The 272,543-nt window shown below is 44.7% G+C and overlaps 3 protein-coding genes across 5 annotated transcripts; all 3 read left to right on the top strand.

Annotated features, from left to right (window-relative positions):
- The first annotated feature begins 51,243 nt into the window (after window positions 1–51,243).
- OSTM1 (osteoclastogenesis associated transmembrane protein 1) lies at window positions 51,244–61,997 on the top strand. Its single transcript, XM_075145623.1, has 6 exons — window positions 51,244–51,605; window positions 54,726–54,840; window positions 56,374–56,471; window positions 57,800–57,964; window positions 58,763–58,928; window positions 59,235–61,997. The coding sequence occupies exons 1-6, from the start codon at window positions 51,276–51,278 to the stop codon at window positions 59,288–59,290; spliced, it is 930 nt and encodes a 309-aa protein (XP_075001724.1). The 5' UTR covers window positions 51,244–51,275; the 3' UTR covers window positions 59,291–61,997.
- Window positions 61,998–90,548: 28,551 nt separating this feature from the next.
- On the top strand, window positions 90,549–153,509 carry SEC63 (SEC63 protein translocation regulator). 3 transcript variants are annotated; one of them, XM_075145620.1, is made up of 21 exons: window positions 90,549–90,761; window positions 109,126–109,225; window positions 110,100–110,214; window positions 113,862–113,974; window positions 116,601–116,662; window positions 120,306–120,364; window positions 121,093–121,143; window positions 123,722–123,830; window positions 126,378–126,472; window positions 129,186–129,318; window positions 130,495–130,587; window positions 137,039–137,193; window positions 139,001–139,148; window positions 140,912–140,994; window positions 142,679–142,738; window positions 142,966–143,124; window positions 143,856–144,014; window positions 144,945–145,046; window positions 150,203–150,301; window positions 151,178–151,282; window positions 151,844–153,509. In XM_075145620.1, exons 1-21 carry the CDS (start codon window positions 90,638–90,640, stop codon window positions 151,985–151,987), a joined length of 2,268 nt encoding a protein of 755 aa, XP_075001721.1. In that variant the 5' UTR covers window positions 90,549–90,637; the 3' UTR covers window positions 151,988–153,509. The 3 variants fall into 3 exon arrangements, with proteins under 3 accessions (XP_075001721.1, XP_075001722.1, XP_075001723.1); XM_075145622.1 differs by lacking the exons at window positions 90,549–90,761; window positions 113,862–113,974; XM_075145621.1 differs by lacking the exons at window positions 109,126–109,225; window positions 110,100–110,214; window positions 113,862–113,974; window positions 116,601–116,662 and having other exon boundaries at window positions 90,550–90,761.
- A 15,828-nt stretch (window positions 153,510–169,337) lies between these two features.
- SCML4 (Scm polycomb group protein like 4) lies at window positions 169,338–242,680 on the top strand. Its single transcript, XM_075148068.1, has 9 exons — window positions 169,338–169,465; window positions 170,088–170,249; window positions 195,728–195,939; window positions 203,976–204,105; window positions 206,664–206,864; window positions 209,855–210,049; window positions 226,789–227,055; window positions 235,576–235,721; window positions 240,972–242,680. Exons 3-9 carry the CDS (start codon window positions 195,739–195,741, stop codon window positions 241,095–241,097), a joined length of 1,266 nt encoding a protein of 421 aa, XP_075004169.1. The 5' UTR covers window positions 169,338–169,465; window positions 170,088–170,249; window positions 195,728–195,738; the 3' UTR covers window positions 241,098–242,680.
- The last annotated feature ends 29,863 nt before the right edge of the window (window positions 242,681–272,543 follow it).

Raw genomic sequence — 272,543 nt, 5'->3', positions numbered from 1 at the left:
TCCTGGTGGCTTTCTGCTCTTTGCTCCCCATGGGACCAGTGCCTCCATGGCACAGAGGGAAGCCTTCAATCCGGACAAGCCTGGTCCTGCCTAACACTGAGGGGCACTGTCCAGAGGGCTGGGAAGTTGCTCAGGGAGATCTCAGAAAGCAAATAAGCTGGTGGATCTGGGAATTAAGTCAGATTTTCACTACCAGTCTGCTTCCAGGGAGGCAGGAAAAGGTTCACCTCTTTGAGCAACGACCAAAGCAACAAGGAAGGAGATGACCATGCTACGTTAGCAGGGCCTGGGGCCAAAACAAAGACAGAGGATTAACCTGGCCCTGGGCATCCCCAGTACTGGTGAGGCAGATCTCTGGTCCTTCAGCAGCTATAATTCTTTGCCTTGTAAACTCAAAGTCACCTGAAAAACTCTGCAAAGGCTGATCAAACTTCATCCACAGGTTCCAGCCACACCTGAGACAGGCTGCTCTGAATGAAAGCAGGGCTTTCCGTCCCACGTACAGCATCAGGCTCTGTCAGGAGAGAGAAAAAGAAGAAGAGCTCAAACTACCCACCCCTCAACCCAAAACTCCACTAACATAACGCAGACACCCAAAGCTGGCTCTGCACGTGGGCTGGGGCTGAGGGTCGCTGGGGAGGGAGCAAACCATCAGCCCTTCCCTGTTCCCTGGGCTGTGCCTAGTGTTGCTTTGCAATCCTGCACCAGCTGAGGTTTGTTGTTTTCGTGATGGACAGAGATATCTGAGCCCTGAAAGTGAAGGCAGAGTGCATCCTCCAAATGTACAGAGAAGAGGTCTCTCCCCACTCCAGCTTTGCACTGCAGCTTCTGTCAAAGCTGTTTCCGTGGTCATTTGATGGAAAAGTAGTCCAGCTCCAACAAGGCAGGAAATTATAGTTAGCATTTAGGATTTATCATTATTACCATTATTACCATTTGCCATTTACCATTATATTTAGCATTTTGTTTATTAGGCAGTCCTACATATACGGAAGATGCTAATATAGTAATGAAATTTACTGTCTCCTCGTGATGCCTTGGAAGTACAAATAGTTATCAGTCCTGCTACAGAAGTTGGCGTCTGTTCCCTTTTCACTGTATCTCCTTCAGGACTCTGGACTATGACTACAATTACATGGTGACATTTCTCAGCATTGTGCCACGGTCTCTCGCCAGGTATCTTTTCTTTGGTTGGAGTTTTAGCAGTCAGACAAATCCAACATGAGACTCATATTCAAGTACACCGCTCCTTCTGCCTTTACCTTGCTCGTCCTCTCTGCTCTTTGGATGGGGACCCAAAAGATCTTCAGTGAACAAAAAAAAAAGAAAAAGAAAAAAGTGAAGGAAGTCAGACGAGGAAAAAAATTAAGCTGCCAGAGGTGTATGGATGTAGCAGCAGAATATACAGATCTGTTTCTCTCAGTGGGAAGCAGGTGGGTAAGATCAGGTAAATCTAACATATCAGTTTTCTTGGAAAGGAGGTAAGGAAGGAAAGGATAGAGCTATTTTCTCCTGGGAGGAGGAACTGCTGTTGCTTTGGGGCGCACGAGAAGCTATCTCCACTCCCCTCCTTTGGTGCACGTGCCAGGGAAGAGCCGGGGGCATCCTTCGGCACCCCAGGCAGCCCTGTGCAGGGAGGTGAGCACAGTGACACCCTCGCAGCGTAAATACCCGCTGGGTTTAGTTCTTCTGGGTTGCTAAATCCCCTCTGAAGTCTGAGGCACCTTCCCTTCTTTGTAGGTCATAGTCCATGACCCCTTTCTGCATCCACTTGCAAGCAGATGGATGGGCAGCGGCACTGCGAAGGCCGCTGAAAGGACCATGCTGCTCCTCTGCCGCCCTGCCACGCTCCTGACCTGTGAAATGGCTGAGCTTGATGCCCAGCCTGGGCTGCTCCAAATGCGGGTAGTGTAAATGCACCCAATGAGCTCTTTTGTGGTATTGAGTCTTCCTTGTGAAGCCCTTGTTTCACGGACACTTCTTTGGAGGGCTATGCCTGGGGAGGTGTGGGGCGATGTGCTGGCCCCGCAGCGCACACCCAATGATGGCGGCGTTGGCCTTCCCCACACCCTGCCTGGGCCATCACACCCAACATGGCTGACCCCGGGGCTGAGGACAGCAGCCGCCCTGGCGGCTTCATGGCTACCCTGGGGCGGGGCATCTCCTGGAGCTGCAGGGCCACGCTGGTTTTCCCGGCTAATTTAAAAAAAACAACCACTACAGCTTCATGCTGTGCTTCCTCCAGGCAGGGCAAGACAAGGCTTTTTTCCAAAAAGTGAAAATCCGAGACACAGAAAAATGATCCAGTGAAAAGACCGTCCTGTGAACGCTCCCTCTCCCCTGGCTCAAGAGGGATTTCCTCACGTTTCTGCATTCTCTGTAAAGCGAAACCACCTTCCCACTGCAGCCGGGGATGACTTTCCCTGAGCCGGCAGTGCCCTGTGTTCAATCTCCGCGCGCCGAGGCGTCCCGGTGAACGCACCGGTTACCTCTGGTGGCTTTTGGGCTTGAGTTGCTCTCAGCCCATTCTCCACCTTGAGTAATCCATCCAGCGAAAAGCTGGGGAAGACCCACGTTCCCTGCAGATGCCAGTGAAAAAGTGGCGAGTTTCTCTCTTGTGCGTGTGCATGCTTGGTTAAATAAGTTAATGACTGCATGAAACAGTGACCGTATATCTCTGTTTCCACACATGTGTCTGATGAGTGTGCAAAGCTACCTTGCGCAGGACAGCGGGGAAAATTATACCTAAGGAACATACTGAGAAAAGAGTATCTCCATAAATCGTGACACTTCTTCTCAATACTCGTATTCAGGGGTGGAACAAGCCTGAGTTCACTTGCAGCAATGAAATGCCCCATTAATCACGTATGCCTTTGAAAGGGATATGTCAGGCTTGGCTTATACGCCTACATTGGTACCTGATCCCATCTAGACAATGCGAGACAAGAGCTTAACAAAGCGGCTCTAGTTAGTAACTTGACTTATTTGTTAGTTTGCTAGTTAGATATAAATCAAAGTGTCGTAATAAGCCAATGATGTAGCAGCAGCTGCAATCTAATTTAGAGAGAAACAGCCTCATTTTAGTTTTCCTGACATGAACACAAAGACAGTATCAATACTGAAGCCAGTAGAGACACAGCTGTATAAAACTAGTGAAAGGTCTGAATACGAGGGCAAATATATTATTATCTCAATAAAAGAAAACTTAAAATTAGATCAGGTGTATACTTTAACAGTTTTAAATTGCCAACAAAGGAATGCTGACTACAAGGAATAAATACATCTTGGAGCTATGCTGTGACATTTAAAAATCATTTTACCAATCTGTTAAATGAATAGCTCTGGTTACATCCCAAGCACTTGTGTGCGCGTACGAAAGGGTTGCCTCAGCTATGACCCTGCTTGATCGCACTTTGAGCGTCATCATTTCTGTGGTAGATTGGCCCCCCAAATTTTGCTGTAGAAGCCTATTAACAAGCTGACCTTTGAGGCAATTGCACAAAATACTGTGTAGTGGCAGCAAAGAATGCTCTTAGGAAGGGCCGTGTTTCTGGCTGGCAACGTAATGGCTCAGCTCCATTGACTTCAATTTAGCTATATCTCTTGATATTGGCTGGAGACCAGATCTGTGGTATCTATTTTGGGAAACGAATTTAGAACCAACAAAAATAAATTCTTCCAGATGCAGCATTGAGTCAGCATATCGCATTCAGTGCTGCTTGGAAGTATTGAGTCAGTTGGTGCAGATAGATTTTTAAGAACAGAGGAATAGTTTTATGACTGTCTATGACATTTATAGACATGCTTGCTTTATCTCTTGCTTCATAAAATATAGGTCACAGGATATCTTTGCAGGTAGAGCAATTACTTGCAAATCCAAGCAGAGAAGAGCATGGTATGCCTCACTCTGCAACTAGCTAGCTGTATTATGAGGTTGGTTGAGGTTTTCTGCCTTTTGAGATTTCGGACATTGATGAGGCCAGGATGATGAACTTGAGAAACCAGTGGTTTGAGTCTGTGTAACGAAATCCGGCACTCCTAGCTCCAAGAAAAGAGGAAAGCAGAGGTCTGCCATGATCCTCTGTAAAATGATTTAACTCCCGCAGCTATTTGTACTTGTTCTACCTGAACAGAAAATGCAGCCCAATGAAAATATACACTGAGGCAGATTCTGATCCTGTGGTCCTCCATCGTAAATATGAAATAGGTAGTAGTTAAATGGGTTTCAACAGGATTGCTGGTGTGCGCAAGATATGCAGAATTTGGCATGAACAAAATTGCAGGCAGCCTCCCTGTATTGAAAAGTCCTGTCAGTCCTCAGCTAAGATTTCACCATTAAAATATAATGCACATCCTTGAACTTGTAGTGTATTTTGGTGGTTCACAGACCCTAGTGCCTGGAACGCTTTCTGCAGTGTGGGCAATCGCGTGCTACCAACGCAGAGATTCCAAGCTCTAAGTGCTCTCAGATATTTTCACTCATGTCGCCACGCAATTTTGCCAGCTGCAATTTTGCTGCAGTTGTCACAAGAACATTGAATCACCATAAACCTGAATTACAGGTGCTTGGATATGGGAAAGGATCTGTCTTTGGTGAGATGTGATCCAATAACTGTATGTCTCTCTTTTTCATGAGGAATGGCTCTTATAAAGAAATATAAATCAGGGGAACGTGTGATGGGAATCCCAGACAGAGCTTTATCTTGTGACTTAGTTCTTTGTGCTGCAATACAGAGCACAAATTACTGAAACATTTAATCTAAAACTCTGAGGATTGGCATGGATGGCAATTCAGCATGGAAACATGCACGTGGAGTAATAACAACTAGTAATGTTTCTGTTAACGGCTTTTCATAATTACTCCGTTCTGTGGCAGTGCTGACACTGGTAAGCAAAGTTGTACGGCAGATCACTTAGTTACAAGTAGTAGAAGTCCAATGCACAGATTATTGCTTAACAACGTTTTTATTCCAATTACAAGTGTAGAGACTATACTGCATATTAAATCATGATGTTTAAGAAACTGCAAGAGTGATCCAAATACTGTAGTTTTGGTGCAAATACACATGGGAAGTTGTTTAAAATCTACTGTATGGTTAATTAACAAGTTTTGTATTGTCAGGAGCATTTGTCTGATTATTATTGACATTTTCTGTGTGTTGTCACTGCAGTCAGTGTTGGCTGATGCTGCTCAAATCCGCCTAGCGTTTTTGCTGGCATGAGGTTGACATGATTCAGCACCTGACAGACAAACAGAGGAACTGGGTTCTTCTTCTGTTCATTTTTCTGTGTGCATGGTAAATACATGGTAGCTGGTAGAATTTTTTCTTTCATATCCAGTAGCTGGATTTTTCTGCTATTGGAAATCATAAGCAAACTCACTACTCAAGAAGGAAGAAGAGTTTTGGTCTTGGGGACTCCGTTGATTTGATTGATCCTAAGGGAATAAAGGGTGGGACAGCTAAGCTTCCTAGGGAATACTGTTGTCCCTAGTACCAGTGTTCTTCCCATACCAGGGAAGAACAGTGTTAATTTACTTCTGCATTTCCAGGAGAGTTGAATGAGTGAGACCTCCGCAGGAGGGATTACACATGGGCATCTGTCTCTCCTGGATTTCCTGGAGAAAAGTGTATTTTAACATATTTGCAACATATTATACCACTTGACTTTTAGCCATTGCAAGGTGTGTCCATCCTTACTTACCTGCTCTTACGGTCTCTTAAAACTCCTCTGCAGATGGGGAAGGTCTTAGGTCTTACACCTGCCTGCTGCAACTGAGGACGCTGCTGCTCTGCAACTGTTTGTTGAAATTTCTGTCCCCTGTGTTGAAGGTCACCTAGAACATGTGACACCTACTGGTGTCTTCAAGTGTGAAGCCTGATGTTTCAGTTTTAGCGCAGTGTGTTCTAGTTTTGCTGTAAACTTACTCATTTGGAATAGCCCTAACCTTATTGTAAATAACCCCTGCTTCTGGCTGGTTTATAATGAGGTTACAGCCACTTGTACCCTTTTCCCTTTCCAAGAGCAGGTGTAAGCAGGCTTAGGGGAACTTAGTGGGTATAAAGCAGGCTGGTGACATTTTTTATGTCAATTTAAAATTGACCTTCATTTTTCTTGTGTCTTTCGGGAAATGCCTTGAGAAGGCCATCAAATAAACACCAGTGGGCTGGGCAATACTCAAACAATGAGGTCCTTTGAGTAACGTAGATCAAACCCATTTAAGATACAGCGAGACAAAGTAGTCTGACAGAAGAGCTGGACCGGCTGTCACCCAGCAATGAAGTTTCCAGAGTCCATTGCAAAGTTTTAGGGCTGTATAGCTGCCTTGCATCCATTTCTCATGCCCCTCTTTTTGGTCAGATGGCTGCAGCAGACCTACTTCAGCAAACTGGGTTTCTTCAGGTTTGTTTGGGAAGCCAAACTGCCTGAATAGCAGTAGATAAGCACCGTGAGTACAGCAGAACTACTTGTTCTCCTGTGAATTTGGCTTCTTTGCCAAGACAAGGCCTCTAGAGCAGGAAAGGCTACACTTGCAGTCTAGGTGATGAGATGACAGTTTCTTGTATGCAAAGGTGAACCTGTGTAGGGCTGAACAACCTCTTCCAGCTTTTCCTAGGAAGAAGCAGGGCTCTAGTTTCCAGCACCACAGTACTCAAAGAAACCTGCTAGCCACCCCCTTGCCACCCACCCAGCCGGTGTAACATGATGGGAGGTGGAGTCACAGGTGAAATTAGGCATTTTTTTTTTCTTTCTTCCAAAAATTTGTGCTATAAAGAGAGATTAGTCTGACAGGGTGTCCTGGTTTCAGCTGGGATAGAGTTAATTTTCTTCCTAGTAGCTGGTATAGTGCTGTGTTTTGGATTTAGGATGAGAACAATGTTGATAACACCCTGATGTTTTAATTGTTGCTAAGTAGTTGTAGTGCTTACCCTAAGTCAAGGACTTTTCAGCTTCTCATACCGCCCTGCCAGCGAGGAGGCTGGGGGTGCACAAGAAGCTGGGAGGGAACACAGCCAGGACAGCTGACCCAAACGGGCCAAAGGGATATTCCGTACCATATGATGTCATGCTGAACAAAAAAACTGGGGGGACTTGCCCTGGGGGGGGGGCATGGCTGCTGCTCGGGAACTGACTGGGCATTGGTCAGTGGGTGGTGAGCAATTGCATTGTGCATCACTTGTTTTGTATATTCTTTTAGCATCGTTATTATTTTCCCTTCCTTTTCTGTCCTATTAAATTGTCTTTATCTATCTCAACCCACGAGTTTTACCTTTTTTCCGATTCTCTCCCCCATCCCACTGTGGGGCAGTGAGTGAATGGCTGTGTGGTGTTTAGCTGCTTGCTGGGTTAAACCATGACAGTCCTTTTTGGTGGCCAATGTGGGCTCGAATTTATGGGGAAGACAAGGGGCGACACTTTCCCCCTCTCCTTTACCTTCCCCTTCTCCTCCAGGCTAGTTACAATAGCTCTTGAGAATTTTGAATATCCTTGGGATTTTCAAACCAGTATGTTCCCATTGCTATATCTCCTGAATGTGTTTGAAGTCTTTTTTAAGGTCAAACAATTATTTAAGAATACCACCCAGAGATCTGCCCCGAGACTGGGTAGTTATGAGTGGCAGGATGTGGGGGATAGTATGGGCAAGTGCCTAGGACAGTGGTCACCTCCAATGTTTTGGAACTTCACTTGTGAACAAGTGCAGAATCCTGAAAAACTAGTAAAATATTTGGAAAAAATATGCTGTCACCCTGGCAATTCCAGAGAGACACAAATCACTGCAACGTGCCGGGGCCTGGCCCATGCCTACCGAGCCTCTTCAACACTATTCAGTATCCTCAAGGGGAAGAGAAGGTCTCTGGATCTGACAACAAAACGACAGGCACTGCAGCTACTCCAACCCTGGCAGCAGGCACTGCAGCTGAACCAGAGAACCAACCCACGCCCGTATCAGTCGCACTTATACACAAGATGAAATATTGGATGCGAAAGTCAGCTTGTTTAGTAAGGGAAGAAACTCCTACTAAGAAGGGGAAGCAGGAAGAAGCGGATGAGGCAGGCTACTCCGAAGCAGGGAGGAAGTACAAGTACCTCTTCTCTACAAGAAGAGGAGGAGGAAGAGGCAAAACTCATAAATGAGGTGGTAACCACCCGATCCCTATCCCTGGGTGAGCTGTGAGATATACGAAAAGATTTCAGCCGTCGTCCAGGCGAGCACATTGTTACCTGGCTGCTCCGATGCTGGGTTAATGGTGCCAGTAGCCTGGAATTAGAGGGTGGGGAAGCCAAGCAGTTGGGATCCCTTTCTGGGGAAGGGGACATTGACAAAGCAATTGGACAAGGGGCACAAGTCCTCAGCCTCTGGAGGCGACTCTTGTCAGGTGTGAAGGAAAGGTATCCCTTCAAGGAAGATGTTATATGCCACCCAGGCAAGTGGACCACCATGGAGAGAGGTATCCAGTACCTGAGGGAATTAGCCGTGCTGGAAGTGATTTATGATGACCTGAACAACAAGCAGTTACCCAAAGATCCAGATGAAGTCAAGTGCACATGACACATATGGCAGAAGTTTGTACGGAGCGCACCAGCGTCATTTGCCAACTCATTGGCAGTAATGACCTGGAAAGACGGAGAGGAACAAATGGTGGATGAATTGGCTGGCCAACTCTGGCAATACAAAGAAAGTCTCTCTTCCTCCCTATGGGCCTGCATCTGGGCTGTGGAGAAACTGTCCCGGGAGTTCCAGCAATTCAAAGAGAATATGCCCTACTCTCCACCTGTACGGACCAGTATCTCAGTTATTAGGAGTAAGTGTTCCTCTGCTCAAGAGAGAGGATATAGTGGGCACCCTGTGGTTTTACCTGCGTGACCACGGAGAGGACATGAGGAAGTGGGATGGAAAACCTACCTCAGCCCTAGAGGCATGGGTATGTGAGTTGCAGGGAAAAACAATCACAAAAGGGGGTTCTTCCAGGAAAACTGCTGCTCCAGTTTCCAGTGGGCAGTTCCCTAGACAGAGTAGAAGAGCTGATCCTACTTCTGATCTTAATAAAGGGACTTCTGATTTGTATTTACAAGAAGTGAGTAACAAATACTATGATCAGGACTAGAGAGGCCGTGCTTCCAGACAGGTGGAGGAAAGGGACAACCGGGTTTACTGGACTGTGGATTCGATGGCCTGGCACATCAGACCCACAGGAGTATAAGGCTCTCATAGACACCAGTGCACAGCGTACCCTGATGCCATCAAGCTATAAAGGGGCAGAACCCATCTGTATTTCTGGAGTGACAGTGGATCCCAAGAGCTAACTGTATTGGAGGCCGAAGTGAGCCTAACCGGGAATGAGTGGCAGAAGCACCCCATTGTGACTGGCCCAGAGGCTCCGTGCATCCTTGGCATAGACTACCTCAGGAGAGGGTATTTCAAGGACCCAAAAGGGTACCGGTGGACATTTGGTATAGCTGCCCTGGAGACAGAGGAAATTAAACAGCTGTCTTCCTTGCCCCATCTCTCGAAGGACCCTTCTGTTGTGGGGTTGCTGAGGGTCAAAGAACAACAGGTACCAATCGCTACCACAACAGTGCACCGGAGGCAATACCGCACCAACCGAGACTCCCTGGTTCCCATCCATAAGCTGATTCATTGACTGGAGAGCCAAGGAGTGATCAGCAAGACTCGCTCACCCTTTTACAGTCCCATATGGCCAGTGCAAAAGTCTAATGGAGAGTGGAGGCTAACAGTAGACTATCGTGGCCTAAATGCTGTTGAGTGCTGCCGTGCCGGACATGCTAGAACTCCAATACGAACTGGAGTCAAAGGCAGCCAAGTGGTACGCCACAACTGATATCGCTAATGCGTTCTTCTCAATCCCTTGGCAGCAGAGTGCAGGCCACAGTTTGCTTTCACTTGGAGGGGCGTCCAATACACCTGGAATCGACTGCCCCAGGGGTGGAAACACAGCCCTACCATTTGCCATGGACTGATCCACACTGCACTGGAACAGGGTGAGGCTCCAGAACACCTGCAGTACATTGATGACATCATCGTGTGGGGCAGCACAGCAGAAGAGGTTTTTGAGAAAGGGGAGAGAATAGTCCAAATCCTTCTGAAGGCCGGTTTTGCCATGAAAAAAAGTAGGGTCAAGGGACCTGCACAGGAGATCCAGTTTTTAGGAAAAAAATGGCAAGATGGACGTCGTCAGATCCCAATGGATGTGATCAACAAAATAACAGCCATGTCCCCACCAACTAGCAAAAGGGAAACACAAGCTTTCTTAGGCATTGTGGGGTTTTGAGAATGCATATTCCAAATTTCAGTCTGATTGTAAGCTATCTTCAAGTGACCCAGAAGAAGAACGATTTCAAATGGGGCCCTGAGCAACGACAAGCCTTTGAACAAATTAAATGGGAGATAGTTCAGGCTGTATCCATTGGGCCAGTCCGGGCAGCACAAAGATGTAAAAAATGTGCTCTACACCGCAGCCGGGGAGAATGGCCCTGTCTGGAGCCTCTGGCAGAAAGCACCAGGGGAAACTCGAGGTCAGCCCTTAGGGTTTTGGAGTCGGGGATACAGAGGATCCGAGGCCCGCTACACTCCGACTGAGAAGGAGATATTGGCGGCATATGAAGGGGTTCGAGCTGCTTCATAAGTGGTTGGCACTGAAGCACAGCTCCTTCTGGCACCCCGACTGCCGGTGCTGGGCTGGATGTTCAAAGGGAGGGTCCCCTCTACACATCATGCAACTGATGCTACGTGGAGTAAGTGGGTCGCGCTGATGACACAACGGGCCCGAACAGGAAACCCCAGTCGCCCAGGAATCTTGGAAGTGATCACGAACTGGCCAGAAAGCAAAGATTTCCTAGAGGAGGAGGTGACACGTGCTGAGGAGGCCCAACTGTATAGTAAACTACCAGAAAATGAGAAGCAGTATGTCCTGTTCACTGATGGGTCCTGTTGTCTTGTGGGGAAGCATTGGAGGTGGAAGACTGCTGTATGGAGTCCTATAAGACAAGTTGCAGAAACTGCTGAAGGAGAAGGTGAATTGAGCCAATTTGCAGAAGTGAAAGCCATCCAGCTGGCCTTGGACATTGCTGAACAAGAAAAGTGGCCAGTGCTCTATCTCTATACTGACTCATGGATGGTGGCAAATGCCCTGTGAGGGGTGATTGCAGCAATGGAAGCAGAACAACTGGCAGCGCAGAGGTAAACCCATGTGGGCTGCTGCATTGTGGCAAGATATTGCTGCAGAAGTAGAGAATGTGGTTGTAAAAGTACATCATATAGATGCTCACATACCAGAGTCGGGCCACTGAAGAACATCAAAACAACCAGCAGGTGGATCAGGCTGCTAAGATCGAAGTAGCTCAGGTGGATCTGGACTGGAAACATAAAGGTGAGTTATTTATAGCTTGGCGGGCCCATGACACCTCAGGCCGTCAAGAAAGAGATGCAACATATAGATGGGCTCTTGATCAAGGGGTAGACTTGACCATGGACACTCTTGCACAGGTTATCTATGAATGTGAAACACGCGCTGCAATCAAGCAAGCCAAGCGAGTAAAGCCTCTTTGGTATGGAGGATGATGGCTGAAATATAAATACGGGGAGGCCTGGCAGATTGATTATATCACACTCCCACAAACCCACCAAGGCAAGCCCATGTGCTTACAAAGGTGGAAGCAACCACCGGAAGGCTGGAAACATATCCCATGCCCCATGCCACCGCCTGGAACACCATCCTGGGCCTTGAAAAGCAAGTCCTGTGGCGACATGGCACCCCAGAAAGAATTGAGTCAGGCAACGGGACTCATTTCCGAAACACTCTCATAGACACCTGGGCCAAAGAGCATGGCATTGAGTGGGTCTATCACATCCCCTACCATGCACCAGCCTCTGGGAAAATCGAACAATACAACAGACTGTTAAAGACTACACTGAGAGCAATGGGTGGTGGGACATTTAAACATTGAGATACACATTTAGCAAAAGCTACCTGGTTAGTCAACACTAGGGGATCTGCCAATCGAGCTATCCCTGCCCATTCAAAACTTTTACCTAATGTAGAAGGGGATCAGGTCCCTGTAGTGCACATAAAAAATATGCTGGGGAAGTCAGTCTGGGTTATTCCTGCCTCGGGCAACGGCAAACCCATTCGTGGTTGGTGCACTTGGTGGATAATGCGGAAGGATGGTGAAGTCCAATGTGTACCTCAAGGGGATTTGATTTTGGGTGAAAATAGCCAATGAACTGAATTGTATGATATAATACTGTATGACATCACTACTATGGCTGCTATATGCCATATCAACAGTATTAGAGTAAGAATCACCCAAATTAATGAGGAATCAATTTTGATGAAACTGAGCAAAATGCAGCGATGATAGAACCAGACGAGTGCAGCGATAATGGAACCAGAACTGGCTTCAGCATGCACAAGCCATAACCACACACTCTCTCTCCTGCCCTGAAGGACTGTTATGACAGATGGAACCCCAAGTATTGGACTAAATGAACTCAAAGGACATTTTAGAGGGATGGCCCATAGACTAAGGGAATGATATCTTTGTGTATATATCAAAAGACAGGAAAGGTGGTGGTGATTAACGGGGTTGTATTGGAAAGTGTGGGACCTGGGCATGGTGTAAATGGTATAGAATAAGGGATGGGTATTGTCCTGGTTTTGGCTGGGACAGAGTTAATTTTCTTCCTAGTAGCTGGTATAGTGCTGTGTTTTGGATTTAGGATGAGAACAATGTTGATAACACACTGATGTTTTAGTTGTTGCTAAGTAGTTGTAGTGCTTACCCTAAGTCAAGGACTTTTCAGCTTCTCATACCGCCCTGCCAGCGAGGAGGCTGGGGGTGCACAAGAAGCTGGGAGGGAACACAGCCAGAACAGCTGACCCAAACGGGCCAAAGGGATATTCCGTACCATATGATGTCATGCTGAACAAAAAAACTGGGGCGAGTTGGCCAGGGCAGCATGGCCGCTGCTCAGAAACTGGCTGGGCATTGGTCAGCGGGTGGTGAGCAATTGCATTGTGCATCACTTGTTTTGTATATTCTTTTATCATTATTATTATTTTCCCTTCCTTTTCTGCCCTATTAAATTGTCTTTACCTAAACCCTTTTTTCTGGTTGTCTCCCCGATCCCACTGTGGGGCAGTGAGTGAACAGCTGTGTGGTGTTTAGCTGCTTGCCGGGTTAAACCGTGACACAGGGTTGGGACTCTCCCAGTTGCTACCCTCCAACGTGAGACCAGGGCTGTCTCCATGATGCTGGGAGACGCTGTGTGTATATGGACCTGGATCTGCTGGAGCTCAAGCTGGGAAGAGAGTTTCCTGTGCTTTCTCCCTTTCTGGATTTGGAGTGTGTGGGGAGGTCCCATGTGTGAGCCAGGGATATTGGGCAGTACTACGATCTGAGGGTGGGAGCAGCAGTGGTGCATGTGAATAGCTGCAGTTGGCAACAGAGCGGGTTCAAGCCTCGGTTCATGCAAACAGCCCTTGAAGTCCAAAGGGGAGTCTGCCCTTAAGGAGCACAGCAGCATTGTTGTGGGGGCAGGAAATACCCGGGGGTTTGTTTCCCCTTTTTCTGCCTGTGATATGGGCCCCAGTCACCTGTGCACAGGAAAAGCTACACCAGCCTGTTTGCAAAAATCTGCTTGTATTGGGTTAAATGTAGATTTTGGTGGCAAGGCCACCGAGAATGAGGCCTGCTGTCTCAGAGTTGGGCTGCCGGTGGAGTACTTGAGGCTGGGAAACCCTGGCCAGCCTAGCACAGTGCTGTGTAGCAGGCATGACAATGCCATGTAAAAGAAGTTCCCCTGAAAGGCTTTCAGAAGTCAGAGCAGCTATACAACGGCCTGGGAGCTTGTTAGCTCCCTTGCTACATCTGCCTTGAGATGAACAAGAGCCCCCATCAATGCCATTTCGCCCTTCTGTACCTCAGGCCCTGCGCCCACCTCACTTGCTCAGGACGGACCCCCAGACAGACAGACAGACGGACAAGGATGCACTTGCTCTTCCCCTCACACTTCTTTTTCTCCCTTTTTTCCTCCATGGCTTTTTGCTTTTAAAGGTTGCTGCTGACAAATCTATCTATTTGGGGCAAATTGTCAGTGAGAAACTTCCGCTCGAACTCTTTGGGACAAAACTGCCTCTTTGAAAGGGTAAATCCCGTTGCATGAAGGTCTGAACAATGGCCAAATGTGTTGCTGCTACTGCTGCCGCTGCTGCTGAGGCCGGGGCTGTGACAAAGAGCGGATTAATTGGTGCCGCGGCTGACTGGTTCGAGATGGCTCCACTCAGCCCGCGCTGCGGGGAGCCCCATTGACTGGGCCCCGAGTCCCACTTTTCACAAACTCCAAACAAAAGTCAATTTCTTTTTTATAAGGCGAGGGAAGAAAAAAAAAAATCAGTTCATGTTTGAGCTCGGGAAGTTGACTTGTTGGATTATAGGGCGTCATGCTCTCTCTGTCTGTCTCTCCCATGCTTTAAAGTTGCTTCTCCCCCTAAGAGAAGAGTGAGGGGTGGAAAAATGGAAGCAGAAGTGAGCCGTCCCCATCAGCGTGAACATGAGAGTGGGCTCTGGGGGTAGAAAGCTACCAAACAGCCTGGACTCCGTGACCGTGCTGGGGACTCAGCTGGAGCTCTTATTTAGTGGGGATAAACTTCTGCAGCTGACCGACGCTGTTCTCAAAGGTGTTTGCAGCACATTCGATCCCGAGGTAGATAGCGCTACCAGGGAACGAGACTGAGTTAGTGTGATTGAAGTCAGCATACCCATACAGGACTTCATGACTGGCAAAGTCTCCCGCCCTCTTCTAAAGGGAAGGTTTTCTCATGTGAAAGTGGGCAGCACAACTAGATGTCTTGTGTCCTCCTTGAATAACATTTGGCTTCCTCTGACTCTAAGCAGGTCCCACCAGGGAACGCAGAATGAGGTTCCCAAGTGGCGCATCCCGTGCACTCAGAAAAACTATAATATATATCAGAGCAATCAGAGAGAGAGAGAGGAAAAAAGAAACAAAACCAGGGGATTACACTTGTGCATACAGATCTTAATAGCCGTTACCAAGTTGGCTTGTTTCTGCAGCTGAGGTTATACTGGAGCATTTTGGGAAATTAATCCCTGTAATCGGTTTGATAACTTGTGGTATTTGAGATATCACTTAATCAATATTTAACTTTTCTTTTGGAAAATAGTGATCCCCAGATAAAAGAGAGAGGCTATTATCAGATGTAACTCCTGACCCTCTCCTCCTGGCGGTGGTATAGTATCAGATCTCCTAGTTACCTGCAATTTATTTGCATATATTTTGTCTTTGCAGGGGGACATTTCACACTGGCTTCTATTTCTCCCTTTTCTGCAGAGTGGATCCTTTGATCTGACTCTCACTAATTGCTTTGACACACAGGGGAGGGAGTAGTGCATCCAACAGTTAAAGTTAATTCCCCTGATTTTTTAAACATCATTTTCTGCAACCTGTTCTTACTTTAATGGGAAACACAGTGTGTTTTATCATCCACAGCTTTGCTGCAGACTATATGGCAGGCAAACAGAGCTTGAAACTAGGGTAGAAGGGTACAGAGTGCAGCAGTTTGATTTGAAGTTCATGATAATTCTCATGTGTTGTGTCTTCTGATTTTTTAAGGTCCGCATGAAGTGATTACCGATTTTATTCTGTCCACTTTTCAAGTAGAACTATCTTTGTAAAAATGGGTACAGCCAGAGCCAAACAGTAGGAACATCTGTTCACATTATCGATGTAACTCTCTGCAAGTATAGCCTAACTTGAAAAGAGCCTCTGGCTTCATTGCTGAGCTATAGGATTTAGCCCCTCCTCAAACCTTTGCCTGTGACCTTCGCTATGCCACTGCATTTGCTTTTACCCTGTACAATGTTCTTTGGCTTTTGGCTAACCTGCCACTGGAAAGACTCTGCTATCTTCCCAGCCTGATCCTCTTTCTCTCTTTATTGTATACCTATTATATATAGAATTAATCCATCTCCGATTTTATTGGTAAACAGAGAGAGCCATGAAACAACAAATCTGCAGAAAGGTGAAATTATTGGTTTCATTATTCTCCTTTTTCTTCCTCTTTACAAGAATCCATCACAGAAACTATGAAGATATGAAAGGTGAAGTCTGTTGTATTATATGTTAAGTCCGGCATAGAGGTCTATAGGAAGCAGAGAAATCCTGTGCTGGGATTTTCCTTACTGTTGGGTTTGCCCTTAAAATCTTCATGGTTTCCTAAGAGAAGCTTCATTAGTGTGCAGAAGACAATACAAAGAATTATCCTTTTCATTGTGCCCTTATTCTTATGCTTCTGGCTGTCAGCTACCAAGCTCTCCTAAAACTAAAGAAGGCAATTTTCAGCAGAGCAGCTGAGTTGTGGGGAACTCCAAGGGAAGGAATGGTCTGATATGTCAAAGGTGTTGGAGAAATCAAAGGGAAAGAGGCTGGAGAAGAGGCGGTTAGAATTGACTAGAAGGACATCATTAGTGATTTTAGAGAGAGCAATTCCTGCAGAGTGAAGTGGCTGAAAACCAGACTGCTGAGTGTCAGAGATGTGAGTTCAAGAGAATGGGAGTGAACTAGTCATTTGAAAGGATAAGAGGTAAAGGAGATGAGAAAGGCATAATGGTATGTAGAGGAGGGTTGTTTTTGCAGGGACTTCAGAGGCTTATTTGAAAACAGACGAAGGGGGCGATCTATAGAAAGAGTATGCTCGTGAGTCTGGAGAAGGAAAGTGCTAATCAAAGAATGAGTAGGGATGGGAGGACCCTAGCAGGGAGTGGATGAAGAAAGGATTTTTTTCCAAGGACAAATGCAAAGATGCAGAGGATGAACACAAGGCTCCAGAGGCTTTCACCAGACCATGTGCCTGGATGAAATAAGGCAGTGTAGAGGCTGGCAGAGTTAGTAGTTACTGGGTGTGGAAGGGCAACAAGGGAAGCTGAGAGGGGAGTTATGGATAACTATCACTCGATTGATGGGCTAAAGGGAGAACAAAGCAAGACAAAGAAATCAGAGCAGCCAAAAGGTAACTGGAGAGTGCACAAGGTGCAAAAGGCAGAAACAGCTATGCACTGAGGTCAGTGACTCTCTGTTGAGCTGGCAGCTGAAACCTGAAGCTCTTAAAATAGGACTCAAGCTGCAAAAATCAACAAGAGAAACCCAATCAGCAACAGTGAGGAGAAGAAGAAATGGTTACCAGGAACACACTATAAGGCAGCAGATAAGAAAACAGGGGAGAAAGGGACAGGCACCACAGCTGGCAGATATAATGGAGTTCACAGTAAGGCAAAGAGAACTGGGGAGACAGCAGTGCCATTATCTACAAGGGATTTTGACATATTAATTTAGTTTCAGGTGTGGCCATAAGGGCTTCCAAAGCCCATAGTCCGGCCTCAGTGGAGTTGGTAAATATAAAGGACACTCTTCAAATAAAACAACAACAGCCAGGGAAGAATCTATGGATTCTCTTCTTTTCTTTTTCATCCATATAAACACCCTGGAATCCTCAGAACTTCTCGGATATCAGGATTGGACAGATGGACCTGCCTCCTGAGCCTGTCATTGTTGCTCCCTACCTAGAGAGTGTAGTGTTCAGCAATGGGCTCTCCTGCTAGGGCTGAGCAAAGTGCTTTCCCTTCACTCCTGGTTTTCTCTTCAGTGCCCAAGATCAACATACAGGTGCCTATATCAACCTGGAGGCACTTAAAATACCTGATTTTGGAGATAAAGCCTTTGCTTTCCCTACATCTCTGCTGTTGGGCAATGCTGAGCAGCTCAGTCACTCTTCCTGTGTCTAAGACTGTTTTGTAAGTCTAATCCAGCTCATCCACAAAGCTCTGGCAATGTAAAGGGGCCTGTAGAGAAATAAGAATATGAGTTGTGTTTTTTTATATCACAAGAACTGTATGGATGGCTCTTGGCTTCCAAGAGAAGCAGGCCTATTGCATCGAAACTTTACTAAGATGATCCTTGCATTGGGCACTATGTTTGCTGGCACAAATTAGGCAACAGGATAGAGTTAATTTTTCATGTCTACCAGACATGCAGATGCTTTAGTACCTATCAGGATGCCAGTTGCACTGGGCTGCACTGTGCACCCCCCTAACAGGGTCATCTGCTCAGCCCCATTGAGTAACGTGTAACATCAGTATGGGACAGCTGAGTGAGAAGACAAGACTGCTGCAGAGCATCAAGGTGATCAGAGGTGATCAAGCCTCCTGCCTCTCAGAGCCCAGGCTGCCTCTGCCAGAGCGCCAAGCAGGGAAAGACACACTATCTTGTTTTTATGTATATTGAGCACATCTGTTGTGGAAACCACCAAAAGGCAACAAATGTTCAGCCTTGCTCTGCCTTGTACAAGGTCACATTTGAGAGTTGAGCACACTCTAAAGCTGCGAAGGACAAGGACTGACATCTCTGTTTCTCAGAGTCCATGGGCTTCTCCTCCACGTAAAAGTTCAGAGGGTGGAGAAAGCCCATATGAGCCTCCTGAGCTGGGAAGCCAACTCATCACACCCCTCAGGGCTGAGAAGGTAGCAAGGTGGAGTTTCCAGTCCAGGCGATAATACTGGAGATGAAACGTTTGCAGTTCCTAAGGTCCAACTCTACTCCTGCCAAGGCATTTGGATTCAATGAGCTACGTGCCCAGGACTTTGCTACCAGTTTTACCACAAAAAGATTTTTGTGTTGTGAGAAGACAAGGTAAATGCATTTCAGGAGCCCTGGTTTACATTCTCTGCCTGTTAACTTCTTTTTAAGATTAATATCTGGCAAAAATAATATATTTCCTCCAGAAAAGGATAGGCTGAGCTGCAAAGAGGCGTCAGCCTCTAGCTGCTGCCTCTTTCACAGACTGTGAAATATGACTTTAATGTCAGAGTCAGAAAGTCCAGTTCTGAGTACACAGGTACACACAATCCTGTGAGTTGTGTCAAGAAGAGAGATAATGAATGTCTCAGTTGCTGTGAAATGTTTCCACAGATCATTTATTTAGTTTGAAATAACAAGATTTAAATTGTCATGTTCATTACTGAGAAAGAAGTCTTATGCTTTATTATACTCAGTGTTAACCAGGTTTTCCCCATTAATTAGTCATGGAATTATTTAAGATGCAAAGGCAGTTAAAACAGTATTGCAAGATATCTAAATTATTTTCATCAAAGCCCTCTCTTATATCGTATAAACAAACAGAGGAGATTAATTTGACTTTACTTTAGAAATCTGAATTGCAGAACTGGTTATCTCCATCTCCCTTTGTGCTGAGAAAAAGGCACTTTTATGATGCATTCCTCAGATCTATTTTAGATTTTGAATTTTGGATGAGATTAACTGCATTGTAAAAGTACCAATTTAGTAGACATCCTAAAAGTAGCTGTCTACTTCCTGCCAGGTGAATCCCAGACAGGTCTTTAAGGACCTTACTGTTTAGGAGGGCAAAAAGGGCAAAAGTCAGAAGAATGGAAATACCGCTATCTCCACCTCACAAATGGGGAACAGAAGTGCAGAGGGACTGAAGGGACATCTGACCACAAAACAGACACTTGCAGTATTAACTGCAAATGTTCAAGTTTGGTATGTGGGCTGTTTGTAGACAATTGGAAGAAAACTCTTCTGGAGCACAGTTCATCCTTCCTGTACCAGACATCCAAAATAGGCATTTCTGAGTTAGTAGTTGTATGACATCTTTCCTCCCACTGACTCTCAAGGCATCCAGTCTCACAAGGCTCAGATGCAGATATCTTCTCATGGATATTAAAAGTCAGGTGAGATGAATCCCCCGGCTCCATGTCACATGGGAGGTTTGTGTTGGTGCCTGAGAATGAACCCAGTTTTCCTGAGAACCTTAAGGGTGATGCCCTTCTCCAAAGACCTCTTGCTTTAGTACAAATACTCCTTCTGAGGCAGAGCCTGACACTGGGGATCCTGAAAGCTTTCATCAAGCTATAAAGGGCAATACCTAACCATTGATGTGGGATCACTTGTCTCCCAAAATATCTGTCCTCTGAATGGTCAGGTAAAACATTGCCTGGTTGCGGTGTTCAATTGGAGCAGAGTAGAGCCCTGGGCCTCCATCTGTTCTCCAGCTGTCCGGTGGCATGACTTCCAGAGGGAGGGAAGGTGTACTTCTTCTTTTCTGTATTTTGATCCGTACGTGTCATTTGATTGTCTTTCCTCAGCAATCAAACTCACATGATGTCAAACCTCCTTCTGGACCTTGCAAGCAGAAACGTAGAAGGCGTATTTAACTGAAGATAGTTTTTGTAAGGTGCCACAGTTCAAATTTGCTCAGAATTATGTATCCACCAGCAGGCTGTTCCTAGGACATACAAGGGACACTTGGGAGGATGATTAATATACCTGACACCACTTGATTGGAGAATAGAGCAAAGAAGCAGTAGACGCCATCTTACACGCCAATTATTCCATTAGAAAATGTGTACGTGGTGGCAGAATCAAGCAATCAAAAAAAGAATTTGGCTAGTCGAAAACTCAGACTTTTAGTTTGGCATGTTGCATGTCTACAGCTTTCATACCCAATCAGTTCAAGGCCTTTTCTTTAAATGCTACTTCAGTGAAACATAACTCCTTGTAAAGATGGAGAAACTGAATCAAGGTCGAAGTGCCCATTTTCCACTGCGAACCAATGGCAATGAGAGATAAGACTGAAGGTAGCCTGATTTTTGGGCCTCTTTTAATTACCATATCATGCTTCCTCTTCAGTTAATTCAAAAAATTCTCAAACTATTCTGTGCTAGATTTTTTTTTCTTTTTTTTGCGATGTAAATTTTAACTCCATACATTCTGTCCAGGAATACGGGTTGCATAGTCAGATATTTGGGCAGGGATATACATCTGTATGTTTATATTGGGGAGCAATTATTACTCTCTTCTACCCTGCTCTGTTGTTCTCTGCTGAGTAGAGAAAACTAGGAACAATTAATTTCATGTCTCTTCCATAAGCCAAAGAAGCGCTCTTAATCTTTACTTTCAGGAAGCAATTAACTTCAGGTTTATTAGTCAAGTTGTCCTATGAAGTTTCAATCTTTCATTGTACACTGTGAATTTTAATTACAATTTATTAAAATAATTTAATTGACTTCAGTCAATGGGCGTGAATGAGGGCAGAATTTCCCTGAGAAAGCAGTAGACAGAAGAAAAGGCCACCCATCCTAAATGCCTTCTGCCTGCCCTTTTTTGGGTTGCATCAGACTGTTTGAAAGAGGGCTGCATTTATCATCTTTGATGCCTCCAGCTCAATGGTCAATTCATATTAGATTCCACAAAAGGCAGTGAACCAAATTCATCTCTGATACAATTCCATTGACTTCAATGGTCTTACCACAGGGATTAATCTGGCCTAATATTATAGTATTAGAATGCGTGTGTGTGTACTATTAGCCCAGACTCTTTGCTGGAGATCATGCCGTGTAAAAGCTGATAGCTGCTGCAGTTGCAATTTGCTCAAGAAATCCAATTCCTTTTGTTGACCCACTGAAGTTCACATTCCAAAAAAAAAAAAAAAAAAGAGACCAAAACCCCCTCCAAATCCCTAACCAATTTGAAACCGCAGCTGAATTTAGATGCATATTTGCTAATTTGGTTTATTATGCATGCAAATATTGGTATAAAAGGTGTTTCAATTATTTTCTAAGGCCTGTGCATTCCCCGCAGTCACAAAGAGTTTAAATGGAGTTATTTTTCCCTGCCTATAATCGTTCTCCCTTTTAAGTACCCAGGCAGAAAAAGTAAGTTTACTGCTTCTAGCACAATGGCTCTCTTCACTTTTAGGTTTGGGAGACCTGGGTGACCTACGAAAGTTAATTAGAAGGTTAACAAAGACTAAGGCAGAGTAGAATACAGCGCCTCTCCTCCAGCCAAAGATGTCATCCATTAATTAGGGAAATCGTTAAGGTGGCCTTTATTGAATCCATAGAAAATCGGCAGTTGGCGGTCGACAGTTTTGATCAGATTTTCCTCTCCCCAATAATACTACCCTTAATCGTAGGAGACGCGGAGGGTTCGGGGTGGGATGGGAGGGGTGAGGGGGAAAGTGTGTGTGCGCGTAGGGGGAGTGTGTGTTTCAGCGACATTACAGTTAAACAGCCGCCAATTGTGACGGCTTTGATTCTCAGGCTTACATGGCATACTTTTTCCATGATGTAATCTTTATTGAACCTGGAAGCTTGGGGGTGGGGGGCAGGGGGCAAGCGAAACTCGCTGCTGCTGCTGCCGCTGCTGCCTCTCAGCCGCAGGAAGCCCTGGGAGTTAATATTGCAGTCATCATAGGCAGAGCTTGCTGCTTTTGCATGGTAATACGCTATCTGACTCCCCTTCCCTCCTAACCGAAGACCGTCTGCTTCTAGCAATGAGAGCAAACAGCCATCTGCACAACAGACCCTTCATTTCTCCACAAATACATTCACTTTAAAGTTGAAGGGCCTTTTTGAAGACCTTAGATGTTTTTTTATACTCTTTTTTCCCACTACAGTACCAAAGTGGTGTTGCTATGGAGAATTTCAAATGAAACATTAGACACTCCTGGCATTTTAACATGTGTATTTTTTAACCTAATGGGAGAACTGGCTGGGCGGAGGTCTTTACCCATTTAGTTTTCACTTTTTTCCCTACATGTTGAATAAGCTGCATCAAGGACAGTGATTACAGCAAGCCCAGCCTGTTTGGCGTGGTAACCAAGTGACCTAGCATCGAAGTAGGGTTTTGTTTGAACATGGGAAGCCATCACCTTCCAGGGAAGGAAGGCAAAGACAAGGACTACTGTAATCTAGGATGTTTATGTTAAAGCAATGCTGCCCCAGCTCTGACGTCCTGGAACATATTGGCTGGAGCCATTGGTTTGAGGGTTTTAAAAACTGCGGAATCAAGAGCTGTTTGGATATCTAGAGGACTGTATCCTATGTACCACACGGTACAAAATGTGTTAGAAAGATTAAAAAAATAAAACAATTGGATTAATAATACTTTAATTGATGGGTCTTCTTCAGGATAAATTATACGCACTTGCAAACCATCAAAGACCAACAAGGAGCTAAAAAAATCTTGTACTTATCCTTGCCTCTCATGTTCTGGTAAAAAGCTTCTTCACGTTAGCATGAATTTCTTTACCAAAAAGGATTCAAATGTGAAATACCAAGAAAAAATGGCTACATTTCAGAAAGAAGTTTTCATATGCACAGGGCACATATCTGCCTTATTGCCTGTATCTTTCTGTATACTGCAGTAGATAGTACTTTATTTTATATATAGCCTATAATCTAAGCTCTCCCGTAAAATATTTCAAGCTTTACATAGTGTTTCTAAAATGCAAAATATATCATATTGAACACAGATATCAGCACAGAAACAGTAGCAAAGAAACGCCAAGCTGCTTCCTATATGCTCCACGCGACCCTCAGCTTTTCTGCGTCCTTCTTCTTCTGTCAAAAGGGAGATGGAGCAAGGTATACTCCATGAGTAAGGCTTTCTCCGTGCTTTGAAGAGCTCCCAGAGAATTGCAATTTGACCTGGAGAGGCGTTGTTTTCCCACAGCTCTGTTTTGGACCTTTTTCTCTTTTAGGCTAAGAGACAAACTAACTCACCCATTGTGTAGCCACTGAGGTCCCCAGATAAAGTGCTATAAGAGGGCCACACACTATTATTCTTTTATTATGGAGCAGCAGTGGCTGTTCAAGAGTTACTGTGGATTTTTATATGTTTTCCTACTGCCTTTTGTCTTCTAGTAGCAGTCCTGTGGCTTTGAGAGCTTTGGTCTCCGACTGGAGGAGGGTTCCTAAATTTAAGGTAGCATCTTTGGGAGGCTCTGGAAATCATTCTGGGTAGGGGAACGCAGGGTCCCCGTGACTTAGACATATTTTTGTATCACTGCAGCTTCCATATTAAAATGCATGTGAGGGTGAAGAGCTGGTGTCAGTGTTAACTTCAGCACTCCTGCAATGAATTTACTGGCAATATTGAACAGCGTTTGTACAAAGCCCCTGGTAAGCAGTGCATTACTAATGGAGATGTTGTCGAGAGTATAGACAGGATGAAATCTCAAGGGTGGGAGAAGATTCTTGTAGCTATAGCTATAAGAAGCATACGAAGGATGAGAACGTGACTTACAGATGTTTTTTTCTCAGCTGATGCTCCTGGAGTTGCAGCCCAAATTTGTATCCTTGGAATGGAACTTTACTGGACTTTTCATGTGATTTTTTCTTCCCTTGGTGGCTGTGACTGGGAGCAAAGCAAACACAAATCATTGCAAGCACAATTTTACAGTGATTTCACAGTTAATACAGCTTTGAGAAGGCTGGTAAAAGGTGCACACTAGTATTACTTTTTAACTATGTTCAATATAGCAGCACTTATGAGTGACTGAGAAGGGGGAAAGTGGGTTTGGGGTTTTTTAATCCACTTAATTTAATTTTCCTAAAACGGCACAGGAAGGAATCAGTGCAGGAGACAAGGCAAAAGAAGGCCAGTCAAAACTGTAGGAAGTTCTCTGGATGTCCAGGAGCTTGGTTTTGGCTGCTTGTGCAGTTTCTTCCCTGCCATCTTCTCTAAAAGCATCACGGAGGGGATTTCTGGGGAAGTCTGGGTATCCAGAAGGTAGATAATTCCACATAGCTTTGGGCATCTGCTCCTGCTGTAGTGTCCCGAGTGTCTTTTTCTATTCAAGGGGGGCAGAGGAGCACTTGTAAAACTTGTTCTTTTGACCTGTTTCAGACTCCCATGTCAAGATGGGATGAACTGTGCCCTCAACATGCCTACTCTCCTCCTTGGAGTATAAAGGGTATCTGGACAACAGCTTCATCTCAGTTAGACTCAGCCTTGAAATTGAGTGCTGTAGCTAAACCAGAAGCATTTTCTAGTGAAGGGATTCCAGCATATAACACCTTGCGGGAGAAATGGAGGATCACTGGAGAGCTATGAGGTGGAAAAGGAGCTGGCTAGAGAAGAGGAAACAGTTGGCTATTGCTGAAAGTGGAGCTGTCAGATCAAGGAGAATCACCCCTGGATTTTCTGAAGAAGATGCCCAATAATATTTCTTTTTAATAAATATCTGTGTGCAAAACATAGCAGCATCAGCTATACAGATGTCCTGGTTTTGGTTGGGATAGAGTTAATTTTCTTCCTAGTAGCTGGTATAGTGCTGTGTTTTGGATTTAGGATGAGAATAATGTTGATAACACACTGATGTTTTAGTTGTTGCCAAGTGGTGCTTACCCGAAGTCAAGGACTTTTCAGCTTCTCATACCTCCCTGCCAGCGAGGAGGCTGGAGGTGCACAAGAAGTTGTGAGGGGACACAGCCAGGACGGCTGACCCAAACGGGCCAAAGGGATATTCCGTACCATATGATGTCATGCTGAACAAAAAAACTGGGGCGAGTTGATGGGGGGGGGGGGGCGGGGCACGGCCAGTGCTCGGGAACTGACTGGGCATTGGTCAGCGGGTGGTGAGCAATTGCATTGTGCATCACTTGTTTTGTATATTCTTTTAGCATCATTATTATTTTCCCTTCCTTTTCTGTCCTATTAAATTGTCTTTATCTCAACCCTTTTTTCTGATTCTCTCTCCCATCCCTCTTGGGAGGAGTGAGCGAATGGCTGTGTAGTGTTTAGCTGCCGGCTGGATTAAACCACAACAACGGAGAAAGACAGGAATATCCAACAGGAAGAGCTGATGGCCTTTACAAATAGAAAGGAGATGATTTATAGCCATGTAAAATGTCCTTATGGATGAATTGGAAGGATTTCTGCTTGAAGCTAGAAGTTCATTACATAGAAATGCAAAAGAGAAAAAAAAGACCTCCTTCTATTACTGACCACACTCTGACCATGAGACACTAAAGGTATAGGGTTGCCAAGTAGGCAAATGCAATTCTAGGTTCTATCAAATGAGCTGTTTCCAGTAGAGAAAGAAAAACAGGAATGCTGTGCTCTGCCATGCACTGAGACTTCCTGTGGAATTCTGTGAACAAAACCTGCAGAAATGGAGGATATCTCAAATGACTAAAATAAGGTCTAAAGACCCGAGAAAAGAGCATGAGACTTTGCAGAAGGGATTAAAGCAACATCTGAAGGCTTTGCTGAAAGGCTTGGGAGATGGCCTGAGACTGGAGGTAAAATTTTTTGGGGCAGCAGAAGCTGGAACAAGTTCAAAATAGATGAATAAGGAACCAGTAACCAGATGGCTGAGGACCAGCAGCTTTTCCGGGGACAGGGGAGGCCAAGGAATCTTTGGCAAGCTTGGAGGTTACTAACTGAGCAGGACGGCAGTGAGGATTTAAAAAGCTAAAAATACCAACAGCGCAAGGAAATCAGAAAGTTGCAAAGTCAGAAACCTGATGTGGAATTAAGGCTGTCAGAGGACTTCTATTGCCTAGTCTAACCTACCACTGTCACAACTGCAGAAACTGGCAGGGAAGAAGCCAGACAAACTGTCCAAATATATAAGAAACTGCATACAAAATGCAGTCATTGATCTGAGGAGGTAAGCCCAGAACCTGTATGTCAGCATTTAATGTATAGCCCAAATCAGTGGCAGAGAAGATAGACAGTAAGAGTATTTCCCAGGAACCAACCAGATCTGAAGCCTTATCTCCAGCAAAAAAAAAGACTCATTTGTCCACTCCATTTCTGAACTGGGGCACACGGTCTGAAGCCAGAAACCAGCCCAGTAGGCTGAGACTCAGCGGGGATCTCAGAGAAAAGAAGGGGAGAATCTACCTAAGCTGGGGGGGAACCTGAGGAGCCTTCCCTCCTGGCACCCCTCCAGCAAGGGCTGCCAAGATGCTTTGGCAATGGACCAGTTTAGAGGGACTCAGCTGGACTTGGCCTGGCCTGCAAAGATCAGCGAAAGGAGGCCAGAACCATTCTGAGAAGTGCTGGAATTTGCCGCAGGGATCAGGTACAGCTGTATACCGAAAAGAGACATAACTGCAGGAAAGAGACAGGAGCTCAACGCTGTGGGCACGGTGAGTATGGGCAAGAGTCTGATACGCAGAATGGGAATCCTCCTGATGGCACTTCTGAGTAATTAGAAGAAATGGTACAATCGGTTTCTGTGACGAGGAAAATGGTTGCTAAGGGAAGCAGCCCTGTTAACTGCTCATTTAATGGGGGCAGGTAGGGAAATACCACGATTAGGATAGCCTGGAGTGTGGCCAAAATGGGGTAACTGGTGGTATCCAGTGAAAGCCCTTGACCAGCTTTGAAGGGGAAAAGTCGCAGCTTATGCCTTGAAAGTCAAAGTGTGGAAGTACAAGGGTCAGAGCTGCTGACCTAGCCATCTTAGGCAGGTGGATTGGCTGTGGCCAAATGTGTAAGGGGTTACCAGCTCTGGGGAACAGTGGGCACCAGCTGAGTATACAGGTTATTGCGTGGGCACGGGCAGGCTGAAGTGAGGAGAGACCATGGTGGGGACCGTGCAGCCTGCTCCACAGCTTGTTGTGAAAGGCCAGTCTCCGAACGGTGGAGTCTTGCTCAGGTGAGAGTGCACTGATGCCCCTGCAGATGTTGCATGGTTGAAGTAGATGAGCTGAAAGCATCTGATCTGTAGGGCATGAGTGAGCTTGCTTATAGGAGAAGAAGGTGTCATAACACAGTCTGTACTCTGCTAGTTAAAGAAAGAGGGGGATGATCCAAGATGTGCCTTGAGATCTGGGAAACCTTGGCAGTGAATGCTCCTGTGCATCAGGGGCAGCGCCTGCATAAGCAGGTTGCTTTCGAGCAGTGGTGCAGCTTTGAAGCTAATCCCGTGATGACCCCCACTTGCTGCAGGTTGGCTCAGTGACAGAGCAGCTGTAGTGCGTATGAGCTCGTCTCCTGTCAGAGAACACTACTTGGGAAGCTCAGATGCCCACCAAATGTGCTCCGAGCATCCCCTCCACTTGTGTGGTGGGGTGTTTGGTCCAGAGAAGCTGACTAGATGTTATATGAAGGAAACCTCTCAGGCTGCATGCAGTGTAGATTTGGAGGCCAGTAGCTGTTTCAGACCCCTGTTGAGCCAAAGTGCTTGCTAACACGGTCACAGCCAGAGGACATGGGAACCGTGCAGTTGTGAGTTATGGCCAGCAAACAGAGAAGGGGTGAGTGCTGGGTCAGGACGTCTTTCAACGGCTTTAGTTAATGAAAAAAACTATGAAGCTGCGCCTTTGGTAAGGGTGCAAGGATGGTTCCTCTGAATCCTGAAGTCACTGGTTTTACTTCATAATGAAGACTCAAGGCTCATCTTTAGAGGCACTGACCCATTAAACTGCCCCACCCTGTCTGGGGAGAAGGCATTATACAGACCAGTGAAGACCTAAAGGTGCCTTCAGCAGTAACTTGGATGTCATCCACAGGTCTGGTTAAGGGAGCCGATAGCGCGTGCCTCAGTACAGAGTAGAACATGCTGAACGAAATAACGCCGTAGTAGGTGCAACTGCTGTTGTGAGCAGATAACACCTTGGATATTGCAGCGTTTCAGTCTCGTTTCCATACTCGGTTTTAAGAAGAATTGGCAAGTGGCAGTGGAAGCAAAGAGCAGGGGTGAAGGGCAGGAGACAGCATTTCTACTGTGTCAGTAGGCAGCACTTGAAAGTGCCGGCTTCTGGCTGACATTGAGTGATCTTGGAAGCGGTCACTGCAAAATAGGTCCCTCTCAGCCTGCCTGCTGTGCCGAGATGGCTCTGGGCACACTCGGAGACTGCTGGTAAGAAAGACTGCATTTAGAACCAGCCTGGGATCAGATCAAGGCTGCCACTGAACTTGAGCTTCCTGAAATGAGAGTTGCTCTGAAAAGAGGTACCTTCTCATGGACGCACAACCCGGCGAGAGAGAGTGCTCTCTAACAAAGAGAAAAATATGGCTGTGCGCAGGGCTGGGCAATTTCCCAGGCAGTCACAGGTGTGCAGAGTTTTGTGTGGGCTCTGAATTTACTACCAAGGGCTTATTTGTGGATTTGCCGGTATTGCAGAGACAACATAAACTGGGTGAGACAGAGACATCAACTGCAGTGGCATGTAAGACTTAACCACTTTCAGAATTAGAGTTGCTTTTGTCTGGGCAGATCCAATGTTAGACCCCTTTCATGTAGGCCCAGATGCCAGTCCCTGCAGGCTGGAGGCTGCTCTGAAACAGGAACACAAGGGATTTGTGAAGTTGAAGATTTAATATTTAATCTATAAAGTTGAAGGTCTAATATCAACCATGGTCTAAGTAATCCAGAGACTTTGTAAACAGGAGTTCAGAGAGGCAGTTTGCCTGGAAATGGGAGAAGTGGTGGGGTTTTGTACTCACACCCATGTCCCAGAATAAGAAGGGTGCTACAGGCGCCTTGTCCCAGCTGCCTGGTGGAAGTCAGTTGCAAATGTTGCCCTGAGCCAGGTTGCTCGGGAGAGGTACTCTAGAAGAGAAGATTGTCTCTCCGCTTCCATGACGTGTTCAGGTGCAAAGGTTTCTGGTGGGTGCCCTGAATGCTACTAGGCACAGGATCAGATATGCCAGAGAAATGTAGATACTTCCCGAAGACTCTGCATGTTGGTTAACTAGAAAATCTGTTGGCAAATGTACTTATCCGTGAGTACTGCAGAACTGTCATTGCGACAAAGAGATCAAAGAGAAAATGGTGTAAAAGATGGGAAAACTTATCCGGTGGTGGTTCTGGTATTCTGAAATACCCCATAGCTCAGTTCTGAGCTACACAAGAGTTTTGAATCTGCCAGATATTTGGAGAATGCAAAAAATCTTAGGCAAGCTATTAGAGGATTTATGCTGAGTAAAGCACTAGAAAAAAGCATAAGAAATTTGGCAAGAAATGAGCTTTTTGCAATAATAAAGCTATTGGAATAGACTAGACATACAAGAGTAAGGAAGAAGCTGGTTAAGGATTTATTAGAGAGGGGATGTAGAAAGGAAGCCCCAGACTTTCTTTCTGTCTCCTGAACTCCTCCGGCAATCAGGAACGTCTCCGATGAGGGAGAGACGCTGCCACATGGTTGTACACGGCACCAATATACAGTACACATTATACAGCTAAGAACTGTAGGTCACGTCTTCAGCTGGGAGAAATCAGCACAGCTTCATTTACTTTCATGGAACAGCACCCGTTCCCCCCAGCTGCACATTCGGCTCCTCTGTGCTCTTTGCTCTGCTCTAAGCGAGCTGTTTTTCCCGGTAACTTGGTTTTCTGGGTGTTGCATTTTGCTGTGGGGTTTGGGAGAAGAGCAAGACGCATCCTCCAAGAGTGGACCTTGGAAGTAGTTGGGAAGAGAGCTGCATACACAGCCACCCTTTGCCACCTTCCCCTGCACCTGAGGTTAACCCAGCATGCTCGGTTAGGGCGGTCGTCTTACGCTCTGACTGCCGAGAGGCTGTGAGGCTTTTCTATGGCATCCAGAACTGAAGAGGGGGTTTTGGTAGGACCAAAGATGTGGAACCGTGTCCCGTGACCTGGGGGGATCTGAGAGGGGCAGAGGCACCCACAGCGGAGGGAACAGAGGTTGGCAGGGACAGATCGAGGCAGGGTGGGAGGTATGGAAGAAGTGGGGGTATGTCAGGTTTGCAGCGCTAAGAGACCATGCTGGGAACGGCCGGGGCCCAGCAGGTGTGAAGAGGAGAAATATCTGCTTGGAAGGAGCATCTGCAAGTCAGTGTCTCTCCACTCTGTGTCTGTTCAGCGATGCCTTCTGGCACGTCAGGATGAGGGGAGAGGTGCCCCTGAGGTACCTCCTCCTTACCTAGCCCTGAAGGAGTCACGGCCTCAGCTCCTAGTCCTTACACTGGCAGTGCCGGGAGGTCCCAGGGGAATTGGGAGACCCTCTGTGCCTAGCTCCCTCAAAGGCAGCGGGAAAGAGGGGACAATGCTGCATGCTTGGGGGGGCTCTCCTGCTCCAGCAGGAGATACAGGCTGGCAACGAGAACACACCTTAATTGACAGACCTTGCTCTAATAGTCCGTGGAACAAATGCTACTTCCTACCATGCCATATTGCTTACAAAATTGCCACATCGCAATTAAATTGAAAAACCAAACTTCCCAGGTCGTGAACTCTAGGCTGTGGCAGCCTGTGCCAGCGCACACCAAAACTCAGAGCACAGCACCCCTCCCAGCGCCAGCAATCACACCCCAGCGAACCGCCCCGCCGGGAGCCCGCAGCCCGCGAAGGCGGCTCGATGCTCCCTCCGCCGGGGCGGTTATCCGGGGAAGCTGAGGAGGATCTGTTCTTTAACTCCGGTGGGCTTGGGATCAGGTTTATATTCCTTTTGAAACCCTTGCCACATGTGCAAACAAGTTGCACTGGGTGGTGTAATTTGAGAGCGAAATTAAATGAAGAGATGACACGCCAACGGCGTACACAAGACAAGGGAAGCGTTTCCAAATCACAAGCTGCCACAGAGCGAGGAGTTTTTACATAATAGCAAAATTAGGGTTTGGATGACTGGTATTCTTCAACAAACTTTTCAGAAATATTTCCTGGAGCAAACCCAAAGAGAGAATCCTCATTTACCCTATTCCTTTCAGAAGTAATTGAATTCACTTGTTTAGGGTTTCTGCCTCCTCCACCTTTCATTCAGCGGCGATGTGAATTCTGCTAATCTCTCTACAAAACAGTCAATCTCCTCTGGTCTCACTAACCGTCATTCAGCCACCCAGTAATGAAAAATTGCTTTGATCCTCTCCATTTACTTCACCTCCAAAAAATATCTCCGTTTAAGAAAATTTTAAAAAATCTTTAATAAACTCCGCCACGAAAAGGCATGATTACTTCAGCAGAATTTTTTTTTCCCCTGCAGTGGGTTGTTTGAGAAACCCTGGGAGTTAAGACGACTGCAAAAGTGGCTCATAGCTTTGGGAATGGGTATACAGCATTCATGTGAGTGTCCAAATGGTTATGCAAGCTGTGGAAAATTATGTAGAGAAGAGGGAAAATGCAGGGAGCGGATTAGTAGGCACTGTTTTTGGATACCGCATTTATGAGTAAATCTCGGTTACTGATTTTTCAGACTGCAGCTGTCCTGCTGCATGCAGCTACCAGTGCTGCGTTCACACCGTATTAACTTGGATAAGCAGGATGGTGCTTTCGACATCTATTTGGGGAGGAGATGTGAAAACCGTCTCCCTAGGAGATTACGTTACTTGCCAGTCATCTATCTACTAGCCAGAACACTCTCCCCCCATTTTTTTGGGGCAGCTTACTGCAGCCTGTCCACCTCCATTGAGTGTACCCTTTTTTACTGGTCCGTTTTCAAATATGATTTTTCCAACAGCAATTGGCAAATATTAAAACCTGTTCTGAGAAAACACATCCACACTCCTTCTTCTCTGTTCTCCTTGGGAAAAGTTCAGAATTGCAGAAAGTGTAAAAAATACTGTACTTCTGTCTGAGAGGGGATACATAAATGAATCCTTCCTGGTCCTCATTTTCTCAGGTTTTGTGGAAGACATAAACACATTTCTCCACTGGTGAAAATGGATGCCTTTTGTCATTCTTCTACATTCCTTGGAAGAGAGTACAGCCAGCCTGATACAGCACAAATCTCCACTATTTCTGTGACGAATTTACAGGCTAATTTCCTCCTGCCTGCTATTCCGCGTCGTCAGATCATGAGACCTGATGCTCCGTAACACCTGGAAAAAAGTTACCGTTACCTTTGAAGTCATGTAGCACTCTTCAGGCGAGAATCGCAAGGCACGCTGCAAACACTTGGAGCCAGATCAAGGGAATGCTGCGAGTGAGTCATTTTACTTGAATGAAACACACTTCCATTCCCCACACAAATATGTGTCTATATGTGTGCTTTTATTTTCCTAGACACATTAGTTTTAGTTATTTACCCATTTGTCCTCCAGATAATTACATGCTGCGGATTCAATTGGATGCAGATTTATTCTTCACTTCCTGTCCTAAATTCTCTGCAATTAAACAGCTGCTGTGTGCTTGGTGTAATAAATTTACACAAAATCTGGGATGGTTTGGCATAGCAGAAAGGTTGTTTGGCACGGGCTTAGGACGGCTACATTACGTACAACTGGCAACCCCTGCGTGGGTTATGCTTTCTCTCCCAAATGAGAATCGCCCTACCGCTATGCAACCAGAACGGGCTGTTTGCATGACAGAAATGTTTACAGATTTATAACTTGTTTTACTTGGTTATTTTGAATATTCTCTTCCAACCTGAAAAAGAGAATTTCCCTAGTTTTCCTGGGCTAAGTCTTTCGGGAAGACGTAGTTGGAAAGGAACAAGAAGAAATTCTTCAGGAAGCCTCTGTCTGTGGAAATACCTCCACATCATTTTACCAGGTGGAGCTTTCTCACCCCGCTGCTGAGAAGGGTGGGAAATAGAGGACGGGGCTCTTTCACGGGTTTCTGTGTGTACCATAATATTTTGCAGCATTTTGCACTGTTATTAATCAAACGCAGATCAGACGGTGATCTTATCCTTTGCAAGGGCACACAGTGTGCAGCATCTCTTGGTCCTCACTGGCCTGCACCCATCCGCCTCCCTCGGGAGCAGATTCCACCCCCCCGAGTCAGACAGCTCCCCTTTGACATCTGCCTGTCGTCCGCGCAGCGTCCCCGTCTCCCGTGGCATTTGCAGCCCCAAATGACTGCAGTCAGTGTGCCAGCGTGAGCGGCACACAGTCCTTTTGGGGGAGCAGATGTAGTCTGCTCTAGTGGGGCCTGCAGGCTGGAATTAGTGATGTACTTCTGTTTATGAGTTTAGCACACGTGTCTTTTTGTTTCCTGATACCTTCTGCATAATGAAGTCAACGAGAGTTAAAACCCCTCAGCTGTGATTCACATATTCATTAATCTCCTGCAGTAACAAGTACAAATTTTACAGCGCATACAGTACGCTTATTACCAGCGTAAACAACTTGCTGCATCCAAAAAAAGTGTTGCAGGAATTAGGTCCCATTGTATTGAACTGAAGGGAAGAAGACTTAGAAAAATTTGCTGTGTGCTGCTGCGTAGGCTCAGACGGCTGCAATCTGGTTATCGCACGGCAGCAATTCTGGGTCCTCGAGAAAGAGCTAGCCCCATCGTTTCCACAAGTGTCACAGGGGTTTGCTGAAGCCTGCAGGAATTAACAGGGATTTGGCAAACCCTGGGAGTTGCTAAAAAATGCCTTGAAAAACAGCACATCTGAAAGCCAGACAGATTATTTATTTAATTTATCAATTCAGGGGTGAAATGATGCCCAGGCAAAAGCGGAGAGCACATCACGTTGGGTGTTTTCAGCAGGAACTCCCCGGTAGCTTCCTTCCCAGAGATCACCCCGCAGGCTGGCTTTTGGGGTCGCACGCTAAGGCATTCCTCTCTCCCAAAGGGCTCTGAAGGCATTTCTGTGCCGTATCTGCTCCCACCCCATCTCGACAGAGTTGCACTATTATGGTTCCCGTCAGAAACCCGCACGTGGTACCCATGCAGCTGCAGGACCACAGATGCCTCTGGGATTAAAGGGAATGTGTCATGCTCAGGATAATCTTCATAGGAAAGGCTGAAGGAACTCACTTCTTTTCAAGAAGAAACATCCATCTCTTTCTTCCCACTCTCCACAGGCTGTGCCTGTGCCTACCCCTTCCCTGGAAATATCCCTGTTGCTTCACTTCCATAAACGACAAGCCCAGCACCTCCTTGGCCCTTGGGCATTTGGGGAAGGATCATTTTCCATTTCCCAAACCCCTTTGACTCAGTTCCTGTTCAGGTTATAGAAGATTTTCCCCCTTTTTTTTCCCCCAATGAGTTGAAGAGGAACAGGATGAGGCCCATGATATGATACTATGATATTTCTTGTGCTTTCTGCTCCTCGAAGTTTCAACTCTAATCCACATTTTCTTCCTTCTGTGAAATGGAAGTCAGAATTACCATGGCTTCTGGTCCAGCTACAAGGGAGCTCTGGGCCAGATAAAAATACTGCGTGGATGGGAGCGGTTAGCAGGTTATTAGCTCAAGGCTGCCTACAAAGATATACGGAGAGGAGCATCTCTGCAAAGGAGGCTGACATGTTTAGTGACATAAAGTGGCTTGACTGTTAGCTTCTTTTTTTTTCTTTCTAAATGACAAGACAAAGCCACCTCTGCTCTCCTCCAACTCCCCTCACCCTCCCAGCCATCCCCTTCCCCCCTAGATGCTTGGTGTTTCTTCTTTTTAGAGGGGGGAAAAAAAAAAAGAAAGGGAGAGAGACATTTTCTTTCACACAAGCCCTCAGAATTACAGTTCATGAACTATTCAGTAAACTGACCGGCATGAACCTCCCTTCAACGGCCTAATCTAAGGGGTGGATCTATGTGTTTTGTTGCTTGTCAAAAACAATCACTGCTCGGCCCATTACATTTACAGCACGTCGTCCTTTAATTGGTGTAACACACTGAGGGCTGAAAGGAAGAAAGTCCTACAAAAGCCCCCGAGTGAATGAACCCTGACTCACACAAAAATACTCTTCAGAAGTTCAGAGCTGGGCACTAACAAGGGAGGTAGAGAGTTAGTTTGAAAAGGGGTTAAGTTCAGAAATGTGCCACCTTGAAGACCCTCCCATCAAAGCCATGATAGCATTGACAAGATGCAGGGGAAAAAAAGTTAATATTCCGGCCTTTCGGGTTTGAAGGGAAGGCGGGGAAGGGCTGGAGATTCCTCCCGGCTCCCCTTCCCGGTCTAACCCTTTTCACTTCGGTGCCGTTCTCATTGTGTCCTTCGGCTGCTTAAGAAAAATACGAAAGAAAAAAAAAAGAGAAAAGCCCTACGAAAAGCGAAATGCAGCCCGGGCCGGGCCGGCGGAGCGCTAACCCAGCCCGGGACAAAGCCTTCCCTCCCCGCTGATGCCGCCTCCCGCCCGGCCCCCTCCCCGGGCCGCTCTCCCCGGACCTTAATGATTAGACTAATTAACAAAATCGATGTTTAAACGCCCGAAGCCACACTTCGGGGGGAGGGGGCGGCGAGGGTGCCGAGCCCCGGACCCCGCCGCCGCCCGGCGCTGCCCAACGCCCCGCGGCCGGACCGGCCCCGCGCACCGACCGCACTGAGACCGCCGCGCCGGGGGGACCGGCGGCAGCGGGGGCGAAGGGGCTCGGCCGGGGTCCGGGAGGGGCCGGGACCGGGGCTTCCCTCCGGCCCTGTACCTCCGCTGACACCTCTTCCTCTCTTCTCTCTCCTCTCCTCTCCTCTCCTCTCCTCTCCTCTCCTCTCCTCTCCTCTCTCCTCTTTCTTTTCTTCTTTTCTTTTCTTTTCTTTTCTTTTCTTTTCTTTTCTTTTCTTTTCTTTTCTTTTCTTTTCTTTTCTTTTCTTTTCTTTTCTTTTCTTTTCTTTTCTTTTCTTTTCTTTTCTTTTCTTTTCTTTTCTTTTCTTTTCTTTTCTTTTCTTTTCTTTTCTTTTTTTCTTTTCTCTTTTTTCTTCTCTTCTCTTCTCTTCTCTTCTCTTCTCTTCTCTTCTCTTCTCTTCTCTTCTCTTCTCTTCTCTTCTCTTCTCTTCTCTTCTCTTCTCTTCTCTTCTCTTCTCTTCTCTTCTCTTCTCTTCTCTTCTCTTCTCTTCTCTTCTCTTCTCTTCTCTTCTTCTCTTCTCTCCTGTCTTCCACCTCTTATGCAGACTGTTGCTGCTGCGGGATTTTTCTCTCTCTCTCTAAAGATACAATAACTATTTTGATGTAAATGGCGAGCCTTGGGTGGGTCCCTGGGGTAGAGAGTTAATGATTCTTCTTACACCGGGCTGTTCTTTCACTTTTCCTGCGCGCACCGTGTTAATAAATTAATGCACCTTTCATTACTCCTACACGCATCAAACCTCAGCTTTGTATTTTGCAGCCTGACCCTCGTTCCTATACTTTTGTGAGCAAGTTGCCCCCATGCTAAGGCTGGGGCACTTTTAAATGCAGCCCCATAGTCCTACCCAGGTTTGTAATCCGTCAAAAAGCCGTTGATTGCTGCAAGCGTTACTTTTCATTAAGAAAACTTAGAAGCAATTTGGAAGAACCCTTCTCAATGAATACATTTACCCCCAAATGCTTTTTATTCTTCGCCTATACTTGATGAGTTTCTCTGGCACAAATCAGTTCTTACAGGCACAGAATGGGCAATCCCCTGATCCCCATCAATTGTCATCCAGAGTTTGGGCCACTTTGACCGCCAATAGTGGGGAAGTCAGAGCTAATCCTCAGAAGGAATCACGGGAAAAGAAAAGCAACAATAACCAAGTCAAGCGTAAAAAATGAAAGAGAAATCTCTATTATCACTCACTACATTTCCCAGCGATGTACTGAAAAAATCAGCTCGTTTGTCATTCGAGTCAGACACCCGGAGAAGAATATGGGGTCGTGGTGGGTTGGTAGACTCACACGACGTAAGGAACAATATTTTAGAGCAAAAGGCCTCTTCATTTGCCAAATCCTCCTCACATCCGCCATAACCATTAAATACAGACTGACTTTATTCTCTATGGGAAGAACAAGGGGAAAGGAGCCTTCAGCCACATAGCCAGACAAAAGTCCAAAGAGCCAGGGACCAGGGAGGCGAGGCGGGAGGAGGGTCGCCACCCTCCTCCGCACCGGCCCCAGGCCCTGGGTCAGGGGGTGTGCGGGGGGACGAGGGGTGTCAGGGGGCGGGGGAGTGTGTGTGTGTGTGAAGCGGGGTGTCTGTCTGTCTGTCTGAGGGCGTGTGAGCAGGTGAGCTTGCAGGGAAGGCGGGGGGTGCGTGCATATGAGTGTGCTGGGCCGTGCAAGAGGGCGTGGGGGGTGCTCGTGTGCAAGAAGGGGTGTGCATGGGGCTCTGCGGACGCGAGGCATTCGTGCGCCCGAGACACCAACACGCGTGTGTGCACTTGCTCGCGAGTGCGAGAAACGGAGGGGAAGGGGGTATCCACGCATGAACACGTGAGTGTGGGTCGTGTGCGTGCGCAGGAGGTGCGTGCACCGCGGGGGGCGGGTGAGAAGGGACACGTGTGGAGAGAGAAACTTGTGAACATGGGAGAAAATGAGAGGTGGCTGTGGGCGCGTGGAGCCGGGGCACCTGGTCCTGCGTGTGTGTGTGTGTGCAGGGCAGTGTGTGGCGGGGCAGCGGGGCTGACCGGGGAGCTGCTGCGGGCGAGAGAGACAGTGAGACTTTTGAGAGGCGTCAAACATTGCCACTTTCCACGCTGACACCTACAATTAGCCAAAAGAAGGCCGTGAATCCTTTACTCCCCGGCCAAGAGAGGGGCAAAGTTAGCGCTGGTAGCCAGCTGCCAAGCCTCCTGCGGCTGATGCCTTTCGGGCAAGTAAACAACTTTATAGCTACCAGCTTGCTGCTGCGCGCCCTGGCTTTTGCGGGGAGCTTCCCGAAAGCCCCACGAGTGTCCTCCCTGCAGGGCTGCCAGAAGCTGAGGAGCTTTGCTCGGCTTTGGGTCTGTCTATGCGGGCAGGGAGGGGGCGAGACAAGAGGGGCACAAGGGGGAAGACAATAGCCACAGTGAAAGGAGGGGGCGCTGGCCCCACTCGTGCTCCGTGGGGAAGGAGGTGTCCGGGTGGCCGCAGGCAGCGGGAGGGAGAGGCGGATCCCAAGCCCGTCCCTCCTCGGCGCGGCCCCCCTGGCCCCCGCGGCCGGCCCGGACAGAGGTGCGGGCTCCGCTCGCAGGCTTGCAGGCTGCCGCGAAACGCTTTCCCTGGTTTTTAGCAACTCGTAGCTGCCCGCAGGCTCACGGGTGCCGGGGTGCCCGTTTTTTTTATTTTTCATTAGCGTGAGGCTTATTTTCCACTCTATTTTCTTTTGAATAAACCTTTGAGCAAAGCTACGATTTGGTTTTTTTCCTTCTTGCCGTGCCCCCCGACCCCGCAGATTTCAGGGCAAGCCCGGCACTTGCTGCGGCCGTGTTTCTCCCAGATGCCCGGGCTGCTCTGGGCAGCCGGTGTCCCGGGGGCTCGGTGCGACGGCGGCCGTGCACACCGAGGCCCGGCCCGGCCGCCAGCCCCGGAGCGACCCCGGGGACTCGGCCCGGCCCCGCTCGGCAATCCCCGCCGGAGAGCAGCACCCTGGGCGCGGTGTCCTGCCCTGGATTTACATAAAAGTGCGGTCTCTTTGCATCATCCCTCATCTCGAAAGGGTGCTTGAAGAACTCGAGACACTCTGCAGTCCTAATTAGTGATTTTTGTCCTCTTGTTACGGGGCTCAGCATCTCATGCAAATGAACTCTTCATCGCCGGCACCATTACCCCTGCGCCAGAATTAACTGACTCTTATCTTTAATGATATGCTGCTGAACTTCTCGGAGCCCGGCTAGCTTTTTATCTTGATTACTCTAATCAATAAGAAATGATAGAGTAGAATTATAAACTCTATTGGCTTTTGAATGTTGCCGACAAGCCCTCTAGATGCGCTCCCCTTTCATTGTTATTTATTAAAATGATCTTCAGCTAACAGCGGATGCAAATAGGGAAATGAGCCAGCGAGGGGGCCCGGCACGGAGGGACCCCCCCCTTAGGGAGCTCTGCCGGGGGTGGGCTCAGATGGGGGCAGTGGGGCTTTGTAAACAAATGGCTCTTTTTTACGAGAAACGCGAGTAAAAAAAAAAACAACAAACCACAAACGCCCAAGAATTCCCCCTTCACAACAAATTAGGACATAACCTTCCCCCTCCTCCTCGAGGCTCGGAACTGCCCCGGGGCGGGGGGGCAGGCACGGGCGGGAGGGGGGGGTGCTGCCTCTGGACTGCCGCTTCCCTTGGGGGAAGCACCCAAAGGGCCCGATCCTGGCCGGCCTCCCCCCCCCCAAAGAAGCCAGGGGCAGGGGTGCAGGATCTGGCCCGACCTCCCCCCCTCCCACCGGCAAAGCAAGCAAAGAGCCGCTCCCCGCCGCCGGTAATAGGGGATCAATATTAAACCAGCAGCAGCCCAAGTGGCCGTGGCGGAGACTTTTCCCCAGCCTCATCTGTGCAGGGCTGGCCGGGAATGCGCCCCGCACTCCACCGCCCCCGCTCCAGCCCCCTCGGTCCACACGAAAACGTCTTTTCTTATCTGTCAGCAGTAATTAGATATCCTTGCGGTGACAGAGAGATGCACAGCACCAACACTTTGTCTCGAGGGGAAGGAATACGTGGGTATGCGCGCACACACACACGCACAAACAGCGAGCGCCAATTTTGCTACTGCCTTTTTTTTCCCTCTTTCCCCCCCCTCTTTTTTTCCCCTTTTTTCCCCCTCCCCTCCCTTCTCCCCCCCCCAACCCCCCGCCTTTTTAACCTAAAAGAGTGGAAGTGAAGGGGCCGGGCGGCTGCCCGCCGGTTGCGCCCGCTCCCCGGCGGCCCGGGCGGCTCCTCGCCCGCGGCGGGCACAGCCCCTGCGAAGGAATTCGGGCACATCCCGGGCTGGCAGCGCGGGTCGTTTCCCCGCAGCCGCTCCTCCGTTCCGCCCCGCTCCTTTCCTTCCAGCGAGGAGTCAGTGTGCTGGCAGTGCTGGAGATTCTAGCTAAATTGTTAGGTGGGTGCGAGGAGAGGTTTTTAGATGCAAATTTTCAAGGCTGTCGAACAGAAAAGGATATATTTAGTTATCTGCATGAAAATGAAACCTCTCTTAAACGAATTTCTAGCGAAGAAACACGTTGGCTAAAATAAGAGTGGTCTGGGGGCCATCATTTCTTTCCTCTATGAGAGGCGAATTTCACAGCATTTCCAAACCGCGGGGCTGAAGTTATTTCAAACCCCCGGCTCTTTGCGATCACCCATCGGAGAAACTCTCCATATTTATTTCCCTTCGTAATCTTTAAGCCTGTTCGTAGCCTACCAACTCCTGCGGCAAATATTTCTTTTTTCCTAACAGTTTAATTACTTTTAATACTTTCAGTATAAACCTGTGCTTATCTCTTAGGGAGATAATTAATCAGAGAAGAGAGACAGACGCAAGCTTCAAGATGAGCTGGACAGGAAAAATAAAATTAGAAATCCATGAGGGACAAAATTATTTTTCTATCCTTATATCGGGGACGCGTTTTTTTTTTAATATTCAGACGACGCAAAATATGTAATTGGCGTATAATGGAGCAGTATACAGAGTAAGACTAACAAAGTAGTCGTACGCATGAAAATTTAAGTTGTGTGCCACAAAGGCAGACCCTTTCATGGGGGAAGGGCTGAATGTGGCAAAATCATGTAAAATCTCTGTTCTCAGTAACATCTCGTTATTAGGAATGATGACTAAACCTCCAGGATTATTCTGGACTGTAAGTTATCAAGAGCCCACTAATTTCACATTAAAACCCATTGACTGCAACAGCGTGATTGAAGGGTTTTTAACAATTAACATAATCAGAAAATGAGCGGAGATAATTTTTATTCAACTCATTACTTTTTAATCATGTATTTCTTTTAATTAATATCTGCTCCGTGAAAATAACAAAAAGCCGAGTCCCAGCGCGGCCCCGGGCCGGGCGGCCGGGGGGGGGCCGGGGGGCCGGGGCGGGAGGCCGGCATCGCTCCCAAAGCCACCGCCGGGGCTGCAAACAGCCTCAAAACAACCCCCTCCCCATGCAACCCCCCCCGCCGCCTCCCCCCGGGGCTGAGCCGGTGGAACACGGCTTGTGTCCGGCTCTCAGACCCCCGGCCCCCTCCAGACCCACTCCCCAAGGGCGCAGGACAGCCTGGTCGCATCCAAGGCCCCCCGCACGGCACCGAGTAAGCCCTCCCCAGCCCCTGCCTGCGGCCCTGCCCAGGAGGAAGGGGTGGGGTTTTTTTGGGGGGGTGGGAAGCCGCCCCCAGCCCCGGGAAGGCTGCCTGTGCAGGCGCCGGTGCCAACAGGTTGCTGCTGCCTCTACGTTCTGGCTGCCGGCCGCCCAGCCCCGCTCCCCTCGGCGCCAGCCTCACCTGGGACTTCGGCACTGCACCCGCCTGCCGGAGGCTCTGAGCTCCCCACCAGTGTGCGTGGGGGTGCGCATGTTGAGACAGAGCCGTGAGCGAGGGGATGGATGTCTGTCCATCCATCTGTCTGTCCCTCTGGGCACTCAGCTGTCGTCCCCCCCCCCCCGCCGCTTGACACCCCCCAGGTGAGCGAGAGGGCTGCGGGAGAAGACCACATGCGCTCCCACGGGCGGGGGTGTCCACGCGTGACCCCGGGGCCCGGCACCTCGCAGTCAGGCACTGGGGAGGGAGGTTTCTTACAGCTCGTGTCCGGCAGTCGGATGGAGCTCACGGAAAGCGGGGACTGGCCCCAGCCGGTGCTGGGGATGCACCAGTCCCCCCCCCGCTTTCACCAGGAGCAAAGATGTTGAAAACCCCGTGGGAAATTCCCGGGACCACCCGTTCCTTGTTTTTTTTTATCATTTGTGGACAAAGATACACAGGCTCTGAATAGCTGGAAGATGGTGGGACATCAGTTCATGTCAGACAGTCCAAGACATTCACAGACCTGTTACTTTGCTGCTGAGAAAGGCTTGCCCAAGTTGCTAATGAATTTACAAGATCGTGCTGAATGAGTAACTCCTCTCTTTCAAACACTTCAATTAATACAGTCTAGGAAGAGTAGGAAAATAAAATTTTATTCTTTTCTAGACTCCCACAGCCTGACCTCTCCTCTGTCGCTGAAACTTCCCTTCTCGATGATTCCCTTGGGGTCCCTCACCCCTGGAAGGAGCCACTGCGACTGTCCCCTTGAATATGGAATAGGGCTAAATCCTGCCAGCCAGAGATTTCAGGGGCGTGCTGTGGCCAGGTTACCTGCACTGGCTCTGCAGGTAGGCTTGTACAGAGAAAGATTGAGTATACAGTATTAGATCAGTTTTAAGACTGGGAATGGGTTGTGGGTTTTTTTTCTGCTGGGGTCTTCTTTGAGGGGGGGGTGGAACTAATGTGTTTTTTTTTTAATGAAAACACTCTGAATGGCAAAAAAGAATTTGAAAAAGAAGATATTAAAAATAAAACATCCGTAAATATAATCCCAGCAGTATAAGATGTATTCACTACATGTGATATTTACATCCAAGATACTATTTGTGGGGTTTTTTTTTATAAATTCCGTGTGAACCCTTGGAAGAGGCGAAGTGACTTTCAGGTGACAGCAGCAGGCTGGGACTGAACCACAGCAATGAACGCTGCGAGGTGTGATGGCAACTGTTTACAAAATTTCATCAAGTCTTCAACTGCCTGTAGCCTTGTCCTGGTTTCGGCTGGGATAGAGCTAATTTTCTTCCTAGTAGCTGGTACAGTGCTGTGTTTTGGATTTAGGATGAGAATAATGTTGATAACACACTGATGTTTTAGTTGTTGCCAAGTGGTGCTTACCCGAAGTCAAGGACTTTTCAGCTTCTCATACCGCTCTGCCAACAAGGAGGCTGGAGGTGCACAAGAAGTTGGAAGGGGGCACAGCCAAGACAGCTGACCCCAACTGGCCAAAGGGATATTCCGTACCATATGATGTCATACTGAACAAAAAAAACATGGGGAGTTGACAGCGGGGGACATGGCCGCTGCTCGGAAACCGGCTGGGCATCAGTCAGTGGGTGGTGAGCAATTGCGTTGTGCATCACTTGTTTTGTATATTCTTTTATCATTATTATTATTTTCCCTTCCTTTCCTGCCCTATTAAATTGTCTTTATCTCAACCCATGAGTTTTACCTTTTTTCCGATTCTCTTTCGCATCCCACTGTGGAGGAGTGAGTGAACAGCTGTGTGGTGTTCAGCTGCCTGCCAGGTTAAACAACAATAGTCCTTTTTGGCACCCAACGTGGGGTGTTTAGGGGTGGAGAATGTACTGGTTTTGGCTGGGATAGAGTTAATTTCCTTTATAGTAGCTAGTACGGGGCTATGTTTTGGATTTGTGCTGGAAACAGTGTTGATAACACAGGGATGTTTTCATTACTGCTGAGCAGTGCTTACACAGTCAAGGCCTTTTCTGCTTCTCACCCCATCCCACCAGCGAGTAGGCTGGGGGTGCACAAGAGGTTATGAGGGGACGCAGCTGGGACAGCTGACCCCAACTGACCAAAGGGATATTCCATACCATACGACGTCATGCTCAGCACATAAAGCTGGGGGAAGAAGAAGGAAGGGGAGGACATTCGGAGTGATGGCGTTTGTCTTCCCAAGTAACGATTACGCGTGATGGAGCCCTGCTTTCCTGGAGATGGCTGAACACCTGCCTGCCCATGGGAAGTAGTGAATGAATTCCTTGTTTTGCTTTGCTGTGTGCGCGGCTTTTGCTTTCCCTATTAAACTGTCTTTATCTCAACCCACGAGTTTTCTCAGTGTTACCCTTCCAATTCCCTCCCCGATTCCACCAGGGGGGAGTGAGCGAGCGGCTGGGTGGGGCTTAGTTGCCGGCTGGGGTGAAACCATGACAAGCCTTTTGGAAGTGCCTGCTGGCTCCTGCTAGTATAAGGAAAGCCATCTGGTATTCAATATTATGTTTATAGCCTCTTGACCAGGGTGTGCTCCCTTTCTTGCACGCTTGCAACCTCGGTGAACTCTGCTGAGCAGACCTGCAAATTCACAGATCAGAAAGTTTGGCCCTTTGTGGAAATCACAATGGACCAACACTGGTGACATACCCTGGATGGGAACAACACTTGGCTTTTCCTGAGTCCCTCACAGCTCCCAACAGCTTGGAGCCCCTGGCCCATTTTGGGGTGCAATGGCTACGGCTGGCCAAGGCAGGGTGGGAAGCAGCCTTGCTGGACTTCACCCACCGTGCCCCGGGCTGTCCCCTCCAGTGGTGTCTCTGTCAACTCCTCGCCAGCAGGCACCTGGCTGTTATAATAACCTGAAATTGTGCCGAAGACTCTGTTTTTATTTTTTTCCCCAGAATCAACATAGATGGGGAGTACTTCAGTAAGATTGCAACTCTATAGGATAATCAGTCCTTAAATTTTGATACCTTTACTGAAATAACCTGTCATGTTTATGTTATCTTCTGTTACGGCTCATCTTGCTGTGATCCTCCATCCAGAGAGGAAAGGAAAAACTTTTACTAGGGAATTTACTAGGGAATTTTCTACTACTAAGGGTAAAAGGAAGTACCTAGGTACAATGCAAAGAAGAGATGTAAAGCAAAGAACTCACCAGGACAGATATATATGAAGTGGAGACACCTGTCAAAATGTTCTCCCCTAGCTCAGGTGATTAGTTCAGATGTTCACATCAGCTCCTGCACCATTGCTTCAATCCCAGCCATGGCTGTGCGGGAGGGAAGGACTCCTGCTCCTGTGGGACTGCTGGGGGGTCCCCTCCACTGACCGGCCGGGGGGGGCTGCAATACAAGCAGTGAAACTTGATGGATGCACAAGCAGATCCAACGTCTGCTGAAGCCTGGCCATTCTCTCCCCTTATGAGCCATGTTTTAGGCCCGTGCTTTGGGAACTTGATGAAATTAAATGGAGTTATACGAGTAGCAAGAAACAAAGCAAAAGAGAAGAACAGTTTTGGGTTGCTTCCTTGTGAAGGGAAGACCGGGATGATACCACACCGACACCAGGGTAACTAAAAGCAGAATTTGGCTCACTGGGTATTTCTGAGTGTGGACAGTCATCCGCATTTCAGTGAGCTATAAAAAGAATGTACCTTTCATGCTATTTGTGTTGATCAAGAAGTTATTTGTGCTAATTTTACTATTATGCTGCTTCTAATGTTTCTGCTGTGTTTTAAACATCATTATCTTCAAAAATCCCCCCCCCGCATACTTTCGTTCTTTTTCTATACATTAGCTATTTCATCTGTATCATCCTGTTTTACTGTCATGAAAGATATCCAGTCTAACGGCTCTTTTTTCATTTCATAACGAATGGCACAATTAAGACTTAATTAGATGCATATGAGTAAGGAAATGGCATGCCACCCAGGACCTTAAATGTGATATCATTCAATTGCTCAAGTGCAGCATCCTGAAAAAAAAACACCGAAAAAAATCCCATAAACTTATTTCAAGCTGGATCTTTTCAGACCGGCATGATTGCCTACTGACAATTAATTGTTTTCTAGTCGTGATTCTAAAAAGATAATGTAACTTTTTTTTTTCCTTTCCACAGAAAAAATTCCGATAGGTGCATGGAAATGACATTTCTCTGTGTTTTGGATTCACAGAGAGTATTATATGCAAACATTTAAGGTCTAAGCAGAGATCATACGGCACTATCCATGATTTCTCAAGCTATTACACTGTTATATGCTTAGAGAAAATAAAAGCCTTCCTATGAAGATGTGGGGTTGTTTTCCCTCTTCAGAAGTGTGATGGTGTGAAACAGGGAAGAGGGTTAGCTGATGGATGGCCTGTCTCGGTGTTTTCTGTATATCTGGTTGGAAACAGGAAAATGAATGCTGGCTTTCTGGCTTATCATCTCAGGTCACTTCAGTTCCTTCTGATACTTTAGCCCCAGGGACAGGAGAGTGTCCAGGACTCCTCCACCCAGGTTGTTCTGGCTGAGGTGGCTTGAGTATCCCCCAGAGGCTACAACAGCCATAGGCTTCAGGAGCGGGTGGCTATGGAGAAATGCAGATGAGTCCTGGGCAGGTCTCCATGGACAGTGGTGGTCCCTTGAGGATGTTGGGTGCAGGTTCAGCCTCCCCCGCAAGTGAACCAGCTAGCCGTAAGGAGGAGTTGGATGTACTAGGTGGCATATAACTCTGATTAAACCTTACTCTGACATGGAGGAGATTCATGACTTTCCAAAATGAGAACGTGGTGGTTTGGATTAGGGTGAGCAAATCGTCTGCTCACAATTTGCCATATAATTGACCAAGAAAAATACATTGCAGATTCTGGTCGAGTTGGCTCGTCAGGCTCAGTAAACCTAGTCAACAGCTCTTCGGAAAACTTTGCTGCTGTTAGTCCTTCCTTGTTTCGTTTGGTAATTTCAGGGAATAAACCCTGAATTTGCAGAGCGTTCCTAAAAAAGCATTCTGTAGAGGCACTGACACCCATTTTCTGTAAGTCTAAAATTCCTGAAGTTTTAGTTGGTGATAGCAGTTTCTTGTACTCACCCAGAGAATGATGTTCCTGAGTGTGTCTTCACATTTCAAGTGTCTGACCTTCCTTGATTCCCAAGCAGCCGATGCAGCGTTATTGCTCCCGAGTGCTCGAGGCTGAAGGACAGGATTTGGCATCTGATTTGAAAAGCCACTGATAAATTTTGGGGTTCTTCTGAATTAAAGACTGAAATGACTGTAAATCAACTGCTTTTTTTCCTGACTTGTTATTTTGCTCATTCTTCATGGTTTAGTGCAGATGTGACTGTCTTCTTGCCCTGAGTGAAAAGGCTTTCTTGTTCTTTGCTACACACATAGAAAAAAAATGCTCCAACAGGACAGTGCTAGCAGGCGCAGTTGGCTCAGGCTGGTCAGAAATAGTGCAGCTAGACAAGTGTTTGTCAATCATTTTTAAACAAAGCTCACAAATCTTTTGAAAATAAGAATTGGCTCAGACTATTGTACAGTATTGCTGGGATGATTTTCACTTGCAACTAAGCAAAAATGTGTCACCATGCGGATAGTTTATTTAACATTTATTTCCTCACAAGTTCATTTTCTTGGGTGTGATGGGGATATGTGCGTGCCCTTAATTAATTATTTATGTGTAACTGTCTTCTGGACCGCTTTCTGATGCTCTGTGGAGTCTGGAAAACAGTCATTGAATTGGGTGACCCGCTGTTAGGCTTCAACATCAGCCACAACCAGCACAAGAAGGAGTCAACATTGGCCCTGTGAATTAATAGGGACACGCAGGACTGTAATGGAGATGGGGAAGAAAAGCTTTCCATAGGCAGGGGATGGTTGTGCACGGAAGGCATAATACGTTGATCCTTTGCTTCTGTTGAGCTTTGCCATCTTTGCAATGAAATTAGTCAAGATTAAAAAAAGATTTCCATTTCCACAACCCGAGAGACACCTCTGCAGGGACAACCCTCAGACCTCCCTGCTCTTGCCGGCCCCTATTTCAGATGACGAGCAGTGTGTCTCCTGGGCAGCAGTTTCAGCTCAGGAGGCAGAGTCCCTTCTCCCCTTTCCTCCTGCCCTCTGAGCTGCTGCCTGCCCCAGTCTCCCTTCCCGAGGCCGTCCCACTCCCCAAGCACCCAGCCTCCCAGTGGTCCCTGACTCGTTCCCCTCTTTATTCCTTACACTCATGTTATCACTAATTTTCTGGCACTGCCTGGACGCTTATGGTCTGCCCCTCCTTTTCCAGCCCTTGGGCTAAAAGGCTTTATCCAAGCCATCATCCTTTGAAGATAACAACAAAACTTGAAAAAAGGGTTTGGTTCTCAGCTCACATCAGGAGAAAGAGCACTGAAGGCAACAGAGATAACAGAGGGGAGAACCCGGTTCACAGCTTCAAACTGCTCATTTTCCCCAGTTTACACTGCCATCTCCACAGATCCAGCAAGATGGCATAAGAAATCAATACTCATTTGCTGCGTTCTATTTCTACACTGCTAAGGTAAGACTCTCCTTCTGCTGCATGATACACACTTTCTCCTGTAGTCAAGGCAGTTATTGAAATACTAGGATGTGTTTTCAAGAATAACTGGGAATACGTAACCACACAAGACTTCCGATATTATTAGAGTTATTTCTGAGATTTGCTGGCCAAGGCCAAATCCTGCCTGCTTCAGTCATGAATACAACCCCTTTGATGAGGTTGAGCAGAAAGGTAATGGCACCGCTTGTATAAGAAAACTAACCAAGTTTGTTCGACAGCCGAGTTGTCAGTTAGGGTAAATGCCGATTTCTGCCTGGTAACAAAATTCACCTATTATCAGAGAAGAGACCCATGCCTTCTTCAGGCCCTGTTTCTGAACCACAGCTGAAAGAGTTAGTGACTTTCTAATTTTGTTTTGTAATGACATGTTTATTATTATAAAAATGAGAAGTATGTAATGACCAGATGTCTTCCTTACAGGTCTGCAGCAACGCATTTATTAATGCTAGAAATGTTTATATTCTGGTCACGTCTCAGAAATTTTGTCTGAAACTCTTAAGAGAGTTTTTTCCCTCCTTTTTTTCTTTTTTCTTTTCTTTTTTCCTCTTTCTTTTCTTTTTTCTTTTTCATTTTCTTCCTTTCTCTTTTCTTTACTTTTATTCTTTTTTCTTTTTTCTTTTTCCTTTTTTCTTTTTTTTTCTTTTTTCTTTTTCCTTTTTTCTTTTTTCTTTCTTTTTTTTTTCTTTTTTCCTTTTTTCTTTTTTTTTTTTTTTTTTTCCTTTCCCCCTGAGACCAGTTTTCCACTCGCAGGAAGAACACATTCTCTCGAAGGAGAATATTTAACACTCTCAGGACGTGGGAAAACGCATCCCCCTTGACCCGCGAAGATGAAGACGCAGCTCTGCCCCCCGCAGCCGGTCCTCCCCGGCGCCCCTGCAGGCCCACGGGAGGGAGACCCCCGGTGAGGGGGGCGAGCGGCTGCTCTGGGGCGTCTTTCCATCGCTCCCCGGGGATGCAGATGCTGCCAGGGCGGTGTGGGATACGCCGAGGGCCCTTTCCAGCCCGTCGGCGACCCTCGGTGGGGCGATGCGCGGGAGTGCTGCTGCCCTCTCCTGGGGGGATGCGGGCAGGCCGGCCGCGCCGACCCTGCCCTGCCCGCCTGCCCTGCCCGCCCGCCTGCCCACCCGCCTGCCCGCCGCCCGGGCTGCCCGGTGGGGTGCAGTGCGGGGCCACCCCGTCCCCTGCGCCGAGCAAACAAGGCTCTATGGCCGCCGGCTGGGCCGAGAGTCGCTTAGGGTCGGCAAGCGGCCCCTGTCCCCCCCTCAGGGCTGCGGCGAGCAGCTTGGTGCAGGCAGCTGACAAAAGTTTCCCGATGTCTAGGCTGCACCTCTGCTAGTGAACTAAGCAAGGGGGGCCATCCTCTCCCCCTGGAGCCACCCGGCCACACGCGTCCTGCTAAGCAGCTTCAGGCTTCCAAACGCGGTCCCCGAGGCAGCAGTTGCTGTGCGGGGGGGAATCGCCTGGCCTCGGCCAGCACCTCGGCAGGGCCTGCTCGGAGGCTGGCAGTGGGGCGCAGGGAGGGTCCGGCACCCAAACCAGGGCCCGCAGCCTGATCAATTTGCAAGTACATCTGGTACAATTTACAAGGCAATCTGGTACATTTTGCCCATGCTCTGACATTTCTCTGTGACATGGTTTTCATTGGTTTTCATTCATCACTTTGAAAGCCATTTCTTCAGAGCTGAGCTGAGCTGAGCTCAGCCCACTCAAAGAAGTCAGATGCTCTGTCGGGTGCTTTTTGCCTGCCTGATGGCACCTTTATCATCACCTTTACTGGCGTGTTTTCACCTGACAGCACAAATCCATCCTGGGCATTTCCATGCTGTGACATTTACTGCACGACTGGCAGAAGTTAACGCCAGGTAGGCCAGGTGACACTGGCCAAGCTGGGTACAGCTGGGCGCACGGGGAGCCGGTTCAAGCAGCGCTGAGCTCCTGGCAGCTGCCATAACCGTCACACTGCCATCAGCCAGCGCAGCCTCCCGTCACCGGTTGCCGTGTGTAAACTAATCGAATCCTCTGCAAGAAACAGATGGGGCCATTCTTGCCTGGCTCTGTTATTCCAAAGGCACCGTGGTATGGAGTTGCAGGGCTCCGCTCTGCCTCTCTGGATGTGGATCTGACCAGCACGTGAGGAAACCCAGAGCCCGCCGAGATCGCTGGAAAGGGCTTTAGTCAGGGGTCAAGGTCCTGCCAGGCAGAGAGGTTGTTAGAGAGCCTGGCACTGCAGCTCCCGGTGAGAGTCTTACTTGCCGCTGTACTCACGCCTCCCGCCCTGGGAAGAGTTTTCCTTTGGTGACTCCGGATTTATAGAGAAGTGGCCACGGGAAAGTTTGGGGCCAGGTACCAACAGAGGTGTCCAGCTTGAGATAAAACGTGGGAAGTGCTTTGACTGCAGAACGATGTGGTTCGTTCCTCCCTCGTCACTCTTTCTCTGGGTTGGGGATTTTTTCCTAATTGTCGCTGTATTTTCAGCATATTTTAAAGCCGCTTCCCGTACCACGGATACTTTTAAATCCCCTTTTCGGATGAAGAGAGCGTTACTTGGCCGAAATGTACGGCGCGGAAGCTGCGCTCCCCACGGAGCAGAAGGGTCCCGAGTCAGGTACACCTCCCCGGGCAGCGCAACCGCTGCCCACACCCGGGCCCGGGGACGCCCCAGCGCCGCGCCCCGGGAGGAGGCCCCGCCCCGCCCCGCCCCGCCCCGCCCCGCCACCACCCCCGCGGCCCCCGCCCGCCCTCGGTCCCGGCCCTTTCCCCGCCCCCCCTACCCGCCGAGACCAATGAGCGGCGGCGCCCCACGGCGGAGGCGGGCCGTTGCCCGGTACGACGCTTCCGGTTCCTCGGCGGGGCCGCCATGGCGCCGCTGCGGTGCCTCCTGCCGCTGCTGCCCGCCCTGGCGCTCGCCCTCGGCCCCGCCGCCGGGGAGGCGCGCCGGCCCCTGGCGCTGGAGGCGCTAGGCGAGGCGGCGGAGCTGGCGGAGGAGCTGTGGGGAGCGGGGCTGCCCGGCGACCTGCCCGAGCTGGAGCCCGAGTGCCGCCACCTCCTCGCCGCCTTCGCGGAGGGCAGCGCGGCGCTGACGGACTGTCTGGGCCGCCGCGCCCGCCCGGTGCGGCTCTGCCAGGCCTGCCACCGCCACTACCGCCGCCTCCTCGCACAGTACGGCAACATCGCCCGCGCCGTCGGGGTGCGTCCGCGGGGCCGGGGGGGGCCGGGCGGGCGAAGCGGGGCTGCGAGGCTGCCCGGGACGGGGGCCCGGCGTGCGGGCCTCCCCGCACCGGTGCCGGGGTGGGGGCCTGGGCCGTGTCTTTAAGGCTTCCAGTCACGTAAGGTCTGTACCAGAGCACAGCTCTGAGAGGCTGCGGCTTCGCCCTCCCCCGCGGCCTGACGGCGGGTGCCTCGCCCAGCTCCCTGCGGAGGGTGTTGGGCCAGGCCTGGGTGCGGCTGGTGGTGTGACCTGGGACACTGATGCGGTGAGCGGGGCACCCGTGGTTTGGGTAAGCGGATCTCCAGCCTGCGGAGGTCAGTTCCCACGCTCTAAGCCCCACTGGGTGCATAAGGTGGTTTAATGGAGGCTGGGAATGTTTGGGAAGCACCGCTGCCAGTGATGGCTGCCTTCTGCTTCCTGGTGCTGTGGCATGGTTGGTGCAGCCAACCGGCATGGTTAGGGGCAAGTAGTTCCACCTGCAGGAAAAAAGCTTTGCTCCTCTGTGCAAGTGGAAAAACTTGAGTTGTTCTCGCTGGTGTAGCAATACCTAAAGCAGCACTCTGGCTCGCAGCTTGTTGTTGTATGGCACTGACAGAGCTTAGTTGCCCGGCACTTCTTGGAAAACTGATGGTCTCTGAAGCTGCGGTGAGTGATGCTCATCATCTGTGGGGAGCCATGTGACAGCGTTTTTGGCTCCAAAGCTGGTGGGAGTGTATGGCAGCAAACCAGAAGTCCTGAGCGCTGGCTGGAGTCTGTGGACCCCAGCAGTGGGAAACCTTGACTGAAGCTGGGTCTTCTGTTTACATCTTCCAGACTCTTGATCATCTTTTTTTTTTCCATTTCTTAGTGTTGGAGGTGGTTCATGATTAGTTTTGTGTGTTCTCATCCGGTTTATCCATTTGTAAAAGTTAGTTCCTGGGATGATGCGAGGATGACAATAGTGGATCAGACCAAAGGACCTTTGTCTGTTGTCTGATGATGGCTAGAAGTGGGTGCCCTGGTAAGAGTACAGCAGAGAGCAAGTTTATAGCAGTGCGTCCCCTGGATTGTGCTTCCAGTCTTGGTATTTCTGAATCTGTATTTAGAATCGTCATTGACAAGAAAAATCTGTTGCCCTTTAAACCCAGGAAAACTTCTGGTACCGCAGTGTCCTGCTGCAAACCATTTCACAGCTTAGTTACCTGTCGTGTGAAGAAGTACCACTCTCTCGTTTTGATGCGTTGTCTGCCTGTTTTCCGCCAGTGTTTGTATTGGAAAAGCGCATGGATGTTCATTTGATAATTGTCCTCTGCTGGGCAAATACCTAGCCAGTGGTCTCTCGTTTTAGTTTGCAAACCTGTAATCTGTTTATTTGTTTCTCATATGGAAGCTGTTTCATACCAGTGACTAGGCAATGTGAAAGTGAGAAATTGAGTATGTAATTCTCTTGGGTACTTTCAGCATGATGTTTTGGCTAGGATTAGGTTGCCAAACATATCCCAGTACTTGCAATATGTATGAACTCGTTGCAGCTGCTGTCCTTGAGTACTGGCAGCCTGGGAGGAGTGGTTCACTATGTGGTCTGGGAGACACATCTGGATTAGACAGCATTTGGCTTTCCTTCTGTGCGTGGGTTAACTAACCAAGTAAATAAAGAAGGTGACCTCTTGCAACCTCAATCCATGATCACAAGTAGTCAGATATCTGATGTTTTTATCTTTGACATCCTGCAATAGTTATAGTGCAACGTGAAAAAAGCAGCCAGGTTATGTTTTGTAAAATCCTCCTCACTAGGCTAATTAAAGGATAAATTAGGCAAACCTATTTAAGGAATGATTGATTCAGTTTTGGATTTAAAGTACTTTTTCCCACTCATGAGTCCAGCTGGTGAGGAAGTTTCACAGTTAAAGGCCTTCATGAAGCAACCAGAGAGTTTTCTGCATAAACAACTTTCTTGAGTATTTGATTGTAATTTAGTAGAAATGAAAGCAGATTAACGTAGCAGTTACCAGATGTGGCAATATTCATTTCTGCAGTTGAGTCTCCAAGGGGAACTACTTCTTTAAAAAATAAACCTGTTTTAACAGAGAGAGGCGGAAACTGGATCTCTCATAAAGCTCTGTAAGGAACATGTTTCTCATTAAAGAGATTATTTTCTCATATGTTGCACGTCACTTGTCAAAGAGGCTTTTGGCACCTTTGGCAATTTTGAGAAGTGCTTAAGTCAATTTAGCAGCCAGAAACCAGGAGCTAGAGCACAGGAGTCAGCTGACTGGAGATCATGGTTTCGTATCAATGATTTGAGGGAGAAAATAAAGCTTTGAAGGAGAAAAACATTGTTCTGAATTCTGATAGGGATACTTCCTGTTTGTTCTGTAACTGCTTTTTTAGTCGCTCTGCATTTTTTTTATTAACTTGGTCCAGAGAATAAGTTGCTGTAAGAGTTGTGCCAGTGCCTGCTTTGAGGATGGGGTGCGTGGGGTGGCTCGCTAAGATCAGGTGAGCGTGGTACCTACGTCTGGGGAGGACGGGAGCCCGGCCTGGTCATGGCCTTGGGGAAGTGGCCGTGGGCACTGCTTCGCAGGGGACTGCGTTCCTGGTATTGCTGCAGCAGGAGGAAATTTGATACAGTACGTTGGTACGCGGTATTGGACGTCGTTTTCTGTCGTTTGAGTTTGTTTTGGTTTGAGGCCAGTCTGTTGGTTCAGCTCCTTCAAATATTCCTGCAGTCAAACGTCCTTCTCTGGCTGCTCATGCCTTGAGCTGGCTCCTGGGGCATCAGCCCAGAAATGGACGAATATGAGCTACCTGGCAGAGGCGGCCTTGTCTCTCTGCTTGCTTTTTTTTTTTTTCTTTGCAGTCGTGTATTTTTGACTGACTTGCACGCAGTCCTAGTTAGGTCTTCAAAGACCACGTGCAGTAGGCTGTGTTGCTCACAGTGTGATGTGGAGGATCAAAAGATTTTTATTGTTCTGTCAATTCTCCTCTGCGTATTCTAGAAATATCAATGTGGTGAGATGTGATTGTTTAGCTGTGCTTGCCTAAAATACGTTTCAAAATTTTTCCCTTTGTATTTTTAACACTTGACTGCTTTTTTTGTTGTTTCCTTTTTTCTTCTAGAATTCTTCTGAGAGCCACAATTGTGCCAAAAGCATCTTGACCTCAGACAGGCTGCAGATAGTTGTGACCCTTTCGGAGTTCTTTAATGAAACCTGGGAGGCAGCCAACTGTGCAAGTACGTGACTCGTTCTGTAGCTTTCATGCTACTGTTATGACTTAGCTTAACTTTGCCCCTAAAATTTGCACAGATCAGAATTGTATGTATTTGTTTAAATACAGGCAGTATATAACATAAAAATGCTAAACTAGAGCCACTCCAGTGTGAGGTGAGGAGGAGCTTTTTATTTTACAACAGATGCTGCCAAAATGTGAGGACACTAGTCTGTCAGAAAAATTAGTTGTTATGTATAAACATTTCTTTTAGGCTATTCTTTCAAAAGGTAGTCATGTTAGTTTTCTTTGTGATCTACAGACCCGGCGGGAGGCTTTCCTTAGCTTCATTGCGGTTTCTTCTATTTTTCCCAGTCTTCCCGTTTTTTAAAAAACTTTACGTAAGAAAGTTTTCCTTGTTTGTTAATAAAGTCATTAATTCTGGAATGCTTACACATTGAACAGTATCTGCCTCCACAGCCATGCTTTTTATTTCATTTTATGGGTGGAGGGTGTCCAAGTCTATCCCTGTAGCTCGCTGTCCCCACGCTGCTGGTGCTGTGCCACGCTTACAGCTAAACTGTGGCTTTTTGCCATTCCCCTGCTGTGGGAAGTGGGACCCTGCACTAGTAGGTGCACGAGAAAACAGTGGGAGTAGCACTGTGGAGTTGAGTGTTAAAGACGCTGGGTTTGCTGCAGAGTTCCTTGAGAGCCCAGAAGAGTTTGTTTTCATTTGTGAGTCTGGGCTGTGTGAAGGCTGGAAAGGCAGTACGGGAGCAGCGCTGTGGTCTGTGCTGTCCTGCCGGGCTTAGCCTGCGGCCTGCGTGCTGCCTGCCCAGTATCCAGCTGAATGCTCGCCCTCAATACTGATGGTGCTTCCTTCTTTCAGGAGACTTTTCTGGGATGTTGGCTTGCTCTCACGGTGCTGTTGCTGAACATCTAAATTCCCAAACCACTGTTGTTTTCAAGGGTCTGTCTGGTTAGAGCACCTGAAGTGGGGTGGATGGAGGCAGTAACATGGTAGGGTTGAGCCTATGACTGGGAGGAAAGCCCCAGAACTCCCCTCAAAGCTGGTGAAATGGTCAGCTCTTTTCTTAAACAATAATAACCTACACCTCAGATTTCTATTATTATGTTCATGGTCTAGCTGTTTCCTGGGTGCTCTCTGTTTCAGCTCCACTGCTGGTGCTTCTGCTTTCACATAATGGCTGGTACTGTTGCTGGGCAAAGCCAGATTTGCAGGCTAGAAAATAAAAGTAATGTCTTGTTTTATCTTAAAGTCCAGAGATAATTCAGAGCCCCTCTTCAGAAAGCTCTCGATGATAGTCTTCATCATTCACTTAATCAAAGCCAATTAATTCTGAAATATGTTCTCGATGAAGAGTTAGGTCAGCAGGTCTGAGATGTCAGTGGCAGGCAGATAAGGAAACCGCAGTGTTGACTAGACCTGTCTTTTATAGTCAAGAGCTCTTTTTGCAGGAGTGGAGTGTCTGGGGCTTGTCGGCTATGGAAATGTTAGAAATTAGAATATCCTGATGTTTTTCTTTCTCTTTGACAGATTGTTTAAAGAACAGCAGTGAGGGATTATCAAATTCTACTGTAGAATTCCTGGATTTATTCAATAAATCTCTGACATGTTTTGAACATAACCTTCAGGTATTTATGCTGTGTATTTAAGAGAAGCACAAAATCCTCTAATTGCTAGCAAAATTTTATTTATGCTGAATAAACTGCAGATACAGATTAGGCAAATAAACTGCTGGTGAGTTTGTGAATTTTAGGCAGATAAAGCAATGATCTGCAAAGTGCAGATGTTTACAGATTGAGAGCCTAAAATTAATTCTAATTGATATTCACCTTGACTTAATTTTGTATGTAATTGCAGTGCTACTTCACATCAGAATTTCTGAATTCACAATAGTTGATAATTATATAGTAAGAAACAGCATGTCTGCATGCTGTAAGTCTCTTTTTCTATCTCTTTGTTGAATTGTTGTCTTTTGACTTAACAACGCAATCTTTAAATAACCTTTTGATCATACAGACTAGTTCAGAAGGACCAGCTACCTTAAATCATTGTAACAATTCTTTTTGACTAGTAAAATTATGGGTAGTTAAAGTTTGTCCATATTGCAAAGGCGATATAACTTACTTAGTGAAACAAATGTGCTAATTGTCCTCAGAGAAAATGCCCTAAAGAAAATAGCCCAAGAAACTGCCCACATTCCATTTCAATCACAAACTGGCCAAGTTCTGGGATCATTCAATAGTAAAAGTGAGAAATTATGGGTATGGAACAATCTCTGAGGAAACTCTCTGCTTTTTTTATTATTAATGATTTCTAGGAAATGTGCCTTTATAGGCCTTGGTCAGGAGCCGCGTGGACTGGCCTATCGATCATTTCAAGTGTCAGAACTAGAACTTAACCCAGTGGTCGCTGGGTAGCTGGTACAACCATTACTGGGTTGGAATATCTTCAGAGATTGTAGTTTTGTTTTCAAGTGTGTCTTATTCATTCAGGGGTGGTGAAGGCCACAAATGAAAAAGATAACTACGGCACAGTCTGTCCCTGTCAATATAGCTCAGCAGTAGCAACCTAACAGTTGTTAGGTATGGGCAAACAAAAACAACAAAAAAAAACCCTATTAAGGAACCTGGTATCTCTGGCTCCAGAATAACATTTAATTACTAGCAATTTTTTTTTTTTTCTGGGAACTGGTACTTTAAAAATAAGTGTTTAAATAAAAAAGCTGCTAGTTCAAAGAACAGTTTGAGATGCAGAACCTGCAGGAAATGGGTCGTGTCCCTAGTGAATTCGAGTTGGTCCCTTTTCCTCCTGCATTCTCATGTGAGTTGTCTGTTTGGGCCTCTACTTAATCTAGGATGCTAAAAATCTGGATTTTTGGTTCAAACTTGACTCTATATTTTAAGTTTTTTTTTATAATGCCTTAAAACAGCACTGATACAAAGTTTTATAACCCTAGGGACAAACCATCTATCTGTCACCAAATAACTACACGGAAGTATGTAAAAACTGCAACGAAACCTACAAAATGCTGAATGACCTGTATAACAACTTGCAAAGGATGAACAGGCAAGGTGGTGAGTCTGGGCACTCCACACACTTGTGTATCGACGTGGAAGATGCAGTAAGTATTCAACAGGGAGACTTTGTCATGGAGGTCTTTATTAATCTGAGCCATTTGCACTTGTCTTGCTAGGGATTGCCTTTTCCCTTTCGGGGTGGGACAGTGCTGGCAGCAGTGCCTTTGTCAGGCTGATGTCCCGTGAGGAAGAAGTTAGCCCGGTGGGGCTGTCTTGCTAGGTCCTGTCCTCAGTCAGTGCAGCAGGAGCGTGACTGAAGCTCTTGATCACCCGAGTGCATTTCAGTTTAAGTAGCTGCACTTCAATTTCTCGTTACTGCAAAGGGGATGGATTAAAAAAAAAAAAGTCTTTGTCTTCTGGCTTTTAATACGAAGCTTTACTGCTATTGTTCTAGCCAGTGCAATAATTGATTCCTTATTACAGTAGCTGTTTCTAGGGGTCCTCAGCATTGGCGAGATACGTTTGGGAAAAGGTTTGTTATATTGTGGGGTTTTAAGCGGTTGGGCAAAAGGAGTGCTGTCGAAAGTATGGGATTAGCCCTGTCCCCGCAGGCTGTCGGTGAGTTCTCTAGGAAACAGGCATGTGGCAACGCTATAGTGTATCTGAGTACAGTCTGGTTTTGAAGCTTGTAAAAGTTTTGACGTGAAATTTTGGCTCTATTTAAATTGTCTGTTTCTACATTTTCAGGGATTTGCTTGCTTTTGGGGGGGGAGATCTGTTAAAGGGTTATTTTCTGAGGTCGTGTTTGAACATTTGAATGTCTTGAGGCCTGAGTGTTTGCCATGCAGCACAGCAGAAATGCATGTGCTGGCTTTCACAGCTTGCTTATGTTTTTCTTTTAGATGAACATCACTCGGAAGCTTTGGAGCAGGACTTTCAACTGTTCTGTTCCCTGCAGTGATACAGTCCCAGTGATTGCAGTTTCATCCTTTATTCTCTTCCTACCTATTGTTTTTTACCTTAGTAGCTTCCTTCACTCGAAGCAGAAGAAACGGATACTCATTTTGCGTAAGTGATGGTGCTGGCATTCGCTGTTAGAGTGGGGTGGTGCCAGGGACTCGCTTGGCTCTTGTGGGAGCGGGGGCCCAGCCAGATCTGCCTGCAGCTGTGCTGACGGTGCTAATAGCGACTATTAGTCTGCTGCTGTCCCCTGAAGAAGGGTAGTAAAGAGCTTCAGCCATATCTTTTCATTAAAGTTTCTGGACGTGAACAGAAAGCTGTTTGCAAGTCTGTGTCAGATAAATAGAGGGAGTGGAGAGACTAGTTTTGTGAAATTCTTTGTGTTTAATTTTCATATAATTTTTCCCTTTCTAGCCAAGCGCATCCAGTCAAATGCCAGTCTTGTGAACATCCAAGAAAAATACAGCTGAGCTGCAAAACAAAACCTGAGAACTGCTGCTGGTATACAGTGGATACAATTGTGTTGGAATGAGGCCGGCACAAAAGAGGAGTTAATTATGGTTTAGTGTAATGATACAGAGCAACACAAGTTAAACAAAATGCTGTCTGACTTCTAAGCGAGGATATTATCAAACATGACAAGGCAGGGCTGTGTGACACTGTATGGACTCTGGTTTTGAAAAATATGTGGGTTTTTTCAGTCTCGGGCTGAAGCTGGTGTTTTTCTGTTTCTGAGCTTTTGTACTTCTCATCAATAGAATAGCTACACTTTCCTGGCATGTTTTTTTTCCTCTTTAATTTATCGTATTTGTTTCAGAGAAACCTGAGATTCTGAATCTTTTTGAGGTGATTTTCATAGACAGACAAAACTTGATATAATATTTGATGTTTAATTCCACATAATATTCAGTTTTGCTAGACTTGGGATGGACAGGAAACCTTTAAAAAGAAAAGTTCCCATCTTTCTGATACCTCTCTCTAAAGTCATGCTGCTGGTCTCTGTTGCGGGGGGGGGGAGCGGGGCGGGGGCAGGGAAGGCATGAAATATGTGGAGGAAGTGGTAATATTTAATGTCCAAAGCCAGCAACAAAAGCAACAGAACTGCCAGTGCTAGTCATGAATAATAATCACTTATGACTACAATATTCGGTTATCTCTGAAACAGGTGGCATATTTAGTCATTTGCACACTGTAACCACTAAAATAATTGCTTTTCAAATGTTAAATTTTCAGAGGCTTGTTTTAGATGCCTGCTTGGGTGACTGAATGCTTCACTATTTGTCTGTTTATTGTGTTATTTCCTTTCCTTTTTAATTATCAAGGGTGGTTTTTTGGGGTTTTTTGGGGATTTTTTTTTTGCTTTTGTAAAGAAGTGAGGTACAGTCAAGTCACTGGAGATGCTGAATTTCCTGGTCTAGAGCTTGCTATGGCTTAATGCAGAGGTGTTTACAGGAACTTTGTAGGGAAAAAGTTACCTTTTCTAGATGATATGTATTTTAGCAGTAAATGAACCAGGGCTTCTTTAACTTAAAAACTGTCCTGAAGGACAATGAACACACTGTGTTGGGAATTGATGGTTTTCAAGGAATAGTTTCAAAAATTAGGCCTGTGAAATAGATGAATGTGAACAAATTCAAGCTTGCAGGATTCCAAAGCTGATGGAGAAATCCGTACAATAACTGTGGAAATCGATAGTGCTACTGACAGGCTGTGGGCACAATTCAACAGGTGCAGCAATACTGATGGTTCGGTTTGGTCATGATAGCCCTGATTTGGGAGAGTGGTGGGGTTGAAATGGTTTATAGCTGTACTTAAGGTTAACGAATGCCAGAGTCTTTGCTCCCATTTTTAAATGTGTTTTCTAACTGTGAGATAAAAATGAATGGCCATTACAGCTAAAAAAATTAAATTTCTCTTGGAACCTGTGTGTCTGACATCTATCAAAAAAACCTATGAAATAGTCTTATGTATTTGACTTGCTTTGGAGCCTAGAATGTTAAATTTTTCCTTTGCACTAAGGCTCAAATAAATATATAACAATGTACAAAATAGTCCTAAAGTTCTTCAAGTCATTGGTTTTCTTGGGTTTTTTTGTTATTTTTTTGGTTTTTTTTTGAGTGAGGACATACTGTCAGTTTTAAAGTCAAGTTGACAGTATGTTTAATATTAAGTAAAATACTGTGTTAGCTATTGCTCCCACCCACATGATTGCCTTTTTGTATTTTATCAGTAAAAAGTATTTCTCTCCCACTGTTAAACATGTGAATTATTAGGTCAACAATCAGTTTGTTCTAGGTAGTTTATAACAATAGTAGAAAACTGTGTTTCTCTTGCTTATTACATAAAGTTACCTTCTTGCGGCTGGGAGAGGCATGCTGCCTTTAAAAAAAAAAAATTATTTTTTTATATCTATTATTCTTAAACTTCAACTTTCTGGGACTTATTCAGCTGCCTGTTCTAATAGCATTACATTGATTCGGGACATCATATGATTGAGAGCTGTTCAAAGCAATCTTTCATTCGTGCAGATAAAGCCAGTTTGTATGTGCAGCATTTCAGAATGACAGCTTTTATACTGTAAGCAGTGGCTTTTTGAGCACATTCATGTTAAGTAGGTCTGAAAGTCATTACTTTTGGATATGGTGGTTAAGCACTTTAAAAAAAAAAAAAAATCAGCTTTTCTTATTTTCCTGGCTGCTAAGCCAAACGGAAATACTCATGTGACTTTTGTTGTTTTTTATTTTAAAGCAGCAGTAAAGTTTACACTTGAGATTTTTAATGTTACATCTACTACTTTCTCCTTTTTTTTTTTTCCCCCCAAACTTTATACTACTAACTTTCTTTACACAGTGTTATATTTTTGGTAGGATATTTCATATATAAATTGATTGAAGTCTCTTTATACTCTATTTCCTAGAGAAATGTGGAAACACACAGACTGTGTTGAAGGAGAACTAGAATTCTTTTTGCTGCTAGTCTTTCATCTTTGTTTATTTTTGCCTTTTTGATATTATATGTATTAAATAGGATGAACTTTGAAATACTAGTTGTTTGTATCTTTTTGTGCAAATACAGATTTCTTACTGTGGGGTAGTACTTTGATTCATATTTATACTTACTAGGAAACATCTAAACATGGAAAGTCAGCTCTAATAAAGATTGTCAATAAACAGTGAACAGTGTGGTTGCCTAATTGCTTCATTTGTAGTAGTTTTATGCTCCTGCTGTTCTGGATTTGTGTTCAGAAGCACCTGCTTATTATTCCTGATTATGCCTTTTGCAGGAAAACGCCATCAGAAAGACATTTTCAAAGCTGTGCTGTGCTGAATTACAGAACAAATGAACTGCAACTGCTGAGAAAGGGTGGAGTTTCAGCTCAGTCAAAGCCTGTGTGGAAAGGCTCCTGTTAGTTGCAACGGAGTTTCTTGGATGGGTGTGCGCTAGGGGGCTAGGGGGGGATAACTTGCTGTCTTTGTGGGGAGGCTTTTGGTTGCCTGCACTGGCCGCTCTTTCAGCTTCAGCAGGCACGGTGTTGGATTGCTGATGAGCTGGAAGATTTCCTTAAAAATGGCAATGCAGTGCCTCACCATGGAGAGAGCCGGGTGTCTCACCTGATGGTAGCAGCCTTCTGCGCTAGTGGGTGTCTCAAAGGCAAATCTAAATCTCTGTGTGTCCCTTGCAAGGGACCTCCAGAAAGGCTGGGGAAGTTGTAATGCCAGTGTGCGAGGTGCGGCTTCACCTGCAAAACTAGGAACGCTTCTGGTTGCCTGTATGCTTGGGAGAGGGACTTAAGAAGGGCAAGCGGCAAGAGGGGGGGATTTACCCCAGAGCGGAGCAGAGGGTCAGACAGTAATCGAGGGTGGAAATGAGGGTCTGTAAGCACACTCAGAACAAAGTGTTTTGGAGAGAGAGGCTACTAAAGTTCACAGGTGGTTGAAAGACCCTGAGAAAAGAGGGTACAAATTGGGCCTTGATTGCAGCTGAGCTGGAAAGGGGAGGCTCTGGCTTCTCGGTGGAGGTGAGGTTGGGGACTGGTAGCAAGGAGATGGAGCAGCCCACTGGTCTGTGATGGGACATGCAGGTGCGCTGCCTGCGCAGGTCGGGAACGGGGGCAAGTAGTGGGTTGGCAACACGGACTTGCTTCTGAGTTATGTAAAAGCAACTGCTTTCTTCTGGGAGGCTACCTGAATTGCGTGATGCAGAGGATGGTGTTGAAGTAATCCTGGTTCAAAGGCTCTTTACAAAGCTCTTGTTTTACTTCAGGCTGAGGGTTCGTGTTTAGCAGTAAAGAGAGGACTTTTTTCTTTAAAACAAACCAAAAATACTTGGTTTTTGTGTAATGGCTGCTTTTTTTCTGTCTTTATTAAATGCCTGCTACAATCACAAAATGGCTTCAGTTTCCTAATGTTTTGCTTCTGGTGCTTACTGTCCAGTTAATCAAGTACCATCAAATCTACTTGCATTTCTGCTAATTTATACATTAGTTTTCATGCCCTGAATACAGAATTTCTCTGGAATGATAAGCTGTGTGATCAGCAAAGTCACTGCACTCCTAATTGGAGCATATGTGTAACTTACCAATTTTGGTTCATATTTTAGTGTAAATTTTCCTTCTGGGACTGGTGTAAGCATTTTTAGTCTGATCTGTGTTAAGTTTGTGCAGGATGCACCTTCTGTATTTTTGCCAGTGTGAAAAGTTACACATTGGAAGAGCGGAGCCAATACATTTTGTAACTTCTCTGAAGCGTTGCTTTTCCCAGCATTGCGGTATTTTCAGAACTCATCAGCTTTTCATACAGTCTTTGTCCTCTCATGAAGACCTTCACCTCATTGTCCAGTGGAAACAACCCATCGTCTTTTCTGAAGCGGTAGAACAGTTTGACGTCCTTGAATTCCTTATGCTCATCACAGACGTGATGGATAATGCTGAGATCCAATAATTTCTGCACAAGTTTAATTGCCGTCTCTCGGTCGGAGGCCTCTTTATGGTCAATCAGCCAGTCGATCAGCTACTGTTCGCTACTTGCTGGAGTCAGCCAGGATGCTTCAGGTGCAACTGGCAGCCTTGTGTTGTGCTGAGAGTTGAAATGCAGTTGCTATCTTGGAGACCCTGGTCTAATCCAGGGCAAAAATAACAGGTAAAGGAAGAAAACAGGAGGTGAGGTGATTGATGACCAGAGGCAGTTGTGTGATAACCTTTTCCAAGTGCAGGTGTTTAATACGGAGATACCAGCATCTCTGCTGGCTATCAGGAGGGTTTCTGGCATGGTCTGTGCCTGCGACTGGCTGTGGGCTTAAGGAGCTGTCTGACCAGTGTCTTCTGCTATGGCACACAGCTTCAACACTTTGCATCTGCTCGGCCTGAAAGATGGTGCTGGTCCAAACTGGTTTCCCCCAGCATCTGCGTTGGGGCCTGAGGAGCTGCCTGGGGCACTTCTGATTTGTGCTGGCTAATGCGAGCGTGCGGGAGCACCCACGAGCACGCACGCTTCCCTGGGGGTGCAGTGGCCTAAGACAGACCTTCATAGCTTGCACAGATTAGAGATGCGGGAAGAGGGAGGTTTTCATTTTGCAGGGAGTTTTTGTTACTTTCAGCCTTCTACAGGGAAGAAAAAGCTGCACTTTCTCCCCCAGATAAAACAACTTCCCCACCCCTGTTTCTCGCTGAATCCTTGCTTTGATGTGTTTGTGTGTGGTGTGCGGGACGGGAGCTTGCTTACTGCAAATGTCGTCGGTGTTTTACAGGGCATCTCCGCTCTACATGGACATAGACGGATTGCTGAGGGGAGGCTGTTTGGCGTTGGGGAACACTTTGCTTTCACCTAAACCTTAACTGTGTTTCTTCTCCTGTCAGCCCTGCTTTGAGACCCTTGGAGGTCACCTAGTCCAAGTCCCTGCTCAAGCAGGGCCATCTCCAAAGTTGGATCAAGTTGCTTGTACTCATTTCTCTGAGCTGTGGCAAGGATAGCGCTGGGGAACTGGCATTGTGGGGAAGGAATACGGGGAATACTCAATAGGATAGCTTAGTATAGCTTTGAAAGGAACCTGCTGCTTCAAGTGGGGGCTGGGTTTGGGCTTTTTCGCTTCTGTGCATCTTCCTTGCAAACAGGAATGCAATGTTTTGCAGAGTCAGAGATGCAAAGTTGCATCGAGTAAACTCCTAATTATTTTTTTAAAAATAACTTAATGAGTTGTGGTGGAAATAAGTTAAATAGTTACATGAACTCTGAAATCTTCCCCTATTCCCATCTGAGGTGAAAATGTTGGAAAGCTCTTTCAAATATTTAATAAAAGAGTGACACTTGCTAGTACCTCTGTTGAAGTTTTAACTTCATGAAAATTCCCCTCTGGTGCCAGCACAGTAAGTATCATGGATTGCTGCAATTAAACCAGTGCCTTAAGTTATTCATAATACTCTTTCTGGGCAGCATTCCCACCTGCTTAATCTGTGCTATACAAGCGTTTATTAGAACTGACTGTTGAAAAACGCCAAGCTAAATCGGACACTGAAAAAAAAAAATCAATATGATGCCCTAAACTGGTTTAATATGTCTTTCCTCTTCAATAATCCTACACGTTACTGATTTATTTGCTGTAATGAACATGCCATTCAACCGAAACAAGATTAGCTGCTTAAACCGCAGCATTAAGCACGGAGCAACTTTAATGCTGCTTTATGTTTCATTGTAATGCTCAGCACTTACAGTGTTGTCTCTTTCTCTCCTCTGCAATAAAGAGTTTGTGTGAGGATCACAAAGGGCTCCAGAGTGGTGTTTTGTTAAAGCATTCGAAGCAGTAAATTTGAGTTGGGGTTGCAATGCGGCACCTCCTTCATCCAAACCTAAGTGGAACCAAACTGGTGAGCAGGATTAATGCATGAATTTATATTCCCTGCAGGATTTTTCCGGGGTTAACCATGAAGTAAATGGCTTATGTCAAACTGATCTAGGTTAAGACAGCGAGAACAGCCACTGGCAATCAGAATATTCCTTTGGACTTCATTCAGAATTTTTTTTTTCCAAGCATTTGAAACAGTGGCAATTTACTGTGCTGCAGGAAAAACAGACTGCAAGGAGAAGGCGTCTTGGTTTTGCAAGGAAGAGTCCTAAGATAGATGTGGTAAAGACTGTAGATTTTCAAAGGAGTCTGTAAAAGGGGGCAGGGAAATATGAGTGATACAGGTATTTTACACCTGTCCGATATTGTATAATAGAAAGTCTGTTCTATTGTATAATATTGGCCAGGTCTGAAAAATTTAAGCTCTCCAGTTTCCAGGTGAAACTGTGTGTTCTTCTCTTCCTACTACAGGGGCAAGCCTCAACTGGGAGGCTCTAAAGTCAGTGCGTTTTGGTTACTGTTTTGTTCTTTCCCTCTGCCATGAAAAGACTGCTTTAGATAATTATCTTTCCTTCTTGTTGATTAAGAAGCAAGTTGTATTTGTTAGGGCATCCGTATATTCTCCATAGTTCTAAAATTGCAATGAATTTTCTGTTTGCAGTACAATGTTATATGTCTTTTGCTTTGGAAGACTATGATGAGTTGCATGTTTATATTTCAGGAGCTTTTTTGGGTCTTGGAGTCAAACGTAGAATATTAAAACCAGAGAAACGAGCTTCAAAGTATTGCAGAAGTGTGCTGAGTTGAGAGCAATTACTCAAACGTGTAGAAATGAGAAAAATGTCAAAAGTAGTGTGTTTCCACTGTGCTGGAGTAGGTTTTCAAAATGGAGGCTGTGGTTCTGACTCTGGAAAGTGCTTGTTTTCTCTGGTGAATGATGCTTTTCTCCAGACGATCAGAACAGAGAATTGAAAGTGATCTGGCGAAGGGAGAGTCGAGGGATTGAAGGCATTTGTTTCTGGAGGAGGAAGTGCACTCTGGAAGTCTGTTAGGAAGAGCAGCCTTACTTTACATTGCTCCATTGAAAAAAAAAAATAGCCTGAAGATGCTTTCAGAACATCTGCCTGAAGGGTGAGTGCTGGGGTGCAAAGAGAGGACCGGCGAGCGTTGGCAAAGATATTAATTTGCCACTGTTAGGACAGTTCTTAATGGAAAAGCAGAATCTCGAGGTGAATGGGATGGAGTGCCCTGTGGGAGCATGCATGCTTCAAAGGGAAAATAATGTCCTCAACAGCTGGTTTAAAGTTGGTCAGAGGGTGAATAATAAGTCATTTCTATGAAACATGCATGTGGTGCGTTTTTTTCTCAATTATCAGGAGCCCCCTCAGCACCGTTTGCTGGTGTTGTCCAGACTGCACAGGTCTAAGTGATGATTGCATCTAGCCCCTGGGGCTCTGCATCACAGCAGGCTCTGTCCCTAGTGCAGAGGCCGCTTTTTTTGTCTGTTACACAGCTAAGCAGCATGTAAGGAGCTGCCGTTATTGCAGCCACCCACGTGAGTTTCTTTAGGTCACTCTCATATTTTATTTAAAGACCAAGTGATTTGTGTGATCTCCTAAATCATGGTGATGGAAGCACTTGGACTGACCTGTTTGATGTCCAAGCAAGCATCAGGAGAAGGGTCAGCGAGAAGGAAGAAATGAGCGAGCAACAGCAAAACTGAGCAAGAGAAAGCAGGATTGAATAGTCCTGGGAAAGCCTCTGCCCTGCCTTGGCTTGTGTAACGGGGGCTTATACAATGCGTAACCCAATCTGACCCTGACCCTGCCAGTGCTCAGGGACTATATTTTTACTAAGATTAAGCTTTTCTTTTCTTTCTTTTTCCTGGAGCAATTTCCTTGGCTTTTAGCTTGCCTGTTGGCTGGCTGGCATGGCCGAGGCATCCTCGCCTGTTTATTTCTCTGATATTTAGCTGACTGCACTCTGCAAAATGCAGCCCAGCGCGTGCCCAGCTTCCCCCGTGAAGTCCCACAGCAGCATCTCACCAGGGAAGGCTGCTGGCAGGAGGTTCACCACCCAGCAGAAATGGTGTCTGTTCTCTGCTGGTAACAGCACTGTTGGGGAAGGAAAGAAAAATGTGGTAAATACAACACCCTTCAGTTTAGCAAAGCAACTGTAAGCTCCCTAAATAAAACAGGTCTCACTGCTCAAAAGGCTACAGGACCTGCCAGAGCTCAGTTTCTCCAGGAAGCTCAGGGCTTTCTGCCTTTTGGATTTTTATTCCTGGGAGCATGAGGGACTGGAGCCTCTGGCCTCAGCCTGCCCTCAGCAGCGTTGCTGCATCTTTGTGCACCGGGCAGTTGCTGGAGCCTGACCTGCTGACGGGCCCTGCCAAAGCCCAGCAGCCTGCTTTTACACTTCAGCTTTAAAGCATCTTTCCCTGTGACAGCTGTCCCCACATCTATGGTATTCATGGGGGAACAGGTAGGACTTCTGAGCGGAAAAACGATAACCATTTTCCCCATTAGTGACCTGGTCACTAGTGACTTAGACACTTGGAGTCCAAATCCAGCCTTCAGAAGTGTGGTCAAACCCACTGAGCCGGAGTACAGTGTAGCATCCCAATAGCCAAGCTACTTTGAAAGCGGGACTGGAGTTCCTATGAGACATATTATTTCTGAATAATATTCCTTCTTTTTCAGCTGTAAGGTATTTCTGAAAATAATTGGTCAAGTTCAAGCATTCAAATGGTCTTTAGTTCACGTTTGTCAACCTTATTTCATTTGAGAGTCTCCTGTTTTTTCACTAGTGTGGCTTTGAACTTCTCTATCCAAGGATTGCTGTACAGGGTATGTGAACTTGCTTTTCCTGGTCACCTCTCATGGAGCCCTTCCGTGCAATGTGTGGCATCCCTGAGGTCGAAAACCACAGCTCCTACTCAACCACAAGCTGTTAGGGTCAATGCAAGGGTGAGCTTGACATCCCTGACAGGTGCTCCACACCAGGCCATCCTCAGTTTCTCTGACTGTTTCTTCTGATTTTAAAATCTACGATCAGCACATTTCAGGTGTTCTCCTGTTCTCCCAGGCCTTGGTGTCACGTCTCCCAGATCTAAAGTCCATGACGTTTGCTGTTTTTTCTGGCTCTGTACCACTGCAATGTCACGGAGTAACGTCTGCCATCTCAGAATGGTTTCTGTACCCCGTGGTCGCTGCTCTATCTTCAACATTCGCAATCCTGATTCAGGCAGGGTGGGTGCAGCATCCTGCGGTTTCACCAGGTGGGAGCTGGGTTCTCACGATAATGCAAATGACTATGGCAGCTTTCCCCGAGGAAGCGTTCTTCAGCTGACTGCGAGGGACAGCAGAGATTCACGATCACTAGGGTCAGAAAGCAAAGAGAAGTCCATAGCCTGGGGGGGCAAGAGAGACTATCTGAGATGGAAACAAGTTTACATAGACTATGTCCTGAAGTGCTGAGCAAAGATGATCCGGCAGCAGAATCCCTTTAACGCTTAATGTTTTGCAGCACAAGCAAATTGAGGCTTTTTACTAGGAAGTGCTGTTTATCCCTCACTGGTACCCAAATACTTCAAAAAGAACTTTACACCTGAACACTGAGATTTTTCTTCCCCGTAACACATTCAACAGTATCCAAGTTCACAGTGACCGAACGCTACAAATCCTCGAGCTTTGCAGAGCGCTGCGGGATACCGGAGTTGGGGGGAGCAGAGACTGTTCCCACACGCTTGTGGCACAGGGCTGAAAGAAAAGCTGCTGACAAAGCCAGTAAGCAAACTTTAACCCGGTGCTTCCTGAGCAGAGAGCGAGGAGGCTCTTCTCTCCTGCCTGGTGTCTATTTAGAGGTTGAAGCAGCACTGACAGGTTTTGTTTTCTCTGCAGAAGCACCTGGCCTCCCTTTGCAGTTCACTCGGCCATAGGCTCCTTCCTCCCTATGGCTGCTGTCAGGGACCTGCAGCCTCGCTGCTCTTGGGGCTGCCAGCAACGCTCCTGCTGCCCGTCCGTAAAGGGGGGTCACAGGGACCGGGCTCACATCGTGGGTTGTGCAGCATGTAGCATAACAAGGTTCTGGTACATAAGTAGATGTCCAGGGCGCTAACGGTAACAGTAATCGTTGGTCCCGAGAAGCAGTGCCATCAGCGTGAGGATCTGCATCCTCAAAGAGCCGTGTAGTGGAGGCTGCTTTGACCCAGCGCCCCGTATGTGCCAGCCTTGCTGGGGAGCGCGCGACCGTCTCGCACAACGGCTGGAGAGCGAGAAGCTGCTCCGAAAATGGAGCTGATGAAGGGGCTTCCCATGCCCAGTTCCTTTATAAGAGCTTCTCTCTCGCTTTCCTTGGTAGATTGTGTACCCCAGGGACTGGTAACAGGGGCAGCTTTCTGCTGCTTACGCAGACATCCGCTTACTTTAGCTCGAGTAAAAGCAACGCCCGTAGTAAGAGGTAAGAAGTAAAACCAGATGTTCTTTGCTTTCCGCGGGTGATGCAGAGGGACTACAGCTCTGGGAGGGGGACCAGGCTTCTCCCTCAGGCTCGGGGTTTATCCCCAGATGGGGTGACTGCCCCGCAGCACGCACCTTGCTGCACAGTTAGGTAGGTAACCTCAAGAAAGAAGCAAAGCATGTACAGATGTGTTCTACCTCTGTCTGATCTCTCGCCTTCTCAAGGTTTTTGCTGCTGCCATGTCTAGAAGTCTGTAAGCAAAAATGGCCACGTCACTGGGATTCGGACGCACAGCTGTTCTGCTCGGGGTGCCAGGATGTGACCCACGTGCTCTGCGTTTGAACTAACTACTCTGAATCAGCTGCAAAATCTTGAAGGCACTTAAGTGGGGCAAAACCATGTTTTCTTCTCTGCTGTGGTTTGAATTTATGAACATTTAAGTACAAGATCTGAGCATTTGTTCCCCAAAATTTATGTTGACGCAGCTCTGAGTGCTGAGTGAAGGAACAGCACCATCCTTTATGTGATCGGGGCAGAAATTAAGCTGTGTGTTATCTTAATGGTCTGACACTACAAAACACTCATATTTTTACACTGGAAACTCATTTCAAGGGGACAACAAGCATAAGACAACATGGACAGGTAAAGAAGTGACAGATAAAAATGTCTAAAATAGATTTTTAAATATATATATGTATTTCTTTTTCTGCTAAGCGCATCTTCTTGATTTCAGAGTGTGTTACTTCTTAGCTCCTGTACCGTGAGTCAGAACAGTCTGTGAAATGGGGGTGCACAGACTGTCTAATGTACTCGCTTCCAGCATCTGAGGGAGAATATGAGGGAAAAGGGAAAAAAAAGTAGTGATTGTTAGACCTAAGACTAAGAAACCCCATCTTACTCATTGGTAGAAAAAAATGTATATGCTGCTAAAAAGGGATAAAAAGAGCATAAATTCCAGTCAGATGTGCCTCTTGTGAAAAATGACTAATTAAATGACATTGGTAGCTTAAAAATAGACCTTGCTTTAATGGGAAAATATTTTAGAGGTCATTTAAAAAGAAATAAAGAAACCAGGAAAGATGAAGAGAGTATGACTGCCTGCCTGGGTTTTGTTATTTCTTAGAAGTAAATCTCATTTTGGGGGCAGCTTTCGAGAACAGCGGTGAAGCCCGGCACACGTACAATAGCCGTGCTCATACAAACAAGCCCCATCCGGGGCTCACAAAGGGGCTGCGGAGGTCAGAAAACAACTGCTGAGCGGTGGGTAAATGAATTCAGTCTCTCCCGACCCTCGGGCAAACCCTCCTGCGCCCACCCATTTCCGAGGGACCCACCCAAGATTTGCCCCCGTGGAAGCAGGAGCCTTTCTGCCCTCGCCCCTGCCAGGAGGGATGCTCCGGGAGGAGGAAAGCCGCCGGCTCCCTGCACACACCAGCAAACCCAAGCCCGGGGTGGTGAGCCCGGGAGCGGCCAGGCAGGGTCCCGGCCGGCGGAGCAGCGCAGCACCACCCATACGCTCGCGAAACGGGGCCGCTTGGGTACATTTCTTGTATCAAATGCACGTCCCGGGCATCTGTAGCTTGACAGGGGTGAGCTTTAGGGTGGCAACTGCGTAAGAGTAATGCCGACTGAAGAACATAAGAGCCGCCGTGTGGGTCATCTCTGGTCCAGGAGCCCGTCTCCACTGTGCCTGCCAGTTCTGGCACGATGGGTAGCACTTACCACTTTTGGTTCACCTTCTCCTTCATTTCATAAACCTTTCTCTTCTGCTGTTGCCATTTCTCTTCTGCTGTTGCCCCAGTAGCACATATGCCCCAAATATCTGCTTCTCAAACCACGTGCCTGAACACCTGCAGGATGAGGTTTTTAAAATTTTGTTTATATACTGAAAACATGAAAAGGATTAATGCAAAGGGGAAACGTTTGATCTCTTTCACCAAATAACCATATCAAAAGCCCTTTTCAATGCCTTTTGTTGAAACATATAAAAGTCACAAACTCCTCGGCTGCTAGCCAAATACATCAGAGCGTACAGGCCAAACTGTTGCCCAGTGTAAGCTAATGTCCCTCTGCTGATCTCCGGGGACATGAACTGATTTTCATCATGCCTGGATTCAGCCTCTGGGGATTAACAAGGTGTTTGTATGACTGGTAATGTTGTACGTTCTCCAAAGAAATGGGATAAATGTGTTTGAAAAATCTGTGAATGTATTTGAGAAAAAAAGCTGGCTCCTGAAATACAACACGTATTACCTCCAAGAGAAAGAGACTGACAGACTGTTTGAGATGATTAATAGGAAAAAAAAAAACCCATATCTTTTCTAAAAACCTGGGAAATTTTATTCAAAACCTCACTTTGCTCCAAATCCTCTGATTTTGACGTCCTGGTGTTTGCCAGGGAAGGCTGCTCCCCGGTAAAGGAGAAGTTCTCTTCGGGTCTCGTTATAATAACAGCAAAGCTTGACTATGGGAAATTCTGCCTCTCCTCACCTGAGCCAATGGTTCAAAGAGAAAGGAAGAGGTTTCTTACTTTAATTTTTCTGTATTTTAATTCAGAGGTTTTCCAGCTAATTTGGAGGGGTACTGAAAAAGGCAAAGTTAAAATGATGAGGGTGCTTTGCAGCTGCAGTGAGGTTGCAAGCAGGGCCACCTAGAGCCAGCTGCCCCAAGGTGAGTCTATGCTGAACTTACCAGTAATCTGCTTTTGCAGGGGCATCTCTGAAAGTGAACCTGGCGGCTCCAGGAAGGTGCTGAGAAGGGGCTGCTGGGCACCAGACCACATGCCCAGCTCCTTGCTGGGGCAGAATGGCATCAAACACCATCCTACAAAATCTCTCCTCAGCCACCCTGCATCCTCTGGGGGCTGTGGCTCCTTCTCCTGATGCTGCGGCTGTCCCACGGTGTGTTTCTGGTGGCACCTGGCCCCAAACGCAGGCGTCTCCAGGAGGGATGTTCCGCAGGTTTGGTGTCTAAGCTCCTGCTGTGGTCCCTGGAGGTCAGGGTGGTCCATGGTGCAGCAGCTGGGAGCCCCGCGGCTGCATCAGGGTGACCCAAATGGCTCCTTAAATCTTTGCTGACCCCAATCCAGGGTGAACGTAGGGGCACCTGCATGGCGGCACTCCTGCATTTTGGGGCCAGCCTTAGCCCCAGCGTCTTGACTCAGCTTGGTGTTTTAAATTATATTCATTCCATCAGTGTCTGATTTATCATCAAATAATAAAAAAGAGATGCAGTAAGCCATTCCCGGCTCATCTGTACCCCCTCTGCCACAGCCCAGCACTTGGCTCTCCGTGATCTTGGACCGTAAGAGCTAAATATGCATTTCTTTCTCCACTCCTGCCATCCGCTCTGCCTGGGTCTTTGTAGGTCATTTAACTATGAGATAAGCTGCCGCTGCTATTGCTGCTGCTGTGTGACACTCGGTGCCTGTTGTAAACGTGGAATGGTTAAAAGTGTGTTCTCGACATGGTCTTTCCACAAAAAAAGCCCTTAATGGATAGTAAGGCAAGCATATTTCTGAGCTTGGCTTCCTGGGGGAAGGCAGCTTGCGTGCTCACGGGGTGTGAATGCAGATTACATGCCCTCCTAGCTTTTGAATCTTTTGGCAAATCTTAATTAAACTGGACTGCGGGGAGAAGATGCAAAGAGAAATGAGTTCCTACAAAGTTTCACGATAAGGACAGCTGAGAAGAGGAAAGAAATTACCTAGAAATTACCCCTCAGAGAAAGGCTGCAGCCTGACCTCACTGTCTGTTAGAGATGACAAAATCCCACGTGACGGAGCCTGTGCAGTCCCAGCTGCAGGGAAACCTTCAGTCATCTGCCTGGGTACCACAATCAATTGACCACGGGGCACAAATGTGCCTTTGTTAGTTCCAGTCCTCGGTGACTACCTAAGACCGGTTCTGGTTTACCCCCTCGGTCTTTCTGTGCCATGCTGGCGGCACGGGGGCCCTCCTGGCCCTGGTGCAGCTGCCAGACTGGTGTGAGGGTGAAATAACCAGCCCAAGGCAGTGGTGGAAGGTATGTAGCATCAGTAGAAAGGTGCGGTCCATCAGAAACGTATGTGCCCTCAGTGCTGACTACCGCTGTGTTTCTCGAACACAAGGGGATTTTCTTTCCCCTTGGTACCAAGGAGTCTTATGCTGAGTTGACTGAATAAGACTTTCCAGCAGAATAATTTCCCTGGAAGATTAGGAAAGTCAAATATTTCTTAGGATCTCTATCATGTCTGAAATCTCTTTATCCTGCATATGAATTACTTTTTTCCTTTTAAACTGACAAACACACTAAAGCTGAACCCAGTGCTTTCCCTCCCAGCTGTTGCTGTTCCCCTCTCTACTTAAAAACTTTTTAATTTTTTTTTTTTAAGGTGAGAGCCTGAGAGATGTCAGCTGGAGCATAAGTGCTCTGCTTTTCCCTTTCATTAGCACAAGTGATGGCTACCCACGGATTTCAAATTTGTTTCAGCTCTTACTGGGAGCTCTTTGCAACCTGAAGCGGGGATTGATTGTCAGTGAAGAGGCTCTGCGATAACAAAGGCAGAAGTCAGGCAGGGAAGGTCTGACATGTGAGCTGTCAGAGGTGGTGTCACCGCCAGCTGACCCATCATAAGACTGCCGGTGAAAGCCAACGGGCACCCTGCTCGGGAGGTTCTAGTGCCCTGCTCCCTGCTAGTTTGTACTTGGAAACAGATTGACTAACATAATAGAGTGATTTTGTAATCTGTCATAATACCATAAGCTACAGATCCACAGACTTTGACCCCTCACAGGTATAATGAGCTCCTTTATTCAGCTGCACATGCTCTCTCGATGGGGGAGAGAGAGGGGGGCTTTTTCTAATTATATATCCAAAGCATATGTTTTGCCCAGAAACAAAGCATTATATTCATTAGTAAAATCCTATAAGCTAGGCTCTTTTTATTAGCCAGTTAACTAATTGACAGTTAAGAACGTGTATTAATATCATGGTGTAACCATGCAGTCACTTAATCTGACAGCTTTATTAAAATCATGGCATTGCTCCTCTAAGTTGCTACAGTGAAAGGCTGTAGCATTTGCATTAGAAACCCTGGTGTTTGGAAATATATAGCTCAGCTGTGAAAAAAATCAATATAACATCATACAAAGTCTCAATCGAGTGGCAGTCTCTGTTAATCCTTTGACAGAGTTGGAGAGGAGCGCTAAAGGTCCTTGCATTGGTCTTTAAAAATCTGCTCAATCAATTTTAAGTAGGTTTTAGGAGCACACAAAAACATATGTTGGTACATTTCCTTTTCCCTTAATTCAGAAAATGATCTCATTATAGCAAAATGTAGAGCATTACACATCCGAAAGAATAATGCGAAACGCTCAGTGGAGTTTGGGCAGGAGGTGTATGCTATGCCGGGGAGAGGGGGAGCCCAAGTACAGCTGCGGATGCGGCACTGGACACAGCCCTTCCATTTGCTACGGTAGTTTAAAAAGGTAAATGACCTGTCTATGGAAAAGCTTAGAAAATAAATACTGGTTATGGAATCAATGTCATCACGGTATGATGACATTGTACAAATCAATCTTAAATCCTCACCTCACCTAAGTAATAACTCTCTATAGCGGCCCATGTTTGAAAAGGTTGTCTTCGCAGATTTATGTCACGAAGTACAGTGCTTTCATGAGGGATGATAATAAAAGCTCTACAGAATTACATTATTCCCTTCATTATGCTTGCACAGCCTCTGCATTTGGTTTACAGATCTTTATCACCTGGTGCCTGACATATAAGATGGAGAATACAATACAGCTTTGGGTTTGTCAGCCTGACAGTTAAAGAGGAAAAAAAAAAAAGCAAACTGGGAATCAGTGAAGGAAAAATAAACATGAAAACACATAACGGTGTTCTTACAGATCTTTACTTTGAACAGATTGGCAGATATCAGGGTAAAAAAACCAGTTCGATTACACTGCAGACAAGAAGGCTGTTCATGAAAAAAAGTAGCTTTTTGAAGCAAAGCAAGCTCTCTACCAGAAGAAGTGGGCTGAAGTCAGTGGGTATGCATGAATATAAGCACACATGTTGCTGCTTTCACTGGGCAGAGGCAATAGGAGAGGCTAATAGGAGAGAGCCCATGAGCCTAGCCACCTCCAGTAGCCCGTTGCCCCCTTTCTCTGCTGTAACTAGCGCTGCTGTGCTAGGGATGTTCAGAGGTATGTCCTGGTGTAGTCCTTTTAGTATCCATCCATGGATCTATTGTCCATCTAACCCCTTTATCAACTTGCTGATACTGTCTGACTACCCCAGCCTTGTGTAGCTGCCAGCAACAAAAGTTCACTACCGTCTGTATAAAGAATGTCTGTTTTAAACCAGTATCTCCTACTAGTTTCCTCCAGTTTCCCCCACGCTGATGTTGCAATACTTGTGAGCACCTCTTCCGCTTGGCTGTTGTTGCCAATAGCTTTGTAAACCTCCGAGGTCCTTTCTCGGCCACCTCCTCTGTAGAGTCCCAGCCTGCCTCAAGACGATCTTAAGACGATCTCCTCGAGCATTTCAGTTGCCCTTCCCTGTGCCTCCTCTAGCTCTGCTTTCTCTATCAAGGGTATATACTAACAAGCATCTGCTTTAGCCACAAACGTGAGGTGTAGATCAGTTCAGCCAGTAGGTAATATTTTTAGTCCCTTTTATTTTTGCCATGACTTCTCTTTGAAATTAATTACTTTTTAATCTTCATGAAAAACAATTTTTATCCTTTGCCTTCTGACACTTTAATCTAAACCGAGACACTCTTGCCCCTTAAAAATAAGCACAGGACAAAGTAAACCAGAGAACTGTAGTTAATTATAAACTGTTAATGAAAGCTGATAAAAACTCTCTGGAAGCCAGCACAAGCCCCTGTGCGTAGCATTGCATTCATGGTTTTACAGCTCTTTCTTGGGCAAATCTTGCACCGGTAGCAGCCAGGCAATGGTGTCAATGCGAATTTCGCCTGATCACTGGCAGCATGATTGAGATTATTGAGGAATAAATAAAATGTCAGGGAAAGCCCTTCTTAAACATTGAAACAGTATTCGTTAACAAAACCCAGCCATGGTGAACAGACGGCAGCAGTATGCTGTGCTAAGCTGCTGTGTCTTGGAGCAGGCTTGTGGGGTGGACCATAATATCACACTTCCTGAGCATTTTCTGAGCAGTAGAGGAGTAAACAATACCTCTAATGCGAAATCAGAGGTTAAATGAATTAGGTGGTGATAACCCTTTAAAAAGAAAAGGTATTTTGTGAGTTTCAGTGCAAAGACCTTTTGAGCTCTAAGCTTCATAATCAGCTTGGAAAATAGTTTAACCCGCAGGAATCTTTGTGACTTACTTCTGTCTTCCCCAATTTGCAAGGTCAACTATCAAAACAGATATTGTTTGAAGAGCTCTGAATGCCAAGTAGTAAGCATAATTTACAAATTATTTTCCGTTTCTAAAGGCAGTGCTATTGCATCATTTTTAGGCCATGTTTAAAAATATGGCATAAAATAGTTAACGTAAACAAAAATGGGAAACTTGGAGGAAAAAAGGGGGGGAGGACTTTTCAGATAATCCACTTACTCCATCTTTGTTGTGCCTATCCTCATAATACCCCTGAGTCCCAGTTGCTGGATTTAACCGCAACACTTATTAATTTCCAGAAAAGCAGCAGCTGTGCTCCAGCTTTCATTGTTGGTATTCCTGACATTAGTGCCCTGTTGTTGCCTGTGAAGCCCTGCGGCAAAGCCTGCCCCTCCTCGAGGGCACAACCCTCATGGCTGCTCCTTGTGTGGGGGAAAGGTAGAGAAAAGGAGAGAGAGAAAGAAGAGAAAGAGAGAAAGAAAGAGAGGAAGGTGAGAAAAGAGAAAGAAGGAGGAGAAAGTCAGCATTTTGGACCTATGTCAGTGGAAACCCTCAACCCCTAAAGCACTGCTCAGCTTCAGTATTGCATCCCCACAATTACTCCCTCGCACCCGACAAGGAGAGAAGGAAGTAGGCCAAAATGCCAACCCAATTGATTCCTGATGTAACTCAATCATTGGATTTTCTGCTACGGGTAAGACTCCAGGGAATCACAGCCCAAATGTCGCAGATGAGCTTATGAGGTGCACAAGCTCTTATCTTCCCACTCTCCTGGCTCTTCTGGCACCGCACTTTGTTCAGGAGCGTTGTGGGGTTTTGGGCTGCCATTAACTTCTACACAACTGAGACACAAGCTCCGGTCGACTCGCTCTGGTACGTTTTTTCCTGAATTTGTCACCTCTCAGCAGGAAAACCCGCCAATTTCCTGTCACTAACTAACTGCTGTATGAAGTTCTGCAGTACTCAGCACACTGCCCAGGAAAGCTCTGTTTCCCCATCCTACAGATTTCCACATCACCGCCCTTAAGCGCTTCTCCCCCGCCTCCCCCATCCCTGCTGTCAGTCTGGCCCAATCCCCGTGCCTAGTCAGGAGTGGATCTACAGAGGTTTTTGTGGAAATCGCACCAAAATGTTAGGAAGCATGCCAAGGTGAATACAATACATATCTTTTCTCATCCCAGTTTGGAAGCAAATCGGACATTGGGGGATGCAAGAATGTGGTAACCCCAACCAGAGGGAGTTACACCCTTGTGGGCACCCCAAGAAGAGGTTAAAACATGGGACCTTTCTTCCTTGTATGGTCATGTTAGATGTGTTGTACAGCTCAACCCCTCTCTGGTCCTGGGCAACTGCTAGTTTTATTCCCAAAACCAACATGCAAATCCAAAGAAGACAGGTCCATTGTGGTCCCAGAGCGGATCACTGGGCCATCAAATTGAATCTGGCTTCTCTGCCAGAAACAAATAAAATAGCAGCAATAAAAAGTGCCAGTGAGAAAGGCAGTGGTGTTTGCAGGGAAGTGGGTGCAGGCACTAGCGGAACTAGCTGCAGGCACCTTCCCTCCCATGGTATTTTTCTTCATGAGAGACTTTTTTTGGTTCATGGCTCTTCAGGTTGGTCACACCAACTTTTCCTGACTAGAACTAATTGAATGGACCATCTTCAGACACACACAGAGGAAGACCATTTCTAAAATAGCTGGGCCAAACACAAAGGCTCCTGGGCGACACTGCCTGCAGAGTGGACCAGGAGCAGGGCAAAGGCAGGAACCTGCCTGGCCACCCAACCCTGCTGGACAGCCTGAGGGGGATCCCAGCTACACACAGAGCAGATCGTGCTGCCTTTCTCATGCCTGTAGTTTTTCCACAGCCACAGGTGCTTCTGAAGCTCTTACAAAGAACTATTTTGTTAGCAATGCCCATTTCAATGGAATATGCCATGCAAACCTGTTATCTTCTCTCTTTCTCGCCTACGCACACTAAGAGCCGCCTTCCTTTGTTGGTTTAATGACCCAGATATGCTAGACTTATATAATGTCATATTGCATTTTGCTGGAAACTAATATGCCTATAAAACTGGCAAATCGTTGGAAATCCATCACCACCTTATCAGACTTGTTTGGCAACGGCGTGAGCTGGAGAACTTCCCAGCGCTGTGTTGGATTGCCATTGTTGTAGAAAAAGTTAGTCAAAACTTAGCCCTAGCAGCTTAAACGTTAATAGCTAGAGTAGACAAAGCCTATAGATTGCGGTATATGAACTGTAACAACCGCATTACAACATCCCGAAGAGCTAACTACAGAACCAGCTGAAACCAACCTAAGAGGATGTGAAACAGGATATAGAACCACTGTATATTGTATAAGAAGATGACCACTTAGCAACCGCTTAGTAACGAAACAGCCAGCAAATCAAACCAATAAAAAGCAAGAAGACCCCAGACCTCGATATTACTATTGGTCCGAACTGTCGTGTGAGGGGTGGGGAACTTAGATTGTAAGGGTATAATTGCCCAGGGATTTCTTTGTTTGGGATCCCTCTTCGGAGGCACCCAGCTCGAGCTGTAGCGCTATTATGAAAAGGACTTTAGAGAAGAATCTCTTTTCGGCTTATTGATGCAGCGGAAACCTAGAGTCGAACCCTGGTATGGTGACTGGCATGCGTAATTTCCATAACAGTTTGGCAACCCAGATAGGACTCTAGACAACCAGCGCTGGACGTCGGACCCTCTCGTCTCCAAATGTCCAGCTGCCGGCATCAGGTGAGTTCACCTGGGAACTTTGGGGACTGGAGGCACCGACCGGAGTGTTAAAATTCTACTACTGAATTCTGGATATTCTGGGTTCGAGTGGGTTCAAGTCCCAGCTCGGAAGCGCGCTAGGAGAGGTGTGCGTGGCCTGATCAGTGCAAGGCACACAAATTTGGCATATGGGGACATAGCCGGCATAGAGAAGAGGAGGCCCTTAGCCAAGATACTAGAAAATTGGAGAGAAATAGATGGCACTGCAACTCTATCAAAAAAACGAGCAATAGCACTCGTGCCAGGAGGAATGGCCGGTGATGACTGGATGGTGGGGGGGTGGTCCCATGAAGGATCCTTTGACCAAAAGAAATTAACTTTACTATGACATATTCTAGAAGATAAAAAACCTTATCAAGCAGATTTTTGGTATGTATGGGGCAATTGGGCATATGATCGCCATAAAGAAGGTGGTCGGAAAAGTTCACAGAGAACACGGGTTACGACTCTAGCTGCAGCAGTCGTAAATGATCCAACAGATACGCTTGTGGAATCTGCTCCACCCTATGCACCCCCCCCCCGCTTTCTTCTAACCCATCTTTTGCTACTGCTTCTGCCACTCCTCCAGCTACTGCTTCTGCTAATGTTCTTCCAAATCCATCTGCGACGCAGCCTGTAGCCAGGGGGAGCCAACGCTCCTCCTCCAGTATTGCATGTATTTACTAATCAACCTGGAATCCAGGAGATTTAGCTATGTGGGGGAATAAAATGCCTAGATTGAGGGAAGATGAGGATTGGTGTGCCCAATTATTTTCAAACATTTGTACTGGATATAATCCATCATGGGGGGGATACTCAAATATTATTGAAGGAGTTATTTCTATCTGATGAAAGGGATAAAATAATTGAAAAGGATGCAGAATTGATGCGACAGGCTGGGGGAAATAGGAATCCTTGGCTGGCAAGTGATCCAAATTGGGATTATAATAATGCAGGAAACAGAGCAAACCCTCAGACAGTGATTCAGAATTTAGTGGAAGCTATTAGAAATATTTTAAAGAACATATGCCTGGGTGGCAAGGGCAGACATTACAAAAGATCCTAAGTGTGGCAGTGTTTATGTTCGATGGACAGGAGGAAAAACATAGAGCTGAACTCGCAAAGGAAAAGAAACAGGAAAAGCAACAAGAAGTTAGTCTTTTAGCAGCAGCACTGGCACAGAGTTTACAATTAAGAGGGCGAGGGAGGGGATTTCCCCCTTGAAGAGAACAAAACGAGGAGGGGAGGTAGGTCAGACCGGAGATTCGAAAGAGGAATGAAAAGACTTGGAAAAAACTGTGAGGAAAAGTGTCATTACTGTGGGAAACTTGGTCACTGGCAAAGAGAATGCCCGCTTCGTCCGAGGGGGTCTCAAAGGGAACTGGACATGGGAGGTGTAAGACAGGAATCAAGAAGTAATCTGCAATGACTATAGGCAGGGGACTCAGAAGATTCTGTGGAAATTGGAATCTATGGGATGTGAAAAGCTCAGCTGAATCATAAGGGACATATAATTGAGAAAATAGAAGGAAAGGAAGTTGAATTTTTAGTTGACACGGGAGCAACATTATCACTTCTAAATTTTGTACCAAGGGGATCTGTATCACAGGACAAGTTGTTAATTCAAGGGGGAACTGGAAAAGGAGAACATGTTTTAAGTAGACCACTACTATTAACAATAGGAAATAAAGAGGTGCGGGGGAGATTTTGTAATAGCAGAGGAGTCCCGGCTTGTTTATTAGGAAAAGATCTCCACCGAACCCTGGATGTACAATTACATCTGACACCCAGGAGTACTGATTTGACAACCGCGAGGGTATGCATAATATCCGAAGTCTGGGATCCCGACCTAGAGATACCAAAACCCCTGGGAGCGGTGCCCAGGGAATTGTGGAGTGAATTGGGACCTGCTGTGGGGCCACTGCAACTGGCACCCCCGCCACATGTGAAAACCTGGGGGGGTGTGCCCCTGCTGCCCAGCGGCATCCCGGCCCCGTGAGGCGGAGACGAGCCTCCAGAAACGAACAGGGCAGTACCTTGCCCAAGGAATCTTGAAAGTGTGTGAATCCCCATATAATACCCCAATGTTACCAGTAAGAAAAAACAGACTGGGTAAAGTTGGGGATCCTGAGGTTCGATTTGTTCAAGATTCGAGAGCAATCAATCAGTGTGTTACTGTCCCACACCCCGCAGTGCCAGAGCCCTCTGCTATACTCTCGCAAACACCGCATTGGGCCAAGCGTTTTACTGTGATCGATTTGACCGCAGCATTCTTCAGTATTCCCATAAACAAAGCAAGCCAACCCTTGTTTGCTTTCACTTGGAAGGGACAACAGTTGACATGGACTCGCCTTCTACAGGGATTTACTGGGTGTCCTATCATATTTTCTTGGATATTAAAAGAAGATTTAAAGGATATTGAGTTACCTGGCGTGCAATACGTAGGTGATTTACTAATAGCTAGGAGAAATTGTAACGACTGTTTAAAAGATGCTATACATTTATGTGCTGCCTTAGCAACCAAGGGACATCGCGCACCTCCATCCAACCTCCAGCCGTGTCAAAAGGAAGTAAAGTATCTGGGATTCATTTTAAAGGAAGGACAGCAGGTAAGAGATCCAGAAAGAGTAAAAACTATAATTGAAATTCCTTGGCCAGTTCCAAAAAAACAGCTACAAGGGGTTTTAGGTGCAGTTGGGTTTTGCCAACCATGGGTAGCAGGATTAGGGGAACTAACCAAACCTCTGACAGAGACAACAAAAAATGAAGAAATAGAACCCATTACATGGGGGCCAGAACGGGAAAAAGCCTTTAGAGCTACAAAAGGGGCCTTGGCTTCAGCTCTAGCTTTAGGACTTCCAGACTACACAAAACCTTTCGATCTGTATATACATGAACAAAAAGGGGTGGCTAGTGGAGTGTTAATGCAGAAATTAGGACCTCATCAAAGACCTGTGGCATATGATTCTGTTCAACTGCATCGGCTGGCAGCTGGAGCTCCAACATGCATTAGATCACTGGCAGTGGCAGCTACAATAGTGGAAAAAAGTCAATCTTTAGTATTAGGGCACCCAATTACGATCTATGTGCCACATGAAGTTGAATTAGTTCTCAAGCAATACAGACACAAGCCTTGTCTCTCCAAGATGCACAAAAATACGAACTAACTCTTTTAAACGCAGATAATGTGATTCTAAACAGGTGTAATACATTGAACCTGGCAACAAGACTACCAATACCTGGAGAAGGGGAAGAGCATCACTGATGTGACATGGTAATCCAGACTATTAGTAAGCCATGAGCAGATCTCATCGACCTTCCCTTACAAAACCTAGACCTTGTTTTATTCACAGATGGATTGTCCTACTATTTACACAGGCAATGAACGACTGGCTATGCAATTGCGGACCAATGGCAGGTTCTAGACGCCAGACCCCTTCCGGCAACGGTTAGTGCTCAAGGGGCAGAGTTAATTGCGTTAGCCCAAGCAGCTCGCCTGGGAAGTGAAAAGCGAGTAACCATCTACACAGGGTCAAGGTATGCTTTTGGCATATGCCATGCAATAGGCATATTGTGGAAAGAACGGGGATTTCTCACTTCCTCAAGAAAAGCTGTGGCTAATGGAACAGAAATTTGGGACTTGTTGGACGCAATTCAACTTCCCAAAGAGATTGCTGTGGTTCACTGTTCAGCCCGTACAAGGGACACTACTGTAATCAGCAAAGGGAGTGCCTTAGCTGATGCACCAGTGAAAGCCACTGCTCGTCAACCTGCAGTGAAGATTATGGCAGTTACTTTGGATAAGAACTCATGGCCCAATGTTGACCATCCAAAAGAATTATACCAATCTGATGTGACAAGTGAAGAAAAGGAACAGTGGAAAAAGTGGGAAGCAGTGGAAGATGAAGATGGAATGCGGACAATAGGGGGAAAACCTGTCTTACGGAAGAAATACCTGATGACTAGAACTATGATAAAGCTCATGGAGGAATGGAAGCAGTGGCTAACCAAGTACAGCAAGTATGGGCAGCCCCGGGTGCCTACGCAGCTGCTAAAAGAATTATTAATACCTGTCCTACCTGTCAAAAATTCTCAACTATAAAACCTGCGCATGAATTGGGAAATTGACCACGGGTATTTTTCCCATTCCAAAGACTGCGAATAGATTATGCTGATATGCCTGCAGTGTGTGGATATAAACATTTGCTAGTGATAGTTGACCAATTATCAGGATGGGTAGAGGCTTTCCCAACAAGAAAAGCAGACCCTGGAGGAGTAATAAAAGATCTCCTTAAAGAAATTATTCCTAGGTATGGAGTACCAGAATCTACAGAATCAGACAGAGGGCCGCATTTCACTGCCGAAATAATCAACCTACTTTATAGGAGTTTAGGGAAAGAAAAAAGATTGCATGCTCCTTATCACCCTCAAGCATTTGGGCAAGTAGGAAGAATGAATAGAACTATTAAGGAGACAATAGCTACAACTTGCACACATACAGGGTTAAAATGGCCAGAAGCATTAAATTTAGCCTTATAGGACATTTGGAATGCCCCAAGGCAACCCTTAGGACTATCGCTTGCTGAGGTTCTTTTTGGGAGACATTAAGATATACCGGGAACTTATATCCCGGCCAAAACCAGCCTCTTGAATGGAGATGAGTGTTTAACACACTACATTCTAAATTTAAAGAAAGTTTCAAAATTAAAAGGGAGCATGCTCATTGGTACCAACCCACCCCTCCAGCGGTACAGGTACACAATTTACAGCCTGGGGATGAAGTTTTAATGAAAGTATTTTCCTGTAAATCTAAACTGGAACCCAGGTGGGAGGGGCTGTATACTGTCTCGTTAAGTTCTTACTTTACTGTAAAGCCACTCACACGTTAAATGGCTACCTGAGGATCATTTAGTAGATGAACAATGACTGGTGACAGGGGAATCTATCATGATGGCTACTTTGGAGACGGAAACCATTTGAATTTCTGAAGAATGATGGAATTGTGAATTTGTGTCATTTTTGTTTCTTTTCCAGAGCTACTTGGGCACGGGACTCCCCAGACGCCTCGTTAAGTGGACCATCTGAGACTGGTTAATAAGGTTACCCCTCTTGGTATATATACCATCCTTATAGAAGAGATTATGGAGATTTTATGGGTAAAGTTACTAACATTTGCTGTGCTTTTTACACAGGTAAAGGGAATATCGAAGTCTGTACAGCCCCATTACGAGTGGAGAGAAAACCTCTATTTTAATTTGTCACAAACCATAGTCCAAATTACTAAAAAACCTAACTGTTGGATTACTAAAAAAACTAACCTCCCAAGCCACTTAGCTTCAAGCATTCCCCTGTTAGGGATCCCTATACCAGATAAGTACTTTCCATCGAGACCACATTGATTCACAACAATGGGAGATGGTAAACCCAGGAGCAAAGAGCAAATATGCAACATGCGTAAAATGTCAGGCCCTCCCCAGCCAACTTAAGCTCCTATACAATGGTGCCACCCTTGTGGACAACTTTAACAATTAAAACCAAACAATGAAAATAGGAATAGCGGGAATACTTGGGGTCTTTTCCAATACACCTTGGCCTGTACCTGAGGGAAAAGGGTGGTTTTGGATATGTGGTAAGAGAGCTCGCAAAACATTATCAGGAGATTGGCGGGAACTTGTACCTTAGGAGCTGTTACTCCTAATATTTCTGTGTTCTCAAATTTGACTATGGAATCAGGGTCATGGTTATGAACATTTGTTCATAGGACCAAACGTAATAATCCACTAGTAGAAAGGCTGACCACATTCCACTCCTTCGCTAGATGGTTTCTTCCCTGGTTGGGACTGGGCGAATTAGAAAAGGCCTTAGTTAACCTTTCAGCAGCAACAGAAATTCTTGGCAATAATACTGCTGATGCAATTACGGCGTTACAAGAAGAGGTTTCGCAACTCCCCAAAATTACACTGCAAAATAGAACGGCATTAGATACTTTGTTAGCTTCACAAGGGGGAGTATGTACAATTATTAAAACCAGTTGTTGCATGTACGTTGACCAGAGCGGAAGGATTTCAGCCGATGTCCGGAAGTTGTGGGAACAAGTAAAATTAATGCATAAATACAATTGGACAATATTTCAGCAGGATTCAAAGAAGTATGGTCTTGGCTCACCTCCTGGGTACCAGATTTAGGAGCTTGGGCAAAACAAATTCATTATGGGTTATTAATTTTTATAATGATCTTTGTAATACTTGTAATGTTTGTTTCTATTCAATGTTGTAACATTTGCTGCACTCAACTGTGCTCACACCTTAGAGGCTACAAATATTCTGCTCCCAAATGATAACAGGAATGTTAATAAAAACAAAGGGAGGACTGTTGTAGGAAAAGTTAGTCCAAACTTAACACTAGCAGCTTAAACGTTAATAGCTAGAGCAGACAAAGCCTATAGGTTGGGTATATGAACTGTAACAACTGTATTACAACATCCCAAAGAGCTAACTACAGAACCAGCCAAAACCAACCTAAGAGGATGTGAAACAGGATATAGAACCACTGTATATTGTATAAGAAGATGACCACTTAGCAACCGCTTAGTAACGAAACAGCCAGCAAATCAAACCAATAAAAAGCAAGAAGACCCCAGACCTCGATATTACTATTGGTCCGAACTGTCGTGTGAGGGGTGGGAAACTTAGATTGTAAGGGTATAATTGCCCAGGGATTTCTTTGTTTGGGATCCCTCTTCGGAGGCACCCAGCTCGAGCTGTAGCGCTATTATGAAAAGGACTTTAGAGAAGAATCTCTTTTCGGCTTATTGATGCAGCGGAAACCTAGAGTCGAACACTGTAATGGTGGCTGGCATGCGTAATTTCCATAACACCATCTGCTGTCCAGTCCCTACCTCTGGAAACACCTGCTCTCCAGACTCCATCAGCTGCAGGAAGGCAGTCCACCACCTCACAGAAGATCAGGAAGGTCATGACCTCTGGGACACAGGTTCCCGCAGCTGTAGGCGGGAACTGTAATTTCCATTTCACAATCATGAAATCTTCCATTCTGTTTGGAAACTACGTCTCTCTTACAGCTGAAATGTTCTAAATTTCACCATTCCTACCCGCTAAACCAGTCTGACTGCCATCTTTGGTACCTTACCAGGTCTGTTGCTGCTTTTCTTCCACAGAGATTATGGGATCTTGTCAAAGCGCTCTTTCTCCTGCTAGTAATTTGTGTCTCTGGCTTGTGTGGTTAGGAATTAAGGTAGGCTTGAACGCAGTAGGCTGCATTTTTGTAACATTCCTTGAAAAAAGCCTGAAGCTGCACGCTTGGTAGAGGTGGTCAGCAGCTGACAACCTCCCATGAGATCGGAAACATCACCAGCGGATGTGCAAGAGATGCTGGTGACTGTGAAACCGTTGCGTGAATGACCATGCACAGAACACCGAGCAATTTGATCCTGGCGCAGGGTGCCGAAGGGAAGCCAGGCGGACCGCAGAAGTGTGCTGTGAGATGCCAGGGGCAGCCCCCATGGCCGCAGTAACCCATTTGCGCAGACCCTGCCCACGTGGAAGGGCCCACTACAACTGCTCGTGGCATGACAGTGCTGTGCCATGAAAGAGAGTGCTTTTCTGAGTTGACACAAAGGGTGCTTAATGTATTCTGACAGCATTTTGGGAAGATCAAATTCCTCTAGTTCAGAAATAGTTAGCTACTATTTCTGTAGATAACTGTCTTCACCTCCAGTGGACCTAGCCGCCCCTGAAATCCAAGCAGGCGGGGTTGTTTTTTCCCAGATGACCTTCCAGACAGGCCGTGAGTGGAAAAAACAACATTGCTTCTCCCTTTCCCCTGGGAAGCAAGGGATCACCATCACTGTTTATGGGGAAATCGTGTACATAAGGAATGGCACTCAAACAAACTGTTGGGGTTTATGCTAGAATGGCCTCTGCTCACCGCTATTCAATTACTGGGCAACCCACCTCCTGACTGGGGAGCCCTGCACTACCAGAGCTGGACAGCAGGAATTATTTTTCTCAGGCCTTCCTTTCCAGTGGCTCCTGGCTAATAGCTGGAACAGGCTGGCAGGGGGAAAGCAGAGACAGGATGAGGCCAAGAGCCACCCCCCAGGATTCCCTCCCTAGGTCAGTTAATGCCACAGGCAACCCCCTCACACGCCAATAGGGCAAAGGAGCAATGTTGCCAACAATTGATCGAAAATCCATAGCTGGGCTCCAAAATGATGGCATTAAGAAGCAGCCTCACGATCTGCAACAACAGCAATGCCTGCTTTGCTCCTAATCTGGCTCCTGAGATCCGCTGAACACATTGACTGGAGATTTTCTACAGGACGGTTACCCACACTGTTTCCCGTGTAGATTTTAGTGTCTAGTAAGCTCTTAGCTCACCCACTGCTGGGCCTTCAAGCTGGGGCACCTATAAGCCTTCCTCACCTAACAGGTTGCTTTCACAGAACCTGTAGGAACTCAATTGTCTCTGAGAGCTCTGCCTCTTTATCTGACTGAAGTAACAGACTCAACAACTGAACACAGTTGCAGAAAGAGCATTTCCTTTGCTTACAAATCTGAGCTAAGTACATGTGCAGCTTTTTACCTGTCTTGTGTCTTTTTTACTGTACAGAAGCTTTTCACTGCCTCATTGTGAAACATTAAGGACTAGAAACCCACAGAGAGAGGTGAGTTTTATGCATTCAATTATCCCCCAGAACAGCTACTGCAAGAGCTGTCATCACTGCAGAGGGTGTACAAAACTCAAAGGCAGTGTATACAGCAAAAGACATAGAAGGAAATATCTTAAACTTTGCCTGTGAACTCTACAAGGATCTAACTGGGAACAATTACAAAGAGTATCAATGAAAAAAATAAAATCTTTTTTAAAAAACATTTTAATTAACACAAAATCCTTTCCCAGAAAAAATAAAGAGATTTCTTCCATCTATGGATTACTGTATCATGGCAACAGGACATTTGGTGCTACTCATTGGTTGTGATGTTATTACCTTTCTCTCCACTTCCCACATCAGAGTCTTCCTTAATGTTGGGACAGCACTTCTTTCCCACTAAGGTATGCCTAACGCCTCCCTTGCATGTGATGCCATCACAACTTCTGTGCCATGTTTTCCCATACTCTGAACTTACAAGTACTGAAACTGTGAGATATCTATGAGATCACATTTATGAGTGGCTGTACACTGGACCCTGAAACTGTAGAGATGGGCATACTCTCATGAATGGGCATGATTAGCAGCCTTTTCTACTTCAGAGAGGTAACTTGCCATTAAAGGTGTGATGAATAGCAACACAATATCTGCCTTTTGATTTCACACCTTTAGGGTCACATCCTCTTGTAAAGTATGATCATTCCTGCAACTAAATTCAGAATTAGACACATTTTAAATGTTTGCCCTCACATGACTGCTCAGGGTCCACCCTCCAAACCCTGAGGACTTCGTATGTCTGAACTGCTTTCCTTATCCAAGTTCCTACACACTTTAAGAACACTGTGCCTTTTGGTCCCTTATTTACCCCCTGAATGCTGCTTCCCGGCTTCTACCCTCACCACCTTCCTCTCTTCCCTAGCCCTATTCCTGCAGCCTTCCCCGCTTCCGTCCCCCTCGCTGACCTCACTGCCCCACGCCCCGCGCAAGCCCCAGCTGCTGCCGCAGAGCAGCCCAGCTTCAGTCCCGCTTGGGGTAAAACCAGCACTGCCCCCACAAGCCCCTCTGCACACCGCAAAACGCTACTCACGACCCTCCCCGGCCTCAAAGCCCCAGCAATTCCCGAGGACACCTATTCTGCGCGGGGATGAGGGCAGGGAACAGGAGGCGGCCGGGGCGCTACCCCGGGGCAGGGGCGCCATCTTGCGGGAAGAGGCGGCGGTGCAGGGGCAAGGCGGGGGTCAGCAGCCCGCTGCCTGCAGGCCATCGCTTTCGGCCACCCGCCCGCGGGAGCCGGGCGGGGTCGCGGCGCCCCTCGGGACGGGGACAGGGTACGGGGATGAGGTCAGGGACGGGGACGGGGACAGGGACGTGAGGGGACGGGACCACCCCCCCTCCGCCAGCTCTCCTCAGGCGCCTCTCGCGGCGCGGCGGAAGGCGAGGGGCGTGGCTTTCGACGAGCCAATCAGCGGCCGGGCGGGGGTGTGGGTGGGGGCGCGCGCGCGCGCGCGCGCCGCCCGTGACGCCACAATGCCTATGGTGGCTGCACAGTGACACGTCTCCTTCCGCGGCGGCGCCCGGGAGGGGGCGGGGGAGCGCCCGTTCTCGCGGGATCCCGGAGCGGCTGGCTCGGCCCCGCGCGAGCCGGGACGGCGAGACCGGGCCGCCGGCGGGGACGCCAGCGGCGGGGGGCAGGCGGTCGGCGCGGCGGTGAGCGGCCATGGCGGGGCAGCAGTTCCAGTACGACGACAGCGGCAACACCTTCTTCTACTTCCTCACCAGCTTCGTGGGGCTCATCGTCATCCCCGCCACCTACTACCTGTGGCCGCGGGACCAGCACGCCGGTGAGCGGCCCTGTCCCGGGCTCGGCCTGCGCCTCCGCCTGCCACCGCGGCCGCTACCGACCCCCCCCTTCCCCTCCCCCCCCCGCCGCCGGCGGCGCGCGCCCCCCGCCCCCGCGCGCCCCCGCGCCGCGGCAGAGCGGGGCCGGGCCGGGCCGGGCCGCGCCGTGCCGGGCCCGCAGCGGTGCCGCTCCGCTCCGCCCCCCTTGGAGCGCCCGGCCGGCTCTGCGGGGGGAGCCCGGCGGAGCGCGACCCGGGGGCTGCCGCTTGTGGTGGGCGCCGGGCTGGCGGTGCAGTCGCCGTCAGCCATTTGGCGGTACCCGGGGGCAGACGGGGCAAACGGGAGGGTCCGAGCCCGCCTCCCCGAAAGCGCGCTCCACTCCGCGCCCCTGCTCTTGCAGAGTCATTGCTGCGCTGGGGTCTAATGCTTTGTTTTGGGTTTTTGTTTTTTTTTTTTCCTCTTGTCTTCCCGGGGTGTTTCAGGGCGGATGACCTAAATTTTCGTCGTGGGAAAAGAATAAACTATTGAACGTCGTTTTAGAGTTGAGGCCAAAGAGGAGAAGTTACCAGGCTCTGCTTTTATATGCTGTGAGGGCACAGCGAGCGTGAAAACGGGGCTCTAATTTTTCCCGTTGCAAATCACAGTTAAATGTCCTAAGCGCTAGATTTCTGTTCTGCCTCTTGGGGTGATGTTTTGTCGCCCAAACAATGTTAGAAAGTTTCTCTGAATACTTCTGTATTTCCTTTCCACAGTAATTTTCCTCTTTGTCTTTGCTGCATCCCTCTGTTCTTGGAGGGAGAAGGTTTTTGGTATACAGGCTGCCAGGAACATATTTTTAACTGCTGTTTTGAGATGAAAAAGGCTGTAGAAATTGCGTTTAAAGGCAGGATAGTGAATGCTCGGTAGAACAGGGATGCTTGATGCTGATTCCCATCGCTGAAACTACTGACCTTTTAGGAACACTTGTACTTTGCAATCTGAGAAAAATCGCTTTTGTTCACTGCATCTTTTTACATTCAATATTTGGTGGTTGTTTAGTGTTTTTGTATGCCATTTGAATTAGCTTGTGTGGTTCTGTTTAACGTAGTTTTATATGTAAAAGAAATACTTAATAATGAAATCTTACTCCTATACCTTCTAGTAAGGAGTAAGTAGAAAAAAAAATGATAGAACAAATGCTGTTTTGGTGCTAAATCATAGTGGTTTACAATTTTGGTGTCTGACAAACATGCCTGGGGCTTCTGACAGGGCACTGGCTAGAGAACCTCTTTGGAGGATTGATCTCTGCCTTCCAGATACTACCTGTTGTACGGCTGAGGAGTTAGTTCTTTCTGTTGGAAAGAAAGGTTTCTCTGCCTTGTCTTGCTGAGTCCTGACTGTTGCAAGAGGGAGGTGTTACTGTTGTTGAAGACATTTTGTAATCTTTGGGTTGTTTTTAAGGAGCGGGGGATCAGAGAGAGACGATAACTCTACTTCTGTGACCTTTCTCCACACCTCAAGATTTTTGTTTTGTTTTTGTTCTGGTGAAGGGTGGGAGGCAGTGGGGGAGAAAATCGCTCTTTCTCTTGAATAATATTTTACTTCCTGTGTAGTTCTTAGCAGCTGCTTCTTGGGAAAACTGATGTGACTTAGTTGAGATGCTGTGCGGAATGGTATGGCCAGCAGTGACACTCAGTGCTGTTAACTTCTGTTTCAAGGGGCTCACAGAAGCAGGAAAAGCTGTAGAAATGCTTTCAAACTTGGGAACACTGTACTGGCCTTACATTTGATCTTCAGATATCCTTAGAGAATGGCAGAAAATGAAAACCTAACTTTGGATTATGGCTGTGTGGGTTGTACCCAGTTTCCAAATAGGCCTGCCATTAAACATTACTTATTTCTTTCCCTCTAGCCAGAATTGTCGTGTGTGTGGAGGGCCTGCTGCGTGTCGTTCTGCAATTAGTGCTAGGTTCTTATAAAGTTGTATCAAACCATACTTTCCAAAACAGAAGGTAAATTTTATTACGCTGTTGGTACAAAAGTGAGTCAACTAAATGAAAATCATCAGGCACGGCAATGAATGGAAATGAAAGAATGACTTCTCCCTCATAATTGTCTTCATGGATTTTAAAATGTGAGTATAGTCCAATTTTTAGCATACGGTTTAATAGTGTGCCTACAGTCTCCTGGTTGAGTTCTGTTCTGCAGGCTCTTTTTGAATAAAGAGTTGAGGTGTTGTGCAGATCACATTCAGGACTCCTGGAGCGCTCCCATGCTTCATTGTGGTGTTCTAGTTGTTTAAGCATGCAGCTCTTGTGCGACTTGTTTCCAGCAAAATCCTCTGAATAGTCTTTACATAACTTTGTATGTATTCAACTGTACCTGTTCCAGCATTTGAACCGGATTTCAGGAATAAATGAAAACCCTGTGATGATGCAAAGTATTGATTGTTTAGCCATGACTTTTTTCAGAGTAGTTCACTAAAAAACCCCAACAAACCAAAACCAAAACACATGTATAGTTTTGGAAGCTAAGAGAAGACCTATGTCTTCAGAAGAGAAACTTTCCAGTACTGCTAGCTTCTGATTCCTGTAATGAGTACGAATATCTAGACTTTGATAAGAGATGTTTATTTTGATACTAATTTAGAGCAGGTTTTCCAACCAGTGAGGCACAGTACTGGGCCAAACTGAATAAGCTCTGCCAAGACCTCTGCTCTCGCCATATAGAACCAACTAATGTCTTTGTTCTGGAATTGTGTTTTGTCCTACCTGTGCTAGAGAATCCAGTGTAGAGATCCCTTTGTGGCCCTGGGAGGACTTGGTGAGCTCCAGGTGGACTGTCTACCTGTTTCATCTCCAGCTGCAGCAGAGCCTGCCGGGAATGAGAAGACTGGATCGGCACAAACTTCTATGAAGTAAATCACACGCCTGTCCTCCTCACTTCAAGACCCTTTTGCAGTGTGAACCAAAGTACCTGAAAAGACACAGAGCAGATTCCTTTTTTGGTAAAAACTAGGTTGGAAGATGTTTCAGCCACATTGATTTGTGAGAGCGGACTAGAGCTAGTCTGAAGCAAGAGTGAAATGCTTACAGCATGGAGATCGAGCCTTCGGTGCCCGCTGCTTCCTTCTACAAATGCACTACCAGAGATTGCTGGTACTTGACATCACAGAGAGCCAGCGGAGGGGGAGGAATAAGAGTGCAAAACGTTCACGGCTCTCCAAGTGAGATTTAGCACTAAAAATCTGGGAATTGCTTATGTTCCCTAATAAATCCTACGGATTTGTTCTGTGCTGTGGTTTTGTAGTAAATGCCTACAGAGTAAATTAAAGGAAAAAAAAAGTGTTTGTTTTTGCCATAATGAAGATTGGAAATTAAGAATATGTCTATATTGGTTTATTACTTAGAGAACACTCAATGTGTTACCTAATGTCAGTTTTTTAGTAGGATAGTTTTTTGGCAAGCCATTAAGATTTTGCTCTTAGTTATTTTTAAAATGAACTTTGAAAGGCCTTTTCAATACTATTGTCTTGAAGAACAGCATGATTTAATTTCTTGTCTCTCTCAAGTCCTGAGTAAAATTTGAGCTACTTTTATTTCCTGGGTGTCCATACTGCAGCCTGCAGTATGGATCAATATCTATATTTGGGAGGGTTTTTGCTGTGGTGTGGTAGTCATCCTGTGAACTGTCCTATAATTTCATTGCCTCAGCTTTGATAAACCAAACAAGAAGGTAATTGACTTTGTAAAACGGATTTGTCCCCATGACTTTATCTCCTTGGTGTTCATTGTAGAGGTAATAAGGCTTTTGTAAAAGGTTAATTGTCCAGCTTTGTGTCTTGGGCTGCAGTTTCATAACTGCTTCAAGGTAGCAGTGCTCTAACAGAGCAAGTCTTGTATTTCTCCCCCTCCCTTGTGCCAAAGAGAGCACCTGGGCAATGTGGGGGACTGGAAGAAACTCACTTGAGCTAAAACAAACTTTCAGCTTTTTTTTATGTCTTACTTTTAATGTGTATTAGTTTCTGGGTAGGACTCACTTTGTGGATGTCTGGGATGGTGCAGGATGTGACTGTGAGCTGGGAGGGGAGAAGACTGATTCTTTCAGTGGTGGCGATGGCCTCAGGTGATGGTGAAACTGCCATGCTGTTTATCCTCGACTTGTATCTTTAAAACATACATGTGTGTATGTGTGTTTTATTATTGAAGAAAGAAAAAACAAAACAATAAACCAGTTCATACTTAAGGGATTTCCTCTGTTTTGGGTAAATATTGGTATAACTTTAGCATGAGGAAAACTATTGCAAGTACTGTTCTTGATTTGGAACAAAAACACGATCGTTAAAAAGTTATTGTGGTGCAGATTCACTTCTTAACTAAAAAGTATTTTCTGAAATGGGAATTTTTAAGTGGTTTTTCAAAAGTGAATTGTGAGAGTTGAAGAAAAGATGTTCTTTCTCAGCAATTAGGGATGGATAAGTACCCATCAAAGTATCTTGGTGTTGTTGGACTTGCTTTTAACCAGTTTCACTGTAGGCTTATGTGGATTAAACATCAGCATCTAGAAAGGAAATGGAGAGGAAGAGGTGAATTAATTTAGTTGGATAATGCGCCAGTTGTTGCACAATGCTGATGTGTTTGCTGAACTTTGTGTACTTTTTGACTTGTACCTGCGCTCCTGAGTTGAGACATGTAATTATAAAGCTGTGCTGAAACAGGTGGTCATAGATTGTGATGTGCTTTGTAGTTAAGTACATGTATCTGGGAAAGCTTGTCATTCTGCCCAATTTTTGAGTTGATTTAGGTCTACATTAAATAAATTATTGTGTTTTAGGGCACTGGGTATTCATAACATGTTACAAAGCTGCTGGAAAGAATAAAAGCCTCTATCCTGAGTCTTTTACAGGAACTTGAACAAAACAAGATGTTGAAAACAGTTCAAAAACCCCAAAGAATAATAGCTGTGAATGCAGGATAATGTTCATGAAAGTTTTCTCTCTGTCTCTGCAATGAGAGAAAAGAGGCTGTAGAAGATATTCTGCTTGGAACATAGATCTTCCTTCTTGAAGTATAAGAACAGAAAAACCTACTGTAGGAATGGAAAAAAAAAAAAGCTGCTGCATTTTCGTATCTAGGAAAAGATATTGATATGAAATGGACAAAAGCTGTTCAGCTTACTTTCATTGTGATAGAAATCCATACAAAGTGTGTGAGGTTTTTTTTGTCCATCCCATCCCCCCCATTTATATGTTGTCCTGTTGCTCGCTAACCCTTTTTTTTCCCTTGCACCCTCCCTTCTCAAATGTGTCTGTTTCTGAGATGTAGCTAAAGTTTTCTTGAAGAACACTGGGCTAATACAAAGAAAAACTTTAAAAAAAAAAAAAGGCTATTTCCTGCTAATCTTTGAAGATGCCACGCCTCTAGGAAGTAGCATAGGTAGTTTGAGAATCCCCGATCCAGCCTTTTTGTGTTGAGGCTGGGCAAAGTACAAAAATACTTAAAAAATATAGCTTATTAGGTGACTATTAAAAGGCAGCATAGAATATAATGGTGATACTTAATACTATTTTGTTAATTCTTTACTCTATTGCTATTTTGAAGCAGTAGGGTTTTTTGCCTACTACTATAGATAGGTAGTACTTGGTACCCATGTTCAAAACCTTGAATAGAAGTCCTGAGAAAGTCCTTCTGTAATTTACTGTATTAAGAACCGTACTTCTCTGTACATCTGCCCACTGTACTGGATTTCCCTAAGTAGTAGTGTAAATATGAAGGTTTCTCTGTAATTTTTTGGTGCATTTTTCATCTGTAGATCTTGAGGCTGTCTTCAGAGATCCATATTAATCCTCTGCGTTAAGATGGAAGTAGAGGAACTGAGGCTATAAAGTTTATTTGGCTCTTTAAGGACAAACAGCAAGTCTGCAACTTGGATGTGACTCAAGCCGATGTAGAGAACGCAGGCAGCATTTCTTCTGTTTTATTTGTAATGGAGTAATAAGCACTTGTACCTTACAGCAGCTGGGGGAGAGGAAGGGCATCTTGGTACTACCTCATACTGCTGCTCCCACTCCAGGGTAAAATTCTTCTGTGCTGCTTCTAATCCTCTGGTGAGGTAAGACTGGTTGGAGTGGGTTGACTGTGACCCTTGTCCTTGCTCACAGCTCATTGAAATCTCATTAACCTTACCTCAAAAGTATTTCATAGCCTTTTGGTATTTGGTAGTACGGGATAAAAGTACAGGGTGCTGGTAAAGGACAGGATAAAAACACAGGATGCCAAGCTCATTGCTAATGCTTACGTGGTGGATGAGCATGGGTGTGAAAACTTGGTACCTGTGAGTACAAGCATTTTGTGCCCGTATGTGTGTGTGTTTACCCTTTCCTGTTAATATAACCTTCAAGCATTATGTCAGGAAGTGGGAGGAGAGTCAGTGAAACTCAGTTATGCATTTAAGAACTGTTATTACATATAAATTGAATTTTTTTGAGGTATCGAGAGATTGAGTTAACGTAAACCATTTCAAGTTCAAAAAAATACAGCTTATTAGGTGACTATTAAAAGGGAGAATAGAATATAATGGTGATACTTAATACTATTTTGTTAATTTTTTACTATATTGCCATTTTGAAGCAGTAGGGTTTTTCGCAGAAACATTTGAAGAAAGGGCAAACATCATGAGATGTCATTAGTAATGCCTAGCAATTATCTCTAAAAATACTTTTCAAAACAAAACGTTTGGACAGTGTTATCTGAACTGCTCTGTTATTTGGAAAAAAGGCATGTCTTTTCATGGAATTTTTTTTAAAGTTTTGTAATCTTACTATAAGCATTGTAGCCTCCTAGCAGTAAAATAAAATTAATAACCCTGTATTAGAGATTAGTCAAGTAACTTCAAGACTGTCTAGAACACTTAATTCTGAAAATTTTTTGTTGCAAGGTAAAAATCAAGCTATTACAAGAACTTTCTCATTACATGTACATGAAAATAAAGCTGTTTCTATTTTTTAAAAATTCAACCTTTGTTATGGAAACTTGTGAAAACAGTGTTGTAAAAGTTTTATTATGCACCTTTCTGTTCATTTTCTACTTGCTGCAAGGTTATCTTGACTAGTCATGTAGGTGACACTGAACTACCGGGATGTGCAGGCTACGTATTGGAGAATTCAAGTTAGTGCTATTTAACCTCATATATTCAAGGGTAAAGTGTGATGGTTCAGTTATGGTTTCATGAACAGCTAAACCATTCTTGCAGGAGGAGCAGGGATTTGAGAGAGGAGCAAGGTAAATGATGAGGAATGGGATCAACAGCGATTCCAAAGTGAGGATTTTGGGGTGGTTTTTTTTTGGGGTGGCTTGTTTGTTTGTTTGTTTGTTTGTTTTTTAAATTCATGCCTGTGAAGAAGGGTGCAGATCTGCAGCGATTTGAACAGGTCTAGACTGGGGCTGCTGCTGCGTCCTTTCACCCTGAGGTGCTGCCTTCGCCCACTGAGAGATTTGTACTCCTTTCCCTCAGTTGTTAGCCAGGACCTGACACACGTGACTCCATTTCATTTGATATGGACCATATCAAGAGTAGGGAGGAGCCCAAAATAGGTACTTCATTTCTTTCCTGAGCAAAAAGATTTGTGTCTACACCAGTTTTTAAGTAAGTGTCCAATTGAGAAGATTGAGGAGGTGTTTCCAGATTTTCGCTTAATATTTCCTGTGTACAGAAGATTGCTTACAAGCATTCCAAATATATATCTATGGGAGATGATGCATTTTAGATTCAAAAGATGCCTTTATCTTGGTTGGCTGGTTGAACTATTTGAAACTAGGATATTTGCTGGCATTGTGACTTCTACAAAGGCTTACTAGTAAAGTTTCAAATATCAATAATTTCTTCTTTTTTTTTTTTTTTTTTTTCTGGAAGCAAAAGAATGGATATACCAGGTCAGATCTGATATCTTCTTTAAATGATATTACAAAAGTGTATGCCTTAAGGAGGGAATACCAGGACAAGCATAAATGATGCTTCCTTTGCGTATTCTCCCAGTTTCCAATGATTTTCAATTCAATGACTCTCTTTTAGCATAGCATCTATACCGTCCTATGGCAAGGAATTCACCAGCTCTGCTGCCCACACTGCAAATAATCACCTTTGTTTTGCATCTGCTTCTGATTTTATTTGCTTTACTGAAAGAGGCAGTAAACATTCAATCCTGTCTGTCCTGGCTGTCACTTAGGTTTTTTACAGCCTTCCGTTACCTCTCCTTGCACTTTCCTCTCTCCCAGATGAAAGATTTGTGGCTTGTATTTTGGACATAAGTCTTATCATACATTCAATGACCCTCATTCACCTCAATTGAATGTTTTCTAGTTGCCCCTCTCTGAGAGGTGGGGACTAGGACTGTGCATCATACTCAAGGTTGTACATACCTTAAGCTTATGTGGTGGACTGATGCGCTCTTCTTTTCCTCACAGGAATGCTCTAAACATTTGCTTTGCTTTTTATAACTAATAAGCGTTCAGCTGAGGTATTCATAGAACAGTTTCTCAGAACACCAAGATTGCATTCCTGAGAGGTAATGGTCAGCCCCAAGCTCGTCCTTATATATGTAAAATTAGGATGGTCCCCATGGCTCTTTACATTTTCATACCCGAATTCCATGTGCCATTCTGTAGTCCACTTGCTTGATCTTTACAATTCTTCAGGATACCCTTGCCGTTGTTATCCAGAATAAGTTAATATCGTCCAGAAGCTGTGTTTTACTGCTCTCCTCTTTACCCAGGTTACTTATTAGTGAAATCTGAGTATCGTAGTTCCAACAGATTCCTGCAGAACTCCTGGGGATTTCCATCTGCTGTGAGAATTGGCCATTCACTCTGTCTTCTAGTCACATATTTCTTTTGGCAATAGTTAGATGATTGTCCTGAAAGACTTCTAAGAGGAACCTTTCAAAAGCCTTTTGGAAACCACAGACTGTATCAGTAGGATCTCCTCTTCCATACGTTTACTTCCTTTAGAGGACTCAAGTTTGTAAAGCTCACTTTCCCTTTACAAAAGCCCCACTGATGATATGGTACTTATCCCTGTGTCTGCTAATTCTGTCCTTTATTATAGTTTCTTCAAGGTGTGCATCAGAACAATACTGAATACAGGCATTTTTAGTGATTGGTGGTATGCTAAGTGACTTCTGTCTACATTTGTTTTGGATTGAATGTGTTCTGGTTTCCTCCCCACACCAAATTGATAAAATAAAGCTAATAATTAAGGATGTGTAAGTCTTGTAGCCCAGCATTGTTGATTTAATCTAAAATTGTAAGCCTTGACTCATGTGGGTGTTGTTCCATATGAAAATGGGCAGTTTTCTGATTCCTTTCAGATTCCATTAAAGTTTTGCTGATAGACCTGTAGGTCCAGCCCTACTATAAATTTGATAATTTAGGTGATGTAGCTTAAAAGTTAGCATGGTTAGTCCCACTGACAGTTTTGTCAGCACAAATGAGACAGTATACTAATAGGAAGGAGAAGGTTTGGAAGTGGCTGGATTAGGAGTAATGTAATGCGGAACTGTGCCCTGAGATCAGCAAGGCTGACTAAACAGAAAGTCCAAGTAAGTAAAACTCTGAAAAGAAGCCAACTTTCAAGATGTTGAATCATCTTATGTTACTATTTATTAAAGTTGTTAGTAAAAAATGCTATCTTTTGGTCAGCAAATACATGTGGAACAGTGTGTGAATGGAAAGTTAGGTTATTTTTTGTCCGTTTTGCGCTTAATCTAGTTGCTGTGAAACATGCTCTAGAAAAGAAGCAGCCTTGCTATTAAGGTCTTTCACAGGACTTTCTGTAGTTTATGAACTGCTTGGAGTTCTAATAGTTAACAACAACATGTTGCTCAAAACAGGTGATTTTTAAAATTATTTCTATGAATATTTACTATACAGAAAAAAGTCTTTGAAAACAACTAGGGTCAGATTATTCAGCTATAAACATTTTAGTGAAGAGGCTAACTTGGACATGACCTCATTATAGATAAACTCGGGGTAATGAGGAAAATTCTTACAGTAATAGACATTAAAATTAGAAAGCATCTATTCAGATCATGTAATTCTGCACTGATATGGTCAGTTTAAAGTCCTGAAACATGCCTTCCAGTTTTTTTTTTTAAAAAAAAGGTAATCTTAATTGAAACACTAGTGGTCATTTGAAGGCTTTTGGATTTAAGCAACTGCATTTTAGAACACTTTTAAATCAGTTTAATTTGCTTCATGCGTCATAATTTGGGGTTTTACACTAGAAGTCAATCCTATTATAATAAGGTTTGAAATTATTTAGTACTTCAGAGTACTTCAGAGTACAGAGGAGTTACTGACTTTGAGTTACTGCAAGTTTGAATCCTGCCTCTTAGTTGCTGGGAAAGATGGGTTGCTGCTTTAAAACGTTGTTATCAGTGTTTGTCAGTGGCTTTTGAAAGTAGGTGTAGGGTTTTTTCCTAATCCTGTGATTTTTAAATTATTCCCGGATACCATACTATATCTATGTGGAGTCTATTTTACAGTAATTATCAAGGAAAACATCAACAGAGTTAAGAAAAAATGGCCTAGTAAGGCAGTAGGGTAGCGTTTTCATACTTGTATTCATCACCTGTTATCTGAGAAATGGTTCTGTGATTAAAAAAGTAAATTTGTTCAGAGAGCCCCAGTTCAAGACCTCAGTAAATAAATTGTTTAATTTCTATGATTGTTGAAGTAGGAAAAAGTCCAAGACTTCAGCTTTTGCGTACATATGTGTATACATTGCGTATATGTACACATATACATAGCTGTTGAAAGGAAACAGGAACCTATTTAGTGCACAGTTTAGAGGATTAAAACTGTAGAACTCTGAATAAAAACCAGCAAAATCAGAAACTCTCAAGAGCAGTGTTTCAGCTGAGCCTGTTACCCTCAGTTTTAACAGAACAGGTTTAATGCTTAGAGCCGCGGTACCCGTGGGCCATAGCCTTTACTCAAGACTTGCATGCTACGTGTGTTACTTGTGCATCTCTTGATGCATTCCACAGGTACAAGTTTCTAAGGCAGGCCTAGAGAGAGGATGACATGCTGCAAATAAGTTTTGTGAAAGTCCTGTCTTTAAAGTGATCTTGGCATTTCCTAGGCTGCAGAACTCTGTCACTCCGTGTTCCTTGCTGAAAGAAGTCCTTTTCTTTTGAAACCAAGCAGCGTTCTCCTTTGAGTGAATTGTTCGCATCTGGTGGGCAGAATGTTTCATATGCACCTCCTCATATTTCTTTTTCTGGTAGAGTCCGCTGGAGCTGTATTTTAGACTTGTTGCCATTGCTTTTCTTAATAGCCTGAAGGCAAAAAGGACGCAGGAGGCTGGGACGTACTACCGTTCTTTCCTACTGTTTGAGGTAGAATGATGGAAAACTGGTGGCTTCCGTTTATTCTGGATATGAGTTTTTTTGTTAGTTTTTGGTTGTCCTAAAAATTGTCCTAAAAATATGATCTTTTTAAACTTTTCTATGCTTTAGATACGAGTACTGATGCCGTATTCTGTGGTATTTTTTCCTAAAACTGACCTGTGTTTGTTGCAGCTGAAACAAGGTTCTGGTGATTAAAACTTTTCTCTTCTATATAATTTCAGGTGTACCTCTTTCCCTTCCCTCTGTTCCGGAGTTGCCCACCTCCAGTCAATGTGTCATCTTGTCTCTTTCCTCAGGAGGATGTAAAAAATGAAAAAGAATCTCCCTTAGGTTTTCTTTTGGAGCACTTGTTGGAGCCTCTAGAACCTGAAACAGAAAGGTTAGGTCTAGGTAGGGATCATTTGTCAGGCATTCCTAAGGATAAAATGGATCTTATAAAATATATGAGACTTCTCAAGCACTTTCAGTAGTAGGACAGTGAAGACCGCTTCTGCTTCGCTGTCAGAAAAGAGTAGGTCAGAAGTAATTTCTGAAGTAATGACTAGGTTAGGCTACCCTACACGGGTTACTAAAAATGGAATAAAACTCGTGCGGTGCAGTTGTATTTGTGTTGCTTTATGGTGCTCACTCCAAAATGACATGTATCCCAGATCTTTCTTCTGATGTCTTGGCATAGCCCAGTTGTCTGGTGCTCTTGTCATTGCCCACAGAAGTGGTTCATTCTTTCTGTGGTCCTGTTTTTAACATGTTTTGTGAAGTGGTGCCAGCATGTGTGTCACAGATTCTTCTGGTAACAGAGGGGCTTGTGTTCCCGAGCTGCCTGGCAGCACCCTTCGTGTTCCTCGTGCGCTGACAGAAGCGCGTCTGCTTCGCTCGTCGTCAGTAGTACTGCCGAGGTGGTGATCGGAGCGTGGTAAAGCAATGTGCAGTTGCTGCATTTCATAAAGGCCTTGTTTTTTGAAGACAGTATCTGTATGAGAAGCCAAAGACTTTGTATTCTTATGATGAGGGGGCAGGGGAGAAGTGCAGAAAGGCAGTACGTGTGCCAGTAGGTAAGGTGTGGGTATAGGTGAACATCAAAACCAAACTGAAGTCAGGCATGGCTGACTTGTAGGCCACAGGTTGTACGTAATTTATGGAAACGGTGAATCCAACCTGTGATAGCTTCCTCCTGTGTTTGTGTGCCCTGTGTTCCTCACCCATCGTGAGATGGGTGAATGAACAGATGTTGAGACAGACAGGAGAAGAATTTTTTGCTGTGTGAGGGTGACCAAACACTAGAACAGGTTGCTCAGAGAGACTGTGGGGTCTCTGTCTTTGAAGATAGTCAAAGGCCTATAGGCAGAGCCCTGAGCAACCTGCTTTGCTGACCCTCCTCTGAGCAGCAAGGTTGGATCAGATGATCTCCAGAGGTCTCTTCCAACCTCAAATGCTCAGCTGTTCTGGGATGCCCAAGAACTGTGTAGTCTGGGTTACCCACCCAGAAAAAGCAGACACCTCTGGCTTATTCATCCTAAAATAGCTCTCTCTAAAGACCTGGATATTCAAGAGGCATAGGTAAGTTCTGGCAAAGAGGAGTCAATTGTTTACTGAAGCATTCTCTACTACTACTTGTATTGTCACCTGTCATACAAAGGAAGAAAACCTTTAATCACCAAATAAAAGAAATAAAGATCAAAGATGGTCTCCCCCCCCTTCCCCCTCCCAATAATTGCTTTGAGCTTGTCATTTAGATGTTACCTCTTTGGATTCAACATAAAGTTGACTATATCTCAAATTTACAGATCAGTGATCTTTAGTCATTCTCTACTTAAGGTATGTACTCAAATGGACAGCTGCCTTTAAGGAAGCAAAAGTCTAAGATACTTGTTAATTACTTTATTTTCATCCAAAAGTAGTAAGCAGATTAGGGTACAAATGAACTTTTTTTGCTGTTTAGTTATTAATAGCCTAGCTGTGCTAGGGTCTTGATTTTATTTTCATTTGTCTAAAAGCTTTAGACAATGTTGGATTAAAATACCTACTTGTATTACTGGAGGACCTGACTCGCTCTTTCTGAATAATTGAAAGAGATGGCACTCAGGTTTCCTTTTGTACCAGTAATTGTTTTATTTCTTCAGAAATTGAAGAGTGTATTAAGATGTAGTTTTGGCTGGATATTCACATACATTTGTTAAGATGTTATAATAGGCACTTGTGAGAACCCCCTGAAAGTAAGAGAGTTGTACTGATGAAAAATTGTTTGTGAATCTCGGGAACTTTGGATGCATCCATAGCAATTTGGGGGGAAATGGAGGAAGCATGGGATGCTTCACCAGATTATTTACAGGAATGAACTGGCACTCTACATCCTCATCTGATAGGGGTGCTTTAACAATACCTTGATGCATAGATTGTTGTTAGCGAGATTAATTCAAAAGCCTGCGGATGCATTACGGCTTTGCTTTTCAAGGCTGTTTAATACCTATTTTAAAAACTGTAGGAGAGATTCACTATTGTTGAGGGTTTTACCCATCAAATGAGAAGTCGTTCTGACTAGAGGAAAAGCTTCCCCCACCCCCCCCACCACTGTCTCCCTGTAATCCCATATCAAAGGACGGTGTCTGAAGTGCTCTTATGCTTTAATGGGGAGCCATAATCTGGAGCGAGAAGGAACAGAGAACTCTTATCTGCTTTTCATACTCTGAATCTCTTTCCCTGACAGAGCAAGGATTCCAGAGCTACAATACAAAGAAGGTACAATTCCTATTTGACTGCAAAGATTTACTCTGAGCAGCATGTAATGTATTTACTCCTGCGTGCTCGGGGTCTGCAGGATATTGCAGGGACAGTGTGCCAGTTCTGTGGCACGGCAAATCCACTTGTGTGAAAGAAAGCTTCTTGGGAGAGGAAGGCAAATCAAAAAAGGATCTGATTTATCCACAACTTGCTCATTAGGAATACATTGCTGCTCTTGTTAAGCATGGTCATTATCTGGTATTCGGCTCTTGCTAGCCGGTATTTCCACCCCCCCCCCCATGTCTTCCTAACAAGATAAGTATTTTCTTTGGTGCAATCACATACGTTGTCTGTAAATAAACAGGAAGCCTGTTTTTCCTGGATACAGTAGGAATATAACTTTCTTACTCAGGGTGATATTTTGCCAGTGGCTTTGCGCCTAAGCTGGAAGTGATGCTATCTGTATTCCTTCTTCTTTCTCCCAAGTAGCTGCCTGTTTTTGAATTCCACAAGTTAATACGTGTTAATGATGACATGTGACAGAGGAAGTGCCTCAGGATAGCTCTGAATAATTTGAATAGTCTCGACTTTAGCCTCAATTTAGGAAGGATTTGATTCTCTCTTTATGTTCTGGGCAGATAACTATAAACAATCATTCATCTTTTTAGTGCTCTGTTTCCTTTTAGGGTTGTTAATCAAATGAGACCATTGCCATCCCAAGATTGGAAGAAATTAATGAGGTGTTTTTGCTTTGATATGGGTTAATCAACTGTAACTGGATTTGATCTAGAGTTGTTCAGATGTGTCTGTAAAAGCAAAAAAAAAAAAAAGGCGATGGCTGCTTAGCATCATGTCTCATTTGATATTTGTCTGAAGAGGTCCCTCTGTGCAGCGTAGTTGTTCCAGGACGTCATTGCCAGGGACTCTTTAAGTGGCTTGGGTGTGTGCTGTTTACCTATCCAAAGGGCTTAATTTTCACTCACACCACTTGCCTCGTGTTTTTTTTTTTTTTTTCCTTCTCCCTTGGTGTTATTGTCAGAGTGCTCATAAAATGTGACTCCTGCAGCTGTTATTGGAAGGCTGTTCCAAAACCTCAGTTGTCTGGTTATTATAAAACACCTTTAGTTTCTAGCCTCATTTTCCTCCGTGGTCAGTTTTTATTTGACCTTATGCCAACTCTTTAGTTTACCTTGCATAACTGTTTTTCTATTCTTCATGGTGCCTTCCCCTAAGGGCCTTTTGGAAGCTTTTTGGCATGGTAAGGTGAAGGGTATTGGCTGTTCTTGCAGGGAGGATGCAGAGGGGGGAAAGGTGAGGGTCATCTGGTGCTTGCGGGACTGGAGAGTAGGCAGTTTGGAGAACTGGGGCATTGTGTCACAGGGTGGCACAGATTTTTAAAGACAAGGCACAGCAGCTTCTTAAAAGTATCCTGGTAAAAACACTAAAAGGAGTCATATCCTGTTAGGCTTAGTTTTACAGGATTAAGTAAACAAAGTTCTCTTAGTCATTTTCTGTTTCTTCAAGTGCACTGATAATCCATTTTCACATTAGTTTTAGGTATTTCCGCAAGCAGCGTAGTCAGTGAAGACAGTCACCAAACAGCAGTGCCCCGTGGTTGTGCTGCAGAAATGTCTGTGGGGCTGTGATACGGATTGGATCAGGTAGCTGATCTGGGTCCGTGTGGTTGAACTCAACACTTGGCTTCATCTTGCTTCAGCACTGCACAACTGAATTTATCGACAATATTTGAAATGAGCGATTTATGCTTAACATAAGCGCTTACGTCTTCTGTGAGGCTTGTGATGCCTGATTTGTTCAAGTATCATCGATGACTTTTTCATAAAAACATCACACTATGGCTCATAGTTGTCCAGTGACGGTTTAAAACCCCCAGAACATTTTCCTCCCTGTTTTTTTAGCAAAGCTTTTTAGTCTTCATAACTTAATCATCTGTCTAGGCTTTAATGCCATCAGCTTTTTTTGAACTGCCAGTTCTATGTGCTGGTAATGTCTATTAGTTTTGCATTAAAAAATGTAGTTTAATTTTAAGTAACAGTTAGCTCGCTTCTAGTTGTGGTGAATCCAGTTCTGAACCAATAGAGATCTCCACAATTTTTGTCTTAAAAGAAAAAAAAAATTGCAAAGGGAAGATGTCAAATTAATTTGCATTCTACCAGTAGGCAGTCAGCTTTGCATTTTAACCCTGTTTTCGTTGTCTTCTGAATTTTTCCTTCACAGTGCTTTCTAAAGCCTTACACAAGTGAAACTAAGTGGGCAGTTGCTTAACCAAATATTAGTCATACCCTTTTTGTTTAGAAAGTTTTATGTTTAGTACCTGTTTTAAGTATGTGAACAATCTCTGCAGATCAGGAGAACTGCAAAATACTCGTGTGGTTTATCTGTTGCACAAAATTGTGAGACAAGTTTTGAAGCTTATTTTGAAGCCCTGCAAGAGTTGGATCAAATGCAAGGGATTGAATTATCCTCCCTTATCTCCATCTCTTCCTCTTTGGGGGTGATGGGACTATTAATCTAATCTTCTCAAGGAATCCCATCAAGCTGTTTAATGTCATATTGAGTTTTGGGGAAGATATACTTTATAAAATTAAGTAGTTCAGAATAAGCTGATACACTTTTTCTGGTTCTGGTACCTTGTCTCTGCAAGCTTTAATATTTGACTGCTTTACTAGTTTGTGGGTGGACAGGTATCATCTGTGTTCCCACCCTCTATTTCTGCCAAATCAGCCAGAGCTTGAAATACCATCCTGTGCTCACATCTGGTCCGGGTTAAATGTGAACTCATAGTTGATCTGGTGCACAATATTGTTCTCTGGCCTCAGATAGTTTGGTTTGCAGATTGAAGTCCTAGACGTTTCATCTGAATTGCATGCTTACTTAGAAATTAAAGTAGATCACTGAGCACCGTATCCCACCTCCCAGTATCTTCAAGATAACTAAACAGAGGTTGTCACTGTCTTCCACAGTCACCTTTTGGAAATTTGCCAAAGAAAAATGTTTCCATGTATCATAACTGCTATTTTAGTTAAGATGAGGGCATGACCTTGTTAAAAGTGCAAAGTTGAGATGTAAGACTTTTTAGGATGTGATTGACATTGTTAATGTAATTCTTGCTTTTAGATAATTCACAAACTTCTTTTAAATTGGCAAATTTAGTCACTTTGTTTACCAGCAATATCTAAATGTATTGAGACAGGATGTATTTTTTTCCTTAATTCTCTCTCCTTTAGTCTGGAAAGGGTCAAGTGGTCTTATTCTTTTGCAGGCAAAGTACTTACAGTGACCTCCTCAGTTCAGAAGTGTTGCATAGTCTATGGATAGACAAGTTACTTAAACAGGATTGAAGTCACTTTATAACATACAATTTCAGTGCTTACAGAAATTCTCTACAAGGTATTTGCTTTCCACCATACTTTTCTTAGCATAAAAGACTTCTTTGACCAAGACGAAGTTGGTCTAGATTAACTGTGAAATACAACTAAAACTCTCTTCACAGAGAGAGCTTCCATGCCATGTCATGGTGATGTTGATAGTATAAATACAGTTTCCTTCCAGCCCCATCCTGTCCTGAAAGGACGTGGGAGGAAGTCTTGTTGGCTAGTTTGTCATTAATGCATGTACTTTCTTGCCGAGGGCCCATATTACTGAGGTACATGGCTTACAGACTGCTGTTATCTTACTCTTTCCTCCCTTTTCCCCTTCAACAGGAAAAACCTATATGAAGGCAACTTATAAAAAGCAGATTTGCAAAGAGGAGGAAAATGCATCATATTTTGAATTGAGGAAGCAGCTGTTGCTCTAGCTGCACTCTTTGGTTGTATACAAACACCGTTTTGCATGTGGATTAGGTTTTTTTGGGTTTTGTTTGTTTCTCCTGCACACAGTAGCTGACGTACTGAAATGGGAGACTTGTTGGAGGTGAGTATAAAATGGCAGAAGTAAAATTTCCAAGTGCTCATTAGCCAGGCAAAGGCTGGGTTCACAGGTGATGGTTGCTATGTGGCATTTGGAAAATAGGATGGATTGTTTTTAGGTAGCGGAGAATAATCTGAACAACTTCTTATGTTTATGGATGTGCAGTGTCACTTAAATGGATAAAAACCATTCTTTCCTCCAATATTGCTGGACCTTTTGTTAGTCCGCCAACTGACCTTGTAGTGCCTAATCCGGGATGAAGTGAGCATGTTTGTCGTTCTGCTTTTTGTCAGATTGGTTACTCACAATCTTTCTCTTTATTTTTATAGAGCAAATTCGATTAAAGAATATAAGAAATGTATATGGAAGATGCTTGTGGTATCGTTTGCGACTGTTAAAACCACAACAAAACATAATTCCTACAGTAAAGTACGTACATTTCATTTGCATGACTCTCCATTAAAGCAATTCCTACATTTTTATTTTTATAAAAATATATTTTTTTGGTAATCAAAGCAGCTGGAATTAGTTATGTAATAATGGTTTTTGTGTCACAGAAGAGACATTTAGAGTCTGCTATATTTGAATAATTAATAGTTAATCATCATTATCTAGTAGGGCTTGAAATCAAGATGGATGCTATTTGTCCTTTGTAAAATATCTGCTAAATGAAATCAGTGAACCTCAGCACTAATAAATAAGTAAACAATGCATTTATTTGTTCCAAAAAATAATCCTTCCTCACTGAAATTAGTAGTGCTAGTGATGTCTTTTAATTTAAATATTTAATATGTAAACATTTATATTCAAATATACAACAGTAATAATTTGTGTGTTTGAAGCTGATGGTTTTATATCTTTCAGTTATTACTTCCACCCTCAAAATATTTTGGTCTTTGTTATGCCTCTGTTTCAGCTTTTTATTTTTTTTTTAACAATGATTTTGTCTGGGATCTGGTTAAAATCATCCTTTAAAAATAGGAAATACTATTGTATACCTGCTGAGGACAGACAGTTAAAGAATGGAAAGAGTCTTTGTTGATAGTGGCTTGCTTTTGTTAAAAAAAAAAAAAAAGAAAAGGAGAGGAGAGAAATTAATTAGAAATCAGAGCAGCTGTCTCATCTGTGTCAAAGGTGGTGTTATAACAGAAATACTCATACCTGCTTTAAAATGGCTTTAATGTTTCTTGCTATTTTAATATTGTTTCTTGAGGACTGATATCAAATGGCTTCTTATGTTATTTGTAGAATTACGCTAGAGCTAGTGGACTTGTTCATTTAAAAAATTCTTTCTTCCAAACAGGAAAATAGTCCTCCTTGCTGGCTGGGCATTATTTTTGTTTCTTGCATACAAAGTTTCCAAAACGGACAGAGAGTATCAAGAATACAACCCTTATGAGGTTTTACATTTGGATCCTGTAAGTAGTAGCATCTTTCACTAGTCTATACTACTATAACTGTATATTCTATATCTAGATGTCAAATTTAAGACTTTGGGTTTTTTAAGCAAAATAAGTTAATTTTAGTGAATGTATCTAGTGGTTTTGGTTTTTTTTGGCATCTGAAAGTTGCTGCTGCATATTGTAAAGTCAGTCATTAGATATTCCTTGCCTATACCTATACTAATTTATAACTTTTGTATGTAACTCCTTCAAAATTCTAGTTACTTTCTTAATATAGTGAGGTGGGGTATTTTTTACGTATTTTGAATCTTACCCTGATGTTGTTTTCCTCCCTTGGTACAAGGAAACAAAAAAGTTATTCTGTTTTGTATGCCCTCTGAAAATCCTCTCAATAGCCATTTTTAGGGATGCTGCTGAATAAACTGTATAAAAAAGAATGTGGATTCATGTGATTTACAGTTGTTGTACAGCAATATTTCTCTTGTAAATGAAAGGTGTGTTGGTGATGCACATTTTGATGTAGTAAAGGTTACCTTGAATCTCAGTTGCATCTGTGAATGCAAACAACAAATTCTAAATAGTGATACCAGCCAATTGGTTTACTAAACTGGAAAAAAAAGGCGTAGTGTTTATCTAGGAAACAGATGCAGTGCTTTATTTATATTGAAGGTCTGATTCAAAATGGATATAAAACGTTATATATCCTGAGGAGACAAATAGACCTTCTGGACATCTCTTAAGCTCTTACTTAGTCTTGTCAAACTCTTTTCTTCATCTTAACCACAATACCTCGAGCAAATTCTCTGCTTATGGTAGTTATTTCCTCTTTTGAATAACAGTAGAGTCATCTTTTCAGCTCTGAAGTCTGAGGTATGTTTTACTCTCCAGTCTAAGGAAATACAGTGCGGATACAGCTTAGCACAAGAATATGGAAGAACTTTGAATGCACCTGTTTTGGTTAAACTTGATGTACATGGTTAGTATGGGAGAGCTTAATATGTATGTGAACATTAACAAATACACCTCTTGCCATTAGCGGTGTGGCTTGTCAGCATAAGGATAGGCATCACTGGTACTGCTTTTCTATGCTAAGAAAGCAATTATAGCAGATAAGTAGCTATGTTTCTAGCTAGACAGGTAGAACAAGACCTGCCTGTCATGTGTGGAGGCAAGTTACTGAAATTCAACCTCTGCTCGGTTCCTTTGTAAATGACTGACTGCTGACTTGCATTCTCTGACTGACGCACAGGAACAAGATAAACTTTTGCTATTGAATGGTATCTGTTGGAACCATGCAGTTGAAAAGTTCATCTATCTGGGTTAACTTTGGTTAAGCAAATGGGTCTAGGGATTAGGTCATCAGAGGATTTTCTTTTGTCATCTTTGGCAAATTTCTACAAGTAACAACCCTGAGGGGAAAAAAGGTATGTATGGAGTGAACTGTAACTTAATGTTTGTTAATGAAAACTTGTACGCATGCACAAGACACGTGCAACTTATCCAGGCGAAGAAACCAATACTGGAATGCTCTGAGAACTAGTAGAGGGATGGAGCATATTGTTGTAAGGACAAGTTGAATTAAAACCAGAGATGTTACAAGGGACATGAAGAGATGGGTGTGAAGATAGAGCAGTTGAAGTAGGGCTCAAAACAGAGCCCAAGATTTCAGGGTGTGTTTGGTTTTTGTATTTCTGTGCTATCAGACAATGTCTGTTAAATCCCCTTGAAAAACTTCTAGTTTGGACTGCGTGAAAGTTAACAGCTTTCTTCTGTTACCGTTCAAGTGGAACCTTTAGAGTCGTTGCCAGCCCTGCTGATGTTGAAGTGATACAGATGTTGAAGTGTTGTTAGATAATGGAAATGTTGCTTTTAAAAAAACAAAAACCCCCAAACTTAAGGAAAAAAAAAAAAAGGAGTTACGGACAAGCACTTGAAAGTTTTGGCGCACAATAAGTCATTTGTTTCTTTACATTCACCCTGTGGCCAAGGGAGTGTGCTAATCTTATGTTAGCATATCAGCTTATAACAAGAGGCTTTTTCCTCCAGAGGAGAACCACAAAGTGGACAAAGTCAGATAATGTACATGCACCTTATTTAATGTAAAATATCAGCACTTTGTTTTGAACATAGAATAACTCTTTTGGAGCGCATCACTTAAATTCACTAATACGTAAGGCACTCAGATAGTATTACTGATTTATTGAATAAGTATCCTTACTGCCATTTTACAGGTGGGATCCAAGGCAGAAAGATGAAGCTCAAAACTGATTATAATTTTGGATTCTTTAAGTAAGACAATTGGGGCCTTAATTTTTTTTGTAAGTAGTTAATGTAGGGAAGCTCTGTGTTCCAAGCAGAGTGTTGATTGACACCAACTGTCCTAGGCTGCTAAGCATTTCTGTAAGTCAGGCCTAACCTTCATAGCCTAGCCTTTGAAAATGAGGAGTAAGCAATTAATGATAGATGGAAAAGTTTGTCATCGGCTTATCAGGGATCACATGCAACCTCTGTGGCAGAGAGAAAAAACCAGGATTTTTTTTATGGGCAGCATTCATGTGAGGCATGAAAACCCTTCTCCAGCAACCTGATTTTTTTTTTCTCCACTTCCAGCTTCTGCTACTCTGGCATTCTTCATCTAGCCTTCAAATGGCTGTTTTTACTTGAAGTCTAACTTATTATGGAGTAAATTCATCGTGTGCATTAATGTGTGATAGACACATTGTATAAAGAGAGATAAAGTAACAGCAACTGAAGCCTCAGGATAGTTTAGTTTCTGGTTTAAATTTATTGAAACAGTACCATCATCTTTAAATAACTTCCTGTGTGTTTATTACGAAGTTAAGGTCAGCATGCTAGGCCTCTCTACCACAAAATGTTGAAGAGTCCTATGGTAATGGTTCTGTGAAACTTAGCAGATAGCTTACTAGAAAAACTTCATCTGCACTTACTATAAAGTTTTGTGGGTTTTCTTGAATAGTGAAGTTCACAGTCCAACCTGAAAGTTAATGCACAGGGGATTGTGTTGGTGGCATTTAACGACGTGCTGTAGTTGAATAAAAATCGATCTTTCTCAGCTATAGGTAATGTATTCCCTTTATTCAAGAAGTTTGAAATAATTTATGGGTAGGATGATTCTAGTCAAAGGCATTCTTAAGCGGCAGGGCAATCCACTGTTCCTGGTGACTGACAGATTTATTTCTGCCTACAAGCTACGAGTGAACCATCATACTTGATCTATGAACTCTTTGCTTAAATAGAAGAATATTGCAAGTAAGAATTCTTCGTATTCATGAATATGTTTAGGAAAAGATAAGATTTGTCAAGCAGATAAGGCAGCCTTACTTTTTTTTTTCCTATGGATGGATGAATAAGGTAATCCAGAAAAAAAACAATACCCAGCCATATGAATATGAATGTCTTTTTGTTAGACTATGACTTCTAACTTGTTTTAAAAATGTAATGGTTATAAAAATGTTACTCGAAAAATAATCATTTCCATGAAACGCATATGTAGTTTCATGACCATATCATATTAGAATATAATTCTTTAGTTCAACGAATGGTTCAGAGAAATATTACACAATGTGCTTTAGAATATAGATGTAGAAGAATGGATTTGATTTAAGGAATTTTATTAATAACTCAAAACTTTCCTTTTTAAGGGAGCAAGTATATTGGAAATTAAGAAACAGTACCGTGCACTATCGCTAAAATACCATCCAGATAAAGGAGGAGATGAAGTTATGTTCATGAGGATTGCTAAGGCCTATGCAGCGTAAGTTTCTTTTTTACCTGCAAAAAATGGGAACTTCATATTATGGGGAGGGAGACCTCCAGGGTAATTGCAGGGATGACCTAAGCAGCCAGGGAAAATGTTTTTGGATATGAACAAAAGTCAAAACATGTCTCAGTTCAGTGCATACTTCCTCTGTACAAGTTAGGAAAGATAACTTAATTGTTTAGCAACTGTCAGAATACTGTAAGGTGTTAGGTCTTTGTATTAAACTTCCATGTCAGCTAGGAAAAGTGTTTCCAGTGCGATACATATTAAATTTTAAAGATGACAAAGAACAAAATGGGTCTTGTGGTTTTCAACCAACCAACCCTGTCGCAGCAATTCTGAAGCGTTGCTTAGAAAATAAATATACAGTTCATTTCACCTGGTGATAAAGCCAAAGAGTAAGAGACAGTATTTTAACTCTGTTCCCATCTAGTGACAAAGATGTTTCATTCTGGTTCTGACTCAGTTTTCTCTCAGCTCCCCCATGTCCCTTTTCATTTGCACATGCCTTGCAGTCCTGATTTTTCACTCAGTGACTGTTTCGTATTACCTATGTAGTTCTTAAAAGCTGAATCCTTGAATCCTGTTTTCCTCCAGAGTGTTTTTTGGCCTTAGCTCTGCTTATAGCTTTTTTTTTTTTTTTTTTGGATCTGAGAGGTGATGTGTAATATTAGAATTAGGTATAAAGGAAATCCCTTTTTATTGAATTTTTCCATAATCAAGATGTGAGTTCGGGTTTTGTAATGCTGTTCCTACATGAAATGTTAATCCAGCTTTATATTCTTTTCTACTCCAAATGATCATCTCTGAGTCCAATACTCTCTGACCCAGGTTCCCTTAGATATTCCACGTGTGGAGCATGTAATGTTTAATATCAAATTTGCTTAACTGAAGACAGTTGATGTTACACAGGATTTCTGATTTAGCGGAGTGATACATTTGTATTGTGTTTTCAGTATATTTTGTAAGTTAGACTTAGCAAAATATAGCAATTTCAATACACAGTTCAATCACAATACCAACATGATTCCCATTACTGGTCTCTCTAATAAGCTCACTCTCACAGCGGTGGGAAGGCATGTGTGGATTGAAGCCAGCTCGAGCCTGTTGTTTTCTTCAAAATTCTTTTGCTAGTTGTCTAGTTTTTATACTCTATGTTGGGCTTAGCCAGGTATGCATTCCCCCCATGCTGCTCTTGCAAACTTGAGGAGACCTTCATACTTTTTTTAATGAAGGAGAAACATTTACACTACCCTTGATCTGCTCAGGTGTTGGTAGGTGTTTATCTAAAACAAAGACCACCCTCTGGTCCCCTTTGCGTTGAGCCAGAGTCAGCTTCTTTGCAACAGCTGTGGTGAGTCACTGTGGTCAGTCTGAGCTTCATGGCACATTGCCCTTGCCCATCCCCTCTGAGCCTTCTTCCATTGTAGGGGTTTATTGAGTCAGTCACATCATCAGAGAACCTAGCAAGTTGCTGATTTCTGCTTTTAAGTCAGTTGTCTGTGTGGTTGACCTTACTGACTGTTTGAGTCCTGTTTGGGGTGAGGTGAGGAGGAGAACCAACACCATGCTCACTTGAGCAGTTTTGAAATCATACTTTCTGCTTAAACATATCTGCATCACTATGGAAGTCTCTTCAATAGGATATTCTGGCATTGCTTTCTGAACTCCTGAAACATCTCACTTCTTTGCTTTGCAAGCTAGCACTCAAATACTTGGTGATACAGTTTGATACGTCAAATGCTAGTGCAAGGGCTGTGGCAGAACATATCTTGAAGTAAATGGTGGAGAAGTTCCTTACCCACGCTGTCTTGAAAGAATATAAAAGCTACCCATTCAATGAGTCTGTTAACAAATGTGAAACTTAGAAATGATGAGGAGGTGTTTGACTCATTCACTGGCTTTCGTCTGCGAGACAAAATCTTCCGTATAGTGAATGCGTGGTCTGTTTCTTAAAGCAGTGTTCTTCCTTCTAGTAACAGGGATTCTGTTTGAGGTGGTATATTATTGCCAAGAAACTGTCATTACAGAACAGGCATAGAAACTGTAAGATTTAGGAGGTGATGTCTCAATTTATTTCTTTCCTCTTAAATATGAAACTAGGGAGTTCCAGGAAAAAAAACAACCAAACACACAGGTGCCATCAAAGGCTGAAAGTCTAGAATAAGAGAATTTAAAGCCCACATGCACAACTTCTGCTGCATCAACTCATCTTGCACATTCACCTTCCTTTACAAAAAAGATAATGTTTTCAACCTTTGTTTTCTTTCAAAATTTGGTGTACTGTAACCTGACATTGAAACGTGCTCTTTGCTGATGGGTATGCAGTCACTCTTATGAAAGGGAGATGTGATTGTTCCATCTCCTGTACGAGGGTGCACCTTTTGTGTCTGATTCCTTTTGCTGTCAGGGTGCTAAAAGAATTTGCCTGTGTATCATGAAGGAATACAGCAGTATTGTTTCATATCAGATGTCATACAAACAATAGTAGAAGCTGTTTAGTTTGCCAAACCATCTCTGAAGGATAGTATAACTGCCACATTTGAAAGTTTCTGTATGTTAATGATTTAGAGAAATTTCTTTACTTCTGTATTAACTTAATATCTCTTTTTGAAACTAGCTTAACTGATGAAGAATCACGAAAAAATTGGGAAGAATTTGGTAATCCAGATGGACCACAAGGTAACAATTATGAATGACAGAAGTCCTGTAATTTCTGTGCGTTGAGCTGATCATTTGAGAAGCACTCAGATCTTACTGTATATAGAATAACTTTTTCCTGTGATTTGAAGCAATGCATCCGATCAGTTCTTTGCTTGTGAAACTGGCTCTGGGATGGTCATGGGAGGGAAGGGCAGGAAGGAGTTTGCTTTCACATTTCTCAAACTTCTTATTTGGGGGAAAAAAGAGAAGGGTATTTTTTTAATTAGTCAGCTTCAGTAAGTATCTAGAGAAACTTGCCAATATTAAAAGGAGGTGTAAGTGAAAAATAGAATAATACTCATCAGAAATTTGTCAATTTTAAACATTCTTAGTATTTATGATCAGATACTATAAATGTATATTGAAAAATTAACTAGCTGTAATGCAATAAACACACTTTGAAGGGATGTACGTGAGGATATGTATGTATTTATTTAAATACTGTGTGCACTGTATACACATCTGCCTTCCATTTGCTGGAAGCAGTACTGTTTGAGGGTAGCTCTATGCCACCTTCATCTTGAGGAGTCCTGGTGATTATCCCTGTGCTGGTAGATTGTTCCTGGGCAGATAGCTACATGGAAATTATCCTGATGATGGTGTATAAAAGTTTTACAGTAGATGACCCGAACTAAAACAATTTAAGGTTGAAAGTGAATAGATTCCCCAGCCCACACCTCCTATTTGCAGTTGCGTGAGTCGCTTGTAAAACATCTTTGTTACTGTTGTTTAAGTGGACTAGTTGTGAGGAAGAATACCGTATATTTCTAGCTGCTTCTGATACTCATTACAAGCAAGAAGGAAATCTGCCATCTGTTAGGACAGGCCTCCATAGATCTCTGCTTGTGATGCCCTGCAGTTTGCAAGACTAAGTTATACTATGTATCTACATGGAAGGAGTTAAGGCCAGCTTGGAAGTAGTAAATGGAATTTGTAACTTAATTGTTACTGGATGACATGAGGGAACTCTGTGCTGGAAATTCTTCTGAATTATATCCATCCAACATGGGAAATTAGTTTTAAAAGGGAAAACACCCCCCAGACCCTGAACCAGTGTTTCAAAGAAACAGTCTTCCCTCTCCCTTCAAAAAAACAACTGTGCCAACTAAACCATAGTCTGACAGAGGCATTTCTGATGGCCTAAGGTGGTGGTTCAGTTTCTTTAACCACTTTGTTTCATAGCATAGCAAATTTCTTTCAGCTCCTAGCTTCTCTAGGTTTCCTAGACAGCCAAGTAGGAGGAGTCTGTCCCTCTTGCTGCAAAATACAAATAATATCTTGCTTCAGAAATGCTGTCACAATATCAGCAAAATGGTACTGTAAATTTTAGTCTGGTATATGCACAAATAGCTTTCCTAGGACCTTTCCTGATGCTAAACTTTTTTGCATCCACAAGCTGCTAATTTAGTGTTGCCAAGGCATAGGATTTCAAGTTAGGCAGTATGTCAGTGTCCTTGAATGGACCTGAAGCTGTGACTTCAAAAGAAAACTCAGCCAAAAGCTGAGAATTTAAAGGCATGAAGATCCCTGTGCGGTTGGCTCAGAGATCACTTTCACAAGCTTAAAGGACTCTGGATTCCCAAAGGGCGAAATGAAATGATTCTTTAGTAGTGCAGCAGTTCGTACTGTGAGTGTGAAGCCTCCTGCTCTTCTGAAATTGTAACTCAGACTACAGTGGGATTGGAGTTCTCTGCTTTGCTTCTAGGTCTTTCATCGTTGCTTCATGTGAAGGGTGGGAAGAAGCCTGAAATTTTCCCTCTCCCATCCTCTGTTCTGTACCCTTGTTCTACACTGAAGTGTGAGGAGCTTTCTAATTTAGTGAAATTCATCTTCTCTTCATTTATACACCTGTAGTTTAAAAAAAAAATCTGTATCCAAGCTATGTACTCTGGTTTTTTAGTTCTGTGTAGTCAAAGAATGGAGACAGTCCCTTATAGAGGTATATTCTGGGATGAGATGAAGCACAGCTGGTGTTAGACATGTCTAACCAAGTTAGATGAGGTATATCCCACCCTGTGTGCCCAGCGCAAAGGAACAGCAAGCCGTATTCTCTTCTATCCAACTGAAGCAGCACGGAGGATAGAGGCAGGCAAACAAGATCATCTTGTCTTTGGCATGACTTGCTCCTTTACTAGAAGTAAAATACTGAATGTGCAAAATCATTTGGAGAGTGTTTAAAAGCAGGTGAGGGGACCTGGAGAGTAAAAAGATATGCTTGTAATAATGTAAGGCAGTTTTAGTAGGCTATTTCCCCTTGATATTTGTTAGTGCTTCAGCTCAGCGAGCGTGGATGGGGGCAAGGAGACTCTCAGACCAGAAAAGGAAGAGCTTTGTACTGAACTACTTCTGTTGCTGGAACAGTTTGAAGCTACTATCCTAAAGGTCAAAAATATTGTGGGGAACTGAAATTGATACCACCGGTAAAAGACACATTACATTTTTAGTAGATTCTTCTAAAAATCCATAACCATTAAGAGGTGGGGAAGTGTCTCCAGAGACTTCTCCAGAGCAGGGCATTTCCTATAACTTAATGTGGTAAATTCACTGGGTGTTACTCTGTTGAACTCTAAGCTTGAGATGTGGTCAAGCTGGTCAGTTGTTTGAGTCTCAACAACTAGTAGTTTCCAACTTAACTACATAGAAGTCACATTAGGCTTGTGCATAACAACTAGTTGTCTGAATTGATGGCTGCCACAATCTGTTGGAGACAGTATCAGAATAGTATCTAAGTACATAGGGGATCCTAGTATGTCCTTATGTAAGGCAATACTCCTTATTGATACCTGCTAGTACTGAGGAAAACATGTTGTTTTGGTTTTGTTTTTTTTTAAGCAGGCCCTAGAAATTTGTAAAGTCTTTTTTTTTTTTTCTTCTTCTCTTTTCTTGGTTTCCTAGAACGTCTAGTGTTGGGATAGGTAGTGTTTGCGAAGTTCAATTTATTACCGCTGAAGTGTCTGAAGGCAAGCTATTTTATACTGTTCTGTATTCAGATCTGTGTACTGTAGATGTTACTGTTAGAGAATCACGTCTTCTATTTTCTGCAATCTAACTCCTCTTGAATTGAAAAATGTTCCTTTCTCTTTCTAACCAATCACAGAGAAATTTGAACTGGCAGAGGGTTCTGTTCTTACAATTTACAGCTTAGAATACTTTCCTAAAGTTACAAACTAATAAAACTTTTTCCATAGAATTCATTTGCTCAAACAGTTTTCTTGTGTTTTCTTGTGGTTCATGTATTTACTGAACTATATGTATTTAAACTGCTGAAAATCCTGCAAGGCAAAGCTCATAAATCTTTCTATCTGTGAAATCTTTCTGTATCTTTTTATATATTAATAAATCTTGCATATCTATTTCACTGCAATATGTTAAGCTAAAATCTGTGATATTTCAGATATTGCACTTAAGTCTTACTATTTTATTGCACACTTGAGCGTATTTCTAATTTGTTTTTTGATTTTGCTAAATTTGTTAGAATTTTGCTTATCGAAGTGATAAACATGAGGCTTTTTTTGTGGGTTGGTGGTTTTATTGGGGTTTTTTTTTTGTTTATTAGACTTAATGTGACTCTAAACCAATTCCTTAATAATTTATAGTGAATTTCTTTTCTTTCATCCTACAGCTACAAGCTTCGGTATAGCTTTGCCAGCTTGGATTGTGGATCAGAAAAATTCAATTTTGGTGAGTCAGCTTACTTAGCTCAAGATTTTAAGATGAACTTTCAAGTGTTTACCTTAAAATGTTTGTGCTTAATACTGCGCATTTTAGTCAAAACATGTAGTTAATAATATTTTGGTCCAAAAGTGCATCTTTGAAGCAAATTTCAGGAGTGAAAAGTGTTAGAGCAGCTTAAACCTAATCTTTGAGAGTAAAGTATTAATATGCTTGGAAGGATTTCATTGCAATGATTATGAAGTTGTACTGTGGTCACCCCTGCTACAAAGTGTGTGTTTGTTGCAAGGAAACGTGTAGAACTGTTTGCTGGGTTTCTGTAGTTCCATTTTTGGTTTGCTAGTGATGCTGTAATCATACAGTGTCTAAATGTTCTTTCTGATGCATTTGTTGCTGCAAGGTATTTGGCTTACTCGCTTCATGTCTTTTAATGTGGTAATAATCTCTCTCTACTGCATCGCAGTTTAGCTGCCAACTCTTTAATTATTAAAGAAACCCACCTGAGACAATGCGTGGATGATTTAAAAGATTAGTTACACTAAACTGATACTCTTTATTTAAACCCTACTTTTAAGTTATTTTTCAGAAATAATGGTAGGTATTATGCAATAAGCTTGCATTATTTGTAGTAGGCTTGTGGTAATACTACTTGACTGTATTTTAGAACAAAGATTAAACAAGAGTGGTATTAAGTAATTGAAGTGTCTAATGCACTATGTTTCATAATTTTTCTCTAGGTTTTGCTTGTATACGGATTAGCATTTATGGTTATTCTTCCAGTTGTTGTGGTAAGTGTTATCTGAGTAATATTCTACCCTCTGTAACCAAGCTCTAAACAAAGCTGTCTTAGATATAAGTAGAGTTGCTCATTTTTGCCTTTCATGGAGGGAGAGTGTGAGTGAGCTTTTTTTTTCATGTGGGTGTTTTCTTTTATTATGGAAAAAAGCGTAGCTGCTGTAGAGTTTCCAAAAAAATGCAGTGCCATGATGGAGAGAGGGCTGTAGGGAAAATATTAGATAGATAACAAGAGTTAGAGACCGAGTTATATAATTTGTCTTGTACCTTCTGTTATTCATCACATGAAAATTAATATGATGTGATGAACTCAAGAGTATGTTCAGTGGTGTTACTGTAGAGCCAAGACTGGGATGTCCGTAGCTGGTGGTACTAGAACGATTACTGCCTGTGGAACAGGTTGTTGCTTTGGTTTCTCCTGGCTGCCTTTGTTTTCATAACTTCAATTTTTATTGATCTTCCGTACACCGTGAGATGTCTGCCCTTGAGATTTCTTTGTGTGAGTAATCAATTGCTAGGTGAGTGGTATTTCAGGGCTCAGGTTTGCCCTACAGTATTGCTTTTGAGCAATGTCCCTTATCCAGTGGTGGCGCATTTGCGGTATGGCATGAAGAAAGACTCAGAAAATTGACACATAGAAACCTTCAAGCTCTTGGGAAGATTTTCATTTGAGAAAGTGTCCTGGGGTCTTGGCAGTTGTTTGCATCTCTGCGTGCAGAGGCTCAGCCAGGCATTAACCCTTCTCTTTGAGAGTCTTTCTGCATAATTGAAGATTCAGTGCAGAAAATTAGATGTGGCGATTTCAACAAGTTGTTGAATAAGAAGTATTCCAGGGTACAATGTCTACCTATTTTTCCCATCTTTCTTTTTAGGTTTCAGTTGGTGTCTGTTGATGCTTTTTTGTGTACATGTACTTTTAGTGATTTATACCAGCTTTATCATAGCTCAAGTGAAAGTAAACATCCTTTCTGTTGTTACGAAGAAATGTCCTGAGCAGTGAAGAAAATAACCTGCCTCTTCTTGCCCCTATACCAGAAGCAGACTTCTGCATTCGGACTTGTCACTGTAAATTTCTTTTATAGTCAGTGAAGAGGAATAGTCATTTTTATGGAGCAAGTTATTTTATCATTTCATTCTAAAGTAGACGTACAAGATGATTCATGCCTTTAATGGGCCTGTTTCTCTTTTATGAATCAATAAAGAAGCCAAAGTTAACTACAATGCAGTCATCCTATATCTGAGATAGGCATCTAAAATAAAGCAAGGCCAGTTCCACCCTTTGAATCCAGATCAACAAAAAAGGAAAATACTGATATGTAGTTCTTCCTAGACCTCCACTGACCTAAATAATGTTCTGTATGTGAGGCGAGAGAGACGAGCTGTATCTGCAAAAGCAGTTAGGACAGCCTCTTTCATGTATATTTGGAGTGGCTATAGTTATATTTTTCTTCCAGTACCTATACTTAGACAAAAATTTGATAGCTGTGGGATTATTATCTAAATTTTTCTTCAGAAAAACGTTAAAAAAAGTTGTGTACTGTTTTGTGTCAGGATTCATCTATTCATGGAAGAATCAAACCTTATTTATTAAAAATAAAAATAAAAAATGTTTGTGGGGAGCCAGTCCTAGAGCATTTCCCTAATAATGAAGTAAATTGCAGCCTTCTTGCTGTGGTAGGGGAATTTACACTATTGCCTATTAAATTAATAGTAGTAAGCCATCACTTACTACTTCACTGCTTTTTACTTTTCACTTGTGATAAACTTTACAGTAGATTGAGATGTATCTTGGATGTTTTTTTCTCATGCTCGTGAGCTTTGCTTACAAGGAAGAGTTTAATGAACAGACTGCAGTCTATAACCCAGCACACCACTCTTCTTAAAATATATTACAGAGTATAATCACTGTACAGTGAGTTCCATAATTTGAAGTCACTGGTGTAATGCTAATGGGGGAATTATTGGAGTTTCTGAAGGTTTGGAAAACTTCTTCTGTCAACCTGAAGGTGTGTGGCTTAATTCTGAAAATTTGCAGCAAGGGTACTGGGCCACATCCAAATTCCTGTTCTGAAAAGCACTTTCTGATTAGGTAACTTAAATTATTTTTTTGCAATGAAAGAAATCTCTTATTTTGCTTTTCGTTTGACCTTGGTCTGCCTAAACTGAGTTTGACTTGAATGCTGTGTTGTACAGTAAGGAGTTACCATGTATATAGAAAGTGGTAAATCGAGTGGATTTACTGTTTAGTGGATTCAACAAAACAACACCAAAAATAAACAAAGCAGTGTGTATGTGTGTGTGCATGTGTTGGGGGGAATTCTATAGGCTAGAGATAATCTAAAAGTTTTTAGCATTAGATTTTCTCAGATGAATATATTGATGTGCATTTAAAATTTGTGTTGGAAAAGATTTTTTTGTTTCCTTCTCCTTTCTGAAATGCAGTTGACTTTAACGTAAGTAAAACCAGTTGGGCTGAGTTAACAGGTTGTGAACAGATAGGAGGTGATCCAGCATAGCTGTTTCGATGCTTCATCGTAGCTGACATAATTTTGTTCTTTTTAAATATCTCAGGGTTCCTGGTGGTACCGATCAATACGATATAGTGGAGATCAGATTCTCATTCGGACAACTCAAATATATACGTATTTTGTCTATAAAACACGGAACATGGACATGAAACGTAAGTAAAAGGCATCTTGAAATCTTGATGTGTTCCTCTGAAATGTTGATCTGCTGATGTTAAATTACTTCTACCTTATAAGCCTTTATTAGGTTAAAATAATGTTTCTGGTTCTTTGCGAATTTTTTTTAAAACTTCATTTTGCTGCAGGTGAAGAGTACTCTGTAAGAAGACTTAACTTTTTGGGGGAGGGAGTCATATAGATCTATATCTACATCTGTCTATAGAAAAAAGAAAAAGCATATTGTGTGTTGGGAAAAACAGATGCTGTCCTACCTGTAGCCCTGAGTTACTGTGTATGCACTAGGAATGCAGCGTGTATCTGTGTGTTTTCTTCTGCTAGTGTAAGAAAATGGGCTGGGAGAATTTTCTAGGGAGGGGCTGTCATAGTTTTTTTTTTTTAATATCACCAAAGAATGAAATAGCATTACTGGTACTCTATTCTTATTTGTTATGTTACAGAAAAATTTCTGTTTAAAAAATTTTGCTCTCTGTCAATTTCGTGTTACTTTGTTACTTGTTTATGGTTTTTGATATACTTATTTTTCTTGTCGACTCACTTTTAGAGAAATAAAAAAAATTCTGGGGAAATCTGTAGATGCATTTTGTTGGACTTTATCTTGGTCTACAATATCATCAGGTGCAGAATTGGATCTTTCAGTTTGGAGGCTGGCATGGGCCTGAAGAATTAGCATGGTACTAAGAAGTTCTATATTGGATTTTACTAGGTTGCATGCTCAGAGCAATTGAAAAGCAGAATAAAACAACCAAAAAAAACCACCCCTCAAAAAGGGGTCATAAATATATTCTTGTACTCCTTTGAATTGCACTGTTGTTTAGCTTTAGATTTGCTGGAAGATTGCTGGAAGCATCCACTCTTGATACATCCCTTTCCTGCTGAACAGAAACGCTTCACAGATAATCCGAGAGCTCTAAGAGAGAGGAAATACGTTAGCTTTCTAGTCACAGCACAAATGGATTTGTGTGCGGGGTTAATTTAGACCAATTTATGCTCTCCACCTTGTCATACTCCACGCTTTTTCCTGTCTCCAAACAGCTAGGTGTGAAAGGAGGAACGAGACACCTTTAGAAGTTTAGGGAGATCACTGCAAACCTGTTCTCTTCTTTCTCCAAACTTATTGGTAGCAGTAGATTATTTCATGTTGAACCTTGCTCAGAACCATAGCTTTGAGGCTTGCCTTGTCTCTCCTACAGATTGGTTAAAAAGTTAACCGTAAGTTTAAGTGGCCTTATTTAAGGACTTAATGCTTCCAGGGAGTCCTGGGGTCAGAGGCAGGTCAGTTACTTCCACTGAGGTCTGTTGTGCGGTCTGAATGAAAAATGAGGCACCGCTGAGGTGGCTTAGGCAGATCACACGGTGATCAGGTAAGGCTTTTGCTTGGTTGTGAATTCCGCAGTGGTGTAAGGTACCAGTGCCAAAACTCAAGGCGTGAGCCTGGGCAGATGTAATCAAACCCGGCTAGGGAAACGATGAGACAAATCTGCATGGCTTGCCGTGTGTTAGATTTTTTTTTTTTATCAATACAAATGAGTTTTAAGAACTTCCTTTTTTGAAGATCCACAGTTGTGGATCTTAAATAATAGGAAAGTATTTATAGTTGTCTGAAACCCTTCGTTTTGCTCTGCTCAGGAAGTAAATAGATAATCGAGAACGGAAATGAAAATTGATGCTCAGGGAACTTGACTAGTTGTTAGTAGGTGGAATTCACTGAGCACTGCAAGCAGGCAAAAATAGCTTTGACTTGCTCAGAAAAGAACTTGCTCAAAATTTAAGAATGAAGCTTGTGTAACTATTGCTGAAGAAGTTATTTTAACTGGAGCAAATGATGGGGTGAGCTTTCTCTCATTGTCTGTGGCTGAGGCATCTGATATGTTCATGAGCAGAAAGCTCTTAATGGGGCTAAAATACCCCATTGTGTAAGTCTTTCATCTTAATTACACAACAGAATATTTTGAGGTAGGATGGATTTTCCTAATCGCATTAGGAGAAGAGCAGTCCATCATCTTCATGGGGTTTGTTTGCAGGGGTATTTATTGAACTGCTTTTCTAATAATTAGAAGAAAAATTTTTGGTGAATTTTTGATGCTGACTGAACAAAAAATTGAGTTGAAATTTTATCCTTCCCACCTCCCCCTCCAGTACACATGTTGTGGTGCAGCCGCAGGCACGTGAATTGCTGAGAGGAATGGTTCTGTGAGCGTGCAGAAGTAGTCAAACTGCTGTGCAGTGACGCCTGCCAGTCCTAAAGAAGCCTAACTCTGTTTTTTTGAAGTCATTTAGAATCAAATGCTGGACTTGATGCCATGCAAAATGGAGCCTTGAGTGATCTCTTTTGTCTTGTGCCAGACATTGCCTCCTTTGCCCTGTGGCAGTAGTAACTGATCCACTAAATAGAGAACATGGATATTCATGGTTGTTGGGGAAAGAGTGGGAATAAGTTTTATGGCTGACGGTTCTGAAGCAATCACTCAGTGGCAAAGGATGTTGCTGACATTTTCTCTGTCTGCCTCCAATTGTCTTTGCAGGACTTATCATGGTTTTAGCAGGGGCATCTGAATTTGATCCTCAGTACAATAAAGATGCTACGAGCAGACCAGCAGACAACATTCAGATACCACAGGTTAGTTACATCAAAAGATGTTTTATAAATAACTGAACCCTTCAAGGGAAGAGGGAGATGGCGCTTCTTGGTGACCAGATGACAGAATTCAAGTTCTCAAGGCATTAATTTTGTTGAGATGCAACTGTCTCTCTCCAGAAACAGAAATTAGAAGCTACACTTAATTTATTTTTTTTAAAAGAAAAGATAACATTAATTGCTGATAATGCTTAGCTTAAATGGAATCAGTTTAGTGTATAGACTGCTGGGTTGCGTTTTGGGGGAGGGGTGAACTAAATAGGGAATTAGTGTCATCCTTATAAATTTTGAGTATTGATATAAGGAGGTGATTGCCATTTGATAAAGTTCTTTTAAATCATTAACACAGATCTGGTTGGATATGTTAATACTGAAATAAAATTATTATCTGATGTCTGAATTAATAGTATCTTTAAATATTATAAAGATTTCCTCCATGACTGTCAGTTCCCCTCTGGTTGCCTTTTATTTTCATTTCCACTCAGTCTTCCCAACAGAGATACTATAATGCACACTGTGGCAAATAATTATTGCTAGCAGAGTTTTAGGAAGTCTTATTTATCAGAAACTGACACTTTGGTTTTAAGAAGTTTAAAGCACAGTATACAAAATGCTCCAATGAAAATGTTTTGAGCTTGCAAAATCAGGGGGCCTAGTCTCACAGATTTAACCTTTGCATGCATGCAATTGAATTTTCAAGTCATAAACATACTTCATGTCCTAAACATAAAGAAACTAGACTGAGAAACCTCTTTACTTAATTGTCTTCGTCTCTTTTACAATTTCTTTATCATCTTGTGGACTTTAAGAGAAGGAGCTGGAATTGTGGTTAGGTGAGGTTTTTCAGTAGGCATTGTGCTTGGGAGCACATGATGGAAAGATCACCTTGATCATCAGTTCTTCTCCAGTACTGTTGCAAGCACTGGCATCGTGCAAGCCCTTTACGTTTAATCATTCTGTATTTAAAAGGCAGTTAAGCGTCCTGTAACCATAGCCTACTGAGTAGTTGTTCCAGAACTTGCTCTTCTAGTGGTTAGGAGTCTTGTTTGCGACCAATTTATATCCGTGTTTTTTGTCATCATTATTCTTAAGTCTAAATGATTCTTGCTGTGTGTATCCTTAACGCATTTATAGACAGATGCAATAGCCCATTTGTTCTCTTTTTGTCTTCATTTTGCTAAACTAGAAAAGCTGTTGTCTTTTAATCCCCTCTTTCCCAAAAGGCTCTTCATTTCCCTCATCCTGCTACATGCTGAATAAGGTACTGTCCCCAATTAAGATATTTCTGAATTTTACAATATTTTTTATTTTGCCTGCTCAGAATTGTCCACAGTATTCCATGTTAAGTCTTAGCAGTGCCTTGGCGGCACTGCTATACCTGTATTTCCGCAGGGAATAACTTTCAGCATGCTGTTTTCCACAGCTGTTTCATTTGGTGGTTTAATACAACTAGTGTGGGATCGCTGTTTTCCGGATTTCTCTCGTCTTATACACCCCTGTTTTCCAGCTAACAAACTCCCATCTTCGAGCCACCGTTCCTGTTAGTATGCAAGTGCATGACCTTGCATTTTATACTGTTGGATTTTGTTCCATTTCTAAAGCTTCAGTCATCAGTGTCATCTGTGTTCTTTTTTTTTTCTTAGTATGTGGCAGTACAAGTCTCCAAAGCATCAGTGCAAAAGGGTATTGCTAATAATTTTTGTTAGTGTATCCTGCTTTTTGGGCCATGATCATTGTTCCCATTTTTATTTTACTGTTTTATCGTAAACCCAGTATCGATACTTTTTATAAAAGTTTTCTTGTCAAAGTTTCAGTCATCTTAGTCTGGTGTTAGAGCAGGATGTGCTTATAAGGAACTTCTTGTTAGAAGATCTTTTTTCAAGTGTAGGGAAAGACTGGTCAAAGGTCAGTGTAGCCTGGCTGTTGATATCCTAACTTCCCTTTGTGTTGGAGATTTTGGAACCTCAGTCTCTCCCCAGGTGACTTGTTGACCTAAAAAGTGAAGCTTCTGGGCCGTGTATTGATTCTTATAAACTATGAGCTTCTTGCTCAGCTTTGCAGCCTCTCCCTCCAGGGTCTTCAACAAATTCAGGTGAGAGACCTGTTTGAACTGTGCATCTTGGTCTAGTCAGGATCAAGCTAGGTCATCCTGAATAAAGAATACCATGCTTTTTCAAGTTGGTGCTGTTTATAAATAAGTTAAAATACTTGCTCTTCAGCCTACGAGGGAGTTCAGGTTTACAGCCCTCCTTCCTGTGATACTTGAGACTATTTTTGAGGAAGTTGGCTAGGTCTTAGGTGGATGAAAGGGCTCAAGATGATGCTATTGCTAGTGCATATTGAATTTAATATAAATACCATAGAAATCTAATAAATCTTGGCAATAAAATCAGATTCTAAAAACTTATCTATCAATACGAATTTACTCAATACTATTCAAGGCAAGTTTCTTGTGTGTAAATCTTTACTTCCCCCACTCGCCCCCACATTGAAACAAGGCATTTAAAGATACTTCTTAGAGCTGGGTTATGAATAAAAATGGCTAATATTCATCTCTACAGAACTTTCCAGGGAAAGGTTACTTAAAGGCTTGCTTTTGTGAATGTAACTCTTTTTCCTTGTAAACTCTTCTCCTCCTGTATTTGTTTCTCTTTAGCACCAAAATAGCTATTTGTATTTAATTATTTTATTTTAGCTAATCAGAGAAATTGGTGGCATAAATTTAAAGAAGAATGAGCCTCCACTCACCTGCCCTTACAGCCTGAAAGCCAGAGTTCTGCTGTTGACTCATCTTGCCAGGATGAAAGTTCCTGAGGTCCTTGAAGAAGGTAATGGCTTCTCCACTAATTGGATATTGTTGGAAACAGAGCAACACGCTGCATGCTACAGCTCCTAAATACACTTTTTGTCCATTGAAGAGTTGCATGGATCTCTGCTCAATAATCTCTATGCAGTGTACTTAGTTTTTCAACTTTAATGACTCTCTAAAACATTTACTGAGCATTTTCTCATTCTCTTGATAGCCCTGTAATACTAATATCCTAGTTTTTAATGCTTTTTGGCTGCAAATGTGACTTTGATCAATTTTTTTTTTCTTTTTAATAGAATAAAAAGTTAACCTGAAGTGTACTTGCTTTTCAGAGTAACGAAATCCAAGATAAGCATAATAATGCTCTCTATGACATTTCCATTCATGGTTACTTTTGGAGTTCCCCCCCACCACGTAAAGCAAGGGTGACAACATTAGATCTTTAAAATAGCAGTTACATATGAGCTTCAGTTTTGTGTTTTGCAATTTTTCATGCTTGTAAATATACAAACTGAAATGTTTCTAAATGCAGTTCTTAAGTTTCAACCATGAAAAGCATGGTTTCATATACTGACCAGCAAACTTGAGATGTTCTATATTTTAATGCAAATGAAAAAAAAAAAAAAAGAACCAACCAAACAATGAAGATGCTTTGGTTCAAATTTTTCCAGTTTCTTTCAAAAGAAAAATGGTCAGTTTTAAATAGCCACTAAAAATAGCTCCTCTTTCTTGCCATTTAGTTACTGTTTGTAGTTAGAACTTCACAGATCTGTATTAAAAAGTAGTTAGAACTTTACAAATAATGTTTTTCCCAACATTGGTGTTTCACTTAAAATTAAAAATCCTTTTTTTTTAACCTGTGATTACCTGAAGAATTAATGCTATTTTAATAAGACTGGTAAATTATCTGTGCCATCCTGTTGCTTTTTTAGGTGGATCTAATAAGTACTTCTTCATTTGGTGTGGAAGCTGCTTGTCTGGCACATGAAATTTGTGTTCCCTCTTAGCACTTGCTCTTTCCTGTTTTGTTAGGTAATGTTACGGATGGATGTGTCAATGTGAATAAAGTGGTATTTTCAATAATACAAGAATGAATAGAAATGAAGACTGCAACATTAAATGTCCATTTCATGTAAACTGTCCCCTTTTTTCCTAATAGAAGTGCAGCATAATTGCAGCCAGTTATGTCTTGCAGATCAGCAGTTTATCCTGAAAAAGAGTCCTGCACTACTTCAAGAAATGATTAATGTGATCTGCCAACTAATAATAATGGCTCGAAGCCGGGAAGGTAAGAAAAGAAACTGTATAATTAAAACTAGTAAATACGATTCTTCATTGCAGTATTTCATAAAGTCTTTGGTTCTTTTGGTAAACTTAACCTGTGATATTTAGAAATGCCTAAATGTGCTTTTGCTCTTTTCACTGTAATGAGAGGGCTCTCCATTTTGAAGACTGAAATGCTGCTGCTGCCACCAAGCCCTACTCTGAAATCTTGAGTATCTGTGTTCACCTTGTAATTTTTGCAATTAAAAGTTTCTCCTTAAATGCAATTGAAAATCTTTTCTTAAAGATCTGGTCCATTTTTGGTAGCGAAGCACTTAGTGTAAGACCTGTTGAACCTTGTGTTCATCCGTCTTTTGATTTGCACTTTCACAGTTCTTCCGCTTCTGATACGAGTGTCGCTTGTGTTTTGGCTCATTTCGTTGCCGTCATTTCTTGGTTTGTGTGTTGCTCATATTTTTCTATTTCTGGTTCCTATGCTGTTGAGCCTGCTATGTAGTTGGTTTTTTTTTTTTCCCCTCTGAACTTGTAGTGGCAGGTGCTTTGCCATAATTGCCATAGAAATTACAATTCAATTGAAATGTGGTATGTAAGCTTTTTTATTTTTACTGTAAAAAGGCAATTGTGCTGAAGATGGTAGCTTGCAGTGTAAAGAAACAAAGACTTGGATCTCATTCCATTACTGCAACAAACATAGGCAAGGCATTTTTGTTTTTATGCCAAACTGGGGACCATTTTGCTTGCCATCAAATAATACTCATCGGTCTATCTTTACTAGACCAAAACTCCTTTAACAAGCATTGATAGCCTCCTAACAAGAATGGTTTCGGGGAAGGTCTTTCCCAGCACTATTGCAAGTGGTGCTGGAAATTGTGCTCCATAACCAAATAAAGGACAAGAGAGGGGACGTGAACAGATAAGGCTGTTGCATGCTGGCTTACGTGTCCTATTTTAGAAAGAAGTATTGATTAAGTATATTTCTATTTCTCTTTTAAACCCTATCTTTACTAGTCTGTGACACTGCTGGGGAGAAAACTCGAAACCTGGAAGGAAACAGTAGCCATATTTTTAATTGTAGAAGTAATGTTCATCTAACATTAGATTATGTTTATTAATGAGTATCATATTAAGAGCTCAGCTGTGGATAGCTATGGATATGTTTTTGTGAATATTCTCCAGACTAGCACTGTAACTAAATTACAAAGAGATCTCCAGTACAGATTCAAGCTGAGGAAACCAATGCTGTGAAACTTTTAGTTTAATGGTTTAATAATTTATTTTGTAAAAAGCTAAGTAGCTGTTTTGGAAGTGTTGGGATTTTTGTTGTTTGTTTTGTTTTTTTAAGTTTTGCTAGCTCAGCAGGGCCAAGTCCACACATTACAGCTAATTATGAAAAGCGCTTGAGTGAAGACATCTTTTTACTTGTTTATAAGCCCTTGTGTATGCCAAATATAGGTAGGTAGGTATGTCTTTTTTTTTTTAAATCTGGATAGCTTTTTTTTAGTAAAAATACTTCAGACCTCTAGAAGATGTCTTTTAAGATGACCTATGTATATATTAGTCAACTAGCAAATACTTGTTTTCACTTGTGCAAAATGAAACCAAAATAATACAGCCAGAAGCTTTTTTTATGCAACAGAACTGGAAGTCTTTGAAAAATGAAAACCACCTATATCTCTTCTTGTAAAAGCTGAAATAAGATACTTAACAGAGTACATGATACACTTTGCAACTTGAATGGCCTCCAAGTAGCTGTATTCTTCTCTAGTTCTGTATGTACATGGAGATACTTTTTTAATTTGACAGTAAAATGATTACTTACAGATGCAGTGTATTTAATAAACTGCTTTGAAGTTCCAGAAAATTTAGGTTTTAGCTTAAATTAAAATTAAAAAACTAAACAGTATTTTGGAAGACAATAGTGTAAACTAGTTTTCCATTTGCATGTGAAATGGAAGTGATGGTTATTAAAAAAACAAACCTAAACAGCTTCTGCCACTAACAATTTCTAGAGATTTTCATGATCCCTGCCAACCTCAGTGAGTCTGTGAAAGTGGATGAGAAATTATAGTTGTCATTATGTATGGTAGCAGTTACTTCCATAAATTTGGAAAATCTATGTATTTCTTTAGCAGGTTTTCTCAAAATCATTTCCAAAGTTTTAAAATGGCAGTATTCAGAAACTTGTACCAAACGTTTCCTCTGCCTTCCATGCCAGTGCTCTCAGCCCAAGGTGTTCAAGGGAAGGTGGTACTGAACAGTTGCCCATCAGGCCAACAATAATGAATCTGAGGACTTGAAAGTAAACCATTTCAGAATTTTGGTCTTTGATCTAAAGGAAAATAACCATTTTTGCTACTTAGCAAATTTAATGTTGACCGTATTTCTGATGACTGTACATGTAGAGAGAATTTTGCACCCCTGCTGACTCTTGTTGGGAAACAACTGGAAATGAAAAAGGTGTCTTTTTTTTTGAGATACGAGTAAAATTATAGTTAGATATTGAAATTTTTGAGAGACTGTTGTGTTTAAGTTTGTGTATTTGTCATCTTAACATAATTTTAAGTAGCTTAAAGCTTAACTACATATGTTTCTGGGTTTAGTTCTAATTTTCACTTAAATCAGCCTTGACATGCGTATAAAATTATCACATGCTATAATTAGCCATAGCAGTCCTGATCTGTGAAAATACAAAGATGATAGCATGCATTAATATTATCTAAAGAAATATTTTTGGGACAAATCTTATTTTGTGAAACCTAAATTGATGGTGGGATGAGGAGTCTCATTTTGCGCCGCATTCACTTATGTTTCAAATACCCTGATGATGATGATGATGATGATTATTACCATCTTAAAAATATCTGTAACCATTTATGCATAATTTGTAATCAAGTCTTTTGAAGAAAAGCGCCTTGGATGAATCTTCAGAATCTTGGCACTTCGTTTTCCTAGTTAATTTTAAAAATGTCCATATAGCATTCAACTATTGGTCCAGTGTCAGCTCTCCTTGAAGGAGTTGCAAGAAAGACTGAGAAACACTAAGGACAGCACATCACAGAATGAGACAGTTCTGCTGTCTGAGCCCTTCGCAGGGACGAGCATCCTGCCTCCCCAGATAGCAAAAAGTGGTACCTCAGGCTGCTTGTGTATCCCTGTAAAAGCCATGGACACTGCCTTTGTTATTAAACCCCATTGGAAACAATCTGTCACAAAAGAATGAGTGTAGGTTTGGCATAAAAATCGTTTAATCGTGGTTACTTCTTAATTTTTAACAGAGCTATCATTCTTTGCAGATGAGTTTGGATTCGTTATTATTTGGATTTGTTATTTCCAAGGAACAGTTTTAATTTGCTTTCATAAAAGCAAAATTGATACTATTTTCATTTCCGTCCAGTCAGTTTTTAGTTACTGCGAGGCTTTTTCCAACCTACTGGAAAATGTGGCAATTCTGAGCTACCTTTGGATAAAATATCTTTTATTCTTTTGCCTGATTTCCGCATAGTCCATGAGACTTTCTTCTTACATGCAGCTCCCTGAAAATACGCTTTGCTCCGTGGCATCCCTGGCTTGCATCCATTGTTTTGTGATGATTAGCTGGTAGTTGATAATCAGCGGGTCTGAATTATCCTGATGGCTTCTTTGAGATCATCCTTAAGTATCATAAGTAGAGAGCTGCCCTGCCAAGTGAGGTGTTTTGCTGCCAAAACCATGGAATGTGCTCTGTTAGCTGTCTGCAGAAAGGTTAGGCATCAGTTCAGCTGTGCAGTCAAAGCGCATTTCTTAATTCAGGTTGGAAGCTGCAGTGTAATGTAGAGGTTGTGGTTTGACTCAGGTGTAAGCCATTCCTTCACAAGCGACTATGGTTTGCATTTAAATTTGTGATTGACTACTTTAATGTCAGATGTTTTGGATGACTTTATGACCTTAGATTAAATGTCATCTTATCTTGAGCGTTTTGACAAGCAGAAGGCATCAAAATATGTGCAGTGATGGCATTCATTTTATGGTGGGGCAGTTGGGTGGTGTTAAAAGCTGTACAGTCTCTCCTCAAATCCGCTCTTGGGGAATATAAAGTCCTGTGTTATTTTCAGGAAACCAAAATAATATTCTCCAACTTCGTTAAAATATTGTTCTATTGTCATATGGATGATGAGTCAATGCTTTAAGAAAGAGAGGAATTTCTACTCTGACTAGTGCTCTGTGGTCTCAAAGCTCTAGGTGAATTTCCTGCAAAAGGCAGTTTGTCAGAGAATGTGGAGGATTCTTTTATTAACTTGGTTTGCAGTGTGGGTTTTTTAAAATACAAAAAAAAATCCTGTGACTTTCCTTAACAGCAGCCAAAAAAATTATGGGGGAGGTAGAAGATAGGTAAGATAGAAACTAAATTTTTTGCTATTTAGTTGGGAAATTAGTCTTTCCATTACTACTTTTTCTGAAAGCTACATCTTTGTTACTTATCAGTATTTCTAGCTGGATAGTTCCATTCATAATCCCTCTGGTGTTATTTTTCTCTTTGCTTTGTGTATAATCTTCACGGTGTTTATTAGTATAATGGGTTTAAAAAAAACAACCACACAGTTCCTGCCATGTAATTTGATTTGATAGCTGATTATATTTATAGCTTGGTGTAATTAATGAATAAACAGGCCATTTGAGGGGACAAGGGCAGGTGGAGCAGAGGTGGTGGAGTGATCTTTCATATGCATTTAACATGCTGAAGGAGAAAACATACTGAAGACACCAAGTTTGTTTTTTTGGTCAGATTTGTTACCTTTTCGTATTTCCTCTGTAAAATGTTTTAAAATTAACTTAAACTTGCTTTTTATCAAAATACATGGCCATTGGCACTTAAACATTGAGCAATTTTTGCTTTGGTACCCTTTGGTCAGGTGCAGATTACACCTTCTCACCCAGGTGTAAGTAAACCTGCTTTTATCCACGTCTGTAATTGCCTCGATAGTGTGGTAAGCTCGATCACACAGCCCTAGCAGAGTGGGCATATCCCTTCTGACATCTGTCTAATCAATCTGTTGAAAGATGCCTCTACGCCCCTGTTGTAGTGTCCCAAATATACTGATACCAGCCAAATAAAGTCCATACCAAATATACATATTTGTATACATATATGAGGATATTTGTGTATGTATACACACAGATATTTGTATTCACACTTATTTTTATATATTTATATGCAGAATATACCTGTAACAGTCAAGGTAATCAAAGGCTGATTTTTTTTTTTCCTGAGAAAAGGTTTTGAAGTCTAGGGAAAATACACATGCTGATTCTTAAAATAAAATGACAGGCATCATAAATTACAGGCGCTTTCTGTAATACTTGTTTAAAATTGCTTCAGTTCTTTCATATGCCACATGTGAATTCAGAAAAAAAAAAATGAAGTAGCTTAAATTCCTCTTCGCTCTCTGAAGAGAATCTAACTTACTTTACCGTGAAACAGAGAAATATATATAGAGCAACCTGAACATTGCTGATTCTGGACTTGCAGCAGCTCTTGAGCTGCAGGGGAATTCTGAAATGAGTTTTCTAAACAGGGTTTCGAGAAGTCTTATTTATGAATAGAGAGTTCTCTAACAAAGTTAAATAGCAGTATGTGGAAACCTGTCTGCTTTGCTTTTTCATTTCTTTGCAGACATGATAAAGAGTAAATGACTTTTTTTTTTCTTTGTTCTCTTCTGGTTAAGACTTTCTTCTTGACTATCTTTTAATTACTTTAATTATGTAGAGTGTATACCTCTTTGTACTTTAAAACATTAAAAGAATTATAGGTAATTTCTAAAATAAAAGTCAAATAGATGTTTGCTCAAACACCCCTTGTAACCTCTAGGTTTACTTATAAAAGCCATGCCTTTGATATTTTTATAGCTATTCTTACTGCCTTCTAACATAATATGCCCTGCTTAACTTCAGTTATACCTACATTTTTTTTCTTGCATGTAATAGGCTGCTACCTTTATGTTCATCTCTCAAAGATAAAAATCTTATAAATAATGTATTGTGTTGTAAAAGATTAATGTTTAATGATAAACTGTTTTTAATGATATGCTTACAAAGTACACATACATAAAATACACAAATTTAAAACAAGTCAGTTTTGATGCTGCTTTTTTTTTTAAGGAACTTAAGGGGTAGAGTTTTTATAATAATTGCATAGATACATTGTGCTGTTGTTCCCTGAGACAATGTTAGATGGAAGTCTTTCCCGTTCTTAGTGTTTAGCTGTGATAGTCTAAGTAGAGGGAAGAAAATGTCTGCCTAGCTGTGTGACTGCAATGAGAGTAAAAAGGCTGCCTGGTTAATTATGCTGAACATTTTAAGATGCCTCTTTTGCTTGACTGAAAACAAGGTTTTCTGTAGGCTATAACATAAGTATACATTGTGAAAGTGTAAGAAGGAAAAAAATTAAAAATTATGTTGTCTGTTTCATTCTCCCCAAGAAAGGGAGTTCCGTGCTCCATCTTTGGGATCTTTGGAAAATTGCATGAAACTTTCCCAGATGACTGTCCAGGGACTTCAGCAGTTCAAGTCTCCCCTTCTGCAGCTGCCTCACATTGAAGAGGACAACCTTAGGCGGGTCTCCAATCATAAAAAGGTATAAAACTAAGAATGATACTTGGTAAGGTCTTAAAACATTTTCTGTTACTTTTTTTACCTATTTGCCTGTAAGGAAGGAAGGTCATGAATTAACTAAGAGAATAAAAATGTATGTATTTTTTCAGGAATTGAGTACAATACTTCCTAGATCTGTGTTTCTTTAAAGTCCATCTCAGGAGGTGGGAATTAAGATCGGAGATCTTGTAAGTGTAAAAGAGTGTAAAAGACCAGTCTACATTGACCTCACAAACAGAAGAAATAGAGTTTTCTTCCTATTGCAGAGTACTGTCTCCTATTTAATGTAACATTTTTCCAGAATATAGCTGGGATATCCTACTGGGATTTTTTTTTTTCTTGTTTGACTTTACATCATTCTTAATCTAGTTTGATAGAAAATATATTTGGAAGGTAGCACAGAGGAGTTCATAAAAGGAATAAAAAAATCAATTACTGTGGGAAGTATTTCAGATTTTGTGATCCTTTAGGTATGAAAGAGGATGCTTTAAAAAGCTATTGCTATGTAGTTGTAGCTGGGTAAGTGTTGCTATTTGTAGAATTTAAGGACAAAAAAGAATAATCTTGTCTGAATACCTGCATACTTGTCTTCACTCCTGTTGCTCTGACTATATCACTGTATTCAAACCTGCTAGTTTGTTTGACTGTAGTATATTTTCTAAGAACGTCTGGTTAGAAACAAGCAGTTACCTTCTAGTAGAAGCTGTTGACTTTTGTGATAGTCTTATTACAAAGATTAATTCTTAATCTTAATTGTTAAGACCAATCTTAACAATATTCTTCTTATCTAATGGAAGTTTTGTTTAGCTTTAGCTTAGGTGGTGTTTAAATGTTTCTGTGTTAGTGTGAAGATAAAGAATTCTTCAGTACTGCATTTTTTAAATCTTGTTCATCAAATAGTCAAGTAGTCTTCTCCTTTGGATGAAGTAAAAGAATGGTTCTCTTAGAGGTATCATCAAACACGTACTTTTCTGAATCCACCTCTAAACTACAGGGAGCATAGAAAAAAAGCACACAATTTTAGATGTATTTTTTGGCATGTGCAGTGTAACAAAGTACAGAAATCAAGAATTTGGCTGTCTCATAATCCCACCTGTCCTTCCCCTGAAAGAGGGATGAGACCGATTTATTAGGCTTGTTTGTATAGGATTCCCATGCATTGAACTTTTCGAAAATATAGTCCCCTGGAGTGGAGGTATGATCAGTCTACCTAGATGCATGAAGTTGTTTTAAATAAAATACGCACTTTTCTAATGGGCTGAAGTAATCAAGTGTTCAGGCATATCTGTGTTTGTTTTATCCTTTTCACTCTGCTCTTCAGGTCCTAAAAAGAATGGGTTTAGATTTGTTTGCCACTCAATATTCAAAAGAAAAAAAAAAAAAGTAACTTAGTTGTTCCTGCTAATATAAATCTCAAAGCACTGAAGTACTCTAAATAAAGAATGCAATTAGTAAAATTTCTTGGCTCAGCTTTCTGAAAAAGCTGGCTGAAGTAATAGTTTTATAAGAAATGTATTCAGTTTCTAAGGGGTGACATAGTATGGAACACACCGATGTTCAAAGCAGTGCTATTTAGCAGGTTTGAATGCAACCTCTTTGTTTTATTGTTTCTCAAAACATATGCTTGCTAGTTTCCTGAAGTATGTTTTTTGTAAGAACAAATCAAATGGTGTGTATGCATTAGTAATGCGGGGACACAAGTGATGTATTATCAAGAGTTTATTCGTGGACTGTGTTCTCTGCTACCATATGACTTCCTTTTTTCTTCCTTTTTTTTTTTTTTAATACAGTATAAAATTAAAAGTATTCAGGATTTGGTGAGTTTGAAAGGTTCTGATCGTCGCAATTTACTGCACTTCCTAGAAGATAAGAAATATGATGAAGTTATGGCTGTCCTTGGCAGCTTTCCGTATGTCACTATGGATATAAAACCACAGGGTGAGTGGGAGGTCCTTTTGTTCTGTGTATGTCGCTCTTCTGACATTTTGATAGTCTGTTGGCAGTAGGCTTTTGGAGGATGCTGAAACACAACTCACTGTTATTTATGTGGCCTGGAAATGACATACTTTTTTGAGTGGCGGGCTCTTGTACATGAGATTTATAGTCTGAGGAGATAAAGTACACTGAAACATTTCACAGATTCCCAAGCCAGCAGTAGTTTCTCCTACAGGAGCTTATCTGATATTTCATCTGTTGATTTAATATTTCATGAGCAATGTGAAATTCTGGTTGAAATACCGCTTTTATTAGCTGTCTTAAAAAGTTGTGCTTATTCCAGAATTTATGCTCGGCTTACTTCAGCATGGAGAGTCCTTTGTGAGATTTTGAGTTGGAAACCCTGATGACTAAATATTCATGGGTTCCTTTGTGATAATCCTTGTATGGTTTTTATACGTGGCAGAATTTGTCCGTGCTATGCTTAGCTACGTTTTGTGTGCACTGTTTCAATGAATGTATAATGCTCTTCCTCTCTGAAGATTAGGTATATTGTTAAGCTTTTCCTGTTAGACAGCCTTTCAGTGGAAAGTGAATTGGTTCGGCGGTCTCCTTTCCTGTGTAGAAGATCAGTGCTAGTAAATGTGAGATATTTGAAAGGTTGTTTTAATACTTGTTTCTAATTTATATTGTTACTGTGGTTGCAACGATCAAATTCAAAATGTGATGTGTTTTGTTTGGGTAGCCTAATTTGTAATTTGGCTTATGCATAGTCCTCTGTGAGAAGCAAATGTCAATGGAAATACCCGTTAAGGAAGCAAATGTCTCTTAATCTTGGTATTTCTAAATGTTGTTTATGTCTCTTTTTTAAAAACAAACAAACAAAAGACTTTATCTTACTGTACCACAGGATTGTACACAGTCTGTTAATCTGCTTAAAATTCAGTCTCGGAGTACCTTGCCGTATTTTGGCAAGCGACCCTTTTCTTCCTGTAGTCTGCATTTGTCACACAAACGTACGCAGGTGTGATACGGCGGATTAAACAACGCATATGCTTTTCTGTTTAGTTCAGCATTATCATTATATAAAATTTGTATGTAAAACTAGTGAATAGTAAAACTGCTTTCTCAGGGTGGGGGGCATAAATAAAATTTCTACATTGGGATATAACTCTGTTCCTCCCCAACCTGGGACATTCTCTAGTTCATAGATTTGAGATATAAACTCCTCAGTGGCTTTCCTGTGGGTTTTATGTTTTAGTTAAAATAATCATTGCTGTTCTTTTATTTTCCTTTGCCTTCTACTTAAAGAATTAAATGCACGATTGTTAATGTGGCATTGAAATTGAGTTGTTCATCATATGAAAGTCAGAAAAATCAAAGTTATGATTCCCAGAACAAATATAACAGGCTCCCTTTGGTCATATGTGGTATTTCATGTTTCTGAAGTTTTATGCTTTAATATATAATGCACAATATTACAGAGTTATGGTTCCCACAGCAGCTATAACTTTGAATTTTCTAACTTTCATGCAATTAAAATTTCAAACTCAATGTTGCTGTTTTATAGTTTGCTGAATTACCAGCCCTCATCCTGATAGTATATTTGAGGTTGTAAAAGACTTATTTAATAATATTTTTAAATTATTTTTTGTTAAAAATTTTGGAATTTGTATGCTTATATTTAGACATAGCAGAAACAATGTTTAATGGAAAAAAGGCTTTAAAGAAGTTTAATAGATGTGTTGCTTTTCTTTTTACACTAGTTTTGGATGATGAAGACAGCAACAATATTACAGTAGGTTCTCTTGTCACTGTTCTGGTCACACTAACAAGACAGACCATGGCAGTAAGTATTAACAATACTTGTTCTTTCCGGGTAACTGCAAGTATATGCTAATAAACAGGCATTTCTTCTTTGCAAGCTAACATAGTGTTTTGTAAATATAACTGTAAAATTAAGATTTGAAATTGAGAACTCGTGCTTTTAATCCTCCCTTACGTTTTTGTTTCTGCATGAGTAAGTTTTCCTGGAATCAAACCAAAGTTCAGTCTGACCCATTGCAGTTGTCTAGGGAACAGTAAAAGAATATGGCAAGTGATACTGCCCTGAGGTTTGTCGATAACAGGAAAAGAGACGTTCAGAAACTTAGTTCTTGAACTAGAATAAAGTATTCACTACAGTCCTTAGGACAGTGATTTCACTTTATGTGGGCTCATAACGTTACAAATCTCTTGGGTGTTCTAGACACTTTTATGAAAGAAACCCAGTCCAGCAGAATGCAGAGTATACGTAACTTATGTAAAGGAGGTACAACCAGTGCCACATGAAGAAAGTGGACTGCTGAATGGGTAGTAATGTGGCATAACCAAAATAATACTACAGCCTTGTAGTTTAACTTCTGACTTGTGTTTATTTTTTAGCTTAAAACGCAGTAATGACTTTCTTTGAACAAAAAACTTAATGCACAGAAACGAAACAAATTTTTACCTAACAAAGCCTATGGTGTTGATTTTTGCATCTGTACTATTCAGATAAATGTCTAAGTAAACAGAAATTCTGAGTTATGTCTCTAAGTAAAGCACACAAGCATGAGTATTACAGTTGAGGATCAGACTAGCCATTGAAACCAGTTCAGCAGAAAGCAGTCTGTATATATAGGTATCATGTGTTCATGCTATGGAATTTCAGAATGCATCATCTCAATGATAACTGAGGATGCAGTAGGTAGAAAGTAAAAGCACCGTATCACTATGCTGGATCTTAAAAATGAAGGAGACTGAAAATTGTGAGCATATTGAACCGTACGTAGAAATTAATTAAAAAATGTCTGACAGCATATAGAAAACTCATTTAAGGTGTTTTCTATGTGAACATTACTAGGCAGTCTGGCATTGAGATACATGACCTAAAAACTAGAGCTAGTCTTTTATATGATGCTTTTTTTGTGGTAGTATCTCATATTTGCCATATTTATATATAAAGACAGCTCCTTATGACTGATCTTTTTTTTTTTTAAATGGCATATGGTATGTTTTGAAAAAATGCATGAAAAAATTCCATTTGCATAGAGATGTTCTAGTCCACATAATACTAACATTGTGTTTTGTCTTAGCGTTTCATATTTCTGGTTTGATTTGTTGTCCTGTGTCCCTGAGTAGCAGTGCAGCTGTTGAAGTTTTTAATGCTCTGGCAACTGGAGCAGAATTTGCATTTTATTACTGCTTGCTTTTGTGATACAGGATTTCTATGCTTTATAAAACAAGTAGATTCTTTGGAACAAGATGATGTGTTGTTACTAAATTTCTTCATAATGCTAATGATGGTAAAATCCTAGACCAAATGTTCGAAATAGTGTTTAATTTTGACCTGTTAATCCCCTGTTGTGTTTGTCACAGTAAAAGAATTTGCCATAATGAGTAAAATCTTCACACCTGATTAAGGTGACTTAGTTTGAGTTCACATATAAAATAATAATTTACTCTTTTGGTACAGAGAGGCATTAATAGTTTTCACATCTTTCTCTAACCAGGAAGTGTTTGAAAAGGAACAGTCTATATGTGCAGCGGAAGAGCAACCAACAGAAGATGGGGTAAGTGAAAAATCAATGTTCCTCTTACTAGCTAAAGAGAACTTTCTTTCAGATCTTGAGTTGCTAATTGTGCACTTCTCAAGCATTTTTTTCTCCAGAAATGCCTACTGAAGTGTCTCTTGAGCTATGCTTTCTAACTTTGGTTCTCAGCTTAAAATGCTTAAAATTTAGTGAATGCCTGAAATTTAATGAACAGAATAAATATTTTAAATACTGCTTTCCTGCAGCAAGGAGATGTCAACAAGGTTAAGAGCAAAGGATGGCAGCAGAAGAATAAAGGAACCAAGAAAGCTTCAAAATCAAAGAAGAAGAAGCCATTGAAAAAGAAACCTGTGCCACCTTCATTGCAGCCACCAAAACAGCAGAAGCAAAAACAAGCTAATGGGGTAGCTCATAGATTTATTGATGTTTTAGTATTTTGTTCAGCTTATCACTCCTGATGGTTTTTTTGTATGTCTGTTACATTTCATTCTATGCTTTTGTAAAGCATATCTCCTAAAATAGCATTTTTTTTCTTTACATTTAAAAATTACTGGTAAAATAATCGGGGCACCACCACAGTAACGTTTCCAGTGGCCTGCTGAAAGTTGTGCCCAATTACTTTAGAAGTCTGGCTTCATAGTCCCTTCTTATTAGTTCTTGTTATGTTGCCTTCTGGGAGGTGAATTGTTCTGTACCTTCTACTTTTCCTTTAAAGGAAAAAACTGAAATGAGACTTTCTTCTGGTAAATTAAATAGCTTTAGTACCTTTATGCTCCCACTGCATGGTGTTTTCTCCAACTCATGGGCTATGTTGTAGGTACTTTCTTACATTCTCTCTAATTTTCTCATGACTTTTTGAAATGCAACCCCAGAATCAAATACTGTTTTCTCTTCTTCATGTTGCGGGTGCCATATGGAGAAGGAAAATTGCTTCCCTGCTCCTTTTAGCACATGAGGTGAAAAGGATTAATCTTCACTGTAGACATGCTCTGTGACACAAGAGGAGTGTAGATCAGAATAGGAAATAAGGGCTAGGACCTTAAGACAGGTGCTGTGAATGCTGCGTACTACAATAATGCAGACAAAGTTAAGAGTTTTTTGTTGTTTGTTGTTTTTTTTTTTCCTTGCCTATTAGGAAGTAGTTGCAAAGGAAGAAGAAGAGGAGATCTCTGATAAAGGAAGTGAATCTGAAGAAGAAGAAACAAACAGGGACTCTCAAAGTGAAAAAGATGATGGAAGTGATAGAGACTCTGACAGAGAACAAGATGAGAAGCAAAACAAAGATGATGAAGCTGTAAGCCTTACTTTTTCTTGAAGGGTAATGTTGCCTCTGGGGTTGAGAGAAAATGCATTTTAATCCTTTAGGATCCCCTCAGGTTAGGCAACACTAGAATGAAGGAGTAGTATCAGTTCTCCAGAGGTTTTCAGACCTCATTCCGGCATAAGGGTTTTGTCATTGCAAGTCTGTGTCAGAGAGACCAGTGAAGGGTCTTTGCAGCATAGATAGAAAACTTAAAAATGACGTGAGAAAAATAGCTTAACTTCAGGGAAAGATTGTAATGTTTCTTTCAGCTTAATTTGATTACTAGCTGCTGCAGATTTTGTGAGATAAAGTCTCTCCTTTGAACTTTGTTCTTTACATGCATTAGCTGTTGCACGCTACGCAATGCATACTCTAAGCGTGCAGTAGTTGAACGAACTTGTACGTGTGCTTACATGTGCTAACTGTTAATTATTAAGTTAGTCATTTGAAACTGTAATTGAGAATGAGGCATTGTAGTGGTAGATGATTTCTGCACCACAGGTCTTAGAGTGGAAGACTTGTGAGTGACAGCTGGAAATCCCGTACAGGGTGAGAATAAGCTTCTGATGGGAAAAGAATCATCAAGCTTGTAATCGGGACTCTTACAGCTCAGGTAGTGAGTGTTTATAGGCAGTGCTGTAGAAGTGAGTTTTGAAGAATGTGTGCAAGCCCCGCAGATCTGTGTTTTGTTTTGTTTTTTTTAATATTTACATGAATGGTTTTTTACCGTTGCCTGATGATTTTTTTTTTTTGCTTTTAATCATACTGTATAACTTAATCTCTACGTGCCTTTCCCTTTTATAATGTGTAGTGCAGCGCAAGAACTTGTCATATGTATCATTTCCATGGGCTAAAATATCTTTTTTTTTTAATGCAAAAGATGGCTAGTGCACAGTAACTCTTTAAACTTGTCTTCGACAGGAGTGGCAAGAATTACAGCAAAGTATACAGAGAAAGGAACGAGCCCTTCTTGAAACAAAGTCAAAGATAACGCATCCTGTTTACAGTCTTTTTTTTCCTGAGGTCAGTAATAGCAAACATTACAGTTGTGAAACATGAGAATGAGTATAGTACAAATTAATTGCTCTTTTTATATTTTGACTGTAATACTGGGCTTTTTAAAAAGTCTAATACTTGAAAAAATTGCTAATCTTCATTTAAAAGAAGTCTTAATTTGTAGAATCCTCTTGAACTTCTTCAGATACTTTCCTAAAATCTTTTAATGTATTATTCTTTCTATCCAGTTCCCAGAGACTTGCAAACGTGTATGCTATTTAAGGTTCCTTTTTGATAGCAATAATGCTAAAGTTTTTTTTTCTGCTGATTTGCTACATATAGGTAGATTCAGAATGAAACCTTTCACATATATAGGGATTTAATTTATAGTCCTTTTCTTCTCTTTATTTTTTGCTCTGGAACTTGAAAGCACAACAGTGGCTTTCATATAGAGTTAAGGGTAGAGTGTTACTTGCTCTTTATCTAACTGCCAGTGCCTGTGCGTGGGGGAGGTCCTGACCCCTCCTGTGTTCACAGTAATGACAGGAGAGTTTGGGGGTCATCTGGATCAGCAGATTGTTTTGGCTTGCTGCTTGACTTCAAGTCTCAATGCAACAGCGCGGTGGCCACGCAGGGTGGAGAGTGTTGGCAAAGCTGTCTCTCTCTGTCACAGTGTAGTCTGGAAGTGGCGGAAGCCAATTGTGGAACAATCTTTCCGATAGAGCTCAAAAATACAAGATTAGGTGTGGATGGGTATCAGAGAAAGGGATGTATTTGAGAATGGTGACTCAGTATAGTGGGTAGGCTGAAGTATCTCTACAGCAGCCTTTGGTGTTGAAAGTATTTTCCGATATATCAGTTGTTACTTACACAAACAGCTAACCACTCAATAGGTGTCTGAAAACCCACTACAGCAATGAAATCTTGAAAAAGACGGGATTTTTCAAAGCGTGGGTTTTGTGTTCTGAGCAAATAAGTCTTCGGGAGGCGACCAGATTGGAACCAGGAGGAAGGAGTATTTGGCCACACTTTCCTTCCAGGCCGGTGGTTCAGAGGGTTTCCTTTGCTTCCCTGCTGCCTGACTAGGGAACTAATCTAGGATCTCTCCTCTCTTGTCGTGCTATCTCAAATAACAGGGAGGCGGGATGCAAGGCTTATGCTTCCTCTTGTGGTTTAAAGGAGACAACTGAAACAGGGAAGAACAGGAAAACATGAGAAAAAAAGAAGACACTGTGTATATTTGCTCCCTCTTTTCAGTCCCCAAGGCTCTTTATGTCTATACCCTGTACAGCTTGTTGCGTGTGCAAAACATACTCTGTTACCCGCATGCTTGTGATCATACTGTTCCTGCTGTCTTCACCTAGTTCTGCCATCATTAGAAAGTAAAGTGTGGGAAGCAAGACCTGTTGCTAAGGAGCCAGACAAGATATACAAATAAACCAAAGAAATTGTTTTCCTGAAGGCCTTAGCTGAGAGTTGTGTGGCCTCATGACATCTAGTTTTATAATGGCTGATCTTAATGCTGTGTTTTCCTGACACTGTTGGGTACCCTCCCATCTCTCAATACAGCTTCCAGCAATACACCAGCATAACAGAAAAAGGTGTACTGGCATTCTGCTCTTCTGGCTGCCTTAGATCGTGTCAAATATGCAGCAGAGTCTTAATACCTCCTTGCTGCAAAGGCAGCTGGCTTTGGTCATCAGTCTAAGCTCAAACAGTGAGTATGTGCTATGCCCAGTGCCACAGGGGTGCTAACGATCCGTATTTCTTTTTTACTGCACTGAGGGTTCCTTCGGAGACTTGGCTTATTCTTACTCTGTTCAAAGCTGCTTAAGCTTCAGCTGTGTGTAACCAAGCTGCTGATGGGTTTTATGGTAAAACCTAAATACAGTACTATACTAAAAAAAAAATCTAGGGCTGAATTGAATGCTTGAACTTGAAAGATACACACGTATTATCTCATGGTACCGCAGTTGTAAATTTTCCAACCTCTCTTCACTGATTTCCTGAAAGCTGAATGCAGCTGTACCTAGTGCTGTAGCTGCAGTTGGAGCATGTTCAGATAGAGTTGATTTGCGATGTCTGAAGAACAAAATCCATCGTACTCTCTGGGTGTTTTTTCATCTGTGATTTAGAGTATTATGTGTATTGTGGTCATGGCCAGTTTGGAGATGCAGAGTTAAGGATGAAATGCTGTAGTTTTGTGAATCTCTGTATTTCCAGAATTTAAGGATGTTTGAGTGTAGCTGAGCCTAATATACTTGGTCTCAGGAGGTAGCCTTAACAGTGTTTCATCTAAGTTTTTGGGCAGTTGATTACTCTGCCAGAGATGCATCTTTAATCTATGCAGGTTCCTAAATAATTATCTCTGCTCCTGCATCCATGGATCCAGAAACTGCACAGATTGTAGTTTTGACATTTTTAGGTAGAAACTGGCCCTGGTGTTCCAATTTCATGAACATACTGGTTCCCTGGCATGCCAAACCTTGCACCCATCTGTTAAAGGGCATTTTGCCTGCTTGCCTGTTAGCTTGCCAGATTCTCACAGGCATAAACTTTAAATTCCACCCAATAAGAGAGAGGAAAATAACACTTCTGCACAGTTGTCCTTTCTATAAAAAAGCAGTGGCACTTTGGGTCAGGAGCTTTACTTCCTAAGAGTTTACTCTATAGATTCCTTTGAGTATTAGATCACTGAATGTCATTTGTTTTGGTATTTCTTTCCTCCCTTGGCTGTTACTTTTACCAGGTTTTGTGAAAATCCAGTTGACAGTTTTGATCTTTGTTCTAAAAAAAAAAATAAATTCCTTGCCATTGAGCGTGATGGAAACATACATAATGTATAGTAAGTCAGCACAGTGTTTTGGTAACATCAAAAATAACATACTGATAAAAATGCAGATCCTTTTTTCTATGGTCAGAGTCCTTATAGGCCCAAAATGGCGAGTAGCCATTTCTGTAATGGGTCTAGCTTCTGCAGTTCTTTTTCATCTGTACTGTTTATACTGTTTATTCTTCTATTCCTAGAGGCCCCTTGGCTAGGAAATAAACACGTCGACTGCATAAGGTTCTTCTTTGCTACAGCTGTCAAGCAGATGGACAATATATTTATTGTTAAAACTTAAAGATAAAATATCTTATGTCTTGTAATCACATGGGACAGTTTTTCATAAAGAAAATCACTTGGAATAGTTGTAAAAAGGACTTCCTATAATTCTACAAATTGTGGTCTTAAATAGTATTTGAATAGGTTTTTGTCTTGTTCTCAGTGCTTGTTCTAAACACGTGAAGGAATGCTGTTGCTTTACTGTGATGCAGTTGCTTTTACTTTTATACACTGTAAAATGGGCATTAACATATTGAATTAATTTTACACTCCTCTGCTCTGGGACTCAACAGTGCTAATCGGGGTGTTTTGGTTGCTGGTGTGAGTGTCTTGCCATTGTAAATCTGTAGTTTGCTAGTTGAATATTTCAGTGAGATGGTGATAATTATTACTAGCATAACAATCAGTCACTTCAAAAGAGAAGAGGAGTTAATTTAGCTTTTGTAATTTTTCGGCCTGCATTATCTAAATTTCAGATCAGCAAACATTGACTTCTGAAGTGCTAAAAAAAAAAAAACAAAAAAAAACCCAACAAAACCCCAAACAACAAAAAAACCCCACCAAGCCAAAACAAAATAAAACCCAAACCACACCAAAACTACTGAACTTTTGACTCTTTCAGTAGAGACAAAAATTCTTCAAATTCTACATATTAACAGCATTTGCTTCCCACCTGTGGAATTTGGAAGGGGTTCAGTGGTGGTGTTAAAGTCCACTGTATCCTTTCATTCAGTCCTTCTAACGCTGTTAGATTAAAAATGAAACGAAACAAAACAAAACAACCACTTTCATGTGACACTGAAGCAACTACCTGATTGTTGTTGGTGTAAATATATAAAAATTGGCCTCCTGGTTTGGAGCTTGACTTGTAACTGTCACAAGATGCGCTCTTTAGGGCTCCAGTTACCAGACCATCAGGGGTGGGTAAAAATTGTTTTGGAACACGGTTCAGCAGTCTAACATTTGGGTTGTCCAAAAGGTGTAGGTTTTTCCCCTTTTTTCCCTAAGGGTTATGACTATTACCTATCCCCTCACCCCACCCCTTACTCTTTTTAAGAAAAGACTTAAGGAGGTGAAGGAACGGAAGCTTGCTTTGCAGTACTAAACTAACTTCGTTGCAATAGAAAGGTTTCAGCTTCTATTAAAACGAAGTGGATTTTGCCTAAAATGTGTGCCAGAGGGTTAACCAAAAGAATAGTGGTTGAATGAAGAACAGTTGATGTTGAAGAGCTATAGTCTTTCCCATTTGAGAATGGTGGTGTCTATGCTGCTGAACTGCACCACAGTTTTAAAAATTTGACTCCAATTGAGGGGTAAACTATTATTTTTGTACAGTGTTGCTGTCTTTTATGAAGGACTGCACTCATTTAATTTCATTTAGTTTAGGAACTGTGCTTTAGTGCCTGCAGTGGCAAGACCTTTGAGACCTGTAGCTATTTTGAAAGCTGTGTGTGATGGGCAGCAGTTGTTGGGTATCCTCTACAAATACCAGTATTGCCTGTGGTCCATACTTCCTGAAAGTGAAATCTCAGTATGTCCAAATTCCAACTTTCAGCAGATTCTCCCTTTTTGGAGGGGGAGAGAAGTGGGGCAAAGCGTACTTTCCTGAAAAAGATTGTTTACCAGGAGGAGTACTTTATCGGTCTTTTGGCACGCCTTGCTTTATATGCTGACCTTTTTATCCAGGCTGGATTTCTGTTGAAGGACCTAAGGTAGTATATTGCATGAAGTTGCTCGTTAATCCTCAGTGGACACAATTCTTCAGAACAGTTCCATGTCTCACATGGTAGCTTAGGCTGAATGTATGGAACGAAGCCTTTGGAGACCAGCAGTTACTTGTGATAACCTGTTTGCTTTCAGTGTGCAATATACACTATGTGTTTTATTCATACACATCCAAGAGTTTAAAAAAAAACCCTACCAAACACAAACCACTTCCTTTCTATCTGTATTATAAGGACTGGTGAATCATAATTACTGTTACAAAGTGTAGGGGCATAATTCTATATGACTTCAATAATCCTGGTTTTTTTGTGGTTTTTTTGTTTGTTTGTTTTTTTTCTTTCTTTTATGAAAGGAAAAACAAGAATGGTGGTGGCTATATATTGCAGATCGGAAGGAGCAGATGCTAATATGTATGCCATATCATGTTTGTACACTAAAAGATAAAGAAGAGGTAAAGTACTTGAAAAATTTTCTTTTGGGGTATTACAAAACTGTACTAAAGTGTTTTAAGGTATGCAAATACATTTAGATTTTAATTTTTTCATACTTATCTCTTAAGATGGAAAACAAATTTTACTCTCCTGATAAAAACAGAGAAGAGCCTTTTAACTGTGAAAATTGATAATGGAGAAAGAAAAAATAGTTTAAGACGACTTTCAAGGTTTTTTTTTTTCTCCCTGATATCGAACGCTGATGAAAACCAGTATTCGTACACAATGATCATTCTTAAAGTTATTCAAATGTGTGAGAAATACAAAGTGTTCTTTTTCTGTAAAGCAGAGGCTGTGACAAATTAATTAGCCTCGGCTCATATGAACCTTTCTGAGACTGGAACCTTTCTGAGACTATAACCTTTGGCTGTGTTCTTTGCTTTTCTGAAAAATGGAGATTTGGTGTATTTTGTTCCTTCAAACTAGATTTTATGTTCAATTTGAAATAACAGTAGAGTTCAGGTAATACTTTCAGCAGACTAAATATTTTAACCTGTTTGGGTTTTTGAGATTTAGGAAGCATACAACAGGGTGAAATTGTGTACTTAATGTAGAGTTACTTGGTTTAATTCAGAAAATACGTGAGTCGATGATTATTCAACTTTCATGGAAGGTATTGTGCTTGGGTATTCTGTCTCTTTTTTTGCGGGTATTTTGTTATGTAGAGATTTTTCAAAGAAGTGTTACTTTTCAAAGAAGTGTAAGAAACTAAAACTTTTAAAGAAAAAAAGTATTATTCTGTAGTAGTATTTATTGCTTATTAGAGTACTCGGGTATTAGTTCTGATGTGTCACTTGAAAGCAGTAAGAACTTATGGCATGAATTCTGTTTTGCAGGTAGAGCTGAAGTTCCCAGCACCAGGCAAGCCTGGAAACTATCAGTACACAGTTTATTTAAGATCGGATTCATATATGGGATTGGACCAGATTAAACCATTGAAGGTGATGTTTAATTGTGTTATATATTTGTATTGTATTGAAAGCTACTTCATATGGCTACCAAAACCCCCAAAGTCCTGTTATCTTTAAGAATTCAAGCTGTCCTAGTTTTAAAACAGTGGCAAGGAGGGACTTCTAAGCGGTTTCTGCCTGATGCCAGTAGTGGCAATTTTATGATGGATTAAATGGGACTAACGTTTGTGATGCTTTCCAGTGCCTGCATATTTTAATACACGTTTTCTCACTTTTATTCAATTTCTGCAGTATGGCTGGCTCTGCCATGCCATTTCCCTGCCCTTAGTCCTAGATACATCCAGTTAATGAGAAAAATCTGGCATGCCTTATTTCTGGAAGCAGTTGTTGGTTTTGTTTTGGGTTTTGGGGTTGGTTTTTTTTTTGTTTTGTTGTTTGTTTGTTTGTTTGTTTGTTTTTTTAAAACTGTCAATTTTGTGTGGCGTGTCACTGGTTTTGGGGTTTTTTTTTGTTTGTTTTCCCAAATTGGTGTGTATTGTCTGTAACCCTTTTTTTCCTGTCTTTTCTTTCTTTACCTTTATCCAATTACAGCTGGAAGTTCATGAAGCAAAACCAGTGCCAGAAAATCATCCACAATGGGATACAGCAATAGAAGGTGATGAGGACCAGGAAGACAGCGAGGGCTTTGAAGACAGTTTTGAGGAGGAAGAGGAAGAGGAGGAAGATGATGATTAAATAATACTATTGATTGACTACAACATCTGCACACACTGCAAACTCTTGGTCTGACTGTGGAACTGTACAATAACCAAGAAACACAGTACAGAAGCTTTGAGAAGGCTCAGTTTAATTTTTCTTTACCAATTAAGAGTGCATTATGTAACTTCTCAGTGAAGGTGAAACAAATCTGTTTCCATTGTTGCCATTGATACACCTTGGAATATGCTTATGGCTCGTTATAGCCTTCAAGTGCAGGATGGTGCATTTGTTTCAATTGAAAATAAAAGCTTTTTTATTATAAATGTCCGAAAGTGTGGGCTATGTATTGTCTGATCAGTTTAGGGTCCAATTTAAATAAAAGGTACTATTAGCTAGGAGCAAACTTTAAATCAATTTTTCTGCATTAGGAATTTATTTTAGAAAACGTTTTGGTATATTTGACATTACAAATCTCTGTTGATTGAAACAACATCTGCTCAACTTTCAAACTTGATTGGTTCTGTGGTATTCATTAAATATTTTGCTGTGATACTGCTCACATCATTCATAGCTTTAAAAATCTGTTTTACTTAACTCGATCATTATAAATTGGTATCATACTCATTGCCACATTCATATATTCTGGAGGGCTGCTTTTTTAGGACTGTTGCCTTTTTATGCCCAAGATTATAATGGAAATCATAAATTTTCTTGACTCTGCCATAGGATACTTATTAATGGCTTAAAACATTTTTAAGCCTTTATTTCATCAGATCAGCAGAAGATCTGAGTCTTTTGATAAACAAAATGTCTGAAAGCAATTTTGGGACCACGTGTTACCTAAGTTGGTGGCTTTTGTGTAATACCTTTATAAAAGGTACATGCTGAAAGCCGAAGTATATTCTTAACTCTGCATCTATCTGACTCTGTCGGAAACATTTTAAGGGTAAAATACAACATGCAAAGAGGGCATGTTTTGTATCAATTTTGAATTCCCATCAATAAACTGGACAATTTGATGGCTGTTTGCATTTGTAATAGCGTGCATCTTTTTGTCTGAGTTTTTTTACCTCAGTCTCCTGCAGGGCTGTAAACAAGACAGTGATTCTATCCCTACTACTGTTTTAAAAAAAAAAACCAAACAAGTCTAATTAGAGAATAAATTCAGGGAGGAGAGAATCAGGGCTGTTAGTGTATTGTATGTCTCGACAAAAGCCATGGATGGATTCTTCCTTTTCCTCCTCTCAATAAAACAAATGAAAGTGATTAATTAAAAGTTGTATTTCTATATTTCAGAAATACATAGGAGTGTTCTGCAGGTAGGAACAGATATATTTCTGTTCCTATGTATTGAACTATGAAAATGCAATGCTGTAAAACGTGACAAATTGTCATGCAGAAAAATTTCCATCCTGTGAAAATTGCCCAAAGCCAGAACAGGTGCACGCTGATTTGTGACCTTGTTTATGAGAAAGGGTTGTCACTTTAAATGCAAATTTACATTGTTATATTCTTTGTAATTGCAATAGTTGCAAATAAAATTTGAAAATGTTCTAAATGAGATTATGGTATCTTTCAAAGTACTTCTGAAGTGCATATTGTGCAGGAGAAACTCTTGTAAAGCATTAGCAGTGTCAGGTCTTCAAACTCAAGAATGAAGGCTAGGTTTAAATTAAATGGCTTGTACACTTGATGCCTTTTAACTCTAGTTTTTATTTTCAAAATACAGTAGAGAAATAACAATAAAAAGCACTAGTTCCATTCCGTAGGCTTGAAATACTGCTCTGATGAGAGAAATGCTTAAGGAAGAGTCACCAGACTTCTTATTATCAAGTAGGCAAAATGAATGCTAAACTTACATTGTTCTGCCAAAACAATTCATAGTGGACTTCTGTGGTGGTTAGAAGTTGGGAAGTGATTACAGTTAGGAGCTATAATTGATAGTAAGAACATGGGAGGGGGGAGTGCTCTGACTACTGATCCCTAAATTTGACTACTAAAAGTCAAGGTATGTACTTGCAAGATGTGAATGCATTGAAGTGATTTAAAAAAAAAGAAGAATCATGTCCCTGGTCTGAACACTAAAGTATTTTCTTCTTAAAGATTGAAGCTGACAGCTGGGATTACACTGAAAGTCTGCAAACCAAGGACACCTCTATCGAGCTAACAAAAGGCTAAATCTAATACTTCTTCCAATGTGGGTCTCCTGCATTGTCAAGGTAACTTAGTAGAAGATGTGAGGAAAAGAACTGCAGTGGTACTGGAAATCTTCATAACATGAAGAAGGCATGCTGATACTTTCTCTCTTGAAAATATCGGCTATATAGTTGTGCATTGTTTTACAACGCCTTCCGAGACACATGCAAAAATGGGGCTGAGGAGGTATTTAAGAGCTTCGCACAACTGAAAACACCAGCTGCAGATGCACAACTCTTATGAGTGTTACTACATTATTGAGTTGTTGGTTGGTCTATTGTGTGGTGTGTCCCTTAATAACCATTTTTTAGTAACAATTTGAATTGTCGTTCAAAGATTAAGTAACACTCTCTTGAATAACCAGGGTGGGGTAAAACTTTACAGGAAGAAGCAGCATTTTGCTGTCACTGTTGTATATGTCTTGCTTTTTGATAGGGTTTAGGGATGAATTCAGCCAATTTTGCACCTAACTCTTTTGAAACTCTGGACTAGTAGCTGAAGAGTAAAAAAGTTCCAGAAATAAAATCTGCTTTGCTGCTGCATCCCCTGTGCAATAGTGGCCCAAGCATAATTTGGAAGCGTCTAGTATCGTTTCAGTGTCAACAGATTTATTTTTGCCTTTTTGCTGTCACACTCTCTTTTTGTAGCCTCTTGTCCTAGATCAGAGTAGGCACATGCATGGCTGGACTGTCCACCCAAGCAGAGATGCTGCAAATACCTTCAGGGCTTGCAGAAGCCGCTTCCAAGGGGAAAAAATTGGACTTGGCTAGAATAGGCAGGAGGGCGATGCAGCGCAACTGGCCCTGCTCCTCCTGGCCCAGCTTGTGTGTTGGTGTACGGGGTGCGGTAACTCGCCATTAGTAGGTGGCAGTACCATGAATTAGATTTAGGGTAGATAAACACCGCTTGTTAAAATCAGGGATAAATGTGAAGTAGGTATGTGCAGGTAAAAGAACAAGTTATAAAAGCGGGATTTTTTTGTTTATGTAAAATGATTTAACCCTTCTGCCCCCCAACCTAACAGTGGTTGGTTAATATTAAAGGAAACTTCCGTTTTTTCTGGTCTGATGCTGGATGACTGGAACGTTACGCTTGCGCAAAAAAACGATCGACCCTCTCTAAATCGCCAATGTCTTGTGAATGGAAAACCCTTAAGCTGTAGGGGAAGAGAAGGTGCTTTTTCCATCGCCCGGGTGTAGTTCCAGCCCGTGCTCCAGCAGGGGGAGGCAGGGGCATGGATTTCTTCAGGAAACCCTGGGATTCTGCCGGGGGATACCAAGCGTATTTTGAGCTGTAGGTTTGGTTTTATTTTCCTCCTCTCTGGAGGAGGAAGGCATAGGTGGAGGTTTCTTTTCTCTATTTCTTTTCTTTTAAACAAACTCTACTGTTACACGTGCATTCCCCCTGTTTTTATATCTGTTTATTCGTGGTTTTTTTTTCCCCCAAACTCCTTGCTGACTCTTCATTTAAAAACTGCTGAAGGAAAGCCATTTTAAGATTGGAATAATTTAAAGTAGTAGTAGTATTATTATTTAATTATTTTAAAATAAAAACCTGGCAGTGAAAGAAAGGCAGAGCTTCCTTTTGTAGCAGGAATTTGGGTGTTAATGAGTCCATTTTGAGCCTTAAATCTTGCTTTGCATTAGTTTTTGGAAAAGTATTTGCGTAAGGTGGACATCATGAAGGTATCTCCACTTCAGCTGTATTTTAAACTCTGCAAAGTGAGATACGTTAGGTGATTCTACCCTGAGGATGCCCATACCTCGAAGAGCTGATTTACGGGGTACCTGGGGTGCCTTGTGGGCACCTGCAGCATGCTGTGGTCACGCGAGTTTTACATTCTGTGCAGACACACGTTTAAAAATGCCCCTGGCATGTTCAGTATTGAACTCGAGACAGGATGCCAAATTTGTACACACTGTACATCTGGGTGATGCTCATGGCTTGCACCTCGTTTCTTTCACGTGAATGTTTTGTTTTAAGATGCAGTTTGAGCCCACACAGACACTATTTAGTTGGTAGAAATAATTTTCTGCCAAAATTGTTTCTATTTATCATTCAGTTAAATAACAGAACTGTTACTGGCAACGAAACCTATTAATAAATCTAATTAGCGCAATAGATTGTAAAGCTAATGATAATATTTTTAAGCCAAATTGCATACACTCTACCTAGAATTTAATTTCAAACGTGTGCTGAATCAGGAAGCATTTTCAACCTTTTGCTGTGTATAAGCCTTCTGTGTATATGCTCTACTAATTAAACAGGGAAGACATTACAATTACATTGCATATGTGGAATGTAATAGCACAAAGAAGACTGCATGGACCACCTTGAGCAATAGTTTTTAATTTGTCCACCTTTACTTTAAAATAAGGTGTGAGGGCTTTCCTTTTCGTGCAAGCAACATAGCTAGATGCTTCATGGCACAAAGCTGGAGGCATTCTGGGAAGAAACCCTAGAAAAGCTGGACATCTTGCAGGTTTCTCCTGCAGGGCAGTCCCTGAGCCAGGAGAGCCCCAATGCCGCTGGGGCATTCCCGGTCCCACACAGTCCAGTGAGGATCGCCCCAGCGTTGCTTTTGGCTTTGCTTGGGCATGGTTATTAGACGTTCCAAAGGCCAGGCTGGTATGAGGCCACCTTTAACTTAAGGTGGCTGAAAATGCAATGCTGTCCTTGCTGTGAAAGGTTGTCCTGACTTTTAGGCATGGTTTTCCATCACTGGAGTTGTTCATATGTATGCCACAGATACAGCATCTTTTGTAGCCTTTATACCCCATACCATTATACCCCATACCGTTATACCTTATCAACCCACCCTACTCTCTCTGATGGATACACACCCCAAATGTATGCAGGGATCAGAATGAGGCCGTGCTCACCAATACGCCAGGCTGATGTTTCCTGCAGCTGGGAAATGGGATAGCAGTGACAGCGGGGAATTTTCCTTCGTACCTCCAAGCATCCGTACTGAGATGCCTGGATTTATTTGCATGCCATCCCCATCAAGGAGACTCTGCAGCAGAGCCAGAGCTGTGGAAGGCCAGTGGCATATTGTTTATTGGGTGTTTTATTTTTTTCCTTCCCGGCACACAACCCTTTCTCCGTGTCCGGATCACAGCTATGGAATTTGTGCTTTCTAATGTATGCGTGTGCAGTAAATTAACTCAAATTGAATAACCAATTTTCTTACAGCTGAAGCTCCATTAATTACTACGTGTAAATCACATTAGCTGAGATTAGGTTATAATGGCTGTAAAATATACACTGTCCATGACAGGGTGGTGAGGTTTGGAGGCCCAGGTGACAATCACTTTGGTTGCTTGATATGAACAGATGAAATGTGATAATTCTTGTTTCATTTTGCACCGGGCATTTGGTCCATCCGAGCTGCCCAGCTGTGCAGGTCCCTCCAAATCACTTCAGACGCAGGAGAGCCTCTTGCTCTCTTGGTCCCGTGTACAGCACACGGGTGGCAGCTTCCCATCATGAGACAATTTGAGCAAGCTCATTTATGTTGTTAGCTTCTCTTAAACGTCATGTGGCAGAAGGCACTGCTGCTTACAGGTACTTCTTCCTTAAGCTATGAGGATTTACTCTTCGCAGTTAACTTCCCCACATAAGGTTTTATCTTGGTTGTATCTTTTTATGGTTCCCTCCTGATGTAGATTTGTTAGGTGTATTTGATTCCTTTTTTTTTTCTTCTCCTTCATTGTAATCAGGGCTGAATAGTTCATTCAGATGATTAAAAGCTGCCCCATTATATTTTACATTCAAATTCACATTTAATATATAGTATGTACGCTAAAAGTTACTGGGGACTTAAAATACGGAGACTTCTATACGCGGGCTTTTCATTTCTTGGCAAAAACTGCCTTTAAAACACCTGGCCCATCTCTCAGCAAGACTCAGGGGCAATCAGGCAGGGCAGCTGGGGCCAGACCTCACAGTGGGGTGGAGGTGGCCCATGTCACCTCCTTGTCCCTGCCCTGTGCCCCCCAGAGACCCTCTGCCCCTAGGTCCAAGCATGGGGGGTCGAGCTGTTTTGGACGAGTGAAGAACCTCTTGTCCCGTCGGCATTTTTGCCTGGTAGCTGTGGAAGTCGGGACAATGGGCCCCCACCACCTGAAGGGCTGTCGCTTTCGGAAAGAGGGTGTTGGTGGAGGACGGCTGGGTGCTGCTGCTCCTCGCACGATGACTTTGTGCCCCCCGTGGTGACACCAGAGCTGGCTCTGCTGGGCACACAGCAACAGGCAGGGTGCTGCATCGAGCACTTTGGAAGCAATGAGACAAGCCAAGGACTAAAAGCAAGAGAGGGTTGGGTGGCGAGGCCAGGGACACCATCTGCATTTTAAGCTCAACAGAAGCAGAGAGCTTAAAAGACAAATAGTTGGGATGAAAGCAACTTAGTTTGGCCAGTCCGTTGCCTCCTTGCAGCACCAACGCTGAAGCCAGCCCTCTCTGGTGTGTCTCTAACCTTTTCCTCCAAAAGGCCATTGATGGAGGTGCCTCGAGCGGTGCCTGTGAGATGTCGCCGGGGCGTCAGTGCCAGGCAGCAGCCGCAGGTCAGTGCGAGCTGCCCGCACGCTGCCCACACGCTGCCTGGCCAACCCTGCCCAGCGCCGCACCTTCCGCGCTCACTGCTAAAAGCCAATTAAAACAAAAAATAGAGCCATATTGTTCAAACCCCGACGTCTCTTAAAAGGGAAGCATGGCCCTCCCGGTCAAATGTGAGCTGGGGAGACTCGCAGGAATGACAGCAATTAATCACCACGCTGCTTTGAATCTTTATGTAAGTGCTCGGTGTTAAATATTACAACGGTACCAACGCGGAGGCTGACACCAGCCTTTGTAATCCAGGTCTCTCTAGATGCGAGGTTGTAGGCTAGGCAATAATAAAATAATTCAGCTTGTTAGACACAGGCAAAGCTTTTTGGCATGCACGTCACGCCAGCTTCAAAAATGATGGAAGTGTCAAAATAGCAGAGGAGGGGAAATATAAGGAAAATCCTAAAATCAAGCCTTTTATTTAAAAAGTATCACCACTAAAATTAGATCAGTTTTATTATAACCACAATATGATTTCTGAAGTTTAGCATGTGAACAATTAATCAGCTAGCTCAGATAACGACTGGGAAGTATGTTTTGGTTCTGGTTTGGTTTTTTTTTTTTTCCTTTTTTCTGTTGGCAGCTATTCCACAGCTGGAAAGAAAATTTGTCCCATCTCTGGCATAGAGCAGAGGCCACTTGTAAAGTTTAAACCTCCTTTGCTGGGTCAACTGATTGCTCACCTGTGACAGGATCTGACAAATCACTGCAAAGTTAAATGTGGATGAAGGACATCAGAGCCTGTCCTGGGATTCTGGATTTCACACGACTTTGGGGTACTTTGGGGCTAAACTACACTAAAGTACTTCCCCCACCACCAGTAAAATAAAATCCAGATACAGATCATCCTCAGAAGCTAAACGAATGATGAAACTTTGATGTATTTCTGATCTCTGCTAGTATTTTTTTTTTAAAGGAAAGTGGTATATGGCCAAGAGATGTAGCTGATGTCTGTTTGTTAGCAAGGCAAATGTGCGCGTAGGTGCCACAGCTGCCTGGGTGGCTGCACAGCTGCATTTCACTCTGGCGGCAGGACAGCACTGCTCTGGGGCTCTAGTCAGGTATCGCACCCGTCGGCAGCATGCCAGGGGCTCCCTGTGTCTCTCGCAGCCATCATCGATCTCTGATGTGCTTATGGAGAGGTGTCTGTGTATTGGCTCCAGCTGGGGGGTATGCATAGAATCATAGAATCATACAGGTTGGAAAAGACCTCTAAGATCATCGAGTCCAACCGTCAACCCAACACCACCATGCCCACTACGCCATGTCCCTAAGCGCCTCATCTACACGTCTTTTAAATACTTCCAGGGACGGTGACTCCACCACTTCCCTGGGCAGCCTGTTCCAAGGCCTGACCACTCTTTCAGTAATGAAATTTTTCCTAATGTCCAGCCTAAACCTCCCTTGGTGCAACTTGAGGCCATTTCCTCTTGTCCTATCGCTGGTTACTTGGGAGAAGAGACCAACACCCACCTCGCTACAACCTCCTTTCAGCTAGTTGTAGAGCGCGATGAGGTCTCCCCTCAGCCTCCTCTTCTCCAGGCTAAACAACCCCAGTTCCCTCAGCCGCTCCTCATAAGACTTGTGCTCCAGGCCCTTCACCGGCTTCGTTGCCCTCCTCTGGACGCGCTCCAGCACCTCCATGTCCTTCTTGTAGTGAGGGGCCCAAAACTGAACACAGGATTCGAGGTGCGGCTTCACCAGTGCCGAGTACAGGGGCAGAAACTGGCCTCTACGACCAGTGTTGGACATGGCATTTTGATAAACTGACAGAGGAGGGACACCTGTCCCATGTGCCCATCTGTCAGGTTTTTGAGAAGTGCAGCGCTGCATTTATGTTCCTAAATCCATGCTCATCACTGAAGTACCCTCTTCCACCCAGGCCCCCCCTTCTTAGGGACATGGTTTAGTGGACATGGTTTAGTGGGCATGGTGGTGTTGGGTTGACGGTTGTACTCGATGATCTTAGAGGTCTTTTCCAATCTTAATGATTCTATGATTCTGTGATTCTCGCCTCCAAGTGAAGAGCCGTGGCATTTGAGCCCTTGGATCACGATTACCATTCAACAGGCTCTAAACTGTGCCAGGGTTTGGCTGCTGGAGGGGGTCTGCCCCTCCTCGGTCGTACAAGCAGAAGCTGTGTGGGGAAGTTTTTCGACTGAGTTTGTATGCAAACAACATACAGCTCCTGACTGCTGATGGCTATCCAACTCCCCGGCTAATTAAAATCTATAAACTACACTGGCATATGTAATCTAAAAAATAGCTATGCTAAAGTATGACTATGCATGCGTATTGACTAAAAATAGCACTTGCCAAGAGAAAAAAGAGATAATTACAGTGAATTTGGATAGCGACTGATTTTATTTTTTCTATTGAATTAAGGAAAAGGAGTATGCAAACATAGCTTATATAGAGACATACATCTTTACTGCTCTTTTAGCTATGGAGAAAAATCAAATCTAGTGGACTTGGACATTTGTATAAAGTTTTATTATATGAAATTGCTATTAATGGCTTTCTCTCTGACGAGTTTTGCTTGAGGGTGGCAGCTGAGCCCGCCCCAGCCAGGGCGATGCAGCAGTCCTCTCGCAGGAGTCAGGAGATGGCACCCTCGCACCTCGCCTTCCCTCTCCTCCGGGTGTGCGAGCAAGCGTTCAGCCTGGGGAAGAGAGGCTTTCCGTCTGACACGGCTGCGGGGGAGGACCTGTGGTGGAAGAGTAGTTTTCTCCCTGCTGCAGTCATTAATGTTTGGAGACCAACATTTTGGGACTGAAGCCTTTCTTGGCCTTCGCCCCCCTCAGGTGTGACGTGCATCGGCCGTTATCACCGCCCCACCTAGCAGCGTCAGCGCTATTTCTCCCATGTTTTCTCTACTAATGTGCTCTCAGGAGTGCCGTATTTTTCAGGATGGGAATAACGTCTGCTTTCCTAGTGCCAGAGCAGTTTTCCGAGCCCAAGGGAGGAGAGGGAGAAGCCGGTGAGGGTGTGATCCTGCCCCCCTCTGCCAAAAAATGGCTCGCCGATGCTTCTCTTTTAATCGCATCCATGCAGCAAGCCCAGCAGCTCAGGGCCAGGCACGCAGGGAGGCAGAGCACCACCTGCGTGCTGAACGGGAGCCGATTAACGAAATCCGATGGTACCTCGCACAGGAGCAGGGTTTGCTGGCTGGGGTCTCCCGCTGCCAAGCGGGGAGCTGCCAGCCGCTGCCAGGCTGTACGTGTTCAATTGGTTAAGTGCCTGGGGGGGCCCGTGATGGAAATGACTGTAAATACAGCATAGTTATCCAAGGAACAAAAACTCTGATCTGGAGGATTTTTTTTTAATTACAGCTCAGACCCAGTTATCTCTACTGCAGAAAGTTAAGCTATTTGAGCCAAGTTGTTTGAGAAAGATGCTCAAAATAGGAAATGTTTAGATCTGCTGCTTCTGTTTTCATTTCATTGAGCTATTAATTGACTTTATTATTGTACTATGATATTATATTTGTTAAAATAGATCCCTTTTATTTGTCAGATGATAACACTTCCCAGCTCATAATCCCTCACTATAGAAAAGCCAAAATTTAGAGCTAAGATGCTGGTTAATCAACTCCAGGAAATTTCCCAGAATCAGAGAAAAACCCATTTAGGAAAGATACTCTTTTAGGATAAACCTAATGCTGTTTAAACCATTTTGGTTTCCACAATGGTAAAAGGATGATTAAATTTTCCCCGTAAAAGCAGCGTGCAAGCCTCTGGGACTCTGCAAGGTACACGCTACCAGCTGCTGCGAGACACGCACGCAGGTTGCACCCCAGCTCCCTGCTCCGTCCCACGAGCATCGCTGCGAGGACAAGTACCTTTCGTGCCGTGCCCTGTGCTCCGGGCACGGGAGGGAAATGGGCTGCGTCCACTGCAAGGTCACCCCCCGGTCTGCCCCGGCCGGCCCGAGGGGAGCACGGTGCGGGTTATGCCTGGTGCCAGCGACAGTATCTGCGTGGAGGGAGAGCACACTGGCCGTGTGAAAACCCTCTTGTCTGTGTATTATGGTGGTTCTTACAAGAAAAAGCCAATGTTTCAGTGCGTTGCCTCACAAATAACAGTTCTGGTGCGTACTGAGTGAAGAGTTTCTAATCCAGCCTTTCAATGCCTTACCCTTGTCAGGCACTTCTCACGTAATTAGCAGCAGAAAGTCATGCAAAAAATAATCCTGACTCTTCCTTCATCTTTCTGTGGAACAAGATGCGGTAATTGCCATCCATCTCAGGGTTCCTGGAGCAAGCCCCTCTGCCCAGCAACTGCTGAGTTAGCGCTGAGTGAAGACGCTGGGCCGTTCCATTCTGGGAACAGCCTGCAGCCTCCGGAGATGCTGATTCGGGAGCCAGCATGACCTCTGTCAGCCGTACAGCGACATTCGCCAACGCAGGTGCCCAAGGCTGGCGGTGTGTCCCTGCAGGGCTGACCCTCTGCCACTTCTCCCCCTTCACATGAAGATTTTTGGGGTTGCTGACACCACGGGTGAAGCCTTCAGCTGCACCCAGGTGCTGACCAGTGAGGCCGTTACCCCACAGGGTGACATGCGCAAGGCTGGAAGCGGGGCCAGGGGCTGGAGGGGATAGCGGGGCTCCTTCCCCTGCACCCCACAGCTTTTCCCTGTGCCAGCACCAGGGCCGCCTCTCTGAGGGATGCAGATGCCGCACCGGGGCAGCACCACTCGTGGCAGCAGGCACCGGCTGCGTGCCGGGGGCAGGACCCCGGCAGCCCGGCCGCTTTGGCTCTACCCCAGCAGATTGCCGTATGCTGGGTCTCAAGGGAATCTCATTAGAAAGTATTTGCAGATAAGCAAGTTAGTGTGGTACGCCCCAGCTGGCATCCATGCGACCTCCTTGCTCTGGACCTCGAGGCCCATCACTGTTTTAGCATCATCGCTGACGCTGGACAGACAGAGACGGTCCATGGCCAGTCACCGCAGTCATATAAACAAATATATGAAAAATAACTACGTATATCAAGCACCTTAACTTAGGGGGATGAATAAGGTTTCTTTGTTTCTTTGCTGCAGCAGGTTACTTTGGTGCTCCAGAGTGTTGGCTATGGCTCATTACACCTAATTCTACCTGCCTGCTTTGGGTGCGGGGATTTTGCACAGGCACTCGGCCTTTTGGCTGCAGTCGCTCTTGGTCTTTTGCTTGAAAGAAGCTCAGAGGGGAAGGGAGAAGGCACGATTTCTGCAGCTCAAAGGATTATTTCTTTTATCACTAAGGATGCCATGTGACTTTATTGCCTTTCCGAGCTCTTTAACACAGCAATAAACGAGCCGTTAAAATATTTTAAAATCAATAAATGTAATAAAGAACCAAGCAAATTACAAAGCTGCTCCTGATGTTTAGTGATTTGGGAAATAATCATGTCCTCAAGCGAGCAGTGAGTCAGGGAGGTGTCTGGGTGACCTTGCAGGGGCTGCTGCGCCAGGGGACGGAGGAGGCAGAGCTGGTCTGGAGCCCATCCCGGGGGCAAAGGGGGCTGCGGGGCGGCCGGTGGGCATGGGCTGGGCTGGGTGGGGGTCTGAGAGGGATGCGAACCCTGCCGTGCCACCCCTTGCCCATCCAGGCTGCTGCCAGGCTTTTATTTGGGAGTTTCCCTTGGCCTCGGGCATGGGCTTAATTTTCAACTCAGCCTCCTGAGCAAATTGCTGGTGCCCATCAGTGATTCTCTGCGGCTTTACTAAAATTTAGCAATATGCCTAAACGAAAGGTGACCTCTGGGGCTGGGCGGGGCAGGGGGTGACTGGCAGGTGGTGTGGGGCCCCGGCAGCCTGGGGATTTCTTTCTTGCCCAAGCGCTGCCATCCCACCTCACCTCCTCCGCTGGGCGAGTGGGAAGGAGCCGGGGTGCGAGCGGGGAGCGGTGGCAGCCAGGGCTGGAGTCACAGCCCCTCTCACCGCAGTTTTCAAAGGCTCACGCGTCTAAATGACTTCTCAGCAGCTGTCCTCCCTGGAGACCCGCTTGCTTGAAAGATGATACCGCTCTTGTAATTAAGGTAATTGTTTAAATTCATTCTCTTAAACCGGACCACATCAAAACTTAACCAACTCTATCTACACAAGCACGGGGGGGGTTGAAGAGGGTCGGGGCAGGTGTCACGAGATTTATTCAGCATCCGGAAAGATTTATAGGTAAAAATCTTGTTAAACTGAAATGCCTAATAAAGAAAGATGCAGGGAAAAAAATCGCATACAGGGCATAACCCGGGCAGGCAGCTGCCCCAAAAGTCCCGCTGCCACTGCCTTTTGTGCAGCGGTGACTGACGGGGTGAATGTCACCCCCACAGCCAGGCATTTGCTAGTGGCAGAAAGAAGTGCTCCAAGTCCCCCCCGCCCTGCTTATCTTCTGCCCAAATAGCAGGTAGGGCTGCACACGCTTAGGCTGTTTCGGGATACTTAATTTTCTTTCTCAGTTACCCTGACTGCTTTCTGATTTCATGGAAATCTGAAGGTAATTGAATGTAATTGTTTAAAGAATTGAATTATTTAAATTATAAGGTAATGCTTGAAATAAAATGACAATCTGTGGGAGTTTATTAACACTGGTGGTGGATGGAGAACAGGGGAGTGCTCTGTGCCGTCCCGCTGGGCGCGGGGCTGCAGGGCTGGGTGTGCTGGGGAGGGACGAAGGTGCGAGGTCAGGATCTGGCACGCTCCTGGCTGGGTGGCAACCTCCGGGATGCTTGTCCCTCGCCAGGAGAACCCGGGCCATGGCCAGGTTTGCCCTCGGTCCAAAATGGTCTGGGCAGTTCAGCAAGAGCTGGTGGGTCACCACCTCTTTGAGGGTGTTTCAGGGCATCTACGGGAGGTGACAGAGATTACCCTGGGGATCAGTGCTGTTCCCGTACCTGTTCCCCATATCCCTATATCCCCCATGGATGACGATGGGCATCTACGACCCCAACCAATGCTGCTAGCAAAAGAGGAGCCCACAGCAGACAGCAGGGCCGGGCTTTGGTGTGGCTGTTGATATTTCAGATGTGACTTCAGGTGGCCAAGGGTAAAGTTAGGGTAAAATTTGTATCCACGGCACAGAAAAATACCCAGCTAGTCTGGAGGCAGGCAAGCAAAGCCCTGGCACCCAGGAGACCGGGTGAGCTAGGGGCTGATCCAGCACTGAGAAACTCGTGTCGGAACCCTGGGCATTGGGCTGCCTCCCAGCTGGTCATTAAAACCCTGGCCCTGCGCCCCTCGCCGTGCCACCGCCTGCCCCAAAAGCTTCACTCCCGCGTCTGGGGTCTGTTCCTGTTCAGAGGAGGCTGTGAGGACAAGCAGCAGAGGGAAGGGTTGAAAAATAATTGATACAAAATAGGTGAAAGACAAATATCAGGACACTGATGAAAAGAGCATGGAGGGGGGTGGAGGACCCAATGAAAAAGATTTGTATTTTAAAAAAAAATTTTGCAGACTGACAGTGGCCCTTGGTGCTAATAGTCCTCGAAGCAGCGACAGGAGGCAGGAGACTTCAGTCATGCTCTTTGCTCTGCTATCGCCTCCGTGCAGAGATCCTTAATATTATCTGCAGTATCGTCTTCATTTGCAAACCCTATGCCCACAGAGGAAAGTGTTTTAGCGTTTTTGAGGCTAGCCGACACCCAGGGCCTCAGGTAAACAAGACTTTATTTTTTTTCCCCACTTTGTCACCTTTTTCATTTCTATTTGGAAATGAAGCATGTGATTACTTTGCTCAACCATGTTTCTATTGTTTGGTGGGCAGATTTACTTGGGCAGCGATTTAAAGCTCCCCCACCTCCTCCATCCCCCCCCCGCCCCGCAGCCAGGCACATCTCTCTGCACGTGGGAGAGTGGCTCGGGCAAGCCTCGGGCTGGAAGGGCCAGCCTTGGGTTGAAGCGCACCGATGTGCGACAGCGGCTGCTCACCTGGCGCCCGACGCTCGCGCCAGCGTGCCGCGAGCACGAAAACAGACCGTTCCCCTGAACCGTCCTGGGCAAAACCTTCCCCTCGGCTCCTCCTCTGGCTCGTCTCCCTTTGCCCCTCGCCCCTCTCTTGGGGCGCCCAAGATCTGGAAATGAGCCTTGCATTTGATGTAAATGATGCAGATGTAAATGCTTTGAACCATTCCTCCGATGCTATCTCATCCTCCTGTGCTTTTGGCCGTAAGTTAAGCTGCCCTCCAGACCAGCTGTATGTTTTAAACCTAAACTCAAGACTCTTTTAATTAAACTTTAAATTCAAGGCTGTCAAATAAGCTCTACAAAGAGCATAGTCCGAAGAACTCTGCAATCCTTAACTGAGCAAAACTTGCTCTAAAGCAGTGGGGATTTGGCTGGTTTGAGGCCTGCAAAATTACGCATGGCATTAACAACAAAGAAAAAGGACATTAACAGTGACGAAAAAGGAAAATTTCCAATCCCCTCCCCAACGCTTTGCTATTGTGTTGCCTTGTATTAATATCACATTTTTTGCGAGAGGCCGCAGCTGATGCCCCCGCGCTGTGCTGTTGTGCCAGCCCGCCCGTGCTAGATGACATCGGGAACGTGGTGCGACACAACCAACAGCACCGGGTGTGACAAGCCACAGCAGCAATGCATCTGCTGAGGCGATGTGAAGTGACAGGGATGGCTAAGACTCCTGCTCAAAATTTTAAACTGTTTAAAAGAGAAGAGAGGCTTTTTAAAAGATTCTGTCATGATTTTTCTTAATCACTAATACTTTTCCCCATTTATCCTATTAGGAAACTTAAAACTGGAATTTGCATGGTGCTCCAGTTCCCTCCATTTTACTCTGGTATGGGAATCCATGAGTGCTGGCCCACTGACCTTGATTTTTTCCAAAAAAAAAAAAAGAGGAGAGGGAAAAAGGGGCATTACAGGACTTTGCGAGGATGAAGGCTGGGCTGAGGAGCGCTTGGGTACTTCCCTACCCAGCGTGTTTGCGAGTACCACAGGTTTCATATGCCAGTAGTGGAAGACAGAAAACTGTTGTTCCAATTCTGTGCTGATAATACATTTTTTCACAACTACAACATCTGTCAAATTTATAGCAATGCAAGCAAAAAAAAGAAAAAATGCTGCCTTGTTTCTTCTGGATCTACCAAACTTTAATTTTTTTTTTCTTTAAATGTATAAAATTTTTCTCTAGCCATGATTTTAAGAAAGAAATAAACACCTCAGCCACACTTCTGACCTTATTGTGCTTGCAAGGGACCGGTGGTGTGAGCTTGAGCATCTCACCTTGCTCGCAGTCGCTGGTGGGCAGGTGCTTGCCCTCCTCCCTGTCGCTGGGGAAGGGCACAGCCCCGGCGCTTATTGGTACAGATGGTCCAGGATCTGGAGTTCCTTGCTTTTCCTCTTCTTCCTCAGTAAATATAGCAGGCTTAATGTTCATTTCATCTTCTGTGGTGACAAGTCGAAAGTAACTCCCCTAAAACCCGTAAAGCCAGGCTAGCACAAAACCAGGGACCACAAAGCCAGCAGAACCAGTGACCACGGCTGCAAGCCCGTCTGATGAGGCATTCACAGGAGTGGAAGCAAAGAGAGGTGAGGAGCACATTTTGGCTTGCGATAAATACTGAGTAACAATATATGTAAGCGAGTGAAGTGGGCAGCGGGGAGCTGTGCAACACTCGCAAACAACTGCGACAAACCTCTTCGCTGGGATAATTTGATCTAGCGCAGTCAATGGAGCATGGCAGTATTATTATGATCGTTATTTATATGTATTACAGATTTTTTTTTTTTTTGTGGTAAGACCTGCTAGGGCTGTGCTAAATAAGGGAAGAACTGGTGCCTTCTGTGATGAGTGACTGGAAACGCAGTGAAAAGCTGCTCCCGCATCCTGCCCAAATGCCATGGCATGGCTGCGATAACTGATATTTCTACATATTATGGGTATCATTGCCTGGCCATACCTGTAAAATTATCCACACAGGTGACTCTGTGTGTTTGTGTACAGGTGTGAGTGTGTGTGCATGAGCAACACTGTACACGCACACCTCGTGTCGCCGGCAGAAAGATCCCAAGTGCTATTCCCCCGATTTCCATGTAAACTATCCGAAACGAAGTGACTGGTCCTTCCCATCCTCAGCATCACGTAAGCTCAGCACCGGGCAGGCTGCTGCAGGAGCGGGACAAAGGGCTGATGCTACAGTCCGGTTTCCATGGCAACAGAGGAGGGGTAGTGAAACCAGAAATGTTGCAAACACCCCTTCTGCTCATCGCAGCCCAATGCACGTTATTGAGAAAGATACTGCTTTTTGCAGGCGGGGGGGGGGGGGGGGGGGAAGAGTCCAAATGCTTTACCTTTCAGCTTTCAGCAGAGTTTCTGAAATAAAAAGAAATGTCATTTTTTTTCTCAGTGTAGCTGCGAAGAGAAAGGAAACCTGACGCGCAGGCCTCGTTTTCTGCGTGTAAAATGTGTGTGTTCTTTAAAAGGCAGTGGTTGGCTGCTTTTCCGGACATGATGTGGTTGAAGCTGTCATCGTAATGGAAATTCATTGCTGTAGCTATGGTAAATCGAGTTTTCTGCCTGTGCTGAATGCATTAGTCTAATGAGATGTTTGCAGCTGGAGAGCTGAGCTGCTGGAGACTTGCACTGTGCTAAGAGACAGGGAGAAGATGGCTTTTGCCGGGGTCTGTGTGACTGTGCTGAAAGTCCTCTGCCCTTTGGGTCCCAGTGCCCGGGCTCTCTAAAGACACTGCCCAGTGTTTTAACCTAAGCAATAGGTAAGGGGAAAGCATGCTTCTTCTTCTCTGCCTCATGTTTGTCGTTGAGCCTTGTCGGAGCAGTTCTCGTTCTGCTTGTCTGTATGGTAACTTTACAGCTCCTCAGCTGGCGACTCTCTTCACCAAAGCACACCCTTACTCAGCCCTGGGAGCAGTTTGTGTGAGGAGAGGGGCAGCAGATCAGTCCGTGCCGCCGGCTCGTGCTGCGCGGGAGCCTCTGTGTGTGTGTGTGTGTGCGTGTGTGTGTGCACTAGTTGGTGAAGACTTCTGACTACGGAGCACTCTGCGTGCAGAGCGGCTTCGGGCTTTGCCAAACCTGAATCCAAGCAGGGTTTTTTTTTGCTGTCAGGTAAATGCCTCTTCCATTTTAAAAGCAACCTGTTTTGCAATATACATAGCAGGCAGTATGTATACCAATATAGTTCATAGAGCAATTAGTTTAATTGTAATCTCCTCATATCTTCAAACCAGATGCTAAGTTGAATTTTTATCCTTAACTGAAAACTGAAGGGAGCGATACTGTTTATATGCTGGGTTTTTCCTGCGAGATTATCAGGCATCTAGCTTGTGAGAGTCGCCGAGGGACACGCTTTAGCAGAGTTGTTTATGTTTGTCTTTTCAGGTGTTTTAAAGGTAACTTTGGGGGAGGACAGAGCACGGAGATGAAATGCGTGCATGTGGCCGGCTAGCCCTGCCGGTCCCTCCCTAACTCCCCGAGCCTCCGCCGCCGCCCCAGCCCGCAGCCCACCGCGCTCTGACTGAGGGTGAAGCCCGGCGTGGTTCAGTGAGTAATTCAGCCTTTGAGATCCGGGCGCCGTTTCCCTTTCCGTAGCTGGTGAATGGCTGTGAGTGTTGGTTTCTTTGCCTCGGGTTCATCTAACGGCAGCGGTCTGGTGGAAAGAAGTTGCTTTTGGTTTTGGTGCATGCGAGGCTTGTGGCAGGGGTGTAAAGTTAATCTGGCGAGCTGCAGGAGGAAAGTTGTTTGAATTCTCTGCTTGGAGGGGGACTTCTGTTTAATCCTGGGTTTATTTCAAGAGGCTTCTGAAGACACTTTGCTCAAGGATAGACCAAGGGCTTTTCAAATTGAATAAAGGTACAATGGGAAATGTAAAGCACGTAAAGGGGGGTTAAGTAGCAAACACTTGGAAACCGCGGAGATGTTGTTATTTGTGGGAGTGGGGCTGGAGTCTAAAAAGTGTCTTTGTGCTACAGGAGTACTTACAGCATCCTCCACCACGCTGTGCTGCCAGTCCCCGGTCCAGCTAAGCACACCGGGCTCAATCAGCTGGTGGTGTAAATCAGCACAACTTCCTTGGCTCCAGCCTCATCTGACACCAGCTGAGGGTATGGCTTGGAGATTTGCAGGTTCAGGTTTTGTGATCTTATTTAGATGAGGTGTCTCCCAGTCCTCTCTGGCTGCAGGTGACTTTTTATTTTAATTCAGATGTCATGCTGATTTTCCCGATAAGGCAGAGCCCCTCTGCCCCACCATAAAAGTTATTTAGCCAATGCACATGTTCTTCAGATTAGAAAGGCTGGCAGGGGCATGAGCTTTTTAATGATGGAGTGTGGAAGAGGGACAGGAAAAAATCTACCAACAGAAAAAGTATGTATGCTGAATTAGATCAGAAATTCTGCAGAGGGTATTCCTTGATAAATGCTTTGTTGATATAGCACAGTAACTCTGATATTTCTGTTATTTTGTTCATTGGAAATAAACTTTCCTATGTTTTGTGGAAAAAAGTGGGTATAAAGAGGCAATTTTCCTTCTTGGGCAACCAGTGCCTTGCCCTGAGGTTTCTCACCTGCTGGGAACATATGACTGTACAGGTGCTTGATGGTGGCTACAGTACCTAGAAAGAAGAGATTGCAGTAGGATGATTTTCCCTCAGCCATTCCCTTAGCTCTGTGCTTGACACAAAAACTTGTTTTATTGACACATATTTAAAAAAAAAAAGTTTTAGAGGGAAACACCGTAGAGCACCCCATCATGGTACATGGGTGACACTCCAAGCTTCTGGAGGCTGAGATGTGACCTTACACAGGTGTATCCCTGACGCCTCCCCTCCCTCGAATTTAAAGTAACATTAAAAAAAGGAAAAAAGGAAGAGAGGGCACAGGCTCTAGGGTGAGGCGAGGGAGCACAGTGTGGGACGGTTGGCCATTCCCAGCCTGGGAACAGGAGGCAGGCAAGCCCTGCCAGCTGGGCTCCTGCCCGCTCCCTCATCCAGCCCCGCTGGGACGAGGCAGGCGGGCGAAGGGCTCGCTGCTGGGACGCAGGCTGCCCTCGGTGGGGACGCGTCCATCCTCCTCATCCCTGGCCATGCTGGGACCTGCAGCACCCTCACAGGCTCCCCCAGCACCCAGCTCTGGCGGGAGCTGGCCCAAACCCCGCAGTAGAAAAGGGGATGATTTAGCCAATTCCCCAGCATCACCACTTCTCGCTGGGCTCTGACCAGCAGTACCCAGGGGTTCCTTTCCTGCTGCAGATTGAACTCACGTCACTAAGGCTAGCCAATATTCCTACTATTAGTTTGAAGACGTCCGGGGTACTTCAAACTAGAGACCAAGGCACGCTCCCCTCTTGCGAACAGAACCCACACAATCCTGGCAAAGAAGTGCAAGGCATAAAAGGATGGTTCGGGTAAGGAAGAACTTCAGGAAATAATTGGTGAGAGTAAGATAGCAATGGTTTCTGCTAAAAATTGACTGAAGCAAAATATTTTTATTTGATAACACTGATGTCAGCAAAGCCCTGTTATCTTCAAGGGGATTTAGTTCACTTTCATAAAGTATACTCAATGGCATCATGGTATTTTTTAAAAGAAAAATGTAACGATGAGAAAAAAGACCCTAATTCCCTAAAATCCAGCTCTACGTCTCTCCCTACAGCTTTAAAATGGTGCAAAGGAGGAGTCAGCTTTATTTACATAAAACACTCCCAGCTGAGTTCTCCAGCTGACCATTAAGAGCAGCTACAGTGTTTAACAGGTGACGGTCACCACTGGGCTCCCCGCAGTGAGAATGAACAATAATTGGTTTACTTATGTGAAGAAAAATATTCCAGGCTTACCTTAAAGGCAAAAATGAATTACGTGTATTAATTCTGTTGTAACAAGTTGCCTCATGAGGAATTGGTTTCCTGTGCATAGGAAGCAAAATTTTCTCTTTATTTTGCTGTATATTAAAAAAACCCTCATTCAAAATCATGTGTCGGGAATTACACACTGCTCTGCCAAACAGAATCATGATATGTGGGTGCATTAAAGGTACTGGCTAAATTTGTTATTGACTAATAAAATCGAAAATAATTTATAATCTAAGCTAGCATCTTTGCACCAAGTTTCCCTATTGATGAGAACGAAGGAATTGACAAAAGAAAGGGTGATGTGCAGTGAAGGTTAAAAATTTACTAATTAAAGATCTAAAATTCTGATATTCTTTTTTTTAATAAAGCCTTATAAAGATGATGAAACTGTAAGTCGTTCATTAAGATTGACTGCTCCCTTTAGGAACTAGTGTAAATTTGGCCCGAATAAAGAATTGCCCAGAGAGAGTCTGGATGTGTAATTATGTTCCGCTGAAGGATGAATAATTCCCCTTGAACTGAATGGTTTGCTGTTGCCCTGCAGTTTATCCTGACCCCATCTTTAAAGGTGATTCTCATCGTACAGGAGAAATGGTGCTATAAATGCCAGCCTTTCGCTCTCCGCCTGTTTGAGTTTGTTGCTCCGTTCAGTTCGGGTGTGGGATGCAAAGGACGGGGTTTCCTTTCTGTCCCCGGTCGGCAGCGGGGCCAGGAATACGCCTCTGCTTTCCTGCTCCTCTTACCTGGCACGTGCGTGGACGCCAGCGTGCTCGGCATTTGAAATGTCAGATCGACAAAAGCTTTCGCAGGGGCCAGCTGTTGCTCTTGTTGCTTCGAATATTTGTATATGTGGGACTCCCAGGAGTACTCCCTGGCATTTTCTTGATTTACGACAGGTGTGATTGAAGTTGAGCATTTGGGGTTGCACCCTAAATTGCTCTCGGTGCTTTGGTTACCACACTCCTCGCAGAGGGTCTGCTCCCACCTGCATCATGGCCACACAGACCCTGGGTGCCCACGCAGCTCTGCTGCGGCTGGGGGCAGGAGGGAAGGGGGCTGCACTTGGCGCAGGGCAGGGGAAAGCCCAAGGTCTCGCTCCTCCATTAACCCTGCCCTGGCGTGCAGGCACTGCCCACCTTCCTGCCACCACGCTGCAGCTCCCGGGTCCCAGCTCGGGAGATGGGCAGCTGGCTAAGGCCACCTGCAGTTCTACCCCAAATGCATGCCGGTAAAGCCATGCTTTTCTCCACATCTGGAACTGGCGCTGCACCTGAAGCGGTGCCTCTCTCCGTACACCGGCTCCCACCTCAGCACAGGGTGCAGGGGAGCAGCAGCAGTTCAGCTGCTGGAGCTCTGCTAGCACCTGTGCAAGCCTTGCTTTCCCAGGGAGAGCTGCAAAGGGTTAATCCTGCAGCACATGCAGCGATAGGCGATTCCTCACAACATCCTCTGTGATCTCAAGCAGCACAAGTAATCTGTAAAAAATCAGCTATATTTCTCTTTGACGTGCTCCTTGGACGTGAGCAGCACGTGTGCACGTCCTTTTGCTGAGGGACCGGACTCCCAAGAGCTGCCCTACCTCTCTGTTGTGTAAATACCTTTCCCTGATGCTTGCTTCCATCTCTCCACGCTTCCGCTTGTGTGTCAACAGTGTGAAGGAGGTACCACAAAATGTGGCGTGTTTTACTTGGTGGGAGGTGGGCTTTCACCCCATCTTCCCGCAGGTGTCATGCACCTGAGGTTTCAATACAGAAGCTAATTGTGAGTGCTTTTGCTTTCAAAACTGATTTAGATTTAATGGCAGGTGAGGACACGCTATCCCCACACCCCAGGCCTTGCAGGGCAGACTCCCAAAAGCCAGTTTCCCCACAGCCGACAAGGCTACCTGCGGGCTGCAATGAGCATGTCCAAGGAAAGTCCTCCCAAAACAGCTCCCGAGAGGAAGATGCCGCCCTGAGATGTCTCTGAGCTGAGCAGGCTGGCTTGCAGGCAGCTGTCTGTGTGGGGGCTGCCGGTGTGCGTTAGCCCCCTCCCGCAAATAGCAGGAAGCTGCCATGTCCCCATAACGCAGGAGAAGTCCTTGTTGACCTGAAAGCCTCTAAGCAGCATTGGCCTCCAATGATTTCTTCCCGCCCGCCTGCCAGGGAGGACCACAGGGAAGTTTTTAACCCAAGACCTTGTCTGGTGATACAGGCAGATTTATTGAGAATTATGGTCATTGTCATCCCGAGAGGCTCCAGCAAATGTTTAGGCACTCTAGAAACTCACGGTCAGAGGGAAGGTGTCACTCAAACACTGCAAGTCTATCAAGGCAGGAAAGAGGAAAGGTGGGAGTGAGGGACCGCCACTGGTCCCATTTGCTGGGTGTCTCCTGTCCCCTTGCCACAAAATCAGTCTCTCCAGTGCCCTCCTGCTCCCCGAGTGCCTCCCGCTGCTCCCTGGCCCCACAGCATGGCCCAGATTTGGGGCAGAGCAGGCACACATGAGCCGTGAGGCCAGGACTGCACCCTGCAAGGGGCAGTGGAGGCTCTCCCGGGGAGGCAGCGGAGGGGCACAGCAAGGCTGGGACGGGCGCAAGCAGGTTTGGGGTGGGGGCTCTGTTTCGTAGAGCCGGTGTATAAAATGATCTGATTTCCAAAGTATACATCAGAGGTTTGCAGCCATCTGCACCTGTGGGCACTGCGGGGAGAGAAACGCGTCTCAGGGGAGAGAGCAAAGATTCGGGAGGGGCTTCAAACCTGGCCAGAGGCAGTGCTCGGACAGAAGAGATTTTGAAAGGAGAGGTAGTCACTGAACAGGGGAAATGGGAGCTCTGGGGTCTTAGCTGAGGACAAACCCAAAGGGCAACATTGCAAGAGGGGATTCCCCATTAAGGACAGAGATTGCTTGGTATTTTTTGTCTCTGCTATCATTTTTGTTTGGGGCTGAGCTGCTGCTGCGCCTGGCCATGCTGGGCTGTCCTGCCAGGCAGCCAGGCAAGCACGGTGGTAGTGCTGGCCTCTCCGCCTCGGCTTGCACCCGGCTCTGCAGGGAGATGCCTGCACGCCCTCACTGCTGGTCCCTCAAGCTTGGACAGACGCACCAGCCCAGAGCTGACACAGGGATGCTGGAAAGACATCAGGGGTTTGTTGGTGACTCCTATGGAAAAACCTCACAGCATTCAACAGGGATGCAGCCCAGCAGAGTGCTGTGGAGTCTAATGGTAGATAAGAACTTTTAATATACGTACCTGCATATTTCCATGAGGATGTATGCGCATAGGAACCACCCTACTGAACTGTGCAATGGAGATAGAGAATTTTTCCTTGTTTTGAATCCAAAAGAATAAACAAATGAACCAGTGTTACTTCATTTATTACCACTAGGAGGAAATGTCTTATGGAGGACATGTCTTGTGGAGAACACAAGCATTTGGCATGGCATCTTAAAAATCTTACACAGGGAACTGAAGGAGGACTTCAGTAATACCATATCTGTAATACCATACCAGGACAGTAATACCGTATCTGATGCATTTTTAAGATCGGTTTACCATAGAAGATGTCTTTCCTCTGCCTCGGAAAAGCGCAGACCTGGTGAGGGCTCTTGTTTTGCAAATGCCCAGTGCAGCTTCTCAACAGAGCTTCTCATCCATGAGAAGAAATGGCGCAAAAGGTCTCCCTCCCCTTCCCTGCGCCAGGTGCTGTTAAAGGAAGGGCTCACATTTTGGTGCCAGGAAAAGAGGGAGTTGCAGCGGGTGGCCCATCTTTTCAAGGCGAGCATGTTCCCTTCCTGCAGCTTGGGCAGCTGCTGAGAAAGCGGTGAGCGAGCAGGGACAGTGCATGGCCCTGCTCTGTCCCCGGGGGACAGGAGGGACTCCAGTGTCACCAGCAGGGAACAGCAATGCAACAAATAGAGCTTCAGTGCGGCTGTGTAGTAAACACACACACAGAGTAAAAATAAAGAGAAGAGAGGATGTCTTCAAGAAACTGTTTATAATCATTATTTATGTATATGTGGAGACTCAGTACCCTTTCCCCTGTTGCCTTAAAAAAATGTTTATAGCATTTATCTCCCGATTTCGTCTGGCAGCCTCCATCTATTTCCCTATAAACGATGAATGAGAGATGTGCCTAGTAACTGTCTCTTATGGCTCAGTAAATACTTGAATTTATTTGCATATTAAGTCGGCCACGTTTATATTGCGCTCGCTAAATGCAGCAACACGAAATACTACACAGAGGAGGCTAGTCGGCCATTAATGTGCCGAGGATTTATGTGAATGACTTCCTTTAACATTAATGAAAGTTATCTACACAAATCACCTTCCAATGGAGGAATAGGCCATAATGTATGTAAATACATATTACTCACTGCCGTTTAGTCATTCAAGAGGATGCTTAGCAATCTGAAACACCGCTCTGGTGCTGATACTCAATCAGTTTTCCTTAAAATGCAGGAAGGAGCATTTCCTTAAAATGCTGCTCGTGTAGGGTGTTGTATCACATCTGAGCTGGCACACACTTGGAGGTGGCTGCAGTCCCTCAGGCTTCAGTGGGACACAGGGGAGAAAAGTTTTGCAGGGTTGAGCCCTTGCTGAACCATATGGGAGCGGGGACGGCTCTGCTGGGTGGGATGCAAGAACTGGGAGAAGATGGGTTTCTCCGTCCTTCATAAGCTCCCCGTTGGGTAAGGCCTTCCCCGTTTCCCACCCGAAGGCCCTGCTGCGTGCCCCGATGCCGCTGCCTTTCAGGAGGGGTTGCAGTGACTCTTCTGGTTTTGTCATTCTTGGTTGTCCTGCCATTTACTCTCTCACCCGGGAGGCCACATTCGTACAGGTCGGCGAGCAGCATGGCTGGGCTCTACCTATGCATGTGGTGTACTACTTCTCCCTTCCCAAAAAAAGGATGCCCCCCTTGCAACACTGGGAGCTTTGCTGCCGGCTGCCTGGAGCCCCCGGGGGCTGCTGGACTGGCCCTGCCTCGCTGTGGAGGCTGCAGGCATGGGCAAGGTGTGCTCCAGGGAGAAACCAGCTTTGCTCTCCCTCTGCACGTCTGTTTTTCCCCTTTCCCGTCTGGGTGAAAGGCGGCGATGTACCTGGGGTTGCAAGTCCTGCTGCGCCCTCAGCTCAGCTCAAAACCCTTTGCACAAGCAGGGCAGGAGGGGTACGTGGTGAAGGCTGAAGCTGGGTGCCCTCAGCCTGCCTTGGGGTGAGAGCCTTTTTGTTACCGACCTGCCGCTCAGCCCTGCCCGCTCCCCAGGGTGGCTGAGCTGAGCGGAGCAGCTATTTGCTTTACTTATTTGTAATCATGTATTTGATTTTGGGCTGGGAACCAGGGCTTCTCTCTGGCTTCACAGCAACATCAAGATGAAGTGCGGTGGCTTTGACCAATTTTCACAGTGAATGTTAAAAAGAGCCCACGGTGCTGAAACTGAAAATCCACAAGTCCCAGTGAGGTGGAGCTGTGCTGTTTCTCAGAGGTGTGTTTTAATCCGAACTTGCCCTTTCTCCAACTCCCTGGGCCCAGCTTGCCTCCTGTGGACCTCTGCTCCATTAGCATGGGTGCATGTGTTGCCCTGGGGCCAGGATGGGAAGCCCCATTCTTGGCTTGCCGGCGAGGGCTGGGACTGGGAGTGGGCGACCAAACCTCAGCTGCAGTTGCTGTCCCCTCGGCTGTCTTGGTTGCGCGAGAGCAATGAGCTGAAAAAGATGCTCCCAGCTTTCTGTCCATGTTGTCCTCCTCACCAGCCCTCCCCGCTCAGCCACAAAGGCCTGTGCAGTGCTGAGCATCTTCTTTTTCCTATCGGCCAGAGGAGACAGAAGCCAGGCAGGTGGACAACGAAAACCTCATGGTAAGAGGACAAGCTCTTGACTCTCGCATGGGTGCACGTGGCACTGCTGCCCCGCTGCTCAGGAGGCACCTCGCAGGTCTAATAGTCCAGCGATATTTATCACTTGTTGCTTTTTCCTTGATTGCATTTATTGGACGCACATTAATGTGTTTTGTTCCTCATGGTATTGCTGTAGTTGTATTAGGCCACTGAGGTTAAGCCTGTGCAAATACCCTTCCCTTTTTGGGCTTTTTGGGTGACGCTAAAGGAAAAGCAGAAAACGTAGCTCTTCTGTTCTTTGCAGAGGACTAGATGAAGATAAATTTGCTCTGAAACAAAAAATCAAGTAATTAGGCTAATGGGACCCATCACAATGTTACCATTTCAGCTTGCTTCCCACGCAGCTGCAACTATCGCTCCAAATCCCCGTCTGATGCTGGAGATGAACTCATTACCTGGCATTACGTTAGGCAGCCTCACGTCCTCGCCAGCCTGGTGGGTTACCCAGCACCCCTCACCCTGGACTCAGGGCTGGGCAGCAAAATCGTCCTTCATCCCAGATCCAGCTGAGAAAACTTACACGAGCAAAAATGCAGCCTTGCTGCCGTGAGGCGCTTAGACACTGGGGTGTTTTTGCCAAGCAGCTTGGTCCAGTAGGTAGTCACGCTCTCGCCCCATCCTGCATGGCCACAGGTCTGTGCGTTGGCTACACGAGCACTCAGGGCACCCTGCAGCAGGCACGAAGGCCCGTGCACTTGTGGCCCGTGCCAGTCCTCCGGGATGGTTGGTTTTGAGCTGTGCGGTATGGGAGGAGACTCCTGGGACAAACCTTCAACTTCAGACGCATTTTTATTAACAAGAATATTAGAGATGATAAAATTCCTGCAATCTCAGATGTTTCACAACTTCTATTAAATTTACCTGCCATGGTTGCTACCTACAATTTCTAATTAAATGAGGTTATTAAACTGGGAGACAATATTGCAAAAATTATGATTGATCTTTTATCCTTACCCACTTTATTTTTACACACTTAGCAGTGGCAATCTTTGTTGACAACAGGGACTGACGCTGAGCCGGCAAAGAAACTCAATTACTTGTCATTGCCGAAAAGAAAGATCTGCTCAGATGAGCTACCATTAACCTCGTGGCAGGGCTTTTGTCTCTCCGGCAGCTTAGATTGCGTGCAGCAAGAGGGTCCGTCCAGGGAAGGGCTGATGCAGGTGTTCAGTTCCCCGGGTCGGCAGGAGGCTGCCCCAAGCCAAGGAGAAAATGAAGGGTGGTCGGGGTGTGCGGTCTGGAGGGAGGCATGCAGGAACATCCTCCTCTGCGAAATGGGGAGAGCAGGACTTATCAAGGCTTCTGGTGGGTGATTTATTCTAATTAATTTGGAAGCTGGAGAGTTCTCCCAAACTTATTAATATTTAGCTCTGCAGCTACAGAGGTCTCATGCATAGGGATATACAGGAGGGGGTGATGAGCACATAGGAGCCCATCGTCCTGCCTGGGTGAAAGCTTCAGGGCAGGCAGGGAACCAGGAGGGGAAAGACGTGAGGCTCCAGCCCCTCTTGTGTGCCAGTGGGGACTTGGGGCATGGCTCGGCAAGCGTGGCCGGTGGTGGCCAGCCACAGGAGGCTGCACTGAGGGAAACATCCCCCGGGGCCAAAGAGCTCACCAGAGCAGGCAAAAATTGCCTTGTGTGCCCACCTGTGTGCTTTAGGACATCAGACTAGCTGCTTTTCCCATACATCATGTGAGATTATAGAAACATGCGATACACAGGTCCAAAGGCGAATAGGGCCGTGCTTGCCCCCGCGTTATTTCTACCATCAGTGCCAGCACCGGGGTACGTGTATAACCGCGGGGGCACTTGCGTCTGGCACGGTGCTGTGGAGTCCCCCACAGGCACTGGCCACTGCGGCGATGGGCCGTGCCCTGCAAGGCGGTATTTGTCCCGGAGAAGGGTTTCCTCCGGACTCACAAATAATCCCTCAAAAAGAGACGAGTCAGAGGGAGAGACAGACCATGCAGCAATGTTTCTTTGCTCATTTGAACATTTCAAATCCTGCCTTTAACCACATTTCATTGCCTCCTCTCTTGCTGATACGGTTAAAAGATGAAAACTGCAAATTTTTCTTGAACCGCGCTGCTGTTTTCATTTAGGCGACTGGTTTGCCCATCCCAGTTGCCTGATGGTTGGTTGTATTTTCAGTTAAGTGAAAGTGCAGAGGAGCTGGAACTGGAAATGATGGTCTTGCCGTGTGCTCAGCCTGCATCCCAGGCTGCAACTGCAGCCTTAGTTACTGTTCGATTAAGAAGTGTTGCTAGTCAGAGATATTTTAATGATTATTGTTAGTAAGTCTGGGAGACAGTGCACTACTTTTTTATGATTTTTTTTTTTTTTTTGCCAACAGAGAAATAAGTGGCAACAGAATAAATAAATAAAGTCAGCCTCTGAAAAGGTCACATTTGCCTACAGTCATAGTCAATGTGCCAGTTTCTTATGCTAATTTTGGGGCAGTGAAAAGCTTGACACTATGGTCCTGCTGCCTGGTGATTGCTAGAAAGGGCTCGGGCAGGTCAACATAGGGATGTTAAAGCATCGGGAGAAAAATGTTGTGCTGGGAAGGCCAGGAGAGTGTGCTCCATAAAGGAACATAAAATTAGAGGAAAGCAGAAGGAAAACGAAAGAAATAAAGTCTGAAATCCCTCCAGGTATTCAGGAGGTTCCATTCATCATGTGATGTGGATGGCACCGTGCCACAGCCCCTCACAGGCTCCTTGCAAGCGGGGAAGATCTCTCTGAAAGAAGTATGTTAAAATCATCTGTTCTCAGAGATGATAAAGGAGCTAAGAAAGCTTGGGGGGAAAAATAGGATAAACGCCACATGGAGAAAATGGCTTCAGACAAAGAATTTGGGGCATAATGATGACATTGATGGTGTTGGGTCCCATATGAATTACAACACAAGAGAGTAAATCTGACTTTGGGCTTTAGGATGTAGAGGTTGGAATTTGCAGTGGGGCACTTTCCCTGTCCTACTATAGCTGTCTTAAACACACCTGATTCACTGGCATTTAGAGACTGCCTTGGATTTCCAAAGGAGATGATACAAGCAGCATTTCAATCTGCTGTTTTCTTTCCTTTGCAATTTCACAGAGATTTCATGAAGAGATACATACTAATTGTCTCAAACACTGTACTGCCCCAAAGAGCTTATAACGTGTCGCTGGGCGACGTGGTCACACACACAAACCAAAGAAAGGATGACTTAGCTCCGTCCAACGTCCCCATCCCCTACGCAGGGGCAGGCAGAATGAACTATGACCTGCAGATATTTTATCTGTCTCATAATCACTTGTGCATTCTCACTGGCAGAAGAAAGGGATTAAAAGCCGAAACATTTTATTGAACAATTTTGAAATTATTCTGCGGGGGAGAGACGTCCCCAGGATGTGGAGGTGCTTATGAAAGCTTCTGGGTTAGGGAGATTTGTGGGATGGGGGAGCAGAGACCACCCATCTGACCGGGGCTCGCACAGGCACCCTGTGTGCTTCTCATCGAGCGCCCGCTGCACTCGGCAGGTGGTGGAGGTCTTCCTTCCCGGGGGAAATCAGGTGCCACTGGTTGGGACTGTGCGTTGCTTCTCTAGGGATTCATGTACTGGGACAGTCTTCAGACACTGAGCAGCTCCTGGAGCCCCCGCTGCCACCAAGCATGAAAACCTCCGTGCTAAATCAGAATATGGCACAGTGAGTGGCTGTTGGTAGCTCAGGGCTGCTGTGTGCCTCAGTCTGGGCACGGAGACACTTCTCCCTGGGCAGCCCCAGGTATTTCTGCAGATCTGTTATGAGTTGTCTTTGCTACTCGAATTTTTGTCCCAGTTAGGTAGAAGAAATGTAGCCAGGAGTAGAAGTCATTGCCATTCTGTGCTGGACACGTCTTGCCAATTTTATGATACAGACATAGAAAAAATGAAAATAATGACATCTTGAGAACCATTAAACAATTCAATGTATTGTGAGGAAAAAAACCACTGTGTGCAGAGGGTGAGTGTGCAATACGAGCTCTTCTGTGGTCCCACAGAGTGCTGCTCTGGAGGCTTAAGCTGGACTGCAATAGTGTATATGCCTTCTGCTAGTGCTCTGTGTTGCTCTCACCAATTAGTGTTGGAATTACATGGGCGTTGAACTTTGTATATAGTTTCCATAACACACCTGAAAGCTTTCCGTTAGTTGCTCTCGGAGCTGGTTTGGAAGTGTGCCTTCTACTGACTGGCACCTGCAAGCACAAACCAACTGAAAATTCATTCAATGGGACCTTTCATCTGGGATGTGTTTTTTTAAAGAACAGTGAAAGCAGACATTTAATCAGTACAATTTTGCAAAATCTATTGCCCAAGGTATGTAGACGATGGATGACACACAAGCCAGCTGGAGTAGTTTTGTTCTGAGTATTGAATTTCTAGATGATGAAAACAGGGTTATTGCCAAACACAATGTAAAAATCATCTAGAAAACAGGAAATGGTGGTTTGTTGGAGGGGGAAATGGATCAAAACAGCTCTGAAAAGTGAAGGTTATGTGTTTATTTAGAAAATTAATTTCTATATATAATCCTTTGATATAATCAAATGGGGGCAAACTTTACTCTTGTGTGCTGACTCTTTAGTAACCAGTCCCAGTTAGCAAAGCTTTGCTCCCCAGTCACAGTGAGTCACACCTTGCTAACTTGCCACATGGTGTTCCCACGGTTCAGTCCTAGGTCCAGGATATTTTGCAGTTTCCCAGCATGTTTTTAATCCAGATGTCTCCGCTCTGCGTCTTGAGAGACACCTGCAGCCTCCCCCAAAGACAGACTCAGCGTCCATGCAGACAGCAAGCCTGCGAGGGGCCAGAGCTCGCCTTCCCAAAGAGGGGAGCACCAGGGCGAAGTCACAGCTGATGGCCTGAAACACTGCCCCCAACCTCTGCCAGCCTGCCCAGCGGTCACTCAGGCAGCAGAGTTGTTCTTCTGAGGTGGGAAGTGGTGGCAGTGGGGTTCCCAAGCAGTCCTGGGTAACACAGCAGACTCAGATGCATGTGATTTTCTTGTTCCTGAACTTAGTGATTAAATGAATATCCTTTTATTTGTGCCATCCAGTTACAATGTTAAAACGTGGTTTGAATATGAACATACCTCCTGTGCGTGGAAGTGAAAGCTTTGAACATCTTCAGAAGCTGTGGTCCCTGAAGTCTCTAAAGACAGAAACATAAGAGTTTCTCCAGTTTATGCCAGAAAAGGATGAATCTTTTATTAAGTATTATTTCTCAAAATGTAATATAAAAGTGCAGCAGGTCCCTAAGGAATAAGGATAACTTTATGTGAGAAATGTGTGAAATTCCTGCCCTCTGTCTAAGATATTTCCCTATTGACTTTTGTAATATCACTTCTTCAGATTTAGGGGGTTAATTTTTTTCCTGGGACAGATATCTGTGGTAGGCATATCAGCTGGTATGCACGATCCAGCCAAGTGTGTTGGTGTTGGAGAGAAATCATCCCGCAGCCAGGGGCTGGATATTACTGGTGACAGAAAAGGAGGCAAAGCATGGGGCAGCACGGGAGCAGGGGGACTGGACTCGGCTGCCGAGCCCCCCGGGGGTCCCCAGCATGCTGCTGGGATATCATTTGCATGGGATGGTAGGAGAAGTAGTGGACTGCTTCTTCAGTGCTCAAACTGTCTGTACAGCACATTTTAATGGGAAAGCGGAGTGTCCCACCTCTTTTTCCAAAGTGGGCACATTAGCCCTGGTGAATTCATTCCGTAGACATAATTTGACAAGGAAAGAAGCACAGAAGTTTTATTCCATATTGTGGGCTCAAGAAAGGTAGGGAATGATGGGGTTGTACCCAGGACAGGAGCTGTCTCTGTGTTAAAAATGCATTTACGCGGCAAAGTCATTGAGGATGATAGTATGTAAGCCATAATGAAATGACTAGAGTAGCACAGGAGGCAACAAATGCCAGCAAAAACCATCTAGACCACCTCAAGCTGCTGATCATGACAATTTTCTCTATAAAGTTCACTCTTATTTCTTATTACACCTCTGGAGGTCCACTGGATCTGGGGAAGGCAGGGAGTTTTTCAACTTGACGCTAGTTTCTGTGCTAGTGACTCTTTCTGCTAATTCCAGATGATTTCAGGGATCAGCCCAGGTCGTGCGGCCCATGTTGGCCCCAGCGCGGCAGGCATCGCGGAAAGGCTGGGGCACCGTCGGCAGGGTTACTGGGAAGCAGATCGGTGTCCTGACAGCGTTTTGGGGGTGGAAAGTTCTTTCTCATCCCGTGCTGGGTTTAAACCACAGCCATTTCAATGTGCGTGGGAGAAAGTCACTGAGCCAGTGCCCTCATATCCAGTGTGTGAGGTTGGGATGGAGTCACTCTGTGAGGAATACACACAACATGGGAGAGCCGTGACAGCAGACGATGAGAAGCTGGGACCTCACGTTAGGTTACAGTCTGCCACCTCCTCATAACAGAGCACCCCCTTTTATAAATAGAAAAGAAGGAGAGCTCTCAACCTTCTCCACTCTGCTTAATATTAGCACCCTCCCTGGCTCTCATCCAGGCTTCTCCATTCAACTCTCCCAAAACAAATCTGCAGCTCAGGGGCCAACCTTAGCCACGTGGATGCAAGCTCCAATGTGCCCCCGAGCCCTGGAGATAGGCATTAGTTCTGCTCCTCTTTTATTTAGTAATATAGCTGTAGTTAGAGGGAATCCTGAGTGTGATGGGGACTGGAGTTTCATGCTGGGGAGTGCCCAGGTGGGGGGTGAGCGGGTCTGGGGTGAGTCTGCATCTTTTGCTGCTTTCCAGCCGTTCCATCCTGATGCAAGGAAATGTTCCCAAAAAAAGTTTTGTTGCACATTGCTCTTTACTGTAAAATGTTCATTTAAAAAAGAACCTTTATACATTGTGGTTTCCAAAAATTTCCAGCCATCTTTCATTGCAGTGTGCACCAGGCAAGTTGAGATAACCATCCCGAATCCTTGCACATCTGCTGGTTGGTATGACATTGGTGAGACTTTCTCTCCACTGCCTATTTCTATTTATTCTCCTCCGTTACCTCCGTAGAAATGTCTACAAAATCTCTCCTCAACTTGTCCTGTCCCAAATACACCTGAGAGGGATTCTGTGTGGTGAGAGGGCAAGTAGGATCTAGAAAAATAAGAAGTATGGGGACATTGCCTCTTCTCCCTGCCCATCATCTCCCACCATCTGACTTGAACACATTGACCTTCTCTGAGTTAGGTCCCTGTTCCTTCTTCCTGCTACAGACAAATGTCAAACTTTTTTCCTGCAGGAAGGGCAATGTATAGCTGGTTCAAGAAAATATTGGAAGCAGTTTAGGGAAATTATCTAGATATTTGTCTCCTTCTTTGAAGTGAGCTAGCAGCTTTGTGAGGCTTATCTGTTTATGGCAGACATAGGTTGAAGATGTCCCATAAACGTAAAAACTATAGAAAACTGGTGGGGGGAGGGGAAAAAGCAAGCACTTATAAAAGAAGAGGCCAGAGTACTGCCAGACAAGCGAGAGGGAAAAAATATGAGTATCTGCCAATTACAGACTCAGCTGGAGAACTGAAATGGCCGTAATATAAATGTTGCTCATTTCCCATTCATTTGTTCCAAATCTTTGCCCCTGAAAATTTAAGAAAGAGTAGAAAGGATCCGTGGCTTATGGGCGATGAAAGCATCTGGCTTCTGCGCGAGACACAGAAGATGAGAAAGAAAGTAACTGCATTCAAAAGAGAAGTTGGTGCTTTCTTTGCTGGTCTAAAGGTTGTAGATAAATAAGATATTGCTTTGTGTGCCTGTAGTTCAAGGAGGGTTAGCTTGTTAACCGCGCAAGTTCCCTGGTAACAAAGCTAATGGCAGGAGGGGACTTCTGGAAAGCAACCTGTAAATTACACTGGCAAAGTGTGTGATCAGAAACAAGGGCGTCTCAACTAGCAACTGCTTGGCTGAGTATGTGAAACACGATCTGCTACAATACTAAGGCCAATTTAAATTTAATTGCTGATTCAGAATCACAACCTCAGTTTTACTGGCTGAAGCCCTATCAGGGCTATAAACATTCATGTACTTACAGAAAGATTTGTTCCAGTGTCATCTAATTAATTAGTAACAGACATTTTGGGCATCTTTGCATCTCCAGCATTCGGGGTTTGGGCTGGGGAAACTGAGGCTGGAGTATCTTGGTGTTGGAAATCACGTCTGGTAGTCAGGGAGAAAAGAGCGGTGTGCTCTGCGTTACAGTCCTCCCAGTCACTGGAAAAGTCACTTGGTCCCGGATTGCAGATGGCCAGAGGCAGGGCAGCGGGGAAGCAGGTGGAGGGCCCGTGGGATGTATCTTCAGCTGATTGCAGCCTGGAAAGGTAGCAGCCTCCATTACACCTCCCTAGAGCCAGAGGGATGCTGGTGCAGGATGCAGAGTTCCATCAGCTTCCTGAGCAGGAGTGTAACAGCCTGCGGAGGCAATGGGGGAGAGGACCTACCTCCTTCAGAAACTTTGCAGCCTGTCAGCGCCGAGGGGAGGACTCAGATGAGGCGGGGAAGGTGAGGAGATGAAGTGGAGGTAGGCTGATAGGAAGGACTGGCAAACAGCACTCCTGAGATTGCAAGTCTGCAGGAGTCACTACTTGTATAATAAATACCAAACTTGTAATACTCAGCTCTCGGCCTCAGCTCTCCATCCTGTCCCTCTGAGCTTGCAGAGGGAGTTTTGCACAGCTCCTGGACTGCTCCACCAGCCATCCACTACCTTTTCCCACCCTCGGGATTTCAGGACAGGGGATTTTAAGAGGCTCTTTTTAGCAAACTGAAATGGCACCTCTAGATACCCAGATGCTGAGGCAGGAGGCCTCGGGGTAATGAGGGGAGGGACTCAAGTTGTTTTGCTGGCACCTTGTCTTGCAAATGGTAAACCACAGTCTGAGACGAAGACCTGCAAGAGGAACTCCACCCTCTCCTGCAGCTCGTCGAGGTGGGAGACTGAGTCCAGGCACTGTTTTTCTTCTTGTTTCTCTGCAATATCAGAAATGGTGCTACTAGCTGCATGTTTCTTTCACATAAGAGAAGGAGTGAGTTGCCTTTGTTTTCTTCCTTTTTTGCGCACATTTGGCTTGACCACCTCAGCAGAGTGACCCTTGCCACTCACGTAGCCACGTTGCATCCATTTTTCACATCTTTCCTTTGGTGCTCTGCCCACGCTCGCTCGCTCTCCATAAAGTTTCATTTCCTCCATTCCCCGCCACAGGCTTCTCGTCTGCAACAAAAACGTCAGGCCAAATGAAGAAAGGTAAGATCAGGAGGCGAGGCTGGCCTCGGCTGCTCCTGGGGGTCCCATTCTCGCCAGGGTTTTCAAGTTCTTCTGGCTCATTAAGCAAACCTGAGTGAGAGGGGGCACACAGCTACTGCTCTACCTGCTGTCACCAGGGTGCTATCCTTCAAAAGAACACCTCCTCAAGGACAGCACTGTCACTGCTGCTGGATTTCACTTAAAAAAAAATAATCAGGCTGTAAGGTGACACCGGGAACCATTTTTTCTTTCTTTTGCTCTTAGTAACAAGGAAAGGAGTAAACACCATCAATACTTTTTTTCTGAATTTTGAAGAAACCTGTGCTGTTTCTTACCAGCTCCCTGCCCCTTCATTAAGGCACCCAGACCATGAGAGGGAGGAGAGGGTAGGGTACAGCACTGGACGCTGCTTGCATGATGCCTGGTCCTTTCCCACCCCAACACAGTGACCGTGAAAATACCAAACACAGCTCTGCAGGACCTGCTCTCAGCAGCTGCAGGGCCCCTTCTGAAGGGGGGAGCAGCCAGCAAAGCACCCCTGGCAGAAATGTTGCTGGGTTTCTGCTGCACTGGGACACATTTGCAAGAGTAAAAAGAGATGTTTTCTTGTTTGAACTCAGTTTGATTTGGATCCTCTGGCAAATTATTTAATAAAGTACCATGCAATTGCTATTGCAGTGTAACCTTCAGCACATTTTGCAGCTGTAGACATGCAGGTAAAAAGGGCTGAAACTAGCTGCAAAGATAAATGTGCTATTTCCCAAGATGCAAACAGCCAAGCAGCAGTGTGCCAGCCATGCCCAGACTGGCTGCTGCACCTCCTTCAGTACCCAGGAAGCACGGGACAAACAGGGAGCCATTAAGAGAACAGCCCCAGGTAGTTTCCTGAGCAGAGGAGGGAGGGGTGCTTGGTTTTCTATAGTTTTGTGCCCTGCAACTGCCTGATTCTGGTGTCTGAGAGGGTGCTCTGATAGGAGCTTTTCTCAGCATTGAAGCTTTTATATTCTGTCTTCTGCTTTCACTTGTGTGCATCCTTGACATCTCATAAGATAGCTGGCCAAACCTGGGGGAGCACAAATGTGGGTCTCACATCTCTATCTTTTACACATTTCCACTACACCTGCAAACCTCTTTGCATCCCTTTGCCTCACCAAGTCTGTTTGAAATAAGTAAACAAGTCCAAAAGTCATATGGGGAGTGAAGGAGAGCACGAGTTTGTGAATACATGAACTCCTACTCTGCAGGAAAGTAGACTAAAAAAAATGCAGACCACCTTTTTGCCATGCGTGTCTCAGACACAGAATGACGGCACTGAAGGAAATCTTGCCCATCTCGCCCTCACCGGTGCTGCCGTCTCCCATAGTCTCTCTGGCTGACATGATGGCTCCAGGGCAAGGTAGACAGAGTCTACGCAGTGACGGATGCTGGTATATGCTGTTTGGGATGCTGCTACTACTTCAGTTCTATCAAGGAGAGTTAAATCTCTGCTGTGCTGCAGGGAGAAAATGATATATGGCTACCAGCTCTAACAGAAGATTACAGCTCATTAGAAATCCATGTTTTTACAGCCCAGAACAAAACCATATTCCATCCTCCTTGTATCTGCTTACAAGCTTCACTGTAGCCCTGCTCCGTGTAGGGAGTACTCACAAGTACCTCTTTTGAATACCCAAGGATCAGTCTCCTTGGCAGTGGGTCCAAGCAGAAGAAAACGTGTCTGTATTTTCTCCAGCCTTTTCTAAACGGCTTGTGAGAACGTTTAAAACACGAGATAGCTGGCAAAATTCAACCACTCTAGGAACTAAGAGGGGAAACACATTCTTTTGTCCAGGTGAGAGGTACTGAAATATTTTGCCTACTTTTCCTTGAGAAGCAACATGTGGCAGTGGTTGGGACACAGGCGACGGGAGCAGAAGGAGCCTGGACCCTGCCATCAGCCGGCCTTGTCTCAAGAAAGTCACTTTGCATGTCTGCTTCTCCTCCTGCCTCCTGGAGGGGATGCTGTAGGACATGTGGGAGAAGCGAGACACTGAAAGGGTAGAAAGTTCCTCACTCAGGACCTCGCAGGGAGTCTGAGACAAGCCCAGGAATCTCAGGTCTTTCTTACCTGCGAAGCCTGAGTTTCCACTTCCAAAAAGGCAATGATTTCTTCTGCAATGCAATGTACTGTTAACCAGAAATATCCTGAACACAGGATAAGACAGAACTGGCCATTGCGGGTAGGCATGAACAGCCAAGGGTGGGATTCACCTGGGCATTGTAGATATCTAGATCTGAGCTTGTTTTCCTGGGCTTACTTTATAAACAGAATAAACATGTATATATAGGACATCATTAACCTCATCCTAATATTGGGTCTAAAATAGACGAGTCAAACCCAAATGGGATTAGTTCTGGATTAAGACACCTAAATAAAGGTGTCTACAAGGAAGTGACAAAGCCCCCATGATAGTCAAATTGCACCTGGTCAGTGGACCCTAGAGCCACTGAGCCCACCATAAAGTACATCTGTGTCTGGGCAGCTGAATGACTGCACACCTTCAACCACATTGGCTGGATCTCCACTGATACCAAGGGAGGTCAGACATCAAGCAAACAAAGAGACACCTCTGTATAAGGGTCTAAATGTAGGTATTTAGGTCTTGTAATCTGTTATTGAATTCTTCCCTAGAACTAAATCTGGTTGCCTAGAATAGTCACCTAGTGTCACCTGAGATGACCTGAGATGCCCAAGACAGTTTGGCAGATGTGACACAGGGTGTAAGAGAGATCCCATCTGAAATGGCTGGAGGCACCTATACTGAGGTGACTGATGAACTGAGGTTTGAAATTAGGTGGGGTGAATCCCATTCTTGGTTCCCACAGCTACCACAGATATTTGTGGTGTTTGCTTCTTTAATGATTGGTTTGGGGAAATGGGCCTTCCTACTCAGATCCTGTTGGCTGGACAGTCTCAAGGGTTTTATGTAGAAATTCTCTACCTGGGGTCAAAATGGGCAAGAGAGTCACTCAGAGAAACAGCTTCTTCTCACTTCAATCCTCAAGGTAATAGGCAAGAAAGGGAAGAGCTTTGCAAATCGCTGTAGAACTTCATGCCACAGCTGAAAATTATCCTGACCTTTCTTTGAGCAATGGTGAGATGGGTGCTCTCCATGCAATGTCATTAGGCAATCACATCCAGACATGCAGAGAATATTGGTTTAATGCTTTTATTAGCAAAAATTCCTACTGTCTGCTTCACTAAACACTTACCTTTCATGTACTATGCGGTGCTGCTTTGGTATTCATGATGAAGAGATGTGTAATGCCTCATGTCCCTGAATAATACCCAAGAGGAGCACGCAGGTATAAAGCTTTGCTTCCAGATCAGGCAATGCTTCTCATTTTGCTCACCTACTCCGCAGGCCATCACCTCCGAGCAGTCACAGTCAAAGGGCTGCCCTGCTGTGCACAGAGAAGGAGGGGAAAATAGTCCTGCTACTGGCTGAAAAGTATCCCCTCCCTCCCATTTAATAACGTGATATTCCCCCGCAGAATGTGCTTTCCTGAACAACAGCTGAAGGAAAGACAGACAAGATTACAAGAAGTTTATATCTTTTCCACATACGGCTGTTGGGTATGTAGATCTGGGAGACATGAAGCTCTGCAGGAGTCAAGAGTTGGAGGCAGGGCTACAAGTGCTGGCAGGAACTCCTGGATCTGAGTCCTTCTGCAGCTGGGACCAGTGGCTGTACTGGGAGTGAAGGGCATTCTCCTTCAGCTGATGTGAAACAGGCACATTTTCTACTTGACTGTACTTTTGCACCTTCCTTTGACTTAAGGCATGAATAGCTTGTTCCTTCCCTATGCATCATCCCTGTGCCAGTCCAGGCATAGGTTTGCTTGAGACCTGGTGTAAACCAAGTTTAAATGATCATCCTCTGGAATTACCGACATAAAATTTAATGTGATATTTTTACCTTCAGCCCTTGCAGTTACTGGAGTGCAGGTTAAAAGCTGCATTTATTGCAGGCATTTATTTTTATTAAGAATGGATCTTTGCAGTCCATCAAAAATACTCAGCTTGGGAGGAAACGCACTGTGGCTCCCTCCACTACCAGCTGTAGTTGCCAGCACGGTAAGCTGTGTTGCTAATCATAGAGCATATACACCAACACATGATGTAGGGCATGCACAGTGCAAAGCATGGGCTGTTAGAAACATCCTACAGGTCACCAGTATTGGTCTAGGGCATGTTTTTCTCTCTATCCCTGGCCTTCCATGGGGGCGGACTGCTGTGCACGGGGTGCTCCTTAGGATCTTCTGAAGTCCTGGCAGAACCTCTGCTGCCCGGAGGGGGCAAGACTTCACCCTTCCTGCAGTGCTGGCCCGGGTGTCGGGGTGGGGAGAGGTGTTTCCCTGCTGCCTCCTCTCTGGGATCTGATGGGGCAATGTGGAAGGCAAGGTTGGAAATTAAATTTCCAGATGACAATGTTTGAGAGACAAGTATAGAAAGGTTACCCTGTGTCTAGCCCTGCATTAAGTGATGAGAAGCCATAAATCTAATGCAGTTTCCTGATGTTATTTTTATACTAAGAATAGGAAAGTGATAGACCTAGGTCAGACTGAAGCTGTGCCATGCTCGGCCGTCCAAAGCGAGTGGCTTAGGAACGGTACAAGGACAGGGCAGACATATACTGATTTCCCTCCCAAAATACTCTCCCGGGCTATTTGTACCACAGCGATTTGCTGAACTGAGGGAGTGCCTTTGATAGTAGCCTGTAATTTGCTTCCTTGGATTTGCCCTTAAATTGCATCAAGTTCTCTTAACTTGCCTTGAAGTCACCAAGCTTTCCAGCAGCTGAGCTGCGGGTCAAGCCCAGGCTGTGGCAGCGGGCAGAGCTGTTGCAGGAAAGTCCTTCTGAGGTAACACCCTGACTTTGTCGGGGGGCAGTCAGACAAGCCCTTGTCTCCCTCTGGCCGACCCTCAATTTGACTGCGTGTTTTTCCAGCCTGTCCAAGAGCTTTCTCCTGGCTGTAAGAGGCGGTCATGCTGTCACTCCCTGTCAAACAGAGGCAATTTTTGCTTGTCCGCTGTCTTCCCCCGCTGCTGGGGAACACACTTGCCTTCCAGGATCTGCAGCAGCGTAACACAGTAAATGCTACTAAAGGCGCTCTCCATTTCCCTTAGCATAAAAGAAAGGAGAATCAAGTCACGGTTGGGTTTGTGATTAAGCGTAATAGCAACAGCTTGTACACTGCAGTTGACTTCTTGTCTTTGCTGTATTAATTCAAATACGTTACACTGAGATCATTTTGTGCACAGTCCAGTTGGGTCTTGTGGCAAGCACACGTGGCATGGAGCTTGAGTTTTGCCAACACACCGTGTCACAAGTGTCAAGAGCAGAGAGAGAGAGAGGACAAAAAAATTGTGATTCCTAATATTTATTGTGTTTCCTGGCCACCATGTGTTTAATACTTTACCATCTGGAAAAGAAAGCAACATTTCAGTCAAAGAAGTGTTCTAGGTCAGCAGCAATTCTGCTTTGGGGGCTGTTAACTCTCAGAGTTTCTGAGGTGCCACCAGCTACATTTACCATCAAAGGAGACTACAATAAAGGCAATGCAGTGTGGTGTTCAATGCAGGTCCATATCCCCTGTCTCACAACCTCATGGCCACCAGTGGCCACCACCACAGGAACTACTGCTCTTCCCCAGGTAGGGAGCAAACCTACTGGTTTGCTGGGTTTGTCTTCCTCGGCCTCTGCCAAGCTCCTCCGCAAAAGTTCACTTTGCTGGGCTTTGTTTAAAGCAGACCAAAATGCAAAGCCTGAAGCACTAGGCTTTCATAGTGGTTTTTTGTGCCAAATCCAGTATAATCCTTGCATTTCCCTTCCCTGCTGAACTCCCTGCCCACAGCCAGCCTGTAACACAACATCCCGGGGACGTTTTGTTTTGGGAGGTGGAAGAGACACTGAGGGTGTCCCTCAGAAAGCACTATGGGGAGGAAAATGCACACTGCTGAAGACAGAAGGAAAGCGGTGATGCTCAGGATAGACGGAGCTTTTCCATTTGACTCCTGCTGTGGCAAGCCTGATGCTTTTAACCCTGAAAGTATACTCTCTGCAGTCACACGAGACTTTTATTTGGGAAAAATCAGAGCCCCGTGGCAGGCTTTCAGGTGGTTCCCGAGCTGGCTGAGCATGCCTGGAGAATGCAACCACAGCAGGCCTGGACAATATGGTAAATTAGGCACTGCAGGTTTGCTCTGATGTGATGTTAGACATTCAGTGTTTGCATGAGAGTTTTAGGCAGCCGATGTTGAAGATTGGAAATTTTATAGTCAATCTGTAAGTCCTGCCATATGTAATGGATCTGACTGAATTCAGCAGATACCCCTAGTGTTATTAAAAAAACCCAGTTTTTAATATATTGCAAATAAATGCATTTAATGAAGGGTAGGGTTGGGAGCTCTCTATTTTTCTTATATTGCAGACACAGCAGACTGTGTAAACTACTGACTGGATAAGACCGGAGAAGTGAGTCGCTTCTTAGTCAGTCATGCTTGTAAAGTTTTAACTAGGCAAAACATACTTGCCTTTGATGCAGAGAAGCCCCCAGCCGCAGACGCTTGTCACCCAGAGGCCCCTATTAAGTGGTACGCTTCCCACGATGTGGGTGAGCCACCCCGATTTCATTCCCAGCAATGTCAGCTCTGATCAGTTCGATCACACTGGGTTCTGAAATTGTGAGATTTGAAGCATAGTGAGAAATTTGTAGATTTTATAGTTTGTAGATTTTGTAAAAATTTGTAGTTGTTTGTAGTAATAAACAAACCTTTACTTGCTTTATGTTTTTTTGAGCTTAGAGGATGCTCTTGAACCACATCTTTAGGCTTTTCTCTGTAGCTGAGAGGGCTATGAGTCTGCTCTGTAAAAACAGAGAGCAGGAGTCTTCTGTTATCACTGGCCTGAGGGAGCATGAAATTGAAAACGTCAGCCATCGCAAGGCTTATCATAAAAGCATGAGAATTGCTTAGACCCTTATGTCTAGCAATGTATGCAGGCAGGACTGGGACTAGTATTCTGCCCACGCGCAGGAAAGCAGATGCCTGGACTAACCAACATTTGAAAATTTATTTCTGCAGTTGTTTTTTTTTTTAATTGACCTTGGTTAGCACGTGACCCTTGCCAGAAGCTGTGAAGAAGGCTGTATATTCCCTTGGTACTCTGTGTATGGTTGTATATTTGTTTTCTTTATTAAAACCTGGACAGAGGAAAATGGACCAGATTCCACTCCATTACCCCTGCTCAACTTAATCAGCTGCATGGAGTTGTGGCGAGATAACAGCTTTTGATGGAGTACATCCAAAAGCCCACTACTAACATGCGCGGTAACAGATGCTATAAAATTGCAGAGAGTAAATGTTTGGCAATTCACCTCTAACGCGGCTACCTGGTGCCGGCAGCCTCGTGGTCCAGTTCTGCCTCCTCGCTCAGGAGTGCTGTGTCTGAAGCGGAGGGAAGTCCATTTTGGTATTGGTAGCACTTCCGAGGTGAGGGAGGATTTGCAGAACCACAGAATGCAAGAAAAAATCAGGTTGGCAGGGACCTCAGGAGGTCAGGTACTCCAAACCTCCCTGAAAGCAGGCACTGGGGGGTGCAAGCTCAACACGTGCCTTCATCACACTTATCTGCAGGGTTAAAGTGGCCGTGGTGGGGTTCACCTGTTAGACATCTGCAACAGGGACCTCGCCACCTGAGCCAGCTCCCTGTACTGTATTCATGGTCAGCAGAAAGAAACGGGCATGAGGAGGGTTTTGTCCCGCTTTGAAGAAGCAGAGGCAGCTGTGGGCAGGTGAATCCCACCCAGGAGTGCACGTCTGCGGCGTATTTGTTGCTGCTTTATGATCGACAGTAACAGAGAAAGTGTCAGCATGAGAAAACGTGTTACTGCCCTGCGTTCGGATGAAAAACCTAAAATCAAAAATAAACAAAAAGCTTTTGTTTTTTCTTTCTTTCTCTCCCCTCTGGTTGATCGGCAGCCCCGGGGCAGATGAGCCACTTGCCGTGCCTGGCCCCCAGCCTGGCCCCCGGGGAGATGCAGTCCCCCAGAATGGCGGGGAGGAAGCGAGGGCGGCCCCCGCTCCAGCCGGCACCCATCAAAATGGCCGTTCACAACCTCTACTCGGCACCAGCTGGTGCTTTGCCGGTCATGAAGATCCCAAAGAAGAGAGGGAGAAAACCCGGGTACAAGGTAGATACGTGTTTTTCACACTCCTTCTCCACCTCCTGCTGGGTTTAATACATTTTCTCCTAGAATGTCAGGTGAAATGCAGGAACGGAGGCAAAGTTGTGCAGGTGTCAGGCAGAGCAATGCAAGAAAAGCAAGAGAAGCCGTTTTCTCTTCTACCTGAGCTGGTGAAAAATAGAGGGAATATATTTTTTTAAAGTTTACAGTTATTTTAATTTGTGTTGTTTGAAAATAACTTGTCTCCCACAGTGTTGTGTGAGATGGCTGCGCACCTTCTGGGAAGTGTTTCTCATTTGTCACTTTTTTCTTCTCTCTCACTAACAGTGATTAGAAATGAAACAAAATGTAAGGAAAAGGAAAGGAATACGGGGGAGTGGGAATAAAAGGAGAAAACAAAGCTAATTGCCAAAGGAAAAAAAAAGGGACTTTTTAGAAAGTCATGAGATCTCACTTACTAAGTGAAAGGTAGTTTTGATTAGTTGACTGCTCACTTTGGAGGAAAACGATGCCCAGCTCTCAATGAGACCCAGGTGGGGAGGCAGGGCTAGAGAAATAAAGAAACCCTGAGCGCCTGCAGCCCTTCACATGCTGCCGGCGGGCTGGGGCTCTCCCACCGTGCCCCCCTCCGGCGGGCTCAGCACCGGCAGGAGCGGGGCCACCGTCGTCCCTCAGACCGGGTGAAAATGGGACCGCGATGCTGAGTGGAGGGGAATTTATTCTGGGGACTGAAAATGAGCCACATCGTAGTGAGGGGTCTGGTTGTCAGTAGATTGCTCTGTTAATCTCTCCATCTCTGTCCGCAGACAGCTAGGGGCACCGTCCATGTTTGCTGTGCATGTTCCTTGTCTTTAACGGGAACGGGAACAGACATGCAGTCTGTTACACAAGGAGGGCAAACTGCTGTTAGAAAATAAGAGCCGCTTAAGTTCCTGATGTCAAAATAGAAAAGCGAGCAATACAAGTGGTGCATGCACAGGGCCTGTCCCAGCCTTCCCTGGAAAAGGCCTCGGCCCCGGGTGTTGCCCAGCTCCTCCCTGGGTCTCTCCGGTTCAGGGGAGGCAGCGAGGCCCCACGCGCAGCGCTGCCGGCTGAGCTCCGGGCACAGGCACCAAATGTCTCAGCTCCTTGGGTTTGGGCTTTATCTAGAGCAGGCTACGCTCATCGTTGCCCTTCCCTACTTCTCACCTCCTGCCAGACCGTCTTCTTCCTCCCATCCTCCAACCTCCATCCTCCCTCCTCTCTCTTTTCCAGGCAAGCCCTCCTCACCTTCCCTCTGCATCCCATTTCCAGAATCCCCTACTCTCTGCATCCCCCTGTGCAACACCTACTGCAGTAGCCATCAGTACCTCGGCCCTTAACGCTTTCTCCTCATCTTCTGCCTTCTCCCGTGTCTCTCCATGCTCTCCCTACTTCATCCGTACCCCTCTCTGCTATGGAGGCGCATTCTGAAGTGTGTTTCAGCACGTGCTAAGAAGCAGTTTCAGCTGCAGCTTCCCACTTCTTCTGAAAAGCCTTAACTTTGGTAACGTGAATGATATAACAGCAGCGGCCAAGCAGAGCCAACCTGACAGCGGGGTCAGGTGTCTCTCTTGGGATTACCGCAGAATTTCATAGGGCTAGTCCAAAATAGAGCTGCGTGTCCAAGCTAAGACTGGGGCAACTACTCTAGTGTTTTGTAAAATGTGCAATATGGAAATATTTATTATTTTTCACTTCAGTATTAGGTTAAAACTCTGGGACAGAAACATCTGAATATTTTACTTGAGTTACTTGTTATTACCAATAATTTAAATTATTATCAGTAATGCTGGGTCACTTATAGGCTCTTTAGATCAAAACCATCCAAGTCTGGGATAATAGTACTTTGGAGATGTGGTGAGATTGAGTCCCTGAGATGATTAAGTGATTTGCCAAATACCACAATGACCTTGTACGTGGAGTTTCAGCAGACCCCAGCCCTTCTGCCCCTGCCTGTCTTGCTGACCCCCATTTCTTATTCCGCATTTACATTTGATTTGTAATTCGAAAAAAGAAAAAAAATAGAAATTGCTGCGGAGTATTTTTTGTTCCACCCCAAATGCACTCATCCACCTGTGAAAAAGCCCTTCACCAATCACCACATATTTGGAAGTGGGAGAAGTGAAAAGGGAAACTTGAATTTCCTAAAATGCTGCAGTAACATTGCACTTCGGACCTAGGTGGCCAAGCAGTTGATTGCCGTTGCCCCCTCCTCTTCCAAAGGGAATCTTCCCCCACACTGGGTACCATACACGTCTCCTCCCCGTCCCCAGGGATTTAGTGAGGAGGTGATGGCATCCCTCCTTCGGCGGTGAATCCCGGACGATGTTATTTCTCAGTGAGTGATGGCAAGTAAAAAGACATCCTTTTGTAACTGATGGCCTAAGTTTCTGGAGCTGACACTCGTGAGCTGTAGCATCCGAGGCATCTGGCCTGGCGCTGTTTATTTGCCCTATAGGATTCGTACACCAAAGCAACATTTTCTGTGAGGCGCCTTTGTACGCTGTGCGCTCAGCTGAAGTGAATCCCTCTCCATCACAAACACTTCCCCAGCGCGAGTCAAAGATTACACTTTTTGATGGGGAACTCTAGCTTGATTTAATTAGCTCGCTAATTGTATGACTTTCAGATACCATGAGACTTAAACACATTTATAAAATGACTCCCTGCCCAAATGGCAGACGACCAAATTCTTTATAGCAACCAGATAGCTGAATTATTACCGAACAGATGGAAAAATACTTCTGAATATTTAGCAAACTAGGAATTTACAGCCTAGATTTAAATTTATTTTGACCGAGATGTGAATAACAGACATTTTTAATCACATGCTCTTTATAGCCAGATGACCCATTGCCTGTTTTCATTGATATTAAAGCAAATATCTGTGTGTTCCTAAAATGACATTTCATCACGCTTCACCACCAAGCAAAGTCCTTTTCCTCTCTATCCTGTTTATTTTTTCACAGCTTTGGTTATAAAATTTCATCAGCTGTTTTTCCAAAAACTGTTTTGTACCTGATGCAAAGCTATTTGCCATAAAATGCTACATTTTCCCTAAATACAATATTCTTTCTGATTGTCTGACTCTCTTCAGGAAAAAGTCTATTCTGGCAGCTGGGGGGTGGTTGGTAGATGGATCAGTTTTATTTCTCTTCCCCAAAGAGCCGCCTGGAAAGCCCGTACGATGGAAGGCTGTGTTAGCGTTGGGGGGGGGTTCGCGATGTTAGAGGACATCAGAGCGACACGCTTGCAGGGCAGCGCTGCAGTGGAGACCACCGCATCCCTCCCAGAGGGCAACAAAACGATGGCCCCATCCGAGCAGCCTGAGGGCAGTTTGTCCCCCCTGTGCCAGCGCAGCAGCTCCTGCCCAGGGCAAGCGGTCGGCCGGGACCTTGCAAGCTGCTGCCAGGTGAGGTGGGCAGCAAGAGTCGCCCTGCGCAGGACCGTGCATGGAGCGTGGAGTGACAGTTTCCATTACAGGGCATAGGTTCCCCTGCTGCCCTGGAAGTCACTGTTAATGATGACAAATAAGCAGTCAGGATTTGGACACACCAGGACCGAGATTGCACAGACAAGCTTAAAGTGCCCTGATCATTCACCAGTCCTGTAATACAGCCTTGGATTTCAAGGTTGCATACGCTCCTCTTAAGGTTACCTGCCTCATTCACTGCAAAACACTTAGGGGATTTAGGAGGCTGAGTGCAGACTCCCCTGCATCATTTGCTGTGTGGAAGAAAGGTATTGCATGACACGAGAAGAAAAGGTGGGAAAGACCTTGGACTGTGTTTTGCCTTTGCCAGCACAGTGCTGACCCCTCTCTGCCCCGATGACTGAGCTGAGCCCTGACTTGCCTCGTGCTGAGTCTCCTCACCCACAGCCAAATGTGCAGAGAGCGTAAGGTATAGTCAAGGACCCCAAAACATGTACTCAGAAGCTCTGTGCTTCCCTGGTGCAGATTTAATGGCACCTTTCTGCCCAGCCATTGGAAGCCCACACAGCAGGACCAGGCTGGCCCAGGCACATCTGTGTGCACATCTGCAGGGGCTGGAGGTGGTTTTCCCTCCAGCCGCAAACGCTCTTGTGGCCAGGAGGTGCCTCTGCCCTCCTGGCTGGAAGGGCACAGGCCTGTGGGGACGGAGTGAGCCCCAGCCTTTTCTAGCAGATGTTTTGTCAGGACAAGGGACAACCAGTGCAGGGGAACTAGGAGCCATAAAGATGAAGACCTACAATCTAAGTGGTTTAAGAAAAGTACAGGGAAAGTTTGCATCTTGGTTCATCTTGTTTCTTTCCTGTGTATTTTATTATACAAGCTGGCAGAGAACTTGTTCAGAAGAAGAAAAAGCTATCTGGGAAATGTTCTTCCCCCTCTTTCACTTTTTTTCGTTGTGGGATGACAAATATCAGCTAGATGAATCCTGACTGCTCTGAAAGGGTGTGCAAATTGTTACAGAAACTCCAGGACTCAACAGGGTTCTCCCCGTCCGGGGCCACTGCATGCTCAGATGAGCCTGCAGCTGGCATCAACGGCACGAAAGCCCAAGTTCTCTTTGCATCCAATGCACTGTGACCTTGGCAAAGTAGACACACTTATTTTCTTCCCTAAATCTCTGATCAGCTTTCTCTGATCTCTTTTCCATGGTAGAAGGTCCATGAGACTGGGGGGGGCTGGTTGTACATCTTGTTTTAAAGCAACCATTGCCTTTATATCTCATGCTGTGCATATTAAAACTTATGACATTTGATACTCAAAAACTGATTCAAATACCTTACCGCAAGGATTTCCCAAAGTGCTCTGACAGATTTGCTCTGTCTCCTTTTCTCTCTCTCTTTCTCTCTTCTTCACAGCTTTTTTTCACTTTTATGCATATGTGCTCTCTACTGCCAAGCTCTCAGTCAGTCAGCTGGTTGGCTGGGTTGGCTTTTTGATAGAGAAGGATCAGTCCAAGAAAAGACATCTTTAAATTAAATACTTGGAGATCTACACTTAGTGATATTCAGGGACTACTCAGGGTTTCAGTGTCCAGAAGGTATATTTAAGCTGAGTTTGCTAGTGTACTGTCTTCTGTAATCAGGCATTGTTTTATTTTGATCTAATGAAGGCACATTCTCTGCTACCCCTAATAAAATGGCATTTATTTGTATCCAGAGGCTGTAGAGCACATACTGTTGCAATTAAGTTTACAGTAAACTGTTTGCTAAAACAGCAAACTGCCGAGAAAGGGCTTCCAAGCTAGAGAGTTTACGCAAGTCTTGCCCTCTGTTTATTTGCTCTTGAACATAAGCCCGCCAGGGAACAGGCGGAGAAAGAGGTCTACTGGGCACTGTCCCACCTCCACCTCCACCGGGCTGATGGTGCTGGAGGGGCAGCGCACACTCAGACGGTGCACGAGGCTCAAGGGCCGGAGAGGGGACTCGTGCGCCTGTGTTTGGGGCCACTGGGCTGTGAGCCAGTGAGGGGGATAAGGAGCCAACACGCAAGTGAAACAGGAGTTATTAGGTGTGCTGTCTCCAAAATAGTGTCTATATGGATGTGTGTATGTGTGAGTGCATATATATATTTTTACATAGGACGAGAGGAAACGGCCTCAAGTTGCGCCAGGGCAGGTTTAGATTGGATGTTAAGAAAAATTTCTTCACCGAAAGGCTTGTCAAGCCTTGGAACAGGCTGCCCAGGGAAGTGGTTGAGTCACCATTCCTGGAGGTATTTAAAAGACGTGTAGTTGTGGCACTTAGGGACATGGCTTAGTGGTGGACTTGGCAGTGTTAGGTTTACAGTTGGACTCGATGATCTTTAAAGGTCTTTTCCAACCTAAATGATTCTATGACTCTATGATTCTCTATATACATATACATAAATATATATACAAGTATATATGTACATCTCTGTATAAATGTATATACTTGTATATCTGTGTATATAATATGTACAAACACACATATGTATATATGCATTTATTATATATGCATATGTGTGTATGACCAAAAGCGAGCCCAGAAGCCTAGCATAAGAGCTACCCAAAGTTTCACAGTGCCAGCCCACTTCAGCATAGAAAAGTGAGGCATTGACATGTTGCTACAGAACAAAATCAAACCTTACTGCTTCTTACCTTCCCACATGGGATAAACCCCAAACTGGATCAGGACCTTGATTTTTGAAACGCCGTTTTCCTTCCATTTCTTTTAATTGCCGGGAAAACAAACTGACAACTCTTTGCCGCTGGGTCTCTCCTGACCCCAATCCGAAGGCAAGACAACCCTATAAAAACAGGACAACACAGGCAGGTGAGGACTGGCATTAGCCAGGGGCCAGCTCAGGGTTCCTAGTCCCTACGACTGCCATACATCAGGTGGTAAAATCCATAGCTTGTCTTAGATTCACTTACTGAACATTTTCTCCCTTGTTCAGGCTAAATCCAAAGGGATTTAGCCCACCCCAGGGGCAGGGAAGGGGTGGCACCATTCTGAGACAGGTGGGATACAGCCTCTGCCCCAGGGACCAAACAGAGCCCTGCAGGGGATGGTGCCTGGCTGAGGAGCCAGCTTTTATTTCCATCCAGGCTTATCATGCCCAGCTTTCCACAGAGGCTGTTTGAGGGAAACTCTAGGTTGCGTGAAGGAGCAAGTTCAGGAAGGGCTTGGTGGAGATCTGGCAGGCAAAAATTATACCCATCTCAACAAAGATGGAGTTTTTGTTTGTTTTGATGGGTACCATCCCAGCACAGGCTACCGTGCCACTGAAAGCAAGAGAGACCTTGAATTCTCTCTTAGTGAAGCCCTTGCTGGGATAAGCCAGTAACTGGGGAATGATCCAAAATCCCAAAGATTTAATGATAAAAAAATCACTTGGGTGGCACTAAGTCCAACAGCCTTCCCTCTCCCTTCCCCAGCTTTCTGTTTTTACCATTACACTGAAACAGTTTAGGCAGTTGTAATCATAATTATAGACAACATGAATCTTTATCCAAAATGACCTCTACTCTCCACCAGGACTTGCTCAAGGTTCAGGTTTGTAGCTAGTGGTCTGGCTTCATTTCTACCTACAATACACTTTGTACATTATTTCCAGCTTGGGCGTAAGCTCTGAGAGAAGCAATATTCTGCAAATTTAACAGGTCTAAAAATTCCTTTTCATTCTTACGCTTGTCACTCACAGCATTTTTACTTTTGGCCACTGAAAAACAACAACAAAAAAATCACCTGCCAGAAGAACAGCTCAGTGTAGTATATGTAAATATATAAACCAGGCAGGTGTGTGCCAGGCTCTTTGCTTTCCCCCCGCTTCCCTTCGTAGCAAAAGGAAAAGAAAGAGCGGTACCTTCAGATCACATCCATCACGTCAGCCCTTTGTAATTATGAGGACCTGATCATCACTTGACTGGTGAGACGTTGCCAGGTACCGGCAGCGTAAAGACGTAGTGATATTGCACCATAAATTCCCATCGTGTTTCACTTCTCCAAGCCGGGCTGCAGGTCACGAAGATTACTGGGTGCAACAGCGCAGCAGTTTGTATTTACTATCTGGTAATAACACACTATGGACCACAGTCTGAGCTTATTTACACCGGTGTCAGCCCAAAGTAGCCTCTTGGTGCCAATGGATTTACACAAGATTTACACCTCTGTAACCAAGAGCAGAATTTGGCCTTAAATTATGATGTAGTTAAAGACCCTGTGTTTCTGAGTTGTGGAGAATTGTTTACACCCACATGAAATGGGTCGTAAAATGCCATTGCGCTGATTTGTTAGAGTGTTGCACTCAATTTACTCAGGTGTAAATAACTACCCGGTGGGTGGCATAATATTTGCATCCCGTAACTTAAGGCTTTGCTATCTGCTGCAAATCAGTCAGGCTTCAGGTTCCAGTATCCTCCCAGGAGCAGATCGGATGCCTCTGGCCTGGAGAAAGTGATGCAATAGCAGATTGCTAATGAGTGGGAGTTCATGGGGAGTGACATATATGGAATAAAACTGGAATATCTTCTGTAGATTTTCATTGCCCAACCGGTCATTTTTTGCAGCTGAAGTCTCGTGTCCTGATGACTCCGTTAGCGATCTCTCCGCCAAGAAGCACACCAGAGCCCGATATTAGTTCAATCCCCCAGGATGCAGCTATGATACCCAACTCGGCCACCCCACAGGCTCTCACAGGTACCCAGCCTCAAGTGCTCCTTGGCCAAGGGTGAGCAGGAACCATGGGTTGACAGCCAGATGCTGCACTTTCCGGAACAGGCAGAGCTTATGAAAATGGGGTGTTTGCAGATTAGACTGACGGCCAGTGACAAAAAGCACAGATGTGCTGCAAGACTATATTTTGACTGCCATGTGTCAAGTTTAGTGGAGACCTCAGATCCATTCCTCTTGAAATGTGGACATCAACGTCCCATGGATGCTACCAATTTATACCCGACACTTACGCCATCAAATGTGTTGCAATGACCAGACTAAACCCCAGTGTGAACATGAAGCATCTGTTACAGCTGTGGGGAGAAGAAAGATGGAGGAGCATGGTCTGACTGTAGGTTGGCAGCACGTAAACCCCAGTGCCTTATAGCAACAGCAGACCTGGTCATTTCTGACTGTAGTCAAGGAAAACACACCCTTATTCTTTTTTTTTGCTTATATTACCAGAAGAAACATAGGTCAATGCTTTTAAACTGATGTAAATGAGAAGAAAATCAACAAGGCATTTGATTTACCCTGAGATTTCAGCAGAGAAATGGATTAGATAACATTAGAATCTAAACACAACACATAAATCCCATTATTTCTTAGCTGTGATGCACAGAGGAGAAGTTTTCCATCTGCTCTGGTAGCAGAATGATACTAAACGTAGCGACGATGACAATAATAATATATTTTATTCTCATTTATCCCTTCACATGCAAAGATTGCAAAGCGCTTGGCAAACATCAGCTGAGTGGCGTTTTATAGCTCTGCCCTGAGACGTGTGCCCAGTGCAGCTTTCGGAAGGGGACAGGGAGGGACAGTCCACCAGCCCCACTAGATCGCCGGGGTGGCTGCAGAGGCAGAGGCTCCATGGGTCATTTCGGGCCCTGCGGATGCGGCGCTCCGCACCTGTCTGCCCGTCCCTGTGCCGCCGGCACCTTTTCTCCCAGCACCTTCCCAATGGTGCGTGTAGGCTCCCACCAGAGCAGATTTTGCAGGACGTGGAGACAGGCTCAAGCCAACTTTTACCTCCCTATCTGCACTGAAAGGATCATAGGGGCCCCCGCTCCCCAGCGAGGGACCCAGCACACTGCCTGCAGGCTGCAGCTGAGCCCTGGACAAAACTGGCTTGTCATGGCAGAAGCCACATCCTGCAGATTCGGCAAGGTTTGGCATGGTGGCACGCCAGGAAAGCTGCACCCTGACAGCCCCCTGCAATTCATGCACGCTGCTGCTGTCTTTTGGTGCGTTATCCCTTTGTTTGTTTGGCACTTGGAAGGTGTAAAGTGCTATGTAATGATAAGTATGATTGCTATTATCCTCCTGTTTACCCAGGATATACTGCTTGAGCCCCTTCTGCTGTTCAGTGAGAGGTGGGGTAGCAGAGTGCGCTGTGAGAGTCGCACTAGATTTTCATTACGGTGATGCAAACTGTAAATTATTTCCAACTTTACACAGCTGTCACCATGTCCTCCACTCCGCTTGATGGTTTTTTTGTCACATATCTGATTTCTGTCACAGGATAATGTTATATTGTCTGAGAGATGACAGCTCGAGCACACTCAGCCAGCTATTATAATATGTCTCACTTTAGCCTGACTTTAGGCTGTGTCTTAGTCACCCTTAGTTACCGCAGCATTATCTCTGCTTCCTCTGAGATGCAGTTAGCCTCAGCCAAGCTTAAAATAAGTTCACGCTAGCGAGAGGAGAACACTGATTTTTTGGCTATTGCCAGCAGGCCTGATGGCGTATAGAAAAACTGCCTTCGCAGGCAACGCTGTATGAGAGGAGGCATGCAGGGCTTGGCTGCGGAGAGGCTGGGGCATCTCTCGCAGACCCCCTGTGCGGCACAGTCACATGGCTGTGGTCCCAAATGAGGGACGCCATGCGATGTAGAGTTTCCCTCAAGGCGATGCAGAGTGCTGGGTTGGACATGGGGGTCAGGAAGCTCCCAAAGACCAGAGTCTCTGGCATTACACCGTGCAGCTCAGCGCAGCGTAACCCTCCAGAAATTCCAGCTGCATTAAGGTCAGAAGCAGCAAGGAACCAAAGTCTCCCAAAACTCAGCTCAGAACAGTGCTTCTCAGAAGGCCTCTCAATGAACCGGTCTAAAAACACATAGAGAAAATAAACAAACAAACAAAACCACCTCAGGCTGGAGTTTACCCATTGCTGTAAGGTCACCCCTGCTAGCCACTGTCCTGTACTCCCTGGGCGTTTTTGCTGGTCACCAGCTGGATGTACAAGGTAGTCTGCAAGAGAGCAGACCCCAGGCACACACCGGGGGGCTTCCAGGAGCTGCTTTAGTTGCGTGTAGCTTATCCTCACCTGTGACACCAAGCAAAGGCCCGAACTCAGCTCACTTCACAGAGGCAATGGGGGATCAGTGCAAGAAAGCCTGCCTGTGCCATGGCAAAAGGCAGCAATTCACCAATGAATGGAAGAGCTCATGAAATAAATAGAAAAGTATAAAGCTAGCATTTGCTAGGATGCTCTTCGGGTCATTTTATAATAACCTTGTTGGGATTTTGTGTCTACAGTCTGCATTTACGTCAACAAACAAGCGAACCTGGGGCCGTACCTCGACAGAAAAAAAGTGCAGCAGCTGCCAGAGCACTTTGGGCCCGAGAGACCGTCCGCGGCCCTGCAGCAGGCTGTGCAGGCCTGCATCGACTGCGCGCTCCAGCAAAAGGCAGTCTTCTCGCTCATCAAGCAGGGCTACGGAGGCGAGATGGTGTCAGGTAAAGCATTTTTGTAAGGGGTTTCTGGCCAATTGGGAAGTGCTTGAAATCTTAACCTAATCCCCAATGCTGACTGTCCGAGCAGTCCCGTTCACACCAGCAGCATGGCAACCAGCTTTAAACATCGCTCACACCTTTGTAAAACGAGCTGCTGCAGGAATTGCCCGAGTGTCAGATGAAAGTCTATGGGTAAAGAGCATTGCAGCGGTGATTCAGGGGAGGAACAGGGCTAGCTCCAGAGTCCTGCGCTTACCTCTGAAGCAGCGCCGAGGCCAGGCCTGTGAGCTGAGTTTTTCATGCAGCCATACAAGGATGAGCCGCGTTGCCAGCCCGCATCACGCCGCGTGTTGCCACCACATGTTGCTCCAAAGGACAACTCGCAGAGAGTTCAGCTGCTGGTGTGTCCTCTGCCTGCAGTTCATGAGCCAAATCTGCTCTCAGCTGTAGGGATTGCAAAAGTCCCGCGGCAACTGCCCATACAGCAGGACTATACAAATATATCAGAGAGAATCAGAGATCAGCAGGAACTTCCCAGGAGCTCCTCATCTGCCCGCAGTGACACTTCTCGCTGTGTCCCGATAAGTCTCCCATGTCCCACGCTGAGTCCCCTGGCCTGGCTCTCAGACTGAACGTGAACTTTTCTTTTAATCACAGCAAGAGTTGTGTATCACAACATTGTTTCAGCACATGGGGGTGCAGTGGGAATGAAACAATGATGGGAACATGGGAACGATACTCTCCAATGACCTGCCGCGGATGAGTCAAGCATGAACACAAAGCCAAGGACCGCAAGTCCAATCAGTTTTGCAGGGACCACAGCAGCTCAGCTGTGCCATTGGGACCCTCTTGTGTGGGAGCCCAGGCTCTGGCCCATTGTGCAGCATATAAATCCTGCTTCCTCCCTCTCCTCTACTTCTCTCTAATCACAAGTGTGCTTTCCCTAAGGGACATCAGAAATACTCTAAGAATGATCCAGATTTGTTCACAGAAACACAAGACTGAAGCAATTTAGTGCAAAGCTTCATTTTTGCCTGGTTCTGTGCTGCCTCTATGATTATCATTACAAGCAGGAGAGTCATGTTGTTCACAAGCCTGCCAAACCCCTTGGTCTCAGTTCCTCTGAGCTGGCTCAGCTTCAGGTACCTGAGCTAAAACCACCTGGTCAACATTGCTCCCAACTTCATGCCTCTTCTAATCATCGAGGAGGAGTGAATGGCCTCCTAGTCATGGTGTGGCTCTGAGATTGCAGCTCACTCCTAGCCCAGCAGCAGTACAGACAGATTTTGTCATGGGCTTTCCAATCTTCCCATGGCTTGGCTCACAGATGCTCAACTGGCTGTGGAGCGTGATCCCTTACAGCAACTCAGGCCAGCAGGAAATCTCTGAACTTATCCCGAAGATTATAAGCCTAACATTGCAATTTATACTCATCAGTGGTGACTGGAGGCTGTAGGACTGCAAAAAACCTTCCAGGTAGTGGAGTTCAGGCAGCCATATCATGTAGTCCTCCCTACAAACTCAGCCATATCTGTCTCCTCCCTCAGACACTTGAATGTGTCCCGCTACAATTGATCCTGGTGGGTCTGTTGTGACCCCTCCACCTCTCTCCTGGCTGGCACCTATGCCCTTGTTGATTCCTGGCTAAATATATTCCCTGACAGCTTTGTCCAGGAATTTTAGTTGCTCTGCTCTCACCCTTGAGTTAATCTTAGATGTATTTTTAGAGAGCAGTCCTCATCCTGCTAGGCTGAAATACACAGTTTCATTCAGGTCCTCTCTGCATTTTGAGGAAGATTGCTGGATTAGTGAAGGAAGTGCAAGTGTCTTCCCACAGCCCCACGTAGCAGAGATGTTGATGGCTGCGGCGCCACAGCGAAACTTTCTGTTCCCTCAACATTGCTGTGGCCTGCCTGTGCACCTCTTCAAGTGTGAATTCACGCTTCTTGAGCCTGGATGACCAGAATGGTGTCCATCAGTCCAGCTCAGGTTTCACCAGGACTTTCTATAATGGAAGTGACACTCCCTTGCCTCTCCTGGAAATGCTTTATTCAACACCTCCTTGAAATATATTTGGCTTTTTCATCACTGTGTCACCTTGGTGGCTCATGGGCATCTGGTAACCTCTTTCTTCATTTCTCCTCCCATCAGGTCATGTTGAGCCTACTCAAAAAAAATATGGATTGCCATGTACTTTCTAGTATTTTTTTCCACCCATTTTTATTATTGCAGGGCTTAAGGTCAACCAATCCTTTCTGTGCAGTCTCCCAGACCTCTTCTCCATTGATAATACCTCCTAGCTTACAGCATCAACAAAATCTTTTTGTGCCAGCACGCACCACTGCTGGTTCCTCTCCAGTGCTTGGGGTCTCCTGCCAGCAGAGCCTGTTGTCGTCCCCTGACCCACCTTTCATACGCAATCATTCCCAGTTTAACGAAAGATTTCTCATACTTTACTGAATTTTGGATAGACCACAACTGCCAACCTTCCCTTGCCCATAAATGCAATTAAATCAGTAAATAAAGATCCATGATGAAGCTGGTAGCCCCCTCTTCAGTACAACCCTGGTACCTTTTATTCATTCACAGCCATGTCTTTAATTCTTGTCTCCCCATTAGCTTTTAAAACCTTGAGTATTACTGAAGTCAACCTAATAGCCTGTCATTGGCAGATCACTTTCTTTCCCCTTCCTTAGACCAGGGTGTCATAATTGCCTCCTTCCAATCATACAATATAGTTTTCAGTTGGATGCATATATTAGAAATCCTTGCACTGCTGGCCATGCCAGTCGGCATCTTTCAGCGCTCCAGGGGGAAGGTGATCTGGGTCACACAAACTCAAGCCCCTTAAGCTCCTCCAGTTTGTTTTGTACTTTAGGTGGGGTAAGTATGTAAAATATTTTAAGACATACAAATACTTGTGCGAAATCTTTTCCCCTGCTCTCATTCTTCCTCTTGCTGTTCATATTGAATCGCTCCTGCTTGCTTTCCAGTTTCAGCTTCTTTTGAGGGGAAGCAACATCTCCTGAGCCTGCTGGTAGTGAACAGCATTGGGTACGTCCTGCGCTTCCTGAAGAAACTCTGTCGCAGCCTCTTGTGTGACAATCTCTTCAGCAACCAGCCTTTCCAGCAGTACAACGCCGTGTCGGAAAGCCCAGAGGTGTATGAAAACAGACGGATGGAGGCAGGTAGGCCACTTGATCAGCTTGGGCTCAAGATTTCATAGAGCTGAAGAAATGACTGTCTTTTTTTGGTCCTGTACTGTATATGCTAGAGAACTGCAGGTGTCTGTGGAACCTTTCCAGAGGGAGGCAGCGGGCTGATTTGCAGTATTTTTCCCAGTGGTTTAGAGGAGGCTTTCGGGTGAGAACCACTGTGTTGAGAAGCCCCAGCAGTAATAGGGGTAATGTTTTTATTATTTTATATCTCTTTGTTTCTTTTATCTCTTTTCCTAAGGAAACAAGGCTCATATGATCCCATTGTCCTTGTTTCTGTCAGTTCTCCCCCATAACTTTTGGCCTCCTCGAGCATACCTGGCCCTGGGATAGAAGCCCCAAAGAGATTAAGTTCCTTCAAGTTTCAGGCAGGTGGGAAGGTAGAAGGGAAATTTCTCTCTTCATCCAACTCAACCACCATATTAGACACAGAAGGATCCCCATTGACTACCAAGCCTCCTTTGCTTGCAGACCTGCCGCAGAGTGTTGCCTGTCCCCGCTCCCCAGACCCCTCTGCTTGTGCACTGCCTTGGCTCGTTGGCTGCAGCAACAGGTGGGAGGCCGGGTGAGCACGTGGACCCCAGCCCACGCTTTGGTGTCACCGCGGCATGAATAGGAAATAACTGCCGTAATGGCAAATCACTGCCATAACGGGTATGCTCTGACCCGGTGCTGCCCCAGCACTTCGTTACCTGTGTACGTTTCCACACCGCTCGTTTTAAGGATCACTTGCAAAGCAGCACTGTCTGCCTTCACTCGAGGGGACCTCTTACTGGGCGAGGGGAGAGAGCCGCTCACAGCAATGCAGTTTTGGGTCAGTGCCGTTAGCATAAATGTAAGGTAACGTTATTAGTTGTAGCGCGCTCAGCCTGGATCCCAATCTGTCACCTCTACCTGTGAGTGTAAACTTAAGTGAGAGTCGTGACTGCTAAGGGGTTTGCTTTGCTACTTATGGGAGCATTTCTCCTAGCTTAAAATGTCTGTGGACACCAGCAAGGTCCCTGCCTTAGCGCTTGACTGTGTGGGGCGAAGCCTGGAGAGGCTGTGGCATGGGGCAGATGCACTCAAGGAAGGTGGTGGTCCAGAGGGGCACCTGCCCCGAGCAGCACCAGGCTCCCAGGTGGATGGCACACCTGGGCTCCCTTCTTGCCCACACCCCAGCGTGCTGGGATGGGGTGCTGGCCCCGCACAGCCCCCGTGGAGCTGGGACATGCCTGCAGCCCCCATCTGCAATCAGTGGCAGAAAGCTGCCCTTGGGCCCTACTTTGGACATCGCAAAAGTTAGTTTAGAAAAAAAGGAAGATGCAAAGTTATGGCCCTGAACCTCCGCTTCACCTGCAGGCTTCCTCCTGACTTAAATTATTTTTCCTTCTCTTTTATTAACAACACTGTGGGTGTTTGGGGAGCACACTGTCTCTCAGGCATTCAGTTTAATGACAGCTACATGCTGGCCGCTGAGAGAAAGGTGTTTTACTGTCCACAATTATGATCCATGAATCACTTGTTTGCTAGGAAGATGCTAAGTGTGTCTTCGCACCCCAAAGCTGAGAGTGGGCTGTGCACACAGTACTGAAATTGCCTTTTTGTGCAGAGAAATCCTTATCCCTTTTATGCATAAGGGAGGAAAGGCAGGAACCCAGATTGAAAAGCAATATTTTTTTCCTCTGGACTAGGACATTTGCAGCAACCTGAATGTTTCTGAGAGGTTAAGGGATTTCTGTAGCACTGAGTGAGTGCAGCCCAGGAGGCCTGGCATTTGTGTTTCCATTTGCATTTTAATTTGCATGTACATTTGCACTTACTTTTGCACGGCAAGGCTGTATGTGATGGAAGGCAACTCCACAACTGGAGTTTTTACAGTGGCTGTTACACCCTGAGCATCTCCCTCCCTACATAATTTCAATGCAGATGAACCTGACATCATTCCCACTGGCTCTGCCCAGCCATTGAGGAAGGGGCAAAATATTATTTTTGCCCCAGACCAGGCAGGAGATGTGGATGTAGGGAAGGCTTCTCTTCCCTGGCTCTCCCACTGCTGGGGGGCAATTAATAGCCCCCCTGGAGGCAGCATGGGCTGGACAGCCTGGGCTAGTCAGGGCTAGTGCTGGCCTGGGCTCTCCTCCCCTCTGCCTGGGAGTGGGATGGGGGAAGAGGCAGTGGCTTTTGGGGCTTTTATATCTCCATCAGCAGCCGCACTGTGATACAGTGGGGAATGCAAGCTGTGAAATAGCTGAGGGCAGCGGTCATACACGGGGTTAAAACTCCCTCACCAGGCTCCAGCTTGTTCACCCTGGGGTCTGATAGCCACTGGCCTGCTAGCCAGAGAGCCGTAGCATGGGTCAGCATGACCTGCAGAGATCTGGGTGCTTCCCTGTTGAAGTGGGGACGCGGGAGAGGTGATGGAAGAGCCACCTGGTCCCACAGTGAGGGAGGCTGTGATGAGCAGTGCCGTTTCCAGAGCAGCCAGGTGCTCAGGTGGATCTCTGAGCTGGCAGCCCCAAAAGGGAACTCTTTTTCCACCAAAGATTAACAGAAATATGGTGAGACAGGATTTGAGGACATTTTCAGCACTCTGCTGACCACCGACCTGGTGTACCAAATTTGGTTGGACCTGGGTTGCTCCGCCAAAGCCTGTCCATGGGTCTGGGGGTGGTTGGGGGGGAGCTCAGCAGCTTCACCCGCTAACCCGCTGTCTGCATCACTGTGGGCCCCAGCATGCAGGCTGGAGAGCCGGGGGCTGGTTCCAGTGCAGCCAGGTAGTTGTTTGGAAAACTCACCTACAAGATTACTGCTCGGCCCCAGAGCGCACATGGAGGCACGGAAGGAGACATTAAGTCTGCCACATAAAGCCCTTGAAATGGGGAATTTTGGAGAGGGGAAAAGCTGCCTCTTCCCCGGGGCAACTCGTGCCCAGCTCAGGAGCTGTCTGTCCGTGGCTGTGCGGCAGAGCTACTGGAGTGACAGCCTCACACCCTTCCTGCTGTGCTCAGCCGGAGCCAGGCTGTTCATCATGTCGGGCTGTATTCAACAGCTCTGTTGGCGCCAGTGGAATAACTCCAGTTTTAGGCTCTGAGGCTTGAGCCACTGAGTCAATGTTTAATGCTGCATTGCCTAAATCTCCTTCCATCTCCCTGGGAGCCAGAGTTTCTCTGCAGCAAGGTCAGCACTGGGGGGATCTCTGCTATACGGAACAGAGTCGGGGTTTCCCTGTAGTGGCAATAATAGGGAGGACAGTAGGAGCTCTTCTCGCAGACGGGTCTGTGAGGGCGCCTGTTGGGATAGAGCTCGCATGGAAGGAGCAGGGCCATAATAAAGCACCACAGGAAGCCATGCAAAGCAGCCACATTTTTCATTGTTTCTGTTCTCCAGCTTGTAATCGAGATGAGATGTTCTTTCTTTTAAAATCATGTGCTTTTCAGCCCCTGTGTACCAATGAATTTAATACAAGTATTGACTTCGGTGCAGTTACTCTTGATTTACACTGGCAGAATTGAGAGGAGAAGCCGGCATCGTGTCCAGTCATATTAATCCACTTACACCATACAGGAGTCACCTTTTAACCTTGCCCCGAAACACATGCCCCTAAGCCATTATTCACTTGTGCTCACAGCAAACTGCCAGATGTTAATGGCTGCTTATAGGCCAGGTGGGATTTGTTGATATATGCATATATCACTTACAGCGATGTTTTACATGTCTAAGAAGTACACGCTCACGGGGCTGTACCCAGCACTGGCCTCTGCAATGAGCCTTGTTTGGCTGTGCATTACCCTGCCTGCACCTGAGCCCCCGCCCTCGGCCTGCCCTGCCAACGCCTCTCGCACCAGCACCCAGCAGCAGCTCCGCACGTGGGGTGAGGGTCCCTCTCCAGCCCTCTCCCAATGTCAGTGGCTTCACTGCCTTGTCTTGGCACATCGGGGGACATACCCCACGGCTCTTTCTCAGTTGTGAGGGGACTTTCTGACTCATGAGAGCAATTTGTGGGGAGCAGCTGTGGGATTACTCCCAGGACTTCATCTGGGAAGTGCCCGGCTTCAGGTCTGCTTTTCAGCAAATTCTGAGATGTTAGCTGTCTCCACGGCACCTAGGTTCAAAGCGCCTATGGACCTGCACCCCAGAATTTTCCATGAGAGTGGTAGTGCAGTTTGAACTAAAATGATGGCAAGATCTGGGTGAACTCTGCAGAAAATGCTGTGAAGTGTGCCAGCGGCTACATGGATGGGAAGCCAACAGAGATCCTGTGAAATGCCTCCATCCACACCCTCTAAGTTCAGCTTTCATTAGTCCTCCCATGCTGAGCTAACGGAGGCTTAGATGTGAGCATGGGAAAGGGACATTTCTGGAACACCTACATAGTGTTGACATGCACCTATGCAATGTTAGACTGTTATTGTTCAGAGGAAAGCATGTTTGCTATAAAACTTCTTGCCAACCTGATGGTGGGCACAGAAATTGAAGTAGTTTCTCTTATGTAGGAAGCATCAAACTTGATAAGCATCTTCTTCTTTCCCCTTTCAGTCAATCCTTTCCTTGCTCTTTCTGTCTTGAACCTTGCGTTTTGGTTATTTTGTGCTGTTAGACAATTGCTGTGTTCCATGCAGAGCATGGCTCCATGTAGCTGCAGCAAATCTTTCTTTATGCAAGGACTCCTGTGGCCACCCTATATCCTTGTCCTCATCGGGGGGGAGACAGGAAAGTCTGTGAATAAGGTCTCCAGCCTTGCTCCTCTCCCCATGGCCAAGTCAAATTTGTATGCATCGATAATGTACGGTGTCCCCTACCACTGTCCACAGGAGAACAGCACCTATTCTCGTGGCAGTGGCTGGAGGTAGGGCCCCATATGGAGCAGAAGCACAGCAGGAGGTAGAGGTACCCTATGCTACATCAGTGCCTCTGATATAGGAAGGTAGGCTTCCTGATATAGGAAGGTAGGCTCTTCCTATCTACAAGCACTTCACGAGAAGTGATCTAGCAATGCACTATGAGTGTGACTGGTAGGCAAGACACTAGGCTGGGAGCTGGACTTTGTCAGAGACTTTCCCGTTGATTGTGTGGCAAGTCACCCTTCCCTGCCGTGCCTTTACTTGAGCATCTGTCCGAGGAGGGCAATAATTCTTGCCACCATGTGCAAAGCCCTTCTAAAACAGCTAGGAAAAAAAGAATAACATGATAGAAAACCACATATTATTACAATCAATATTTTCTGTTCCAAGCACCAAATAAACAGCAGCCCAGAAATTTCAAGCCCTGAGAGGGCAAGAAAAATGTTGTCTTTCCCCTTTCTAGTGCTGTGGCTTGTTTAATCTTGTCTTGTTGCATGCTACGAGGAACAGTGCTCCTGGCTTCTCAGCACACTCCGAATAAATGGCTTTTACAGCTATCAATAGCTTTGGCTCTCTTCAGCATTTAATTACCTGCAAAGGCCATTTATTGCCTCATATATTCCTCTACCATGAACATTATCCTTTAAACAATAAATAAAATATTAAGGTCACTCTTAAAGAGGGAGCAGAGGAACTGCACAAGCCATCCAGCCACAGCAAAGTCTAATATAAAAGGTTTGTCTGGTCTTTGGGGTGTTTGAATTGATGGCAGAGCCTGCGGTAGAGCAGAGAAAGAGTGGGATGGCTGCAGGCATTTCTTCCTTCCTTTCTTCCATGTGTGCATGAGTTTGTGGATCCATCAGGAGGCTGGGTGCCTCCTCGCTCTCCAGACCTGACCCAGTGGGCCCCAGGACAGGGCATCCCACCAAGGACCCCCACATTGAGGTCCTACCTGCAGCTGGAGCGCCATCACCAGGACTGGCTTCCTGAAACGAGGTGTCCAGGGTGGTAACGCCGTGGCAGAGCAGAAAGAAAGGCAACTGCAGCTGGAGCTGCATGTTGTCATTCAGAAACCCGGGGAGGCACAGGAACAGTTTAGGACGGTACAAGGGGTAGGAAGTAAAGGCAGGAGGATGAAAGAAAAGAGACAGTCAGGCAATGCTCCTGTGGAGGCGTTTCATGAGGCTTTAGCATTCAGGCCCTTTAAACCTAGACCAGAGGAAACTAATGAAATGTACACTAAGGGGCAAATCCTGGCAGGAAGAAAAATAAGAGATGGATGGGAGAGATAAAATTCACCTGTGATATAATTTGCCTGAACTCTATAGAATTGGCAGAATTGGATAAATTGACCCTTCTGACCTTTAAGCTGTGTGATTACTGTTTGCTAACCCCCAAATGAAGAGAGAGTCCCTTTCTGTTTCTTTAAGTTTATGAAATTGTATCTCCTTGTGGATGCTAAGCAATAAAGCTATAAGCAGACATCTCTCCAGCAGTCAGCCCAAGGGAAATCCTCCTTCCCACCTTCTGCCAGGCTGTTTTACCTCCATGGTCTTGACGCGGTGCAAGAAAATCCATCCCTTTTGAAAAGCTACCCGCCGGGGGGGTAGGCACTCTGCTCTCAGCAGTGGATGAGAAGCCCAAAGGCCCTTCTGTCCTTCAGCCCAAGATGTGCTCAGAGCCATGGCACAGGCACCGGCAGTGCTGGAGATTGCCAGGGCTGCAGCCATGGAGGTTAGAAGAGAGAGATAAGCTATAAATGGAGTTTAAAGAAGGGAAAAAAAATGCTTTATTTTTCCTTATCAAAGGGTATGTGTAAGGAAAGTGGATGAAATGATGGGTGTAAATGCATGAAGCATGATGGATGAGATCATATCTACTACAGAAAAAAATACCCCTGGGTGTAAGCATTTAATTCAAGCTTTACATGCGCAGTCACACGGAGGAAGCATGGACACTCTTTTAGAGTCCCTGTCAGGTAAATCATGTGATTGTAACTCTGGTTTAGCTTCAGTTTTAGCTTTAACTTTGTTTTAGCTGGTTAAGACTTTTCCATAGAGCCATATGATTCCTTTAGGAGATGTCTGAAGTTAGGAGTCAGGGCTTTGATTTTAAATAGCTTAAATTAAAGTTGAAACAGGAATTTCCATTCCTAAACTTTTTAAATATTGATACAAATACCTGTGATCCAATATATCCATATTTCAAGCAGTCAGATCAGCAGGCCACAGGCCAGAACTGATGATGAAAAACCTACCCGCCATCCAAATGCCGCGTGCATTAGCCAGCATGACCCGCCACATTTTTCATAGATGTGAGGGGGGGAAAAGATGATCCTCGGGATCCTTACCTTGTGCCAGTTCAAGCCACACTAGATAACACCACTTGGGAGCCATATGCGATGTGTCGGTGTAGGCTCTGATAGCCCATGAAAGCCGCGGGCAATTAGCTGTGTAGCTTCTTGCTGCTGGGCTGCTGTCGCAGCCAGAGTAATTGAAAGACTGGCTATGGCAGTGGAGGGGGCTTATGAGAGTTAGCAAAGCCAGCAATTACTAAGTAAAAGGCAAAAGAAGAAATGTTTTGGAAGAGAGAGGAACACTTGCTCGTGTTTTGTGAATCTGGACGAGAGGGCCCTTGCTTCTGGGACTGCCTGGCGCCTATGCCAGGGCCTGGGCTTGCACCTCCATGGGAGGAAGAAGAGACAGCTGAAAGTGGGGAAAAGGGAGTTTTGTATTTAAGCTATTTCCATTTGACAGGTTTCAAAGCAGATTCAGAATTTTTTTCAGGGGACGTTACTGATTTTTGCTTGGCTGTTATTCAGTTTTTCAGCTCAGTTTTTCCCCTCCCCCCTGCTCTCTTTTTTAGCCTTTTAGATTAAAAGATTAAAATGCTCTTCCTCCTTTCTCTGTCTTTACCTACCTTCTGTTTCTCTCTATCCTTTTCCAGTTCACTACAAAATAAATGGAAACCCACACACAATGGCATTTCCAGTTCCATGGAAATAAAACATCCATTTTTTTCTTGAAAAGTCTTGGCCCCTGTTTAATCAACAGTGCTCCCTAGCTCCTTAGGATTTATTTCTTTGCGGTAATTATACAGAGTACATCAAAGTGCCTTTCGGAAAGTAGTAACACACAGCATCTGCCTGAAGAACATTCATCTGTTGGCAAAATGAGTGCAGAGCAGGGGATTAAAGCAATTAAGAGAGTAACGGAAGCAAACAGTTGGCGGTGATGTGCAGTTTGGTGTTTGTGCTGGGACGGTGCTGGCCGCGGGCAGCAATGAGAAAGGTAAGGGTGCAAGGCGAGGAGTTGCACCACCAGCAGCTGGGCAAGAGAAATACGTCCCCGCCTCTCACTGAAAATAAGCTGCAAATGGAGGTTTGGGGAATCAGGTACTTTATGGTGAGTTTCTTCACGGAAGAGGTAAGGTTACAGAGGTGATTTAAACAAAAAGGCGGCAGTGGCTTGCTAGACTTCAGCAGAGAAGCCAAAGTTAAGGAAAAATGTAGTGAGGCTGGGGGTGAGTCCTGGGATGGGGTGCCGGGGCAAGCCCCGCTTCCCGGCGGCACAGCACAGTGCAGCACACCAGTGTGAAGGGAAACTGCCTCTGTGGGATCATGGGGAGAGGAGGGGATAAAAAGACCAAATAAAGGGGAATTGGTGAGTTCCTAGCTGCTGGGACTGAGATCGGCCAGGGACGTCAGAAGCAGCAGCGGAGAAGGCAGGAAAAGAAAGGATTTGTGAAGGACAACTAAGGGCCCAGCAATGTTGTATTTATATTAGCAAAAGAAACCCCAGAAGAAATATCAGAAAGTCCAGCTCAGCTGCAGCACTGGGCAGGGAGAAATGAAGCGAAGACTTTATAAAAGATCTTATACCTACTTATAAATACATGCGCAGGCTCATGCTTTATATGTGCTCTACCTAATTTCTGGATGAGATTATTAGTTATTAATGGGCAAACGCAGCTTATTTTGCAGTTACTGCACTTTGCTTTAGACATCTCATTTCTTGTGTCTCAAATTATTTGTTTTTCAAACAAAAAATTGCTGTTAAATATTTTAAGCCAGTACTAAGCAATGTAATTAATCTTAGGGAGATTCATCATGGTGGTGGTGGTAGCATAACAGAAATGCACTAAACTGCAAAGCATCCCAGTATATAACATGAAATTTTCAAATAACATAGTCATTTTCATCTAGTTTGTTCTATATACAGCTTTTTGTGACTTTTATCAATGCTGATTTATAAGCATACGGAGTACATTATAAACTACCTGGATAGAAAAGCCCCTCTAGGTACTGCTAGAAGCTGGAGACAGAAAAGATCGATCGCTGCCTCTCCCGTCTCCCTCTGCCAGTGCAGAACTATTGCTGTGCTACGATACAAAACTATACAACCCTGATAAATCTCCTTTTCATGATGTACACTTTGCTGTAACATAAAGGCAAGGGAGAAGGGAAGAGAATGGAGGAACAGGTCTGAAATCAGGAGGAAGAGATCAAAGGAAGACTTTAGAAAAAGTCTTCCTTCTAAGTCCTTCTAAAGCCGGATCCCTATGTCATTGAAATCCCTTTGCCTTCACTCATGGGTATGCAGCATCTAAACAATTTACCTATGCTGTAAGATAGGATTAAAACCTCTCCATTGCAACACAAGACATTTACTCAATCATGCCCAAGCACTTAAAAAAAAAAAAATCCTGGATCCTTACATACACGAGCACCTTTTATTATTAAATCTAATATATTTGTCAGCAGCTAGCTTGTGAATTTACTCTACCTTTTTACTCAGTTTGGACAATAAAACCGTGTTCCCAGCCGGTTTCATTCCCTGGTTCTACTGCATTAAACACAATGTGGCTGTTGTCTGGGCTGCAAACGCTCAAGGGAAATTGTTTAAATAATGAAAAAAAATTGCCTATGCTGAAGTCCTTGTAATCAGGACAACATTGGATTTTGGAAAATTCTCTAAAAAATTTAGATTCCTGATGTTAACTGACTGGCAGTTTCTCCTTGGGGCATTTGGCATTTCAGTTACCGCAAAATATTTTTTAGCAGTTAGGACACAGCGAGATGATACATGGTGCAGTAAAGCCTCAGACTAAACCCTGGAGAATTCACTGCAGGTTTTATCTCCACAGTGTGACCATGGTTTCGGTGTTCATAATATCTACATTCACAAGTGGATGAGGCTTATTTACATTTTCCTGTTCTGACTGACTAGTACCCCCCCTTTTTCTCCCCCGTGGATGCAATTGTGTGTTCCTATAACTCATGCAAAACTTATTCCGTAGATCGAAAAACACAGGCGTGACAGCCCTGAACTGCTGTCGGTGGATGCCCTGGGCTGCCTGCTCGCTCTCTGCAGCAGCCTCAGGGATGCTGTGGCTCCTCGGGGATGTGTCTCCGTGCCACTCTGCCTTGGCGAGCAGCAAGCAGATCAGCTCTGCTGCCACGAACCAGATGTTGCTCCCTGTAATGCTTTCCTTGTCCAGCCAAACCGTGGCAGCCACGGGCTGGTGTGGAAAAGGTCCGGTCCTTGCCCAGCCGTGCAAGGTGCAGATACATGCACCAGAGAGTGGTGTTGACACGGTGTAGAAACGCCTGCTAAGGGGTGACATCATATTTTCATTGTGCTGCATGTCTGGACGGGAGATGGAGCTAAAAGGAATGGGCTGGTGTTGTAATCCCAGAGTAAATCACAGCAGGCAGAGCTGGAAAGTCTTAATCCATCATAGGAAGCTCTTATCTTTAGATAGATGCATGTAGGCTCAAGCTACAAGGAAGATAAGGTGCATGGTCCATTTCTGACTGGACAGAAATGTGTGAGGCTGTTTGGCAGACCCAGAAAAAGTTATTTTTTAATCTTTTAAGAGTTGATGTTAAAACAGAAGATAGCAGATCAGAACCAAGGCATATCTTTCACACTCTTAAATACTGTTTAGATCTCTCTGCTCTCTCCCTCTATGGCTTACACTAGATTGAACTGATGGTTAAACTCACCTGAAGTATTTCCTTCTTCTTTTCTGCATTTGATTTTTGTGTTTCCCTGCTTTTATATTTCCTTCCATGAAGGCTGAGATGCAGGGTTTCTAACCTTCACAGCTGCTTAAAACAGTGCTCCCACCCACTGCCTCCTAGATAGGGCAAATGCCATCCTTGGGTGGGGAGCTGGAGCCAAGCTCAGGAACTATAAAATACAGGCAGAGATAAAACCATACAAGGAGTCTCTCAATGGGATTTTGACACTGTGGCTGGCTCCTCTCAAAATGACTGGGAGATGAGAAAAGGCTGGCCCTGGCTAGGGGAGAGGAGAGGTCTGAGGAAGCTATGATATCATGCTGCTTAAAATATGGAGTTCACAGCTGGTCAACCCATTATAGAAAATATATGGTAGCACTTAAAAAGGTAAAGGGAAGTGTCAGAGGGCAAAGCCCATCACTAAATGATATGAGGAATAGGAGACAAGACACAAAAAAGGAAAAGTGGGGGTGGAGAAAAGAAAGAAACAAAGAAATCTATATTGACTGGGAGGAAAAGAAGTTATAGGGAATTTAATTACAGCAAATACAAATGATCGAGCATTGCAGGTGGTGGAGTAAAAGGTTACGAAATGACACAAAAGTATTAGCCTAAAAGGAAGGGCAGTTGTCCCGGGAAGCTACTGGTGTGTAAAAGAGGACCTCCCTGGTTTGGGGATCAGTGTCCAGCGTGCTCAGAGGTGGCGGTGCAGGTTTCCATCGGTGCCCTGTGCAACCTTCACCCAGATGCAGCCGCTCTGTGGCTGTGCAGGACGTGGCCTGTTAACTGGGAATGGGGACTCTGGTCCCAGTTCACTGCCCTGAACTTGGGCTCTGCTGTCCAAGCAGCGATCTGGGGACAAACCCAGAGAAAGGCATGGGGGTATCAGGAAAGGGAAAGCTGGATGAATGAAAGTGTGAGATGGATGGAAGGGGAACAGCCTGGGGAAGAAATGGCTATGCAGGTCAGCGGTACGGGAGGAGGGAAAATAGAAAAGGGGGATAGGAAAATAGCTGGCAAAATGGGAAAAGGGTGATGCTGCTGGTGTGGGAAAGCAGCGTAAGAGCTGGTGCAAGGTCAAGATGGTGGGAATGTGATGGAAGAAGCAGGAAGTAGGAAGAGATGATGGGGAAGAATGGAGGGAGGAGCAGGGAGGGGATGTAAGGGAAGGGAGCCTGAGACAGGTAAAGGGAGAGAGGGATGTTACATGAGAAGTAATGTGGGAGCAGCTGCAGTTGAGGAAAGTGGCAGAAGGCATGTTTGGCCTGGGAGGAGAGGAGAGAAGGCAGACTGGAGAGGACAGGAGTGTCTCTGGAGTGCAGAAAGAGCTTTTAACTATAAGAGAGATCTTAGCAGAATAAGGTTGGGTTTTTTTCTGAAGATAAAGAAGAAAAGTGAGAGATTAGATCTGTCCAGGAAAACATCAGCTAAGGATCATCTTCATGGGTGTACACTCTTTTTCATTTCCTGCTTGACTTGAAATTGATTTTCATTTGCTTTCCTAAGGCACAATGGGAGGCGTAATTTTTTTGTCTTTCTGGAGTGTCTCTATTCCCAGACGATACCAAAGGTCCACTGTATGCATTCTGCATTTACACATGCAATATACATCCATGTGGCACGCTGTAGTGGCATACAGATACCGCCGAGCAAAGGACTTAACATTACAGAGATGAGAGACAAAACAAGTATTTTTCTTCATCCTAATGCAGAATTGGGGTCCAGAGATGACGGATAACCTGACCAAGGTCACCCCAGAGGTCTGCAGCAGAGCTGGGATGTGAGCTGCAGGTTCTCATGCTGTTTTAACTCTCAGCTGACCCATCTTCAGGAATTTGGCTGGGAACCATACAGGTTGCTACTTTAAAGAAACTCAGCTAAGGAAATGTGCATTTTTAAACTGGGAAAGCAGTTGGGGTTTTTTGCTTCTCTTTGCTGCATTTTAAGGTGTGCTGGATGTAACAGACTTGGGCTTTTCAATCCAGTTGCCTGTGGACCATTCATGGAAAGGAAAACTATACCAAAATGGCTTGAGCATCTCCGGGTGGTGAACAGTTGTAATGGAGACTACTGTGCTGAAAGCAAAGGCTTGAAGCAGCTTTCTCATAAATCCTGCTTTAAAACATCGTGTACTGATTTCTCAGTAGCGTGTGCCCTTCTGCTGACTACCTAGAAAATAAAATACAGAAGTGCAACAGAATACAAAAGGGCTAAGCTACAGATTTATGAAACTGATGCATTTTAAATCTCAATAGAGAGTTATGTTTTCTTCTATTGTCTTAGAAAACATGTTTTTCCCTAATTGGTCAAAGTGGGATTAGTAGCTGTGAAAGCTGTGCACTTTACAAGGTCTTCTGGGAGCTTACAAAATGCAGATATTTTCATACACATCATTGGTCGAGCCCCAACTTGCGCAGTTTCTCTGTGATAAAAACTAACAGGGAGCTGGAGAAATATGAACACAAAAAGCTTCCACAGTCTTTTGTAGCTTCTGGACAGTGGAGCCCGTCCCTCCCGCTGCCTCCTATGCCACTGTAAGGGACCCTGGACCCCTTACATGAGCCCTCACCATGGTCCTCCTCCATCCTCTGCGGCTGCTTCTCAGAGTGGAGAAGACGGCAATCATAGGATCAGAGGATGATTCAGGTGGGAAGGGACCCCAGGAGGTCTCTGATCCAACCCCTTGTCCAAAGCAGGGTCAGCTATGGGGTCAGACCAGGTTGCTCAGGGCTTTGTCCAGGTGAGTCTGGAAAAATTCCAGTGCCAGAGCCTGCCCAGCCTCTCTGGGCAACATCTGCCACTGCCCCGCTGTCCTCACAGGGAAAAGGTTTTTCCTTACATCCAGTCTGAAGCTTTTCTTTCAATTTTTGCCTGTTGTCTCTTGTTCTCCTGCCATGCACCACTGTGAATAGAATGGCTCCATCTTCTCGGTGACCTCCCCATGGGTCCTGTGGAGCTGCTGTTAGGTTCCTACCCTCAAGCTGCCTCTCCCCCAGGCCGAACAAGCCCAGTTTCCCCAGCCTCTCCTCGCAGGGCAAGTGCTCCAGGCCCAGGCATCTTGATGGCCCTCCGCTGAATTCACCCATTTGTCCATGTCTGTCTGGTATCGCAGAGACCAAACCTGGATGCCAGGTTAGATCCCTGCAGTACCCCACTTTTTACTGGCCTCCATATAACCCATTAACTGCCACCCACTAAGCCTGGTGATCCAACCAGTTTCTCACTCATCCCAACTGTAATGTTCTAACTTGGATGCAAGAATATTGTGGGAGACAGTGTTGAAAGACTTGCTAAAGTCAAGGCAAATCCACTGCTCTCCCTTTGTCCACAAATCCAGTTGCTTTATGATAGAAGGCAATCAGGTTGGTCAGGTGTGACTGATCCTTGATGAATCCATACAGATCCGCTCACCTTCATCTCCTTCTCTGCTGCTGGGAGAGGGGGTCATGAAATGCAGATGTCTTCTCCTGCCCTGAAGTGTCACCAGGGACTGTGTCACCCTGCAGGGCCATAATGGATCTCTCTGTGCCCTGAAAGTCCCCCGGGCCTGCCTGCCTCTTCTCTCCAATGTGTGGGTCTCTCCTGGGGGTGGGCAGATCGTTGCAGGGCATGGGCTCACAAAGACATGGTTGCTCAAGGTGCATCAGCTCGTGCAGTTTTACGACGCAGCCCGCACTCAGCAGGGAGCACAGAAGCTGACTAGCACCTTTTAAAGCTGTACCAGTTAAAGCCTGTAACCACACAGGCTTGAATGCACACTTTCCTTTTTCCTAATCTAACTGTGACCTGCATTTCCTCATGAGCTTCTTTTGTTCAGGAGGAGGTGACTGTGATGAGTTGCTCTAGTAATCTACTGACTGCTCATGTCAACTTGAAGATCAGGAGCTCTGAAAAGGTTTGCTTAGAACCTGGCTGCTTGAGACAATTCCTGCTGCCCCCTGTCCAATGAAGACATGAATATCACTTTTCAAATTCCCAGAGCATCTTCCACTGGGGCATGTTTCAAACAGTAATGAATTGAGGCTCCTGCTTGGTCTGTGGCAATAGGCATCATTACTCCCATTTTGGAGCCCAAAGCAGAGACGTGGAATAAATTGATCTAGATCAAGAGTCTTAGGCAGAGTCAGGAACAGAACTGATGGCATCTGGCTCCTCATCATAGTCATAGTCTCATACACAACTCATGGGTGTCCTTCCACGGGGAGATTTCACCCACACGTGTCTTATTTCACACAGACTACTGAGAGAGTCTGACATGAGTCAAAAAATCCCTGGTGTCTGCTCACAAATTTTGGAGTCATTTATATCCATAGTAATAAAAGCTGTATGCTGTTTATTTAGCAGGGCTCTTTTAATGTGCTGTTTGTTGTTTTGATAGTCTGTGTCTTCTTCATATTGTAATCATATTAAAAGAGCATTCTTTTCCTGGAATAAAGAGGTAATGATTCACAAGAGGCATAATTATTCCATGTGGTGCAGGCAGGATGCTGCAGAAAGAGCTGTCTTCTTTATGCATAAGAGGCTTTTATTGCAAGTGTTCTACACAGTAATTAAATTCCTTTGAATGAGAAGGCTTGATTGGATTTTCTTTGGTTTATTGGGAGGAGTCTGAAAAGCAAGGTATTTAGCTCAATTGCTATACAATTTTGGCATCTGTTGGAGGTTACGGAGAAAGGTTCAGAGTGTCTGATTCCCATTTCTATTATGCTAGTGTTACGTTAGCTAAACTCCGTTGAATTCAGTTGAATTACACCCTATCTGTATTTGTGTGAGAATCAAGCTCAGAAATCCCTGGCAGAAAGCAGCAGGATACCTGAATGCACGCTGTAAGAATCCAAATTATCTAAGGGGAAAAAGCCTTGCTAAAGGAAAGTTACTTGTAGTTGCAAAGGCAAGTGCCCAAAAGCGAGGAAACTTCACATTTACAGCGGTCCTTCAGATCTGATGTTTGCCTTATGGTGAGTCCAGCCTTGGCCCAGAATGGGACAAGACAGCAGCAAGAGACAGCAAGCAAGAGACAGCAGCAAGAAAATGAGAAGTCAGGCAAGCATGTAACAAAAATCTGTGCTGTGGCTTGACACACAAGCCAGAATGCTGGCATGGCACAACTCTTGAGTATTTGACCTGTCAAACTAAATTGTGTTTGTTTAACATCAACTACTGTACGCAGCTGCCAAGGTTTTTTTTTTCCAAAGGAAAAGAGTAGAAATGTAAATTAAAAGGAAAACTATTATATACAACCTCAACATGTATTAGCAATGAGGCTTGGATCTTGTAACATAAATTACAGCATAAATTCTTGTTACTCAATAAGGCTACACAATACAGTGAGAGGACAGTGTTGCTCGGGCAGGGAAGATGCGCGACTCCACATGGGTAATTTCACCCTGCTCAGATGCGTCTGGAAGGAGAGTACGCATGATGAGGAAAGTGGCATTTTCAACAGCTCGAAGAAACATCATGGGACAATGGGAAGGACTTTCCTAATCTGGGTGTTCTCTGCCTGCCAGATGTTAACACCTTGTTTTACCCAGTGAGAGAGGGAATCTCTGACATGCAGGTTGCCAGTGTTTGTAGGGGTTATGTGAAGGTTTGGATCTCAGAGATGTTTCCAGGAGCTCTGCTTGTATTCTAGTAGTGGTGGTGATGGTGGTGGTGGTGGAGGAGAGGGTCCTGGGGCTGGGTGAGGGGAGAGCTGGTTTTGCAGGGAAAACAGCAGTGGGAATGAGGAGGAGGAAGAGCTTTGACTATGAGAATCAAAAAAAAAGGGTATTTTGGCAAAAACATATGTAATTTTTCAAGGACTGAATTAAAATATGTTCTGTTTTACTGATGTTTCTTTTGTGTCTTGGCTTCCTGAGCAGAAACGGTCATACCTGAGGACTACCTGGTTGATCCTGCGAACATGAAGCGGTACAGCGTGGATCCTGCCGATTCTGCCTTTGGTTGCATGGGCTCCATGTACACCATGCGGCAAAGTCCTGCAGATGGACGTCCTGCTGGAGGCTCCTCTTCCTCCTGTAGCCATCGTCCTGCCCAGATGTCTTCAGGGGGGTCCTCGTCTACTGGCCTGCAGCATCAGACCTCCAGTCCAACAAGGAACGGGACCTATCTCGAAGGAAACAGAAGTGGTAATATAACATCTTCCATTTAGCAATGTGTGTTGCTATGCTGGTGCCATGCTGGAGTCTTAACTCACTCCCAAATTCCCAGGAAAATTAGGGAGGTGCGTCTGGGTTGACATCCATCCAGACCACACATGCTTCCATTTAGAAGGAGAAATAATAACCTATGTAAACACAAAATCAATCTGTTCATCATTAAGTAAAAAGGTTAATGTTTTCTAATGCTGTTATTAATTATGTAAACATATGTATTATGTATAATTGTGTGGCAATCACAACTGCCATTATCAACTTACAGATATAAATATTAATATATAAGGCATTCCTCCAAAAGATTGATACTGCCTACAGGCAGGTACCTGTTATTTGTGTGACACCAGCTGTGTACAAGATACGATGCAGAGCAAACCTAAATATTAGTGCCTACCTCAAACCATTTTAGGAAAAAGTTTTGCTTCCCAGCTGTGTGGCCCATCCTGCCCCTTTAATCATGAACCAGGCCAGATTTTGCTTGGAAAAGACTACCCAGCAAAACATAAATTTTTAGAAATCATCCAGCTCGCTGCTCAAGGCTCTTTTATCCTTCAGGAAGCAAAGTCACAAGAAGTTTATCTGCAAATTCAAGGGATGCCATGGGAACCACTGCATTCAATAACCCTTCTTCCCTCTCTTTGTATTTTTGTCCAGTTACCCTGCTAGGATTTAGGTTTGCTGGGTCGGTTGCTCTGCCGTTACCTATATTCCCTATTAGCCATGGTTTTTTTTCTCTAGAAATGACCTGGGTTCATCAAATGGGTTAGCTAATTCCCTGAACTTCCATGAACTTTGTCGTTATTTGCATTTTCCAAGTTCTCCGTTAACAGGTCTTTATCAGTAGCGATTCGAACAGTGTCTTCACCCCTTACTAATTATTCAAACTTCATTTATGCATTTTTCATCTTGATCTAACAAAGTTGAGTTTCTCAGCCATTTTTAAGTCATTAATTTCTTTCTCTTCCTCATTTATTAATGGAATCTACTGTCACTCTAGTACTTTTTTTTTTTAAATCTTGATATATTCGCAGAAGCCTTGCTGGTTCCCCTAGCCCCTTTGTCTACCATTAGCTCATTACACTGTCTTTTTGTCCTTGCATTTCCGCTGGAAATTGCAAGTGATTCTGCATATTCTTGCTTGGTAGCCACTCCAGAGCCTCTCTCCAGTACCTGCAGATCTTTGCATAATTCCTTCATTTCCCACACCTCCCCAACACCTATATTATTTCTTGTTCCTAAACTTCCACTATTTAATATTTTAAAACATTATTCTTCCAAAAGACGTATTACTAGTATTCACCCTTGTATTTCTTTGTTTATCTAAGTTTGCCTTTCTAAATATTCAATACCTACCCAAAACCATCACTCTGTTATTATTCTCGCACACTTGTTTCCTTGGTTTACCCCTGTGTTACTCTATTATACAGAGCACATTTGGTTCTCATCATTATTTTTTCTTTACATATAGAGTCAACTTTACTCAAAGCAAAGTGGATAGTATAGAAATACACTACTGCAAACAACTTTTAAAAGGTTGTCACTATGAACTGGGGGCCTCAGTTACAAAGAAAAGGAAATGAAAAGCTGCTTTCTTTCAGATCTTGTTCAGTGCCTCTGGGGCAGGCATAATCAGGTGCTGGGAGGACAAGAGGCTTACTGTGCACAGGATTCATTTTCCCCTCTCCCACTGCTTCGCTAGAGCCTCCCAGCAGAACTGGGACCCTATCATCAAGCTTTTTATTTGGCAGCTGCGAGGAGTCAAGATTTAACAACGTTGTTACTTGCTTGCTTTGAAAATCTTTATCATTCTGCTTGGGATCAGTTGTTAGTAGTACATGGGAAGGGTACAGTCGTTGTAGTACCTAGGAAGGGTCAGAGCAGTTCAGAGCAAAGGTCTGTCTAGCCATGCATCCTGTCTCCAGCATGAGACAGCAGCACACCCCCAGGAAAGGGATAAATGCAGAGATGGTGGTGCTTCCCCACTACCTTCTCCGCCTTTAGAAATTTGTGGCTCAAGGGTTTCCTGAACCAGAAGTGGTGGATTCATATTTAGTAACCCTTCATAGATTTTTCTTTCCTGAATCACCCAATGGCCTATTAAATACTTTGCACATTTTAAGCATCCACAAAATACAGTGGTAGTGTTCCTGTGCTTAAAAATGTGTTGTGTGGAGAAGAGCCTTGGTATCAGGGGTTTGAATCTATGTTCAAGGGACTGAAGTGTAAAATCAGAGCTCCTTAAACTTGCTCATCTGAATTACTTTCCCTTCTTGTTTCTGACTGTGAATGCTGCTGTTTCCCTATCTCAGAAAAGTCATACAGTGGCCATGCAATAGGTTCCTATATTTCTCTAGCTTGAAACATATTAAAGCACTTTTGAGCAGCAAAGAGGAAGGGATTGCTTTTGGACCAGGCACCCGTGATATTTGGTTGTCTTTGAAGCAGTTACAGGTGACTTCAAGCTGCTACATATGATACTTTGGGATAACAGGACTCATCCCAAAACTGCTTAGTATGTTTTATGTGACATGCATTTGACACTTGCAAAGACTAGCTCATCTGGGACCTCTGGGATGTTTGACCAGCTCAACAGTAAAGGCTCCCTAAAACTGACAGTTACGCAGTGAACATCACGAAAACGGTTATTAATTTGTTGATATTGATCATTTACAATTATTAACAATTTATTAGTCCCAGTATCATCCATTGTAGATTAGGGTCTGCCATAAAGGTACACACAAACCCATAGGGAGATGGGTTTGCTTGTCAAGGTCTCCAACAGGAGGAATAGCAATCCCCTGTGCTCTACCAATATGCACTGCTGTACGTCAGCACAAATGGCTAGTGCACGTTTGTGCCACCACCGTCCATCGCATTTCCATTGATCCACTCAGCTGCTTTCTGGAGCCTCCAGCAGAGAGTCTCCCACAGTCAACGGCAAGAGCTGGGTCCTCTGAGGCAGAGGAGAGCCATTTGCTCTCAGACACAGCCAGGCAGTTTTCGGTGGCTGTGATGTGCAACCCAGAGACATCCATGAAGTCAGGGTGCCCACGGATTCATTATGATATCACTTCTAGCATTAAAGAAACGGTGCTGTTTCCAGTCACAGCCTGGTTTCATCTCCTGCTCTGTTTGTGATAGCGTCAGCTCTGTGACAGTGGAATTCCCACCGTAGAGTCCTACAAAACATTGCCTGCTCCTCCTTAAAATTAGAGACTGTATTTCTTCACAGCTATCATACTTTCACCCACCATGCTCCTTCCACTTTTACTGGCAATCCCAGACTTTAAAAATACACATCTTTCTGCAACTGCCTTAGCGCAGCCACACTAGAGTTTGATTACTGTCTTCGCAAAATCTCTCTTGCAAAGGTCTTTGGAAGCTGTGCTCTCACTACAAGGCTTCTGCATGTGTTTTTCCTCTTTCTCGGGATAATTTATATCCTGCTGAATCATAAGTGAGCAAAGATGAGTAAGTGGTGCATGCCAGACTCTGTTCTTATCCTCCTCAGTTTGCACACTTACAAGGTAGGGATGGGCAGGACTCATTAAAAAGACGAAGAATTTCCCTCTGAAACCTCAAACCAATCCTCTTTATTTATGGATATTTTTAAAAAATAGCTTGCCTTATTTATCATGGTGGGCAAATATCATGGAAAAAATCATAACCATAAAACGTATCTCAGTGCATAGCAGAACACGTCTTTCAAGCGGAATGGATGAGATTAAACCTCAAAGCTCTCATTAATGCGATCGGAAGCTTGATGCCTAATTCTCCATGATTATGCTAAAAAATTCCAAAAAAAAAACCCAAACCCTCATTTCAGAAAGCCAGTTGGGTCTGCTAACAGATAAACATGCACTTTCCTGTCATCATTTGCCAAATTGAAGCTCTTAAATCAGAGAAGGAATAGTCAAGGACATCATAAACCTTTCCAAGCCTGCTTACATAACAAACAAAGCCTTTATTTCAAGTATGAAGAATTGCGTGTTCAACCACAACATAATAACCTTAACCTTGCCCTGTAGCTTGTTATTTTTATGTAGATTTTATTATCCAATATTAGCAGTTAATTATTATCACCTGAGGGCCTTTGTTAAACAGGCAATCCTGCTTGCTAATACATTTATTTCCTGAAAATGTTTTGGGGGCGCAGGGTTTGAAGTTTCTCTTTTTCCAGAATAATACTGCAAGCACCCTGCAGGGGCCGCATCCAGCACCTCCCCAAGGCAGCAAAGGAGCTGCTGACGGCATTGTGGGGCTCAGCGCTGGGTATCGCTTCTTTGGCAAACACAGTCTGCCTGTTAATTTTTGAGGACATTTACAGCCTGAAAGGTTCGATGCTTTCAGTGAGCTGCCTGTTTTCCCCCTGCCCCTGCAAAAGAGAGGCAAATCAAGAAAAGCCCAAATAGATATCTAATGCCAACCCATGACTGCATCTCATGCAGCTGGATGCTGGGCTGCTCTTGCAGTGGGCAGAGGAGCACCTGCGACGTTGCATCCCCATGCGGTGCATGCCGTGCCAGGAGCGGGAGCAGCCGCCGTGCTGGTGGGACGAGGACTCTGCCCTGTCACGCCGCGGGGCTGAGGCCACCAGCCAGGTGGTGCACAGCATCTCCTGCAAGCACCTGCCAGTGCAAATCGACGTGCTAAGCCCAATCTTCTTTCCAGAGCTCTCTGCTGATTGTGGCTCGTCAAACCCCCGCGTGCCCATAAATATCCTGTAATTGTGTTTTCCCACACACCTGCTTTTCCGACGCCTCTCCTCTTCTCCTGCTTGGTATGCCCTAGACTTTTAGAAAAGTGTTTTTTACAAAGCCTTCCTCCTGTCCTTGTTTATAGTAGGAGGCATTTCTCTGCGCCTTTGAGGGTCTGCTACTTCTGCTTAGTTTCAGTAGATCTGCTGCTCCTTATTATCTGCTCCAGTGCAATCAGAGAGAACCTTTTAAAATTTCATTCCCACCCCCTTCCCCTGAGGCAAAGAAATCATTTAGGCCTGCAGCAATATTAAAGTTCATCTGTCACTCCCTTTCCACTCTTATCTATCAATGACTGTACTCCCTTTGGGCTCTGTTTGTTTGCCAAGAACATATTTAGGGAGTCTGCTATTTATCTTTCCTTCTTTCGCAGGTTTAACTCCATTTTAGCCTCATATTTCCATTTGGCTGTTGGCTTTCTCTCTCTCCATCCTCCTTCTCAGGAAGGTCCCGAGGCCAGAGGTGGGAGGCAGAGAAAAGCCTGTGTGGGGTGAGAGCTCAGACCAGGCAGGCCATGTCTTTCCATTGGCTTTGCAGGGCTTTGGCCACTGAGCCGGTATCTCTAGCCATTTCTGCGCAGGCAATGGTCTCGACTGGGATGCCCTGAGACCTTCCCCTGCAGAGGAACCTCTTCACTTTCCTTCCCCGACACCGCTTCAGGCAGGAGGGGGAAGTGCTTCCCTCTGATTACCTAAATTTCCATATCCCATTCCATTAATTTGACAAATTTTTGCCACCTGTCAAAAACAGGAAATTGGATTTGACCTAGATTACGATCTCTAAAAATAATTATTGGTCGTGAGCACTCCCATCTCTTTGTAATCTGAGTATTCATTATCATCTTGATTAATTCTGATGACAGGATGGCATAGGATACCCGGGAGACATGAGAATTCCTCATTTATCTAATTCTTAGGTTAAGTGTGAATACCTTCAGATAAGAAAAAATGTATAGTACTTGCCCTGCTGCCATCAAACACTTTTGTGCTTAATTTAATCTTTCAGCAAAGTGATGCTATTGAAATAAACCCCATGTCTTTGTGTAGACATGAAATGATTTATTTTCTTTTGTCAATAGAGAGATCACAGTTAAATGTGTAAACTACGATGTTAAAAAGCCAGAGTAAATTAAACAACAAAATACATTTTAAAAGATATGGAAAACCAGATTGTTTCCAGACTCACCAGCTACAAACTGTGCTCAAGATATTTGTCTGCAAGCTGCTGGTATCCCAGTTTAACTAAAACATTTAAAGCCTCTTACACACAAGTAAAATAACACATCTTAATTCATGAAAAAGCAGCAGAGAATGCAGGACTTGACTCTAGGTAGGTAAATAAAGACAAAACAGTCTTTGAAGAGTTAGTATCCACACATAATTCTTGTTTTTATATTATTATATTATATCTCAGGTAGGGATTTGAAAGGGTTATCTTCACCTGCTAGAGCCTGGAAGAGTTCTAGCCATGCGGTCTCTTTAGAAAGGTCATTTATATATTTGTCTTTAAAAAATCAGATTTATGCTATTGATTGCTAGAATGCGAAGGAGTGAATAGAATTCCCCTGTCATTTCAACCTTTTCTTCTCATCCCCCTTCCTTTCATTACAGATATTTCCAATACCTGTGAAGGCTCCCAACCGCTCCTGGGGCTCTCTGTTCCCCTTTGCCCTTTCCTGGCATTTCTGGAAGCAGCGGGTTGTGGGCAGGAGTCACTGGGCTGGGGGCTGCTCTCTCTGTGCCTCGTATGAATCCCAGGCTAAGCCCCCTGGGCTTTCCTTACATTCATACAAATTTAAGGGAAAAAACGTGATCCTCAGTAGTGCCACGACATCTCCCCCGACCACATTATGGCAGTAGCATAGAAACTTCTGCAATCCTTTGGGCATGGCCATACCTTTTTCTCCCCCCTCTATTTTCCGGCTGGTTTGCAAAAGCCTGGTTTTCTCCCTGACCTTTGGTTTGAGGTGCCGAGGTACCCAATATCTCCACACATCAGCTGGCACCCAGACCATCGGCAGGTAAGGTAGGGAGAAATACTCGCCCCTCTGCCTCCAAGACAAGGCTCAGTTCTCCCACTTGTCCGTGACAAAGTTTCTCAATGTTACTGATGATCCAGGGGTTGGCCAAGATTATCCTGCTCATTTTGCACTCTTTGTCTTCATCGTTTCATGCCAAAGGCTCCAGATGGTGTCTGTACCGTTGTGTATTGCATTTATTCTGTGAGCGGAGCCCAGGGTCGCCTGAGTCCATACAAACACCAATCCTCGCTGTCTAATTAAGAGGACCTGCGGCTATTCCTTGTCCTTTATATCCAGAACCGTGACTTAGCAAATGAGAGTGTAATTATCATGATATTTACATCACATTCCATTATGAAGCCCATCGACCAGATTTGCACATTCATAGCACTGCTGCTTACTGGAGTTCATCCTTCGTAACCGCAAAATATACTTCATTACATTATACTGTAGGATGAGCATGGCAGCAAGAAAAAAAATGACCAATATGCACATAAAGCCGTTATTGTGCATATATGGGCAGATCCTCAGCTAATATAAATCAGCATGGCTCTATTGAAGTCAATGGAATGACATAAGCCACGTAAGCCACAAACCCAGCCCGCTACATTTGCTTACGCGCATTAGGATCGTGTTTTGAGTCACGCATGGGGATTCTCTTCTCCAAGCTCCAGTTTAGGTATCTGTGGTCTCTCTCTACTTCCATTCTTCCGTTTCCTTTTCTGTCTTCTGTAGTGCCTGCTTGCTTACCATTTGCACTTCTCTCATTAAAAATTGGGCCTTAACAGAAAGAGATAAGCAGGTCTGGGCAAGTAACATTTTATACATCTGTGTGCTGCCATCTACTAATGCAAAGTTTGCTTGGTTTGGATATAAATAAATTTAAACCGCTTTCCTGTAACCTAGCATATAGTTCTTGTAATAGTGAAGCAGCATAAGTGGGGGTGCAAATTATACTCACCTGGAGGCTGAGATTTATAATTCTGCGGAGACTAAGAATAAAAACATAAATGCACTTTCATTCCAATGTGCCTTTATTCACTTGATTTAAAGCTACAGCAAGCCGAAGTGACCTTAAATCATCTAGGGCTTATACCATTAAAAAGTCACATGTGCAATGTTCATCTTCGTGTGTTTTAGTAGCTTTCCAAATAGGCATCCATTGGGGACCATCAGCTTCGTGAGAGCCTAAGATTAGGAGGATATGGACTAGAAACCTTCCTTTAAACTCTAAGATAAGTCTGAATATCTGAACGCGAAGAAAAAAAAACCTATTTGCTAAATCCTGATTTTATCCTCTAGCCTTCGCATTCAATGGCAAACTCCTTTGTTTAGTGCTGAAGCGCTTTCTCTCCAGGTGGGAGGGTGGTGTCTTCTTGAGCCAAGATCCCTGCTGCTTGCAGATCAGACAGCAGGGGCAGCTCGGTTTAAGAGCCTGGCAGCTGGCACATTTTTCCTTCCCCAGCAGGAACCTGAGGGTTTCATGTTTTTTAACACAATTCGCCAGCTGGGATCATGTCTCCCAATAAGCAGTCAGATCAGAAACTGCTCCAAGTCCCCTTTTCTCCCCACCCCACCATCTCAGGCTGATACTTGCACACACAGATCCAACGTCCAACGCCGCAGTGAGGCTGCCGTACCTCTGCACGCTCTCAAACCAAGGAAACCGCTGCATGTCGTTGTAACGCGCTGTTGTGGGCTTTTTTGTACCAATAGCCTCAAGTCCTTCACCAGAACGACAAGACGCGGCTCGGCCATCAAGCAAGAATCCTTTGACCTGGACGGTGGATGATGTGGTTTGGTTTGTGAAGGATGCAGACCCTCACGCTTTGGGTCCCCATGTGGAGCTCTTCAGAAAACACGTATGTAGAAGGCTGCCCTTACCGCTTCTGTGTAATTTAAGCCAAGTGCACGGGCAGTCCCAAGAGACAGCCAGTACACATCACACACACCTGCTCAGCTGCCTTTGGCTGCTATAGGCAGTGTTTGTGCTCAACCAGGTTGAATGCAGGGCCCTGCAAGGTGTTCAGCACCTCTGGGGGGTTTGGTTGAAGCAATGTTCACTTATGACCCGAGAGGGTGGTCAAACACTGCAACAGGCTTCCTAGAGAGGTGGTCGATGCCCCAAGCCTGCCAGTGTTTAAGAGGCATTTGGACAATGCCCTTAATAGCATGCTTGAACTTTGGTTAAAGCCCTGAAGTGGTCAGGCAGTTGGACTAGATGATCGTTGTAGGTCCCTTCCAACTCAACTCCTCTTCTTCTCTTCTCTTCTCTTCTCTTCTCTTCTCTTCTCTTCTCTTCTCTTCTCTTCTCTTCTCTTCTCTTCTCTTCTCTTCTCTTCTCTTCTCTTCTCTTCTCTTTTCTCTTCTCTTCTCTTCTCTCTTCTCTTCTCTTCTCTTCTCTTCTCTTCTCTTCTCTTCTCTTCTCTTTTCTCTTCTCATTCTATTCTGTTTATCATTCAAAGAGGAGATCCTAACAATGTCCTGAGAAAATGCTCACTATTTGTTCCCAACTACACCAGTGTAAATCGTTTCTATGCCAAGCCTAAGAGCAAGCACAGAGGATCTGGTGCTCATTTTTCATTGTCACATTGGCACAAAAAAGCCTCGTCTCAATGACAATTTTTTCCCACGATACCTATGATTCTTCTCTGAAGAGCATTTTTTATGTGTCTCTAGATATTTAGCAGGAGAAATCCAAAACAGCCAAGCTTTTAATCTTTTTCCCCTCAGTATTATGTAACTACATAACCAAATTTAAAAGACCTGCTGACTCACTGGAGAATATGATAGTTGCTTTTGCTAGGCAATTGCCAGTGGTGGAAATGACATTATCCTTAATTAGTAAGGGGGAAGACTGTAAACACACATCTGATCTGGAGTTTCTTTTTCTGCTGCTGTATATGGAGTTGGCACCAATGCAGCTAATAGCATCTTCAGCCTCCTCCTCCTCCTCCATCCCTCCTTGATCAATTCAGTCTGGCTATGAAAATGGATTTTACCCTAAAAGTGACTTGTTTGTGTTCAGCTGGAGGTCATAGCTTTGGATGTAAGTGCCTGGACCTAGGTCTAGAGGAGAAGAGCTCGCCAGCCCTGACCCCTGACCAGCACCTCAGGTTGCAAAGCAAGCGAGAGGGCTTGATCACCAGGTCCCACTCCTTGCCCGTGTGCCAGCATGGACGGGTGGGAATGTGGGGCTGCAGACAAGAGCTGAGGGAGACAACTGATGGATTTCCAGCTATACCTTGGATGCAGGGTTTCCAGATACTGAGGAGAGGAGGTGGCTGAGGAGCAGATGAAAATGAACACAGGCCTTGATGTCTGCTCACCCTAGGCAGGTATTGAGGCCATCTGCCATTCTGCAGACAGGCCGGTGGGACGAGGACAACAGAGCAGGCACAGTGGTGCTAGGACAAAATCTGCAATTACAGGTCAGGTGCCAGCTTACTTTCCCTGCCTTCTGCAGAGAAGTCAGATCTGCCTTATAAGCTGATAATGAAAACATGGCCTACATTGGCCATGTGGGTAACCAGGCAGATAAACAAGCCACCTTCAGATTTAAAGCAACTTGAGAGTTTTTGAGACTCTCAGAAGGGGCTGCGCATCAAGAGAAAACTCTTCATGCAAGGAAGAGAGAATTGCCATGGTCTGAGGCATGCAGGTACGTCCCAAAGAAAAGAAACATTTAAAGTTCATCTGGTAAATACGGACAGTGCAAAAGCACTGGTTTTGTCTAGTTTCCACTTGCAGCACAGGATGGCACAGCGTGCTTTTATCTAGCAACAGGGCAGTGACACGCTCCAGGCAGTCATGGGCCAGCTGCATGGAGCATGCCACGATGCTACAGCTGCTCTGTGACCAAAGAGACCAAGCTAAATTGCCACTAAAGACTGTCCCTGTTATCCTTTGTTGAACGCCCAGCACCCATGGGCTCTACTTATCATTGGTTTCCTTGTAAAATATGCCGTAGGTGTGAGAACCTGGGTAAGATTGTCACACAACTCAATTCAATTACACCTTTGAGTTATATATGTCCCTGCAATTTTTCAGCCTTCAGGTCTCATCTGGATTAGCATGGAGACCCCAGGGGTGAGAGACAAGTGATTAGTCCATTAACCTTAGCCATATTTTCCTGTATGTTCAATCTTTCTATGAAGCAGGTGCATAATTTACTTAGAAGCACTTACTGTCATTGACCAGGCCCAGCTATCACCTGAAATCGTTGCTTTTGGCAATCAACTCATCTGAGCTATGACACTGGGAGGGAGACGGTGGCAGGACCACCAGGAAGAAAAGGCTGGGGGAGGTATCCTGTGTGCGGGCAGTGCTCTTTCCCACCGCTATATTAAGCCATTCGGGTGCTGACTGCAGTCCCCGGAGCCAGCTCTCCCAGGGTGCAGTAAGGAGGTGCAACCCGCATCCTCCACAGCTGCCATATGCATTGAAGGATGACCATGGCTCTGCTCTTCCCACCAGGAGCAGAAGGTTTTCTTCTTGCCAAGACACCCAAGGAGGTCTGTCACAGGCGACTCCTGAGATTGTCCACCAAAGACCATGAAACTGCCTACTACCTCCCCTCTGCTGTTCCCTGCTCCCTCGGCAGGGACGTCTGCCGAGGAAAGCCTAACCCATAACTGATAGATCTTCTGGCCTCAGGCAAAGGAGCTGTCGGCCTAGCAGGGACTTCATAGCAGGACTGTGAGAAAACCCCATGCAGTGCTCTCTCAGCAAGAAAGACTTGGTAGAAAGACTGAGGGAGGGAAATGGAGAAAGGGAAATTAGCAGGTAGAAAACTCAAGGTGGAAAGGATTGAAGCAATCTCGTGGTCTGACAGTTTAATTATGGCCAGTGATTGGCAAATGCTTCTATGAAGGAGAAAAAACCCTTTGAGTTTAGTATAATTGATCCAATTTTTTCAAATAGAAACCTGTCTCTGCCAGTGCTAGACATCAGACTTGTGAGCATGCATCTTTCCCTAAACCTTCTTCATCTCGAGTGTTTGAGCACTGACCACTAAGCTGCCACTTGGTGCACTCCTATCGCAGGTGGTGGCTTTACCAGGGTTGGTGTCTGTTCACAAGATTGCAGAATACAAAAGTAGGGAGAGAGAGATATATCCCGAGCAGGATATAGATCCTGAAGTCTTTCATTTTACTCAGAATTAAGTGCTTAAACACCCATGAAGATGGGGACTTTAATCTTTCTCATTAAAATCCTCATCCTGGGGGACATCCACCACCAGGTGCAATTCTTGTTTGCATGGCACAGGGCTTGTTTAGAGGCTACTCTGCTTTTTGAACGGTATCCTCAGAACAAGTGCTGCAAGAAGCCGGCACAAACACAGTAATACTCTTTCTTGCAGGTGGAAGCTGTATATTTATACCCCCTGCATCATGACCTTGCAGCTCATATGTTTGCTGTGTCCATCCCCTTGCAGGAACATGGCAATGATCTCCTGCAATACTCTAACTTGCAGTGGGCCAGATCTCAACTCATGTCAAACAAGCTAATTGCACTGATGGCACTGAATTTTTCCAGCTCCAGATCTGGTTCAAGATTTTCTGGTGCAGCTATTGCCGATATGGGGACCATACTATAGAATCCTTCTTTTTAAAATTATTTTTAAAAGGGCTGACACAGTAATACTGTAGAGAAGTCAAGCCAACAATCTGCACAGGGACATGGCTAATATGGGATATTTAATTGGATATGAATGCTCCCTCTGGCATGCTCTTGTCATGGAGTTTAATTTTGACCCCTATATGATAATAATAAAGGAAATAATAAAATGCTGAACACAACATTTAGAAACAGCTGCCTCCACAACAAACCCTTGACAGTGTTTTTACCCTATGGCACCACAGTTGCAGGAGTTTGTTTTTCTTTCTTATGCAAATATTAATTACATGTAATACTTTTCTTACTTTCTCTTAGCTTCCTTAAAATAATGGGAAGGAGAGGGGGAAGGTAAAGAGAGTTTCTATTATGGATAGAGTGGGGGTTGCAAAATGAAGAGCATTAATTGATTGAGTTAATCAGAAAGTGACCTTAAATGCTCATCAGCTAAATCACCTACTGAATGGAATAATAATGATCAGGGCAAGTTAGGATCCATAGTACTGCTTAATTAGTAGGTAGTGGATCACGGAGAAAAGATCTGACCATCACAAACAGAATAAAATATATGCAACATTAGTGTGTGTATATGTATATATGTATGCACACACATATAGCTCTCGTTATGTTTTAGCTCCCATGGTCCAAGTATGTAAGTGTGGTGGAGACTGTGGGGAGGGGTAGTATTTTTTAGCAGATCCACTAATATAGTCAGGAAAAACCAGACAAGCTCAGGATCCAAGGAAGGATAGTGTAACTGAAAGCTTCTCTGTTTCACAGTCCACAGTAAAACACAGTCTGTTTCTCTGCGCATCCAAGCTACTTTGTGCTCACTTTGTGATTTCAAAAGGTTTTCAGGCCAACAGGTCTGGGATAAAAAACTAAACTTGGTGGTAATTTCCTCCACTTACATGATGGTTAAATGAAATTTGAACAGATTTTATTAATAAATGCAATAAAATAAGCAAGTTACTACTATCTTCAATTTAAGAAAAAGAAACATATCTGTCTCTCTCTCTCTCACCAGATCTAAGTGCACTGGGGATATGTGAAACATGCAGCTAGCCAGGGACAAAGCTGGAACTGAGATTCAGAGATGTGCTATTAGCAGTTCATGAGGCCACAACCCTCTCCCTCTCTCCATCACTCACTTCTTTCTCTCAAGGTTGACTGGCTTTTCTCAGAATTGGGCTTAGAGCAATCCTGGTTTCTTTTTTAAATCCTCATGTTTTAATTGCAAAATAATTGAAAACCTAGACAAACTTTACAGTTCCTCGAAGAATAAAAAGTACTGTTTGATTAACCCCTCCTTTAGAGTTTCCTTCTATCATACCTCAGACTTCAATTTTTTAAATGAAATTTCAAAATGCATAACATTTCAGCTAGTTTTACTCTAAAAGACATGCTGTTTCTTGTTCACCTTGTTTAATGTGTCAGGACACAGCACTGGAAGGGGGTTAACACATTTTGATCCTCTTTCTCCCTTTTGAAACCAGGAGATTGATGGCAATGCTTTGTTGCTGCTGAAAAGTGACATGATCATGAAATACCTGGGGCTGAAACTGGGACCTGCGCTGAAACTGTGTTACCACATTGATAAGCTCAAGCAAGCCAAGTTCTAACAATTTCTTGAACAACAACAGAACCCGACCTAAATATAGACTGAAAACTAAAGGTAACATGTTGCCTTACAGAAATGCGTTCATTTGCAGATTGGTTTTCCCTCTTTTTTAACAAAGACTTTGTCTTTTTTAACGTTTGTGCATTGTCACCTTTTTTTAATCCAATGGGGTCTTTTGGGCTGCTTTGTGTTAATAATTTGCCAAAAAGTATATAATTACAATAATTATTTTGTATCATTAATATTATTATGATTATAGTAAGTCCTATTTTTGTAATCAGAAGTGGGAAATCAAAACCAAACACAACTACGGCATACACTGAGGACTGCTGGAAGACTAACCAAGAGTCCCTCACTTGCCACGGGTTCACCTCGGAGGAGTAACCGCTGACCTGCATCGGCTGGGCCCCAGCTCTACCACCGATGCTCAAGGGCTGGAAAAGCGAGCATTTGGTCACCTGTTGTCTGATGGGAACTGCCCCATGTCTTGCACTATCTGGAAAACTTGAATTCTTCACTTAAAAAAAAAAGAAAAAAAAAAAAGAAAAAAGAAAGTTTAAAAAAAAAAGGAAATAGGGGAAAAAAGGTTTTTTTGCAGCTAATGTACTTTTTCCCACTAGAGGGAGCAGCCCTAATAGACTTGAGGCTGGAGCTCTGATGCCCTGATGCTTTCTGTCTGATGAGCTTTGACCATCACGACTCTCCTGTCGAGCACATCTAGAAATACTGACTAGGAATCGCAGGCTCCCAGCAGGATAAGCCCGTCACCGTTTACAGATAATTAATTCAAGAAAAGCCCAAATGCAGAGAGTGTTTCTGACAGGATGTTTCCCGTTACGCCAAAGAGGGGGTGGATGGCTCCCACAGTGTCTGGCGTGCTCAGCTGTCAGCTCCCTTCCCTGAGCCGTTTCTGTCTGGCGTACAGTTTGTGGCACTCTAAGAAAAAGCAGAATTTCTGGTTTTGTTTCTGTTTGCATTTTTTAAAAGTGAGGGAGCCGGGTGGAAGCATTCCCCATGAGGAGCTGGCAATGCAGGGCACATCTCTGCACTTTGCAGCAATGGCCAGGTCCGTGGCGGACACTGTAGGGTTGGTTCCTGATTGTGCCGCAGCTTTCAGCACCTGCGCAGATGTGCCGGGCTTTTCATCTCAGGTGGATTAAAAATAATGCTCTTCTGCCTCTTACACAAATCCAAAAGGTGCTCATTGATATTCCACGTAGCCAGGCAGGAGAAGGACAGGTCTCAGGCTGAGGAGGTAATTTGTGGCGTGGGTATGCCCTCATTTTCATCCTTCACAAAGGAGGATGACAAAGGGACACATCCATGCAGTTTAAACCCTTAGTGCAGGACAAGGAGAGGTAGCCAGTGTTTGCAAGTCATCCAGGTTATTTTAGAGCTAGCCTCAACTGAATTGAGAAACGGGGTCCTGATAATATGCAAGACGTCATACTCTCCGACCCTGTTTATGCAGAACAGAATATTACCAAAAACACCTCATGGAATAAAATTCAACTTGATGCATGTTGCTAGACTAGAACTCCTATACCGTTTCAAGTCTTAATCCTGAAAATCCTTAACAATATGAGAAACCATATCCCACAAGACTTTAATTGAACTCTTGGGGACTACTCCCCCAAATTAAAAAAGTTTGCATACGTTTGCAGGATTGGATCTTTACAGGACTGACCAGCTTTCAGCAAATCCTGTCTGCACGCTGAAACACCTTTAATAGGAATAGCTGAACAAGTGTGTTAAATGAAAAGTCATATACTATCAAGTGATGTAATATACTGAACCCTAAACCTGCCGATGCTTGGAAGATAACACCCACTCACAGCACTTTGTGTCCATGGTGTAGGGAACGGAAATCTGTTCAGTCGGCTGTCTGGTTGAGGCAGAGGTGACTTCACATCAACATCAAAACTGTACAGTTCATTTTTCACTCTCACATTTTTTAAAAAAATGAATCTTTTCCCCACAAAGATCCCCAAAATATGTAAAAATCTTGCTGTATTAGTAATGTCACCTTCAGAGAGTCCTCAAACAATCTTTTTCTTTTTTTTTTTATTCCCCATAATTTTGAACTTAGTTAGTCTCTCTTTTTTTTCAAAAGGTGATTTTAATTCCTCCACTTAAAAACCCACCTTGCTGTAGTGTATCAGTAGTCAGAGCTGGTTAGACTTTATCAGATGGCTTCGATGCTGGAAAATCCCACTTTGTCAAAATCAAAACTCTTCATAAAAGCATGTCACTTTCTAACATAAAATTCTATTTAACTGAAACTACAGCTTTCAGTAATGTCAAAACATCATTTTGACATTTTGGAAATGGAACATTTTTGTTCCAAGAAGATTTTTGCATTTATTGTATTTTTCTGGAGAATCTGTAACCTCACATTCTGTTCTGAGAGTGGGAAAAAAACCCCACAGCTACAGACTTTCCTGAGCAAGAACCCTTCCCATTCAGCTCTGTGTCTCACCCCTTCCCTCCACCTCCCCTACTCCGGACATTATAGCTGAGAGCGCTGATAATACCAACGCAGTATTTAGAGACTCCATGGTGGCAACGATGTTCCTACATTTAATATGCTGAAATAGTTTTCATGTATGTATCTGATGTATAGAGTCAGTGGTGCTATCTCATTTGATATGACACTTGTAGGTATGACAGGACTGTCCAGCCCATGATATTTAATGTTCTGTCTTTTACAGGGGAGGCAGTTAGTGGATTCATTTTACATGTAAGTAACGCTTATAATAAAAATTCCTCACTGCATGGGGTTTTTTTTTCACTGAAAGGCAATTAGGAGGCAAACATTACTGCAGCAATATTGCAATTATAACTATTTTTTCTCTTTCAAGTCTTGTCGGTGAGGGTAGTTAAGCAGCTCTGCTGTGCCGAGGGTGTCAGGCCATTTCCTCAGAACAAGCACCAAAGAGCCAGAACACGCACGTCAGCCGCTTCTCCGTTAGCTGCTGCTTTAGACATTGCTTGTACAAATTACTTCACTTGCTATTCCTTCGCTACAGACTGCAGCCAACCCAGCTGTATTTTTGAACTGTCCCCAACAGGTGGGTGGATGTGCATACCCTTAAAAGCAACACATGTGTCTCTTTTCTACTTCTAAGCATTCATAGCTGGATCAAAAGGCACTTTGGTTGTTTCAAGCAGTTTCAATACTTTAATGAAAAAAAAAGCAAGCAGGCAAAGTCTAAGGATTTGGGGAGAGCTCTTCCCTTGCTCAAGTGCCGGTTGCAGGGTGTGAGGAGCACAGAGCCAGTGGTCCAAGCACATCGTCTGCATCTAGCGTGGCCGACCAGCTCAGCCTCCGCTGCGACACAGGTCAGCCACGTCGCCTTCCCGCCCACCTGCTGTCATGGCCTCTTCTCTCGCACCGACAAATGCCTCCTTCCCCAGCCAGACCTAACTGAGTTTCAAGAAATGCCTCTGGGAATGCCTCCACCTCTCTGAGCCCAGCGTCTTGCTTGGCAGGCTGAGAAGCGCAGAGGCCTTTGCAGCGTTAGCAGCTTGGCTCAACGTGATTAATGCAGGTAGGCACCCTTGTGACTGACATGTAAAGCATCACTTTGGGCTGTTATTGCCCTTAAACTGATCGCTGAATTTCTACAGGTTGTCAGCAGCCTTCATGAGTTACACTTCTTTCCTTCTTAAAGAAAGGATGGCTGTGAGAGATTAAGTAGAAAATTATTAGCAAAACCAGCAATAATCAGCAAAACAATACGAAAATGGCTAATGAAGCTTTGGCGTGAAAAGATGCCTCTGTTGGATTAGTGGCAGGAGCACAAACAATTCTCCAGTTCAACCAGTGCCGCTGGGGCAAGGCAGGATGAAAGGACAGCGCGGGAGCAGGTGTACGGCTTTAGAGAGGGAGCGGCTCCAAAGCCTGGCCCCGACTCCGGCAGCCACAGACGGCCTTTCCTCTCGCCCCGGCACAGCCACCCCTCGGCCCCTTCCTGCCTGCGAGCTGCGGTGCTCTCCCCTTCCCCGGCTGCACCATCCAGGGGCCGAGCAAGCTCAGGGAGGAATTTGTCAGCTCTTATCTCTCAAAATCATACCCCAAAACATTCAGTTAATTAGTTAGTGCCTTCTTTTATTTTTTTGTCCTTCTCTTTCTCTCTTGCTCTTTTCTTTTGAATGGCTTCTACTTGGAAAAAGACATCAGGAGGGAGATCCCCCCATATCCCTCCAGGAACCCCTGGGTGACCCCCCCCAGCTCACCCCACGGAGGAGCATCTCTGGGGCCAGACATTCTCCAGGATGCAGCTGGTCCTGCCCTGGCACCAGGGAGGGAGGTGAGAACTAAATGCCCCCTTTTTATTAATTAAAATTCAATGCTGTTCAGGGGCTCCCCCTCCCTGACCCACAGCCTCCCTCCCCAGGGGTGGTTGCTCAGCTCCTCCCCACGCGACAAGGAGGGAGGCAGAGGAGATGCCCGAATGGGCTGCCCGCCACTGGCTGGCCCAGAGGGGCAGCAGGTACGGCAGCACCAAAACCAGCCACTACCCTGGCTTGGAACTGGTTTGGTTGGAGAGAAGCATCCTGCCCAGGGTTTCGGTCCGGAGGATTTTGCTGTCGGTTGTTCACAGGTCACACTCCAGTGTTTCAGTCTGCACGTTCAGTCTGTTGCTGCGAGGATTTTGTCTCCTCTTGAGCTAGTGTTAGGGGATTGCTCTGCTGGCGTGGGCTGCTTCCACATCAACAGGCTTGGGGTTGCTAGGGAAATAAGTCATAATAAGCACTTTTGGGGCAAAAATTCAGGGAAATGGCAGGTCAGCAAGAGCTTTCCCTTTCCAAGCACTTCTGTGTGCAGAACCTTAGTGCGGCAACTCCAGAATGGGGCCCACACACCATCACTCCCCATCGCTGGTAATTGGGTCATATGAAGCCATACGGATTTTCCTTCTCTCACCAAGAAATATGGTCCCAAATTCGCACACCTTCACCAGAGAAAGCGGGCAAGTCGCTGCACACATTGCCTCTGATCCCTTGCAATAGTTGCATGCTGCTCTCTAATCCACGCTCCCTTCATGGACAATTGGAAACTGATTCCCTTGGAAATCTAAAATTTTGCTTGAAAAAGAATCACTTTTATTCACTGCCATGAGTTAAATATTATGGAAACATGTCTGCTAACAATTTGCTTTGTGTAATTTGTACTAATGCTAATAAGCAACAGCTGCAACGCTTCCTGTTGTAAATTCTTTTGTGGTTGCAGCGGTATTATCACATCTGTACTTCACAAATGTGATAGACTCTAGCACAGCTCGCTCATTCTGGCCCCAGCTCCAGCAAATCCCCGTGCCTCTGAAGTATGGCTACGCAAACATGAATTTACAGTCTCTGTCTCCCTTCGCTCCCCGAGCCTCCGCTCCCCGCCAGGTGCCTGGAGCTGGGTGGGGATGTGGTATGCCGGGGGTCAGCCGGCGTATGCATGGTGTGGTTGGAGGGGATTGCTTTCAGCAGAGACATCACTGGCCGGCCAGGTTTATTGCAGTTCAAGCAGACAGGTTTTGGTCAGAGGCTAAGTGCAGAAGAAATGTGATTTATTAAAGAAAAAGAAAGAAGTATCAGTTTGCGATAGACTGTCACCATAAGACTCAAGCTGAAACCCAAGAATCTTTCAACTGTAATCTAAAGAAAAATGTTTCCCTCACTCAAGACGCTAAATAAAGCATGTTAGGCCAAACCCAGGTCCCACTGAGGTCCGCGTAAGTTTTTCTATTGAATTCATAAGACCGGGGTTTGGCTCATAAACCAGGTCAAGCTTCAGCCACGTCCCCTAGTAACTAGAGCCTAACAAGCTATTTCATCCTCCCTTACAAAGAGCAGAGACAGCCGCCGCTGGCCAGCCCCCTCTCCCCTGCTCCCGGGAGAGCTGCTAGCTTCCTGGTAGAGAGCTCTTCCAGCTGCACCTCTACCTGATCCCGACACCTTCTCCAGCTAGCTTTGCGTTTGAGCTCCGAGTTTCGTGGAGGGCGGTTTGGGTTTTCCACTTCGCAGCAAACCAAAGCCCCTGCGCTGAGGATTTCAGCCGTGCCACTAGGCAGAAACTCACCCCGATTTGGACATGACTTCATGGGGAGATTTCCACACGTTCCTGAGGTGAAGCCCGAGGTGGAATTTAAAAATAAAACTTTTCAAAATCAGTCCCAGTGACCCACAATTTTTGGCTCCTTCAGCATCCACAGCACTTCATCATACTTCAAACGGTTGAGTCTCTTGGTAGTGCCATAATCGGACAGGAATAGCTCACAGGACTTCAGAAGAGACTCAGTCTCTGACTACAGAGTCTTGCTCCTCTTGGGCTACAGGTAGCTGCCAAAAAGCAGCATTTGAGGCTGGACAGGAGAGCGTGCGTGTCTGTGTGTGTGGCTCAGAGAGGCTTGCCTGGCTGCACAGACAGGCTCCGAAGCCAGTGAAATAAGAGCGGGGCAGAGCAGCTAGGAAGGATGGGGTTCAAAAATGGGCAAGTCTCAGGCTTTACCGGGCTTCCCGTGTAGTTTGTGCCCTGTCTCCAGGTTTGTATTGAACTTTCCCTGCGTAGAGCAGTATGTCTTTATTACCCAGGGTTTTCCCTTGGTGTTACAAAGAACTGGGATCATGCTGCCCTTTTCTTTTTGAACATGAAACACAGGCAACCAACTTCCTATTGTCAGAGATCTCCAAAAGAGTGGGGAATGGGAAAAACCTGAAGTCCAAGCGGTACAGGAATGAGGACATTTCAGAATGGAGCAGTTTCACAGTGTCTTTCAGTGTCTTTCAGCCAAAACACAGGAGAAGGGGAGAAAAAGGACTTTTGAATTGCAGTGAATCCAAGCCAGTGAAAGACTAGTGATTAATTTTACCCCTCACTTTGATGGTTTCCTGATCTGTAATGTGTTTTATGGCCCTGAGCATTTGCTGCAGTGGCAGTATTGTGAATTGATCCATGTGTTCAGGTTCCACTGGAACCAAATGACTGTCTCTAAAACCTATCTGTCTTCTTCATGGTTTTTCTAATGTGCTGTAGCATCCAGAATGCTGCTGATCAGCTTGGTAAGAGTCAGCATTTAAAGAAAAAGGTCTTTTTTTCTTTTTCTTGTGGCACAGAAACTTCAGAAAGCAGCTATAGCCATAGCTGTGTAGCAGGTCAACATACACTGGCTTTTCATTTTATCCCTCTTAGAAACCTAGTAGTAAAAGAAAGTTTCTTGCTTACCCAGTACATACACTTACAAGAAGTCAATCTAAATTCCAGTCTTCCATTGACACTACTGTAAATTTAGTAGAGTTATTCCATATTTTTACCAGTGTAAATGAGATCAGTATCTGTTCTACTAACAGTTCAAATACAAGCATGTTAGGCTGCTGTTATCAAAACTCACTGTCAGTATTTGTGTCACAACGGCATGTAGAGATTGTCTGGGCTGTGCAGGCATCCTATGAGACACTCAACCTGCCCCAGAGAGTTGACAGCCTCATGCAGCAAAAGGGACAACCTAAGGAGAAGGGTTTCCTAGAGGCAGCTTTCCTTCCCTGTTGCAGATAAATGCTTATAACAGATAGAAGTCGATGGCACGTGAAGGGAAAACAGCAGAACACTGAGAAAAATGATGCAAAACTTCCATGAAGGTGAACCGTATTGCCTCTTTCCCAGCATTGTTAAGCCTGACCTTTGGTGAAGCCAGAAGTTTGAACCCAGACCTCCTGGTCCAAATCTAGTGCCTTACCCACAAGACCATCCGCTCTCACCGTACTCCAGCCTTTCTCCCTGTGCTGTCCACGTCTCACTTACTCCTCACACAGTCCTTGCCTACACCTTCCTTACGCAGCTGAAAGACAGCACCAAACGGCCCTTTAAAGGTCAGTTAGTCCCTCGCCCTGCCCTTATTCTTCCCCGTCTTAGTCTTCCTGTGCTCTCTAGTCTTTTCCCCTGGAACTTCCCATCCCTTTCCGTTCCTATTCCCCCACTGTAGTTACTTTCATTCTTTTCTCTTCTCTTCCTTTGTTGCAGCATCTCTTCTTCTTTTCCTTCCTTTTCATCTTTCAGTGACCATGTATGTGTCTCCTTCACCCCTGCTGCAACTCCTTCTCTACCTTTTGGCTCTTCCCTGCTCTTCCATTTCTCTGTTTCCCCTCTCTCTTTCTCTGTAGTTTTCTACAACCCTTTCTTTCCTTTCAATCAAGTGCCCTTCACAGGAGAGTCTAGTACCAGTTCTGCTGTGACAAAGAACCGACATCTTTGAATTAGGTTGTCTGTATTTTTTTTGACATACTCTTTATCTTGTACAAAAAACCATCCCCTGCTTTCATTCACCACCATGAAAGGCACTTTTTGAGGATGGTTTTTAACTAGTTGGCTGATGACTATTTGCAATAAATACCTCATTAAAGGCTCAGCACTTTTACGCAGGGTGAGTGCAGTTTTCCCTTCTACCTTCTATCTTTTCCTGTGCTGCCTCTTGATATTCAAACTGCTTAAATGCTTATTGGTTTGAACAGTCCCAGTCACCCTGCTCACTGGGATGAATCCTTGGCTCCCGCCCTGTTGCTGATGCACGTTAAGGCCACGTGGACCAGGCTTGGCCCTGCGAAGGGCACACCATTAGGCAGGTGCGAGCATCGATGTGGGTTGAGCACAGAGCCACCAGCATCGCTCCCTCAGACCTGAAGAAAGTCCAGCTTGCTTTCAGCCAGAATCAGAAAGTTGGTTGGAAAGAAGAGGTGCCCATTGCCAATGATAAGGACAACAGGAGGTAGGAAAGAGCCATCCGGCTGGAGGAAGAAGAGAAGCGGTGTTGGCCAGCTGGGAGGCGGCGGTGGGATAGACAAAATCGGCAGTGAGGGAAGGCCACGCTTGTACGCCTACATTAAGTGTTGTGAGAAAATCGGCATAGCAACTGGCATTGCAATATTTACAGCATCATCCTTCATACTGAAATACGGGCAAGAACGCCGGGCAGATTCACACATGGATGCACAAGTGTGAGTTTAGAGTAATGACTGTAGCTTCTGTGGGGCTACTGCATACCTCTACCAGTGGGAGTGAGATCAGATTCTGGCTCTGGGTCTCTGTTTCCAAACAGTGTGAAGGATGAGAGCAGAACAGTTTCTATCCAGCTGGAAAGTGGCAGCCTTAAATCAGGCCACAAAATAGCGCAACTCCTGCTCACACTTCTTTTTTTTAAATGCTGCTCTGAGCTCTCTTCCAACTCCTCAGCATTAGCTTCCAAGGCTAGGGAAGCATGTACAGGGCTTTTTCGATGTATGTGCAGCTATCAGTTTTCGTATTGCTGATTGGGCTCAAAGTGTGTTAGCTTTGATTTTTAATGTTCTGTAATTTGCTAGATAAACCTCCGTTTCTGCAGCAACTGTATAAGTAGGGCTGTTTTCATCACATCTTGCAGGTATTTTACAATTTTGGACTTTTTTACATATCTACTATATATTAATCTCGCCCTCCTTGAAAGGGGAATGACATCTCTTTCTTGGTACTGTACAACCTTAGAAATAGACATCAGGGACATCAGATATCAAGTGACTATATAGTTATTTTAATTTTTTCAAGCATACACAAAATCTGCCAGAGAGAAAAAAACCTGACTATACAAACAACTTGGTTACAATCAAGAGTTCAAACTCACACTGTCTTGCATTCAGTCACTCCCAAATTTATTACAGCCTATACCACTTACTACTGACAGATGCAACATCTCCATATCTCACAGCATTAGAAAAATGCATTTGTGACTGCTCTCATCCAAATCCCATGGGAGCTAACAGGAGCCTGTCCAGCACGTGGCACAGGCTTCTCCTCTGTGACTGCTCTCAAAACAGAGAAATTAGCTCGTGTACACTAGCTCACCAGGCGTCCTTCACCTGCCAGCATGTATATTAAAAATAGAATGTAAATAATGAGATTTCCTTTTTAATAAAAATCTGCTGTCATGATGAGCTTATGGGCTTCAATAATGCTGACTTCAGTCTTAGGTCTTGTGACTCGATGTGAGGTGTATATAAGGCTGATGTATTTTGAAAGTCCTTGGCTCAGACTGTCCCACTTCTTTTCATCGTTCTGCCTGGTTTTACTCCAGCCGGCACTGGTGTCACCAGGCTCCTACTCTCTTCTTGATGGCAAAAGACAGCCGGGTTTACTTCACCGGCAGTAGAACATTGTTAGCGGCAGCCCCATGGGCTGCCACACGAGTGACGCTGCCTGGCTCCCCCCTTGGAAAGGAAAGACTGTGTCAACTCCCCTCAGTGCACCCACCACTGCCCTCCGAGGGTGCCTCCCGCCCCATCCCCAACGCACACCACCACCCAGCTTTTCAGGGTGTTTCGATCACGTCCTGCTGTGTAAATCTTCCCAGGCTGCTTCTCTTCTGATGCTGACATAAATCTAGACCATCCCCACCAGCGTCAGTGAGAGGGTACCGATGTCACGCTCACTGGTGAGAGAACAGTCAGGATTTCTGTATTCATCTTTTACACATCTTTGCCTTAGCACTCGTTTGTTTTGCTTTCTTTCAATGAGACAGGAACAAAAAAGCATCCTACCCTGTGACACCTCAAGGTCCCAATGCAGCGATGCAGTTGTGTGCCATTCGATGCCAAGACTGCACCTTTGTATCGCTGCCATGAGTCTTGAGCTTTGTTCCAAGCTGACCGCTCGACGTGCTTTTCTGAATCTAGGTAATTTCTAATTCTGTGAAGCCTGAGTAATTCTTTCACTTAATGGTCATTCTGCTGTCCATTCATTTTGTTCAGCACCATATTTTAGCATGACTTTATTTTTCTATTATTGTCAAGAGGTGATAAATGATTTGGGTTGTTTAGATGCCTACGTAGGCTTAGATGCCTACGACTTTCCTTAATGAAAGCCTTCTCCATTTTCGACCAAGAATTCTTACTAAAGATGACATATAGGATATATTATTAATTATGCCAGGATTACCATATGATGCCAACAATAATCAGGGAAAAGACATCTGCCCCTTAGTTCTGCTTATTGGAAAAGCACCTTTAATACTTCGCTGTTTCTCAGCTATCAAAACCTCCCCTAATAAATCATCTGCAACAGTGAACATTGCATTATACCGAATAGTTTTGTATTCACTTTGCAAATATGCAAACAAGGGAGAGCTGAGGTAAAATGAATGTGGAACTTACGGGTGAGAATAACACCTGAATAAAATGCCTGGAGTCCCAGGAGCAGCGCGATTATGACAAACAGCGTATTAGTATTGCTCTCACCCTGCCTCAAAAGGTTTTATTGAAGTGATTTGTCTTCAGCTGTGGAGGTATGTGCCTTTCTATGTGTATGTACGCACAGGTCTGATGTATGCACACAGATACGCACCTGCCCACCGTATGTACACCTCATACATATTCATGCATCCAAACAAAATAATAATTGTCGATTTAGCATGTTCTGTATGGGTGGGTCCAATATATTCATTCTTAGTATGTACAGTGTTTCAACACATATGCAACCATTTGACAAATACAGTGTCAAACTGTGATTCCTTTTTTATTTCTTCAGACATTGTTTTTTATTATTTATAACTTGTTCCTTCCAGTGGATTCTCTGTCACTATTTAGAGGCATGTTTTAATGTATAGCTGTATATTGACTGTTCCGTGTGCTGTATGCTACTGTTTGCATCTTAATTAAACTGAGTATTATGCTGGTCTTAACGTTCTTAATTTTGTACAACAGACTTTTGCTTGGGTTTCACAATTCGATGCAGTGTGTTTAAGAATGTAGTATAGAGGGGGACCGGCTGTAATAAAGCAAAAAGGTCCCAGACCTTCAGATTTATGTTTCATAGAAAAAGCCAGTACTTTCTTTTACTATTGCAAAATGATTTCTGTATTTTTAATAAAGAATTGGATTTACTTGGTTCTATGTATGTTTTATCTAATAAACTGTATTTTTTAAATAAGGGCCTGGTCTCAGTCTTTACGCACCTGCAGCGTTCATGGACACACAAAGCATTTTTACTTACCAAATTCCCTGTGGTTGAGCCTGCAGCTCTGCTAATGCCAGAATTACGCCCTATCCTGACCGGTGCAGAACGAGTCTCACATTTTTATTCACATTTCTCTGCTATGCAAATAAGAGATGCATACTGAGGTGTCAGCCTGGTGATAAATCCCCACCGCAATACATTAGCATCAATGCTTATTTGCAGGGCAAGCAATTTCTTTGGTTCTCCACTGAATTAAGGCTGGGGTGTCAATTTGAAGCAAGGGTACAACACACAGGCAGACTCCTAATCCCTCAGGCTGCATCTGCATGGGCAGACCCTGCTCTCATCTGTGCTGATGTAAATCTGAAGTGGCTCAGCTGAAGTCATTACTGTTATTCTGGATTTACACTAGGGAGAAAACAAGAACAAAATTTGTCCCAAGACCATAATATTTCAAGGTTGATCTGCCCACATTACACACTGGCAGCTAGTGGAATACTCCAGCAATGTCTCAATAAAAAGCCTGAAAAAGAGCCAAAAAACCCTCAGCTCAACTACCACTAAAAAACTTCCCCTAAAAAATAAGAAATGCTTTCCCTGTTATGTAGAGTCGGCTCTAGCTGTCCAAGAAATACATCGCATTGAATGATTCCCCTCTCTTTTGCCCTTTAATTACACTTTTCTCTATGATACTATCAACACTAGAGCATGATGAAGTTTCCCTTGAAGTCAATTTGCCATCCACGTCACTGAAAGCAAGAACAGGCCCCTGGATAATGGTCTTTGGGTCCTATCTTCTTATTGCTCTCCGTAATCGGATAGAAATCAGCTGCAAAACCTGATGTTACAGAAAAGGTAGATGAATGCATCCAGGGACTCTACTAAAGAAAAGTGGTTTCAGTTCGCCCCTTGATTCATTGACTCTGGCCCCTCTTTATGAATCCTGAATTTAAGGTAGCCTTTAAAAAATGTTGTAAAGTTGCTTTTTCCTTATGCCATTGCTTCCCACGCTAAGACCAAAAATGAAGGGCCTCCATTCAAGGGACAGGAGAAAGAGCAGGAAAGTACACATCCCGGTGCTGAGTGGCCAAAGGCCTTGGCAGCGTCGGCATGAAGCCCTGGGCCAACTCCTGCTGACGGGTCCTCTCCCCTGGCATGGGTGCTCACATTCCCGGTGCATCACTGCATTAGAACCCAGTTCATACACCAAGCCTGACCTCAGCCACATACCTCCCTTGTGCCCTAAACAATAGACTGCAGCATTTTGGCTCTTCTGGCTAGGAGAAATTTGCCTTTTTTTCACCAGACAGTTCTTTTATCTCCAGACTTCAAAGCCAGAAGGAAGTTTTCCTTCAGACCGAATATATTCAGAAGCTGTCTGAAGTCATTTAGAGCCTGATTTCTGAGGTGAAGCAATTTAACTTCATCGTTGGTTTATGTGTCTGCAAAGAGCTCCATCGCCTTGGTTTGAAGCTCAGACACTGTCTGCAATAAATACTGGGGGGAGAGCGAAAGCTCCTTCCTTTGATTATAAGAAGTCTGTAGGGTAGACTGGACTTCAGGAAGCCAGCACTGATCTTGAAGACCATTGATCTTGAATAACATGGGTCATGCGGCAGTTTCATTTACTATTCTGTCTAAAGATCCGAGTTGGGGCTCACGACCCAGCTCCGCGAGGAATCACACAAGGAAATAAGACATCAGCATTCCTGCCTTGCACAGCTCACAGACCAGGATTTAGATCTCAGGCAACAAATGAATATTTGTCTCTATTTACATATATGTACATGTATATAAAAAAATATATACATGCAGAGAGAGAGAGAGAGAAACACCATTTGCCAAAACTGGTAGTGCAAAGCAAAAAAAAGACTGGATGCACTTTACAATTGTTATGTAAACATTGTTTACATTTTTTGATGTTATATACATATTCTTCCCCTAATTACTTGGTGTGATGGCAACAGTAGCCTGACTGCCCTTCCCCATATAAGAACTTGCCCCGTATAAGACCAGTCAGTCACTTGCACATACAGCTGTTACCTCCCACACATCTGCCAGGAACCTATGGTCCAAGAGCCGGGATATGGCAGGTGATTACATTTTATGCAGCCCCTTCCACAGACTGTTTATCTGATATTAGCAGACAGAAGGGGAGTGTAATACGCCAGGGGTGTTTCAGCCTCTTCAGACCTCCGCAAGGAAAGCCCTGCCCACCTTTGCCATGGTCATTTACACCGAAGATGCCTGGGAAGGATTTTCATTTGCCTCTATTTTGAGGAAAACTTCTGCTTAAAAACTATGTCCAGGCAAGATGAGTTATAAAGCTGGAAGAAGCTATTGGGAGATAGATAGGAGTCGCTTCTCATGCCCTTGACTCACTCTGCACATCCAGGAGAAGGATCAGGGAGCTCCAGTTTAGCAGAGATTTACTCTGGAGGCAACAATGCGCTCTTTTCCAACCCTGTAAATAGTTCCAAGATCTGTCTTGGGGAAAAAAAAACCAACCTCCATTCATGCCCTGGCAATGATATTCATTCTAATGAATCTGCCAATGCCATCCTGATTGCACACATGCCACTGATGGCTGAGCAGGACTTTCCTTCCCAGCTGTGTGTAGACCACTGTGACATCTGGCACAGAAACTAAGAGGAAGAACGTACATATCCCTTGTCGACTTGCTCAGTGCCCTGTTAATGCCTAGAGAGCATGAAGGAGAAAGACGCATCCCGAGCAGGGATGGAGAGCTGGGTCTGAGAGATAGGGTGGTAGGAGAATGGACAAAAGCCTGGAGATAAATGAGAGGTTGGGAGCTGGTGGAAGGCTAATGGTATTGCTTGAGACTGGGAGAAAATAGGAAAGACAGGAATTGTAAGCAAAAAGGGAAAATGCTGAAACAAAAAAAAAAAAAAAGAAAGAGGAGAAAATGTGGGACAAGCTGGTGAAGGAACTATGGGCAAGGAGAGAGGAGACCGCGAGGGTCTGTGAGAGGACAGGATGCTGGAGCTAGGAGCTAGGGTGAAGCACATTCTCTGAACCTGGCAATGACCAGGCAGAGGCTGGGATTCACTGCAGGGACCTGAAGCACGGCTGAAGAGCTGCGCGCAGCAGCAACCGCAGCACCGTAGGCTCCCCCCGCCAGCACTTCAGGGGTAGCTGCAGCAGGGAGCGAAGCCCTGCCACCCTGCAAACACCCGCTCCCCGTGCCGCCGAGCCGGACACGGCCTCCCCCCGGCGGGGCTGGGTCCAGGAGCGCGGGCAACCCCCCGGGCACTGCGGTGTGCCTCCAGCCCCCCCTGCCCCCCCAGCAGCCCCGCTCAGACCCCAGGCCTTTCCTCCCCATCGCCGATTTCTCCATTTCTCTCTTGTGTTCATCTTTATCCTTCTGGCTTTTCAAACTGATGGGAGCTCTTTGTTCAAAAATAAGCCATCTTTTGAAACTGTGTTACTTCTCTCCTTGAACTTTTCCCTGTGAATGACTTGACATTAAGCTGATAGTTGCTGTTAACTAATTGTTAACCTATTAGTTGAGACCATAAAAATTATTGAAAGGCCAAGGCTAAAGCTGTTTAAATGAGAAATATTTCTACAGAACTCCCCTGAGATGAAATAAAAAAGCTCCTGCCGACAGAGCGGCTGCCAGTTTCAGACTAACGGGTTTGAAGATGATGTTTTGCTAACAGCAGTTAATCAGTAAATTCCCATTACTAATAAGGCCATCACTCTTGGCTGAAGCTGCAAATTACATGTTATGTTTCTCAGTGCTGAAGATAAAGTGTTCTTTAAATTTTGCATCTGCAAATGTAATGTTTAGCAGAAAACACCATCAGGAAAAACAAGAGGAAAATTGAAAAAGTGTCACATACATTCAGCATCAATTTGCTTCTCTGTCACTAAAATTACATATCTTTTTTGTTCCAGTATTTATTACCACCTTGAAATTTGTATTTAGAAGGGGAAAGGAAACCTAGAGGGCTGAGTTTTGATCTCAGGCACGCTGCTGCTGCATGAGAGGCATCCTAAAGTCAGACATAGCCTGATGTAAGTGAAATCAGAACGTGGCCCAGTCACTTAGGACAAAATTAAAAAGGAAACAACCCCAAAAGTTTCATTATAATGTTGCATCTTGATTGCCAGTCAGATCTTTTGCTCGCTTGCAGCATTGCAAACCTGGCTTCCTTCCACTGATGCAATCGTCATTCCAGATTTCAACACTCTTACTAGAAAGTAGGATTTTTGCCATCAGTGTCCAAAGAAGAGTACAAAAATGTGTTTTATTATGGTTAGAAAGCTGGAGGCGCTCCTTGATTACCAGTCCCTTTTGTACCGCTTTCCTTGTCCCAGACACAGCCAAATTCAGAATCCGGCCAGTTGCTTGGAAATGGGAGATGAAAAGCGCCAATAGCTAACTCGACAGCAGGGCTTTTTTCCAGTATGAAATGTTCTTTATCTACATTTCCAGAGATAGCTATACAAAAGTCAGCTGCTTTAGGCAGAGATCCTCCTTCCAGTGCCAAATGATCTTTGCAGGGACACGGCAGCCTCACTTCTGCTGACCACTTCATGTGAAAGCGTCTACATGCCTGGCACCCCCCCACGACCTTCAGCAGCACCTCCAAACTTACTCGGCTGTTGGTGAGAGCGGGATTTTGCCTTGCGCTCTTAGTTCTGCATAGAAATGGGTGCACACATCCAGGCAGACACATGCCAGCTCCGCAGGAGCAACCACGGGCCCCACTTAATGTTGGTGGATGTTGGTTTGACGGTGGAGCGCATTGTTCAGCCTCCGTGCTGGGGTGGGTGCAGGCAGGCAGCCCTTGGTACTGGTGCTGATGGGGGTGCTTCCCTGCTCTCCTCTTGGTGCTACTCAGGTTGTGCTCGGGACCGAAAACCCATTTTTTCCCAACATTGCAGGGCGGCCCCTTTCTGGAGCGTACACAAAGCCGTGGTCCCCTGGGGAAGGAGGGATGGTGTAATGGCGTGCAGGCGGCAGACAGGAAATATTGTGCTTTGGTGCAAGCGAAGCTTATTCCCTCACAGGGAAAAAGCTGAAAGACAACAGTTGTTTTGAAGGAGAAGCATATGTGGCCCAGGAGAATACAAAATATGTCGCGCACTCCATGGAATTCTCACCGCGGCGAGCAGTGCCTGTCAGAAGTCGAAAAGGGCTGAGGACCAGAGGGTCAGAGCCTGAGACCAAAGTGCCTTTTGAATCCCCAGCGCTCTGTTTTCTTGGCACTGAAAAACTCGCCCATGAATTTCTCAGTCAAGATGATGCCGGCTGGTGATGTCTGGTGTTTTCTTCTTCACTTTCCTTTCTGTTAACACATCTTCTGCTTTCTCTGGTATGTCTTAGAGCTATGTACAGTTTCCTGTTGGGTGGAACTCTGTATTTTTTGGCTGTGCTCTACTTTCTACATTTGCTGCACATATTTTCCCACTTTTGCTTGCACCTCTGTATCCTTCCTTCACTTAGCCACTCACCTTGTATTAATCATTGCTTCCCTCTCCCTTGCTCTCCCCACTTAGAACAGCTTGGTTCTTCTCTTATGACTTTGTATTTTCCACCAGTAAAATCCACTTCCAGGTGGATCCTTCTTTCAGGATCGGTGTCTAGGAAACAGGATGTCAGCTGGGAGTTTTCTGCCTCAAACTGGGAAATGCCGACAGGCATGAAATTCAAGTTCCAGGGAGCACGTCTAGAAAGTTGGGAACTCATTTTCTGTCGCAGCTGTACAACATGAAAGGCTGTATGTGGCCTCAGAGCAGGCTGGTGACCTCCACTGCAGTTGTCAGCCAAGGAGGCTCGATGTTCCCTTGGTCACGTTACCTGAGCTTTGCCTCAGTCCGCCTACCTGCAAAGGGGAGTTAATAACAATTCTTCTCTTGATGAGTAATTTTACACACTATTTCTCAGGTGCTGGCATCCACCTGAAGACTCAGCTGCTAAAAGCTTAAAATTAGGCACAGTGAAGTAGTACAAATTTTATTATATATAGACCCATATACATATATATATATATACAGACACATATATACATATACACATATATATGAATGCCTATCTGCACCCTGCCCCCGAGCGGTGATCACTACATACAGCAAACTGTGCATCCCAGAGACAGGAGATGAACCTGGTTTGTATTTGAAGTCCCTCCTGAGCATCCTGGAGGTGGTCGACGAGGTGTTTGGCTTTCCTGAACTGCTACCTCCAGGTATTGCACTGATAGAGCTTCAACCGGATGCACTCCAGTGCAATTCTTTCCAGCTTGGTTTCCTGAGGAAGGGACAGTGTCTCCCTGCCTATCTTCTTTTGACCTTCTCCCTGCTAGCCCTTAGACCAGTTGACACAACTCAGTCAGAGGGTAGAGGCTCAGGGATGCTGAGATCCTTCAAGTTTTACCCATGGAGTCCCCACGCCAACACAACACCCCTTGTGAGGGAGCTGGCCTCACTGTCGTTATGACTGATGTCTCCATTGCCATGAACAGCTTCTTCTATTTTAGGGACAAAGGGCCCAAACTGTGATCCTCAGAGCTTTTTTTTAATGCCGCCTCCACCACAAGGTGACATAAGGACCTCAGCTTTCACCAGTGATGTTCCCTGGAGACCGTAACCGCTTGTTTTTGGGCATAGGCAGCTGTTCCTAAGCCCTCACTAGATGAGAATCTGCACCTTACTCATACTTGCAGGATACACAAATCACCTGCAGGGCCTCGTCTGGCAGGGGTTTTTTAAGCTTTCTCCTGGGAGGTGCAGATTTTAATCACCTCACTGGGGCTGAAAATTTATTATGGCTTGTTCCACACCTCAGCAAGTCATCTAGCCACCAACCTGCCAAATAAAAGACCTGCCACCATATCACCAGGTTGTCTTTTGGAAGGACTGAGCTCCTCTGAGCTTTTAAACAAACAGGCTTTGGCCTTTAGTTCCAGGAAGTTTAGGGCTGTGAAACCTGATTGAAATAAAGCACCTCCTTCAGCGTATAGAGCTCATCCACCCTGGGGGTGGGGGGCATAAAATTTAAGATGAGCCCTTGTCTGTAATGTGTCCTATCAGCAAGCTTCATGTGATCCCTGCCTTCACACACCCACAAATGAAGGGGCTCCGGCATCTTGTGCAGCGACCAGGAACATAAAGTCAGATCTTACAGTTTTGAGTACTGTTATGAAACGGATGGTTTACAAATCTCCTCCTGAGTAGTTAACAGAGTCAGCTGAGCCCGGCTGAGTCGGGAGAAAGCCCTCATCTGAAAACAACAAAGCGACAGTGGACTGGAGGGACGGGGGCGGCAGGAAGGGGGTAGTTTTTCTCTAGTCTTTTTTTTTCCTAAATTTCCGTATCTTGATTTTCCATTTCCACACACAAAGCTGTCTGTCTCCTGTGTTTTAATTACCCAGTTTGAAGTATTTTGACTTGGTCTTGATTTTATTGACGTGGGTATTTTTGTTGGCTTCACCATCAGTCATGAGCAGGGACTGAGAATAGGTCCTTCACAGCCAAAACCATGTCCCATTACTGCCTGTGTGCAAGATGCATCACCAATAGCTATGGGCAGCAGTGGGCTTCCATCTTCTCCAGAGAGAAACTACCCAAAAGAGGATGCAAACCAAGCCAATGTGTTATATAAGAAGCAAAACCCACCCTCCATTAGAGCGAATGGATTACTCTGGGTTTCCTTTAGTGGTTACTGGAAATGTTAATGAGATGACTGTTTCTGTTGCAGAGAATTGTGAAGCGTGGGTTTTCAAATGTGAACTGGTTCATTTTAAGCCAACTGTATAGCTCTATACACCAGCTGCAGAGACCTAGAACTGCAACCCTTGTTTAGCTCAGAAACAATTTCAAATGAGCAATCTGGGGAAGAGACTCTCCAGTTTAAGAAGTAAACTGAATTAAAAAGCATGATTAATTGCTGCAGCTTATTTAGCTTCAGATTTCTCCGCTTTGCATGCTTACCAGAGAAATCACAGCACCTATATTTGATGCTAATAAAAACTCTATTAATGCTAATTGATTTTTACATTGTAAATTTATTACCTAGAGCTTCATGCTACGTGGCCACCTGGTTTAACAGTCTACTGTCTGCAGCCCACCTCAGGTTCAGAATGGATACTCGCATTAAAGCTCCACGTATTGAGGATATTGCAACTTTCAGACCCACCCAAACACGGAGTCCAGCACAACAGAGGTTTCCGAATTTCACCGGATCTATGCTCAGGTGATGAAAATAGTCACTGGGCTGACAGCAAAGGTGCACAGGAACCATCCAGGCCCTGGCTCAGTGGGTTTGTGAGGAGTTCCAGGTGGCAGAGCCGTTGTCAAGTCTGGAGCCGTGGACAGAGAGCAGAGGGAGCGGGAGGGAGCTGGGGCTGAGCGGCGCAAGGCAGGCAGCACTGCCTGCAGACGCCCTGAGCTGAAGGGAAGGACGCAGCAAAAAGGCCAAGTAAAAATTAGCTGGATCTCTTAACATAAAAAAATTATTTGGAGATTCATCCAAAATTCAAAGTGTCAGTCATTTCTGAGGTTGCAATAGCACTGTTGGCTTTTATTAAATTTTGTTTTCTTAAATTATCACCTCTGCCTGCATGCTGCCATTTCAAAAGGAGCAGAACCGGTTTTTTTCTCTCTCTTTTTTTTTCCTCCAACTTTCCAAAAAACCCTTCACCTCCAGCTAGAGAGGAGGCCTGGAAAATTTCAGCCTTCTAGGTGAAACTTTTGGATAGTCACAAGCAAGTGAAAACAGGGAGATATAACATAATGGAAACACTTTGGCAGCCTTCGCTGTAGCTGTCACCAATGCTCCAGCCCTAATGAAAACTTTCCTGAAGTAAGGCTGGGATAGAAGCATTAACCCAACGAGGGCCTTTCCTGACCTCACTGTGGTTTGCAGGCAGGCTGAGCCCCCCGAGATGGAGAGGGGTGCTCGAGCGGCAGTGGGGGCACCCTGGTGACTCTCACGTTTCTGCTGCAGGAGCTCGCACCGTGGCATGCTGGCTCCAGTATGGCGGGAGGCAGCGCCTGTCTTCTCCTTGCAGCCACCCGATGGGTGCTTCATGGGCACAGGGTTAAACTGCACCGGTCAGACCTTCTCCTACACACCCCCTATTGGAAGGGGCTTACATGTGTAAACCAGAAGGCTATTTCTGCCCAGGATTCCATCCACTAGCCCGGAGGTGAGACGCCATGACGACTTGCCCAGGACAAGAGCTTTCTGCATTCCTGGTTCACAGAAAATCCTGTCTCGTGTTCCCCAAGCACCAGCAGTGCTGCTCTGGACAGCTTCCCTGGACCTGCCGTCCTGCTGCCCGCCAAGTTTCCACGGAAAGGACACTCAGCCTCGCCTGAGAGGAGGCAGAGAGGTTGTGTGCTGTACCGCTGGGCTCCCAGCAGGGCCGGAGACCCAGACAAACAGCGCTTGGCTCCCAGCTTGCCCTCCCTCGTGGGGCAGCCCTGCGCCCTGCAAGGTCAAGAGCGTGAGCCTCAGTGAAGCCCCCAGGCAAGCGGGAAAGGGTGCACCAAGGCTTCCCCCACACACCTTTGTCCACAGCAGCCAAGGGGACAGAGCTGCACCATGTCCGGGGCAGCCCTCCCCCAGGCAAGGGGGGGAGTAGGTTGCAGAGCCTTTCAGGGCACCCTTGGCCCCAAAAAGCTCTGCATTTGCTCTAGATGACCAGCTGGCATTTCTAAGAAAGCTTCATGGTGCATTATCGGCTGTGTTGGCTGGTTTGTAGAGCCAAAATATTCTTTAGATTATACCCCACTGGCAATCCACACCAACTGTATGGTCTTGAAACTCCACAACACTATCCCAGTGGCTTCCAGTGAGAGCAAAACCCCATCAGCGCTTTACTCACCATCACTTGAGATTCTCTTACCTGTCATTCAGATAAAACCTAGATGTTGGATTACTATTTGTCATTTAAAATCATTAATTTTGGGCCCAGACTTTTACAGCATTTCAGTGCTGCTCAACCTCAAGGTTTCAAATAAAAGGGCTTTCCTCATTACTTTCTTATTATGCATCTAATTGTCTTATAATGTGCCTAATTTCAAGAGAGGCCTGAGGGCTGATTCTGAAGAGAACTAAGCACACTTTCCTACTGGTGAAGTGCCTGAGAGGTGACAGACCTCTGTCACCAACATGCCCAAGTGACGGGCTGCCCCATCAATACGCTGAGTACCCTTCCCTCTCCTGGGGTCATTTCTCTACCCACGCATTGCATAGGGCCCCGTTCCAGTCTTCAGGGACCACTGCAGGAGACCCACAGTGTCACAGCTACAGGGGATGCCATTACAAAGCCGGGGCAGGTAGGCACAGTCCTGAGCTGAAGGAAGGCTGAGCAGCCACAACCGCTAATTTCTAGTCTCCCCACCATCAGAACATGAAATTTTGTGCCAGCTTTCCAGGACAAAAGGGCCGCAACGCAGGCACAGAGCAATCTGAACACACACCACAGCCTCAGGGCAACCATCGAGGCCAACGTAAAGGCAGACCTGGTTTTTGAAACGAGATAGCTGGCAAATGACCGTGTTGCAGCTCCAGACCCTGTTAATGAAAGGCAAGCAGAAGGAAATACTTTTGGCCCTTGGGCCCCTGAGCACCACTGAGGTCTGAGGCTGTTTGGTTATATTTCATCTGTGCAGGTACCGTATATTACCTGTACATCCGTATAACTCTTGCATCTCTATAAACAGATGAGTATTGATCTATACTGATATACATAGGTTTTTTGGTGTCTATCAATCAGGAGTGAGTCAGACTTGTGGTGACAGCTGCTAATTTTGTTCTGTAAATGCAACTGATCATTGATTTGGAAGAAAGTGGTAAAAAACAATGATTGTTTGTGTGTTGTTCCTCCTCTCCCCTTAAAAGAGGGAGGTTTCTGGCCCCGCAGCTAGAGGATTGCCAAACAGTTGATTTTGCATCCAACATAACCGAGGCATGGAAAAGAATGGGTAAAGGATCCTCTAACAGCAAATCTACTACTGGCGGAGAAAGTTTCTGTTGTGTCAGAAGCTGCTTGACATAAGGCTGCTGCCTCCCCCCCTTCACTGCTCATTTCTGCCTCCCCTCCTCCTCCAAATCCCTTCCTCCTCCAGGATGAACCAAACAGCAACAGCAATTTTTGCAGTTCCACTCCAAGTCAGGGCTAAAAGCTTCCAGGAGGGCTAGGAACAAGCAGCTGGGGCTGCTGGCAGAGGTTAGAGGAAATCTAAAATAATAATAAAAAACAGTTATCATTTGTAAAAGGCTGACTGGCTACTGTTTAACAACCCTACTGATGATACTAATATTAAAACCAGGAATATCAGTGACGGCATGTGCCTGGAAAACATTACATTTAAGCACAAAGGCCCTTAAAGGATCAGCTCACAAGATCTCTCTGACATACAGCTATCGGGCCACTCAGAGTACCTAGATATATGAAGCAATTGAAAGGACACATACTGTAATTACAGGGATATACAGATATGCACATGTTTCAACCTTAGCTTCAGAGCAATAAATCTTTGCTAGGTAGATAAATCTTTGGTTGGTAAGAGAAGACTCTTGCAGCTGGTTCCTGTAAAGTAAATGTGCTTTCACATTAATAAGCTTTAATAGTGAATAGTTCCATTGATTTTGGTGGGGTTCCTTGCAAAAGTGAAGATTGGTAAGATTTCTTTGGAAGAAATCTGACCGGGACACATTTTTTCAGGCACATTCATTTCAGGTACATTTGCAGTAAAACTTACTAACTCTTCCAAACCAAGGGTTCAGTGTGTTTCTTTTTCATTATTAAACCAGTGATCTATAGCAGACAGCATTTTTCTATGGAGTAGTCCTTGATACATTTACCCCCAGCAAGTAAGATACGATGGTTTTACTATTACACAAGGGAATAATTGTGCCACTACCATTCTTTCTTGTGTCCTGCATTTATTGCACTGATGGGTTAAAAATAAGTGCACAAGGCTCACAAAATGCCAAAAATTGAATGTAAGTATGTTCAGGGTTTACCACTGTATAGTCAAAGGACTGAATTGATCTGTCTTTTACTCGTGCAAGTGGTTGTCTTACCCATGGCAGAATTGCCTAGAAGCTCCAAGTCCATTTCAGATGGTAACATCTCTCTGACTGCCACTCAATGGCAGTATCAGAAGAAGATGCAAAGATCATGAATACATCCAGATGTTTTGCCAGTCACTATCAGCTAACAGCTGGCTTGTGCTCTGGAAAACATAACCCTGAATGTTCTTCCCTCTGTAAACATATGTCATCCTTTTAAAATTCCTCTGGCTCCAAAGTCCTGTGGCAATGGTATCCTCAGGTTAATATGTAATGCTAAAAAATCCTTGTACTGATTTTTTAAATTTCTTTCCGTATTGTGAGGGGTAAGTAGCAATATTTTACCCAACCCCCCTGTGCCATTATTCTGTGCTTGTATCCTGTATGCCCTTCACTCCTTAAAAACAAAGTCACATCCTTCTACCTCTCCCTTTGCATGGAAGCCTGTTCATGCTTCCAGTTGTTTTTGTTACGTTCAGGTATGCAGGTCTAGCTCAACAACAGCATGGACTTAACTATTTCCTAGTATTCCCTTGCCTGTCTATATGTAAGGAGTGCCATTCATCTTAGCGCTGTGCCAACAAGCTCTTTGGTGCTAGGATTGCTTTTTCCTACTCTTTAGACAGCCCGTGACCTTGAGGGGCTTAGTCCCTGGTAGGCAACACGAATAATTAACCATTAACCAGCTGAACCCTCCAAGTCTAACCCAACTCAGCAGGGCTTAAGTTAAGTTCAGTGAGGTTTGGGAAGCTTGGTGCGTTGAAGGATTGACTCTTTTTGCTCTGAAGCACTTTCCCAATTAAGTAGTAGTTCAGAAGAGGCTGTGGGATTTGTATCATTATAGGTGACAGTCCTTGGGAGCTCTGAAGAAAGGGCCGGAGGGAATAGTCCCCTCTCTCACTTGAGCAATGAGGTGACTCCCCTGGAAACCACTCCTTTTAGTGCCCTATTAGTATTCTGACACACCGTTCATCCTATTAAAAATTACCTTGTCACCGGTGCCTTTACTAACTGTCATAAGCATGGATGGGGCATTAACAGGCAAGTCATTAGCTCTGCTCTGTTCCAGCACTCTGAAGCTATTCACAGCTGCTGAGGAAGGGTTTCTTCTATATGGGACGGAGCCTGCCCTAGAAATGTCCATAAAGATGCACGCACCTTTATGAATGTGGCCAAAACATTATTTCCCTCAGTGTGGCCCCCAGAGCAAGATCAGATGCATTTCTCCCCTTAGTCAGAAAAAGGTGGGGAAAGCCACGAAACTAACAGGACTGTCAAGGACACAGGCAGGACAGGAGATCAGGGCTGGAAGAGAAAAGTGTTTCGAAGAAACAGCATCACTGCTCTTCACCCCAAATCCTTCTTGTACCTTTTTGGACAGGATTACTGGAGAAAAAAGGTGCAGAAAAGTGTTCTATTTGACCTATTGGGAATCCCATTTCATGCACTATTTTTTTTTTTCTCTCAAAGATAATGGTTGTTGGTATTTAGTTAATTAATTTTAATGAAGTGAATTAACAGGAAAATTAATTAGTTGTAATAAAGTCAATTTCATGTCATAGATATTTAAAGCAGTACAGCTAAAGATACGGAAACTTTACAGTAATTTTTAAAGATAAAGTCCCAAAGAAGTATGTAGGACCTACCGTTTAAAGATCTACGCTCCCTTTGTGATTTTATTAGAGCTGCGGAAATAACTGGTTTTCTCTGTTCACATTTGAATTAATAACGGTCTGGACATTAAGAAATACTCCTTTTGAATTTATTTTTATCCTTCAAGATGTTTTCTACATCCAGTTTATGTTAATTCTGATCCTAAAGTGAAGTTTGTTCTATTTGTTTCTCTCTTTAAGGTTGTGGTGTCTTGCAGACCCTGCCTGACTGAGGCCATGCTACAAGAAGGCATATTTATACATCTTCTTTGCTTTTGTTTTTGTTTCTATGGAATATAATCTGTAGGAAATCTGCATATGCCTTTTTAGTTGAGAAAAGGAAACTTCTTCAGTGAGGCATTCTTTGTGCATAAATACTTTAAAGAACAGAGTATAAAAGCAGTTACATGGAAGTGTGATCCAGAGTCAATTGAAACTCCTGGAAATCTTACTGTTAACTGCAACGGGGCCTCCTCTGCCAAAAGCACCATCTCAGCTCTCTAGCAGTAACAGACCATACATGGGAGAAGCAGCCTTCATCCTCTCCTCTACAAGCATAAGACAAAAGGAGAACCATGGAGAGATCATCTTGACATTATGTGGAATTAACAGATCTAATCCAAGAAATCATCACATGCAAAGGATTCTTTGGATTGGAAAAAATCTCTCAGATTGGGACCGCTTCCTTTAAAATGTGCTCTGCTTTCCTTTCCAGGGTCTGCATTTCTAGGTGCAGACAAAGCATTTTCTGAGGCGTTGTTCAGTCATTCACAGTCCCGCGAAGACGCTACCACAGGTTTACTCACAGCAGAGTTAATCTGCAATGAACTCTAGAGTTCATAATCAAGAACAGTTGAGAAATCAGTTTCCTGCTCTTTACCTAGGGAACGAGGAACACTGCTTTGGGACCTGGCTCCTCACTAGACATCATAAATAACTACACACGCAGCAGAAGGAAAAAAAAGCTTCTCAATTTATTTCCATGAGTTAAGCACATACTTTAGGACTAAGTGAATCACTCTGTTGTTTCCTGTCTCCTACCAATAAAAGGGGACTTATTTTAAATATGATGAATGCTGGTCTACAACAGAGCCACTCAATTTTTACAAAGAACTGTTGGATCATGTTAGCAAAGTCCACCAGCACACTGATTCCAGTTTTGTTGGAGCTGCCAGATCCTGTGTGCTAGCTTCCCAGCGGGGAATCACGGCCTGGAGAACAGAAGCCTGCAGGATTGCCCACAGGAACGAGAGGTATCACACGATAGGGACCTTGGTGAGATCATTCATTTGGAGACCAGCTGTGCTATCAGAACAGCCCTACAAGAGATTTCACCTGCTCACAGTGGGTGTAAAACCCTGTAGCCCCTCCAAAGTTGGTGTAACTAAGTTGAACAGGGCCACCTGACCCAGCGATCCTGTCTGCGATTTTCAAAACATGGCAGCACATCCAAAAGATTTGCGGTGGCATTTCTGCCCCTAAATCACACACACTCAGCCAACACCTAGGTCCCTAATCCCTGCTGAAGTGCTTGGCTCCCTTGAAACCTGGATTAAAGATCCTGCCACAAGGAGGGAGCCTCCAATGCTTTTGATGCGAGTAGGTTCTTCAGCAACTTTGATGGATCTACCCTGAGCCCAGAGCTCGTAATACCCACAGGACCCTGCAGGGCCCGGGACATCACCCACGGCCAACGTCTGAGAGGGCTTACGAGCCCCCTGAGAGCAGGGGCTGGTAGAGGCGTCGCTCCCTATCCGTCGCTCCATGGGGAGAAGCGGCCCGGTGAGTGGTGGGCTCCGACCCCTCGCTCGGCGCCGACCCCAGCCACGCCGCAGCTCCGGGGCAGCCATTTTCTCCCCGCCCTTGGCCCCGAGGGGGGCGCGGCAGGGCTGCGACCCGCCCGCCCACCCCGCGGGCCTCGGCGGCAAGCAGAGGCGCCCAGGGCGTGTCTCCCCGGGACGGCCGGCAGCCCCCGCGCCCCGCCGCGGGAAGCCCGGTCCGGCGCGCCCGTGAGGGGCCCGGCTGCGCACCCCGCGGAGCTGCCGTCAGGCGCGGCCGGCGGCGGCCACCTGCCCGGCCCGCGGCTGACACCTTGTGGCTGCCAGGCCGCATGATCCGCCCTGGGCGGCGGGCAGCGAGAGGCGGCAGTGGCAGCGGCTTTCGTTCGGCTGGGTGAGGACGAGGGCGGCGGCGGGCCGGGCGCGGGGCTCCTCCCGACCGGCCGCCGCCTGCCCGCCCCTACCCTCCCTGGGGCAGGCCTCCCGCCCGCAGCCATCGACGCCGCCAGGTGGCCGCCAGGTGGCGCCGCAGTGCGGCCGGCGCCCGCCGCCGGGGCGGGCCGCGGGCGGGGGCGGGGGCGGCCGGAGCCGGGCGGTGCGGGCAGTGAGCGGCAGCGGGCGGGCAGGCGGGGGCCTAGGCCAGCCCGGTCCGGGGTATGGGCTCATCCCTCCCAGACGAAGGCACGCTCTGCAGAAATTCCTAAAAAAAGCATCCCTGGTGCTGCCCTCCCCCTGAGTCCCAACATCGTGACGCTAAAAGGTTCAATTTCGTCTGGAATTATTCAGCATCAGAAAGGGTACATGGGAAAACGCGCGTTGTATCAGCAACGACACGGACACGGCTTTGAGGCCTCTCTGCCTGGTGGTGTGCTCAAAACGCCGTTTTTTTCCCTACCTTTTCTTTGAACCGCGTCTTCCCGATGCTCCAGTGGCAATCCATACCGCAAGGCATCCTGAAAGGTGTGGAGATTTCAAGAGCTAACGTTAACCGCAGGGAATTTCTGTGTCCGTCTTGCCAGGGTCAGAAAGCACCCACACGGAAGTGTGGCTTTGTCAGCAGTGCTTTGAACAAAAGAGCCCGATTGAGGATCGGCTGTGCCATCCTCAGTCTCTCCGATGTCCCGCTGAGAGCTGCAGGTCTTTCTTTTCCTCATTATTTACCAGAAGCATCTGTAATTAAAAAAAAAAAAAAAAAAAAGGTATTTTTCTCCGTAGTGTCGCATTTATACCTCCAGCCTTCCTCCTCATTTTGCATTCAGAGCGCAGGAGCAGTTCAGGCTGTGGTAATGAAGCCGGTTGGCCGTCCCTGGCCCAGCTGGGGTGAGTGGCAGAGCCTGGCCTAGCCGGCTGGCACGTTTCGGGGACATTATGAACTCAGGTGATTGCCAGACTCAGAGGTGAAGTTACAGAGGGGCCTCATCTGACTTCAGTCATGCAGCGTTTCATTAAAGGACTTTGCGCCCATCAAAATGATGGAGCATAGGCCAGCGTGTTGGCTCTGCAGGCTAATTAGTCTTTCAGACCTTCTGCTCCTCTGGAAGTCCCAGCCCGGCTGGGCAGGACAGGGCTTTGTGTTGCTCGCGTCGAGTGGCCAGGTTCCACATCTGTGGTGCTGGTATTTTGCTGGTCTGCGGGGCTCTCATTTGGCCTATAAACCACAAACATCTGCTGGGGTTATGGTCGGCTTGTTGGCTGATTTCAGCAGGGGTGGTGACCTGCTGTACTAGTCGATCAGTTCTGGAAGAGCAAACTGGATGCAAAGCGGAGGAGTTTGAGAGCGCAGGAAAAGCACTCAGCCAGTCAAAAATAAAAACTAGGTAAAAAAAAAAGAGCTGTGGAAATGGTAAAATGCTGCAGCTTAATAGCCTAGGCAAAGCGCACGCTTGCACTCCCGTTGTCCTTGACGTTTCCCACACATTCTCTCCCTTGACGGCTAGATATTATTTTTTAATGCTTGTTGACAATTGAGCGTGCTACTTTATCAACCCAATAAGATAAACAAAAATCTAGAGTCACTTAAGAGGAAGTAAATTATGAGAAGAAAATGTGCTTCACGCCTACACTGATAAAGTACCCTTAATTTGATTTAGTCAGGGAATAGTTTATTTTAAAGCGATACAAGAGCAATCAATTCGCCATTATAGCCCTGATCACAGTGACGTCTTCTGCTGTTAATGCAGATGTCATGAGCATCTCAGAGAAATGTCACCATAGTTCGGCAGCCTGAGGAACGACGTATAAAAGACTAACTCTGTTCTCCAACACAGTGGTGTCAGCTGGAAGAATTTCACCAACCCTTCCGTCTAGTTACTTTGGATGGACACAGATGTAAACGAAGGCAGGACCGGACTGTCAAAGCTCCCAGGGTTTGTCCTCATTTCTTTAAAAACGAAGTTCCCACTGCTGCTCTGATTCGCCTCTCTCCTGTGCTAGGGTAGATCAGGACTGATTCTAGAGGAATCGATGGATTTGCACTAGCTGACAGCAGATCTGCTCTTTCTTAAGTGAAACATGCATAGTTTTCTCCATGTAAATTCGTTTTAGATGCAGGAGTTGGGGTGAAGAACGGTCAAAGCGACTTATCCTGCCAGTTATTCTATAGTCTCACTGAGCATTTATTTCCAGGGCAAGCAGGGCAGTACATGCTGAGAAGGAGCGATGGAGCACAACTCAGTGTAAATAATACGTTGGGCATGATCTGGACCCATTTCTGTTGGCAAAACAGACTCTTTGTTCGGGAACTTAGTCCAGTTGGGACTTCCAACAAATCCAAGTGTTTTATAGTGCAACCTTGTAAACTACTTAGGGATTTCGAAATTAAACAAATACAAGCAAAGATACTGTTGCTGTTCCTCAATGGCTGGTGATTTCCCATGAGCATGGATGGCCAAAGAAGGATCTCTTTTTTTCATGGTTACATACCCTGCCATTCTGGGGATGTCACTCACTGGACTGCATTATAAAAAACATTTAATGAATCTCTTCTTGGCTTTGCATTCCTGAAGAAAGCCACAGCAGCCCAGATTGCAACTCACAGCAACCTAACTGCTTCTTAAGCCTATACTCGTCCTGCTGGGAGGTCTTCTCAAGTCTCCCCAAAATGCACGCGAGTGCCCGATCCCCTTGGCAGCCCTTGAAAAACCCGGCCGGGGTATCCGCCAGCACGTGTCACTCTCAGAAGAACTGGGGCTGGATAGGAGCAAGGTAAGGAGACTTCTGTAAAAAACAGTCTACAAACCCGTGAACTTAATGGAGAGTGAAAAACATGATTTTTTTTTAATCAACCGTTGTAAGTCTTAGAGTGGGGATAAAATCTTCCATTAAATTCTATATGGTGGGAAGGTTATCGCTTTTTATCGAATTCTCCTGGATTTTCCTGTGAGAGCAGACATGTCTGACTGATAGTGTGTGGCTATCAGACACAAGGAAAATTATCTAATTTATAGCCAGTATTGAGAAAGCTACCAGCAGCAGAATAAAATATTTCTCCATATGGTACCGTAAAGCTTCCAAAAACTATAGTTAAAGCAAACAACAATGCTCGTAGAGAAATTCTCCTTTTGTGTATCAAGTAAGGGGTTACAGCAACAAGGCTGGTAAAGACTCACAAGAAGGAACGATGTCTTTGATTGTCTTATATTAATTTATAGCTTTTATGTACAGGATTACAAGTATTAGATGCATCTTTGTGCTAACAGGGCTCATGTTTTGAAGTACAAGAAAACTCTACAGTTACATTCTGTGGAGGCTTCAGGACACAGTTTGCCAAATGGAAAAACATTTGGAGGTTTGGAAAAATCTTGCACATAAATTACTAAAGGCACGAAGCGCCTGAAAGATGGATGAAATCAGAAGCCAAGGAAAAGCAGCGTGTGTGCCAAGGAACAAAAAAAAACATGTAATGATTTCTTTTAATGACTCTCCTGCAAAATGGAGAGCAAGCTTCCAGGGCATGTCATATTCTCATAAAAGCAGCTTGCCTGGGTGATGAGAA

The sequence above is a fragment of the Calonectris borealis genome, chromosome 3 (genome assembly GCF_964195595.1).
Source record: "Calonectris borealis chromosome 3, bCalBor7.hap1.2, whole genome shotgun sequence".
Taxonomy (NCBI): Eukaryota; Metazoa; Chordata; class Aves; order Procellariiformes; family Procellariidae; genus Calonectris; species Calonectris borealis.
The sequence above is the reverse complement of the archived record's forward strand: the minus strand, read 5'-3'. Positions and strand labels throughout refer to the sequence as shown.

Bases quoted from the DNA above. Each gene is read 5' to 3' on its own strand.
- SEC63 (XM_075145620.1), top strand. From the start codon at position 90,638: ATGGCGGGGCAGCAGTTCCAGTACGACGACAGCGGCAACACCTTCTTC. The intron at 90,762-109,125 runs GTGAGCGGCCCT...TTATTTTTATAG, and splicing joins GCCGCGGGACCAGCACGCCG to AGCAAATTCGATTAAAGAAT. The intron at 150,302-151,177 runs GTAAAGTACTTG...TCTGTTTTGCAG, and splicing joins CACTAAAAGATAAAGAAGAG to GTAGAGCTGAAGTTCCCAGC.
- OSTM1 (XM_075145623.1), top strand. From the start codon at position 51,276: ATGGCGCCGCTGCGGTGCCTCCTGCCGCTGCTGCCCGCCCTGGCGCTC. The intron at 51,606-54,725 runs GTGCGTCCGCGG...TTTTTCTTCTAG, and splicing joins ACATCGCCCGCGCCGTCGGG to AATTCTTCTGAGAGCCACAA. The intron at 57,965-58,762 runs GTAAGTATTCAA...TTTTTCTTTTAG, and splicing joins GTATCGACGTGGAAGATGCA to ATGAACATCACTCGGAAGCT.
- SCML4 (XM_075148068.1), top strand. From the start codon at position 195,739: ATGAGCCACTTGCCGTGCCTGGCCCCCAGCCTGGCCCCCGGGGAGATG. The intron at 204,106-206,663 runs GTACCCAGCCTC...TTGTGTCTACAG, and splicing joins CACCCCACAGGCTCTCACAG to TCTGCATTTACGTCAACAAA. The intron at 210,050-226,788 runs GTAGGCCACTTG...CTTCCTGAGCAG, and splicing joins AAACAGACGGATGGAGGCAG to AAACGGTCATACCTGAGGAC.